The sequence below is a fragment of the Podarcis erhardii genome, assembly GCF_964252035.2.
Source record: "Podarcis erhardii genome assembly, chromosome: 1".
Classification (NCBI taxonomy): domain Eukaryota; kingdom Metazoa; phylum Chordata; class Lepidosauria; order Squamata; family Lacertidae; genus Podarcis; species Podarcis erhardii.
This window is the reverse complement of record NC_138497.1, coordinates 105,242,682-105,484,859: the sequence shown is the minus strand read 5'-3', so window position 1 is coordinate 105,484,859 and position 242,178 is coordinate 105,242,682. Positions and strand designations below refer to the sequence as shown.

Genomic DNA, 242,178 nt, shown 5'->3' with positions numbered 1-242,178 from the left:
GTGTGTACAGGGCTGGTTCTTCATTGAAATGAGTGGGGACACCCATACATGTAGAAGCTCTATAGATGAATCACTCTGTGAATGACCGAAAATCATAGCATCCACACAGAAGGTTGGCCAAAGACATTTTGCTGAGGCAAAGAACAAGATGGTTCCTCCCAGCTGACTGGGCACTGGCAACGTGACAGTATCCTCTACTGCTAGTTTAGGGGGTGCATGACTGGTAATTTGGCACACATAATTCTGATCCCCAGCAGAAGGGAATGGCCAGGGAGCTGAGGAAGAATATTCAAGGGCACCTCCATCCCACAGTATCCGATGCCTGATGCAGCTGCCTCACTCTGCCTAACAATAGCATGTGCTCTACAACTTTGGATATTTATAATAGGGCAATGGAAATGTTTATTTTTCTCCAAATCTTTTAACAGTGTTAAAGTAACCATTGGAATGCGGCAGTGTAGAATACATTAAAAACCAAAATTTTAGGTCTTTTCCAGACAATTCTAAAAGGGGGGCGGTATTCTGAGTGTAATACTTGTGGTTCTTCTAATCTCAGCTCCATACAAGGAAAGCTGCTGAGGGGTAGCTGTTTACCTCCCTTTTAAAGAGAGAGGTGCGCTGCAGTGCTAGAGACAGGAAGCACACAAACTTGAAAAGAAAAGAGGGGCGCTAAAGGTACAAGAAGTAGTGAGAATTTGCTGTAGGATAGGGTGGCTAACCATAGCCCTCCATAATGTTGAACTACAACTTGGCCACTGACCATGGCCATTGACCATGCTGGCTGGGGCTGATGGGATTTGCGTTGCAATTAAGCAACATCTGGAGTGGCCCTGGTTAGTCACCACTGATGTAGTGGAAATGATACAAAATACCTATATCAAGAGGCTCTAGGGAAGAATCAGGTGGTTTCTATGTCTGTGCAAAGTTGAGTTTCTAGGACTAAACTGAAATAATTTCCAAAGCTTCCTACTCACTAGGGATAGTTCTTCAGGAGTAACTAAATAAAATGTACATGCCTGATTCCTAGACTGAAATGTGAATAGTGTGTGTGTTACTAAATTATATATATAGAATTTATAAAATCAGTCTCAAGGAGCCATATGATTATTGGAACTACTAGCTACCATGACAGAGTTCACTGTTGAACACTGTTGGACACAGATAAGGCACGTACTGTATAAGAAACGTTAGTTCTGAAAGGAATCACCTAGACTTAGAATGTACCGTGAATTTTTCTAGCTTAGTCCTGGAAGCTTGAAGTTGAACCTCCCTTGGTTTTTAATTCATTGCTCTTCCTTGCGGGAAGCTTTGTGCAAACATGCTTTTTAAAGGGCACTTAGGCTGCAGTCCTGAACACACTAGGACAAAAGCCCGACCTAACACAGTGGGACTTACTTCTGAGTATACATGTTGTTTTGACTGAGCTGTTAAAGAGGAAGCTCAGGGCCTCCAGAAAAGAGAGTAACCTAGAAAGATGGAGAAGTTGTTATTTATCACTACTCCTATTAAAGGCTCTGTTCAGTTTGTGCCACTGAAACTTGTTCTATACCGCACTTGGTATTGTAATTGATGGGCTAGCTGGGGGAAGAATCTTGTTTTCGCCTGCAACAAAACACTGTGCTTTGAGTGCAGGGGAAATGAGATATGCCAACAGCTGAAGTGGTTTTGTTAAGAAAAAATATCAGGATACCCTGAAGGAAATGAGTAGCTGTGCAGTTGCTGCACAAAAGAGTATTGTCTGGAAATGCCCTTTGGAAAAATATGTGTTTATTGATAGTGTGATTATTTCTAACTGGCTGGAGGGAAACATGGATTTTTATGGGTCTGGACTGTAGGCAAACTTGAAAGTTTTCCTCATCAAAATGACCTTTTTCAGCAGTCTTGCTATAAACCTAGGAATTGTGCCTATACTTTTCACTATAAAATTATATAACTGGTGATTTCAATACTTCAGATATTTTGCTGCCTTGTGTCAAATGAACACTTGTTTTCATTTTCTGCTTTATTTGCTTTTTAAAATGGCACTTTTCTTGCTGTCAGACCTATGTCTTACAATGGCATGCATGCCTTTTACCCAGTATAAGTAAATTAACTTTGTTATAAAGATTTATCATTTTTCATTCTGGGATTTTAAAAACAGGACTCCTTGCGTTAGTACTTTCACTGTTCTCAAACCTAGAAAAACAACACTTAAAAATGGCCACATACCAAAATGCTGAGATGTGCATGATAATTTTCTCTGTGCATATGTATCCTTCACTCATCCCTTTATAGCAATTTAAACCTGAAACCCTCCAATTAATCACAGTTTCCCATTTCATCTAAACTGAAGAAGCTGTGGTTACCAGGTTATGAACAAGCCAGGATCTTAAGACACTTCCAAACCCTGTGTTTCCTCGTTTGTTCCAAACCTCCTAACCAGGTTTTCCTGGGTCAGACAAAACAGGAAACTGTGATTAGTTGGACACATCCATGTCTAATTGCTGCAAAGGACAGAGAAAAGGGCAAGAGCCTTGTACATCTCTCAGCTCTAATAACCTGAATCACGCTAATTTATTGTCATTCTGTTACCTTCTGGTCACAATTATCCTGCTGATCAGAACCGTAAAACTGTCCAACTTCTAAATTTCAACTATGCTCATCAGCTTTTAAACCACTGAAAGAATCTCAAGGCAGAGTAAAATATTAGTGGAATTATATTAGTACCAACTTGGATAGAAACTAGTGCATGGTTGCATTGTGTAATATTTGTACATTTTAAGTATGGAGGACAAATTGAAAGCGTCATTTTCTTCTACAGTTCCTCTTGGCTCTGATCTTTCCCCTTCAGTGCTGTGCCAAAAAGCACACAAATTCTCCAATTACCACTCCATTGTGTTCCTTCGCACTTGCATGGGGCATATCCAGCCACATAACAAATACTATAAACTGTGCTTTCCATGTTATAAAAACCTGCACTTCACCAAGCAACATGGAAACATTTCCCACAAATTGTTTCTGTTTCTCACAAGTGAAAGCAACAACCTGATATACTTGAGGGAGAAAGTCTATGTGGATTATGTATTACAACCAGAGATTAATTATATTTTTAGAAATATTCAAATAAACCTAACCTGTAATTGCAACTCAAAGATTTACAAGTTATGTTTTTAGAAGGAAAACAGAGTAGGATCACTCTTTAGAAGATGGCATTCCTACTTTTTAACGTCAAAATTAACTGTTGAAAACTTAAGTCTTAGTTTTCCCCTTCTATTTTCTTTACAAGAGTCACTGTTAAAATAGGTTTCAAAAGCAATTTGCCCCAAAATGTTTAGCTTGCAGTCTGCTTGGGGCAAATTGACTAAAATGCTTCTGTTATTTATCCCCCTTGAGTAACTCTTGGTGTGAGGGTCTGAAAACCAAGTTCATCCAATATTCATAATATGAATGATTTTAAAGTATAACATACAGCCCAAAGTAGAGTTGCTGAGGAAGATTCTTCTAAGGCTGCAAGTGGAGTTAATACTTCACTATTTGGAAAGAGGCAGATAATAGATGTCTGAATAGCTAAAACAAGGAACAGGGCAAGAGAACATAAGGTGAGGGACATATTTGTAGTCTTTGATCAACTCAGCCTTAGCCCTCAGTGCTATGGAGTAAATCCAGAGAGTCCCCTCCATGAATGGAAGGGATTCCATTCATGGAAGGCACCCAGATCCATCAGAAGCTCCCTGCCTGGAGGAAGGAGTGGAGAAGGCAAATTTGCCAATTGCCCCTTTCGCTTGTAGCCCACCATGCGTCTTCTCATTCTGTTCTGGAGAGTCCTCTGCCCTTCCAGAATGGACTTTGAAGGAGCACGAAAGGAGGAAACTGCAGAAACTGCTTCCCTGCAAGGGGAATTACGCTGAGTGCAGCCCTGTGCAATTAACCCAAAGTTAAGTCCAAGGGCATTAAGAACGTAAGAATTTCCTTGCTGAGTGCGTCGAGTCCTGTGTTTGGTTTCCTACAATGTTTAGTTGTTCATGCAAGCCAGATAGGACATGAAGGTGATGGGCTTCCCTACAACATGTGATTTTCAGAGGTACACTGCCTCTGAACATGAATCTTCCATTTTGCTACCCTGGCTGGTAGCCATTCATAGACTTCTCTATGAAGCTGTTCCCTCTTTTTTTGAAATTCATCCCAGAGGCAGCCACCCCCAAATCCTTTGGTAGTGATTTCTGCTCTAGTTATGTATTGTAAACAGGACACACCAAGCAAGTGTGGATATCATTGCCGTTTCATTGAGTTCGGCCTGAGTGACTGCTTCAGTACTGGGCACCGCACTGGCAGCATGATCTGCCACATTTTATGCTATAGCCCAATGGAGCATTTTACAGTACTTTTTATGTCTTGGTTACATGTACTGCATATTCATCTGCATGAAAGAGAAGGCATTAGGAAAAAACATTTCTTAAAAGTTTTACAAGTTCCTTTTATGTCCTCATTAAAGTATTAATTGCCATGAATGCACTGAAATATGTAGATCTAGACTAGAATGCTCTTTATTCTCTAGTAACATTATTGACCAGACCATTTAACTGCTTGAAGATATTTGCATTTTATGGTGGATCGCTGCAATGGCACTCAAATGTATTTTCCCTAGTAAATGAGATTATGCTTTTAGCATTTCAGAAAGAAAATAAATTAGTTTTAAAGCCTTTGGGAACTTCCCCCCTCTCCCTAAGTCTTCTTTGACAATCTAGTAAAAAGTAAAGATCCACACAGTGGAAAGGATCCTAAACCTTCATTATCTTCTCAGGCTGCAAAATTACTTTTGTCTACTAGTCCATTTGATAGAGAGTCTTTTTTGTTATGCTGTCTAGTAAAAATGCTATCTGAATGGTGCCAACTTCCTTAAGTTTTACTTGCTGGTGCCTGCAACTGGCTCACACTCAGATAATGCCTACACAAGAAATAACTATGGTGGATTTTATCAGTGGTTTTCTTAATTCGTACTCATAGCAAAGAGAAGCACCAAAAAGGAACAGTTTACGTTGGGCTTCACCTAGTTTATTACGAGTGCAGATCCCACATTTCCCACCTGGCCAAGAAATGCAAGATCTGAGAATGCGTTCTTTGGGCAAGCAGAGGTGGGAAGGCTGGCCAGAGGTATAGCACAGAGGTGCCCATCCCTTGTAATGGCCCTAAGTGTTGCCTCCAAATGTTCAGAGGGAACAGCACTGTTACGTTCTGAGGTGGTGATCTCTCCACATGCGAACACTGCTCCCATAGTGGACTGAATTGAGCCCATATTGTGTCACAGTAGCACATTTTCAGTTTGGGTGAATGCCTTTTTAAAAATGGTGTTTCTTTAAATGCACTGTTTAAAAGAAAAAAGAAAAACACTGGTTATTACCTACATGAACATTAAAAGCCTACGTTATCTCCTCCTCCGCCCTGCATTGGTTTTCTGTAAAAAATTAATGGAGACCCAAGTAAATAAGGCTATGGCTACAATTCTGTGCACATTTGACTTTGGGCGTAAGCTGCACTGAATTGTATGAATTACGCCCATAGGAATATGCAAAGGATTGAGGTGCATGAATAATTTCCTGCTTTTAATATAAGACCTTATTACGATCCTGTTACGCTGCTTCTTATACCAATCGGTCTATATACAGGTATTTCAGAGTGTTTTAAGAATTGTTTCCATTTTAAAGCATTTGAGGGTTGGCTTTGTTTTTCTGGGGGTGGGACTGTCTTGATATGATGGCCTTAGCATACATCTGCATACAGATTTTAAAAGCAGACAAATGCATTGGTTGCACTCTTGATGCTGGCAGGGCATTTGTGCCAATTGGGGTGCTGCACCAACAATTGAATCGAGTATATCAAAGTTAGCTTGTTACATGGGTTGTTTCCCTCTGCCTTGATTGCTTTGCCAAACTGTATTTTAAAGATCTGATTGTTGGGTTCTTTTGCAACTTGTGTAGTTAAAACAGTTTTCTCATGGCGTGTACATTCGAAAATGGATAATGTTTTGTAGCCATACAGTTTATTAAAGTCAACCCTGCAGCAAAAACCTCATAAGAATAACTGGATCTCAGTAAAGCTCCACTTTGAGTTTAAAGTGTATCTGCTTTAAAATCCAAAATAAAATACGACACTTGGGTCTAAAAAAAATGTCCAGGTCAGGGAGTTTCACTTTGAATTGCTTCATCTTGCACTCAGTTCACTCACTTTAAGTTCCCTAGCAAGAATATTGTCTCTTGCTATTTCTGCTACCTACCTCTTGACTGCTTCTCACCCTTAATTTCTGATTTAAAGGAGCTACATTTACACTAACGAAACTCCTTCAAATCAGAGCTTTTTGTGCAAATACAAACATGAAGTGTATTGAATCAGGGCATTTTCCAATAAACCATTATAAGAATTCACAGAGTTACTTTTGCTGCATATCATCTTGCCCTTATTTTCCCGCCCCTCCCTGTTTTTAAAATACCATTTAGAACTGGCCATGGGATGTTCCCTCTGTCTGTGTGCCCTTACTTGGAAAAGAAGGGCTATTGCAATGGATCCTCCCCCCCCCAAAAAAAATGAGTAAGAAGAAAGCGTTTACAGCAGTACTGTACTATATTAAGTAAATTTTGTGTGCTGCTGCCATCCAGTTAAACAAATGTTTGTAATCATTACAATATTTTTAGCCATCAACATTAGTATAAATCTCCACCATCAAGCTAATAAAACCAGCATAATTTTGTGAATGACTATGAAACAATAGTTTTGAAGAAGAAGAGAAGCATCCTTCTTATTCGAGATCAGGGCTGGGGAATCTGTGGCTCTTGAGATGATGTTCAACTACAACTCCCATAATCCCTGGCCTATGCTGACTGACCAGTGAGAGTTGGAGGGCCACAGGTTCCCCCAGCATTGCTTTTGATGGTGTCTCTTGTGAAATATGCCTGCAGTATGTTAGAAAAGGTATTCCATTCCTGTGTGAGAGTGAAGGGGCAATGTCTCTTCCATCTGCCATGTTTATAACTCCTTTTTTAAGTGTTGCCCTTTTAAAATTGGGTGTTGGAGGTCCCTTTTTATTCTGTTAAAAAGCAGTTCAATTTATTTAACTAAACAATTAAAGGTTGCAGCCCTAGTTTTGACAGGTCTCTCATGAGCCAAGAGCTTTTCTCTCCATGGGGTTTGAGATATGTAATTTAAATAAATCTGTACAGTGCTCTTCAGCTATGGTCCCTGGGCAGTTTACACCAAAATAAAAATGCATACTGAAAGAAAAAAAAATCCAAACGTACAATAAATGCCACAGCTAAAAAGAGCTCAATTTAAAAATGTAAAAGCTGGGACAATTATTATATTTTTGTTGTTGTTGTTTAGTCGTTTAGTCATGTCCGACTCTTCGTGACCCCATGGACCAGAACACGCCAGGCACTCCTGTCTTCCACTGCCTCCCGCAGTTTAGTCAAACACATGCTGGTAGCTTCGAGAACACCGTCTAACCATCTCGTCCTCTGTCGTCCCCTTCTCCTTGTGCCCTCCATCTTTCCCAGCATCAGGGCAGGGTCTTTTCCAGGGAGTCTTCTCTTCTCATGAGGTGGCCAAAGTATTGGAGTCTCAGCTTCACGATCTGTCCTTCCAGTGAGCACTCAGGGCTGATTTCCTTCAGAATGGATAGGTTTGTTCTTCTTTCAGTCCATGGGACTCTCAAGAGTCTCCTCCAGCACCATAATTCAAAAGCATCAATTCTTCGGCGATCAGCCTTCTTTATGGTCCAGCTCTCACTTCCATACATCACTACTGCCTTGTGCCTAATAAGGGTAAGTGTGTTGGTGACAGCGGAACCACCCTGGGGAGGAAATTTCACTAACAAAAGTTACCAAGATTTTCCTCTGGCCACTGCACCTTACCTCAGATAGCTTGTCTCTCATTAGAAAAGGGAAATCGAGAGCTATTGTTTCTGGGTGGGAGACTCTTCAAAGAGTATATTTGCTCAGACAGGCCGATCAGGGAGCAGGCGTTCTTTCAGTACCTTGTCCCAAGCCATGTATGGGCTTTATGGCTAAGCACCAGCACTTTGAATTGTGCCTGACAACGGTTGCCAGTTAAGGACTTTAATGACTGCTGAAATACTGTTCCAGCCACCAGTCCTAGTCAATAGCCTAGTAGTTGTATTTTGAACAATACAGATTGTTTGTCATATAATGGTAGTTACGCAGATCCACAACTGCACTTCAAATTCAGTTTGAGGACAGATAAGCTACTTTAAACAGAATACTTTTTCTGCACAGAAAGTACCTTCCATATAGGAAATGAATATGAAAGCTGTGAGTCTCTCTGCCACAATCCTGCTGCTTCATCTTACATTATTTAATGCCAGAGTACAGTACTTGAAACCAGGGATTTTCTGCTGTTGAGTACATGATTTCTATCTCTAGAGCTGCCAACAGGAGTCTTCTGCTTTGTTTTAGAATCCTTGTAATCTCATTGAATTAGGATTAAGATGTGTAGTTCCAAAGCTTGTTTAAATCTAAGTACTCTTTCTTTAAAAGTTTGTTTTTGATTGGGGTATTCAAGGCCCGTAAGTTTCCATTGTTTTGTTGTGCTATAGTTTTGCAGTGGTTTCTATTTGGACTCCATGATGCTCACGATTCTTTAGAAGTCCAAAATTAATAAAACATAAGGCAAAGCCCTTTTTCTTAAATTATATCCATAATATATTTCATACATTGGCCACTGAATTGAAAGTTGGAAACTTATTTGAAAAGGAAATGATGTAATTCATGCAGATTTGTATTTAATTTAATTTGCATGATTGCTTGGTTAAAAGGATTGCTACTACAGTTGATTCCACCTCCTCCCCCATGATTCATCATTACCTTAATTTTTTATTTAAAAAAACCAATAGACATACAATCATCAAAACACTTATTCTATGATCCACTCCAGATTTTAGTGGCTAGATGGATTACAACAATATTAGCCTAGCCAGTATCAAATTTGGCAAAAGCAACACTGTTCCCTTTTGTTACCACAAAGAAGGCCCACATTTTAAGATCGACAAGTTAAACAAACTAACTGACTTGGTATTATGTATTCTTTCAGATCCAAAACATACAATGTCGAAAAAGAGTAGAAAATACCTAAATGAATGGATTTGGACAAAGGGCTCTAGACTCAAACTAGGATGAAATTTATTTAGTTATAAATAATGAAGACGCTATTTTTTTCCTGAAATTTGTGGAATATTTTTTCAGATAACTAGCATAGAAAAACTTCCTCTTTACATCAATTCCTTTGATCCAAAGGAAGCATTTTCAAGGTGACAGGGGGAAAACAATTTTTAACATACTTTATAATTCTTTTTTAGTAGCTATTGTATTTTAAACTGTAGTGGAAAAGAAGAAAGCTACTGTGGAAAACATTTGCATCTCATTAGTATTACTGAATAGATTTGCCTTTTTGAGCACAAGAATCACTAGAATTTCCAATCAATGGCCTGCGCATTGCAATTTTGGGGATTGGATTCTCCAGCTTCTATCCCCTACTAAAGTCTCACTGCTGAAAATGGCTCCTCTAAATGTTTTAGTTCTATGACTAAACATTATGCCCAGTGCTAAGTAATCTCAGGATCTATCCCCAGAGATCTCGCAAGTATTAATCATATGTCTTATTAACTTTTTTTTTAATGGCTCTATTATTTATTGTACTTATTTCGTATTAGCAGTAGAAAAATCAAACGAAGTCTCAAGACACTATATTGTACATTATAAAATTACAGAAAAATATATTTTGCCAAAAATATGAAGGAGCTAGAAAAAAGCACATTTGAAATAGCACAAATTTACATTTACATTTACATTGCTGGATCTGCCATTGAAGGGGTTTGGGTGTGTTTTGGGAGGGGGAGGGAGTTGGGTAAATCATTGGTTCCAGATTAAGAAATTGATCTGCATTTTCCAGCACTTCGATTTACTGCATTAGACTTCTTCACCAGTTCATTTCAGAGCCAAGCAATTTCCTTATTTGCCACGAAAGTGTATCCAATAAACTCAGTGTGAATTAGCTTTTCAAAATCAACAGGCCTGGGGTTTTCTGAAATATATCATTCTCCGACCTTACTTCTTTCCCCCATGTTCTAGAATTTCAATTTATAAGTGAGCTCCAATTTTGTGTTCACTTGAATTTCACGCTTTTTCTTTTGCAAAGAAAGACTGAAAAATATATCCCATAATACATCTATATCCCCAGGCCCGGCCTATTGAGTAAAATATCCCATTGAAATATCACACAACTTGTAATAACAGTTTTGCCTTTGAAATGTAACAATTGCTTAAAGACTCAAACTTGCACAAACAAACTCCCAAGTATAAACCATCTAAGGATTGAACTCATTATGCTCCTTTTGGGAGTCCATAATGAGTTGGGAGTGGAAGGTAGTCTGTAACTGCCTCCGCAAGGAATGTATCATCTAAAGTTAAATTTGTATGACCTCTGAAATTGTGCCTGAGCTCCTTCTCGTGTACACAAAGAATCCGGAAAGGGAATTTGTTGTTGCATAATAGTGTGATGTGAATAATCTAGTATCTCAGCCTGAGACCTTGAGGAAAGTACACTAATCTGTACAAAATATCTCAGCGCTGACCCAAACTTGTTTTCCATTGAGTTCTCTGGACATTATGGCTATCCCACATGTGGGAGACATTTTGGGTGCATTGTGGATATTGAAATTAAATGCCTTTGCAAAACCAAAATAACAGACATTTTCTATTTTGTTGTTTTCCTTTTTGCAGATTTGCCCCTTCTTCTTTTTACTCTATAGATACCGTATGTGTAGCATTCTACAGGCATGCTGGGTAAAATATACTATGCAAATGTGTACAGTGTCGCATGTTTTGCTATCTCTCTGCTTTTAGTGGCTTTCAAGGAAAACAAAAGTGTTGTTATTTTTGTGAGCCCAAAACATCTAACAGAAGAAAATGCAGACTGCATGCTTACAGTACCCTGATTTCTATGGATTTGTTTTATGGAATTTAGATGTATTAAACTGCATTAACAACATTTTTTTCTACAATAAATCAAACAAAAACGTCTAGACTCTATGCCTACATGTCTTATCTCTGAGTGGTTAGACCTAACAAGCAGAAAACATTTTTAAAAGGTGGAGCTTGAGCATTTCCTTTATCATCATACATAATTACACGCTGCTCTAAAGCTGGGAACCTTTTCTTAAGTCGCGGGTTGCACTCCCTTGCAGACAACCTTACACATTGCAGAGGCAAAATGGGTGGAACAATGTATGTGACCCTGACCTTTGTACAGTAGGCTATATTCCAGGCATGCAAAAGCTACTGATCTACACATACCACCATCCTCTATGCAGGCAAACAAGAACCACAATCACAGTTCAAAGTCGTATGTCAAGCAGGTAAAAGTGGTCAAGGAGGGTTGTGGAAAGGAATTTGTTTATGTAAAATAGAAAATGCAAAAATAAAATTTATTTCAGAAAAGGAGGGTTCTGATCTGGGGGAGCACTGTGCATTGTGCTTCAGAGTCCAGCTTGACTGACTTCACAGAGTGAGCATACCAGTGCTACATCTTTCAAAACACCCTTTTAGTGCCATGCTGAATTCCATCCCACTATTCTCCAGCAATTTAATGAGAAAACAAATGGTATTCAAAATAGTATTCAAATGAGAGATGTCAGATAACTTATCTTGGGTGTGTTACAGGTCTTTGTTGCACTTACATTACTTTCGAAGAGGCCAGTGCGTGGTGTGTGTTTTTAGAAAGTACCTGTTTTTTTGACAAGTGAGTACCAGGTGATCCTCATCTAAGTTGTGTGCATTCCAAAGCCACAGAAAAATCTGTGGACCAAGATTAAGGGGATATTAAACAGCATCTTGACAGGAGTGCCTTCCCTTCACTACTTCCATCCTAAACTGAAATCTTGCTTCAATTCAAACCCATCCCCTCTCATTACTCTCAATGCTGGATAGCTGCTCTGCCCAAGCAGGTAGGGTGAACAGTCTGCATGGATTCTTGCAGTTTCTGCCTACTGTCCTAGAGACTGCCTGGAAGCTGCACCATTGTCCACCCGTTGCTTGCATAGTTCCAGCTCAAGGTCCTGGGAGAAAAGAGCATGAGCACTTTGCAGACAGTGGTTCTGTAGCCACTACAGCGGTACATTGGTTGTCGAACTTTATCCGTTCCGGGGGTGCGTTCAATTCCCGGAACTGTTCGAAAATCAAGGCGCGACTTCCGATTGGCTGCAGGAGCCTCCTGCACTCAATCAGAAGCCGCAGAAGCCACGTCAGTAGTTCAGCTTCCAAAAAACGTTTGCAAATTGGAACACTTCCAAGTTTGTGGCGTTCGGGAGCCGATTTGTTTGGGAGCCAAGCCGTTCGACAACCAAGGTACCACTGTATTGGATTTTGAGCACCAGCATGTCTGACTCCCCTTCTAACTCCAGGTTTGTGACCTTCCTGAAAATTCTCCTCCACTGTTTATGAAACTTAAGATTCTAATCCTATTGAGGCTAAAGTAAGTCCCATTAAATGCAGTGGGACTTATGCCTAAGTACATTTGTATAGGACTGCAGCCCAGGTGACAGCATAGTTGGGCTCTCTGTCAATTATACAGATCATTGGTCTATAGTGATATGATGCTTAGATCACTGTGGAGTGCTCTACATAGGGCTGCCTTTGAAGGGTACTTTAACTGGTCCAGAATACTGAAGCCAGGCTAATGGGGGCTGCATATAAGATGCACATGACTCTTTACTTGAAACGACTGTGCTGGCTTCTATTTTGTTGCCAGGCCAAATTCAATGTTTGAGCTTTAAAGTCCTTTAGGAAACTGCCTGCTTACTGTCTCCTGTGTGCCCCACTTCCCCCCAAATATGCTTAGCTGGGACAAGAGCCCTGGAACTGCTTTTCATCCTCCCCTTCATTATGTCTATTTCTTTTACATTGCAAAAATTGAAATGCAGTTTCTGTTTCTTTAGATTGTAAGCCTAAAGGCAGGGGCTGTCTTATCACTGTCACTTGTAAATTGCTCTGGGAGCCTATTTTTGGTTGAAGAGTGGGATAAAAATGCAATAAAAAAATTTCTAATGGCCTTCCGTAGGATGGTCACAACCTTCCTTTTTTTAGGAACACTTTTGATCCCTAAGTGGTTGCTTCCTTTTTGACATGATTCTAATTGCTACCATTAAATTGTTCTTGATAGCTGTTTGTACTTCTCTCTCTCTCTCTCTGCTGTTTTGGCTTTTATGGCTGTTTTAGTGTATTTTTGTAATGGAAAATTGTTTTGAATTGTGGGTAAGCTATGTGAAATTATTTAACTTCTTAAAATATGGTGCTCTGCTGTTGAGCTCCAGAACTGTGATGTGATACATCACATTTAAGCTGGAAGAATAACGGATTACAGTTACAGTAAAAGACTTACTACCCGTGAGATGTGTTAGAATACAGGTTAACTGTAAATATTAACATTAATTTTAAGATTATCCTAGTGCTTTTGTACTCATGGGCCATGATGCAGGAAAGCAGGAGCACATTCATTTATTTTATCAAGCAAGTATATAGACTAAGATATGTACATTTTGACTTGTATGCTACTGAAAAAAAGAAAGAAAACGGAACAGTCAGCGAAGAAACATGGAATATATCTCCGGAGGCTATGTATGCCTGGTGGTACCAGTGTGGTGTAGTGCTGGAAGAGGACTTGGAAGACCAGGGTTCAAATCCCCACTCAGTCACAAAGCTCACTGGGTGCGACCTCGCCCTGGGTCCCTGTCTCTCAGTCTCAGTCTTGCTGTGAGGATAAAATTGGAAAAAAGGGAGAAGCATGAATGTCATCTTGAGCTCTCTGGAAGAAAGGCGAGATATAAATGTAATAAATAAATATGAAAGGTGCTAACCCAGCTATTGTGGACATTGCAGAGAAACAACAATTGTAGGTAGCTGTGTTGATCCATTAGAGAGGAAAAACCACCAAAAAGCCACACACAGTATGGTCTGTAGCATTGTTACGACCGACTTTTGTCAGTAAGCTTTCAAGTAGCCAGAACTGTTCAACAGACTGCATGTTAATACAAAACGGGTGGGGAAAAGGCTGGAGGTTTTTGTTTGCTTATTATTTATTTATTACATGTTCCCTCCTCCCAGAGGAACCCAGAGCAGACAGTAGCAAAGTAGTAAAACAAACAATTTAAACAAAAACGCATTTAAAACCTTTTATCACAATTAAGTGCATTCCACACATTGGGTGCTACATGTATCTTGATGTTAGAGCCATGGCTGTTGGTACAGTATTACTTATTATTAATCTATGGAATTTATTTATTGTCCTATTAAATTTACATGCCGCCCTTCACCCGATGATCACAAAGTGGCTTACAGTATACAAAACTAAAAAACCACTTAATAAAAAACGAAACAACTAAAAATCAAAATTAAAAAACCCACACAAAGTCACCCACCCCCTGGATGAGCAGCCGTCTTGAAAAGTAGCAAAACCTGATGCTACCGGCTTGATTCTCTGAGAAACTTTCATTGATTCCGACTCCCACCATTTCAGATTAGATTTTGTTAAGTGGTGCGGACATGACCAAAGGTAAAACGACGACGCATAAGAAATATAAACCACAAAGCATCACAGCCGGGAAGGACAAAAGGCCCAAAGGAGCAGAACAACAGAATAGCAGAGATTCCATTTACAAATATGCAAAAATAATTCTCTACCCGCGAGAGCCACCGTTGTTGAGAATAGAGGCTCTATGCAGTGTCTTAAGCGAGCCAGGCATGTGCCTATCTATGCAGGGACACTGGAGACACATGCTGCGCCTCCATATTCCAAGAAACCCCAAACTCCTTCGAGCTCTGCCGATTCTTTTAGCCCACGAGGTGCCTTTATAAGGAGGGCAATTTGCCAAACCCTAAAGTAACGGAAGAAAAAGATCCCGAAACACCATACAATTCCTATTATTTATTTATTCGAGCCATTTTGACTGAAGTTTCGAAACATTAAAGGAGCCGAAGAGCCAGCGAGCCACCCCTCCCTTCCAGAGGACGAAAAGAAGGCCACACGTTAGTGCCCACGCCCGCCATCTCCCCAACTGCCTCCGAGCCAAAGAGCAGCAACGCAGCCCAGCGCCGCGCACGAGTGGAACCCCTTCTCAGCCAATCACAAAGCGGGGGCGGAGCGGAGCAGGCAGGCTTTGAACTCCCACCGTTCGACGAAGCCCTTGGAGGGTGACGAGCGTTCCCCGCCCACTTGGGTCGACCCCGCCCTCACTCTGCAAACCCCGCTCGCTCTATGCTACGCCCCGCCCCCTGGCGCCGTCGCATCATCTTGCCTGCTCGGCTGGAAAAGCGGCGCTTTGCGGTAGGGGCGGGAGCGCGCACGCACGGACGCTGGCTGACGGACGGGAGCGCTCTCTCAGTTTCCCTCGGACGGTGTCCGGCGGTGCCCAAACACCATCCGTTCCCTTCAGAGCGGCGAGGCCTACGGAAAAAAAAAAGCGAAGCTCGAGAAGGAGGGGCGGAGAGGAGAGAAGTAGTTGCGGCGAGGCCGGCGGCAATGTCCGCGAGGAGCGGCGAGGGGCGCGCGGCGGCGGCGTTGCTGCGGGCGACCGGCTCCGAGGCGCGGGGCCTGCACCGCCACCGCCGCCACTACTACTACTACCGCCACCTTCCTGCTGCCGCTCCGCTCCTCCTCACTCCCCGCAGCTGGGCTGTGGCCAGGGACTGAGCGCGGGGGGAGGCCGAGGCCGGGCGGGGAACAAGAAGTGAGCCGGTGCGGAGCTGCCCCGGGGGCGGCCGAAGCTCCTGCCGCCTGAGCATGGGAATCCTCTTCGCTCGGATATGGAGGCTGTTCAACCACCAAGGTGAGGGAGAAAGGCAGGCTCGGGCTCCGGCTTCTCCCGAGTCCGTGCGGAGCTGCTGCTTCTGCTGCTGCTCGTCGCGTAGCCGAGGGAGGCCGACGGCGGCGCCGCTTCTGCCTTCCTGGTGGCGCCCGAGGTCAAGAGAGCGAGGAGTTGGGGGGGGCAAAGGGGGAGCCCCGAAGGCACCTGAGGCAGCAGCTTTGGAGGCGCCCCTCCCCCCCCCGCAGGGCTGAGCATCTGTTATGGTCACCTTTCCCTTAGGTGGGATCAAAGTGCGGGCAGAACTCACCCAGCAGCTGAATACAATCGTTCCCTGGGGGGGGGGGGACTGGCAAGGCGAAAAAAGGCTTCTGCTTTCTTTCTCCTGGTTCAGGTTGTGAAAAGGAAAGCGGGTGGGGGGAGGAAGCGCGCAGAACTATTTTCCTGTGTGAATGGGAGCCGCTCTCGCTTGTGTGAATGTAGGGGAAAGGGCAGTGCTGGGTCTCGCCTCAAAGGGCAGCTGTGGAAGAGGGGGAAAAGATACTGAGAATGCAAGTGAAGTGTTTTGAACAGTGCTGTAAAAAAGACTAGAATTAGCCGTTGAGTGGCGATGGGTTTAGAGAAATGCAGCAAGGGGAGCGCGTCTGACTAGTATGTGCGGTGAAAGGAAGGTGGGAAGAACGACTTAGCAGCATGTGTTGTAGGAGGGTAATGATTGCTTTTTAAACAGCTGGTGGCATTGACCCTAATGGTGGGAAATTGGGGAGATTAGATTGGGCTTCTAGTGAGAAGCTGGCTTACAGCTGATTGTGTTCTTGTGGTGCCTTTGATTGGGGGAGAATTAAGTATTGCTCAGAACTGAGAAGTCTGCAGTTAATTTTCTGTTATTGATTGTGCAGTGTTGTACCACCTTATATCTTTCAATGCTTGCCAAATGCATAACTCTTTTGAGAACCTCGTTATTGGGTTGTTGTTTTTATTTTTCATTATGTATTTTGTGATTTTATATTTTGATTTTATAATAATAATTATGTATTATTCATACCCTGCCCATCTGGCTGAGTTTTCCCAGCCACTCTTGTGAATTGCCCTGAGACCTCTGGGTATAGGGCGGTATATAAATACAATAAACAATCATAATAATGATAAATACTTGATGAGCTTGTGGAGATTCTCTGGCTGGAAGGAGAGCCTGCAGGGCAAGAGAGGTCCCAAGAAGTAATACTTTCCAGTGGCAAGAGTGATGGAAGGTAGGCTGCATGCACACTGTATATTTAACACACATTTCAACACAAAAAATCCTGGGCACTGTAGTTTACCTTTCACACAGCTACAGTTCCTAGCACCTTCAACAAGTTACAGTTCTCAGAAATCTTTGAGAAAAATGTTCTTTAAATATATGATGTGGATTCAGCTTTAGGCTTATGTTTTCATCCTTTGTGTTCGGAGAAAGGGGCATGTCACACTGTCTCTTTATAGGCTTTGAGCTCTGCTTTCTGAGCAGGTGCCACCTGAAACCATCTTTGAGAGCTGAAGAGTTGGTTGTCTTGTTTCCCCTTCATCAATAATGGAAAATCTGTAAGGGAACTGAGATGATAATAGGCTGTGTGGAGGAGTTAGGCAGCTAAGAGTTCCATTTTACCTGCATACCAGTGCAAAGACAGCACCACATCTTAGACCAAAGCTATAAGCCATACAATGTAAGGGTTTTGTTTAAGCTGTTGTGACTTAGACACTTATGGAGTAATTCCCTGTCAGTAGGTATACCTGAGCTGCAAGGACTATATATGTGTACAGTGACAACAAACCTATTTTAAAATACTAATTAACTATGTCTCTTACCACTGGACAAGGTTATACTTGTTGGTAAGCTCTTCACCTGTCATTGAAATCAATGCACAGTAGAGGAAAGACACACACTGTTTAACCTCTGCTAGAAACTGAGATATGAAAGCTAGGAGATAAATGGCACCTTAAACCTAGGTTATGGGTGCAACAATGGAATGTCTAGGCATGCTTTTTAAATAACAATAATACAAAGCTGAAAATGAATGAACTGCAGCTAAAATCTTGTGTTCATTTTTCACATGGTCTAGTCCTCATTTGCAAAAAAACCCAAAGCCATGCTTCCCCAGCCCGCCCCCCTAATATTCTTAAAAAGGTCTCTTCTTCAGTCATTAGAGAGTGACTGGAAGTAGGGAGGCAGGAAATGGTCCTCCTTTCCTTCCACTGTGCAGTTTTAATCTGAAATCTTAGGCGCAGTACTGTGCCCAGAGCTCAGATACTGCTTGCACTAATGAAATTTCCTGTTGCAAAATGCGCCCAGAGCAATAGGATTTTTGAACACTGTGTTGAACACATTACTATAATCCAACCTGGACATAGGATTCTTTATTAATCATTCAGCTCTGTAAATTTTCTTGCTAAGTCTGAAACAAGTTCAGACTATATATATTTTCAAACATAGGAAGGAAAGTTAGAATTTGCAGATAAAGAGCTGAATGATTAATAAAGACTCCTGTGTCGCTACATGAGCCATTACTTCCTTGCCTTGGGAGAAAGCTAGTCATTTGAGACAAGTGTAGCTACCGTTTCTTGTGGTTATTAGCACATTTCCTGTAGGTCATACAGTAACTAGTATGATTGCTTTTGAGTGTAACAAAATAGCTAGCTGGTGTGTACTAATTGAACTATAGTTATTGTTCTGTTTACAAAATGCAATAGTAAATAGACAGAATTCAACTATGAACTCGGTAAATTAGTGTTAAGATACAGTATAAGTAATTTTCCATTCAACTTTGTTTGTAGGGCTTTGCATTTTAAAGTTTCTTTTCCCAAATTGAGAAGATTAAAGGTGCACGTGAGTTTAGATGTAAAGTATGCAATGCTTTGACAGTGTGAACATGAAGCATGAGTGCCCCTAAAACTTAAGCATAGTATGCCAACCAGGCCAATGTAACCTTAAGTATCAAAGATATGGTAAAAATATTGTCAATATACCTGGGGTTTTTCCAGGCTTGCTTGCACTTCTCTATTGATGCATGAATGGACATTCTTGCAAAACCTTTGCCCCACTGACCTTATCAGTTCACTATCTTTGTGTGCTGGGGAGATGGAGGTTTCTTGATTGAATCTACCCTGGAATCTGCTGGTGAAGGTCGGGAAATAACATTTAATAATAATGGAGGGGTGGGGAGTGGACAGGGTCCCTTTCTGCAGCAGAATGCAAACAACGATTTGATGTTTTCAGGTATTTCCATAGTTCTTACAAGTACTGTTAGTGAAACTTCAAGGAGCTGTTCCCAACCCCCACCCAATGCTGTATCTTCATATACACAAGATTGGTGATTTCTGGTGTGTGGAAATCAATTTCTATGCATGATGATTGTTCCTTGCTGCACTGGAGTTATTGTATATAAAATGGAGCACTCAGTGAAACAACTTTCTATGTTATGTAGCTCTGTCTAGTCTTAACTGATCTGTCAGAAAGCAGAAGAACTTACTGTGGCCTGATTGGAAAACTCCAAAATTGCTTACTTTACAAAAAGCTGATGTAATTTCAGTGTTGCTTCAAATACAAGGGCCTCTGGCTGTTTTCAAAGAGCTTTTAAAATTAACTGGGGACTAGGGCTTACCATCAAAGACTTTTATTTATACTTTCATTTAAATAGTTCTTCAGTTAAATTTGAATATATTTGCACATTATCAAATCCCCAATAAAGATAGTTTTTTGAGGACACCGTTACCACTGCTTGAAAGGAAGGAATATTGAATCTGTTCTCTCTCCCTCCCAATATAGTAATTTTTTGACTTTCAAATCGTGAACTCTTCCATGGCAGGGAACGTTCTCTAAAAGACAGAATGCCTGCTACTGATTTCCCCCCACAGCTTGTAGGGGTGTGTGTGTGTGTTCTCTCAATTCATGTGGCATGAAGCTGAAATACCACAGGCTTGGTCTCATTATGCCCAGCCTTTTCCTTCCCTCTCTGCGCTTTAGACTTCTGCGCAGGGTAGGTGACGGAAGGGGCGGGCTTCCCTCCTGGCCGGCTTGGCCTGGAGCGGTGCTGAGGCTCCCACCATCATCCTCTGGTCTTTTCACCTCTTCTTCACTGGAGATGGGGCTTTCCTCATCACCAGAAGAGGAACTGCTTCGCAAGATTTTCAGAGGCTCCCTGTAACACAACTGCCCCTCTGTTTCCCGCCCCTGTTCCGATGGCAGTTCCCTGACAGTTTCCATCATCCCTGACCACTGGTCCTGCTAGCTAGGGATCATGGGAGTTGTAAGCCAAAGAGGAAGCCTGCCCTAAAACATCTTTTCAGATGCCCAAGTATTTTGTGGTAGATACACGAGCCTCCTTGGCAGATGTTAATGTGGAAAGGGCTTTCTGAAGGTAAAAACCGAGAAAAGTAATATCTCAAAAACCAAGACAGCTATACAAAGTAAGCAAACATTCCTTTAGGCTTAGCCCAATCCATAATTAAATCAGTTGCGGAAAATTTTAATCTAATTATTTCGTTGATTTAGCTACTGATTAAATCATGCAACCTTACTAGAAACCTTAGATTGCCAAAAGAAATAAATAACTCACTCTAGTTGCTAATCAATTAGTGTAGGCACTTAAGACCCCCCCCCTTCTTTGTCATGCTGCAGATCTTTTGTTCCAAGTGCTTCTTCATCATTCATCCTGCCAGCAATACAATATAATTCTCAAACTTCAGTATAGATACTAATGTTTTGGTGGGATTCAGGAGAGTTGCCTATGATTTTTTTTAACAATATTGTGCTGTTGTGCAGTAGAGTTTAATATTCCCTGTTGCTAGAAACATTCTGCAAAACCCCACACTATTGATTTAAAAATACTTAACTTGCCCTTCTATAACATTTTCTCCCATTTCCCCAACTTACCTTAAGTGCATCAGTGTGGTTTATGTTATGTTGAAGTAAAAACTGGCTTGGTTTGCATGTATTTAAGCCACTATCCCATAAAATTTCCACCAATTTCCACTAAAGCCCTCATGTCCTATCTGGTGGCTTGCCTCTGCTGCATGTTAAAGAAAAATGCTTGGCATTACCCTTTTGAAAAGCAGGAAGAAGAAACTTTGAGCTGCCCAGAGTGGCTGGGGAAACTCAGCCAGATGGGCGGGGTATAAATAATAAATTATTATTATTATTTGAAAACCTACCTGGTGCAGAACAAGTCCTTTAGCAAGTATGGGAAGCATATTGTTTGTTTTTGTATGATAAATAAAGTAGTTATTCTGAAAAGGAAGTTGGCACACAATGATTATTTATTTACTGAAGCCCTGCCTTTCCAGCTTTAAGATCTACAAGGTGCCTGAACAACAAAATAATTACAAACATTGTGGTGGTATACATAGAGATATGTGGCATGAAGCTTCCTGTAACTTGTATAGGTTGTTGAATACTGCATGAGAGACCAGGGGTGCCAACTCGAATAAAATATTGCGGGGGCCCAGGTAAGCCCCGCCCTGCATAATCAATCATATGACGCAGTGCATACACACCATTTGAATGGGAATGCAAGTCAACTTTGTGGGTGCCCAGTTCCCTCAAATATTTTATTGTGGGGGCTGAAGCCCCTACAGCCCTTAGGAGATGGCTCCTATGTGAGAGACTTAATATAGTATGAAAGACTGGTACCAGTATACAGTAAGGCCCTGCTTGGGAGGGAGAAGGGGAGGAAGTAGCCATGTTATTGCTTGTATGGCACTGTATTACCAGGTAGAGGTGAGTGAGTGAGTGAGTGAGTGAGTGAGTGAGTGAGCTGGTTGTATATTTACATTTAATGTTGCCAGGGTGTTTTTTTTAATGCCAGATGTATGCTTAATGACAAATGGTTGGTTGGGGATTAGCTGTGTTACGGTTATGGTTGGTAAGAATGGTTGAGAGTATGTGAGAGAGTGCTCAGGGAGATGTTACTGTGGGAGATGTTGGGGGGACTAACTCACTTACCTTGTTTAGCTGCTAATGATGCTTTAATATTCGTATTGCATTTTTGTATTGGTATTTGTCCTTGTGTTTTTAATGTTTAAGATAATGGACCAGAGTCAGCTAACAGGTCCCACTAGTGGAAGCCTGCACAAAGATTTCTGCTAGAGCAGAAGGGCTTAATCCTATCTCCTCCTCCTACACTCATCCCAATTGGTTCTGGACAGGTGGGAGAACCCCCAGAACTCGGGGGTGGGGAGAGAAGTGGGGAAATCACTCCACCACACAAGCGGAAATGCTTGCACAAATGGGAGAGATCTCCTAAGCGCTATGTTGAATTCCTTCCAATATTTTGCTTTCTTGTCTGCATGCTGCCTTTAAATGAAGGTGGTTTTTTAGTTTCATTCACAATGTTTTATTTTGATCTTTTATAATGTTATACTTAATGTTTAAAGATATACTGTAAATAACTTGGATTTCCTTTGGAAATGTGATGCAATATAGAAATTATCTAAATAAATAACTAGCTCCTCATTTGCTCTCTTTTTTCCCTCCCTCCAGAGCACAAAGTGATCATTGTTGGCCTTGATAATGCAGGAAAAACAACCATTCTTTATCAGTTGTAAGTACGAAGTTATATGAACAGGTGACTAAAACTGCTTTTCCAGATCAGGATGCTGAACTAGACAAACTTTGCTTGTTACCTGCCAGTAGTTGGCTAGATTCCACAGGACTCGCAATCCAAACGCAATGCACTCTCAGGAAATTGTTAGACATTGTAACAAATTGTAAGAAATCAGTTATTTCCATTGATTCCTGTGGGGGGATTTCTAATGCCTTCCTGATCCCAAATGACAAAAAACCTGAGAAAACCCTCTGAAACTACACCTTTTAAACTTGAATACCACATATGTAATATTGAGGTAGGGGGAATACTTGAGGTTACCATTATAATCATTCAGAGCCAGATTTCGTGATTTGGAGAATGCTGTGTGGTACAGCTCTCACTGGCCCATATCACTTCAGCTTGTAGGTGTGGCATTGCATACCTGAATGCTCCTATATTTAGAAGAGAATTGCATGCCCTGCATCAAAGACATGTCAAGAAGGCAATGGTAGAATATCTCCAACACATTTTCTGAGAGAAAAGCTATGCAATTAGGCAGTTTTGGTTCTGGCACTGGTTAAAGGAATAGGGAATCGAAAGAAAATCTTGTTAGAAAGACAGTGCATATTTTAAATGATGTAAATCTTTCCTTCTGCCTACCCATTAATCTCAGTTTGGACTTAGGCATGAAACAGGTCTAGGCAACAGTCAGGTTTTGTTTTTTTTAAACGGGGGTATCGGCTATTGCTGCTTTGTGCCAGAGCCCTAGCTGTACACTGATAACCTTCAGCACCTAGCAAGACTAATTCAGCCTGCAACCTCCATCTTGTAACTGAGTCTAAATGCAGCTTCCATGCCACAGCATCCAGCCTACTTCTTGTACTTCTGTACATCCTCTCCCACTTGGCCCATAACCTGTTTTTGTTCTAATATCTCACACCATGAAGTATTTTAGGGAACTTGAAAGCTTGCTAATTATTTTGTGAAATTTAGTAGATTCCAATATAAATATTGACAAACTATGGATTTTGGAGTTCTAAATTGTATGGTATTTCATGCTACCTTGAATGTCTCCAAAAAGCAGCTATACTGAGGTTCTGGAGATATGCCAACCTCTTAAATTAAGTTCCTGAATCAAGTGAAAACTCATAAATTAGCTAAGTGTCTTATTGAAATTAAATTCCTAAAAGGTTTTCTCCTAAAAGTAATAACAGTTTTGTTTGGAATTGTGAACAACATTGTCTTCTGCCAAGTTAAGTGTGATAGCCATATTTTTTTCTTCTGACCTTGTAACGTGGTAACTGTTTACTGATACACTGAGTCTGTAGTTTACACAGTCCAAATATGCTTAATGCAAATATGATCCACATTTTCTTGAAGCTGCACCCACATGAGTGGGTTTGACATGTGACTCAGTGCACCCTGGACATAGCTGCAACATACCAGTGTTATGTTTGCAGTTTACACTGGCAGTTTGATAAAAATGCTGCTTGGGGGTATTGTGTTGTCTGTACCTAGGATATGCTATGTCAAGTTTTGATCTCAAAGCAACTACAAGCATAACTGCAGCTGAATGCAGCTCAGACTGCAGAACAGAAAGAAATCTAGACCAAGGAGACCAAGACAGAACATACATCATTCTTACATTTTCTTTTCCTTCCTTTGCAGTTCTATGAATGAAGTAGTGCATACCTCCCCAACCATTGGAAGCAATGTAGAGGAGATTGTTGTTAATAATACACGTTTTCTTATGTGGGATATTGGAGGCCAAGAATCACTTCGATCTTCATGGAACACATACTATACAAACACTGAAGTAAGAATTTGTATAATATAATGCAGCTGGGGATAATTTCATGCAGACCTTTAAAGCAGAATTCAGCCAAAATTAATTCTTTGTCTTCTTGAGTTCAATGAGGAGAGTAAAGGGTTTGCATTGGCAGTATCATGCCCTTAGTTATTAAGGGATCATATATATATATATATATATATATATTGTGGAGGCTATAGAGATTATTCAGACCAAAAAGAGAAAGCATTGACTATTTTGCAGTAATATTAATAGCTTTAACTATGCATAATGAGGACTGTGCATAATGAGGATACCTCAACAATTTTTATAACAAAGCTTTTCGGGAGTGGGGGTGACCTTAATCTTTCTGTACTTTGGGGTGGGCTTGGGATGTATGTGAAGAGTCTTTATTTAGTAGTTTGCAGTTACTGATTTTAATGTTACATTTGTTTGAATTATATTACATCAATTTTTTTTATATGCCGTGAGTCGTTTTGAGACATTTTTGTGAAATGACTACTAAATTAAATAACGATAACTTCTTTTTCTTTTAGTTTGTGATAGTTGTTGTGGATAGCACAGATAGAGAGAGAATTTCTGTAACTAAAGAAGAACTCTATAAAATGTTAGCACACGAGGTGAGTATGTGCTGGGAATTTTTTATCTAGCTTAAAAAAATGCTGCAATAAGTCCCTGTCTTAATGCTAAAGTTCTGTTTCTAACTTCCATTTAGGTAATTATTTCAAGATGGTTCATTTTCTTATAGCTCAGGAGCTATTAGATTTGATACAAATCTCTGGGGCTGTCACCTCTTCTTCAGACATTTAAGAGGCCCCCAAAAGATTTTCACATGTGACTATTTATAGTCGCCATACTGCCTTTTGTGTGAAACTGACATCATTGTTAAAAGTCCTGTGTAGTTTGAGAACAGCTGCTATTGGCCTCAAAACCCTTTCTAAAATAAAAGAAAAACCTTAGTAGTTGTCAAGTAGTCAGAATGGCACCACTATAACCTGCCTTCATTCTCTCTTTACATACTGAAAGGCTATGTTTCCAGCACACTTTTAAATTTATTTAGATCTTTTACATTTGAGAATTGGAGTAGGGAACCTCAGGCCTGGGGGCTGAATGTAGCCCTCTATCATCAGAAATAGGTCTATGGGATGTTAGTTGCATTGACATGAATGATAAAACAAGTGGCACAGTATATTACTATAAAACCTTTATTTAGGTTTTCCTCACTCCAGCTTTTTACTCCATTCTGTGTTGGAAGGGAGAAATGTTTTGTGACTTTTAACACTAAAAAAGAGGGATCAATGAACACGGTGATTAAAAAAAAATCCACTTGAACTTAATTTCTGTGTATTTACTAAAAATAAAATAGGTTCATAGGACTGAGAAAACAAACTTTCAGAGAGCTATGGGGAAATCAGTACACTGGTACCTCTGTATAAGTCAACCCCGTCCAGCGTCCATTTTGGCGGACATCTGCAGCAAACCCAGAAGTACCAGAACGGGTTACTTCCAGGTTTGCCGCAGAGCGATGCTTTGTCAAGCGTCCTTTTCATCGAGCGTTCGGAGCTCTGGAATGGATCCCGGACTCAAAACAAGGTACCACTCTACACCGGTTTTTGCTTATTCTAGCAGCTTCCTCATTGTTTCTCTTTCAAACCTTCGAAACCTGGTACCTGTGATGGCAATGATAGGCCAGCTTCCTAATCATGCCCCAGCATTTAAAGCTATAGCGCTTGCAATCAAGAACTCTTGGTTGCTGCCATGTTTCTTCACATCTAGCACCTCCTGGGAACATAGGCAGGGAGTGGAGAAACATAGTGGCAGTCAGATCTCTTGCTCTGTGGACCTTGGTTTTAGTTTTTAATGTACTGGAGGTGAACAGAAAGCCTGTCACAGCTGGTGTCATCAAAATGTGGGATTTGGGGTGGTGTGGTGGTGGTAAATAAGCCAGTGTTCTGGTAAGTATGCCCTGAAACTATACAGACGAGTTTGGGATCTACCCTACCCCAGCCAAATACTGCACTGCAGTTTCAGGGAACCTCAAAGCTTTCCCCAAAACAGTGAACCTAGTTCCTTCTAGGCACAATGGAAGCTTATTCTTTTCTAAGATAGAGTTATCAGTTCCCCCTTTCTTAGAATTGCTGGAAGGTCACCTTTATTTGGGTTGGCCTCTACACCATTAGGTTGCATGGGACCACCGTAGTGTGGCTTTACATTTTAAAAAAGCAGGTGTTATTTATCATGCTGGCTTATCATGTTGAATAATGGGGAAACAAACTGGAGACATTTTCTTTTTTTTCCTCTCTAGGACTTGAAAAAAGCAGGTTTGCTCATCTTTGCTAACAAACAGGATGTTAAAGACTGCATGACAGTAGCTGAAATTTCTCAGTTTCTGAAGCTAACCTCAGTTAAAGATCACCAGTGGCACATCCAGGCATGCTGTGCTCTTACTGGCGAAGGGTAAGAAGTCTTTGGTTCATCGATACTTTTCTGAACAGATCTGGTACATGCAACTAATCAAGGGCAATACTTAGTAAACCAGTTAGGTAAATTTATTCCCACTGTCTCCATATGATAACATTTCACCAGTTAATACTTTCCTTTTACAGAACTAAAAAGTAAGGAATCTACCCAAATATATTTTATTCATATATTATTATCATATATCATATATTCACCTTTCCATGGTTTTTCTATTTGTATAGGTAGGAAGTAAAGTCTTGAAGAATTCGTCCTTAAAGCATAATGAACTGTTGAGGGGAGAGGTAAATGATGGGAAATATGAAGCAAAGGGGAGTTAGCCTTTATGGCTCCCTTGTTTTTAGCAGTTGTGTAGATGGAAGAATTCTGGGCTCACCAAAATTCTATCTTTTATGTAACTATTAAGGATACAATGGAAAACAGGTAAATGATAGCTTTTGGTGGAATATAAAAATAAGGTTTTGTAATTCGTTAAAAGCACAGAAATGGCACATACAATAGTTGGAAAACAGGTGTTTCAGTTAGATGAAGTATCTCTTCTTTACACTTGTGTGTACCAATGGATAAACAAATGGAACTGGCATCAATTAACAACACTCCATATATTTTAATTGTAGTAATAATTTAGCCTTCCAAAGGATAATGCAAAAGTTTCTAGCCCTTGAAGCATTTCACTAGCCCAACTGTCCACAAACCCATGTACAGGCAGCAACCATTTTGTGTATGTCCAAATTATGCATGGCGGTCTTTTGGACCCAGAAGAGAACAGAATGGGGGCAGAGCAGGGCAAAATGGTCACCACCTATATTGATAATCCTTTTATGTCCATGGACAAAATTTTAAAAACAGTTCGTTTTTTAAAAAAGTCTTCGCCAGTTACTAGTTGATAAATCACTGCAACAATCTTTCATGGTACAACAAGCTTATTGTTATTCCCATGTTGCAGTTAATATTTTGGTGCTGGCTGACAGTGGCTTTTGAAGCTACCTATTAAGGTGATATATGAATGGCCAGAGGTTGAAGTTTCTCATACATAGATTATGTATGTATATATAAACAAGGAAGTAACCACTTTTTTCTGAATTTAAATGTTTCATTTGCAGATTGTGCCAAGGACTGGAATGGATGATGTCAAGACTTAAGATCAGATGATTTTTATTTTGCACAGACATTGTACCAAAAAAAGTGCTGGACGTTTGGTCATCTTGACAGCTGTGAATTAATGGCTTATGTGTATTTATAAAATCAAAACTTCATTTGCTACTTTATTTGCTACTTAACACACTAAAGCCACCTCCGACGGAAAGAAAATATTTTGAAGTTCAAACTTGGCTTTCCAGATGCTTCCTCTGGGTGGAATTCAAATACTACAGCCGACCTTAACTTTAAAGTGAAATCACTTGAAACTGTTTAATAAATAATGTGTGGATTGAGAAAGAAAATGAGGAATTTTAACTTTTACATTTTATTATTCCAGTCTAATTCATCCAGTTGAAAATGTTGACTTTATTATTCCAGCAAATCAGAAAAGAAAATCAGTGGCACAGGTATTGACTTCCAGTATTGAAACTTACTCGGCTGTGTTTCAGAAAGTGCAATTTTCCCCCCTGTATGTTTACTGTACACTTTGTATACTTATACCTCATGTTAAGGTTGATCAAAATCGGTACAGAAACAGCAAATAGCACTGACTCTTGTCAGCATTCTTGATGCTGAGATCACAACAGTATGTGGATGTCAGGCTTTTTAGTCCAGTTGGACTCCATAAGAGCAGGCTGTTTCGAATTGAAAGTACTCTAATCTGTTTTTTAATTGGACTGTGAAAAATAGTACTAAAAGGGTTACTGCTGACACATCATTTGTATTTTGTCATATTCTGTATGCTATTCTCACACCACTGGGGATGGTAAAATTCTTTAAGATTGTTTTATACACATTTTGCACCTAAAAGTAACCATAAAAAGAAACATGACGTGGTCTATTATTGATAAGGTTTTATATGGATTAATATTGGCATCTAGCTGTACTAAACAATAAAATAAAATTGAAAAAGGTTGAGGGAAGTTTAAAAGTTGACATTTTTATGAAGTTGGCTGAGAAAATAGCTTGGAATATGCAGTATAGTTTAAAAACATACTTATGCCTATGGTTTTTTTATTGGGCCACCCCCATTTGAAGCACCTCTCAGGTGAAGTATATTTGTTATAACTGATAGTGGGACACTGAGTTTGATCCAGACTGAGTTGCATTTAAGTCTCATTGATTTCAGTGGGAGCAAAGTCATGACTATAAATTGTTTTGTTAACTAAATCTGGGCCAAGTCAATTATTACTTTATAGGAGGCAGAGGTTAAAATCCAGATAGCTATGTTGGTAGCAAACCGCTATCCTGTATAGCAAACTGCTTTTGAAATTCTCTAGGAATATCTGAAGTATTTTGCTATATTGATTGGAGTGGGATGGCCCTTAAAGAAACAGAAGTCTAAGTGCAGTGCATTCTACTTATGAAGCACTTCTCTGGGTTGCGGAAAGAATCCTGTAATCCATACGAACTACAATTGACAGCATTACCTGACTCTGTTGCAAAACTCCCAGGGTATTGAGCAATGTGAATAAATTGTTATTTTCCTTCTTAATCCATGTTCAGTCAACACTGTAAAGGTTGATGGTGGTGGGGACAGTGATTTGAAGAGGTGCCATATAATGTAGAAAAAAAATACTGCTTCTGTTTAAAAAGATGGTAATTCTTCTGAAAGATTTGAAGTATGATTTCAGTGTTCTGAACACTGTGCCTATTCTTTTTATCAGGCTTTTGTTTTATTTAGAAGCAAATATATAGCTAGCACCTGATAAACTGGAAAACCTTTTTCTTCCTTTTTTTAAAAATACCGTTAAGTACAATTTGCTCCTAAATGACAAAATTGGGTCAAATTTTCTCGAAATTACTACTCTTAGCTCTTGGAATCTGATGGATGAATAAACTAGGTTTGTATGCTGTGGGTTGGCTGGTTTCTACTATATCCCCAAATACAATTTAATTTTACAATTAAATTCTTACAAAACACACACACGCAGTATCAGTGCCATTAAGCGGGTGGTGCATCAGTGTTTTACAAGAGGAGCAATTGCATTCTATTGTTGTTGTTTAGTCGTGTCCGACTCTTTGTTACCCCATGGACCAGAGCACGCAAAAAGTTACTCAGTTGAATTAAGGACCATGTGATAGCCCAGTGGAATCTTTTACTTTTCTTTGAACATTTTTAACCCTGCCCCCAATGCCCTGTCACATGTCAAAAGCAGTTAACAATGAGATGAAAGACGCAGCTGCTTGAAGGAAGAAAGTCTGAAGCCCCTTGGGACTAGTTGCATGGTTCTCAGAATCCTAGCCAATACATTTTATTTTATCTGCAAATGCATGATTGGAACATATTTAAAATTCTTTGTTTTAGCAAAACTGTCCTTTGCAAGACTTAACTAAAATGCATTAACATTGGGAATATATCCATGTTACCAAATTAAATTTACATATTAAGTACCCCATACTTCTATGATCACAATATCTGTATGAGAGTAATGTGTTTCCTGAACAATATAAGCTTTCCCTCCTGTTAATATAGCTTCTGTCGTGTGTGGTTTTTTTAAGTTTGAGAATTGATTCCTTTACTAGCAGAGCAAACACATTAAATGAAAAGGAAGGTTGCAGGGCAATATAAACTTTTAAGAAAGTCTTAGTGTGTACCAAAGTCTCCAGGGAAGCAAAACACTTAGAAACACATTGGCAGTGCCTATCTTAGATTGGTTGGCTGACCCTCAGCGTTAACAACGTACAGGAAAAGCTTTTCGCACAACTTGTAAGTATTTCATGGATTGGCATTAGCAGCAGTGGGTAGATAGATACCTTGCCTCCTGCCACTCAGACACCCTGGGAGGGCTTAGGAAAGAGCTTAACATAGAGCCCTCACTTAGTCACTCTTATTTTGGGATAAGGGTATGAAGTTACCCATCAATTCTTTGTGGTTATATGTGAAGCAGAAGCCCATTTTCATGTTTGTGTATATTTTTGTCCAAAATAAGCTTTGTAGAGGAAAACAACAACAACACCTATGTATGTGCATGAATTTAAAACTGAAATTACTGCTATTGCTCGGGAACTTAGCTGGAGAGCTCTGGATGGCATTCTGTCTTTATAAGTCAAGTTACCCATAACACTAACACCAATGGATTAAGGGCTGCTTAGCACACACGTTTTCTACTAGTGTGCAAGAAAAAGTGTACACCATTTTGTGAGTATGTCTGTGATTGCCAAGATCAAGTGTAAAAATTATATGGTCCTACCTGCTGTTCTATTTTGCAGAGTGAAAAGATAGCATGCTCTGTGATTTTTTTGCAGAGCATGTGATTGAGGTGGACCATAGGTATTTCCTTAATGGACAGCTTGAGTACTCTTTGTCTGATGCTACCTTGGAATGTACCCAGGTTTATGTCAACCAGTAGAGTCATAGGGGCATACAACTGGATTGAAGAATATATCCAAGGTAAGCGGAAAAAGCAGTTTCTAGATTTTGGCTGGTGGTAGAACTGGTTTTTGGCATTTAGTTTAATACTTTTTTCTTTTTTTTACTAGCCCTGCCAGCATGCTTTCTTCTGTGCCTATGTATTGCCTACTCAGTGTGTACATTTGTAAATAAACAGATTATTATAAAGGCATTGTAAGACTGCTGCTCTCTTATCCTGTAAAACTAGTCAGCACAATTTGTGACTCTAATCAAATGTAGTCTACCAGTCCATATTGTGACCTTCAGGGGACTCAAGCATTTGTTTGTTTTTCTTGCTACCCACAGGTGGCGACTACAAAAAAATTGTCAAGCACTCAAGGGGCAGTAATATGTGGCTTGTTTTAGTAAGTCATGTTAGTTTCCTTAGGTGAAGGAAATATGAAGCAATATACATAAGAATATGTAGACAAAATGTTAGATGTTTTGGGGGTGTAACACCTCCTTTCTGACTGTGGTTCAATCTATTTTTAGATGATGAATCTTGAAATTACTAAATGCTGCTTCAAAGGTAGTTTGCAATGCTTGTAATAGGGAGGAAAAGATTTTGTGCCCTAACATAGTTCAACAAATGGATTTTCACCTGTCTTGAAATAGGTGATTTTAAAAACAATAGCATTGTTAAGCTGCATTAATCAGATGGACTGAATTTTGAGAGTGCAAAAACAGCTCAGTGGTAAAGCAAATACCGGTACTTTGCAAGTATAAGGTTTTATATTTCTTCCATATCATCTCAATCTTAATTGGTAGGACTAGACAAGACCTCTGAAGTCCAGTTCAGGATGGGCCAGCATTTGCCTGCATGGATGAGTTAAATTATCTGAATCTGAGTTTCCTGTTTATTTCCTATTTTGTTTACTCTGCTTAGTTGAAAGTTGAAAGAATATAATCCTGGCAAGCAATGACTAAACTGTTTCCTTTCTTAAAAGTATCTTACCATTGGTCTGTGCAGCATTCTTTCATAGGAGGTGTTGATTAGATTTGCATCTGCTGATCTTTACACAAAGTATTAGGAGCTCAAGATGCATATTTGAGATAAGACTGGTACCAGGGTCAAGAAAAGTTCATAATGTTTAGCTTTTCATGTTAAGGTTTACTCATGCTATGGCCTACAGTAATAAACCACAGAAAAAGTTCTGATTGACACACACCTATTCATGTGTATGTTGTCCATTTTCAGAACCCACATGTTCTCAGCACTTCTGCCCTCTAATTGGCTTATTCTCATTATCTCTTGAACCTCTTGTTTGTCCATATTGAATCAATATCCTTGTTCACCAAAACCACTCTGAACTGGCTTCATGCCCTGAATATAACGCTGTCTACAAAGTATAACAAGACTTGTGTTTCATTGACAGTTTTATTAAACTGATCTTTCCAAAGAAAAAGTCTCTGTCAATTCTCAGTTTTTATACTACCCAAAGCTGGTGAAGAGCTTGAAGGAGAAACAAAAAGTTGATGTCTAAAATGATAGTGGCCTCAATTTAGCCTGTTTCCAAGCTATCAGTTTTAGCTCATTTGGGAGAAATTGGTTCACATTGTGGGGCAGCACCTTCTTGCCAGCTCTACTAAGTCACTGGACTCTTCTGGCAATTAGAATGAAACTCCCTAGTAAATGTGGGATGAGCTCACGAGATAAAACGAATCTGCTGTGTAATGGGGACTGTAGCAGCTGCCTTGTTGTTGTTGACGCTGCTAAACAATTTTGAGTATTGGAAACCTTTTGTGACAACTACAGCAGCTGTTTCGGCTCGCACGGTGAGTGACACTTTTGCTATAAATAAGAATCATTTGATTGTATAATAGGCAGAGCAAGAGGAAAAGCGGCGCTAAAGTCACATTTTATTGGGTATATTGTTTCACAATCTTCAGATTATTCAAAGATTACTCAAAACAAGCAAAATATTGTTGCATCCTGGGAAAACTTAATCTGTGGGCAGATATGGCTCCGGGCCTTTATGCACAAGAGACAGCTTTACAAATTGGTCAAATTGGTTGCTGCTTCTTTAACCTCTGGGGACATGTAATATTGCTTGCTCATTGGTAAATGTGGAGTCAATGCTTCATGTAGAAAATTAAATGAACCTCATTTTAGCTGTTGTGTGATATTTTCTCCCAGAGATAACTCAATTTAGCTAATGCATAAAAGTTATAGAGAGTTGCAGAGCCCCTCAGATTGGCAGACAATAGTTGGGAGTGGATGAAAACAGCCTTAGTTCTGAGGTTTCTGTGGTGGTCTCAAGTACAACATTGGTACTGTTGCTTTTTGAATGCTTCCTTCCAGTATTAGGGAAAAAGCTATGGAAAGCTTAATGAGGCTGCATTATAACTGCTATTACATATTCTTCTATAAAATTATGAGATCCTCCACCAAAAAGAGGCTCAAGGCATATGACTGCAAGCAAGAAAGGGGCTCACCCTGCTTGAAGCCTGCTAAGTTGGATTGTTTCTTCCCATATAATGAATTCAATTGCTGTACAGTCTCCTTTGTTCAGTCCTGGTGCTTGACTTAAGAAGAAATTATTAGAAAGAGATGGACACGCAAAATATTTTCAGATGTGCACACCATGCACTGCAAGAGAAGGAAAGCATGCCCATACAGCCCTCAAGGAATTACCAAAAATGAAACAGAAAAACGATCCTGCCCAAAAAAAAGGATTGCTAAAGCAATGGAGTGGTATGAAAAAGAAATAGATTTGCTGGTCGCTTGCCACTTTAAAGAAGACTTAATTGGAGACTACGTATTTCCAATGAATCAAGGGAAGATACTAATAAGATCACAAAGTGCAGTAAGGTAAAGTGTTGCTTGCCGCTCAATGCATCACACTATCCATTGGGGACCTGTGACACTTTTGCAACTGCACAGTGCGTAGCAATCGCACAAACAACGAATATGCAGTCACAGCTGCAGTTAAGGCACATGGCTGTCTCAAGGGGGGACCCCTCCAGACTGGCAGTCCAGGGTCTAATATTACCCGGCTGTGCCACGGTGTATAAGAACTACACTTGGGAAATGAGTTTGTTTTTAGCAGAAGAGGTGATAAACTCCCTCATTCTTTTGCAATACTAGAACTTGGAGTTATGCAGAGAAGTTGACTTGTTTTTGTTAACTCATGAATTTCCTTTACAATAATAAATAAAACAGTGCAGGATTAAACCCTGTGGAGGTCCCCAGGCAGTCAGAATCTCTCCCCCTCCCCAATTATCTCAAAGCTTCTACTCAGCTTGATTGTAATTTTCTTTCAAGATCATTATTATTTTGATCTGTTGTTGTGGGGCCCACAGGCCAGTGTCTACTCTGCCTATTTGGTAATTCGGCTCTGTAAATAAAATTGACTTAAGAATGGTACACAAAATTATGATTCATCTCTTGGATCATGTATTGCAAATCCTTGGGTAGTAAAATGCCATGGCCTGGCTCTCTTCTCTACCCACCCCAGCTCCTGGACTTCCAAAGTGGGCAAATTTTTTGTCATGTCTCATTTTGGTTGATTGCAAATTACCACTAATTACAATTATAATTGTAATATCCTGGGAACAAAACTGTAAGAACCGAATAGTTAGCTAGGCAAAATAAGTTCTTTAAAAAACTAGCGTAACACAACAGAACAACTTAATATCTAAATATTATATATTTGTCCAGGTCTCCTTATTCTCTGTGTGCACAGCGTAGTTGTTTTTCAGTATAGCCCCCTTACACACATTTTTTTTTCTGTAAGCCAAAATGCTGCATAATCCATATGTCTCACATTTTCCTTAGGCAACTGAATTAAGTGAGGCATAATATGAGCATCAGCTGAAGCTCTGGTCTCTATGGGCTATATTCTATAACCCTTGCTCAGCCATAATTCCTGTTCCTCATCTAATATTGATGCACCCAGGAGCAAACAGCTGAATAAGGCTGTGTGGTTTATTGCCAAGGAAGCCAACAGGGTAACATGATGGATCAAAGTTTTACTCTGATCCACTCTATTGTAAATATTGTGCTTGCTTTGTACCTTTTCAGCCTGCAAAATGAAGGTGCGACTTTTATTGTTGCAGTGCTGTTTGCCAGCAATGTTTCTTGGAGTGTCTTGGCTGTAAATGCTGCTGGCAGATGAGGAGGGGGGTTTCCTTCTAAGTGGAAATAGTTGGGGGAGCAGGCATACCTTTTCATTTCCACTCGCCTTGGTGCCAGTCGAAAGTTTGTTGTCCTTCAGCAACTCCCTTGATGCCCCTTCCAGATGACTCTGGAAATTTTAACAACCCTTGCGTGATATCAAGCCCACGTCATGACTGCTTTTGATCTCCCTTTTCTCAGTCAGAAATGCCTCCCAGTTGTCATACTCAGAAAACATGATACTGTTATGGTGTAGCATTTTAAGCTTTGGTGGCAGGCCTGTAGGCATCCTGCTTTGCTTAATGTGCACCAGGGAATAGTTTTCATTCATTTTCTTTGCAATTATTGCACGGGTAATGGGGTAGACCACTGATCACTGCCTAGCCTTTAAAAAAAATATGAATTGACATGACCAGGTGTAGAATTTCCCTGGTCTTTGGAAAAGACAGTATCAGCACTATGCTGGCAAATAAGCCAGCCTTGTGTCAGGCTGTCTGCCATCTTATGCATAGCAGTGCTAGAATTCATGCTTGCTTAGTGCTGTGGAATGCAGAAAGTGACCCCCGTGAACACATAGCAGGCACTTGCATTTAATTAAAAAGCAAGCTTACTTTGAAACCCATGAATTACCTTGGGAGAACTGTGGTGAGCCTTTTTGATCACTTTTTGAAGCGCTCAGCATTCTGACGTGCTTAGCAATTTATCGATGCATTTAACATTGCTGAATATCCAGAGAGCTGATATTTGGGGGAGAACAAAATGATGTTATGCAGGCATAAATTTTCTATTTTGTTTCCTTGGCAGGATGGCTGTACCATGCTAACGAATGGTTCATTCACTTATTTTTACAATTGAAATCTTGTTGCATTGTAGTGAATTTGGAAGTTATAAAGTAAAAAATCATGTAAGGAATTCCTGTTTCAGGGGCAGTCAGACATGTTTGTTGTTGATATATGGATAAATGACCCCAATCCAATTCTTGTCATAAGCAGCAATAAAATGCTAGTTTCACCCACTTCATGCAGTGCTGATTAGCATTGCAATATCTGCACCAGCTTCTGTGCGTTTTTCTTGTTGGTAGATGACTGTATCCCGAAAATATTATTATTTGTTAGGTCAAATGCAACAGTAGCTTATCTTTAACATTACAATCCTATGTGTCTTCTCATAAATAAATCCCAGAAGAGAGTATAGAATTTTAGCTTAAGTGAGACACTACAAAGTGAACTGCGAAGATTCAGGCAGATTTCTTCTGGTTAACTTTGTTGTTGTTGTTGCAATGTTTCAGTTGATCCTAATCCAGGTGTTAGATTATTGTTGCTTTAGAATTCCCACCTACCTTTCTCCATGGATCAACCACCTGAATCCTGCCCCGCCCCCATTTGTTAGGCCAAAGATTTCTTACCTTCGGCTGTCTTTGGCTCAGCAGCAAGCTTCAGAATCCAGTTGGCCTCAGCCCAGTTTTCAAGCCACCAAGCTGCTCACTTTGGCTGCTTACATTTAACTTGAGAGCCAAACATTTCTGCCAGAAACCAAATGAGCCTTCAAGATTTACCGACAAAATCAGCAAGCGGACAATGAGTGTGATTTGCTTTCTGTTGGAGTCAGTGGTAAAACTTCAGTGTTGTTTAATGAAGCTTGAGTATACTCAACCCTGTAGAAAACACAAGAAAACCTTGTTCTGAGCACAGGCTGAGCACAAGGCTTAAGAAATGTAGTGCTGTGCTGAAACCCATCTTCCAGTTTCTCAAAGGTGTTCTTCCTGCATGAAAGAGGCTAATTGCAGGACACTTTCAGTGTGTGCATAGGGATGGGTTTTTTTTCTTTATTTAGCTCATGTTTAATAGCAAGCGTATCTAATTGACACTTCCCTAAGCAGTATGTGAACTTAAAATGCAGCTATCCTTCAAATTTTGCACTTCTTTGAATTTTCCCATGCATTTTTCCATTCTGGAATTGTGTAAAGATGTGCGTAAAAATGCACATCTTTGGGAAGAGGTAGAAAAAAAATGCATTGTCCTGGGAAAAACTGCTTTAAGATTTGTGTATAATTGGAGTAATGCAACTTAAAATGCAGGTGAACTTTTGTTAGGACTGAGGTTTTTTTTTTAAAATGCTAACTAAATGTGGAAATGTAGCAAGTTGAACTTGGAAAAATGAGAAACAGAAATTCACAGGTTTGGCTGTCTCTAGTGAGCTTTAACTGAGGTGTGGGAAACAGTAGAAGATGGCTACCAAGCACCTGATATCAGTGCATTTGCTAATTTTTGATTTTTAATTTTTACATTAAGTGCTTCCCCTTGCCTTAGAAAATCAAAATCAAAATCCCACACTTATTTCTTTAAGAAGATTTAAAATAATACAGCTGGAAAAGTTAACTGTGAAGAGAAGTACATGAACTTGAGCTACTAGTAGTTTGCAATGTATTTTGCTGGAAACGGAAAAGAAATCTTCACTGTTCTGATTACGAGCCTAAATTTATTTGAGTAGAATTAAGCCACTATCAAGTCCTGCTTCAATATTGGGGGAGCAGCTGAAACTTGATAGTGATGGAAGCAAATGGGTAATTACTTTGTAAAGCTTTGATTTTTGTTGTTTGACAACATCAGCTATGCAAGCATACTTGAAAATATTAAAAACTGATATTTAAGTGAATATTGGAATAGGCATAGGCGCTGCTGGTCTCCTGTACAGAAGGCAATGCTAACAGTTCCATTATTCTTGGAAATAATATTCCACAACCAGGCTGGAGGCTCTTTCCCCTATTGCTTCCCATCAAACCTGTTGGTAGAGGCACCTAGAGAATAGCCTCTCTACAGATGATTATTCATTATTATTCAGAGTTCATTATGAAATCAATGTGTTTTCCATTTACAGATTCCAGTCCTCATTTCCCCTCAATCTTGAAAAGTTATTGCCTTGTCTCTGCAACTGCAGTATTCCTTACCTAGGAAAATAGTTTTCTACCAGACAGCAGCCTACAATTAAAGATTTACTTCTAGTCACACAGACTTTCCACGCTTTAAACTGTTTCTGTATGCCTGATAGGTTAAAGAGAGAGAGAGAGAAAAGTTTGCCAAACATCCTAATCAAATACTATGAGCATATGCAGTTTTGCATTTTAAGCTCACAGAAATCATAGTATTATCAGCTGGCAACTAAGTCAAATGGGCGGGTACTACTACTACTAATTATTACAATAATAATTACTATTACTACTTCAGCAATAAAATGAAGCTTGTTTTGCTGCCCCAATGTTAAAGAACACTTAACTTAGGAATAAGCCATGGGGGGAAACCTGCAGGATCTTGCTTCTGAAAGGATCTTCAGCCTTCACTTCTGAATCTATTTTTCAAGAAGTTCCATAGTCTCTTCCTTGTGAAGATTTGATGAAAAATGTACTGGAGATATTTTGACACAATTGCTGATATAAGGACTGGGTGAAAAATAAGTCTGCACCAAACTGGTAAGCAATTAGTACTTGTTGTTTTTGATATTATTTAAATATATCTGTGTTTTATTAAAGTTATTGATTAATCAAACTACTTTAGACAAAGCATTTGTGCTTAGCTTTTTGGGGGCGTTTTGCATTAAAGAGGGGTTCATAAGTTTCAGGTTTGGGTGCATCATTTGGTCATGTCGCCTCAAATAGATATCATGAAGCTGAAAATGCTTCAGAAAAGAGAAATCAGACTTAGAGGAGGGTTGGGATCTATTTCCTGAGAGGATAGACTGAAGGAGGGTGGTGGAACCTGTGTCCCTGCAGAGCCGTATCCACTGAAGCCAGTTGTCGGGGATGATGGGAGTTGTATTACAGCAGAATCTGAAGCGACCCCCATCCCTAGACGAAAGCATTTGGGGATTTTGATTTTAGAAAAAAAAGATGACTAAGGGAGACTTTATAAAATTATGTATGATTATAAGAAAAATTATGCAAGATGATGAGAAAATCTATGGTGTACAATCAATTGATTGCCAGGAAAGACATAGGAAAATATTTCACATAACATATAATTTAGAGAATTTACTGCTACAAGACACAATATATGGTGGTGGCCACAAGCCTAGATGAGGGGTTAGGTGGATACAGTAGGTTCCAATACAATCGGTTCCACAACAAAATGTTGTGTGATGTGCTCCAACCAGCAAGCAAGTCATGCCCTTTCCCAGAACATTCCATTCCTTTTCCTCAGCCCCCTTCCCACTTTTCCTTCCAGCAGACATTCAGTATCATATCACCACTGAACATGCTCAGTCCTCATGGATTCCCCCCCCTCCCCCAAGTTTTTTGTTCCAAAAACCTTGGGACTCCATCAAGCCTGCTGAAAACATCCCTTCTGTGGATGAATGCCCCCCAAGTAGGGTTCCTCTTCCCTGTCCAATGCAAACGTAAGTGGGGATACTTGAAGAGTGAAGCTGCTATGTTGAATCTGGGACTAGATGATCTGATTGATTCTTTCCACATCTGACAATTGAAGGATTGTAGCTCAGTGTTCGAGCATCTGCTTTGTGTACAGTCTGTTCCAGGTTCAGTCTTTGCCATCTCCAGACAGGATTAGGAATGCCCTCGGACTGAAATCTCGGAGAGCCAGAGTGAACATCACTGAAGTATATGGACCCAAGAATCTGATGCAGTACAAGGCAGCTTCCTAGGTTCCTATAATTTTTGTTGTTTGACTGGATGCATGTATTCATCCACATACATGACCTTAATGCTTGGGCCTGATCCTAAACTGATCCTATAAATACATCCTGTTGGTGGGGAGAAGCGAGAAATCATACAAACGGGAGCTTTAAGACATTGGATACTACTGACTGGGAGACTGTGATACACATGTTTTGAAGGTCATGGTGGAGGAGAGGAGCACCCACCCACTCACATTAAGACCTGTATTATTTGGAGTACAGGTCAACAGGAGAAGGACTGAATGCAGTTGAACAAATCTCACCTTGCTGATGGGTTTCCTGGTGGATCTGGGGAGAAAACTTTGGAACAAAACTTAGAGTAATTGAGAATGCTTCTATCCCATGTCTTAAATTTGGAAACTGAATTCATCCCTCAAAAGACTTTTATGAGGTCACCATGTGCACATGCTTATTGACATCTTAAGCTATGGGTGGCTCGTTCTGCATCTGTCTTGAAGCATCTTAAAGTCCTGTGGTGTCACTCAAGTGTGTGTCTCACCCTGCTAATCAGGAAGCTTCTAGGATGTAAATAAAGCTTTAACATTGTGGTTGAGTGAGAGAGGATACTAGTAGTTAGGCATTATAAGTCGGTCATTTGATTTTGAATACGTCATGCATATGAGTATAATCATCCCTGATTGGTTGTATTCCTTATGCTCAGCAAAAAGAAGAAGCACCGAAATATCCTTTGCTGATGGACGGGGTGAAGCAAACAGACAATGGCTTCCTTCAAAGTCAACTTTGGAATTCATGGCTCATACAATATTTCAACTCGGAGCTTACTGGTGTCTGCTTTACTTTTCCAGCTCTCAGGATAAATGATACCAGACCTGTCCATAATACAAACTCCAGGAGTGAGTTTGAGGTACAACCCCATTGGTGCAACAAAAAGGAAAATGGCCTAACACATGAGCAGGCCATGGGTTGCAACCTCTGAGTATCTTGTCCCTTCTCATGATGAAACTACCCTAGATCCATACTATGAAACCACCTCTTTATAGAGGCTCCTCCCCTTTTCAATGTGCCCAAATCCCTATCTGCTCCCAAGTGGCAGTTGGAAGAGCAAGTTGTGTTTATATTGGAACAAATGCAAGATGGGAATGGTCTACAGTAGATATGGGGAACCTATGGTCCTCCAAATGTTGTTGGACTCTACTCCTATTAGCCCCAGCCAGCATGGCCAATGGTCAGGGATGGTGGAAGTTGGAGTGGTCCAACAACATGTAGAGGATCACAGGTTATCCATCCCTGACATTGAGGATTGCTGTGAATAGGTTGAAAAGCCTGACCAATCAGATGTGCTATCAACATACGTTGACACTGAGTATAGAAATAAATTATTGCTGAATTACATTACAAAGTCAGATTAGCTGACAGGGAGCTAGAAGACAAATGAGCCGTGGCTTCTCCATTTCTACACGTGCTTGGAAAACTGCATCTGGCTATAGCAATCATTCTGCTCCCCTCCGTGTTTCAATTGAATCCAGAATACAGCCCAGTTTGAATTAGCGCTGTGCTAAAACCAGCTCCCTGATTTCTCAAAGTTTTCAACCTCTGTGAATAAGGCTTCTGGTTGTTGTTTGAGAATTTCTTCATATTCTCAGTGGGCTTGGGTAGTGAATGTATTTTTCTTTCCATTAAACATGTCTGCCATCTCCGTGATCTGAACTCCCTACCTCCACATTGCAGGAGATATTTCATGACACCATCCCCAAGCTTTGATGGAAGTATGTGAAGCCAGGGTGATTGGCCATTCAGTGCAGTCACTGGTTTTGTTTTTCTAAGTGAAGCCTTTTCTTTTACCTTAAACTTTCCACACTGATTTTTTTTATATAAAAAAACAATACTACTGATTTTCAACATTACAATGACATGAATGTACATTTATATGTTCAAAACCAAACTGACCAAGCAATAAAATATTGAAACAACGACAATGGTTCTGCTGCAGTTATTTCACACCAATGTTGGGGAGGGTCGGGAGAGGGTAGTTGAAGGAAGAGGCATTTAGGTGTATTGATTGGCTTACCTATATCATTCTCCCACACTGCATGAAATGATGTATAGAGCCGAGTCCCTTTTCTGTGGACAGTCTGGCAAAGGCACTCATTCTTGAAAAGCATCAGAGGCCTGAGCTCACCCAGTTGTCTGAGATTTGGGGCACAATTGACAGTTAGATGTCATGAGGTTTTTGGAGAATGGAGGCATCTGGGAAGACTGCAGAAGGAAGGAAATTCAAAAGTATCCTTGGCCACCAAGAAAAACCCTGCACCCCAACTGCAAGAATGTCACCGAACGTTTCTCTCCTGCTTCATAATAAAACGTTTCTTACAAAGTAATGGAGAGTGGCTGAAAAATTGCAGAAGTAATTTTCAGCACAGCACTCATTTGAATGGCTGAATAGGCCATGGTGACTGGTGTCCATTGGGCAGAAAGCAACAGTAGGTGGGTCAGATCCAATGAGAGGCTGAGAACTAGTTCTAAGCTTTGTCTCCATCCTACTCTGTGCTGAGTCGCAAAAGGGCAATGCTGAGACTAAGGATGGAGAAAGCAGCAAGAAGGTGGGCAAGTGGGGACTGACTGAGGATAGACTGAGGTTGACAAGGCACCAAGCACCCCACTCCTCATGGACTAATCCTAGGACTCCTCCCTGCCTTTGGCTGAATGCCACCACAAACCATGCAGAGCAGGGAAGTCACAGCGTTCTCTAGGTGGGCATTGCTCCCCGCCTGCAATATCGCCCCCAATTTTTTTGTACATATCTTGTTGCAGCAATATTACATATTTTGCCAGCATTCATAATTTGGCTGAGTTGATGCTCTTGTAATGTTTTGGTTAGAAATCAGACTAATGGCAAGTATGTGCTGCTTTCCTTTGTGGCGCTGCTGAACAGGTGGCCGTCCAAAGGGTCACTTTGTATATTTAGTATCTGAAACTTGATCGAGACCGAATCTGATTGGCTGCCCCAAGAACATCATAATTTAGGAGCTGATGCATCAGATGAATGCTGCTTTTGCCCAGCGTTTCTCAGGAGGGAGGACAGTTGGAGAGGCTTTGCTGCTAAGGAAATTTATTTAAATATTGCTGGTAAGTTCATTTTTAAAATGTTGTTTCGTTTTCTATAGAATTTATCTTGGCCAACTAGCCAGTTTGTCTCTTCAAAGACGTTGTGGCCTGTTGGGACTTCCATCAGAATAAGAGCTAATAAACATTTATTTTTTTGAGCATCTGTTTATTTTCTGTGAGGCAAGTCAGGAAGGGATTGTATTGGATAAGGTTTTACTGAGGAGAGATGAGGTCCTGGCTGTATAATCGGGGGATGGTAAAATATAGGGACTTGTTAGATTAATGTTCTCCTATTTAAGTAGCTCTTGTGTTTTATTTCCTCAGAATTTTGGCGAGTTTTGTTGGTGAGGCACCACTTTTAAATCTTATTTTATTCTACCTTTACTGAAAAAAATTGGCACTAGGAAGGGACAGTGTCTAAAGAGCCTATATTTAACCCACAGTACTGGATTGCCACTTGCCTCAGAAGGAATTGCTGTTTAGCTAGCTAAACAAAACCAGCCAATCGCTCTGAGGTATTAACTTACATGGCAAATATATTTGAACTAGGAAGCAGCTGTTGCAAACCTTCATGTCCTTGCCCGCATTAGAAAATGGGGCTGCAAACCCAGGGCACTGCAGGGCCTGCTGAATTCACAGTTCTAATGAATTCATTCATTCATTTTATATTTCCCAGGTTTGAGAGGAAAAATACATAAAGAAAAGAGGCACAGAAGCAAACAATCCTTAAAGGCCAATGGTGGGAAGACAGAAGTTAACTTCATTAACTTAAGGTCATTTGAAATACATTGCTGAATTTGCACGTGTGCTGAAATTAGACTATTGTTAAAACAGCCTTGCAAGTAAGACCAAAAAAGTTATTTGTTCATAAAAACAAGTGGCTGCCATTTATATTGATGTAAATGATGGTGGGACATTGATGGTCTGAAAGAAGGAAGCAGGCTGGGAAGAAAGAACTAACTATTCTTGTTTAGATAAGCCGCCTTGGCTGGTCACCTGCAGGCGACTTATATTCGCCCTTGGTGACTAGGCAGGAGGATTTTTCTAAGCTTGTGTAACATTACTGGATAGGAGAATTCTCCACTCTTAAGGCCTATATCTCAAATCTTTAGCAAGCATATTTGACTTCAGTAGTAGTAGTAGTAGTAATAATAATAATAATAATATCATTATTTATATCCTGCCCATCTGGTAACATCATGTTCTGTGACACTTATTTTCTGGTTGCTGGAGAGAAAGTTCAAAGCGTTATGGCTGTAATCCCATGGATCAGAACTGCATGTGATATTTCCACCCAGAAAAGATTAATGTGGATTAACCACTGCTGGTGTTTTGTCTTGTGCTGGTAGCCGCTGCCAGCAGAGAGGTGCCAATTGTTTCTCTCCTCCTATAAGCTCTTGCACAAGGTAACAGATGCATGCCTGGGAATTGCTACGGGTGTGACTGAAAGTTTCCCACTAGTTCTTCAAAATAGAATCACATTTATTATATGGGGTGCTCTGTTTGGCCAGAAACTTACTTCATAACAGCATCTGACTTATTTTGCATGTCACAAATGTCCTAGTCACAGAAGAAAATAGACACAGTTTTGAATTCACTTAGTTAGCTCCACATACTTGCTTACTGGCATTCTAATAGATTAGAACTAAGTACTAGGAGAATCCTCCAGTTTGGACACCAGAAAAGCCAGTGTGATTTAGCAGTTAGAGTGTTGGACCTAGTACCTCTTGGCCATGAAACTCATTGGGTGACCTTGGGCCTAACTAACTAGAACAGTGAAATTCTGTTGCTGACTTATATAGCAGCCCTTTTGAGTGAAGAGGGCAGTGGCATCAAATCTGCAAGTCCCATCCCGGTGTCTTCACACTCACAGGAGACTTTTGAAAATTGAGGGAGAAGATCTGAAGTAAGCTTTTAGTTATATTCAACTGAATTCAGTTAAAAGCTTTGATGAGATTGGGAATCCTGCATTATCAGGGTTCCTTACTGGTTCCTTACTGGTTTCTAAGTGCATTCAGCTCTATGTGCTTAGAACTCCTCTTTGAATCTTTCTGTCCAGTGTTGGGGTGCAGCACACAGGATGTTTGGGGCGCATGTCCCCTACATACCCCTTCTCCATCCCATGTTGCTTGTACTCTTGAATAGGCCAAAAAGTGAAAGATAACTTTCATAATTCAACTTAGTAGCATCAGAAATATGCAAGGCTGATGTGTGGAAAGAGGACAGAGTTTCAACAATTAAAAATTGGTTGCCTAGAGCTGGGGTGGGCAGACTTCAGGCATATGAGGTCCACTGTGTGTTGGGTTTTTTTTTTTTACTAGAACCCAAGATCTACCAACCATATGCAAAAAATATAGGGTGGGATTAAACTAATGAGTTGTGTCAGTGGAAATGTTGTGCAAGGACTTCTGCTTCCACAGTGTGGCTTCCTTCCCCTGAACCCCTAAAATTGGGAGAACCCTTGGAACAGTGTGTAGGGGGTGGGGAGAGAGGGGGGTTGTTCTGTCTGGCAAGCCAAAATGCTTGCCTTGATGGAACAATTGCCTTAGCACGGTGTTGAATTCCTCCCATGTTGTTCAAATGAAAGAACAGAGCGTACATTCTAAGCCTAGGAATTTGCTTTCAGTACCAAAACCAAACTGCTCACAGTCCATTTGCACAAAAGTCACCTCCTGATGAGCTTTCTTCATTTCAGGCACCTCATTTAGCGGGGGGGGGGGGGGGACGGACTAACTTTGTTATTGCTGTTGTTGAACCATTGTGTATCAAAAACCATTGCCAATCTACTACAAATCACCCAGAGATCTACCTGATATGCTTTCTGCCCAGTGCTGGTATAGACTATGGGATATAGCTGTAATTGAGAAAATTATATAGACGGAAGAACTAAGGCAATCCAGTGTCTAATTTTAAAAACAATTATGTTTTTATATAGTTTTGGAAAGACAGTTGGTAATTGTATGGTTTGGAAACTAAGTAGAAAGATGCTTTGCAATGCTTTGCAATATTGGGTTGCAGTCAACCAAGTTCTGCTCAAAGGAGACCCACTGAAATTAATGGAACCTAAATTGATCACGCCCATTCATTTTAATGGGTCCGCCATGAGTAGAACTAACATGGGACCTAACTAGTAACTTTTTTTTTTGCAATGATACCATATTTTCTTCTTCCTTTCTCTCTCTCTCATAAGATACTGTATATTTATATTAGTATGATATTTTAACAGCATAACAAAATCCACGCATATCCTAGTTTTGGGTGGTATCTAACTAACAAGTCTCATCAGGCAAGGATTTACACTTGTGCAATGGAGCTTTCCCCTCTCCTCATCTTGTGTGTGCCCTGTAAATCTGTTCTGGGGGGTTGGGGGAAACCCCTCAAAGAGATTTAGAGGGTGTGCAAGAGGAGAAGAGGGGGACAGGGGTAAATCCTTGCGCTGATGGGTACATTATTTGGATGCCTCTCTTTGATTGCTAATGCTCTGTGGCATTGAGTTCATGGCGCTGATGTTCATTTTTCCACCTCTCTTGTGGCCAGCGAGTAGGGGGAAAAATACTCTGCAAAGATGGAAGAAGAAGAATATGAGGAGGTTGTGGAGGTAAGACCCCAAACATTTTGACTTCCTGAATTCTTTTGTCTCGAGAAATGTGGGTTAAGTTATTGCGTAGAGGAAATAGCAACAACTAATAGCAAGTCAAGAACCGGAGATTACTGCTTCTAAAATGTGACTGTCTCCAGATTCAGTATTCTGACTGGCCATTTTTAGAAGTATATATGTATATGGCTGACCTCTTGCAGCTGTGAAGAAAATGCAGCATGAGAAGAAAATGATGGCAATGATGCCCATCTTGGTTTCCTCACCAACCCTTAGCCTTCAATCTGAGTTAAATATTTGGAAAAGTTCTATGTAGTTGATCATGGAATTCCCATTATTTAATGATCTTATTATTGAACAGAATGGACATTAAGGTCAGTGATCTAGTTTGGCCATGGCTATTTGTTCATAGGCAGCAGGATTGTGGCTGCCTATCAAGGGCTTCCTGGATCTTTATGTAGCTTTTTAAAATCAAGTCCCAGCCATGAGTTGCAAACAACACCCATATGCAAACTCCTTGTAATCACTGGGTTTTCTCAATGGGTGTGTTTGAGAAAGGAAACATGGTTCAGAGGTAGAGCATGTGCTTTGCATGTGCAAGGTTCAAGGCCTCTCCAGGTAATAATCCTATCTTAAACCCTAGAGAAACCACGGCTAGCTAGCGTAGACAATAAATGAGCTTGATGGGCCAATGGGCCAAGACAGCTTCCTATGTGGTTTTGACTCAATGTCATCTAATACATATGAGCCATGACCACTACCCACACCGTGCCAACAATTGGCGGTTGAAGCTCACTGTACACATTGACTGTGAGTTTGGATATGTTGTATAAAGGTTTTATAGGGTTGTGTCCAACTATGTTATATTCAAAGTAGACCCGTCAAAATCAATGGGCATGACTAACTCAAGTTTATTTCAATGTGTCTACTCTGCATATGACTTAGATACAAGCCAGTCAATTTTGCTGTAATAGTATTATCTATTGTATGTTATCGATGACAAGTGCCACAATCAAGGGTATCTTTGACCATAATATTTTCCTTTGTTGCAGTGGCAAAAGCTGTTGTATTTTTTCACATATTCATACCTTCCATGTCATAATATCTGGTATTCCTGTCTGTTCTCTCATCACTGTGTGTTTCTCATTAGACTAATAATTGTTCTCTATTTCACAGTGTCATTTTTAATTGACTTTGAATTGTGCCTATGTGGGCTTGTTTCTCCAGATGTCTGTCTCTCTTTCCCCCCCATCTTTCTTGAGATATTCATAGCTGGACTAAAACATTATAAATAAAATGGCAACAATTGCATCTGGTATTAGTTTAGAGCTGCATAGCCCTTTCCAGAAACATTAAAAATAGCTCTGGTCTTCATCATTGCTTGCCAGTTATACATTACTCTCATGTTTTAACTCTGGGCGAAACAGATTCATGTTCAGAAACAAATTTAACATATTGCTGAGCAATGAAGCATTTGGTCTCCAGGAGCCAAAATCCAAGGGCATGTCATGGATGATTCTTTGCATGAACATTTTGTTTGGGACAATCTGGCTCTACTGGTTTATGCAGAACCTGTAGGTCAGACATAGGAAACCTTTCTTCTTAGTAAAGGGCCTATGCTACCAATCTGAAGCCGGCCAGTAGACCACAGGGAAAAATGTATGGTTGTGCTCCTATGATGGCACACATATAGTTTCTCACAAGCTCTCTGACAACTACATGCACATCTGCTTATGAATCCCCATGCCTATGCATATATTCTCATTTATAAATAGAATTAGTACAGCATTCCTACAGGCACATGCATACACAGTGAAGCTCTCTCCCCTCTCTCCATCTACATTCTCTCTTACTGCCAAGTACCATTGGCAGGCTGTGAAGAAAAAGCCAGGGGGAGAATTCACTCTGTCTGTTCTTGTAACCCACCCAGGCACACGGTGGCATTTGCAGCTTGGGAAACAAGCACATTTTTCTTCTGGAACAAAGTTATTTGCAAAAGCATTCATCAGCTGCTGGTGTTGGCAATGGTGGACTCTTCCTTTAGGTGGCCAGTTTCTTCAGACTTCGCCTTGGGCTAATGTGGTCCATGGAAATGTGAAGGGTCATAATTGGACAACGAGTCTGAGATTCTCCATCCCTGCTCTATATTCTATGGGGGGGGGGCTTTTAAGATCAGTTTTTTTAAGACTTTCCATATCAAAGAAGAATAAAAAACAATAAAAACTCACAGCATATAAACCTAGACATTTGGTTGCAGCAAGCATACAATCCAAATGAGTCAACAATAGAAAATCACTCATAAATTGACAATCCATAAGACACAAATAATGAATAATGAATGTTCAGTTTGATGTAATGCGATTTATAATACTGAGAGCAAGTATAGCCCAGTAGAGAGGCATCTGGACTTAGCTACAAGTCTAATAATCTATTTATATCTATATCAATTTAAATGCGGGTGACCATGTCATACTGTGGATGAAAGATACAAAAATAGATCATAGTGGCTCTTGCATCATCTATAGTATATCATCAGCTATGCCTCAGTTTCACCAGAATATACCATACATGAAATGATACAAATAGCTTTAAAGAGGTGTGGTAATTCTCGATGAACACTCTTGTGATATTGAGTGTAGTTTGAAACTGAGATGCACTGAGATGTTGATTAATGCAAGCCCTATCACTCAAATGTCTGAGATGATGCTGGTTGCCACTATCAGTGATAGGTTTTATCTTGATAATGTTGTGGATCAGCTTTGGGAAATAATTTTGAAGGATCTTTTAAGAGTTAGAGCAGGCCCATCAGTAATATGTATACAAATTGGATTTTATACACCAAGACAGAAGTTATAAATCAGCAACGCTTGCGACAGTAAAACAAATTCAGTCCTAGGGTTGCTGACAAAAACATGTTCCAGTTAAGCATTTTTGGCTCTTTCGGATCTTTGTTCAGTTTTGGACATACTTGACTGACTGCATTTGTGAGAGTCCACACTCCAAACTACTCTGATTCTATGTTGGTACTATGGAATGCAAATGAAAATGCAGACTAGAGAGCTATTCACATGAATAGGAGTTTGGACCTGCATAATCTGCACTGGGTAAACTTTGAGTAGTTGTTGGCTAATTGATTCCTCTCACAGTTTTAGGGTAGCTCTTTAGCATGAAGAATGACATACTGATAGTACTAAAGGAATTTGGGCATGTTACTATCAGGATCATTTCCATGGGGATTGCCTAGAAGTTGTGATTAGATTTGGTTAAGTTAACAAGATTCTGGAGGCCATGGTTTCTATTTTATTAAGTCTATGCAGTAAGGATATAATGACCGCTCCCCACTTAAAACGGGGGGCGCCTTTTGCGTGGACGCGTGCAGCCCTGGATCTGGAGTGGCCCCATCAGCATAGGCTTTGCCTTCCCTCAGGTGGGATACCTGGAGTGAGTTGTCCAATCCCACCTGGGGGAAGGGTTGCCAGGGAAACCAGGCCAAGTAAGGGGAGGGATTACCTGCCCACACAATATCTTTGCGGTCTCGGGTGGCGGTATCAGGCCTTGGGCGGAATCCTTTAGTCCATCTTCCTCTTTGCGGCGGCGATACCAGGATTCCCCGTTAAAGGGGTTTTTGAAGGGAGGCTTTGGCCGTACGCCGAAAGGTCGTCATTGCTCTCCCCTGCGGCGGCGTAACGGGGGCGGCTATCTCTGCTTGAACATATGTTCTCCAGAGCCGGCCCATCCCCCCCCCACACTGGATAACCCTGATGCTCCCTAGGTCCCCGGCTGGGGACTAGGGAGGGAGAACGCCCAATGCCTGAGCCAAGGTCTACCCACATTTGAAATTTAATAAAGTTGTGGCCAATTTAATCCCATAGCACGTTGTCTAGAGTCGTTATTCCACATGACGGGGGGGACCACTCGGGATCTGGGGACTCCGCCTGTCCACGCAATGCTTAAATTTTACATGGTGGGGCCTGATTCTTTCTTCACTGTATGGATAATAGAATAGTCCAGATACATGATTAATCTTAGGGGAGATCAACCATACACCCTTTTCCTCATGAAGTCAAGATGTTGATTTGGGCCTTTCAAAGGTTATTGCAGTTTCCAGATTTAAAACCTTCGCCAGCAATCGGTTTTGCCAGAGGGTCATTTTAAGGAAAAGGTGGAAGTGGAGTAGGCAAGCCCCAATACCAGTCCAAACTCATCCTTTTTATTTCTGGGCTGGCAAATAGATGTTGAGGCTGAACCTTTGCAGATACTGGATTTGTTCCATATGAAATATGAGTCCCTGATCCCTATGGGAACTCAGTTCAGGCCTGACATAGCCAGCTGCAATATTGGATACTTCATGGAGTATTAATGAGATTAGTTCACGGCAGACGTAGAAGAAATGAATCAAAGGTACGAATGTACCTTTAGGCTCATTGATCATTGATCCTGACTGTTTGCAGGGAGATTAGATGACACCAGCTATTTACTGAACATTCATTCTGATTTGTTTGTGGTTAGGTTGACCCACATTGCATCAAACTAGGGTTATCTCACACTATCCAGTGCACTTTCCTGTCACTTTCTTTATTACAAAAAAAGACCAATTGGGGCGAAGGGATTGAGTTTGTGGTTCAAGAGCTCTAAACCAACTTTAATTGTGCAACCTGCTGGTATGTTTTTCTGACTATTTCCAAGAGCTGACATTTGAATCTTTCTGTGAAATACGTCTTCCTCCCCATTAAAAAAACTAGTACCCCATGGGAAATGGGGCTTCAGCTGAGTGTATGTGTATAGGAAACTCTGCAAGTGTAGCTAGAGGTATACAGTCTTGGGTCCTTAGATGGGGCTCTGTACAGTGTCCAAAACCTAAGCTGCTGGGAGACAAGGTATTTCACACTTGCTACAGCCTTTTGCATATTTGTTGAGGGTGATCTGACCTTGAAAACCTACTTATGCTCATGAATTGCTCTTTGCCGCAGTGAAACGAATGTTTGTAAACCTTCACCTGTTCCTTTGCTGGTGGGAATCTTCAAGAATTTTCCAGCAGAACATTACCTCTACTACCAAAACATTTCTTCAGCCCTAATTTTTATTCTTTGAGTCAAAGGAAAAGATGTGTCTCTTTATGAATGATATTGTGAAAAATAACAAGGTCTCTCCTTTGTTTATAGTACTACATTGAAGAGGAGGTCATTGAGGGTGAACCGGGAGAGGTAAAAGCCTCTGCTTTATGCGCAAACCCCTTGTTTCGTTATTTTTAATGCTTTTTCAGGGTTTTATGTGTTCCCACATAATAATCCACTAGGATGTGAAATTCATCCAGTACCCCGTAGAACTGTGTGACCAATGAAATAATCAAGAAATATGGCTTGATTATTAACGCAGAATATTAACACAATATTCAAAGAAGTACTTTTCTCCCCTGATGCTGTGTGGATGGCATTAATTTGCAAAGGGCTCTAATGGCATTGTATTCTTTTGCTCCTGTAGTTGTTATTATGCTCAGTGCTTTGTACGCTATTAGATTAGGTTTTTCTTGCTTCCCTTTGGGTGGATGCAGATTCAGAGTACAATCTGCATCCCAGAAAAATCATTAACTAATATTTAATGGGCTTTAGTGGTTATGACTATACCTCGCACGTTGATATCATGATAGCAGTGCTTCAGTTTACAGAGAACAGTGAACAGTACTCCTTAAGAACCACGAAATGAAAAATGTCATTTAAAAGAGGAATGGAATAGATTCAAAATAAGAGATGTACCAAAGTCTTCTTCCTGCCTACTTTTATACCTGTACACATCAGTCCTGTATCCATTCATTTTGTGGTGTCACCCATTTTCATCATGCACGCCCCAATCTTGCGTTCCTATCTTTTGTTTCTTGTTTATGTGATGGCGCATCTTCATGAAATTACTGCAGAATTTATATAAAAAAATATGATTTAATTGATTCTCCAAATGTTTCTGTTTTAAATCTTTACAAGATGAAATATTTCTTCAGGCTTTCAGTAACATGTGGAGAGGGTGGTAGAGTTCTGCAAGTTAAACAGAATCTATAAAATAAGAACAACACAAAATAAGCTAATATGCATGGAAATTTCTCCACTTACAGAAAGCTCTGTAGCTTATACAGGCTAGTTGAATCTGCCTGAGATGTTATCCTAAAGCAGACATGTTTTTATAATCCACTGCTAGCTGCACCGAGGTTATTTTTGTTTCCTATGATGGGTTGTCACTTTTAGAAAAAATAAAGTACTTTATAAAAAGTTTAACAATAGATACTTAAAATAATTTCTGAAATTTATTTTATTGCTGTTTTTATATAGAATCTAACCATGTTTAAAACATGAGTATCAGTGTAAGCAACAACAACAAAAAGCTAATATGTTGTGTACTATATATATCTATCACTTTCAGGTAAATTATATATATGCTGCTTCAGTTTTATGAAGTAAAGTTAGCCTTATATATATATATATTTTAAATGACCTCGTATACATCTTGCAGAGACACTGATGATTCTTGTTTAGCAATTCTCTGATCATGTATTCTGGTGTAATCTCACTCATTTTAATCTTACTAAAGGTTCTTCCAAAGTATAACAGTTTTAAGAGTGTTTCTGCCCTCTGAGGCTACCCCTTCACTGATCCACATTCAAAATTCCTCTTGACGTCAGTGGGAGTTCTCTGTGTGCAATGGTGGTGCGAAAAACTCTTGTGAAATCCAACCCCGGCGGTGAATAACCAGAAACCTTTATTTAGAAAACAGTCAACCTTTTGAACAGCCAACCTGTTTCTCATGGAAACAGCTTGGGTGATGTGTGTCATGTTAATATAATAAGCACATTAAGGCATTCCTCAAATGGAAGGGGGACTTATATTGGGGGGGGGGGCGCAATGTAATAATAATAATAATAATAATAATAATAATAATAATAATAATAATAATTTCACTATTTATACCCAGCCCATCTGGCTGCAGTGTCATACCTCATTGTCCTGCACTGCAGCATTGCTAACTCATGGCTGATGCTTCCCATCAGTCCTATCTGACACATTCACACACAGAATGTGAACCAAAATATTTGTGAATACCCTGAAAATTCTAGCAGTGATCTCTGCAGTCATGGTGATAGATTCTGCAGCTTCTGAGTGAATTGACCCTACAAAAGCTATTGTAAATACACTGTCTGGATAGGGTGGCCACTTATAAATCTCCTTACAAAAGAACAAATACACCACCATAAAAGAGGGCAAAAGGGCACCTATTTGCATAACATTTGCATATGCTAATTTATATGTGTAAATTTGATGCAAATTCAAAAAATAATTACTGCAATTTAAATAGAAAAGAATAACATCTCACCACTGTGGGGAAGATTGTGACCAAGTGACCTGTGCAGATACTAACTCAGGCTTCCTCAAACTCTTCCCTCCAGATGTTTTGAGACTACAGTTCCCATCATGCCTGACCACTGGTCCTGCTAGCTAGGGATCATGGGAGTTGTAGGCCAAAAACATATGGTGGGCCAAGTTTGAGGAAGCCTATGCTAACTGGTGATGGTCTTTTTAATGCTCCCCCTCTACACAGGTCTTTCTTTAAACCACAGATGGAATGGACAGAAATGTCCTCTGTCAAGCCTTCAAACAAAGGACTGCCCTCTGTAGGGCACATGGACGCACTACCCCAAATATATGGTCGCCACAGATTCCTCCCCTCCAAACTCCCCCCCCCCACTCCCCAATTAGTACAATTGCATGTTTAGATTTTTACTCCATGCTGCATATGGAGAGGAAAGCTAGGGCTGGGAGCTGTCCATTGAAAATGGAAACCTGGATCTACGGCAGTCCACATCGGTAACGTTGATTTTTTGCCAATTTTGTAGCAATTTTTATTTTTATTTTATCTTGCAAAAAAAAAAAAAAAAGCGCTGAATAGTTTTGTGTCCGCATTTTCACTTTTTGAAATATGGCAACCCTAGGAAAGCTGTTTACAAGACTTATCCCAAATGTGTTAACTCAGTAAGTCCTTTCAACCACCACACAGGTACATTAGGTTATTTTATATTTTGTGAGGAAATGGTGCAAACAACAGTGAGTACAATACATTGTTGGGGTGAGGCTTAATACTTTAATTTTGCAGTATGCATGAAAACTGTTAGAGACTCTTTATGAACAGGCCCATGTGTATCTGGCTTGCGCTGATCTTGAAATGCAGAGACCTGATTCACATATCACATTAAGCCATGGTTAAAATAATGTTTTAGCCTTATTTTAACCATAGTTAAAATATGAAACCATGGGTGCTTCGCTCCCCTCCCGCTCCTGCAGCACTACTGGGAAGCGAGTCACGATGGGGCTTGTTGTGTAGTCCAAACCTGCACTTGTGGTTTCTTTCCCCCCAGACAAATCACTAGGGGTAAACCAAACACCAGACCATGGTTTGTTCCCTAGCAGCATGACGGAAGTAGAAGTAAAGGCAGAGTGCAACCAGGAGCGGAGGAAGGGGGTGGTGGGGTGGGCCTCCCCAGGTGTGATCATTGGGGGGGGGTGACATTCGGCGCTCCGTCTGCCCATGACTCCCAAGCCTACTACGAGCCGACAGGGGAAGGGCGGAGCTGCGCCGACTTGCCAGTGGCCTTCTCCCCCCTTCCCCCTTCATTCTGATAGCTCAGGGGAGGCTTGGGAGTCACAGGTGGGTGGCATGCCATTGCCCCCCGCTCCCAGGCTATTTCCGGGGGGGAGCCTCCCCCAAGCTGTCAAAAGGAAGAGGGAACGGAGGAAGGCTGCTGACAAAGTGGCGCAGCTCCCTCCTTCCCGCCCAGGAAGCAGCCCGCCATGCACCGTTCGCTCCACCCCCCGGGTGTCTTGCCCCCTGGGATGCTCCCTGCGGGTGGCACCTCCCTGAGACACTCACCCCGCCCCCATGGACGCTTGCCCCGCCTCTGTGGCCCCACCCCCAGGTGCACAGCATGTGTGCCACTCCGGGGGCCGGAGCAGCTAGCTCCACCTCTGAGTGCAACACCTTTAATTTCAGCAGCATGCGCCAGCACACTGCTTGTTTACATTAAACCATGGTTTGTTCTAACTATAATTTAATGTGACATGAGGACCAGGCCACTGTATATTATAGAAACTTTTAAAAAAAAATGAAGAGGAGATAAAAGTTTGGTTGGTTGCAAGTTGCTTTGAGTTGCCCTGGGCAGGAAAAAGCGACTAACAAATTTAATATTAAACCATAAAGTGATGATAGTAATAAAAGGTTCTGCAGCTATTCCAAGGTGCTAATTGAAACCCATAATACTTCCCCCACATTCCTAGATAATTACGGAGATCACGGAGACAACATACACCACTGGATCTGGTCCTCACACGGTAACCACTACAAAGCATACTACTGAAACCATGGACACTGCTCACAAGGCCTCTCCTCCTGTCAGAAAAAAGGTTGTACGGAAAAAAGTGGACACGTCAAAGTTTATGACACCTTACCTGGATCACAGTTCGAAAATGCAAAAGCTCTTCAGTAACGTAAGTCAAAAGTTGTTTCTAACATCTCCCGTTTGAAGCAATTGAGTCCCAAGTTTGGCTAAGTCCAAACTTTCAGAGGTTTTATATTTGCGTTGTACATGGTTGGTTTTTTAAAAAAATATCTCAGTTGTTTTCAATTTAGAAATCTTTGCTTGTTTTTTTTTTAATGAATATTATAGCTAACAACATTATAAATGACGCTCACCTGTTCTTTTCAGTGTAGTAAATATTGGTAACCATGATTTATCCGCTCTAAGAGTGTGGAAGGAGGGAGGCGGTCTGGCCTCCCCTCCACAGAGCTAATTTCAAAATAATATTGGCATCCGCACAGCATTTCCATCCCTGCCATAAAGCCTAAAATTTGATGAACAAAATTAATTTCTGCCCCCCAGAGCACTACATAGGTTGCCTCTTCCTGCTGTAAACTATCTTTCACACTAGGCGTGTATTTCTCTCCTTAGGGGTACATAGAATGTCTCTATAAATACCACTTAAAATCTTCAGATGAAAGTACTTCCACATCACAGTTTCCAGGGGATTCACAATAAGAGCTTGATAGCATGTTGACTCTGTCCTCATTTTGCTCTGTTTTCCCTTCCAGAACAAGTACAAAGAGAAGTTTGAGAAGGAGAGAGGGAAGCCATATGCAATCACAAGTGACACCCCTGAACTTCGAAGAATCAAGAAAGCCCAGGACCAGCTCAGTGAGGTAAGCGCCAGGGCTGTCAGAGCATTTAAGCAGTGAGCTGTGCCTCTCTGAAGCTATTTTAATTCTAGCGAGGAAGGCAGGAGCCACACGGATAAACTTACAGTAAACCAATCTGGAACCTTAGAAGAAATGTTGCTAAGATTCTTGGCATAGCAAAATGCAGACTCGGCATCAAGCTAGAAATTCTATGATTCAGATTAAACGCCTAGATACCTGTGAGTCAAGGAGGGAGGAATAATAGCTTTTTTGACCAGCGACACCCACAGACCTACCTACCCACCTACAAACATACACATGTTCTTATTCAATAAAGGAAATGTGGGCATTGAGGCACTGAGGCATTGTGGTCCAAGATTGGCAAACGCAGGTTGGGTGCTGATGTGCACTCAGATTACTCACCTGCATTGAGATGCACATTTATACCTGGGCATCTCTGATGAAGCCTCCACTTTCACTTAATGGTATAGTTGGAAGTCGATATTTCCAGCTGCTTAAAATGTCCACGCTCGTAAAACATGGTGATGCATGTATCTGTTTTTTTGTTTTTGTTTCATTGAGTTATATTGCAAATACATACAGATCAAAACTTTTAAATGTGAAAAGAAGAAAAATAATTTTAAAAGGTTACAAAGAAAAAAAAGAAAAGGAAAAGAAAGAAGAAAAGCAGAAATTTAAATAAATTACATAAACTAATACAATTAAATCTTAATGCAGATAAGAAAAAATCATAGATGGAACAGCGTTAATTCATTCATTATTAAACTAAGACTTTGCAAACCAAATACATACACTTTAAACTGTTACCTCTTATATATCGTCTGTTTTCCTAAGAAGCTAACACTTCTTAGGTATTTCATTTTTCATATTCTTTTGTTCTTTGGACTTCCGTCAGTCTCACAACACTTTAATTCCTAATTAAAACCAACTTAATTTCAGTACATCCCTCATCTTGGTATCAGGGAGCTTTTTACCTTTGCAGTGTTATTCTAGACACATGTATCTGTTGTATATGCTGTTAATTATGGGTTCCCTATTCTGTATATGTGGTTTCTGTAGGTTAAATATCGCATGGCTGGTGAAGCGGCAAAGACTAACTGTCACGTGGATGGACAAGCAAGAGACATAGAACACGCCAAGAAGGTCTCCCAGCAAGTTAGCAAGGTAAGTCCGAAAAACAGGGAGGGGGCAGATATGGTGAATCTCTCTGGGGAGTAAATTCCACATTTGTGAAGCTACCACTGAATTTATTCTTCTTCTTTAGGGGATATTTGGCTGTAAATGTCCAGAGCATAGGCTTTAGGTGAACAAACAGAGGTGCTTCCCTTAACCTTGCTGGTTTGTCTCTCTAGGTGTTATACAAACAGAACTGGGAAGAGAATAAGGAAAAGTACCTGCTCCCCCCTGATGCTCCCGAGTTTGTGCAGGCTGTAAAAGCTTCCGAAATGTACAGCAAGGTAGGCCAGGCCTGGAAAGGCCCTGAATTATTTCCCCATTCATTTGGTGCCTCCTTCATTCAGCTTATGTTTCCCAAATGGAACGTGTTGTTATTGCTTCCCTTTCTCTAAGAAACGATACACTGAAGACTGGGAAGCGGACAAAGCATTATTCTACCCTTATGACGACAGCCCCGAACTAAGGAGAGTAGCACAGGCGCAAAAGTCCCTCAGTGATGTAAGTACCGAGATCCTGCTAGTGCATTGTGGACCTGTGTTGTTGGATAAGGAAGTCCGTGTTTAACACGCTTCAGGCGGCAAACACTTGATAGGATCATTAAGATATTTTAGTCAGCATGAGGGTGTGGGTGGGTATTTTCTTCCTAAGCTGAAATGTAAGGATAACAACTTGTCCTTCAAGCAGCATGCAGCTGCAATCCTAAGCACATTTGCTCCCTGACATTACTGAGACTTACTTCAGAGTAAACCTGCTTAGGATTGCCAAACACTATAGAGCAGTGGTGCTAATTTGATTGCCTTTATTTTACTAGTGAGTGCAAGCTAGCTCCTCTGTGAATAGCCGTGTTAAGAGAAAGCAAGAGTGAATGTCTTCCTTGTTGAAACAAGCAGGTCTTGTCTGTCCCTGTTATTTCAGATTGTCTACAAAAAGGGGCACGATGAACGCAAAGCTAAATACACTTCTCTGCCAGACCCACCTGATGTGGAGCTTGCTAGGAAAGTGACCCGACAGCTCAGTGATGTGAGTATACTGTAGTGTTAATTCTAGGGCATGGAAAATACCAAGTGCTGTAAAAGGCAAAGCTATGCTTACCACGTGGCCTTCTGCAGTCATTCTGGCCCCATCTCGATTTCCTGTTGAATCTTACCTCTCCCTCTCTTCCACCCTCTTTTTCCGTCAGTGGAGACTGCTATTGTACTCAGGTCCTACTTGCCAGCTTCCCATGGACTGTCTATACACCATATATTTAAAGTACATGACTATCACCAAAGAATCTTGGGAACTGCAGTTTACCCCACAAAGAGGTACAATTCCCAGCACCCCAAACAAAAAACAGTTCCCGGGATGCTTTGAAGGAAGTAATGGTGTGTACCCAGCCTTGATTCACTACTACGAGAACTTGATCTGATCTAGCAGGCTTTTTCTCATTTATATTAAGCATTAAAAAAATAACTACCCATCTGATTCATGTTTGATAGTACCACTGGTCCTGCTAGCTAGGGCTGATGGGAATTGTAGTCCAAAAACAGACCCAGGTTTGGGAAACCCTGGTCGAATCCCATTTTGAATCTTTCTAAGTTGGTGGCCATCTGGTGCAAGAGAATTCCATAGTTTAACTATACATTGTGTGAATAAGCGTTTCCTCTTGAATATTTTACCATTAAACTTCATTATAAGAACCTTGCTGGATCAGACCAAAGACAAATTAGGCAATCTATTGTGTGAGGTAATTCAGTTAGGAAACCTCTGCTGAAGAGACCTAAAATGCTAAAAAAATAAAAATAAATGTGCCTCTCCATTCCATTTCCATACAAAATAATGCTTCACAGACTTGGGAAATGTGACGGCAAACAGAATGCCCATATCTGATTTTATGCGTTGAATTAATTGCACAACTGATGAATTCCACAACCATGAAGCATGACTAATAAAGTTGATATTTAGGTATAATTAATCTAGTACCACGATGGAAAGAAGAGGGATGAAATTAATGTGGTCGTGTAATTTGTTGTAAATAGCCAGTAAATGAAACTCAACCAAAGCAGATTGTGATAACAAAAATAATGTCTGACCCCCTCATTTATGTTAGTCATGAATTGTTGCATTTTTCATTGTTCTCTTCCTTTAATGGAATGTCTTTTAATATATCTCACTACTGGTCTCTTTAATTTTCCCCAAACTTACCTTTTAGGGATAGGATAGGCAACCAAAGGAACGGAGCACAGACCAGAAGTCTAGGGCAGGAAGATTAATGAGAGTAGTTTGGAAACCAAGGCTTTTTGGTGGTGGGAGAATAAAAGATAATTGAGTTAGTGGGAAAGTGCTGTATTTCAATGGTAGAACATCTTCCTTGCCTGCTGAGTTCAATCTCCAGCATCTCCAGGTATGACTGGGATCCCTGCCTGAAAACCTGGAAAACCACTGTCAGCCAGTGTAGACAAAACTGAGCTAGATAGACGAGTGGTCTGACTCCATATAAGCCAGTTTCCTATGTTCCTATGAGATCCTGGGGTTTTTGGTGACCCCCTTTTCTTCCTGTCTGTCAGCACCACCACTTATACAATTAATGAGAAACTTTCATACGTCTATGTAGCCTTTTGTTCCATAAGGGGTACATTTTATATTTATTGTGATTCGTTATCTTAGGGCCAGTAACAGGTGTATAGATTCTACATTAATATGAAGATTTGATTGAATTCTATACAAATTCTGGTTGCTACTGTACCATACATGAAATGCAGCCAGAATTTTAATTGCAAAAGGTTGGAAAGGAGAAGCTCTCCCATCCAAATTAGACTGGCAAAACAAACTGAGGGAATATGCAAAACTAGCCAGATTATCAGCAAGGTTCCCAGATGTTACCGATGAAAAATTCAATAGGGAGTGGGATGTATACAGAGTTTATTTAAAAGGACATTGCAAAAATATAAATCTGTTGGCAGATCTGGATTGACTTTCTGCATGTAATAGGGGAATCTTATAAAATTAATGTAATTGAAACAACCTAGAGGAGACAAAATTTAGCATGCAGATAAAGAATATAATTTGGGAGCCACAATGGGGGGACCGGAGATCTTGTTGAATCCAACTACAAATTGTTACATGCAACAAGCACCAACTATGGAATGAATGTTTATTTTTGTTTTCCCTTTCTGTTGATTACTTATCTTACACAGTTTTTTAAACCAATGAAGGAGAGAAAGAGAGAGAGAGAGAGTTCTGTACAAATTCAAGTTGCAGTCCCCTCACCTCCCAGTAATGCTCAGGAGTAAAAAGGAAAATGGGAAACATTTAAGGGGATGTTGAAAAGTATAGCAGTTTCATAGCAGCTGTGAAGAAACAAACATATTATAGGAGTTGATGTGATTCCTTTACTTTAGTTGGCTGTGCACAGTTCAATATTTGTTTTTGTTTTCTACAGCGCAACTATCATGAAGACTATGACAAGAAGATCAGGGGCAAATGGAGCCAAACTCCATGCTATGATGTTGCAGTTGCCAGAATGAATGCTGATAACTTGAGCCCGGTAAAGAAAGTGTATTGCAATTCAGCAAATGAGTACGGATTTTGTGCTTTGATCATTGTGTTTCCGCGCTGCTTTCTAGATTCTCATTTCCTTTCCCAGTTAAATTCCAACTTAGACCTGTATTTTACTGAACTGAGTATAACTGTATTTTCTGCTCCCTACAGAGAAAATACCAAGAAGACTGGGAGAATCAGAAAGACCAAATCTACTTTATGCAGACAGAAACACCAGAGTATGCAGTTAATAAGAAAGCTGGAATTGCTGCCAGTAAGGTATGCTTAATATTCTCAGTACTTATTTAGATTGTGCCCTCTCTGAAATACTTTAGCAATTTCCCAATCCATATTTGAATAGGCATCCACTGTTATTCCCGTTTCGCAAGTGAAATGAATATTGCATCCATTTTCAACATGTTCAAGGCCTTTTGCTGCCTTAGGTGGAATGAGGAGTATTCTTGATTGGCTCTCTGTTTGCATGCATAAAGGTCAGCTTCCGTGGTCTCCCCTTGTATTGTGCTGCCCCAGATAGCTGCTTAATCTGCCTCTGTGGTCAAAGTCACCTTGCTGCTGGGCTCCACAACATTGAGTAGTTGGCAATTCTCTTGGCTCTTAGTATTACTGAAGACACTGGGCACTGACAATACATTTTTTTTGCCCGTTGTTATCTTTCTCAGATTCTATAGCATAACTTCAGCACAATGGATAATACAGCCTGAAAAGAGTTTTTTGTTTAAACACACACAGAGAGCATCACTTGCAGGTATAACACATTTTACTTGCATCACATGAGATGAGCACAAACAGCTGCTTGAATCACAGAAGAAATGCCAACTGTTGGCTGTAAATGGCACTAAATTTCTTAAGAGTCTTAGTTTTGCACTTTTCCCTCGCTGAAGAAGCTAAGTAAATTACTCAAACATATTTTATAAAAAGAAGTGAAAGATAAGCAACACTATAAATAGTGCCAACCAGGCTCAAAGTACACAAGTTTGGAAAAGTGAGTGTTTTTCTTCTTAATTTTGCTAGATAAAATACAAAGAAGATTACGAAAAATCCAAGGCTTCTACAGATTATAATGTGCTTCCAGCTACAGAGAACCCACTGCTTAAACATCTGAAAGCTGCTGGAAATCTTGTGAATGATGTAAGTGTGGTTCATTTCTCCAGGGATAATTTTGGCCAAGACCAATCAATAGTTTGTTGTAGCCATTCATTATTCAGAATTAGGACTCTTTTTATGGATTTGCTTTGCAAGCCTATGAATTTACTTTGCAAGTTAGCTAGATCAACTGACTAACAACCTTTTATTGATTAAAAATGTGCCTCTGATTAAAAACTTATCAAAATCGTTAGCCACAATAGCTGAATGGGCCCTTCAGATTCAGATACTTTGGAATGCTAGTAGTTAGAGGACAAGGAGTAGAGAGAGGTCCGTTGCCTTCATGGACAGATAGGAACAGAGGTGAAAGCTGTTCCCTAGTTCTGCTGGATCTCTCAGCAGCCTTTGATACCATCAACCATGACATCCTTCTGAACAGTTTAGAGGAGCTGGAAGCTGGGGGCACTATTACACAGTGGTTCCGCTCCTTCCTCCTTGGCCGTGTTCAGAAAGTGGCGGTGGGGGGGTGAGTGTTCAGACCCCTGGCCTCTCACTTGTGGGGTGCCTCAGGGCTCCGTCCTCACCCCCATCCTTTTTAACATCTACATGAAGTTGCTGGGAGAGATCATCAGGGGGGTTAGGCTAGGTGTCCACCACCTAGTATGCAAATGATACCCAGCTCTACCTCTCCTTCAAATCTGAACCAATGAGGGCAGTGAAGGTCCTGTGTGAGTGTCTGGAGGCATTTGGCGGATGGATGGCGGCTAACAGATTGAGGCTGAATCCTGACAAGACAGAAGTATTGTTCTTGAGGGGCAGGGCAGGTGTAGAGGACTCCCTGGTCCTGAACGGGGTAACCGTGCCCCAAAAAGACCAGATGCGCACGCTGGTTCTTATTTTGGACTCTCAGCTGTCCATGGAGGCCATCTGGCTTGCAGGCTGAGATCCTACCTGCCCTCATACTGTCTCACCAGAGTGGTGCGTGCCCTGGTTATCTCCCGCTTGGACTACTGCAATGCATGGGGCTACATGGGGCTACCTTTGAAGGTGACTCGGAAACTACAACTAATCCAGAAAGCTAGACTGTTGACTGGGAGTGGCCGCCAAGACCATATACACCGAGTATGTTTCCAAGCACAATTCAAAGTGCTGGTGCTGACATTTAAAGCCCTAAGCGGCTTCAGCCCAGTATACCTGGAGCATCTCTGCCCCCATCGTTCAGCCCAAACACTGAGGTCCAACTCCAACAGCCTTCTGGTGGTTCCCTCACTGCAAGAAGGCAAGTAACAGGGAACCAGGCAGAAGGCCTTCTCAGTAATGGAGACCTTCCTGTGGAACACCCTCCCATCAGATGTCAAGGAAATAAACTACTTGACTTTTAGAAGACATCTGAAGGCAGCCCTATTTAGGGAAGTTTTTAATGTCTGACGTTTTATTGTATTTTTAATATTTTGCTGGAAGCCACCCAAATGGGTAGGGTATACTACTACTACTACTACTACCACCAATAATAATTAAATAAAACAAATAAATAAATTATAGGGCATCTCTGCTAACCACTGTTGCAAACAGGGTTCTTTGGTCTGATCCAGCAAGGCTCTGCCTAAATTCTTACCATCCTGGGTCAGAAAAAAATGTGCATTTGAATCCAAATATCCCTTCTCAGCAAATTTAAGGCAGCCCAAGCTTGCTAAATTAATGGCACCATGATGAGTAGGGGGAATCATGCTATTTGATGGGGGTCTTTTACAATATGGCTTTTCCTTCCACCTGGCAGAGGTTATATAAGGAAGCATATGAAAAAGCGAAAGGAAGCAGCATTAATTACTGTGACACTCCCAAATATCAGATTGACAACGTTCTGAAAAACTTCAGCGATGTAAGTATGGCAGCAATTAAATAGTGGTCCCAATGAGATTTTCATAAACTGGTAAGTTTGTTGTAACTTTCGGCACTTCTCTACCAGGTTAAATATAAAGAGGGATATCAGCAGAATATCTTGGGCCGCTACATAGGCACCTTTGAGGACCCATATCAAACACACTGCATGAAAGTTGCAGCCATGAAGAGCGATGTAAGTATGGATTCAATTTCCTTATGCTGTCTTCCCCTGTTCAGATGAAGTTTCTGGTGGTTATTGATCCCTTGTGACCTTTCCTAGAAAAACTACAAAGCTGACTATGAAGAGGACAAGGGAAAGGGCTACTTCCCTCAGACCATAACTCAAGAATATGAAGCCATGAAGAAGTTAGACCAGTGCAAAGATGTGAGTATTTGCTTCCTATGGGATCTCACCTTTGTCCTATCTTATCTTATGCTACGTGATCAGGAATTTCAAGGACTTCATGGAAGGAGCTGAAGTGTTTTCTTTTAAAATTTCTTACAGATTTTCCGGAAGCATGAAACATTTCAAATGTGTAAATCACAATTTAAAACACAGATGGATTAACAAATACACATCTATGTTAACATATATACACAAGCCAAAGATCAGGCTTAGGCTAAGTACTAATTAATTGCATCAATCATTGACTTTAATAATTCACAGAACTGAAGATAAGTGCTCTTCCCTTTTTTGAAATATTCATCCTGCTAATAAAAGGTCTGTTTTGAGTCAGGTGCAAATTATACATTACTCATGAAGGCATGTAATGGAGCTGTAATATTTCTCTTTGACTGAAAAGCAGTCATAGAAGGCAGGTTATTATTGGGGGGGGGGGGGGAGAGAGAGAGAATATGAGGAAGAAAATGATTTTGAGCTGGAAAATGTCCAACGGAGAAAAGCTTCAGCTACTACTCTGCTGAGAATTTCAGCCTCTTGGGGCTTTACTTCATTAAAATAAAAATGGTGTGGCTTTCTGCAGTCATTTGCATGTGAATTGTAGCTAACCCTCAGGTCTCCTAATTTTGAAAGGTGACATCTTCATATGCTTTTTACAGGTTTCTTGTGACATCTACTGGCCAGAATATGCTTAGCTTTCTCACACATCTCAAGTAAAACTATGTACACTAACCTTGCGTACTCTCTTTAGCCACAGCAGGGCAAATAATGGTCTATGCCTCTGATTTATATATACAGCCAGCCCAGCTATATGTATGTATGGTGCTTGGCAAGTATATATGGTTTTGTGCCAGGGTTGCACCATCATCTGTGATTCTGTTGTCTGTGAAATCCCATAAGATGATGTTGAACAGTAAATATACTAAAATCTGTTTCATATTTCATGAGCTGGACATCTGAAGCCCATTGGAACTTTATAACTTTTGTAGTCTTGAGTTCTTTCAGATCTGCAAAAGACAGTCTTGCAATCTTGGTTGGCCAGTAGTATTTTTGATGAATAAATGAATACTGCTGTATCTGAATTGAATTAGAAGTCTATTTATTTATTTACATTTTTTTTTATTTCATAAAATTTATGTACTGCTTGATTTGTAAAAGCAACAACAACCTCAAAGCGATTTACTGGTGTATAATTCTGTTATTACTGGTACCTGCTGGAAATTAAATGTCTTTGTCTTTTTCCTCCCTCTAGCATACCTACAAAAAGCATCCTGATAAGCTCAAATTTACACAAGTGACAGATTCTCCTGTTCAGACACAAGCGCAGATCAATTCCAAGCAGCTGAGTGATGTAAGTTACCTGGCAACTCCAACAAACTCCAACTCAAGCAACAAACTCTTAGGTTTCACTAGACCGTGTCTGGCAAACAAGCTTCCGGTGGTGATGTTGTAGCTTCACCTCGCGACAACACTGGAAGTGACCCAGAACAAACAGATCAACAATTCAGAAATGGGCATAATACTTGTTCTGTAAGATGACTCGATAGATTTATGCAGAAGCAGGAATACACACTGGCCTACTCTGTTAACAGAGATGTGCGGATTCCAGATTCCTTGAAAGGTTTATGCCCTTGACCTGAGTCCTTGTCCCTTAACTTGTGTGCATGATAGAAATGGTTGAACAATTGTCACACAAATGGTGTGTATTAGAGAGGGTAAATATTCTTACCTCTTACTCAGTTTCATTGTGCTAGCATTTCAGCTGAAGCCTTCAGTGTCATTATTTGTTCATCTGCATTTCAGCTGATCTACAAAGCCAAACATGAGAGTGAGAAATTCAAATGTTCCATCCCTCCAGATGCCCCCTTGTTCCTCCAGTCCAGAGTCAATGCATATAACATCAGTGATGTAAGTACATTAGAACATGACATGTTCTTTCTAGGACTGAGCTTTGTTATTCAATGCTGGTGATTTGTGAGCCCTGGGGATAGTAGACTTTTATGTTCATTAGTTGCTTATGAATGTTATCAGCTGCTTTTGTAGGGGAAGGCTTGTATAATGAAGCAATCAACTCTCTAGCGATTTTAATTTTAAAAAATGTCTCATACAATTAGAGCGTTATATACCTTCTGCAATATTTTCTGCTTCTTGTTTGGCAATCACTCTTAGCTGGGTAAGATTGCCTTCCATGAATGTGATCTTTACAGTGTGTCCATAAGTGGCTGTGGAGGCCAATTCTGGATCGTCACATCCTTCCACAGTGGGGACATAGGTTTCCGGGTGGGAGTTGATCATGGTGAGGATTTGCCAAGCGTGCCTTCCTCTTAGCACGTTTCTCCCTTTTGTCCTGAGTTCGTGCTTCTTCAAAGTCCATGATGCAGGCCAACAATTCCCAGTTGTTGGTATTTATACTACATTATTTTATTTTATTTTACTCTGTGAGCCGCCCTGAGATCTTATGTTGAAGGCCTGTATATAAATATAATTAATAATAATAACAATGACAAGAACACCATAATAAATGGATCAATTTTTGCATTAAATCATCCTAATATTATGCCCCACCTTCCTCATGTTATTTGTTTCTTCTGCTTCTGTATCAGACTTGCTATAAGTACGACTGGGAGACATCAAAAGATAAGAAATTTGAGATCAAGTTTGATGCCATTCCGATTCTAGCCGCCAAAGCCAATCGAAAAATTGCCAGCGATGTAAGTGTTGCAGAGAAATGCAGTTTTCAGGCTGATTTGGATCAGCTTGCAGTGCAGAATGTTGAAGACCATCAATGTTTTATCCCCATGTAGGTGGAATATAAGAAAGCTTATGAACAGAGCAGAGGGAAGATGGTTGGAGCTCTGAGCATCGAGGATGATCCTAAAATGCTACATTCTCAAAAAGTAGCCAAACTGCAAAGCGATGTAAGTACCCATTCCGTACACACTACACCGGTTAGCACCAATAGGAGGATACCTGCAGGGTACCATATTCTTCATCCATTTATTTAAGTACTTCTGACTCCCTGCAATAAAACTATTCTGAAATATTTGCAAAAATCATAATGTGTAAATCACGTCCAATACTGATGTAAATGTTATTATTATTAATAATAATAGTAACAATAATAATGCTGCTGCTGTATATTAGAAGAGTCCTACAGGTCTTTCAAAAGCTGTTTCTGTCAAGCATTGATAAACTGCCACCAGTTCTGTAGTCAAAATTATGAATAAGCAAGTATAGAACATTCCATCTAGTGGGACGCCCCCAGGCCACCCCCTTTGCCAGTCCTGTTCTGCATGCTTCTTCATTGCTTTTGCCTAGCTGCTATGTGCCTGTGAATTGTGATAATGATCTGGATGGATAATGGAAAGGTAAGCGTGTTCATGTGCCCAGGGGGTGAAGAATGGATGTTTATAGAAACCACCTCTGACTTTCACATGGCTGGAATGTAGCTTCCTGTATTAAGTTAAGAAGGTCTGCCCAGGATTCAAATAGCCAAGCACATGTGCCCAAGCATGCTGCCCTCATGGGCTCCCCCATTTTCCCTTTTCTAGACTAGATCCTAGTCATGCTGCAACCCAGGCTACCTCAGCTCTTCAAATGCCAACAGTGTCCTTCAGCTCTCTATATTGGACAAACAGGCCAAACCTTACGCCAAAGAATAAACGGACATAAATCAGACATCAGGAATCACAAGACAGAGAAACCAGTAGGAGAACACTTCAATCTCCCAGGACATTCTATACAAGATCTCAAAGTAGCTGTTCTATTACAAAGGAATTTCAGAAATAGACTGGAAAGAGAAGCTGCTGAATTGCAGCTTATTACCAAACTTAAAATCATGGAGAGACCTGGTCTGAACAAAGACATTGGATTCTTATCTCATTATACATGACAAAGCCATTTTTCACCTTTTCACCCCTGCTTTTTCCTGAAAGACCTATTGCAGTCGTTAAGAGTCGTCAACAGGCTCATCACAGCTATCTGCCAATCACCCATTCCCACCACCCTTCTGAGTAATCCCCCCCCACACACCTTCTCACTATATAGAAGGGTCTGGTGACTTCTGTTTCAGTGTATCTGAAGAAGTGTGCATGCACACGAAAGCTCATACCTAGAACTAACTTAGTTGGTCTTTAAGGTGCTACTGGAAGGAATTTTTTTATTTTGTTTCAGCTCTTGGAGTGACTTTTTGTGGTTTTTGAGGAGCAGAAGGGTGGAGCCCTGAAAAGCCTTGCTAGTATATGTGCAGAAGCTCCGTATATAGCCAAAAGGGCCACCCCATAGCTATCTGGATCCTCTCAACTGCATCCTAGGACCAAATAGATAGTGCACCGCCTGTTACACTGTTGTTAAATATACAGTCGTACCTTGGTTCTCAAACGGTATCCGTTCTGGAAGTCTGTTCGACTTCCGAAAATGTTCGAAAACCAAGGCATGGCTTCCGATTGGCTGCAGGAACTTCCTGCACTCAACTGGAAGCTGTGTTGGACGTACGGTTCCAAAGAACGTTCACAAACCAGAGCACTCACTTCGGGAGCCAAAACGTTCGAGTTGCAAGGTGTTGCAGAACCAAGGTACGACTGTATATAAAGGGAGAGTATGCCAAGGTAGCTCTAGAAGCATGTTTATTTTTATGCATTTATTTTTTTATTTAACAAAATTGATGCACCACTTTGTTGTTAAACAACAACAATACCCTCAAAGCAGTTTACAACTATAAAATAAAACGTTAAAAAAATGGTTAATTAAAGACGTTAAGGTCTGGTTTTAACATTTTTGAAAAGGTGATTAAAATCAACAGTGGCTAAAGAAAAAAGATTAAAACGTGCCAACATGTCTATCTGTCTGGATGGACTGGCCAAAACAAAAAAAGTTTTTGACAGGCACCGAAAAGAGTACAGCGAATGTGTCTGCCTGATGTCATTGGCAGGGGGTTCCAAAGTGTAGCTTGCTGCCACACTAAAACACAGATTTCTTACACCCTCTTTTCTGCACCCCTTTGCTCTCTTTTCACAATGCTCTTCATTCAGGTTCAGTTGATGTGTAAAAAAACCAAAAACAAACTGTAATGGCCTGCACAGTCAAATTTTATTGCTACATGATGACTTTTATATTTCACTCCCGTCAGAGACTATATAAGGAAGCATATGAAAAAGCTAAAGGAACAAGTATCAACTACTGCGATACCCCGAAGTATCAACTTGACAATGTGCTGAAAGGCTTCAGCGATGTAAGTGTGGTTGCAATTGCTCTTAGGTTTATGGCCTAAAGAAGACTTTGCTAGACCCCATTATGCCTATTGTAACAATTATGCCTATTTTAACAAGTGGCACTTCTCCTCTAGGTTAAATATAAAGAGGGATATCAGCAGAATATCTTGGGTCACTACATCGGCACCTTTGAGGACCCATATCAAGCACACTGCATGAAAGTTGCAGCCATGAAGAGCGATGTAAGTATGGATTCCACTTCCTTAACCTGTTCAGATAGAGTTCATGGTGGTTATTGACCCCTTGTGGCTTTTCCTAGAAAAACTACAAAGCCGACTATGAAGAGGACAAGGGAAAGGGCTACTTCCCTCAGACCATAACTCAAGAATATGAAGCCATGAAGAAGTTAGACCAGTGCAAAGACGTAAGTCGTGGATTCTGCAAGATCTTACTTATATCCTGAGTGACTTCACATTATACAGTCATTATACAGTTCCACGAAATTAATGGGAGGAGCAAGAAAAGAACTACGTACTAGAATTCTATTTACTTGAAGTTTTGAGGGTGGGAGCTCATATGGACACGCACACACACAACGGGGGCACATTTGACCCCAACTCCACACTCTCTAACATGCAGTCCCACACCAGACAAGGAAATCTGGCTCTCCACCCACCAAGCAGCATTCGTGGCCTGCAGAGAAGTACCTGCCATTGCTGGCTTAAGTGAGAGATGAGGAGTCAATGAGTAAAAAGAGAGACAAAAATTAGCAGGTGTATATACGCCAGTGTTGGTACTGACTTGACAAATTGCGCACCTCAGCTTTCTGCTAATTAATAAAAATGAACCAACAATAAAAACTTTTCAGTCCCCTCTCCTGACATATGCATTTTATCAGCTATTATGTCAGTGTTTGCTTTCAATTTGTTCTCACAAATTAGAGACATGATGCTTTTCTTTTAATGAAAAGCAACCTTCTAGGAGGCTGGACCTTTGAGGTAGAAGTAGCGTGAGTAGAGAATATTTTTTGGGGGTAAATAGGCCTGCCATAATCTGCTTCTCCCCCCCCCCCCCCGCTCATCTGTTCAGAACTGTAGCTTCCTGGGGCTGCTTTTCATGAAAATAAAACTGCTGGGTCCTCTTTCACTTCTATATGGGTCAAGTATCATTTCCCCTTTTACAGGTTTCTTGTGACATCTTGTGGCCAAAATGTGCTTTGCCGCATGCATGCTTTCCCAAGGAAAACCATACATACCAATGCTATTCACCCTTTATAGCCATAGCTGTGCAAGTGATAACATCCATCACTGTCTGTGTACTGTGGCAGAGTTAGATTACGCTTGTGATTCCCAGGTAAAATCTACCCGAATATTTCACACTTCCCTGGCTGGAGGACATACGACAGCTCTTGGATGCTTAATATTTTTGACAGTCAGAGAACTTTAAGATTTGTGAATGTCAATGTTGCCTCTTGTGTTGCCCCCAGTTATACTTTTGCTGAATGAATGAATGAATGAATGGAGGTGTGATATCTGAATTGGTTTATAAAACTCTATTTATGATGTTACTGATATAGCACCATAATGCCAATGCCTACTGGAAATCAACTGCCATTTTGTTTTATTTTTGCTTTCGTGTCTTCCTAGTATGCCTACAAAAAACATCCCGATAAGCTCAAATTTACACAAGTGCCAGATTCACTCGTGATGGTACAAGCACAGATTAATTCCAAGCAGCTGAGTGATGTAAGTTACCTGACAACTCAAAACAAAACTCCTGCCTTGTTTTATGTTTCAAGGGGCCTAGCTTCATCTTGTGACAACACTGACTCAGAATATTATTTGTTCATCCTACATTTCAGCTGAACTACAAAGCCAAACATGAGAGTGAGAAATTCAAATGTTCCATCCCTCCGGACGCCCCCTTGTTCCTCCAGTCCAGAGTCAATGCATATAACATCAGTGATGTGAGTATGAGCCTTCACTTGTTAAATAGGTGGGTGCAGCCACTTAATGGAGTCAAAAGGATTAATTCAGATCTTCTGGTAGACCTGATAGGATAGTACTAAAATGGCCAAAAAGCAGGGGAGAGCACTTTCCTTGGGGTTTTTTTAAGTTCAGGCCTGCAGGTTTGATGAGAAGAGTGCTTACAATGCCATCATTAAGTAAAGAGTTGCCTCAAAGCCAAATTTTGGCTCATCTTTTGTAAATAAAGCAACGTTTTGGAAGTCGAACGGACCTCTGGAACTGATTCTGTTCGACTTCCGAGGTACAACTGTATATATTCTCTACAATCAATGGATAGATTTAATGTCATTATAGTCCTGATATTATGTCACACCTTCTTCATGCTATTTGTTTATTCTTCTGTGTCAGACTTGCTATAAGTATGACTGGGACACATCGAAAGATAAGAAATTTGAGATCAAGTTTGATGCCATTCCTATTCTTGCTGCCAAAGCCAATCGAAAAATTGCAAGTGATGTAAGTGTTGCATAAAATGAAGATTTTTTTTTTTAATAAAATAAAACTTATTTGTATTTCTATGCAGTGGCTACAGAATGTAGAAAACCATTAATGTCTTGTCCCCATGTAGGTGGAATATAAGAAAGCTTATGAACAGAGCAGAGGGAAGATGGTTGGAGCTCTGAGCATCGAGGATGATCCTAAAATGCTACATTCTCAGAAAGTGGCCAAACAGCAGAGCGATGTAAGTACCCGTTCTGTACACATTGTAGTTAGCACTGGTAAGATGCCAGCCGTGTGCCAAATTATTTGGAAACGTCAGATTATTTAGAGACTTTTAGCTCCTTCCATTCCAGAAAACAAGAAGCAAGGGAAAATGGCAAAAAATAATAATTCTAACTATGTGTAAAAATAATAACCTGTGATTTATATCCAATACTGACTTAGTCTTGTTAATGAGTGCCAGGAAAGCACAATTCTGAAAGATATTCGGGTTCAACCTTTAAGTGAAATTAACATGAAAATGTTTCCCTTCATGATGAGCCATTGATACCACAAAATTCCTTTCAACAGAAGGCTATGGACTTAGTTGAGAAAAGGAGTCTTTTTGAATACACCCTTTTTGAATACAGTGGGATTCACTTTCACCTAAACATGCTTAGGATTGTGCTGGGCAATTATGACTTAATCCAAAAAGGGCCTAGAGATATTAAGCGGAGATGAGAACGTTAGTACCTATTTGATGGCTATTCAGATCATCCATCTTAATGCTTAAGGCAAGACGTTAACCAGTGAAAACAGAATACTGTGTTGTCAGCTCTGCTTCTGAACTTTTGTAACAACTATGTGTGACACGTAGTGAAAACTACCATACTGTAAGAGACTGATGGGTAATCCAGTGTAGAATGCCTATTGTTCTGGTTTGTTGCTTTATAGAGGTTAAAGTTCTGCTAATACTGGTCCTATTAGCTAATAATAATATGATCTGGATAGATCCTATTGATGTAAATGTTTAGTGTATTTTTACTGTATTGCAGCAACCCAATCTTGATATACCGTAATTAAGGCATGTCTCACCATAGCCATGCAAGCAGCCTGCATTTTACAAAGTATTAGGGGATTTTGGGGTTGTTTGGGGAATTCTAACTCTTAAAGGTACATGTTAATTCTTTTATAGCGTGAATACAGGAAAGGTTACGAAGAGTCAAAGACCAAGTACACAGCGCCGTTGGACATGATCCCAGTAGTACAAGCAAAGAAAGCACAGGCAATTATCAGCAACACAGACTACAAGCGCCTCATCCATAATTACTGCTATCCCCCCGACAGTATTCCTGTGGAACTTGCCAAGAAAGCCAATGCTATACAGAGTGAGGTAAGTAGTTATGCTTGTCTAGCATTGCTCAGCTAAGGAGGGTTTCATACAAACTCAAAGAGATGCGATGTTTTCCCTAGGCTTTTCCTGAACTCAACAACAGCAAGCCACAGAAACCATGCTAGGGCTGGGATAAAGTGGAAACATCAGTTGTTAACGCAGCCTATGTACTTCCCATATTTAACTACCTTAAAAATCTAATTCTAAGACGTTCACCACGATGCCAAGAATGAAAAGAATCTTGCAGCTTAACAGACCCAAAGGTTGAATGAAGAATAATCAGTAGGGAATAGCAGATGGCTCCTTACCTTTTTGATTGACTTTCTGAGAAAGGTTGAGTAGAATAAGAGACGTTTAGGGGGAAAGCCTCTGTGGATTTGAAAAGCAAACATTTTCTTATGCTTAGAAGTATAGCTTTTTCTGCGGTTTACCTGCAAAGCAAAGGAATATGTGGGTTCACTTTCATGTCATTCCTGTGCTTCATTGTCCGTTGATTGCAGTGATCCGGGAGTTGAAGCATCAGCTCCTGAGAACATTTACATTACAGTCATGCTGGCTGGGGATGATGGGAATTGGAGTCCCCCCAAAATATAGAGGGTTCCCGGCTGGTGATGTACATTATTAAATTCTACACACTGGATTTGTAGAGGGTTTTCTTTGTGTAAATTGAGTTAATTGCATTTTGTCGTTTTTTTATGGTCTTTCCCAGAATGAATACAGAGCTGACTACAACAGTGATATGAAAGGCTGTGGCTGGATACCACTTGGGTCCCTAGATGCTGAAAAAGCCAAGAGAGCTTCCGATATTATCAGTGAGGTACGTAGACCCTAAGTAGAATCAACCTTATTGACCCTGATCTAGGCCAGCTTAGAGACTGTGCTGCATGGAGACAGGCTTCCTAACACATGTCCCTATCTGACCAAGGAATCACATGTACAAACTGATGCTGTGTACTCTGTTCCCTAGCCTTATCGAAAAACGGGCTGCACATGTGTAACCTGTTTCGAAAGCTAGTTTGGAAGGGCAGGCTAGATTTGTTCCCTTTTGGAACACAAGAAGATGCCCTTTGCCTAATCATACCACTGACTGATCTAGCCAAGGTTTTCCAGGGATTGAGTCAGGGACCATTTGTATGCAAAGCACAATCTCTATTACTGTGCTATGATCCTTCCTACTACAGTCGTACCTTGGATCCCGAACGCCATGGAACTCGGACGTTTTGGCTCCTGAACTCCGCAAACCCAGAGTTAATGTTCTGGTTTGTGAACGTTCTTTTGGAACCTGAACATCTGACGGGGCTTCCTACTGGCTGCAGGAGCTTCCTGCAGCCAATCAGAAGCCGCGATTTGGTTTTCAAATGTTTTGGAAGTTGAACGGACTTCCGGAACGAATTTTGTTCGACTTCCAAGGTACGACTGTCCTTTGTTTCTGAGCAAAACAGCAGATCAGGGGTTCTACGTTTTTAAAGAACTTTGTCTGTGTTGTTTCAGTGGATGCACTCATTCTGATGACACACTGGCAACTAAAGTAGATAAAGTACATGCAAGTTAATACAAGCCATTAGCAATGTGGCCCACACCCCGTTTTAGACCACTGGTGTTGGATACAGATTAAGGCCACAATCCTAATCCTATTTACCTTGGAGTAAATCCCATGGAATTGACTAAGACTTACTTCTGAGTAGGCATGATTAGGACTGCCCTGCTAGTTGAACTTAGTTTCAACTGAAATCAATGAAACAGTTGATTCAAGACTTGAGTCTAATTGATTTAACTGGGAACTAAGTTCACCTAACTTAGTCTGGCTCCAACCCATACTGTACTTACATACAGAGGTCAAAATGACACAGAAGAGTTTTGTTCTGTCCTGAAGCCATTTTATATATTTAAGAAATTTGGTTTAGCTACATTGTGGGTTTAAAATGCACAATCAAGAATGTAATAACTCAATATCAGTATGTAGGTTTCAGAGTAAATATGGGTAAATCCACTGGCATTTGCCAGCCTGAGTATTTTGGAATGGAAACTGAATGTACACAATATATTGGTCAAAGATATGTCCATTGCAAAGACTAGATCCCGTTAAGAGGACTTTCTTGTATGTTGTTATGGAGATACTGATTTTGCTGCTTTATCATATAATTAAGTGCTTGTTTTTGAAAAAAAAAATGCCAGGAAAGCTTTTCTTGTGAGCAAATTCAGACCTGGATTATTTTTAAATATTTCTGAGTCAGGGCATCCTTATTATTGAAAGGCATCCTTTCAATAATACAAAAAAATGAAAGAAATGGAATAGCAAAATATAATTTCCTGTGAAGGAATTGTAGTTTTATTTTCTTTAATCTTTTGAACAGAGAAAATATCGTCAGCATCCAGACACTATTAAGTTTACACAAATTGAAGATGACCCTGTTGTAGTACAGGCTAAAATCAACCAAGCTCAAAGGAGTGATGTAAGTATTGGCACATGTTGTCTGCTTTTGTGTTGGCTAACTTTATTCTGGAGTCATCATGGGATCAATTAACCCAATAAATCATTATTTTAGGGTTGTTTTTTTAAAGTTATATACTACTGTTCATACATCTTTCCATAATAGTTAGCTGATTCAAAAATAATAATAATTAGATGGTTTTTATTGTATGATTTCATGTATAACTATTGTGAACTTCTCTGATATTTTCTATGAATAGTAGTATATCCTTTGTGAATTCCCACAAATCCCTTCCACCAATGGATGGACATCATTGGATGCCACCCCTTAGTTGTGATTCAATTATAAAGTTCACTTTCTAAGCATAAAACTGTACAATAAAACATAGTGAACTTTAAAGTATTCTACACTATGAATATCTTGAATATAATATACCTTGATTTATGTTCTAGGTAATTTATAAAGCCAAAAATGAAGATGTAATTCATAAATATCACCTTCCGGCAGATGCTCCCCAGTTTCTCCAGGCAAGGGTTAATTCCTACAATCTCAGCGACGTAAGTTTCCTCTCAATACATTGTTACGCAACACACACAAGTCTTAAATTTTAAAGCATAGGTGAATAGCAACCAACTGTAGTTTCAGTGAAACATTCTGTTCTCCTCCAGAACTGCTACAAACTGGGGCTGGAAGATCTGAAATCGAAGGGATATGACCTAAGAATTGATGCTATTCCCATTAGAGCTGCCAAGGCTGCTAGACACGCGGCCAGTGATGTAAGTATTCTCTTTTCAAAGAAGCATTGAGTATGAGGAGGAAACATCACCATCATCACCATCATCACCATCATCATCTAATTAATAATGGTAGTGGTATGATGATTTTATAGCAATCCTTGGTTCAATTACTGGATTCAAGAGCAGGGATGGGTGGCTTGAGGGCCTCAGCCTCTTTCTCTCTGTGTAGGGTGGGCAAAAAGGAAGGGTGTGTTGCATGGAAAACAGCAGTGGAAAAGCTGAAATGTATGGAACAACAGAAGGAGGCTGTTGTGAGGGAGGAGCCCTTTGCAGTTGAACAGATCAAAGCAACCTTTCCCTCTCTCAGCATCCCACTGGGAAGGGAAGATGAGGCAGAGAGGAAGGGGTTAAAAGGAACAGACTCCAAGGAAGAAGAGAAAGGGCTGGGGCAGAAAAGGGTCTGTTGGGCTGTTCACCAGGAAAACGACCTCACTTTTGATATTATTTTTTGCGTGTGTCCTGACAGTACCAGTACAAAAAGGACTATGAACTTGGCAAGGGTAAACTGGTTGGCTTCCAGAGTCTCCAAGACGACCCCAAGCTGGTCCATTATGTGAACGTTGCCAAGATGCAGTCGGACCGGGAGTACAAGAAAGCTTACGAAGAGAGCAAAACCAAATACAACACTCCGCTGGATATGGTCAATGTTGTCGCTGCCAAGAAAGCCCAGGACATTGCTAGCAACACAAATTACAAACACTTGGTGCACCATTACACATTGTTGCCTGATGATATGACCGTGGAACGGTCCAAAAACATGATGCAGATTCAGAGTGATGTAAGTGTGTCCCAAGAGGTTTTGTTTTGTTTTGTTACCTGTTCATGTGATTGACTGTTTTCTTTTCATTCTTTTCCCCACCCAGAATCTTTACAAGGCAGACTTTAACAGCTGGATGAAAGGTATTGGGTGGATCCCAATTGGTTCAATGGATGTAGAGAAAGTTAGAAAAGCGGGAGATGCTTTGAATGAGAAGAAGTACCGCCAGCACCCAGACACGCTCAAGTTCACCAGCATAGTAGACTCGCCTGTCATGGTCCAGGCTAAGCAGAACGCACTGCAGCTCAGTGACGTGAGTAGCCCTAAGGGAAAGATGCCAGAACAAAGCAATTAACAATATCTAGGAAGAAATGGAACATACAAACACATTGTGGAGAAATAATCCGCATTTGTTTGGGAGATACCTGATCCATCTTTTTTGTTTTGGAGATATATATTCACATAAAACCCTAAGCTGAAAAGACTCTAATGAAGGAGCTGCCCCGCCCTCAGATGTATGACAGAAGGCAGCAAAGGCAAGAGCTTTGTCAGTTGTTGCACTGCAGCTAAGGCGCTTTCTACCCTTAGCTCAGGGGTGGGAAAACCCAGGCCTGGGGACTATTCTGTCTGGCCCCCAGGACTCTTCTCAAATCACACCCATTACCTAGGCCACATCCCCTCACTGGCCCTGCTTAATGCCCTGACTGGAATGTGCCATTGAACTGTGGTGATGTATCTTGTTTGCCTGGATTCAGAGCTGGGGATGTAGAAACAACTGGTTTCTGTTTGCCTGGGATGTAGCCTACTGTTTACAAAAGTAAGAGTCACTCCCAGTGCTCCGCCCACTCTTGCCTCTGGCCCCGCCCACTCCTGGCATGTATCTCCTGCCCCTGGTAGGTTTCCCATGAAGGGCAGTGCCGGATTTACGTATAAGCTAAACAAGCTATAACTTAGGGCCCCACTCTCTTGCCCCCCCCAAAAAAAAAAATTAAAGGAAAAAACCCCCTGGATGTACATTTCCAAAATATAAGATAAAAAACAAATAAAATAAAACCTACATACCTATTAGGTCCATAAATTGGCATATAGCATATAGCATATATTCAACACAAAAACCAGCAATAATTTGTTGTTGACAAAGGACAGCTGGAGCATATAAAGGGCAGCTGGACATATAAAGGGCCCCATTACCTTCAGTATATTAGGGCCTCATCAAACCTAAATCCGGCCCTGCTGAAGGGCGTCTTGTTGCATGAGCAGAAGTCCATTCTGCAGGCAGAAAGACACTTTTAGTTTCCAGCCACTATTAAGGACAAAATTTACTGCCTGTTTATTTGGAAGCTGAGTCCTATGCTTTTTCAATGCAGCCCACAGTGTGTGTGGGCTTGCAGCCGAGGACATTTAGCCAGCTCATTGTATTCTATGGGACATTTTCCTTGAGAACAGAAGAGTTTATCATTATCCTGTTCTTTTTGTTTGCAGAGACTATACAAAAGTTCCGGAGAAGAAATGAAGCACAAATACCATTTGCCTTCAGATGCCCCTCAGTTCATCCAGGCTAAATACAACGCAGCCAACATCAGTGATGTAAGTCACTTTTTTTTTTTTTAAAGAGGTGTCTTTCATTCATGCTTTTGGTAAACAAATGCAGATTTAGATGTTCAAAAATTCATTCTGATATAATAGAAACCATGCGGCTATCATAATGTGGAGATAACATTTTGATTAAAGCTACTTCTAGCTGCATGATGTAATAAGGGAAGGGGCTCAGACAGCGAATGTCATGTCAGCATGGGATATGCACCCATCACGATGAACGACTACAGTTTACATTCGGTGGGATTGAACTAGCTGCCTCTGGCAGGTTTCCTGATAGGCTTTTGGGTTCCTGCTGTTTGACTTCTCAGGGTTCTGGAGTGCATGGAAGTCCTTGTGTACCTATGGACATCTTTCACATGTTCAGTTGAATGTTTAGATGTTACTGGGAGGAGACATGGCCAATGGGTTGTTTTAGCAGTGTTGAGGATAGGGCCAGAATGTACAGCCCCTCTCACCACTGCTGTCCACTGGTTTTAATGTAACATTCTCTAGTCATTCTTCATAGTTGAGATTCCTTGCTTTCTGTGATGATGGATTCTGAGTTATTGATCAATAGTTGCTTGAACTACTTGCTAAATATGTGAATATCATTCCCCCCCCTCCTAGAGCTATTATAAACATGGCTATCATGAACTGATAGCCAAAGGACACAACGTCTTGGGTGATTCTATTCCAATTACTCTGGCCAAGGCTTCAAGAAACATTGCTAGTGATGTAAGTACCCACATCTGCTCAGTCTTGTCTCACCTAGGGGATAGTTCTCTTATTACTTGTATAAAAATGGATGCTTTGAGTCTGGATATCCACACACAACTCTGTTTCTCTCTCTCTCTCTCCTGCTGGGACTCTAGTACAAATATAAAGAAGCCTATGAAAAAGCAAGAGGAAAACATGTTGGTTTCAGAAGCCTGCAAGATGACCCTAAGCTTGTCCATTCTATGCACGTGGCAAAGATGCAGTCTGAACGGGAGTATAAGAAAGACTATGAGAAGAGCAAGACTTGCTATCACACACCTGTGGAGATGGTCAGCATCCAAGCTGCCAAGCAGGCTCAGGATGTAGCCTCTAATACTCACTACAAACACCTGCTCCATCGTTATACCTACCTGCCAGATGCCATGAATGTTGAACTGACAAGGAACATGATGCAAATTCAGAGTGATGTAAGTATTACTTTTTTTAAAAATATATATGTCACATTTCGTTGCAGTATTTCGACATCTTGGCTGAATGATGTGATGGAGGGATTAAAGGGTTGGTTGCAGGTGTGAAGGGTTTGCTGGTGAGCCTATTGGTTTGAGTGGCAGTAAGCATTGGGTAAGCCTTATTCTTGGATGGAGGACAAAGGGCAGGCAAAGGGCAGTCGTTCTCAACCTGTGGGTCCCCAGTTGTTGTTGGACTACAACTTCCATCATCCCTGAGCTCTGACCTTGCTAGCTAGGGGTGATGGGAGTTGTAGTTCAACAACATCTGGGGACCCACAGGTTGAGAAAGGCTGCGTTAAAGGGTTCCGTGAGGAGCTGCTTCTGTCCGGACACCCAGGCAGGGGCTTGGGCAGGCACAGGCAAACTCGGGCTTCCAGATGTTTTGGGACTACAACTCCCATCATCCCTAGCTAACAGGACCAGTGGTCAGGGATGATGGGAATTGTAGTCTCAAAACATCTGGAGGGCCGAGTTTGCCTATGCCTGGGCTAGGGCCATAGCACTCCTCAAACAGGGACCCCTGTAGGTCATAGGGCCCCCCAAGGTTGGGTTGACCCTAGAATACACCCCCAGCAAATGGGCTGCAGTAAAATGGTATACCCAATGCCTAAGCCAAAACCTCCACATCTGTAATCAATACAGTTGTGGCCTATTTGACCAGTTCTTACCTTATACTTGTCCTGTCTAGTTATTTTACTATATCGGGGTGCGGGGGTCATGGGGCCTTGGCATGCAAGCACATGGACAAATAGAATGCAGAATTAGCTAATTAAAGCAAGGACTTCAAGTTGATTGGGTGGCAAGGGGGTGGGGAGACTAAATTTCCAGGAGACATTTCCCCCACTTTAGAACAAATAAAAGAATGTTTTTTGATTAGTGAATGGATAGAATTTGGGTGGGAGAGGTATTTTCAAATAAAATTTTTAGAGAAATGGCATTGAAATTTTGCATCATATATAACAAGTAGCCTACATAGATGACACTTCGGGAGTGGCATATATGTAGTTGGTCTGTATATCAAACATTTTATTTGTCCTGGTGGATACAGATGTATCCAGTCAGGTGCAATGTATTTATTCTAGAAAGAAATGAGACTGCTGTGTATTTCTTGTTCTTTTACAATGTTATCCCCTCAATGTCTGTCTTTTGAATTGCTCCTTGTTTTTACCCTTAGAACCTTTACAAGCAAGACTATAACAGCTGGTTCAAAGGAATTGGGTGGAGTCCTCTAGGTTCTCTGGAGGTAGAAAAAGTTAGAAAGGCTGGAGATGCATTAAATGAAAGGAAGTACCGTCAGCCCCCAGACAAACTCAAGTTCACAAGCTTAATGGATGCAATGCCGATGGTTTTGGCGCAACACAACACCAAACAGCGAAGTGATGTAAGTTCGTGCCACTGCAATATTTTAAGTCCCCATTGCCGCTATCAACGAATACAGTGGTACCTTGGTTCTCAAACACCTTGGTTCTCAAACGCCTTGGTTCTCAAAATCCGAAAACCTGGAAGTAAGTGTTCTGGTTTTCGAACGTCTTTTGGATGCTAAACGTCTGATGCGGTTGTCGGCTATTGTTTCCAGGGCACCTGCACCGATCAGAACCTGCACCTTGGTTTGCAAATGTTTCGGAAGTCAAACGGACTTCTGGAACGGATTAAGTTTGGTGCTTTTGTTTTTGCTATTTATTTTGCGTTTTTGTTTTTGAGGCTTTTTCGGTTAATTTGTTTTTGTGACTGTGTGGAACCCAGTTCAGCTACTGATTGATTGACTGATTGTGTGGCTACGGAAATGGATAAAAGCCCCCCATCCAAACAATGAATATCATCAGTGCAGGGGGAGGAATTAAATTTTCAGTTTTATCATCTACAATACTGTCTTATTTATTTTATCGTACAGTACATTGATTATTGCTTTCATTTTATACATCAATGGTCTCGTTAGTAAAATTCATGTTAAATTGCTGTTTTAGGGGTTGCTTTGAAAAGTCTGGAATGGATTAATTCATTTTGCATTACTTTCTATGGGAAAGCATGCCTTGGTTTTGGAACGCTTTGGTTTTGGAACTGATTTCTGGAATGGATTAAGTTTGAGAACCAAGGTACCAATGTAGTGTTGCCGAGATAGAAAGCGTTCACAGTAAATGTTCACTGTGGTTGCAAGTCAGTGCCTTAACTTCAAGACATTCCTGCCAAGGTTATCTTGTATTGCCCATTTGGCTAACCACAGCCTGCAGAGCCTTGGGCAGGGTTCTCTCTCACAAATTGCTGCGGAAGTGTGGATAACTGGATAAGAAGCTGAGAGAACTGAAACTGACAGGTCCATTCACCCCAAATCTACAATGAGGTACCGTGTGCCAAGCCAATGAAATGATGCATGTGCTGTTTTCCTTTTAGATAACGTACAAGTTGGAGGGTGAGAAAGTTAAGCACAACTACCACTTGGATCCATATGTTCCTGAGTTTATTCAAGCAAAAGTCAATGCCTACAATATAAGCGATGTGAGTATTTGATAAGCAGAAATCAAACTGATCTTTCAGAAAGTGAATTATGTGTCTTAGTTTTATTAGCCTTACACATTTCTCCCTCCCCCTCCCTTTCTCTCTATGTATGTTAGTTGAACACTTGTGTCTTGGTAGCAGTAATAGTTGGGGATTCTGTTTTGGAGTGAAGCTGCCGACCCTTTTTTATTATATTTTAAAAAATGATATCATTGTGTTTGCTGTATACACATATCTTGTGGATCATCCTTAATAATGTCAGAAACCCACATGGATGTTTTTGCTCAGTATACTAGAATAATATTGCCCTTTGACTGTGCTGCTGTGATTCTTCTTACTATGAATATTCATTCTTCTTTTTAAGCATTCTTACAAAGCGGACTATAAGAAGTTAATTGCCAAAGGGTATGATCTGAAGCCGGATGCCATTCCTATTATTGCTGCAAAAGCTTCACGAAACATTGCCAGTGACGTAAGTTGCATCTAGATAAAAATTCAGAACTGCCTTGAGCATCTAAAGCTGCTTTTGACTGAGTCAGATTATTTGCCTGCCTAGCGAACGACTCCCTTTAGGATCCAATGCAAGGTATTCCCCACCTCTCTAGCCCTGCCACCTGAGATGTGTCAAAGATTTAACCTGGGGTCTTATGCATGCAATGCAGTTGAACCACCTCAAAACTATGCCTTTGAACATTTAATGAAGTTAATTTGATATTATTTGTTCAGCAGAATCAATTTTTTCATTGTTTACCCTGTTATTCTCAGGAATGCATCTACATCAGTAGGGGGAATTACTAATCAATTCATTATTCGTTTGAGAAATTTCGAGCAGGAAGAGACAAGCTCCTTTTGGGGGTGGGGTGGGACAAGGAAGACCAGGGCAACCATCCAGGTTCTGCTTATATTTTTTTTCTTGGACATTGGCCATCTATGGTGACTAATTGTGATGATTCCTCAGAAAACACTGGGCCTTTTTCTGGGAAATCTGGGAGATTGGACAGCATTTCTCTTTCAAAATAAAAGCACTAGGACTATAGTTATCTGCCACCTCCAATACCTCCAGAGAGAAAGAGGGTAGGAGGCTCGGAGGGAAGGGAAGGGAAAGCAGGACATGAGGGGACCAAGAAAGTGGAAAATATAGTGTTCTGGACTTAGGTCAAAATAATTAAATATTCACAAATTTAAAATTACTTTTAAAATGTTGGAAAAGGGTGTGATAGCCAGAAAGTAAGGGTGGAGACAACAATAGAATACCAAATATCTACTGTTGTTCTACTGGTTTTTCCCCCCAGTGTGCAGAATGAATGTTTGCCTGTTTAATTTTTGTTCCTTTGACTTGATTTTCCCCTAGTACAAGTACAAGGAATCATATGAGAAAGATAAAGGAAAGCAAGTTGGCTTCCGCAGCCTGCAAGACGATCCTAAATTGGTCCATTATATGAATGTGGCCAAACTTCAATCGGAACGTGAATATAAGAAGGACTACGAAAGCAGCAAGACCAAGTATAACTTGCCCATGGACATGTTCAGTGTGATAGCTGCTAAAAAGGCCCAGGAAGTGATCACCGACACAAACTATAGAACGTCTCTGCATAATTATACCCTTTTGCCCGATAACATCAGTGTGGAACGGTCAAGAAATATGATGCAGATTCAGAGTGATGTATGTATTTTGAAGATGTAGTTGTTGGTTGTTCTTGATATCTTAATTAATTTATATACCACTTCATTGCCAAGATGGGTTTCTAAGTGGTTTACAAGTATAAACACCAATTATACCAATTAAAATATAGACATTCATAATTAAAATATACAGTAAAAACATAAGCCATAAAAGATTCCCATTAAATCATTAACATATGAGCCACCATAATTGAAATATGTAATAAAGCAATCCCACGGTGATAACAAGGTTGTGGATGTTGTTAGCAGCTTGGGAAGTCTCAAGGTAGGATGCTCTGCTAGGCTTTTGTCCTGTTGCATCTGTTCTGAGTTTTTTTCCGGGTTCAGATAAGGCTGATTAACCTAACCTTGGGATCAGGTATCCTTTCCTTTCATCACACTTTTAGAAATAATATTTCCCACACAAGCCAAAATTAACCTGTTGGAATTAATGGACTTCAATAAAAGATGGAGCAGGAGAGATGGGCTCACATCCCATTCCTTTGAGGTGGATGGAGGGAGTGGTGCATGAGCAGCAGTGGGTGTGGATCCAAGGACCAAAACGGAAAGGCCAAAGTCAAAAGTGGGTGGAGGAAACCCAGTCTTTTCTCTCTCCCCTCCCTTCTGTCACACACAGACCCTTATTCAGACACAGCTATCCAGACACAAACCTCACTCAAACACATCTTATCCGCACACACATGACCAAATGGGCCAACCTGAGTAAAATATGGGAGGGGGGGCTCAGGTAAGCCCCACCCCACATGATTGATCACAATGCACACCATTTGAATAGCAATGCCCATCAACTTTGGGGAGGGCAGGCCCCCTCGGTCCCTAGCAGCTTGCTCCTATGGACACAACCATCTTCCAATCCGGTTTAAGCCCACAATCATTGCTTTGGGGTATTGTGAAGGTTGAAACAGATCTTTTCCACATCAAATTATTCTCCATTTTTTCCCTTCCTTTAAAGAATCTTTACAAAGCAGATTTCAATAGCTGGCTGAGAGGAGTAGGCTGGGTGCCGATCCAGTCTCTGGAAGTGGAGAAGGCAAAGAAGGCCTCCGAAATCATTAGCGAAAAGAAATACCGTCAGCACCCAGACAAGCTGAAATACACTATTGACATGACTGCTATGGAGCAAGTGCTGGCGAAACAAAATGCTGTTACGATGAACAAGGTAAAGGAAAGAAAAACCTCAGAGGGATATGGCTCATTTTTTAAATATAAACTTTATGTCTCAATAGTTTAGAGTCAAAGTAACAGGTGTGATTTCTCAGTGTTGTTCACCAATGGATACTAGCACTTACTAGAAGTAATACTAACCCTGAGTCATTTGTGTAGAAGTGATTGATTTTGGTGTACCTGATGAAGTTGCTGGACAGTAGATTGACCCAAAGAAAATACTACTAACTTCGCACAATGCATATTCAAAAAATAATTAAATGCAATTACATTAAAATGTATTGATTTATTATATACAATTGAAGTATAATAGAATATGGTTAAAGTAAAATAAATATGTACTCTGGCAGCCAGTTGCCTGATGGTTTCACAATACAGTGGTACCTTGGTTTAAGAACAGCTTAGTTTATGAACAACTTGGATTAAGAACACTGCAAACCCGGAAGTAGATGTTTTGGTTTGTGAACTTTGCCTTGGAAGCAGAACATGTTCCGCTTCCTGTTGAGTGTATTCCATTTGTAAATTGAGTCCCCTGCTTCTATGGGAAAGCACACCTTGGTTTAAGAATGCTTTGGTTTAAGAATGGACTTCCGGAACGAATTAAGTTCGTAAACCAAGATACCGCAGTAGTGAAATCTGCCACATGGACAAAAAAGAATCATTGCAGACCAGTGTCTTCATGGATGTGGACAGCAGGGATTAGAAGTGTATGAGGCTTCATTCCTACATTCAGTTGCCTAGGAATAAGTTCCACTGAACTCAGTAGGTCTCATTTTTTAGTAGACCTGCCTGCGATTGTTCTGAGAGATTCACACCAAACCCCCTTCTCACTTGTCTTGTGCCATGGTGCGTAAACACAGAGTAAAATCAGACAATTATGCTTGCCTTTGTGAAGGTTTAGGAGCACAAGAAAACTGCATTGTTAAAAACTTAAGTGGAGTACATTATTGAGTTTTGTAAGAAAATTTAATCTAATGTGGTAAACCCAAAGATCGGGTTTTGATTTGCAGAGTCATCCCTGCAAGGTGGTGATTCCCTCTGATCTGTAACTTCTTCTGGAGGCTAGGATCTCTATTTATTTCAGAGGGGCTTGTGTAAAAAATTCAGTGTGCATTAATGGCCGAGCATGTGTAAGCCAAATCAACCAATAATTTGCAACCTGCAAAAGTAAAAACAGAAAGCGACATCTTCAAGTCTACTCTTTTTTTATGAACTGCAGAGACTGTACAATGAAAAATGGAACAAAGAGAAGGCAGAAATTCACGTGATGCCCGACACACCAGAGATAATCTTGTCCAAGTTCAACCAAGTCACCATGAGCGATGTAAGATTTCAAATGACAAAGAGTATTCTACCTCCCATTCTGTATACCTAATATATGAGAAGTGTGTTTTGTTTTTAATTTACAACCTCCCCTTTACCAATCTTCCCTTCTTCCTTTTTTTGAAAAGAAACTATACAGGGCTGGCTGGGAAGAAGACAAAAAGAAAGGCTATGATTTGAGGCCAGATGCTATCTCAATAAAAGCAGCCAAAGCTTCAAGGGATATTGCAAGTGATGTAAGTTTCATTTTTCCGTTGCGTTCATGAGAAAAGACTGATTTATCCCGAGACTTACCATTCTCAATTAGCCCTTCCTCCCATGTTAGGATACCTTATGTTCTCTGAGTCCACCTGGGCAAATCTGAGAAATGGTTCTTATTATACTATTGCTTTCATAAGCTTTGTTTGGAGCCCATGGCTTTTGAAAATCACCTACTCAAAGACGATCCTGCAAGAATATGTTTCTTTGTGCCCATTGCACTTACCTCTAGCACAGATGTACATCAATGAAGAAAAGATAGAGATAATTTACTAGGGATTAATGATGGCCCCTACTCTAGAGCAATCCCTACCCTAAATTATGGCCACAATTGTGCATGCAAAATAAGGTTTACTGATTTTAAAGAGCTTAAGGGTACTTTATTAGATTGTGGCTGAAGTATATACAAGTCCTTTGGGTTGATAGTTTCACTTATTATTAAATGGGCAAGGGGATAAATAAAAGTTTTTGAATTTAGCACTTTGGGAGGAATTCAATGTTGTGCTAACGTAATGTGCTATCAGGGCAATTTTGCCAGAGAGAATGACTCTCCTGCATGCTGTTCTGGGGGTTCTTTCAGAACGCATTTCAGAGCTTGCTGGGGGAAGGAAAGCCCTGTTGCACAAGCAGAAGGTATTTGCACAGTGCTTCCACTAAAAAGATCTATTCCACTGTTTGCTGTTTGGGGATCCTTATGCATAATAATGGTTCCCAAGCCTTTTTATTTTGAAAATTTTATAGTAGTTGTTGTTTTTTATATATATAAAAAAGCAACTCATAAACTTATTTGAAATGTAAAATGGTTGTTTTGCCATGTTCAGTAAGGTGGTAGTCTTAACTGAGTTTCTCTCTCCCCCTGCCCCTCACCCCACCTTTCTGCTTACAGTACAAATACAAACTAGCCTTTGAGCAAGCCAAAGGGAAACACATTGGATTCCGTAGTCTGGAAGACGATCCTAAACTGGTGCACTTCATGCAAGTTGCTAAGATGCAGTCGGAGCGTGAATACAAGAAGGACTATGAGAAGTCAAAGACCCGGTTCCACACCCCAGTTGACATGTTCAGTGTGGTGGCAGCCAAGAAAGCACAGGAAGTGGCAACGGATACAAACTACAGGAATATTATCCACACGTATAATGTTTTGCCTGATTCTATGAACCTGGAACTGGCCAAAAACATGATGCAGATTCAGAGTAATGTAAGTAAAAGACTTTGAAAAACCACTGAATTATAGATTCAGACTATTTAACCCTCCAAATCCATATGCCCAAGCTTTCCTGACTCCCCCTCCCCTTACAAATGCAAACAAGCCCCACTGCAGCCAATTGCAACCAACCACACCCTGCCCCCAATACCTCTCACTACCAAGGAAATGTAATAAACGAACAGAAAGAGAACCTACCCAGTTGACTCTGACACAAAACCCAACACGTACACTGTACAAACGAATATAAGCCTCACTACTCCCCCCTCCTCTCCCACCCTTCTTCCCCAACCTTATACTATACTCAGCACTAATGTCTCACAACAAATGTACCTGATTTGTCAGAAAGACTGTACAACCTGAGGAAAGAGACTTTTGTAAACCATATATGCAAATGTTTGCAAAATGTTTGTGTTTCAATAAATGTGCATGGTCTTAGACTGAAGAAGACTGTGTAAAGAATTTTGTGGTGATAATTTTAAAAGCAACAATACAGCACAATATTAGTATGCATTTTTAAGTTTTGAAATGCTTACAAAGAAGCAGGCTAAATATGAAGTTGCTATCCTGAAAAGGTAGAGCTTAACTGATTAGTACAAAAAAACCACGGCACAATGCATTGGATTTCTTTTCTGCTGTGCAAGTGCGTGCAATTTTTGCAAGTAAACACGGCTGCATTAAAAATAAACTGGCAGTTTATCTAACATTTCTCACCTGTTTAATTTCATTTTGTCTCCAGAACCAGTACAAAGCGGACTACGATGAATTCATGAAGGGGGTTGGGTGGGTTCCATTGGGATCTTTAGAAGCCGAGAAGAACAAGAAAGCCATGGAGATCGTCAGTGAGAAGAAATACAGGCAGCATCCAGACAAACTCAAGTATTCTATCAAGATGGATTCTATGCCCATGGTCCTGGCTACACAAAACGCAAAGACCATGGACGGGGTAAGCAAATAAGCCTAGCATAGGAAAGCTGCTGCTGAGCAGAAACTTCTCCTGCGATTTCACAAACAAATTAATCCCACCAACTAATCTGTGACTTGTTGACTTAATTGAGAACTGGAAACACACAGAAGTTAAAATTCATAAATGCATGATGATAGGGCAGTTGTGCAGGAGGCAAGCTTTCCTACTTTACTGATTTTATACTATTGTATAAATTATGGAGTCATATTTATAGCCCCCCCCCCGAGATTTCATTATTAATTTTATAATATTTCCTGCTCAACAAGTTGTTACTAATAATGGCATTGCTTTGATATCTGGTCAGTAAGACTTACTGGTGTAGTCAGGGTTGAATTGGTTTGTGTTCTTCTACCACCTCTCCTTTCTTTGATTTCTGTGTCATTTTCTCACATGCTAAAATTGCTCTGTGTGTGTGGCAGTTTAGGGTGCCTGTTTCTCTCCTCATGATAAGATGAATTTATCTATTACTCTAAGGTAAATATGTCATTAGGTCATGTGAGAGCACACCCATGCGTAAATTTCACACGTCTCTTTTCAAAGGAGGTTTGCCAACATTATGAGGCAAAACATTTGCAAAAGAGTCTCTACTGGTTGGTCTTCTTGTTCCAAGGCATTACAGAAAAGTAGCAATAGTTAACTAATTATTTGGATTCCCTGGGTAATATTTTCCCATGGAATTGTGTGTTTTATTCCAGATCAACAAACAGGTTGCCATCTTAGCACATGGTTACTGTTTGCTTTGTGATTCCACAAGAAACAAAATGAACCCTGATTTATGCTGGCTTGTGCTGAATCAGAACTGTCAGAATCTAAAGTTTTAGGCAGGACGTGGAACACTAGGCTTAACCAGCCTGAAAACTGTCCTGTGCATTTGTTAATATAAAGTAAGCCTGCATTTTTTAAATTAAGAATTGGTTAGCTAATAGATTTTTAAAACTTGTAATCGAAAAAGGTGTCTCCAGTTATTCAGATAGCAGGGTTGTTTATATATATATACGGTATATATAGGATCCTAACCAAGGGTGATATTTTGCTAACTCAAGTGAAATCAACGGATTTAAGTAACTTAAATCCACTGATTTAATGGGCCTGCTCTGAGTATGATTAATATTGGATATCCCTTTGTTAGTTGCACAAGGCCCATTAATCTTAGACATTCGAGTAGCAGCTTTTTCAAATATGTAGCAAAGCAAAAGGGTCTAATGCATCTCCTCTTAGAGGAAAATAAACAATTGTAAGTGATTTTTAGAGATGGTGATATAAGTTTTGCGTTGCCTTTTCAGCACCTTTACAAAAAGGACTGGGAAGCAGACAAGATCAAGATTAACATCACTCCAGATATCCCTGAGCTTGTTTTGGCAAAAGTCAATGCATTCAACATCAGCAATGTAAGTATGAGGGCTAGGTAGATAGTTGGGGTTGTATTCGGCTTTCATGTAGTGCTAAAGATAAAGAACTGCTAATGAGCTAGCATAAAGAGCTATTACCTACGGGGTATAGTCCTGCATTATGATTCCCCATTGACACAATTTATTAGAGTATTTATAGTCCACCTTTAATTTCATTTTTCCAAACAACTTTTTTTAAAAAAGTAAATGAAAGCCCGAAAAAAGTCAAGAAAGCTTTACCCAGCAGTTGGAAGGAATGTTCTCTCCATACAAAAGCATTCACTACAAAGCCTTTATTCTTTTGTTTCTTTGAATACACAGAAAATGTACAGACTTTCCATGGAAGAAGATAAGAAGAAGGGATATGATCTGAGGGCTGATGCAATCCCCATTAAAGCTGCTAAGGCTTCCCGAGACATTGCCAGTGATGTAAGTTTTTAAGGCCAAAATATTTTAAATTACTCTAAAAGCTGAAGTTCATACGTTGCATCAGATCCAAAGGTTTTGTGAGCAGAAAAAGTGTTCCCACTGCCCCAATGGGTCTGGAGTCCTGCTTTTCCTATGCCACTGAAAATCTGCTCTAGAAGGTTGGGGTCCTCTCCAGAACGACAGGGGAGGTGGTGCTGGGGAATACAGGGTGGGAAGCTGATACAAAGACAGCCTTATCTGGGACAAAATGGAGCGACACCTTTGGATCTGACCCACTGTCATATTTTATTAGTTTTTATGTTCAACCTCATGTACACTTTTCATTTAATTTATCACAGGTGAAGAAATGTTGCATTTCTAACCTACCTGAGATTAAATTTTACTTCCTTGCTTATGTTCTGTTTGTCTTCTTCTGTGCAGTACAAATACAAACTGGGATATGAAATGGATAAGGGCAAACTTGTTGGCTTCCGCAGCCTCCAAGATGACCCAAAGCTTGTTCATTACATGCAAGTAGCTAAGATGCAGTCAGATCGCGAGTACAAGAAAGCCTACGAAACCAGCAAGACCAAGTACAGCACCCCAGCTGATACTTTCAGCGTCATGGCTGCCAAGGAAGCTCAAGCAAATATCACCAACACCAACTACAAAAGGCTCATCCACAAATACATCCTCCTGCCAGATGCCATTAATGTAGAACTGGCAAGAAACATGAACCGGATTCAAAGCAATGTAAGACCTTGCATTCTCTTTTCACTACTAGTCAGTGGCTATATTTCTCGTGTGTTTGCAGATGCTTTATGTTGCTGCAACTATAGCTGCTCAACTTTGGCTGTGTGTTATTCTCTTCCACCTGCAGCATGAATACAAACAAGATTACAACGAATGGTACAAAGGACTTGGTTGGAGTCCTGCTGGGTCACTGGATATTGAAAAGAGTAAGAAAGCCACTGAAATTGCAAGTGATTCGAAGTACCGCCAGCATCCAAGCCTTTTCCCATTTAAGAAGCTGATGGACTCAATGGACATGGAACTTGCGAAACACAATGCTGGTGTTATGAATAAGGTGACTGTCGTTAGCCAGTGTAAAAAGAATCTGCTTTGTTTGGACCAATTGGGTACATTTGGAATTTTGAGAGGGTGCTATGAGTGCCAGTCACAAAATGGCTGCTATAGGGACATGGCATAACAAAATGTCTGCCCTGGTGTTTTGCATAATACAAAATGGCCACTGCTGAGTGTATGGCATAAAACAAAATGGCTTCTGTGTGGTGTGATATCATACCAAATGGCTGCGATATCTAAAAGTGTAAAAAAAAAGATAAACAACTTTAAAATTAATATGGCAACATTACTGCACGTATAAATGCAAATTGCATTGATTTATCTTGTTTTATTTTTCCTAATAGCATTCATATATAGATGCGTGGGAGAAGGATAAGACGAAGATTCACGTGATGCCAGACACACCCGACATTATGCAAGCCAAAGCAAACAAGTACAATTACAGCCAGGTATAGAAATATGTAACAATGTGTTGTGTTGGTTAATATACTATTCATATGCACATTCTCTGGCTCAGATATATTTTGTAGGAATGCCTTTGTTTTCTTTAGTTGCTGGAAGGTCATTTCCAATTGTATTTGACATTCACCTGATGTGAAATCTGAAGCAAGTGCTTCGTGTCAGAACAAACAAGAGGAGTTTTGGGGCAGGACTAGATTTGTGATCACACTAGTGAAATTTCCCAGGGCTTTCTGCACGTCTCTGTATTGTCATCACATTTTATCTAAAGCAGCATTTTAAGGAAATTTCAGAACCTTCCCGCCACCTTTTGAATGAACAACAGGGAAAGCCAAGAGTTTGGAAAACACTAACAGAATTTCTCAGGGGTCTCTGAACATATCTAGATCGTCACCAGATTTCACCTCAAATGAAATCTGAAGCAAATTTTAGGATTTCTCCTTGGGCAATACTAGAATGAGTTGAAACAGGTGGTGAGATGCCCTTTTTAAAAAAATGCCTCATCTTGTGAAAAGCACCTCCTGTTTCAGCAATAGCCTTTTGAAAAAGAAAAAGCCAGGGCTGCAAAAATTAGGGCAGCAAGGTTTACCCATTTTTGGCATTGTGACATCTCCCTAGCTTCATGATCTGTGCTTGGCAGGATCATATAGCCAGCAAGACTCCTTTTTGCGGTGTTGAGGGATTGGGGGGTGGGATGCCCAAGCACCTGCCAGCTGAGGCAATAAAGATTGGGAGTGAGCCACTGTAAAAAAGGCTTAGAAGCATCTTTTGAAGAATATTTCAAGGGGCTCAGTCATTCACCTTTTTTCCCCCCAACAAAAAATGTTCGCTCATGAAATTTAACTCCGCCCTAGCTATAACAGCGCAGGAGTTTTGAGGGAAGCTAAGAGCTATTTGGTGTTCTTTGTGCAATTTCTTAACTGTTCTACACTCAAATATTCCAAAAATATATTCTGATATATAACTCCAGTGGAAGAAATGCCTGTTATGTACTGAGCTTTTTTTTTTTGCTCTTCTTGCTTTCCATATTAGAAACTGTACAAACTTGGATGGGAAGAATTGTTGAAGAAAGGTTATGACCTCACCGCTGAAGCAATCTCAGTGAAATCTGCAAAAGCATCAAGGGACATTGCTAGTGATGTAAGTAGTATTGTAGTACACCTTTGATGCATTCAGTCACGTTCTCTAGGACTCAGTCATGTAAATGGTTTTCAGGGCCAGAGCTTGTTGCATTCCATCGAACTTCACCCTCGCCTCACTATTCCAGGTACCCTGCCAACTAAGTGCATGCAGAGTAATTTCTCCCTCACCTTTGAGGTGCCGTTGTGTGTATACCAGCACAGACCAGCCAAAGCACCTATGGTTCCCTTGTAGAATAATAGATGTCCTACTGTATGATTTTTTTCAATGTCCCCTATGAAGAAAAAGTCTTATCATTGCATCTCATGTAGTTATCAAGCAATTTTGAATTGAGGCAGGCTATTGGTGGTGGAATCTAGTTTTCACTGTTAATGTAAAAATCTGAGGGCTCCCTTGGACAAAAACAAAGACACCAACCAGGATTACTTGGAGCAAAACAGCAGCCTGTAGGCTTGGCCTTTATTGATCTGTTGCAACAGGGTGCTTCCCTCACTTGCAGGAGAGAGAAAGGACCCAGAAAAATGGTGTGCAAGGCCTTATAAAGACTTTTGAAATTGCCACCCTGTAGATCAAGACCACCCCCAGAAACATCATACATACATCACAGAAGGGGTGTAACCTAAGATCACCCCTCAGATACATCACACCTTCATCACAGAAAGCAGGGGTTGAGGGAGGAGTTGTGGTGGTAACCTGAGTGTCCTGTCACTTGGCTGGTTCCCCCTTTCCCCCTCCCCATGAGTACTTTCCAGGTGACAGAGGGAAGTTTGCAGTTTCCTGCCCCCAGAGGGAAGAGCTGATTATTGTCCTTTGTTCCAGTCCGTGCTGAATCCACTCCCATATGCAAGTTCTTTGTGATCTTGATGGTCTTCTGTCTAGGACCATCAGGGTTGGCATAGCAACTGGGCAGGGCTCCTTTGTATGTGCTGGTATGCTCATGGGATTATGGCTGCCTTGTATCAAACCTTCCCCATTTTGTAGTCCTTCCTTCATGGAGTAAAATAAAAGTGGAAGAGTGCAAATCTGATGTATGGTTGATTTTCTATGAATTTATAGAGAAAGCGTAGCGTATGTAGTGTGTGAGTGTGAGTGTGAGTGTGTGTGAAGTTTGTACAAACTGAATGACTGGGGGGGGGGGGTTCCTGCGACATCACCAAAACATGCCAGGCTGGGAATGTAGTGCTGCCACTGTGCTGATTTTTTTTTGCCTGTTTCTAGAGCAGCATCATGGCATGTCTACTTACAAGTAGGACCCACTGAGTTCAAGGGGGGCTTGCTCCCAAGTGAATGAGCAACCCGCTTTGCTTGTGAATCAGCAGCAACCACGAAAGGCCACATTTGCAAACAGTTCTGACATGGCGCCTCCATTGGGATAGATCTGCTAACGATTCTGGATTTTGTCGTTCTTGTCTTTGCAACAAACTTTGTTTGTGATTTCAGTACAAGTACAAAGAAGGTTACCGCAAGCAACAGGGGCATCACATTGGAGCACGCAGCATACAGGACGACCCCAAACTTGTGCATTCTATGAATGTAGCCAAGATACAGAGTGAGAGGGAATACAAGAAAGACTTTGAGAAATGGAAGACCAAGTATATCAGCCCTGTGGATATGCTGGAGGTCTTGCACGCTAAGAATTGTCAGAAACTGGTCAGCGATATCGATTACCGTCATTTTCTGCATCAATGGACATGTCTCCCGGACCAAAATGATGTCATCCATGCTAAGAAAGTATATGAATTACAAAGCGATGTAAGTCGTATTTATAAACCATATCTTGCTATGGGGGATCAGAAATGATATTTGTTTGTGAAGGCAGATTTCAAGTCTCCTTCAGTCTCTTACCTACCCTAATGCTGGTAGGTCCCTGCTTACATCCTTCATTCTCACTGACTTCTTATTGCTCTTGTTCATCCTTGTTTTTGCTATTTCTGGAGTGTGTTCCCAATCTTTTCTGATACCCAGTATGTTTAATCTCTTAATTCGTTTTTGTCAAACTTCTTTTCTGAGATTTAAGGTGCTTTAAAAACAATGTTTCCCTTGTCTCCTCTCCTGCGCTAGTCTTCTCACTATGTATATTTTTGGCCAAACATACTGGTACTTGGTCTTCAAACTTTGCAAACCTTTGTATGCTTTATTTAAATAACAATCAAGCCAAATGATAGACATACCTAAGGCAAGGACCCATAATCAACATATGACGGAGGAATAGGAATAGGACCAAAAGTTAAAATCCTCTTCAGTGGTATTTGCAATACCAAATGGATCTCATATATGTTTTCTTCCTTCCTAGAATGCATACAAAACAGATCTTGAGTGGCTGAAAGGCATTGGATGGAACTCATACGGATCTCTAGAAGCGGAAAAGAACAAGAAGGCTTCTGAGATTCTGAGTGAAAAGAAATATCGCCAGCCTCCAGACACCGTTAAATTCACAAGTATCCCTGATTCAATGGAGGTGGTTTTGGCAAAGGAAAATGCCAAGCATAGGAGCGATGTAAGTGTTCTCAGCACAAGTGTGTGCTGCTCTCGAGGAGCAGGTGTCAGCAGTGGGAATAATGGCTGTGAATGGTGGTTGGGAGGAGTGAGTGAGTGAGTCATGCCCTATAGCATAGTTAACTGCTTTGCAGCACATCCAATGCATGTTTACTCAGACGTAAGTCCCCACTGTATTTAACAGGGCTCTCTAGGGAGCATGTTCAGGACCGCAGCCTTAATTAGTTCAAGAGTACCTTCCTTTTTTGCTTGGAGTTTGCTTCAGGTGAACATGCATAGGATTCTGTAGCAATTTTGATAAGTGCATTTTTATTTTTGTTTTCAGTTTGATGAATTTGGCATAAAAAGGGAAGTTTCTGGGCCTAGGGATTTATTTAGGAAAATGATGTCCCCGCCCCGTAAGCCTGTAATCCTGTGAAGGAGGATATAATTACATGGGTTTAAGTACTGAGCAACCCTCCTCCCTGACTCACCCCACAACAAGGCATTTTACAGTCTCTGGCACCAGTAGGGGTGCCAATTTGGATAAAATATTGTCGGGGGGGGGAGGTAAGCCCCACCCCTGATAATCACATGACACAGTGCGCACACACAATTTGAATGACAATGTCCATCATCTTTGGGGGCCCTAACCCCCTCAAATATTTTATTGGGGGGATGGACGAAGGGACCTCAGCCCTAGGAGTTAGCTCCTATGTGTACCAGGTATTCAGCAATGTCTCAAGGTGCATGGGAGCACAAGACCTTGCGCTGCACCTGCTAGCACAGCACAGTCTCTTTCACAAAGTTTTGCACAACGTGCCATGGAACGCTGAGCACAATTCAAAGTGTTGGTGCTGGCCTTTAAAGCCCTAAACGGCCTTGGTCCAGTATACCTGAAGGAGCGTCTCCACCCCTATTGTTCAAACCCGGACACTGAGATCCAGCGCCGAGGGCCTTCTGGCGGTCCCCTCGCTGCGAGAAGCCAGGTTACAGGGAACCAGGCAGAGGGCCTTCTTGGTAGTGGTGCCCGCCCTGTGGAACACCCTCCCATCAGATGTCAAAGAGAAAAATAACTACCAAACTTTTAGAAGACATCTTAAGGCAGCCCTGTTTAGGGAAGCTTTTAATGTTTAATAGGTTACAGTGGTGCCTCGCAAGACGAAATTAATCCGTTCCGCGATTCTCTTCGTCTAGCAGTTTTTTCATCTTGCGAAGCAAGCCCATTGACAGCTTAGCGGATTAGCGCTATTAGCGGTCTACCGGCTTTTAGCGATCAGCTGAGAAGCGGCTTATCAGCGGAACAGCTGACAAGCGGCTTAGCGCTTAGGGAAAGGGCGGAAAAAAGCGGGGAGGGGAAACGCGGGAACTCGCAAGATTTTTTCGTCTTGCGAAGCAACCCCATAGAGAAATTCGTTTAGCGAAGCGCCTCCAAAACGGAAAACCCTTTCGTCTAGCGGGTTTTCCGTCTTGTGAGGCGTTCGTCTTGCGGGGCACCACTGTATTGTATTTTAGTGTTTTGTTGGAAGCCGCCCAGAGTGGCTGGGGGGACCCAGCCAGATGGGTGGGGTATAAATAAATTATTATTATTATTATTATTATTATTATTATTATTATTATTATTATACATGGGCAATGGCCTGCCCAACATTTCACATTGGCTTGATGTACTTTTGTACTGTGCTGAAGTTGATATTTATTCTTACTGGCATATTATTATTATTATTATTATTATTCACTCTCTTTCCATTCTTTCTAGAAACTTTACAGAGAAGCATGGGATAAGGACAAGACTCATATCCACATTATGCCTGACACTCCCGAAATTATCCTGTCCAGAGCCAACTTAATTAACACGAGCGATGTAAGTTTGATGCTGGATAGCACAAGAGGGTGTTTGAGTGGTCTGTTTTCTTGCTGGGCTTCCACAGCGATTAACTTTCTGATGGTTCTCTCATTAGAAACTCTACAAGTTAGGATTTGAAGAATTGATAAGGAAAGGCTATGACCTTCCACTCGATGCCATACCAATCAAGGCTGCGAAAGCATCTCGAGATATTGCCAGTGAAGTAAGTATTTCATTCTGCTGGTTAACAGCAAAATGGCAATGCTGCTTATTTAATCTTTGATTCGGCACATTGTTAACGTGAACTTTCTAAGGGATGTGTTTGCATATGTATATACATTTAGTTACACATAAGTGCACACACTGATTTTCTTGTATTTTTTTTTTATATATTTATCAACTAAAACTTAAGGGGGAAAATAGTTTCGAAGTTTCCCAAAAATAATTGTAGTGCTTCGTATAATCGTTATAATAGCTGAAATGAATGAATTGTGATTTGAAAAGTGTCAGATTTTGAACACATATAAAATGAATGTAAATCAAAGCCTGGCTTCAGCTTCTCTTTTATTTCTCTTTTGTAAATTGTAATGCTATCTTGAATCAACGTTCAGAGATATAGATATATATGATACGTTCCCTTTATGAATAAAAAATATGTCCTGTTAGGGAGCAATTCAAAGCTCCCTCTGGCTCTGAGGCAGTCTGAAGGAGAAACAGGAAGAGGCAGAAGTGCTGCTGTGCTGGCAGAGAGAGAGGTCTATTGGTAGAAGGAACTCCATGTTAAATTATTTGTATTAATGGTTTAATAAATACTTTGCTTATGGGTGGGGTAATCTTATATACCTGGGAGGAGATCTGCCACACCCATAGCCCTATTGGCTCAGTGGGATGGGTTGGCAACTTTTTCATCCTTTTGTTTGTTTGTTACCTTCCCACCCCCAGTTGCAGATAATGGAAAGCTATTAATTTTAACAGCTCCAGGGCTGGTGTAGCTAAGAGGCCCTTTTGTGTGTGCATCAGGATAACAATGACAGCTTAGGTTCATGCACATCCAAGCCTGTCCCCGACACACCCCTGGAATAGCTCACTTTGGGTCCTGCAGATGTACCCAGGACCTTCTGAGATCCTGGGTACATCTTGCCATTTTGGTTTAGACAGGCAAACCTTAACACAGAAGGATGGTTAAATTTTGCTTAATGTTTTACAATGCTACAATCACACAATATTGCTTTGATTCCATAAACTCTTAAATGACTGTTGGTCATGCCCAACCATTTGAGCTGAAACGCCTGATTATATAAGTTAGGATGTCCTGAGAAATCAAGTTTTGGAGGGATGATTGTTTGATAAGACCTTTATAAATAGACGAGCACCTCTTAATGTAATTAGAATGAGAAGTTAGTGAAAATAATTTTCTCTTTCCCACAGTACAAGTACAAAGATGGATATCGCAAGCAGCTTGGCCACCATGTTGGAGCACGCAGCATACAGGATGACCCAAAACTTGTGCATTCTATGAATGTAGCCAAGATGCAGAGCGAAAGAGAGTATAAGAAAGACTTTGAAAAATCGAAGACCAGGTATACCAGCCCTGTGGATATGCTTGGAGTCTTACTGGCAAAGAATTGCCAGAAGCTGGTCAGCGATGTCGATTACCGTCATTATCTGCACCAATGGACATGCCTGCCAGATCAGAATGATGTTGTGCATGCCAGGAAAACATATGAACTTCAGAGCGATGTAAGTATCTTACTTTTTCTTAAAAGCTTTTAAGCATGAGACTATCCCAGGGTTAGTGGATTTTATTCACAATTCCTCATGGGGGAAAAGCCTGTCTCTAAACAGCAGATAATGATAATTGTGCCTGGATCTTAGAACAAAAAGGTGAGACCGGAGTGATGGGTCAAATGAGGGAACATATTATTCATAAGTCAGAAGAGTGGGAAGCTAACTTCAACCTTGAGGGACCTGCCTGTTCCAAGGGGTATGCCAAGTCATAGCCCAAAGCCTAGGTCCCACCTAATGGTGAGCAAGAAAGTGGTCCTAACTCATCCCCTTCAGGATTGGTAGTAGATGGTTCTATTGGGCTGCCCTGCTCATCAACCTAATGGCTGCATTCTATTTAGATAGCATGCATACTATATATTAAAAGAGTAAAAAAAAAGTTGAAAAAGTTTGTTTCTTTTGTTTAATCTGTGCTGACACAAGTTGACAGTGTAAGAACAGTCTCTTTAGTTGATGTGGATTATAATTTGTGAAGGAAAAATCCTCAATTGTAATGGAAGGTTTTCATGGAACTATTGTCCTCCCTGCTTGTTTCTTTTCAAACAGAATATGTATAAAGCAGATCTTGAATGGCTAAAGGGCATTGGCTGGACTCCAAGTGGTTCCTTGGAAGCTGAGAAGAATAAGAGAGCCTCTCAGATCTTGAGTGACTACATCTACAGACAGCATCCTGACAAATTCAAATTCACAAGTCCCATTGATTCTATGCCTATGGCTTTGGCAAAGCATAATTCTGAAGTTATGGACCATGTGAGTTTCATTCATGCCCCTTCCTTAAAACTCATATGAGCAAATATATAAAGAAATGTGCCTGGTTTAGCAATGCTGTGACTGGGAATATGCAGGCTCTGACCACTTAGAGAATTTGCCTTGTGATTTTATCATTATAACTATCTCTATGATTGTTATCTGGCCCTAATTAACTAATTAAGAGTTTCATTTTTGTGCTAAGGAGGCACATTCCATTCATTCTTATTTTCATACCCGGTAGCAACCATTTTGTAGCAAAGTATTGGTTTTCATACATGTTGGATTAAGGCCATTTCCAGAAAGTAGTTATGGGGAGGGCATTGTTTGACAACATGAGTGTTCCCCCCCATATGTTATTTAATATCTATCTGAAATCTTCAGACCTGTCACCAGGAGATTTGAAGTGAAATACCACTAATATGTGGAATGTACCCATCAATCTCTTTCTGTTTCATCCAAAGCACGAGAGGAGATTGACTGGTGCTTGGAGATGGTGGAAGACCTGACCACAATACTCCATGCTCTGGTAACTTCCAGTCTGGATTATTGTGACGTGCTCTATGTGGGCATGAGGACAAATTGGAAACTTCAACTGTTTTATCTGTTTTATGACTATGATGTTATGTTGAAGGACTTCTGATAAATGTTGGAAGCAAACAAATTGCCATTCTTGGTTGCTGCTGCCTTCATCAAATAATTTATTTACTGGTTGTTGTTTTCAGCGCAAGTATATAGATGCATGGAACAAGGATAAAACCACCATTCATATCATGCCAGATACTCCTGAAATTATACTGTCGCAGCAGAACAAGATCAACTATAGTGATGTAAGTAAAAAAAAAATTAAAAATTTAGTAGAGAACCAATTTAGAAGAAATACAAGTGCCCTGTTTTTAAACACACAATCAATCTTTGCCATTCTTTTTTAAGAAATTATACAAACTTTCATTGGAAGAGGCCAGGAGAAAGGGTTATGATCTTCGTGTAGATGCAATTCCAATCAAGGCCGCTAAAGCTTCAAGAGATATCGCAAGCGAGGTAAGTAGTTTTGTTCATGAGTTGTCAGATGCTGTTATGTAATAGGCATTGCATTTTCCCAAACCACTTCCCTTAATAGTAAATAGTCCCAAATAGGCTAAATAGTACCCCTGTGTTATCGATATTGTCAGTTATCATAAACAGGAATAATCATTGAATACATTAAGTTTTTGCAAGTGCCTGCCTGCAGATGCTGATGGCAGAATCCAAAATGTCCCTCAGTCCTTCCAATAAAATAGTTTCACTAAGTTCCCAGTATGTGGCACCCACATGTGGTAAGCTAGCGGGTATATGAAACTTTACCTGTCTTCCAACCCAGATATACCAGGAAGCCTACACCTAGGTTTGGTTCATGCTCACATATTTTTTTAATGTTGTTTTTCTTTAAAGCTGTCCCTTTCTGAAAAAATAAAAAACACAGAATAACAGGTCCGTTTTTTAATAGATTCGTGAATCATATTCTGTATAAGTACAGAAACTGAGAAATTGCCTGGCAACAAGCAGTCTTCTGGGTAGATGATTTATAGTATGCACATATATTTCTTTCCCCTCCAGTACAAATACAAAGAAGGCTACCGCAAGCAAGTTGGCCACCACATTGGAGCACGCAGTGTGCAAGACGACCCAAAACTTGTGCATTCTATTAATGTAGCCAAAATGCAGAGTGAGAGGGAGTATAAGAAAGACTTTGAGAAATGGAAGACCAAATATACCACCCCTGTGGATATGCTGGAGGTCTTGCATGCTAAGAATTGCCAGAAACTGGTCAGTGATGTCGATTACCGTCATTATTTGCACCAGTGGACGTGCCTGCCAGATCAGAATGATGTTGTGCATGCCAGGAAAACATACGAACTTCAGAGCGATGTGAGTATCTTTATAAGAAAAAGCGTTTTAAACATTAGATTATCCCAGGGCAAGCGGATTTGAACCACCATTTTCTGTGTGAAGAAAGCCTTTCTCTAAACAGCAGACAATTATAATTGCGACGGAATCTTGAAACAAAGATTGATTACTTCTCCAGAGGTCCAGAACACCTTTCTGTGGGATGTACATTTGGCTTTCTGCTGAGGTTTGCTCCACAAAGGGGGAGCCACTACCAAGGAAGCCCTGAGACCAGGCATCACCAACAGTTTAGCACCCACCGAAGGCAGCACCAGCAGGGAATCCCCTGCCAGTTATAGGACCCGAGATTGTTGAAATCAGGGAAGCGCTCCTTTAGGTACTTGGGTCTCAAGCCATTTGGGCTTTGTATGTTAGTACAAACACCTTGAATTGGGCCCAGCAGCTCACTGGCAGCCAGTGAAGTGTCTTCAGGATTGATGGCAGATGGTTCGATTGGGCTGCCCCACTCATCAGCCTAATAGCTGCATTCTGTTTAGATAGCATGCGTACTAGATATTAAAAGAGTAAAAAAAATTGAAACGTTATTGCTTGCTTAATCTGTGCTGACACAAATTGACGGTGTAACAATAGTCTCTTTAGTTGATGTGGATTATAATTTGTGAAGGCAAAAGTCCTCAACTGTAATGGAAGGTTTTCATGGAACTATTGTCCTCCCTGCTTGTTTCTTTTCAAACAGAATATGTATAAAGCAGATCTTGAATGGCTAAAGGGCATTGGCTGGACTCCAAGTGGTTCCTTGGAAGCTGAGAAGAATAAGAGAGCCTCTCAGATCTTGAGTGACTACATCTACAGACAGCATCCTGACAAATTCAAATTCACAAGTCCCATTGATTCTATGCCTATGGCTTTGGCAAAGCATAATTCTGAAGTTATGGACCATGTGAGTTTCATTCATACCCCTTCCTTAAAACTCATATGAGCAAATATATAAAGAAATCTGGCTGGTTTAGCAATGCTGTGACTGGGAATATGCAGGCTCTGATCACTTTGAGAATTTGCCTAGTGATTTTATCATTATAACTATTTATCTCTCTGATTGTTATCTGACCCTAATTAACTAATTAAGAGTTTCATTTTTGTGCTAAGAAGGCACATTCCATTCATTCTTATTTTCATACTCTTTCAGCAACCATTTTCATACTGGTTGAATCAGAGCCATTTCCAGAAAGTGGATATGATGGGCTTTGTTTAGTACCATGAGCATTTCCCCCGTCTTGTTAATTAATATATATATGCAAACAGTTGGGACCCCTCTGAACAGGAGATTTGGAGTGAAATACCAATAATATGTGGAGGGCACCAAGCTATTGCTCTCTGTTCCATCTGAAGCACGAGAGGAAACTGAAGTGCTAGCCTGGTGCTTGGAGGTGGTAATGGACTAGATCAGGCATAGACAAACTCGGCCCTCCAGATGTTTTGAGACTACAGTTCCCATCATCCCTGACCACTGGTCTTGCTAGCTAGGGATGATGGGAGTTGTTGTCCCAAAACATCTGGAGGGCTGAGTTTGCCTATGACTGGACTAGATGCTGGTCAATAAATTGAAGTGGAACCAGGAAAAGATGAGGGTGTTATGTATCCAAAGTTCCTCTGGGAGGAGCAGGTGCAAGCATTGTGATGTTCTGGACCTATCTCTGTCAGTGGAGGCCCAAGTAGCCTCAGTGCCTAGGAGTTCATTTACATCTACAGCTGGTATGCCAACTACGGCCCAACTACAAAGAAGACTTGGCCACAGTACTCCATGCTCTGGTAACTTCCAGATTGGATTACGGCAATTTTCTCTATGTGGGGCTGCCCTTGGAGGCAATTTGGAACCTTCAACAGTTTTATCAGTTTTATGATTGTAAAGGGCTTCTAAGAGATTTTAGAAACAAACAAATGAATGAATGAATGAATTACCATTTTTGGCAGCTGCTACCTTTATCAAATAATTTATTTACTCTCTTTTTTTACTATTTTTTACTATTTTTTCAGCGCAAGTATATTGATGCATGGAACAAGGATAAAACTACCATTCACATTATGCCAGATACTCCTGAAATTATATTGTCACAGCAGAACAAGATCAACTATAGTGATGTAAGTAATGTCTTCAAAATCGTTGGTAGAAAACCAATTTAGAATAATAACAAGTGCTCTATTTTTAAACATTAAACCAATCTTTGCCATTCTTTTAGAAATTATACAAACTTTCATTGGAAGAGGCCAGGAGAAAGGGTTATGATCTTCGTGCAGATGCAATTCCAATCAAGGCTGCTAAAGCTTCAAGAGACATTGCAAGCGAAGTGAGTAGTTCTGTTCATAAGTTGTCAGATGCTGTCATGTAATAGGAATTGCATCTTCCTAACCCACTTCCCCTATTACTTTTTTTAAAAAATATCATTTTTCTATGGCTCAGTTACTGAATAGGTGGATTTTTGTTTTCTGGTTTGAATTGTTGAAAAGGCTGTGATATGTGAATCCCTCATTTATCACAGCTGATACAGCTACTCTTGTGATGCTTTGGATAGATTTAGATGGACTAAATAGCTTCCCCCATTTTATTGATATAGTCAATCATCATTAATAGGAATATTCGTTGAATATGTTAGGTTTTCACAAGTGCCCAAACTGGTGATGGTGGAATCCAAAGCATGCCTGAATCCGTAAAATAAAATAGTTACACTTTATTCCTAGTATGTGGCAGTATGTTGACAGCTAAAAGGTAAAGGTAAAGGACCCTTGACAGTTAAGTCCAGTCGCGAATGACTCTGGGGTCGTGGCACTCATCTCACTTTACTGGCCGAGGGAGCCGGTGTTTGTCCGCATACAGTTTGTCCGGGTCATGTGGCCAGTATGACTACGCCGCTTCTGGTGAAGAGCAGCACACGGAAACACCGTTTACCTTCCTGCCAGAGCGGTACCTATTTATCTACCTTCCAATTGGCAAGCCCTAGGCTAAGTGGTTTAGACCACAGTGCCAGGAATTGCATGGAACTTTGGCATGGAACCCAGGCTTGTCATTCAAGCTTACACTTAGATTTGGCTAATGCTCGCATTTGTTTTGTTTTTCCCCCCTGTTGTTTTTCTTTAAACCTGCCCCTTCTGAAAACAACACAAAACAGAATGACTGGTCCATTTTTAAAAGATTCATGAATAATATTAAAAATACCTTCCTAAAGGAAACAAATCTTTAAAGATTATTATAGAACCTGTATGAGGAAATAGAAAAATGAAGTGGCAAAAAGATAAGGAAGAAAGATGCTATCTAGATGGGGAAAATACTGTCACAGTCCTCTCAGAATGTGGGATTTTCCAGTGCAGCTATCTGATGAATAATCTTATGGGTAGACAATTTACACATGTATATCTATTTCAGTACAAATACAAAGAAGGCTATCGCAAACAACTTGGGCACCACATTGGAGCACGCAGTGTGCAAGATGACCCGAAACTTGTGCATTCTATGAATGTAGCCAAAATGCAGAGTGAGAGGGAGTATAAGAAGGACTTTGAGAAATGGAAGACTAAGTATATTAGCCCTGTGGACATGTTGGAAGTGTTGCACGCCAAGAATTGCCAGAAGTTGGTCAGTGATATTGATTACCGTCATTATCTGCACCAGTGGACCTGCCTTCCAGATCAGAATGACGTCATCCAAGCTAGAAAGGCCTATGATCTCCAGAGTGATGTGAGTACCATTTATGTTTGGGCACAGCTAAACGTAATATAAGGTATAAAATAAAGTGGGGGGGGGTGTCAAATGGTGGGATACAAGGGTGAGTGGAACTGAATCCTTCCCCTCCCCCAGCCTGCTCCATCAATCTTGGCTCTTTTCTCCTAACCCACCTCTAATTCCAGACAACTTTCAAGTGTTGCAGTTGCACAATGTGAAGTAACAAAAAGCAAACATGGTGGCAGTAGTCACTAGTATGGAGGACTGACACCATGGGTAGGCAAACTAAGGCCTGGGGGCCGGATCCGGCCTGCGGACGGTCTAGGAATCAGCGTGTTTTTACATAAGTAGAATGTGTGCTTTTATTTAAAATGCATCTCTGGGTTGTTTGTGGGACATAGGAATTCGTTCATATTTTCCCCAAAAAATATAGTCTGGCCCTCCACAAGGTCTGAGGGACAGTGGACTGGCCCCCTGATGAAAAGGTTTGCTGACCCCTGACTGACACCTTCCTATTGGCAGCCCCCCTGTGAGGGGAAGTTAAAAATACCCCTCCCAGGGCTGCAGCAGAGTATCAGCAGGAAGCAGACTGTCAGATATGTAGCACTCCGAATTTCTTTTATTATTTACAGCGAATTAAAACAACAAAGCATAGCTAGTGTGAGCTGAGTGCCTCACACACATCTCTCTTTTGCGAGAGCAGAGAGAGAGAACAAACAGCGGAAGTTACAGATGCTCACTTCTGTTCTCATGCATAACAGTACACAACAGTACAGGAATGTCAACATGGATATCATGTTACATCAGCGATGTGAGACTGAAATCCCAACATCCTCCCCATGCCCATAGCAGCCATGTTATCCTGATACTTGTGGCACTTTTATCCTCATTATGGTGTGTGTGTGTGTGTGTGTGTGTGTGTGTACACATTTTTTCTCTCTCTTTCTGGCATCCTAATCAGACGGCACCCCCTCCCCCAAGCAAGAGTCCGCTATAGCTTTTGGTTTTATTAATGATTCTTTGAATTTCTTATTCACAGAATGCCTACAAAGCAGACCTTGAGTGGATGAAAGGCATTGGCTGGGTCCCTATTGGTTCACTGGATGTGGAAAAAGCCAAGAAGGCTGGAGAGATCCTAAGTGAAAAGCAGTATCGTCAGCCACCAGACAAATTCAAATTCACCAGTGTGACAGATTCTCTTGAAATGGAGTTGGCCAAGCATAATGCAGAAACAATGAACAAGGTGAATCTGAGCCGGGCAGTTGAGAAACTAGTATTGTGGTACAAATGTTGTAGCGTCTTATTAGAGGGCACTAATGATCCAACATTTTTCCATTTTCACTTATTTCCGTTGGGGAGCTTTTTGTATATTGTTTAACTTTTGCTATTTAACTTAAGGGGATTTAAAAGTACCTAGCTTTGGTTAGAGTTTACATTACATATTTGCAATATGACATACAGTTAACATTTCTTTTAAAGCTGTATTGTCATATAGGTAGGTAGTCAACAAGTAACATGGTTGTGACCCCTGTACATTTCTCTGAAAGCGAAACATTTCACTTCATGTATCTTAGACATTTTCGTCAGCTATTTTATTGCAAAGTTCATGAACTGGAAGAACCTTGCGCCTTTTGCATCAGGTAGACTTAAATATGAACAAATAATACATTTATTCTCATATGGAACCGGTGAGGTAGATTTAAACTGAGAGAGCATTAGTGGTCCAAGATCACCTTGTCAGCTGCATGGCTGACTGAAGATTTGAACTCTACCCAGTCTTAGTCCAATACTCTACCTACAGCACCACAGTTCGAGGTAGTGGAGTTCTGCCTCTGCAGGCTATTTTAATGCAATTTTCATAGGAGGCCCTCACTTAAAAAAAAAAAAGCCCTAAGATTACTGAACCATTGTCCTTATAACCACTGTCTCTTGTGCTTATGATCTTCCACAGCGTTTGTATACGGAAGCTTGGGATAAAGACAAGGTTACGATCCACGTGATGCCTGATACACCTGAAATCATGCTATCAAAATTCAACAAGCTAAACTATAGTCAGGTGAGTGCCACTTGGGTAAACAAAGGAGTTCCTCCATACCAAGGGAGACTGCAAATATTTCAGCCATCGTCCGTGGTTCTTGCAAGGGATGTGAGCCCCATAGTCACCAGATGGCTTGGATTTGTTGAGGCTCAGTAGGCTAGAGTTGCCCTGGAGTTTTTTGTTTAAGTGCAGCACAGTCAAGTTGTTCCACCTCTGTCAGTTATGTAAAATTATGTGTGTGGACATGAAGGACGCAGGCATGGATAACAATGAAGTAAACATGTTCTTCTTCCTTACAGAAATTATACAGACTTGCTATGGAGGAGGCAAAGAAGGATGGCTATGACTTACGTTTGGATGCTATCCCAATTCAAGCTGCCAAGGCTTCCAGAAATATTGCCAGTGATGTGTGTACCCAATATGTTCTATGTATAGCTTTTTTTTTTTTAAAAAAAGTGGAAAGCATTTCTACAGTATGTGTGACTGTGGTGGATGTTTTAGGCAGTATTAGAGAGAAGCTACATTTCCTTCCATGATTTTGGTTTCATTTGTTAAGGGACTAATTTATTCTGTGAATTATGGGGATAAAAGAACAGGGTTCACCACAGTGTGGTGAAATGGACTTAGCCAGATGGATTTCCTTGTTTGTTTGCTTTGTTTACTATGTTTCTTTAAAACTTACTGGAAAAGAAAGGAAAAATATTTGAAGGCAGCTGCAAAATAGATTTGAAAAAAAAGAAAAAAAGAGAGATGAAATCCAGGGAAAAAATATATTGGGATTAATTTAGAGCTGAGATTCAAAGAACTGTGAACAAGCTCTGCACATAGCAAAGTACTTTTGAAACTAGAAAGATGGCCGGAGGTGCTTAAGCATTACCCAAGACATTGGAACTACCTTAAGAGCTTTTTCAGTGTGGCGTAGTGGTTAAGAGCGGTAGTCTTGTAATCTGGGGAACCAGGTTCGCGTCTCCGCTCCTCCACATGCAGCTGCTGGGTGACCTTGGGCCAGTCACATGTCTTTGAAGTCTCTCAGCCCCACTCACCTCACAGAGTGTCTGTTGTGGGGGAGGAAGGGAAAGGAGAATGTTAGCCGCTTTGAGACTCCTTAAAGGGAGTGAAAGGCGGGATATCAAATCCAAACTCTTCTTCTTCATTCCTATCCATGAATAATAAAGGATTGAAGAAGAAGAAAAGTTTACCTTGCCAAAGGAACAAAATCTTTAAAGATTATTAGAAAATATGTATGATGAAATAGGAAGATGAAGGGACAAGCATAGGAACAAAAGATGCTATCTAGATGAGAAAAATATTGTCACAATCCTCTCAGAATGTGGGATTTTCCAATGCAGCTATCTGATGAATATTCTTATGGGTAGACGGCTTACACATGTATATCTATTTCAGTACAAATACAAAGAAGGCTATCGCAAGCAGCTTGGCCACCATATTGGAGCACGCAGTGTGCAAGATGACCCGAAACTTGTGCATTCTATGAATGTAGCCAAAATGCAGAGTGAGAGGGAGTATAAGAAGGACTTTGAGAAATGGAAGACTAAATATATTAGCCCTGTGGACATGTTGGAAGTGTTGCACGCCAAGAATTGCCAGAAGTTGGTCAGTGATATTGATTACCGTCATTATCTGCACCAGTGGACCTGCCTTCCAGATCAGAATGACGTCATCCAAGCTAGAAAAGCCTATGATCTCCAGAGTGATGTGAGTAAGCTATGCAGAATAAACACAGCCAGTGAATTTGTGTCTTTCCCCAAATATATGCTTTTTTATGTAGACAGTTCAAATATATCTGGAAATCAATGTGTTATAAGTGGAGATGAATGGATTCCATCCATTCCTCTCTGTTATTGTTCACTATTCCTTGGGTTGCCTTCTGTTTGAACCCTGGAACGAATGCCGGGTTTTGTATTGTCAGGAAAGGCTTTTGTTCATAATTTTAAAAGTAAACCTAAAACAAAAACCAGCAAACCACCCCAATGACACATAAAACAAAAGGTATGTTTTTAATTGGGGATATTATTTTTTTAAGTTAAAACAACACTTCCAGTTTTTAGAAACATATACAATATTTATATCATTTTTTTAAAAATGCAGTAGCAAAATTGTGTAATTCTGAAAAAATAAGCTAGTTTTTTTAATGAACAATTTCAAGATAATTCTTTTTAAGATACCTTGCAAACATTTTGGAAATATATCACCAGATACCTTTAGTTGAGTTACGATAACGTGAAACACCAAAATCCAAGCTGAAATTCAGTATAGGCATATTCCATTAGGAAATTCAGTATAGCCAGATTCCAAGGCCAAGCAATGAACAAGGGAGTGTGAATCAGACTTCATAGGATCATCAAGTTTGGACTAAATGAATATATAGCTGCAAAAGCAGGAGTTATAGTGGTTGTAACTGTGACGTATTGGTCCTTCAGTATACACATATTTAATGTTTCATTTCTATGTTTATAACCCAGACACTGGCGGAGAAAGAGGTGCGGGGGGGGCACACCACCCCTGGCAGTGCGATCCCAGCGGGGTGCCATTGTGGCTACCCCCTGCCTGTGCTGGGTGCCACGCCCCTACAGGTGGCATGCCACGCCCCCAGGATGCACGCCCCGCCCCCAGGACACACACCATGCCCCTACAGGTGGCACACCACGTCCCCGGGACGTGTGTCAGCCCTGCCCCCTCCTGCTCTCTGCCCCCCGCTGCTGGAGCATGAAGCTCCGCCACTAAACCCAGAAATGTTCCCCTCAATAGTAGTTGTTATGTGTGAAGTTGATAGTTTCTCTGAATGCAAGGATAATCTGTGTTCATATTCCAGGTGCTTTACAAATCAGATATGGAATGGCTGAAAGGTGTTGGTTGGATTCCTTCTGGCTCTTTGGAAGTTGAGAAAGTAAAGAGAGCTGGAGAAATCCTAAGTGACAGGAAGTACCGACAGCCACCTGATAAGTTCAAGTTTACCAGCGTCACAGATTCTTTGGAGATGGAGTTGGCAAAACATAACGCCGAGACGATGAACAAGGTGAGTCTTGTGATTAGGCATTTCTAGCACTTCTCTGTGTGTGTTCTCTAATGCCAATACAGTGGTACCTCGGGTTAAGTACTTAATTCGTTCCGGAGGTCTGTTCTAAACCTGAAACTGTTCTTAACCTGAAGCACCACTTTAGCTAATGGGGCCTCCTGCTGCCGCCGCACCACTGGAGCCCGATTTCAGTTCAGATAGGAGTAAGTGTGGCAACAAAATATTTAATATAATGAAATATGATTTAACAAAATTATTTTAGTTAGAAAATCCTGGTATTATTTGGTAAATTTATATTGTTGGGCATGCTACAATACATTTTTTGTTTATGGATATAGTAGCAATAGCATCAGTTCCTAAGGGTGCATGTTATTTGATGCTTTTCAAAATACAAAATGCTAACTATTTCTTCTGCTCTCCCACAGAGATTATACACTGAAGCCTGGAATGTTGATAAAACAAACATTCATGTCATGCCAGATACCCCAGAGATTATGCTGGCAAAGGCAAACTCAGCCAACATTAGCCATGTAAGAGCATTTTTTTAAAGATGGGTTTTAAAAATGCATCTGTTTTCTTAAATAATTGGGCATTCTGTACACCGTATATGCACAAATTCTATGTGAGTGAGTTTTCATTCATGGTTGTTGTTTTTATGACTCCTTCTGTAGAGACTTTATATCGAGGGATGGGAAGAGGCGAAGCAGAAAGGATATGACTTGAGAGCTGATGCAATTCCAATCAGATCTGCAAAGGCATCAAGGGACATAGCTAGTGATGTAAGTGGATGTGTTGATTACACACTTCTGCAGAGAAATGCAAGTAACAACCCTGTGGTTTTCAAAATGACTATTATAGAAATAATTAATTCAAAGAAAAGGTGTTTGGTCTTCTAGGGTGGCGATGCAGGTCCTTTCGACTGACCCTATATTGATATCTTCAACATTTGTAATATTCCCCAGCTTGATGCCCTACAAACGTTTTGGATTGCCACTCTTCTTAGTCTCAGCATGCATGCCCAATGCTTTTAATTAATAAATAATAATAGTAATAATAGCTCTAAAAAGTGTTTCTTTTCTCTTTTGCAGTTTAAATACAAAGAAGCATATGAGAAGCAGAGAGGGCACTATATCGGGTTCCGAAACCTTCAAGATGATCCCAAGATGGTGTTGGCTATGCATGTAGCTAAAATGCAGAGCGATCGGGAGTACAAGAAAGTATTTAATCAACTGAAGACGAAGATCCATAGTCCAGTTGACATGCTATCAGTCCTGTTGGCTAAGAATTGTCAGAAGCTTGTTAGTGACATTGATTACCGCCACTACCTGCATGAATGGACCTGCCTGCCTGACCAGAATGACGTCATTCAGGCTAAGAAAGTGTATGACATACAGAGTGATGTACGTAAAAGCAAACATAAAGCACCTGGGTACATGGAGGTGGGATCACAGCTCAGTGGCAAAACACCTACTTTGCAAGCAGAAGGTCTCTCAGTTTCAGTCTATGGCATATTGAGTTGAAAAGAGTTAGAACATCAGTAGCAAGTTTAAAAGGTCAGGTATCTCTCTCGTTGCCTGAGACCCTAGCTTCTGATCAGAGTAGGCAGGTCTAGGCCAAATGGACCAATAGTCTGAGCTGATATAAAGACAGCTTCCTTTGTTTCCATAAATTTCTGAATGGGATTAAATATGTTTAGACTATTCATAAAGAAATAAAAGTCTGATGCGTTTCAGTCCAGAAGCTCCAGCTGAGCTCTCTTATGCAAAACTGTGCAGGGCTGCAAAGAAACACTCTACTTGGTTAAGCAGGCTGTAAAAAGTGAGCATCAATAAAGATAAAATTCCAATGTCCCTGGGCTGGATTGAGACACATCATAAAAGCATTTCAGGAAAACACGTTGTAAACCTCATAATGAGAAATCACGTTGCAGAAAGGCCAAACTCTACAGCGCCATCTGGAGTCACGATGTTATAATGCATTTAAAACACTTTTAAAAAACCCAACACAACTAAAACTAATGTAAACTAATATATGGTAAGTAAAAGTGCCTAAACTTATTTGTGCTGGTGCTGCTACAAATAATTTGGATTAGCAGTCCTAAATACAATAATTAGGGAACAAGCCACACTTTGCTCAGTAGGGACTTTTATGTAACCATGCTAAGGACTGCAGTGTAAGACTTATTGGGCCTGGTACCAGGGTTGTGTTTAGAGCAAGTGTAGTATTCACCTTAGTTTTACTCAAAGTAGACCCACTGAAATTAATAACCATGGTTAAGTCCATTAATTTCACCCCTAGTCTTCAAGATTTAGCATGGGATGGATCAAACATATGATAGTACGAATTGGCAGACCTTAAATTGGAGGAAACATTTTCAACCATATTGTTAATAGCCCAATTGTTTCCTTTGCAGAATGTCTACAAGCAAGACCTAGAATGGCTACGTGGTATTGGTTGGATTCCAGAAGGTTCTTTGGAAGTCTTAAAAGTGAAGAAGGCCCAGGAGATCCTGAATGACAGACTGTACCGTCAACGACCAGACTCTGTGAAATTCACCGCTATTGTTGATTCTCCAGAAATTGTCTTGGCAAAGGCCAATGCTCTGCTTCAGAGCAATGTAAGAAACTTTGCATTTGCCTTTTGGTCCTCGGGTATCTGCTGTTTGGATGTGAGGAGAATGTACTTCTAGATGCTTACTCCAGCATGCTGGAATCAAGTGAGATATATGAAAATAATAAGCACAAAACCCATGCAGCTTTGATTTTCAACAGTCACTTGAGGCTGCCTATGCTCTCATTTAAGAGCACATTTAGACCCCTCTGAAGTCAAAGAAGACTTTCCATTGGGGCAATTGGGGTGCAGAGATTTCAGTTTGTTTCATGATCTGTACACTTTGCTAGATAGCCTATAAACTGAGTTACTGCTTGAAAACCATCCCATTCTGCCTGCTATCATAGTAAACACCTTTATTTATTCAAATAAATGCAATGCAAAGGTATAGGTTGTATCCAGTAGCAGCTTTCCAGTAGTGAAAGGTAATACCATTCGTATAAGGTGATACCACCTCATTTTGCCATACTCCCTTACCTATCGAATCCTTCCATGCCAGAAGGTCCCCCCAAGCCTTAGGAGCAGTGGGTAGGTGGGCATATATGAAAATTGTGTGCCCCATCTTTATCAAACTAAAGTACCTCCTTACAACTGCAAAGATACTATTGGATGCAACCCTGCATTTGGAACATATTTCTGTATCTTTCTCTGATTGTTGAGGAACATAGATGCAGAGGCAGGTCTCGCAAAAGATTGCTTCTGTGATTAGAAATGCCAAACATTGCAATTTTTCTAACAGTGGAGTAGCCGCTGTTCTTTAATAAATCCCCAATTAAAAAGCCTTATGTGATGCTGCACACACGATTAGGCCGCTTACACAAGTAGCTTGTATGGAGGGTTTTGTATGTATAATCTCAATATGTACTTTGTATATTATAACAGAAAGAAGTACTGTATTTTTTCCCTCATTAGGCATTATATCGTGAACTCTGGGATAAAGAAAAGACACAGTTTACTCTTCCAGCTGATACTCCTGAGATGGTTCTGTCCAAAATGAATGCTCTGAACGTCAGCAAAGTAAGAATTAAATGTGAATACATCTGTAAAGCAATTCTGACCTTTAAATAAGGGGTTTGGGTGACAATTGCCTATCAATTAAAATTGTTTTATGATTGGAATTGAGAATACTAAAGGATGAAATGCCCATTCAGTTCTCTATGTAGTAACCAATTCTGATTAGCTATGAGTAATGCCCTTTCACTGAATTCATGATTCCCTAGACTTGAGCAAACAAATGGAAGGTGGGAAGCAGGAACGTCTTTAATGTGAAAAATATGATATTGTTGATAGCTTATATCAAGCTAGGGGGTTTTCTGGAGCAGATTGGGTGGGGCAAAGTAGAGGAAGTTTTGTCACATCTACTGGAATGATGTTTGATCTTTCCCATAATACTGAATATTAGAAAAAACATTGCAGTGTTTCTTAGTGTGAAGTTAGATAGCAGTAACTAAGAGGGTTTAATTTTATATTTTATTTCATCCCTTCGTTCCTCAGTTTTAACTCATTTACTTTTAGGCTCAGTATAAAAACATACATTTTTCAGCATTTATTTGAGTAAGATACATTATATGTTAGGGACACAGGTGGCGCTGTGGTCTAAACCACAGAGCCTAGGACTTGCCGATCAGAAGGTTTGTGGTTCAAATCCCCGTGACAGGGTGAGCTCCCGTTGCTTGGTCCCTGCTCCTGGCAACCTAGCAGTTTGAAAGCACGTCAAAGTGCAAGTAGATAAATAGGTACCGCTCTGGTGGGAAGGTAAACGGCGTTTCCGTTCGCTGCTCTGGTTTGCCAGAAGCGGCTTAGTCATGCTGGTCACATGACCCGGAAGCTGTACGCCGGCTCCCTCAGCCAATAGAGCGAGATGAGCGCCGCAATCCCAGAGTCGGCCATGACTGGACCTAATGGTCAGGGGTCCCTTTACCTTTACTACATTATAAGTTTGAATACATGTACCGGTATACACCATAGCAATAAAATTCTATTGTGGGAGCTTGACATGGAAGAAAAGGCAACATGGTAATATTTAATGCGTCCCGTGCCATGGAATGACCTTCCCCTAGAGATACAATGGGCATCTACAGTGATGATGTTCCTCTGGTTGGTTTAAACACACATACTCACAAAGGCCTTCCTAATCAATGATGTTTTAGTGCTGGCTCTGTTGTGGCATTTGTACTTGGAACATGTTATTGCTTTACTGCGATGATTTTATTCGGCACACTGACTTACTATTTTATAATGAGGCCAATTAATGTTTTCATAAATTATTAAGTCAATACATTTTTTTTTGTTTTTTTTCCATATTGATTGATCAAATGTACCATTACTTGCACTTAGAATTGCAACCTGAAGATCTTAAACACATGAGTTAATATTCAGGACCCTTACTAAAAAAATTGAAATACACTGACATGAATGCTGCATTATTCATTTCCTTCACAGAAACATTATGAAGCAGGGTGGGAAGAAGCCAAGAAAAAAGGTTATGACTTAAGAGTGGATGCCATTGCAATTCAGCATGCCAAGGCTTCGAGAAACATTGCCAGTGAGGTACTGTCAACTGTTGTATATTATTTCTGTAATGTTATTTCCTACAAGGCTAAACAGGTGGCTAATATTTTGGTAAATATTAGGAAACTGATTTTAGATTAGCATTTTCAGTTTTTAGCCTGTTGGCACAGATACACCCTGAAATTTGCTTACATTGGTTCTCAAGCTGTAGAGATCTTTTCTTCCAGCATTGGCTATTGCCAGTTAAGCCAAGATGAGCTATTTTTCACAATCTTAGTTTAACTGGTCCCAAAATGGCAGGCATATTTTCAAGCAGACATATTAAATCTGATTTTACAGCCATTTATAGTAAATTATTACATTTCCACATTGGCTTGTATTTTTTAAAAAAGGCTTTCATGAAAATTCATCATCTTAGCGAGAAATTCTCCTAATATAATTTTTGTGTGCAATTTTGCTTAATTTTTGCGAAACCATTTTCCCTAATGAAATTTTGTATGATTTTCACTAATGCATGTTTTCATATTCATACTTTACACAAGAGTATCCATTTCTGCATGCACTACTTGGCCACAGATGTGCATTACAAAATTTGCAGAATGTGAATTTCAAAGCATAGTTGTGCTTCTTTTGGTTCTCATTTCAAAAAGTGTGAACTATGGAAGTGTGACTTTAACTGCAAACTGGACTGCATTTCCTTCTCATCCCTAATAGCAAGTCCAGGTAAATATTTTATAATATAAAGACAGAATTAGGGAGCCGTACTATGCTTTATCTACCCCCTGAATATTCCATAGTCGAATCCCTTGAAAATTGAAATACCAAGAACTTCTACTAACATTTCTCCTTGGAATTGGTCAGATTACTTAAGCTTCCAATTCTCTTTCTTGCTCAGTACAAGTACAAAGAAGCTCATGAGAAACAGAAAGGCCACTACATTGGATGCCCTTCAGTGAAGGAGGACCCTAAACTTTCATTTGCTGCCAAAGTATTGAAGATGCAGAATGACCGGTTGTATAAGCAAGCTTACAACAAATCCAAAGCCAATATTACTATACCGGTGGACATGCTGTCTGTCCAAGCAGCCAAGCTATGCCAGTCTTTAGTAAGTGAGGTGGACTATCGGCAACATCTGCACCAGTGGTCATGTCTGCCCGACCAGAATGATGTGATCCAGGCAAGGAAGGCCTACGAACTACAGAGCGATGTAAGTATATCTGTCCTCTGCAAAGCCAAACAAACAGCACAACACTGCTGGGACAGAAGGCAAAAGAGACATCATGGTAGATAGTGGTGGAAGATTTCCTTTTCTTAATTTTTACTTTGTTTCGCTGATAACATCTGTAGTTGCTTTATTAATGAAAACTGGCCTTGTCACATTTTCACGTAATTTAATCTTCACTTGATTTCATCATGAGTACCTTGGAAGAATTGAAATGTTGTTAGTTCAGAATGTCCAACACATCATACAGACAAGAATGACATGATAGACTTGGCATATCTAAAAATAGCTAATGAATCCATAACCAATTAGAGGGCTGTCATATGCATGGATTTGATTATCTTTCTGCCCACTCTATCTAGCCCAATCTACACAAGTCTGGAACTCTCCAGATGTTTTGGTCCACAACTCCCCAGTCAGCATAGTGCTGATCAAAGCTATAAATGCTGGTGTGAAATATAACTGGAGGTCAAAGAAACATTTTGGTCTAGTCCAGAGAGATAGTACTGCTTAGATCCTGATGAAGTAATTGAGACAAGTTTGTCCTGACTTTCTGAAGTTCCATTCATTCTGTTTGCTACATGAAGTATTTCTTTTGAATTGAACTGAAATATCTTGCCCTTCCTTTCTGACATTTTCTCTCACAGGCTGTGTATAAATCAGATCTGGAGTGGCTCCGGGGGATTGGATGGATCCCCAATGAATCTCCAGAAGTGAAGAAGGTGAAATATGCGCAGGAAATTCTGAGTGACAACGTTTATCGCACTCCTCGGGATCGTTTGAAATTTACCCACATCGTTGACACTCCTGAAGTTGTGCTTGCCAAAACCAACGCTGAGCAACTGAGTCTTGTATGTAACACCTTTCAGCAACATGACATTATTTTAATTATTCAGCGGAAAGGAATTAACAGATAATTCTGTATTTTTGTAGGCTAAATACAGAGAAGCGTGGGATAAAGATAAAACTACGATCCATGTGATGCCAGACACACCAGAAATCATGCTGTCCAGGGCTAATGCTATCAATGTGAGCAATGTAAGTAAATCGCTACCATTCTTCTTACGATGCAACTCTACAACCTACTTCAGTTACTCAGATGAAGGGGGCTTTGGATGTTATAAGTTTGATGAAGCAAGCACCCATGTAAATTCTAGGTGGGGTATTGCACCTGCATTTATTTAGCTAGTTACAGGTAGGTAGCTGTGTTGGTCTGCCATAGTCGAAACAAGATTAAAAAATTCCTTCCAGTAGCACCTTAGAGACCAACTAAGTTTGTCATTGGTATGAGCTTTCGTGTGCATGCACACTCCGTATCTGAGGAAGTGTGCATGCACAAAAAATCTCATACCAATGACAAACTTAGTTGGTCTCTAAGGTGCTACTGGAAGGAATTTATTTAGCTGTTTGTATGCAAACTGGCAATCTATTGTGTTTGCGGAGATTCCACAAAACAGATGTGTTAGCACTTGTTATCCACAGTTACTTACATGCACTTTAAATACTTTTCCTTACATAGTTTTATATAGAGATAACCTGTAATGTTTAAGGCATCTCTTACCTGCAAAAAACAGGAGTGATTAGAAAAAAGTAAAAGCTGATGGACAGTGAGCTTTCATAAATATGTAAGTGCTGAAAGGGGATGACAATATAATGTTGTTGGTTTTTTGTTGTAGAAACTTTATAGGGAATCATGGGATGACATGAAGAAAAATATTGACCTGAGAGCTGATGCAGTCCCAATCAAAACAGCCAGAGCCTCAAGAGAAATTGCCAGTGATGTAAGTATGCAAATAGAATTTGATAGTGTTTGGTAATCCATTGTATCTAGACTTTTGCATCTAATGGAATTAAAATGCAGGAAACAGAAAATATATTAAAGTTCTCAGTTCAAGGCAAGATATAAAGACATTATGGGCCAGCTTTCACTAACCTAGTGCCCTCCAGATGTTTTGAACTAAAATATCCATCAGCTTCATCCAGCATGACTGATGGACATTGTTGTCCAAAACATGTGAAGGGTGCCATCTTGGCGAAGGCTGCTGTTTGCTTTAAATATGCTCCAAGTAAAATGTCCAGTATCCTGATGAAGGTTTCTGAAGTAGAATATTAATCTCTTAGCACCAAAGCTTTCATCTTGTTGGTCAAAAAAAGTCAGATGAAGGATGTGTAAAATTCAAAGATCTATGCATGTGCTGAATATTTACATTACCAATTAAATGGCACCCAAATGAGAAGTGCCAGAAGTGAGTTGCAGCTGAAAAAAAGCTCCGAGTCTGAGATAGCTATGGTGAAGATTCTAATTGTATACGTAATTTTTCAAATCCCATTAGTACAAATACAAGGAAGGGTACCGTAAGCAACTTGGACACCATGTGGGATGCCGAGACATTAACGATGATCCCAAGATGGTATTGGCTATGCACGTAGCTAAAATGCAGAGTGACCGTGAGTACAAGAAAGTATATAATCAATTGAAGACGAAGATCCACAGCCCTGTTGACATGCTGTCCGTCTTGCTGGCTAAGAACTGTCAGAAGCTTGTTAGTGACATTGATTACCGCCACTACTTGCATGAATGGACCTGCCTGCCAGACCAGAATGATGTCATCCAAGCCAGGAAAGCGTATGAATTACAGAGCGATGTGAGTGATTTTGTTATTGTTGCAATATCTCTTTTATGATGGCTTCTTGTCTATCACTCTCTTTCCTCTGTCATGACATTTGGTGGAATATTACTGTTGGCTCTACAATGATATTTTGTCTCCACAATTCTTATATATCTTTTCATTAAAAAGTAATAAACGTTTTACTTCTGTGAACACGTGACACATATTAAGAGCCATAGTACATGTGAATTTTTTAACATATAAATTTGGTATTGTTTGGACAATCATCATACTTCTTTAAGAAAGTACACAAGGGGACATTGAGAACTCAGTTCAACATATGTATCCATGCATACAAAGCTAATTGACTCTACCATGAACTGAAGAAGTAAGGCACCAAAACCTGAATTTGTGGCACCTGCATAGAACTAAATGCTTCTAGAGGTGTCCATTTCAATTGGTCTTTTACTTTCTATTCCAGAGAATTTTAGGTGTGAAAAGAATTCATTTAAGCTGCATTAAGCAGCCCATGCCCTGAGTTGGAGTTATTTACTAGAATCTGTATTACTCATGGCCAGTACTGTTGTTCTGCCATATGCAGCTTGAAAAGGGATAAAAAGAGGGCTGTTTATTAATACCCACATTAGTGGTATGTACTTCTTGTGATTGACCAGCCATGGAAGTTCTGTATTATGATGGGTAGAGCCGGAGAGGCAGCAACAGCCTTCTTAATAAATTGGAGGAAACATTTTCAGCCATATTGTTAATAATTGTTTCCTTTGCAGAACGCCTACAAACAAGACCTAGAATGGTTGCGTGGTATTGGCTGGATGCCAGAGGGCTCTGTGGAAGTGCTCAAAGTGAAGCACGCCCAAGATATCCTGAATGACAGATTGTATAAGCAACGTCCAGATGCACTGAAATTTACAAGTATTGCTGACCCACCACCCATTGTCCTGGCTAAGATCAATGCCCAACAAGTCAGTGAGGTAAGCTTGGGGATTACCCAGTTACTGTATTTGTTATGATGACAAATTGGTATTGGGAACGGGTGAATTAAAGTTGCATACCTTTGAAAAATAAGAGGTTTTTGTAATGCAATGCAATCATTTATACCTTCACTTCCTTCTTAGAATCTGTATCGTGAAGCCTGGGATAAAGAGAAGACTCAGTTCCATCTTCCTTCAGACACCCCTGGGATGCTGCAGTCCAAGATTAATGCTCTGAATATCAGCAATGTAAGAGAATTAACTAACTATATACCCATGAGTGGAATGTGTGTAGTGATGCATCTGTACCTGTTCAACTGTGTCAAATGCAACTTCCCACCATTAACTGTTCTTAAAAACAAGAAGGCATTTGGGTCTTACTTGTGAGTTTTTATTCAGACGTAATAAAGAGAATTAACTGAACTTCATGGACAGAAGATATTAAAAAGAGACTGACTTGTTCCAAATCCCAACGTTGTCAGAGTGTTTCATTGTTACACGCTTTGATGATTTTGTGATTTGGATAATGTCAGTCTTTCTTTAATATCTTCTGCCTGTCAAGCTCTATTATTACTAAATTGTACTTCCCCACAATCATTCTGTTTCTTATCTAGGCCCCAAATAAATTGTCAGCGTCAGTTATATAAGACGTATGCATACATGCAAACAAATATATTTGTATAAGCTATATTTATGCAGTGTTTGTATGTGTCATATTACACAGCATTCACATTTTTACTCTTTTGGCTGCAGTCCTATGCATTCCATATTTACTTCGGAGTAAGGTCCATTGAGCACAGTTGGATTTACTTCTAAGTAAACCTGCATTGGATCGCAGTGTTGATTGAGGAATGTCTATAGTGGTTTTCATCATGTATTTTATGATTACATTGAAAACTGTGCATTTTATTCTGATTGCAGAAACATTACACTGGAGCCTGGGACGAGGCCAAAGCAAAAGGATACGACATAAGAGGTGATGCTATTTCAGTCAAGCATGCCAAAGCCTCCAGAGAAATTGCCAGTGAGGTACAATCTCTTTTATTTGACATTTACTTCTCAAATGGCTATATCTTTTCATATGATGAGTGTACATGTCAAAGTATATGAACAATTTGATAATTCAGTCTCAAAACCGTATTTATCCACCCATATACAAGATCCTCTACTGCATGTCTATGACATCATTCTTTCCATTCTTTTACAATTTATGAAAGTGTCTTCTTTCAAACATTCATAAAGTTTAATATAGTCCATTATTTTAAATGCCAAAGAGCTAACTGTGATAAATTTGGAGATATTTGGCACTGTAAAGACTTTGCAATAATTAAATCTGTTGCTTCTTGTTGTTAAAAACACCCAAGTGTTCCCCCCTCCCCTTTCTTTACAATCAGTTTAAAGTTTTCTCTTAAGTTGTGGAATGTCAGAGACCTCCGTGTATAAGGTTGTATATAAATTAATTAATTAAATAATAATAATAAAATAATCTTGCATAGTTTCCAAATCAAGTTTAGCACCCTGAGCACACCATCCTATGCATTTTTACTCAGATAGGTAAATTCCACCATGCCCAACTGGGCTTTGTTCCAAGTAAAAATGCATATGATTGCCATTTCTGAACTATTTATTTGGATAGCCAAATTTCATCAGTAGCATTTCACTATTAAACAAAGTGGTCTGCGCCTTTCAAAAGACATTGTGACTTTGTATAATTTGCAACCACATATATATCCGGTTATTTGAAAAAAATACATCTTTTTACTTAGGCTCAGGATGTATACAATTAGGGGTGGCCAAAAATGTCAGTTCTCCACATTTCCACATTGACTTGTTTTGGGGTTTTTTTTTAGTTCTAATAAAAATTCATTAGCATTTTTGTGTGAATTTTTCCTAATACATATACACTTCTGTATACAGTATTCATAAAGTGTGAATTATGGAAGTGTGACTTTAAATGTAAAATGAACCACATTTCTCTCTCATCCCTAATAACAAATCCAGGTAAATATTTCATAAAGACAGAATAAGGGAGCCGTACTATGTTTTATTTACCCTCTCATTATTCCATAGCTAAATCCCTTAAAAACTGAAGCCTCAAGAACTTCTAACTTTTCTCCTGGAAATTGATCAAATAACTGTGACTTCCAATTCTCTTTCTTGCTCAGTACAAGTACAAAGAAGCTCATGAGAAACAGAAAGGCCACTACATTGGATGCCCTTCAGTGAAGGAGGACCCTAAACTTTCATTTGCTGCCAAAGTATTGAAGATGCAGAATGACCGGTTGTATAAGCAAGCTTACAACAAATCCAAAGCCAATATTACTATACCGGTGGACATGCTGTCTGTCCAAGCAGCCAAGCTATGCCAGTCTTTAGTAAGTGAGGTGGACTATCGTCAACATCTGCACCAGTGGTCTTGTCTGCCTGACCAGAATGATGTGATCCAGGCAAGGAAGGCCTACGAACTACAGAGCGATGTAAGTATATCTGTCCTTTGCAAAGTGATGTAAGTATATCTGTCTTTTGCAAACACACATTACTGCTGGGACAGAAAGCAAAAGAGACATTATGATAGATAGTTGTGGAAGATTTCATTTTCTTAATTTTTATTTTGTTGTGTTAATGAAAACTTGTCTTGTCACATTTTCACGTAATTTAATCTTCACTCGAATTCATCATGAGTACCTTGGGAGGAAGAACTGAAATGTTGTTAATTCAGAATATCCAACACAGACAAGAGTGATGTGATAGACTTGGCATATCTAAAAATAGCTAATGAATCCATAACCGATTGGAGGGCTGTCATATGTATGGATTTGATTATCTTTCTGCCCACTCTATCTAGCCCAATCTACACAAGTCTGGAACTCTCCAGATGTTTTGGTCCACAACTCCCCAGCCAGCATAGTGCTGATCAAAGCTATAAATGCTGGTGTGAAAAACAAGTGGAGGTCAAAGAAACATTTTGGCCTAATCCAGAGAGATAGTACTGCTTAGATCCTGATGATGTAATTGAGACAACTTTATCCTAACTTTCTGAAGTTCCATTCATTCTACAGTATTTACCACATGAAGTATTTCTTTTGAATTGAACTGAAATATCTTGCTCTCCCTCTCTGAAATTTTCTCTCATAGGCTGTGTATAAATCAGATCTGGAATGGCTCCGGGGGGTTGGATGGATCCCGCATGAGTCTCCAATAGTGAAGAGGGTGAAATTTGCCCAGGAAATTCTGAGTGACAACGTTTATCGCACTCCTCGGGATCGTTTGAAATTTACCAACATCGTTGACACTCCTGAAGTTGTCCTTGCCAAAACTAACGCTGAGCAACTGAGTCTTGTATGTAACTCCTTTGAGTAATGTGACATTATTTTAAGTATGCTGCAAACCTCCCTATCAGTTTGTAACATGAAGCATCTATTTGTATTAATAGAAAAGTTATTCATGTTCCTAAAGTTAAAGGGAAATTATGTAGGAATGTGAGCACTGGTGCAGAAGGAATTACGAGATAATTTTGATGTTTTTTTTTTCAGGCAAAATACAGAGAAGCTTGGGATAAAGATAAAGTTATGATCCATGTGATGCCAGACACACCAGAAATCGTGCTGTCCAGGGCTAATGCTATCAATGTGAGCCATGTAAGTAAATTGCTACCATTCTTCTTATGTTACAACTCTACAACCTTCTTCAGTTACTCAGATGAGGTGGGCTTTGGATGTTACAAGTTCATTATGCAGCAAGCACCCATGTAAATTTTATGTGGGTTATTGCACCTGCATAGGTGCAAACTAGCAATCTATTGTGCTTGTGGAGATGCCACAAAACAGATGTTAGCACTTGTTATCCACAGTTACTTACATGCAGTTTAAATACTTTTCCTTACATAGTTTTATATGGAGATAATCTGTAACTCTTACCTGCAAAAACAGGAGTGATTAGGAAAAAGTAAAAGCCGATTGACAGTGAGCTTTCATATACTGTATTTTTCACCCTATAGGATGCACTTTTTCCCCTCCAAAAATGAAGGGGAAATGTGTGTGCGTCCTATGGGGCGAATGCAGGCTTTTGCTGAAGCCTGGAGAGTGAGAGGGGTCGGTGCGCACCGACCCCTATCGCTCTCCAGGCTTCAGGAGAGCCCCACCGCCAGCCCCACAAACTCGGGGGACAGCGGGAGGCGCAGCGCGCCTTTCCCGCTGTCCCCCGACTTGGTTAGAAGGCTGGCGGAGGGGGGAGAAGCCTGCTCCTCCCCGTCACCAGCCCCGCAAACTCGCCCCCCCCCCAAATCTAGGTGCATCCTATGGGCCAGTGCGTCCTATAGGGTGAAAAATATGGTATATGTCAGTGCTGCAAGAGGATAATGACAATATAATGTTTTTGGTTTTTTATTGTAGAAACTTTATAGGGAATCTTGGGATGACATGAAGAAATATATTGACCTGAGAGCAGATGCAGTCCCAATCAAAACAGCCAAAGCCTCAAGAGAAATTGCCAGTGATGTAAGTATGCAAATAGAATTTTGATAGTGTTTGGTAATCCATTGTCTCTGGACTTTTGTATCTAATGGAATTAAAATGCAGGAAACAAAAAATATATTAAAGCTCTCAGTTCAAGGCAAGATATAAGGACATTATGGGCCAGCTTTCACTAACCTAGTGCCCTCCAGATGTTTTGAACTAAAACATCCATCAGCCTCATCCAACATGACTGATGGACGTTGTTGTCCAAAACATGTGAAGGGTGCCATCTTGGCGAAGGCTGTGCACGTGCTCCAAATAAATTGTCAACTATCCTGATGAAATATTATGCTCTGCCATTGGTCAAAAAAAAGGTCAGGTAAAGGATAGGTAACGCACAGAATTCAAAAATATGTGATTTGCTCAATAGATTGCAAGTAAATGTGAGCATGAATGCAGCCTTTGTTTAGCATCTTAGGAACAGAGTTAAATGGAAAACTCTTGCCAATCTTATCAATCTTTCTACAGTCTGAGATAACGTAGATGAAGATTCTAATTGTATACGTATTTTTTCAAATCCTATTAGTACAAATACAAAGAAGGCTACCGTAAGCAACTTGGACACCATGTGGGATGCCGAGACATTAACGATGATCCCAAGATGGTATTGGCTATGCATGTAGCTAAAATGCAAAGTGAGCGGGAGTACAAGAAAGTATATAATCAATTAAAGACGAAGATCCACAGCCCTGTTGACATGCTGTCCGTCTTGCTGGCCAAGAACTGTCAGAAGCTTGTTAGTGACATTGATTACCGCCGCTATCTGCATGAATGGACGTGTCTCCCTGACCAGAATGATGTCATCCAAGCCAGGAAAGCGTATGAATTACAGAGTGACGTGAGTGATTTGGTTCTTGTTGAAATTCCTCTTTCTTGATAGCTTCTTGTCTATCACTCTCTGTCTCTCATTTTCCTCTACAATGATAAGTGTTTGATATTTTGTCTCCACAATTATTACATTCCTTTTCATAAAAAATAATAAATATTTAGAATACTTGTGTGAACAGGTAAGATCCATACTATATGTGATTTTTTAAAATATAAATTCAGTATTGTTTGAACAATCACCAGACGTCTTTAAGAAAGCACACAGAAGGACATTGAGGCCTCACTTCTGCACATGCATCCATGCATACAAAGTTAATTGCTTTCCATTATGTATAGATTTGAGCTCTCATTCTTTTCATGATTGTATTACCTGATTTGAATATGTCGAGCAAACATAGGATATAGCACCATCTTGCCTTCTGCAGAAGGCAAGATGGTGGTAGACACAGCATAATCAAAGTGGGGAGTGTAATATTTATTCCTGGCATATTCTGTACCTGAATAGTTCCTCCTTTCAGTTTTCTATTATCCCATTCTTTTTGTAGGCTCTTGGAAAACAAGCCCTCTTTTCCCTTTTAGTTAAAAACAATCAAGTATGGTATGAAACACTCCATGCAGGGGAAAAGGTGTTGCAAATAACTGTTCTTATTTTCCCCTGACTCTGCAGGCTGTTTATAAATCTGACTTGGAATGGCTGCGTGGAATTGGCTGGATGCCAAATGACTCTGTCTCTGTCAATCACGTCAAACACGCTCAGGACATTTTAAGTGAGGTAATAACAACTAGTTAAAAATATCATTCGCAGAGATTTTCATAGAATCCTAGAGTTGGAATGGACTCAAGGGTCATCTACTCCAACCCCCTGCAATGCAGGAATCTCAGCTAGAGCTTCCATGACAGATGGCCATCCAACCTCTGCTTAAAAACTTCCAAGGAAGGAGAGTCCGCCACCTTCTTAAATTGGCCTTCTTTTGTTTGCATTTCATTTATGTTTATATTTTTTTATGTTCCCAAATGAAGTCCAAAGTGGCTAAAAGCAAAGCAGAAAGCAACGCAACTGGCACAAAATAGTAAAATGCATGTCAGTATAACAAAACATGGCATCTAGCAAAATAGAAAGCAAGTCAAAGCAAATTCATGTCAAAATATTGTCAAGTATACAAAAGACCTGTTATCTGCGCAATCTTATAAGTGTATATTCAGAAATAATTCCCACTGAGATCAATAAAACTTACTCTCAGGTAAATGTACATAGGATTGCAGACTAGATAATTTCTTCAATAAGGAGGCCCCACTTTCTGGCATTAGTGTCCCCATCTTGCGTCCCCATATTTGGGAAAGAATGATGCTTATTAAAACTAATCCTGCCAGTGACATTTCTTGTTTGTTACTATACCTTATCCTTCACATAGCTATTTCCTGAGGCAGGATTATCTTCCCCTCCCTCCCCACACAAAAACATCTTGGAGGTCCCGGGCCACAGAGAGGTTAGGCTGGCCTCAACCAGAGCCAGGGCTTTTTCAGCTGTGGCTCCGATCTGGTGGAACGCTCTGTCACAAGAGACTAGGGCCCTGCGGGACTTGACATCTTTCTGCAGGGCCTGCAAGACAGAGCTGTTCCACCAGGCCTTTGGCCAGGGCACAACCTAACCCCCTCCTTTGGCAATCCTCACAGAGCCCAATGGTTGCCATTAATCTGATTTGAACTGCTTTTACCATAGAATCATAGAGTTGGAAGAGACCACAAGGGCCATCGAGTCCAACCCCCTGCCAAGCAGGAAACACCATCAGAGCACTCCTGACATATGGTTGTCAAGCCTCTGCTTAAAGACCTCCAAAGAAGGAGACTCCACCACACTCCTTGGCAGCAAATTCCACTGTCGAACAGCTCTTACTGTCAGGAAGTTCTTCCTAATGTTTAGGTGGAATCTTTTTTCTTGTAGTTTGGAACCAACTGATTTTAGAATGTTGCGTCATTTTACTGTTGTTAGTCGCTCTGAGCCCAGCTTCGGCTGGGGAGGGCGGGATATAAATAAAATTTTGTTATTATTTATTATTATTTTATTACTGTGGTTCCAAAAGTAATTTTGTTTGGGGGGGGGAAACAGGAAGTCAAGTTTCCCCACTTATGTTTTGGCTCATTCACCCAGCACTTTGGGCTTGGATAGGCAATATCTAGCCTTGATATTAAGGTCTGGGTATTTTATACTTGGGGGACAAAACCTTTTTGGAAAGTTAGTGCCTCATTATCATATGAGAGATCCTAACTCAACAGTGGTGGTTCTGTTACTGAATGTGGTCTGGAGAGGACAGAAAGCAAGATAAACATTAAAAAGGAGACAGTCCCTGTCCTTGAATATTTTCCCCTCAACTCTCTCTCTTTTCACTTATTGCTGGTGCAATCAATTGTATGGCCTCATTGCTTTTCTTTTATTTCTGCGCAGAGACTGTATCGCACAAAAGTTGACAAACAACCGTTTACACCAGTGGCTGACAGGGTTGATTATATCACAGCCAAACAAGGCGGGGAAATACTAAGTGATGTAAGTATTACCTCTTATTTTGATTCAGTTCAGTGTACGCACATCAGACAGATTTTCTTCATCCACAAAAACTAAACCATGTATCTGTGGAAACTGGGGCCTTAAAAATTCACTGAGTTTTATTGTGTGAGTCTAGTTATACATATATAACTTGTAAATCTAAAAGACTTTTATTATGTATATTTTACTTTTTCAGATTAAGTACCACCAGGAATGGAATAACATCAAGACAAACTATACGCTGACAGACACGCCACAGTTAGATGCAGCTAAAGAAGCAGCCAGGATTCTTAATCATGTATGTACTTTCCTTGTTTTGTTTTGTTTTAATGGAATCAGTGACAGTCCTTATGTAACCCTTTAATTCTCTGTTTTACAGCATCTGTACAAGGAGAATTGGGAAAGAGAGAAAGCTACTGGTTATCTTTTGCCTCACGACAGTGTGCCTATCCGTCATGCCAAGCATTCAAGTGATGTCCAAAGCGAGGTAAACACTCTTTAGCTTTAAAATCACACAGATTTCCGTCGCTATCAAAGAGCCCATCCTTCATATCTTTTGTTTCAGTGGTTCATCTTCTTTTAAAGAAAACTCTTGCATGCTATTCCCAGAGATGGAAGACCACCAAGTAAACAAAGCAGATATGCTTTCATGAAATCATAAGGATAACCCAGAGAGTTAGGATTAGGAAAGATCCAGTGCAGATATTTAAAGAACCTGTGTTTTCCCATTTCAGCTGAAATACAAGGCAGACTATGTCCACCAAAGAGGTCACTACGTCGGTGTCAATAATATGAGAGAGGACCCGAAACTGGTGTGGTTTGAACATGCTGGCAAGATCCAGAACGACAGATTGTATAAACAGGCATATAACAAAACCAAGTCCAAAATTCATATACCTCCAGATATACTGTCTGTCATTGCAGCCAGAGACTGCCAGCATGTTGTCAGTGAAATTCCGTATCGCCATTACCTTCATGAATGGACTTGCCACCCTGATCAGAATGACTGCATCCAGGCAAAGAAAGCATATGACCTTCAAAGCGATGTAAGTGATTTTTGCAATCAGATCGCACCAGTTTAAGAGTTTGATATTGGTATACCCAAGAGCAATTGCCTGGGAAGGGAAATCAAGGCTCAGCTTGTCCTTTTGTCTGCATAGGTGTGAATAATATTCTTCAACTTTTTAAATATGTACAGAATATTTATAAATCTGATCTGGAATGGATCCGCGGCTGTGGCTGGATTCCCTTAGATTCAGTGGAGCATCGGAAAGTGAAGAACGCTCAGAACTTGATTGATAAGGTAAGATGCAATTTTCACACATTTGTGGCAGCATCCTATTCATTTCCTGTAACTGTTATTTATGATAATCAAATCATGTCTACCTACAGAGACTCTACACAAAAGAGGCTATTGATAATTTTGCCAATTTCACACCTGTGGAAGACCCTCCAGCTATTGTTCTGGCAAAGGCAAACGCAATTAATCAGAGTGATGTAAGTATCCTTTAAATCAGAATTTCTGAGTAAATACATACTTTCATATATTATAAAAGTGTCATGTCTCTTGATCACCACAGCTAGAACTAAGAAGGTATTGTGTAACTCAAATGTTCAGGAACATACGACAATATTTTAAAAACGACCACATGCCAAAGTAGTCCTGCGAAGGGAAATGACAGTATTTTTGTGTAAATAATTCTTTGTGGCATATCCCTTAAGATGGCGTATGGAAGAGTTGCCTCACAATTCATGAAGAATGAAATGTTTAAACAGAATATGTGTTGTATAATTTGTTTTAACGTGTGCTGTCTTGGGAGAAAGGTATTAGAATAAATAAATAGAATAATTCTGTCAAAATGATGGTATGACATTGAATTTGCTATATCATTCAGAAGTAATAACAAACATAGGTAAACAACGAGACACCTCAAAGGAGCTCAAAATGATCTTCATAACTTAGTGAATTTGAAGGATAAAAGAAAACACCCCAGCATGAAGCATTTAGTATGTTCACCTCATGCATCAAGAAGCTGATTAAGACATTCATCCCTTAAGAAGCACAGCATACTGAATATGTCATCCTGGTGTGTGTGTGGTAGCACGTGGAATGATGGGTTAACACTCTATTTAATTTTTCTCTCTAGCTGAAATACAAAGAAACCTTTAACCTTGAAAGAGGCCACTACATTGGTTCTGATGACACTCCAGCCCTGAGTCATTCTAGAGATATGGCTAAACTGTACAGTGATGTAAGTTTCTTGCTGTTCGTGTATCTAATAATGAAAACTCCATGTGTTACTACAGGGGTAGGGAACCTCAGGCCACGTGATCCCTTCCAGGCCTGTGATCCTTCTCCACCTTCTCCTTGATTGCTTCATTGTAACAATCCTCTTGCTTGTGCATGTGTAGAAAGTCCTGACTTCTGCACGACTGGAATGTAGCCTACTGTACAAAAGTTGGCTTAGTGTTTTCACAAAATTAGGAAGTGTTTGTTTTCGATGATAAAGTTTCAGGCTTCTGGGTGAATAGCACATTGAGGATATTGTATAAAAATAGGTGCTAACAGGTAGGGAACTTTAGGTCCCTAGCTTAGACAAGTCCCCATCTACTAGCTTCACCCATTGGGAAGGTGCCATATCTTAGTGGTACAGCACTAGGACATAGTGCAGAACATCTTTGGTTCTGCTCCAGGGAGCTCCAGGTATAGCTGGAAAGAACATCTCATTGAGACCCTTGAGGGCTGCTGCCATATATAGTTAGACATATAGTAGACATATAGTAGACAACCCTGTGAAGGTAATGAAATTTAATTCAAGGAAGTATTTATATAGTGTTGTGCTATGGAAAAATTGAAAGAGTCCTAGATTGTGCTGTAGAGAATGCATAGTGGTTTAGTTGATTTGCTTTTGCTCGCCAATGATTACATTTGTTGGAAAACATCCTGCTCATTTATATCCCATGTGCACCTTTTGCCGTCTAGAACCTGTACAAGGATTCATGGGAATCCACCAAGGCCATTGGGTACACTCTGCCTCCAGACTACATCCCTATTGTGGGTGCCAAACATGCTGATTACATTAACAGCGAGGTAAGTGTGACCCTTCTTTCCCTCGTTAACTACTTTGCCACTGTTTGCTTGTGGGGCTGCTATGTGTCTTATCTAACGTGTCCCATGTTTGCACTTCACAGCTCAAATATAAAGAAGGGTATGAGAAGCAGAAGGGCCATTATCTGGCTGGGACACAAATAAATGATTTCCCAAGTGTTGTCCATTCTCTTGCTTTCCAAAAAATAAGGAGTGCGGTAAGTAGTAGTAGTGTTGTTGTTGTTGTTGTTGTTGGGTGGGGCTCTTCCTTGAGTCTGAATAATGTGAAAAAACAAACATATATTTTCCATCTTAATCTCCTGATTTCTAGCTGGCCTACAGGAAGAATTATGAGGACACCAAGGCACACATTCATATCCCAAGTGACATGATAAACCACGTGTTGGCTAAGAAATGCCAGTACATCCTTAGTGACCTTGAATACCGAACTTACCTCCATCAGTGGAACTGTTCACCTGAGGAGCACGATGTTATTATGGCTAAAAGAGCCCAGGAAATTCTAAGCGACGTATGTATTTACCCGGTCAAATTGAGAACCATTTCATTTGCTATAGAGAAGCAGGAAAAGGTGGTGTTGTGAGTAGCTTGCTCTTTTGCTTTACAAATTGGGGTAGTGTGGTTCGTGAAGAAGAAGCATCCAACCCAAATCTTGCTGGACCCATAAAGTCATAGGAAGGCATTGGGCAAATCATTCCTCCTATCTCAGCCCAATGGACAATTTGATGAGGGATAGGTGACCATTATGGGCAAATACCGTCTCAGTGTACTGAACTGGCCCAGGATTTGCTGGATCCTGAGTTGCTCTCACATCAGGCATGTTCCAGGTCCATTTGCTATGACAGCCTGAAACTGGTACAGGAATGAGTCCGAATCTGCTTGCTCCACCTTCTGCCACCACCGTGAATGGCTTGGTTGCATCTGCAGTGGTTGCTCTGCAGCGGCAGGTTTGGACAGCAGCCTTAGATGATGTATGTAACATGCTTGAAGAACTCTATAGCTTTATAGAAATGCTAACTGTTATTCTAAGAGAATTCTCAAAGTAGGAATGGTAGAAGTCATCTGGAACCCATGCAGGCAACCCCAGAATACACGTAAATCTCTTAGATCACTTCCACTCCTCACTTTTCTGCAGTGGACCAAAACATTAGTATGACTGGAGATGTTTGAAACAATGTATAATGAGTTCATTGCATTCCCCCCCCCCACTACTGTCATGTGCAGGTTGTGTACAAGGATGACTTAACATGGCTGAAGGGAATTGGATGCTATGTGTGGGACACACCTCAAATCCTGCACGCTAAGAAGTCTTATGATCTTCAGAGTCAAGTAAGCAAATGGATCTCGCCTGGGGATGGTGGTGGTGGTGCTGGAACTGGGAACCATGTCTCTCTATAAGGTTTCCTTATTTGATCAGTTTGGGGTTTGCACCATTTCCCATTCATAGAGGTGCTAAAGAATATTGGGTAGCAGGATTAGGAAAGATGCCTGCCTCAGGCCTCAAAGAGCTCTTTTCAATCAGAGTCATAGACAGTACTTAACCAAATGATCCTGACTCAGTATAAGACAAATCCTTAGGATTGTTGGAATTTCCCACTTGTGGATAAATGCAGGCATAAATTCATTAAAATATGACAGCGGCCATCTTTCCTTCCAGAGAATAAAGCAAGCCACTGTACTTAAAACAGTCGTTAGCTTCCTTGAAAGTGCTAAGTGCACTAACTAACATTTTAAAAAAAACACATCTGATTAGTAGCACTATGCTATATTAAGGTGATTTATTCCCCATACCTGCCAAAGGGACTTCAAAGAAACCAAAGAAGGAATCCTATTGCTACACAGTGTGCTTAGAGTTGCTAAATAATCCAGTGTAGCTGTTCTCTGTCCTAATGCCTTCTTTTTGCCTTGGTTTCACAGTTGCTCTACACAAAAGCAGGAAAAGACAATTTACAGAACTACGGTGTGGTTATGGATACTCCAGTTTATGTAACTGCTATCGAGAGTGGTATCAATGCTAGCGACGTGAGTCATTCTCCTCCTTTCCTTTGCCCTGGTTCATTCTCTTCCCTTCCCTTGAATTGTAAAGGGAACTACAGTAATGGCTGAATCTGCCTTTGATTATAGGTGAAATACAAAGAACAATACCATAAAATGAAGGACCAATATACCACAGTTTTGGAAACAGTTGATCATGATAGGATTCAGAACCTCAAGCACCTTTTCAGTAGTGTGAGTGTTTAAACTTTATTTTCAGGGGCTAATGAGATGGGCTGATTTTGGGTGGTGGTTTATCTTGGAATTCTTTTAGTTATAAGTACCTGGGTATGCTAGCCAATATTTATTTCTTCCCTTCACATGGTGTCAGGGAGGCTTAACCCAAAGTACGGAGCAACAATGCAGAGTGCTGTACACAGATTAGAACTATTTCAAGTAAAATTCACAGTACACAGGTCTCTGATTAACAGCATATTGCGACTGCTGTCTGAGGACCCAGCAAAAGGGGAATGTTTTCACCGGACATTGGAACACAGCATGACTCGGGGCTAGCATACCTGGGTTTACATCCCTACAATCTGGTATGCCTCTTGAAATTGCCACCTGTGGCTAATCACAATACACTTAGGAGAAACTGAAGTTTTTCAGCCCTGCTCCAAAAATTATGGAATTTCCCCATCCTGAAGGATGACAGATCAAACCTGAGCTTGATGTTTAGTGTTGAAATTTCTTTCCTTTTGGGTTGCCTTTTCTAAGTTGGGGTGTGGAAGGCCATGATTTTTAGTATCCATTTTGTTTGTGTGGATTTAAGCAATTGTTTCCTTCCCTGACTATGTGAAAGAATGTGTAGCTCTAGGCCTTTCTGCTTTAAAAGGCAGAAAAGGTGTCTTAATATTTGGTTCTTACTCATGGTTCTTACTGCTTTGGGGCTTCATAGAAGATGACTCTTAAGGCAGCTCAAAATATTTGGGCTTGTCTACACCAGAGGTAAATATGGATTTGCACCTTCCTGTCCCTGTTAATAATAAGGGCATCTACATGACATCTTAAGCATCCCAACATTTCCCCAAATCTGCCTCCCTTTAAATGTGGGATTTTTAATCCTTGGATTTCAACGTTTCCCAGGAGCAGAAGGCCCCACATTTAAAGAAGAGGACAGGAGAACACTTTGATGGGGAGGACGTCCTGTAGACACACCTACATTAATGGGGAGACAGGCAGGTGCTCCAGTGTAGACAAGCCCTTAGTGTATAGTAGCATATATAGACCACAGTGCTTTGATTCTCGCCTCTACAGAACCTGTACAAGGACGCCTGGGATAAAGTGAAGGCCACTGGTTTCACATTGCCTCCCGATGCTGTGCCATTTGTCCGTGCCAAAGAACTGAAGCACAATGCCAGTATTGTAAGTGTACCCAAGCAACACATTCCTAAAGATGTCGTACGAATGATGTATCATTCTAAGTAACTTGGATTTCCATTTTCTTTTTCCACATAGGTAAAGTATCGAGAGGAGTATGATCGGTTTAAAGCGCTTTACACTCTACCCAGAGGGGTTCAGGATGATCCCAACACTGCCAGATGCCTAAGGGTTGGCAAGCTGAATATTGATGTAAGGTTTATTTCTGATATAACATCTAATAAGAAAAGTGCCGTCTTACACTTTTAAAATCAGATTATTTCCATTAATAGCTGGTTTTAGATACTGAAAGGTTATGTTATTTAGCACCCCTCACTTCCCCAAGAGATGGGAGTGCTACAGGATTTAGTGTTCATTGGAAGAGAGCACGCTGGAGAATTATTGTGCCCAGAGGAGAACTTATTGGAAGCAATAGACTGCCATAGTGGTCAGCACAACCACAAGTCATGCATCAGATTCACAAAGACAGCAACTGCTCAGATTTCTGTAGCCTCCTGCAGGCTTCTTGCTCAGGCGTAGTTCAGCAGAAGAACTTCCAACTCTCTGTCTCTCTTAACTGCTCAAACTGCAACACCATAGTTTTCTGCCCCTCTACTTGGTGATGGGTTGGGAAAAGTAATTTCAATTCATAAGCTGTACCCATTCAGGGAATGTCAGCTGATCATTGCAGGTATCAGATAATCAGCTTAACAAAGGGTGATTTACCCAGGAGCTATAACAATATGTTGATATAGGTCACCTTCATTCACACAAGTGCATGTAGATCACTAAGGGCCAAACTAAATGTACAGGTACACAGAGTTCCATAGTGTGACATCAATGCCAATTTTTCTTCCCAACTCCTGCCTTGCAGTCCATCCCAAGCTCTAAATCTGCTCCGGACATTCTCCCAACCCTCCAGAGCAGGTTTTGAAGGCACATGGAGAGCTGCAGGTGGGAGGAAAAATCTATTCTATTAGTGGTATCTGTTCTAAAAGAAGGCAGGTGCCATTGGATTTCATTATGGGTTGGTTTCCCCATTCTTATGGATGGAAAAGCCTGGGATTCTGAGCAGAAGAATAGCTGGAACCAAAAGGGTCAAGCAGGCACTCCACTCTGCTGTTTCCCCTCTTAGAGTTGTAGTTTCCTATGATGTCATGCTTGTGCCAGATTGTCACTCTTCGCATGGTTTAATATCTTATTTATATTTCCCCCCATTATTAGAAGCTTCCCATTATTATTATAAAAATAATACTGGAAGCTAATATTCTGGCCTACTCAGATATGACTTCATGAATTGTTTGTTAGTTGTTAGCTAACTGCTGGTATTGTATTTGTTTTTGACTGTTTTTAATATATAATTTTAAGTGGTTGTAACCTGCTGTGGGACCTTAGGATAAAGGGTGGGTAAGAAGAAATAATAATTGTAGTAGCAGTAGTAGTAGTAGTAATAATAATAATAATTCTATTTTACCCTAGCGCTTATATAGAGAAGGCTATGAAAAGAACAAGGCCAAAATCCATATTGCACCAGACATGGTGGACATAGTGTCAGCTAAGAGCACTCAGAAGAAAGTCAGTGAAATCGATTATCGCATCCGTCTCCATGAATGGGCCAACATCCCAGATCTTCATGCCAATGCTCTTGCTCGGAAAGTCAATGACCAGCTGAGTGATGTAAGTCTGCAAATGATACCAGGTCTGCCTTTGGAAAAACTATTATATTTGCACATGACAGGAAAAGGAGCATTAATGGTGTGACAAACTACATCTATAAGCTTACAGGCTGTGTTCATTGTCTGTCGACGGGCGTCAGCCCCCCCCCTTTGATTGCTGTTTGGTGGATGCAGGAGATGCTTGCCTTCAAAGGGACAATTAATTGGGCTTTTAATGAACAGAGAACCTTTCAGGGTTTCAATCTGGAAGTTTTTGCAGCAAACGTTTTCAGTTTTTCATGCGCCTGCTGTGTGCAGACAGACAGACATTTGGATCAAACTGACCGTAATACAAGTTGTATTACTAGGACTAAATAGGAACTGGCTGAAAAGCAGGAATCTGAGGAAACAACGGGTTGCTGAAGAAAGGAGTACTTAGAAAATCGAACAACATAATGGCAGCCAATGGAAACTAATGCTAACGCTCTAAGCTGGTTTCCATTATGTAGCAAAGTTTCAATCACGATTAAATTACTTAATTTGTGTATAATGAATGTTTGCTATGTTTTGCTATGAAATTCTCACTCTTCTCTATTTTTAATCCAATATCTTAGATTGTGTACAAAGATGACCTCAACTGGCTCAAAGGCATAGGTTGCTTTGTCTGGGACACCCCTGAAATTCTCCATGCCAAACATGCCTATGACCTTCGTAATGACGTGAGTACAACTGATGATAGCAAATTGCTTTGTTCTGAAGCTTCCTTCCTAGCTCTCCCTCAAGCTCCTCTTACAGCTCTTTCGGGGCATGGTTAGTAGGTTGAATTGAAAACTGACTGCTGTCTGCTTCATGTATTTTATATTGGACTGCACTTTTGTCAGTCAGCCTTGCACGCTTTTGCCACTCAGTAAAACATACATGATACAACAGTCTGCTATTTGTTTTTGTTTTTCATTTTTTTGCTGTGGTTTCCCTACTATAAAAGCAGAAGCACCGCTGCTTTAACAATAAACTTAATTATCTCCTCTGAATTCAGGTGAGTTAGGAATACACACATCTCCTTTCCCCTCTCTTCAACTTCCTTTGATATTTTTTAAAAAAATTGCTAATTAACTGAACGCAGGATACAATAGTCAGCTGATAATGTTTTGTGCCGCTGGGGAAGTGGTAATTCTGTATTGATTTGTTTTGGATGTTTGTATGTGGTGCCAATAAAAGCTTTGATGATGCTGGTAAGGCAAGACTGAAATAATGTGGCAGCCTTATTATTGTTGTTGTTGCTATGATGGCTTCTTCCTCTTCTTGGAGTTTTACTTCAGCTTCTTGGGAAGTTGGAGGAGAGGCTCTTATTTCATGGCAGCTGCCAGGTATATCTGGCATATTTGAGGAGTGGTTGGTTGGAGTGCCTTAAGAAAAGTTGCCGAATGGGTGGGACATTTGACAAAGTCAGTGGTGGGAATGAGAAAGGGAAGGTTCAGGTGCTTTCTCTCTCTTTCTCGTAGTTGAAATACAAGTCAAAGGCCAAGAAAATGGAGAGCAACTACACCGTGGTCACCGACACACCTCTCTATGTTCAGAATGTCCAGAGTGCCATGAATCTGAGTGAGGTAAGGATCTCCATTTCTGTTCACCGCAGCTTCATTGTAATATTTGTTCCTCCCCCCTCCCCCACATTTCAATTACGCTCTCATTAACAATAGTAGCAGTGCCTTAGTAATGCACATCAAACCAGCCAATTAGTTAGTGGGCTGTGTATCCCGTTCAGAGATTCAGTCAGCATTCATAGCCATCCCCCCCCTACTTTAATCCCCAGATCCAGTTTACAGTTGTACGCTGATTCCTATTTTACTTGTGGTTTTATTATTTAGTTATTTATTGCATTGGTGGCTCACCTTTTTCTCTGGGGAACTCAAAGTGGTGTACTTGGCTCTCACTTTTCCTCCTTTAATCCCCACAATACCCCTGTGGTTGGATGGTGCATTACCTCTACCCCAGCATTCAAGTTTTTAATGTATAATGTTTTATTATGGTCTTATATATGCTGGAAGCTGCCCAGAGTGGCTGGGGCAACCCAGTCAGATAGGCAGGGTACAAATTACTGTTACTGTTACTGTTACTACTGATACTTTGCTTTCTCCAGATGTATGCCCAGCTCATATTCAGCACATAAGCTTTTGCTGTATCACTCAGCATCAGTTTTACATTTTCTATATTCCTTAGGCCGTTTACCGCCATGACTATGTGCACAATGTCAAAGGGAAATACACTCCAACAGATAAGACGGTGGATTTGGAGCGGGCAACTCATGCTTACAGGATACAGAATGAAGTAAGTGCTGGAGCTGGAGCTACCCCCAGATTTTTCCTGCTTTGTGGGTGGGGTTCAAGTGCATACTCGAAAATTCAAGTTGAGCAATTATTGGTGTTCTTGTGCAACAAATCCATTAAAACAACAACAACCCTAGACTTTTTGTGGAAAGGAAAGCAACAGGAAGTATGGGATAGCCACCGCTTGACACAATATCATATAACCACCCCCAAGCAAATGAGAATGAATGCTCAATACCTAATTGAGTGGGAATGTATTCATAGTGTTGCACTTCATTGCAAAATCAGTATTTAAACATTGTCATGAATTTTCTTTTCTTTGGCAGGGTCTCTACCGAAAAGCTGGCTGGCATGCACTTCCCACTGGATACAAACTCCCACCAGATACCCCTGGTTTCAAGCATGCTAAACATGCCCAATACCTTGGCAGTTATGTGAGTGGTGGATTATTTTTTAACTCATACTACTGTTGCAAATAAATATAGTTGCATGAATATATAGATACGTGATCTGTTACAAAAACTGTGGTTGCAATATTATACTTATTGAAAACATGACCATATAAATCTTATATTATTTTATAGAAATGGGGAAATGCAACCAAACCATAGGATCTTGTGGGTGTTAATAAGGCAAGGAAAGGGAATGGGGAGGTATCGGGAAATGGGCAGGAGGGCTTAACTACAATCCTAGATACCTTAAAAGTTAGCATGGATGTAAGTCTATATTCATGTTCTGCTAAATGGTATGACTTCATTTTTAGGTTCTATTATAAATAGCTATTGTGTCTAAAATACATATCTTTCTGAATTTTTTTTGTATGATTTCAGCTGAAATACAAGGAAGTCTATGAACACATCAAGGATAAAGGTTACAATTTTGGACCCAAAGCTGTTCCATTTGTAAACATAAGGAAAGTCAACAAAATTCTCAATGAGGTAATGTGAATAGTATTTAAGTATTTATGGTACTTGATGATGCAAAAATAAATAAATAACATCACTGTTGGAATCTTATGCAACTCATCATAAAACCGTGGTATGATTTTTGTCAGACACTCAGGACCACATGTTCTGTAAAATGTCTTTATAAGCATGTAAGTTTTTTATAGTTAATGACTTAAATGTAAATATAGTTTGAAAGATGACTCTCCCCTTATTATAAATGTTTGTTATTGGGGTATGTAATGAAAGGGGCACACTTACACTGATCCCATGAGATCAAGTGTGAAGCACTCTTTGGTTCCTTCTTCATGGGCAATGCTGCTCCACCTTTCCTGATTCACTACCTGGGCCTGGGTGGAAAGAGATACAGACTTATGGTAGTTGTATTCTCCCTGCTGAGGTCAGTATATTTCCAGGCTCCTGCCTTGTTACAGGTGGTCAGTGTCCAATGTGCAATTCTAGTCACTCTCATTGAAATTTTAAAGCCTGGCCAAACTGGCCAAGCAATGTGAACAGAGAAGATCCCATAACCAGGCAAAAACTTAACCAATTTGCTCCAGAGTGCAAATTAAAGGAGTATACTTACTTGAATCAACAAAAGAAATAGAAAGTTGTTTTGCAAGAAAGAAAACGAATGTTCGCTATCGAAGGCAGACTTTGCAGCACAATCACATGCCTGCTCAGAAGTAAGTCCTACTGAGTTCAATGGGGCTTACTCCCAAGAAATTGCTGTTGCAGTTCAAACCTCTTTTGCACTGGGGGATTGGATTGGGCTGAGATATCCCTCTACTCAGCTCTGCCGGCCTCCATTCATGGAGTAATGCCAGCCTCACTCTGATGGTGCAGAGCAGCATGTTCTGCCAACTGGATGTGCGGGTGAGCAGAAGTACTGCCTGCAGGATTCCCAGCAGTGGTAGGCAGGCCATGGAATTCTAGATCAGGGTGTCTTTTGTTTTATTGGTTTCAGCACCATGTGCAAGAACTCCTTCTCTTTTGTTACAGAGGCTCTATAGGGAAGTATATCACAAAAACAAGGATAAGATTCATACCACGCCCGACACGCCTGAAATTCGCCAAGTGAAAACGAACCAGGAATCCATCAGTGATGTATGCCTCTCTTATACATTTAAAAATAAATAAATAGACAAATTCCAGTAATGTCTGATGTGATGGGGGAAAAAATCACCCTAATTCTCCACCCACCCCCTTTGTTTTTGTATCTCAGCTGATCTACAAGACTGACTTCTTTAAGATGCAGGGGCACATGATTTCCTTGCCATATACACCAGAGACAATACATAACCGTTACGTTGGAGAGATTACAAGCGATGTAAGCTTTTGGACTTAGTAGCGTTAGTGGCTCAATTCCTACTCTTACTTAGTTTCTTTCTCTCTCTTTCTCTCTCTCTCTCTCTCTCTCTCTCTCTCTCTGTGTGTGTGTGTGTGTGTCTCATGCACGCATTCTATATTCTTTTTCATCTTTCCTTTGCCATCTTTTAAAACTATTTAGTTATTGCATAATTATTCAAAACACTATGATTATAACACATAATATGATGGTATATTTATGTAATAGATATGGTATTACATCCTTATCATTGTTTGGCAGGTTAAATATAAAACTGATCTGCAGTGGCTGAGAGGCCTGGGCTGCTTCCTCTATGATACCCCTGATATGGTCCGTGCTCGACATTTGCGCAAGCTCTGGGTATGTTTCTTTTTCCATGACCATTTCTGTTGGACGACTCCTTGCTTTTTTTGCTGACAAATAATCAAGAGGTGAAACACTGCCATTTTCAAGTGTTGCTTTTTGTTGGTTTTTTTGTTTGATTGATTTGACATGATTTAAGTTATACCTTTTTATATTTAAAAGTGAGGTTCTTTCCCACTATAAACTGTGAACTGTACTATGCTGGACATGAGATCAGACTAGGCAATGCCATATCAAGGTTTATGTGTGGTCATTAGATATGCTGTGGACATTGTTCTTGGAAGTGAGGCCCTATGCTTGGTTAGATGTGTTGGGTCACTTTATCCCACAGCAGTCCTTTGTCATAATGTTCATTAGTAGCTAAAAGTGCCACCCCATCACTGACTCTGTTCACGCATCATGGTAAGACATAAACACTGTGCATGAGCAAAATCAGTCCCACTTTGCTGTGCTTTGCTCCACAATTCCTGGCTTCCTGTTACATCCAAACCAGGGTTTATGGTTTGTTTTGTTCCCAAGAAACCATGATCTCTAGCCAAGGCTTGTTCTTGGCTTACTGATTGTGCTTTATTGGAACAAAACAAAACAATGATCTCTGGAATTATGGTTTGTTATCTCCTAGCACAAGCCAGGAGGAATGAGCAAGAGCAAAGGCGGCTTGATTTGGGTTGTGCATAGTAAGCAGGCTTGCATGATGTCTGAACATGGACATTGTCCTTTGCAAGTAGCAAGTGTGTGCAATCAGTGAATCCAACACCTGCAAACTACATGTCACTTGCAAACTACATTCCTGTGTTGGTTTCTGCTGGTACAACTGGACTAACAGAACCAGTGTGTGTGCCAAATCATGAGCTACAGTTTCAAATGTGTGTGCTGATTAGTATCTCTTCCATAGCACACCTCCCCCACTTCCTCCCATTTACAGCTATAGAGAAGCAGATGTATCAGAGGCAGATTTAGGGGAGAGCTATCAGTATGGTTGCATGGGGTGCCACAGCTATTATGTAGAATGGAAGGTGAGAAGTAGGGGCATGTGGAATTTTGGCATCCCACTGAAATTTGAGGCCCCAAGGTTCGCTACTGGATGTATGGGTGCAGATTTTAAGATATTGTTGCTCTATGCTTAGTGACTTGGCTCTAATGTTTTCTACAGAAGCCACCCTAATGTGTTTGAATGGATGTTATGTTATGGCCCACTTACAAAGCAACTAAAGTGATGTTTTACATTGTACTGTTAACCTGTACATTCCAGAGATTCTTGTGGAGTTATATCAAGGGGCTGTGACTTCATTAATCTTCTTTGTTAGGATTCAAAGTTTTGTTGTTTGTCTGATGGAGACTGCATGTTCTTTTGACACAAGCACATTTCTTTTTCAGTCTAATTACGTCTACACTGAAGCTGCAAAGAAGTCACAAGATAAATATCGTGTGGTTCTGGACACTCCCGTGTACAGGACCGTTCAGGAGCTGAAGACCCATTTGAGTGATGTAAGATTGATGTTCTTTAACCTTTCTGCACTGAAACATTTTAAAGTGAATTTAAAGGGATGCTTGGGTCGTTTTAAGTGTGCTTCTGCGGCAGCTGCTCTAAAGTAGGCTTGCAGATGAAGAGAAGCACGATGGAAGTTCTTTGTTCTTTAGCAAGAGACCACGGTTAAGGTTCATGCTATGCAGAATATTTTGGCTGAGCTAGTTTTACAGCCAGCAGCAGCATATAGAATAAGAGGATTATGATTTGCAGTCGAACTGCAAAGTTGGAAGGAACCACAAGGACCATCTAGTCCACCTACAATGCGAGAATCTTTTGCTCAACATGGGGCTTGAACCCACAACCCTGAGAGTAAGAGTCTCATGCTTTACTGACTGAGCTGTGTGAGGTGGAGGGTGTGTGTATGGAGCTTCAGGCACCCACTAGCAGTGCTGCCACTTGCTGGGATGGGAATAGGGCAGTGAGAAGCAGCAGTGATGTCAAGGGAGGTCCAAGTACATAATGTAAAAACATAAGAAGAACCTGCTGGATCAGGCCAATGGCCCATCAAGTCCAGCATCCTGTTCTCACAGTGGCCAACTAGGTGCCTGTGGGGATCCCGCACAAGAACACCAAGCTATCAAAACAATATCTTGTATGCAGCGATTTGTAGACTTTTCAAATAGCTGTCATAAAGCACTTGTGGAGGGTCAAGTCTTCTAATCACATTGGGTGATATTCAACTCGGATTCACTCAGAGTTGAACCACAGAAAGTAATGGATGTGGCTATGTTAGATCCAGCAATTTCAATAATCTGCTTTCAGTAAAAATGACAATGGGGTGTGATAAGCTTATGCCAGTTCAGTTAGCAGTAAGGACGGAGTCTGTCAGTCAACCACATCAGACTTCCTTCTGCTCACTGTCAGCTTATTAACTCTCTTTGTTTTCTAATATACTTGTGCTGTAAAGGTTGGCTATGGAAGAGGAAAGTGCATTGTTGTTTCTCTTTCTAGCTTGTGTATAGAGCTGCAGGCAAGGAGCAAAAGACCAAGTACACATCTATCCTTGATACACCAGATTTCAACAGGGCCAAAAGAGGGCAAAAACTACAGAGTAAGGTAAGACCCATTACTGAACAGAAATGAAGCTGGATAGTACATGTGGAATTCTCATTCAATAATGCACAGCTCTTTCTAGATATTTTCTGGGGCAAAGCAATCTGCACTTGCTCATTCATTATACAAGCTGTCTTTGTGATAGCACCATATCCTTAACAAATGTTTCCACCCAAATTAGTAAATATTGATAGGTAATCAATATGTTCATAAACTTCCATTGCACTTAGGGGTGGATGGACGAATCTGTCAGCTTTGGTTTCTGTCTGTTTCTGATATTGCCAAGCTTAAGTCCAGTTTTCCATATTTCCACCTCAATTTGCCTTTGCATGAATATGTCAGTATCTTAGCGCACATTTCTCTTGACACATATGTTTTTGCAACGTTGAGCCTGGGTTTAAATAGCATGCGGAGCCAAACTATATCTTGGCTTACAGCAGCCACAGGAACAGAACAGGAGCGATGCAATTGCAATCTCCACTCTGGGAACCTGCATGCCTATGTGTGTTGAGCTTAGCCATGGTTTAGTTTAGTGCTGGGTGTGAACCGGCCCACTATTTGGTAGGAAAACTCCATTGCAAAATTCAGCGAAGTGCTGCTTTCAAAGGATAGCTGTCTTTGGCTTTGTGTACCGTTTGAGGAAGCGAGATTTAGTTAATTTCACTTAAAAATACTAACTGAACTGAATTTCTCCCCCAACACTAACTGTAATATTACTGAAACCTCGTCAAAACATAACTCTGGCACAGTTCTCCAATCTTCTTCTAATGTTGTCAAAGTCATCAGGCAGTGGTGCCAAACTCGGCCCGCCAGTTGTTTTGGGACTACAACTCCCATCATCCCTAACTAACAGGACCAGTGGTCAGGGATGATGGGAATTGTAGTCCCAAAACAACTGGAGGGCCATTTTGTAGTCCCAAAACAGCTGGAGGGCCGTTCTTCATTTCCAATAAGGAATGAAGAACTTGCCAGATCTTGTATTGTCTCCTACTGGACCTTACACCATGTGACTGCAGCACCAACTACCACTGTTGAATCTGTTCAGCGCATCAAAATGGATATATTCAGAGCTCTTCCTCCTCCCATCAATATGTGCTTTGAAACTGTGTGGATACAATTACAAATCATTTCCTGTCCTTTGTCATAGCCTAGATTGTTTCCTGTGCTTTGTAATTGTCCCCATTACCTAGTAGATTATTCAGGGTGTCTGCCACCTCCAGGAATGTTATTTGTCTTAATTGGGAAAGAGATAAAAATACTGTTATACGATGCAGCAAGGAGCGTAGGTGAAGAAGCATCAAGGGTGAAGGGCTGGGAAACCAACTTTTAAAATTTATGTTAAATTTGAATTAATTGGATGTTAAAATTTTGAAAATCAATAAAAATTATTGGGGGTGGGGATAAAGTTGAAGGGGCTGTGGCTCAGTGATAGAGCACATTCCTTGCGTGCAGAAGGTCTCGTCAGCATCGTTCATTAAATGATCTAAAGATAACAGGGCAATAAAGGATTTCTTCTTGAGACCTCAGAGAGGTGCTGCCAGTCAGAATGGATATACTGAATCAGGAAGAAAAGTACACTGATTCAGTTTGCAAAAAGCAGTGAGCGAAGGACTGAATCGCTTATATCCGAGGTCTCTTGTGTGTATGGAGCATAATTTGACAATTTATGGTTCTTCCCTTTCTCCAGTACTTGTACGTCGAACTTGCAACCAAGGAAAGACCCCATCACCATGCTGGGGATCAGACACCGGCCTTGAAACTTGCTAAGCATGTGAAGGACTTGGTCAGTGAGGTAGGACTGTGAGCACCTTTCCTTCTCTTCTTTTTATTACTATGGCAAACAGACTGCACACTTCAGCCCATTAAAGTCTAGACTAGACAATGAGTTTGGCAAACACATTCAATGCAGTCTATCAAAACTGTTTTACAGAATCTTTATTAAATATGCTATTCATACGTGTTAAGCCACAATCTAGCTTTGTTTTTATTCGTTTACTTTTTGCCTGTCTAGGTTTCGGTTTCTTCTATACTGTTCATTTCCGGGGGTGGCATTTAAGTGAGAGGTCATCTGGCATATGTAATTGGATTCAGCGGCGGAGCAAGCTGATTGGGCGCTTTGGGGCAGCGTGCGTGCCCTGCACCCAGGGGCGGGGCCAGCTGGGGCAGGATGCTCCGTGGGGCCTCTGAGGAGTCTGTTTGCCTCATCCCACTCAGCTGCCCTACAGCTGAGGGGGAGGCAACGGGCGGACCACTTGGGGCAGCGCAGAGCCACCACGTCACTCCCAGGAGAGACACATGGCTTGGGCGCACTGTAGGCCCTGCGGTGAGTGCTGCCCGGCATTTTGTCACCCCCCCCCGTGGTGACACTTGGGGTGGACTGTCCCCACAGCACCCCCCCTTCCTCTGCCCCTGATTGGATTACAGTTCCCATCATCCTTGACTGCTGGCCTTGCTGTCTGGGGCTGATGAGAGCTGTAGCCCCAAACAGCTGGATGGCACCTCATTGGAGAAGGCTGATTTAGGTAAGCATCACAGAGGAGGGAAGGGCACACATGGAAATGGCAGGGAAATTGTCTGCAGATTAGGGTGGTATGCTTTGCAATTTGCCAGTGAATATACCAGCCGCAGGCCTCTAGCTGACTTTATTGGAAGGAAAAACAAATCGTTGGCATCATGAATAAATTTACTTTAGTTAACTCATACATCAGAATGTCTTTTTAAGTGCCCAGTTGCATGCAGTTAATGCTGTATCGCACGAGCACCTTGGTGTACTTATTTTTTCTTCCATTCCCCCTGCTTAATTTAGAATAAATACAAATCCCAATATGAGAAGCTGAAGCACAAGTATGTAACTGTCGCTGACACACCAATCCTGATTAGAGCTAAGAAGGCCTACCTGAATGCCAGTGATGTAAGTATCCAATGAAAATGGGATGGTTTGGGGTTTTTTTGTGTGGCCTAGATATGAATGTAGAGTAATGTTCAGGCAAGGTCTGTGAACTGAACCTGAAACCAGTGAGAATTCTTCCAGATCATTTACTTATTTGGATTATACTCTAGCTCTGTATGGCTTATATACTCATGATGCATTTTTTTTTAATATGGAAAAGGGATCAGAAGAGTCAGGAGCCATTAGACAACTATTCATAGTTCTATAACAGTTGTGACGGAGTTCTTCCTGAGAAGCAGTGGCACAGAGGAGTGAGCCTACTGCACATAAGATCAAGTTTCTTTGGTCTGACATTCATATGGAGTCTATTTCTCATTGCCTGTAAAATCTTATATACTAGCATAAAACAAATAATACATAAAAAATCTATATAAATCTGTTTTGACACAAGATTGCTTGGGTAAAAATCAACATCATACTAATTTGTTCAGTCTCTTCTCTCCTCCTCCTGGGTGCTAGGCTGTGGGTTCTCTCGATGCTCCAAGGCAGATTTAGGAGAGGTGGGGGGCATGCAAGGGGAGGGGGAAAGCCCCATTGAACTGGTGGGAGTCCTTGCACTAGGTTAGTTGAATCTGGCTTCTTGGGTTTTATCCAGCTAAAACATACTCAGAGTAGACTCACTAAAACCAATGGACTTTAGTCATGTTTGCTGGTTTCAGTGGGTCTGCTCTGAGCATGTTTCAGCTGGATGCAACCCTTTCTGTCCACATGGATACTTTTGCGTATAATTGTGTTGGCAGCAGAGAAAGAATGAAGAAATTGGGGAGAGGGGGGAGATAGATAATATGGTTTCTTGATCTGGACTCTTGTCTTGAAATAGATGGGAGAATATGCAAAACTCTGGTTATAATAGAAAGTTAAATAAATGAAAGCTATACATAAATGGGGAGTAGGATTTACATTTACAAGGAGCACCATGGAGTAAGCTAGGATTGCTTGGCTGTTTATAATATGCATAAAGCGGACTTGATGGTCTGCTTTTTCTACCTGTCTATTACAACCTCTGAGGAAAATGTGAAAATAATGTTTGCTACATTTTAAAACTGATGCCTTCGTACTTTTTTGTTTTATTTTGTTTTTATCAGCTGCGCTACAAAGAAACATTTGAGAAAGCCAAGGGTAAATACCACACAGTGAAAGATGCCTTGGATATTGTGTATCACCGCAAGGTCACTGATGATATCAGCAAAGTATGTATATTGGATATATATACATAAGTATGTATATTGGATATATATATGCATATCCCTGAGTAATATGCTGGTTTTGATAACTGTAAAATACAATAGATGTACCTTATTTATATATACTATGGGGCACTGGTTATTCTCTCCCCCCACTACTTCAGACTCCTTTACCTCCCCCTTTCCTTTTTTTTTCTTTCTTCCAATTATAAATTTTTTATTAAATTTTTCCATAAAAACTCCAATCATACAAATTTCCACATCACATATTTTAACTTATTGGACCTCCCTCAACTTCTCTGACAATCATTCGTAATTCAATTTCTATCTTCACATTCCTTAAATTTTAGTATTGCCTTTAAATACAATATTTCTGTCCTCATTTACATTCTTGCAATATTCCTTATATTTTCACAAAGCTTCTTTAAAACACACTAGCGTTGTGTATTCCTCACATACAGTTTTCAAATATTCTGTAAATTTCCCCCAGTCCTTAAAAAACTTGTGGTCCCTTTGGAATCTAATTTTTCCTGTTAGTTTGTCCAGTTCTGCATAGTCTGTTAATTTTTTACCTCCCCCTTTCCTATATAATGTAAGCACCCCTGGTCATCCCTCTGGTGGATGTGATTCCTTTCAGAGAGAAAGCAGGGGTTATAGTCTACTTGACACCTGGTCCTCCTAACACAAAGCCTCAGCTAATTCTGGCCCACCCTGCCTCTTTTTATGTTTTATAGCATTTGTTTCCCCTATACTTTGTGCTCTGGCCCCATTCTCCACCTGAGCTTCTGTCATACTTCCACCTCTCCTGACTGTTTCCCCATGTGTTACATGGACCGGCCAGAAATTCCTACATGCGCTAAGCTCTGTTGTCTCTATAAAGTAGCGTAGCTGTGCCAGGACATTCTAAATCCACTTATTGGGAAGCAAGTTCCACTGAATGTTAGAAAGCAAGTCCCGTTGCCTCCTTGAAGCTCCTTCAGGAGAAGGGCAGGATAGAAGTTTAACAGATAAATAACACAATGGGAGTTGCTTCTCTGAGTACGCATGTATAGGATTGTACCATCACTGATGTCAACCCTGTAATATCGGGGGATTAGTGTGTTGCTTATTTTAAAAATTAAATGCTTTTTTTTTGTAGGTGAAATACAAAGAAAACTACATGAGTCAATTAGGAATCTGGAGATCTATCCCGGATCGACCAGACCATTTCCACCACCGTGCTGTCACCGATGCAGTCAGTGATGTGAGTGTGGATCAACTTCGACACTTGGGTATTGCATGTTGACAGCCTTCCAAAACAATAGGCTGCAATGTGTTACTTGAGGGGAGCAAAATGCATTGAAAAAATGATTAATAGTTTTCTGCCTTTTGGAGACAGGCTCTCCTGGATCGTTAAACTGAATTCTGAATTTAAACTTCACTTCTATGAAGAATATCTAAGCCACATAATGAGGAACTGCTAACAGCAATTCAGTTTTCCTTGTTTAACAGCTGATATGTTGAAAGGAGGATTGGGTGGCAATCTAAAGAGCCCCTTTGCTCAAACAGAAGGCATATTTCACTTGCAGAGAAGTTCTGTTGGCTCCCTTGTCCATATTCAGCCACTAACTCTTAGATGTAGCTTTTTCTTTTTCTATGGGAGGTGTGAGCAGCTGCTGCAGAAACAAGCAAGCATGCATGAAAGCCCCATGATCTTTCTTGGTTTTCTTTTATTGGGAGAGGGAGTCTTTATGTTGTTGTTACAGCTTTTAAAGGCCATTGCTCTGCAAAATGCAAATATTTAAAAACTGATGTAGCCCTACATTTATCTAGCTGAGAATACCCATTGATACCTATGGCCATAAGGGTTGAAACAGCAACAGTAAACACTGCCCATGTGTACTATCACACCTCCCCCAATTTAATTTGTAGGGAAGTTAATTCAGTCAAATCTATTGCTATTGACAGAAATGCCCACATTTGCAATCAGTTAGAAACAGCACATAGTTGTGATTTCATCTTGTTCCATCAGAACAGCGAAAAATCCCATTGAGCCTAATAGGACTATGTGGATTGGAGTTGTCATTTTGTCATCTCAACCCTTAAGCACATTTACCTTGGACTTTATTCTAGGGACAGCCATTGTTCTTACCTCCAAGTTTGTATACTTAGATCACTACGATCCCAAGTATCCACATGATCCCATGCCTGAGATTTTTCTACTGGCTTTGAGATATGAATAACATTTTTTTGTACTCTCCTGTAATTGTCTCATGTTGTGGCAAACCTTGCTCTTGTTTATTTTGCTTTTACAGTTTAAATATAAGGAAGATTTAACATGGCTCAGAGGCATTGGCTGTTATGCATGGGATACTCCTGATCTTCTTCTTGCAGAAAAGAATAAGACGCTGTACAGTCCGGTATGTGTGGTTCTATACTGCCTGGTAGCTTAAAGAGGGTGATTTCTCTCTGTCTATTCCCCAACTTGCTCTGCACACATACATTCGATTTTATATTTATTTGAGGTGAGGCACTGCATGCAGGCATGGATGCACGCAAATACAGACGAGAAGTTTGAGACCATGTTTCTTCTTCTTTCTTTGGCGATCACTTGTAGCCGAGTAAGATTGTCTTCCATAAACACGGTTTTAACAATGAGTCCGTAAGTGACTGTGGAGGCCAATTCTGGATCCACACGTCCTTCCACAGTGGGAACATTGGTTCCCGGGTGAGAGTTTATCACATTGTGGATTTGCCAAGTGTGCCTTCCTCTTAGCACATTTCTCCCTTGCGCCCTGAGTTCAAGTGTCTTCAAAGCCCACGACACCTTTGGTAAAGGCTGTTCTCCAACTGGAGCGCTCGCAGGCCAGTGTTTCCCAGTTGTCAGTGTTTATACTACATTTTTTTAAGATTTGCCTTGAGACAGTCTTTAAACCTCTTTTGTTGACCATGGTTATAAAGCAGTTCTTTGCTCAGAACAAACAAGATTTGTCATTGGTTTTAACTCTTGACAGCCAACCTGAGCATGCACAGCTTGACTGAACTGCCCAATAACTGCACAGGCGAAAGATCATTGGTATGATAACATATAAAGTGCCCAAGTATTTGGGAATATCTACTGAGGCTCCACTGAAACAAAGGGCAACAGTGCAAGATCACAAATTACCTTAAACAAAGTATATGCATAACAAGATATGATTGCTGGCACCTAGTTTTAAAAACAAAAAAGCACTGTGAAAAACCCACTGTGTCATCTATTTTTGGAGGTGCTATTTACACATCAGCGTATCTTTTTATAAATAAGGGATGCTGTCATTTCCCTGGTGCTTGAGTCTATCCTCTACTAAGTCTGAATGGTTCTCTGCTGCAATCCTATGTTCTCTTACCTAGGAGTGATCTCCACTGAATATTAGTTCTGAGCCAGTCTGCATAGGATTGTACTGTTTATGTAATTATCAACATAATGAGCTTTAGCAGGTTTTTGGAACACTATATCATATTCCAGTTTTGCAGTGCCATACAGACTGGCCCTGTCAGATAAACAGATGCAGTTACAGCAACAAATCAGTAAATATCACACTTACTGACATGATAATTACATGAAGTAATTGCAATGTTTCTTTCACACCTTTACACCTGATTGATTTTTTTTAATGTATGCTTTTTGTGTTTTTATCACACCCATATAGTGATTAGTTGGTTGTTGTTGTTGTTTTAGAAAAAAATGTCTTTTATGTCCCTCTAGTGTAAATACAAGGAGTCATTTGAGAAGATAAAGTCCAAGTTCAAGTATGTTGCTGACAGTCCAATTAATAGGCATTTTAAGTATGCTACTCAGCTGGTGAATGAGGTAAGTAGAACTACAGGCTTCTGCATTGCAATTCCATTTAAATTTGTTAGACAAAATAAGAAAGAGAATTTAGGACTGCAAATTCTATTAAATGGGATATATTTCTGATTAAAGCCTCTGGTTTCCATCACAGTGTTCCGTTATGCCAGAAGTGGTTTAGTCATGCTGGCCACATGACCCAGAAAGCTGTCTGTGGAAAAACGCTGGCTCTCTCAGCCTGAAAGTGAGATGAGCGACACAACCCCATAGTCACCTTTGACTGGACTTAACTGTCCAGGGGTCCTTTACCTAACCCTAACCTTTTACCTAGATTGTGGTCTTTACACATAGTACTCTTTCTTTCTTTCTTTCTTTCTTTCTTTCTTTCTTTCTTTCTTTCTTTCTTTCTTTCTTTCTTTTTGTTTTTTTTAAAATACAAATACAAGAACAAGAACCATTTAACACTTATCCAACAGTAAATCTAATGGTTTTTGTTCTATCCATTGACTTTAGACATAAAGAATGATAAATCGTAGCTAGGTCCCAATCTAGACTATATGCAGAAGTATAGTATAGCATGTGCATATATTTTATACTAAATTAATGCAAGTGATAAATGCATAGAGTTAGAACTATAACTATAACTAAATGGAGGATGGCAGTGCAGGATTTAAAGGGCTTTTAGCGTTGTACATTTAAGTCTGCAACCCTTTACGTGATTACTTAGGAGTAAGATCCACCAGCAAGTTTTACTTTTCAGTAATACTTGCACAGTATTGCTCTGTAAAAGCTATTATAGGTCTGTGTTTTCCATTGCCTATATCCGTTCTCCTTTTTATGGTGTTACTCTTTAAGTGGGTGGATTTGTTTAATGGGTTTTTGCATTGATCTCAATGTATCTTTGTGCCTCCACTTTTTTACTTTGCTACTGTTCGATGTGAACAGAAATTGTACAAATCTGATTATGAGAAGAAGAAGGATAAGTATTCCCTTGTGGTGGATGACCCTAGAACCTTGCTGGCCAAATTGGGAGGCGAACTAAGCAGTCAGGTACTGTGACAGAGCTGGCCAGAACATCCAGAATCTGGCTATTGTCACTCTTGGATGACCACTTCTTTACCTGCCTGAAATGCCTGCAGTCAAAGATGTCATAGGTTTTGCCTATGATATTGACAAAGGTTTCCCCTCTGTTTGTATCTGGAACTATCTATACTTTGCCACTCAAAACAGCACAACAGCTTTTTGAGTGAGCCTATCTGTACTTTGCCACCCAAAACAGCATAGCAGCTTTTTGAGTGAGCCTATTCATACTTTGTGATCTCATAAACTATGCACCAATGTACTGTCAAAATCACTCCACCAAATGTCAGTCAAGTTGCAAAGATAACCTAGAAATGAATGAACTCTGTGCCATTTAGCTCAAAGGCAAAAATGTGCTACAAGGAAAATGGCATGGAAACCAGATTATTGCATAATGATGGCACCGTAATACTCTCGTTTTTCCATTTTTAAAATTCAGTTCTGTGTCTGTTGATTCTGTTGCCCCTGGTGAATGCTGTGCATTGGTGCAGTTCTGAGAATACACAAATATCCCAAAAGCCTAAATCTCATTGTTCTGGGATCTAGAGCTTTTTTGTAGTTCTTTGTCTTCATAAGTCCTTTTTGTGCTTCATTGCTGTTTGCATGCACAGAAAAAATATAAGGCTAGTGCCAAGTTGTTCCTGCAACATGGATGTAATGAAATTCTGCGACCAGATATGCTGACAGCATTGTACAACACAATTCAGGAGAGCCAGGTAAGTGTGCATAGGATTGTTGGCTTCTTGTTACAAAATTGGACGTAAGTTACCATGTGGATCCATGAAAAGCTCCAATACCAGGTGCATTAGATAGCACTCAAACTCTAGAGGTTGGGATTCACAATCAAATTAAGATGCAAGTATTTGGACATAAAATGATAAAATTCTGTTGGGCAGGAGAACCCTCTTGATCTGCAGCCAGAGAACCCTCTTGATCTTCCAAGCAAAAGGAAAGATCAGGGTGCCAGGCTGTGTTCTTAAGCACATTTACTTAAAAGTAACTTGCATTGAAATCAATGAAATTTATTTGCATGGAGATATGGTTAGGTTTGGAGTGCCAGCCGCCTTCAAGCAAAATACACCGGATTAACTATAACACAGACTGGGTTCTCTGTATCCAACCTATACAAATGTCTTCTTACTTGTGGTACTGATCACCAAGCCCTGCTTAGAGCATTCTTGCCATTATTTCGTATGTGTTGCGATTCCTTGTCCATGCATTTCTTCCCCCTCTTTTACGCATGCTATGTGTTGTCTTGCATGCTCTGTATTTGCATGCAGTGAAAATGAAGCAACCTTTTAAAAAGCGTTTTTTTTTGCATCGTTTTTAGACAACTGCTAAGGCTTCCCAATTTTTCTATAAGCTAGACCAAGATTTCCAGCTGCACAGAATGTTCTGCAGAGAAACGCCCACTTCTCCATTCTCCCATGAATACATTTCATTGCATTACGTCATAAATTTTTAAGTCATCGGCATAATCACCAGTAACAGTTTTACATTGCAAAGCCTCCCCACCCCTATGCTACAATTTAAATGTCAATTGGGTGCATGGTTAACCAAAGCTATCTTACTGTTGTATGAGGAGACTAGCCAAAGCTATCTTACTGTTGTATGAAGAGACTAGTAAACTTTACCAGAGTCTCTACAGGGCTGCCATCCACAGTCATAAACTGGTAGAACCTCATTCATCTCAGTAGACTAGGGGTCAGCAACCTTTTTCAGCCATGGGCTGGTCCACCACCCCTCAGACCATGTGGGGGGCTGGAGTATACTTTGGAAAAAATAATGAACGAATTCCTATGCCCCACAAATAACGCAGAGATGCATTTGAAATAAAAGCACACATTCTACTCATGTAAAAACACCAGGCAGGCCCCACAAACAACCCAGAGATACGTTTTAAATAAAAGGACACATTCTACTCATGTAAAAACACGCTGACTCCTGGACCATCAACGGGCCGGATTTAGAAGGCTATTGGGCCGGATCTGGCCCCCGGGCCTTAGTTTGCCTACCCCTGCAGTAGACTTTGTGGGCGTGACTGAGGGGGGGGGACGCTTCTTAAACCTATTTTTTAAATGCTTACTCACCCACTCTTCTTATTCGGCTAAGTGGCTCCTTTGATTTCTTAGTGCGATTGTAGAGTTTGGGGTTTTATCCACTAGCGGCAAACCCTGCTAGTTTAGTTGCTTTATTGGTTGTGTTTGCTTCCGGCCCAGGGAAGGATGATGCAAAGGATTATCCCATTTTTATCCTCGCATCAAGTCCGTGGGATAAGTTAAAGATGATGACTTGCCAAAGGCCAACCCTGGAACCACATAGCTGAAGGGTGTTTAGATACAAGCTCCCATGTCCAAATCTAGTGCTCCAGCCACTGCCCCACACTTGACCTGTTTAGAAGTCAGCGTAACCAAAAGCAAGCTTAACTCCGGCATTTCCATCGTGTGGGCTTGGCTCCCCCCACGTACACAGTTTCGGTTGACTTCTATGACAGCTGCTGGAACAGGCAGGCTAAGGCTAGGACTCTTCTTAAAATGTGCATTTGTGGTGGGGTGTTGTTGTTGATTTGCTGTCATTCCCCACCATTCACTGCTGCTTTTTTAAAAAAAAAAATTCCACAGTACAAATACAAACAGCTGTATGAAAAGCAGAAGGACAAGTTTACATCGATTGTGGATACTCCGGAACACCTGAGGACAACGAAAGTCAACAAGCAAATCAGTGATGTAAGTGTGGAAATTGTCATGACCAATGGGGGGGGGGGGGAACAGTATGGTGTCTTTCTGGACTAATCTTTGTGTGACAACGATGGGGATAGCCAGGGTTTTTATTCTGACTGACAGGATGGGAGAGGAAGAGGACAATAAGAGAAACACAGCTTGCCAGTTTGGGGTCGGGGCGGGTGTTAGGAACTGCAAAGCTGAGGGAAACAGCAACAAGGACTGTCTGCCTAAAAATGCTCAGGCAAATGAGTGAGCTTGGGAACTTCAGCAACCACCAACTGCTTAGTGCAGTCTCCCCCAGCCTGGTGCCCTCCAGAAGCTGCTGGACTACAATTCCCATCATCTCTCACTATTGGCCATGCTGGCTGAGGTCAATGGGAGTTGCAGTCTGACAACATCTAGGATGCATTGTGTTATGGAAGATGGATGCATTGTGTGGCTGGGGGTAGATGGGATAGTTCCACACCCATCCAACTCTTCTTCCAAGTTGCACAGAGTGGCAAAATTGGCTTGGTCTAATTTATCCCAACAACCCTGTAAGGTAGGTTAGGCTGAGAAACAGTGACTAACCCAAAAATTGGTCAATTACCTATGGGGGCGGAAGGATGTGGGTGGCACTGTGGGTTAAACCACAGAGCCTAGGACTTGCCGATCAGAAGGTCGGCGGTTCGAATCCCCGCGATGGGGTGAGCTCCCGTTGCTCGGTCCCTGCTCCTGCCAACCTATCAGTTTGAAATCACGTCAAAGTACAAGTAGATAAATAGGTACCGCTCCAGTGGAAAGGTAAACGGCGTTTCCGTGTGCTGGTCTAGTTCGCCAGAAGCAGCTTAGTCATGCTGGCCACATGACCCAGAAGCTGTATGCTGGCTCCCTCGGCCAATAAAGCGAGATGAGTGCCGCAACCCCAGAGTCGGCCACGACTGGACCTAATGGTCAGGGGTCCCTTTACCTATGAAGGGATTGAGCCTGGTGTCTTCCTTATACTAGCCAGTATCCTCCTACACCACCCGACCCGTGTTTCCACCCACAATCTGCCCTGACCCTCTGCTTTCTCTCCATTGTAGATAGGAAGCCACTGACTGGGCACAAGTAGCACACCCACATGTGAGAGGTTACATACTTAGTGTAAGAAACAATGTACCATGCTTTCTCCATTGCTCTTCCTACTCTTCCAAGCATACGTTAGGAAAGTGGAAAGCTTACCAGGAGGATGCGCTCATGCAGACTTTTGAGTAAAAAGCAGGTCCAGATAAGATAAGTGGCAATGGTTGGAAGGGTTGCAGTCCAAGCCCAATAGCCATGATTATGACCCTAAACACTTAGCACATCATCCCTCTCTCTACCAGTTCCACCTGCCGAAGCAGAACATCCCAATGCTGCCTGTGTAGAGAGTGCTCAGATCGTGAAGGTGAAAACTGCCTAGCTGATTTCCTACTTTAGTGCAGCAATCAAGCATGCAGTTTTTCACCTGAGCAAGACTGTGTGTACCTGGGCAGCTTTTGGACATCCTGTCCCCATGTTTACAAGTAGGAGACAGCTCACTAGGAGATGGGGAGAAACTGTGTGCTTCCTCCTGCAAATGGATAGAAGAACGTAAGAAGAAGCCCGCTGGATCGGGTCAAAAGGCCCATCACAGTCCAGCATCCTGGCCAACCAGCTGTGAAATCCACAAGCAGGACCAGCTTGGAGGCTGGGACAGTGCGCTGGGTGGGTATGGTTCTGACTGGGGAGATATATCCTCCAATCCAGTCCTGTTCAGCACATCAGTGGAAAACCCATGGGAGTGAACGGGAAAGAGGATGGAGCAGGCCTTCTCCAGTTCCTTCAGATAGTCTACCGTAAACTACAACCATACATATTGTTGTATACATATTTGTTCACTTTGGGTATTTTTTTAAAAGAAATTAAAATGCTATTTCTAATGACTGCTTGTACTTAACTTGGCCCTTTCTTGCTGCCAGATCCTCTACAAACTGGAATATAACAAGGCCAAACCAAAGGGATATACCACAATCCATGATACTCCCATGTTACTCCACGTACGGAAGGTCAAGGACAGAATAAGTGATGTAAGTAAACATTATCATTTACCTCGCAGGATGCTGGAGCCAGTGGGATAGGACATGACTCAGCTCATTGGCTCCAGCATCCCTACTTGCAAATCTACACTTCAGGTGAGACCAATCGTTCTATATAAGCTGTGTCTAGCAAAGTTCCAAATTCATTTTTTGCTCATTAGTCTGTAAGATGATACATATTAGATTTTGTTTGCATCACTATAAAAGCTAAGCCTTAGACTATTTAAATATAATTCTTTATTTTCAAGGTAGCTCACATTTCATAGCAGTGTTATAAGTATGGTTATTTGCTGTAAGCCAGTACTTGTTGAAACAATAGATTCATGGTAGGAGAATGAATGAATGAATTTATTAATGAATTTTCTCATATTTACACATTATGTACCACTCAGATTGCTTACCTTTTTATGGGGATTAAGAGAAATGCCCATAGGCTTACGTATTATGGGTTGGTACTAGACTTTGTTTCCACCAGCAGGAGCAGGCTCTCACATTTGGCAGAAAATCGGAAGTGACATTTGCCAAATCCCTGTTTCTCTCCTGCAGCTCCCAACACAACCCTCATGCAATTCTGGTGGGCTGTGGGGAACCTTCTGGAACAGTGTGGGAGGTGGGCTGGGGGCTGCCAGTGGAGGAGGACCCTTAATGCAGCGAAGGTTGTTCTCTTAGGGCAAATGGGGTTCCACTGCTCAGATGTTTGCTAAATTCAGTGCCTCCTTGGACCTACCAGGGCAGATTAACACAATTTTCCCTGGGGTGATTTCTGTTTAGCCATGTAAAGAGATGTGCAACGTTAACCTTCTTGTTCTTTCGACAGCTGAAATACAAAGAAGTCTATCAACAGAATAAGTCTCACTGCAACGTTGTACCGGATTCCGTTCATATCAAAGCTGCCAAGCAGGCCTACAAAGTAAACAGCAATGTGAGTCCAGTGCTATTGTTGCCGGTGACTAAGCCTTACAAAGGAAACTGAGGGAGTAGGGCTCCTAGGTCCCACTCAGCTGAGGCCTCTTTCGGTGCCTAATTTCGCTTACGGAAACTCCTAGCCAGATCGGATGAGGCAGTGCATCTCATGCCAACTTTAGATATGTGTGGGATAGAGAAATGTCCACCCCCATCCCTTTGGGCAGAGTACAAATTGTAGGTGGTGCAAATCCCCAGGTTCCAACTTCCTGAAAGAGCCATATACGAACAAACCATCCTTTTTAACATGCTGTATTCCTGACAGCTAAAAAAATGTGGTCATTCCAAACATAAAACCCACTACCTGTTTAATCTTTTGTCTTTTTCCTTTTAAGGCTATGCCTTTTCCCATGCTTGTTCCACAGCAGCACAAGCAGAGCAAAAATTCTGTAGAAGAGCGAGAAAAAGGCAGATATGGATGGAAAAGTAGAAAGTGCAGACCTGTTCGTCTGCAGCCTTGTACAGTCCGCAAGCCATGGCAAACATGGCCCACTCATATTGGGGGGGGGGTTGTGCTCCCAGCCTACTGGTAAAAATAGGAGATTTATCAACTGCTCAACTTTGAATGGCCAACACAAATGGCTAAGGGAAACTGAAACTTTATGGGGAGTGTCAGAATTCCTAGACATAGAAGTTTGCATCTGCACCACCAAACATTTAGTTATGTATTTATTTTTGGGAATCAAAAATATCCTTTTCCCTCTTGTTTTATGTGACCCTTTTACAAGAATGGCTTGTGTCTACGTTTACATTGTTTATCTATTTCTCTTTGAACAGCTGGATTACAAGAAGAAATATGAAGCTGCCAAGGCTCACTGGCACTGGACTGTGGACAGACCGGACTTCATCCAAGCTGCCAAATCATCTTTGCAACAGAGTGATGTAAGGAAACTAAAACCACATGCACCCATTTTATTTCCTGACATAGCAAGGCATACCTCTGGTGCCACAGGCTGCACTTCTGACACTTTTTATTCTCCTGTTTCTTTGTAGTATGATTACAAATATGACCGAGAGTACTATAGAGGATGCAAGCTATCCGTAACAGATGACAAAAACACAGTGTTGGCTTTGCAGAATGCAATCTTGGCGAGTGATGTGAGTATTCTAAAATCCTTTTAATGGAAGCTTCCCCACCACCACCCCTTTTTAAGTCTTGGACACCCAGATCAGCATGTAAACCTTAGCAAATGATTGTACTTTTCTAAGTAGGTGTGGCAAACCAATCACATCGAGAAACATTTTCAGCATTGGATAACAAAAACACCTTTTAATGTCAGGTTCAGTTCTGGTAATAGTGGTAAGGAAAGAAATACCTACCATGATTCACAGGGGTCCTCGAATTTCCTGTAGCCTTTGTAACCAGCCCAAGTCACTGCCTTCTTACGAGTGCCTTTCTGGGCTCTGGATGTACTTCAAACATCTCCAGGGCCCAGCACAATTGCACTGTTAATGCCATCCAGCACCCCCACTCCAAACTGGTTGAAGGGCATAGAGTTGTCTCTGCCACACTGAACATCACCAGGTCTCAGTACAATGTCAGGAAATCCACCACTCTTCTCTCATAGAAGGGCAGAAATTTTCCCAGACTATGTTCGGACTTTAGAATAGAGTCCTCCAAAGCTCTCCAATAGTTAATGCAAAATTTGAGCTAGCTCTTGCCTTTCTGTAGTCCAGAGAAGGATGGAGACTCACACCAGAATAAAACACATGCTCATCAGTGGCGAGCCCATTTGTGTAGCCCTGTTTATTATACACTGCTTGAAACTAATACCTTTCCATTTCATTTCCCAGTTAAAATATAAAGAGAAGCATAACAAGGAAAGGGGAACTATCCACCCAGTTCCAGATACTCCTCAGATCCTTCTTGCAAAGACTGTTAGTGCTCTTGTGTCTGAGGTAATTTATTATTTATATTTGTATGTATATAATTCTCCAGTTTTCAGCATTTATTCCTTATTTAATACATATTACTTCAATAACTGTTGTTTCTCTTCATCACCAGAACAAATACAAAGAACATGTTAAGAAGCACCTGCCACATGGCTCCTTTACAAAATTGCCAGAAACACGAGACACTGTTCATGTCAAAAACGTAACCAAGAACGTCAGTGAGGTAAACTGCTTTTGCATTACTATAGTCACATCACTGGTTGAGTTGATGCTTGCATTTGTTTTGTTTATACTTGGTGATGGAAACTGTTGTTGCTCCATTATAAATTATACTTCATGCTAATTACGGCTTACTAAAAGGGTGCTGCTCCATGTTCACCAGGGCTGATGTTACTTACACCAGCCTGTTAGCTCACATAGTTAAATATCAGCATAAGTTTAATAACGTGGTTGAACAGAGTTTCTGAAATCGTGTGTAGATGGAAGCTTAGCGTGTTGAAAAAGAGAGAGAATGCCTTCAAATATATTTCTGCGGGCTGTCAAATCTGGAAATTGTTTCTTCTGATATGAGTTTGCATGATCCATGCCTGTTTGAATGAATTGTTGGTAAGGGACTTGATTATGAACATAGGTTTTGAAACGCTTTACAAATTAAAGAGAGAGTGTGGTAGAAATGAGTAGCAGTGGTAGCGGCTGAAGAACTATAACAGTGTGTGTGTGTGTGTGTGTGTGTGTGTATGCAGAATTGGGTTCATTGCAGTTAATTCTTTCTAGTCATTTTAAAATAACTGTAAATAAAATATGGATGCAGCAATTGAGACATAGGTTAAGTAATTGCTTGGTGCTTGCCTCCTATGATTTTGGGTACGTGTCCCATCTTTTATATTCTTCCAAAGGGTTCCCCAGCATTCAGGAGCATGGGGTTGGTGGAGGAAGGAGCAATCATTGAAGATCACCTTGATCTTTGTTTGACTGACGAAAATCTCTGCTGGATTAAATAGCCATAAATCATCAGGGGAACACCCATTCAATGCAATATCTGTTTGTTGACAGCTGTAAGCAAAGTGTTTTTGACTGATGGGCTTTCCACATAGGGACCAGTCCTTACAGTCAACTTTATTCTCGTTTATGTAGCTGCCCTTTGAATCTCTCCCTCTCTCTTTTTAATGTGGAGAGCTTCTGACCGTAGAGGAAAACTTGCAGCAGATCAGGAAACAAAGCTAGTTAACCTACAAGTACATGTGTGAACGCCCACACGAATGCGCACCTGTCTTCCTTAAGCGTAGAAGTCATCACCTATGTTTCTTATTATAAATGTCGGCAAAGTAAGCCTCAGGTGAAGAATGTGTGACACAACTCTTTTCTGTTCCGAAACAGACAAATTATAAAAAGAAATTCCACAAGGAGAAAGGCAAGTCAGACTATTCAATCATGCTGGAGCCTCCTGATGTGAAACACGCCATGGAAGTTGCAAAGAATCAGAGCACTGTAAGTTATTCCTCCAGTTACCTCATTTAAACCCTGGATGGGCAATCTAAGGAATAATCCTTTCGAAGCCGTGGGCTATAGGAGAAACACACGCTGACATGGGTGGCTGTAGCTTTTCCATGCAGACTTTGTTTCATTACAGTGAAACGTATGCAGTTTTTGCATGGGTGGTGGGCATCAACAATAGCTCTGGTGAAAACATTATCATCCAGAGGATCTTGTTCTTTCCTTAAAAAGAAAACACAACAGTAACTGCTTCTCTTTATCCTTGTGTTCACCTAGATCCAATACAAAAAGGATGCCAAATCCAAGCTCCATTACACTAGTGTGGCGGATCGCCCTGATATTAAGAAAGCCACCCAAGTCTCCCATTTAGTCAGTGATGTAAGTACTTTATCAGTGTAACTGTTCAGCAACTTGTGGCAATATGACAGCATGCATATAAATAGTTTCATTTCAGTATGTAGAAGCCAGAGGGGGGTTTTGTTTTTGTTTTTTTAACCCCTTGACATTTCATGTATTCGTCTTAGATTGAATATAAAGCCAAAGCTCGTGGAGAAGCTGGTATGGGAGTCAGCATGCTTGGACGTCCAGATATTGAACTTGCCAAGGAGGTGTCCAAACTTACAAGCCAGGTATGAACAGGTGGCTGCTTCAACTTATAACCATATGGCATACATTTTCTTTTGCAATCATTTTGATGTAATGTTGACTTTACAGATAAAGCAGCTTTAGAGATAATTTATTTGAGATCGGGGTGGTTAATATTTTCTGGCCATATCTTCCAGGGCTGTCTGTCAATCGTGGTTGTGGCCACCTCACCATCTCATATGCACATAAATATGCAGTACAAGCAAAGAGCCTACCCCCCCCCCTCCACTGTTCTGTACAGATCCAATGAGGGAGGAGATTATTTCCTTATCTCTGGTCACCCAATCATCAATCTGATATCTGGGGAGTGGGCAATTTGCATCCACATCCGGGTGCTGGGCTCTGGTGTATGTACTTCAATATCTCCTTGTTTTACTGCTGCCGCCAAAGCCTCTCACCCACCCCGTCCCGAAAGTTAGTGAAGTCAGTAGAGCTTGTGTCTCTTAATCTCAGGATTGTGGGTTCGAGCCCCACGCCGGGCAAAAAGATTCCTGCCTTGCAGGGGTTTGGGCTAGATGGCCCTTGTGGTCCCTTCCAACTCTACCATCCCTGATCAAGCTCTTGACCTAGGGGTTAGATTGTTCTGTAAGGTATTGACGGCCTTTGAAGTCTGCTGTGGTACGTGGATGCTATACTCTGTGTATTGTGTCCCTATGTAGGTGAGCTTCCTATTTAGCTCATTGAAGAAACAATAACTGAGCTGAAGGCACCCTTTACACACAGGGAGCTGCCTCACCCATTATACTGAGTGGGAGAGGAACTCCTTGTGTAATCAGAGTCTCTGTTCTCACAAAGTAGCACTGATCGAAGTAATCCAGATTCATGTTTCCATGGGCCTGGGCTTGTCTTTCTTTCTTTCTTTCTTTCTTTCTTTCTTTCTTTCTTTCTTTCTTTCTTTCTTTCCCTTTCTCTCTTTCTTTTGTTTATATTACTAAACTCTTACCTGGCATTTAAAATGATTTATTTCTGTTTTGAATACAATGGAAACCCCCCCCCGCAAAAACCCCCCACAAAACCCCCCAAGGGTTCATCTCATCCTTTACATCACCAGTATTGTCTGAGCCAGAGCAAAAGATGAGTGAACAAGCAGGTTGGTTGTGGTGAAGAGAGGTTCAGCGGGTGCCCTGCTGGAGTGCTGGTCCTTAGCAGATTCCTGACCATGCCAAACTTTGATGCTAATTGCCTTTCTTTAGCCATAATTACAATGATTTCAGTAGTTGACATTTCCTCCATATAAATCAGTTATGGGGAACCTGAGGAATACACTTCCCATCTTCCCTGACCATTGCCCATGCTGGCTGGGGGTGATAGGAACTGGAGTCCAACAACATATGGAAGGCACCGGGCTCCCATACCAATGACCTGAAACAATTTTTGTGTTAAAAAACATGCCGTAAATGTTTGGTCATTTGCTGTATACTGGGAGGCAAAATGTTTCTTTTTATTGTCTTCTCTCCAGTTATTCCCTTATCAATTTTCTTTGGCAGACATTTTAATGTTTGTGCTGTTATATATTTCTATAGTGAGGGTAGCAGCACTGGACTTTCCCCTCAGGGAAAGTACTTCAAACAACGTGTTAACTTTTTGCGTTTTGGTGCTAGCGTATGCCTCTTTCCTCTCTGACAAACACTGACCGACTTCACTTGGTGCGTTTCTGACCCATGCTGCTTCCCACGAGACTCCCTGCCCCCCACAAAGACAAGAATATCACCGGCTCTTCTACCTCACCTTCTTGCTTTGTCCATCTTGGAGGTTTGCCATTCTAATCTTGCTATCTTGCTACGCTTTGTAGGCAGAATACATCAAAGGACGCATGAGGGGCCATGGGGCTGCATCATACGACACGCCCATGATGAGACACGTTAAGAAAGCTAATGTCCTAAGTAGCCATGTAAGATGGATTTTAAGCGGCTCTCCTATGCTGCTACCAATTTCATGAGTCTCTTGCTAGATTCTATATTCTTGGCACAATCCTAAGTGTTCAAGGCACTGCTTCTATTTTTATTTTTATTTTTAAAAAAGAACATTAAAACCTTGTGGATTTGTGAGACCTCCCCTTTCTTCCTTATGCAAAGTTCTGCTTGGGAATTTGTTCTGAGAATGTCTTGGCTTCAAGAAAAAGCTTGAGTTGTCCAAAATACATGAAAGTGGGGAATTTAGTCAAACATTTACACTTCCCTCTATATGACATTGGTGGCAATTCCTGAAGCATTCACTAGTTTTCATGTCAGTGTGTTAAGAGCACAACCCACGCTCTGTATGTGTGTGTGTGTGTGTGTATATATATACATATATATATATGCTTTCGTAGATTTTCACGGGTACAGGAATGCAGGTTTTGGTGTCCTCGGGTGTCTTCCCGTGTAAAAGTTGGGGTGTCTAGGCGACGTTTCGACGAGGTCTCACTCGTCATCTTCTAAAAAGTTGAAATTTGTGAAAATGTTTGATATGGTGATATTTGTATAATGGAAAATTTAATAAAAATTATTATAAAAAAGAGATAATGAACAAAAAACAAGAGGCAGAGGGACTTGTTTCAATATTAAAACAAAAAGCAGCAACAAAACCATGAGACCTCGTCGAAACGTCGCCTAGACACCCCAACTTTTACACGGGAAGACACCCGAGGACACCAAAACCTGCATTCCTGTACCCGTGAAAATCTACGAAAGCAAATATCTTACCTCTACGGGGAGGAAACCTTCCTGAAGATGACGAGTGAGACCTCGTCGAAACGTCGCCTAGACACCCCAACTTTTACACGGGAAGACACCCGAGGACACCAAAACCTGCATATATATATATATATATATATATGGGGGAACTGTGGCAGCTATCTGCACTTGAATACAACTGTGCACTCTGCAGTGTGCTTTCTCCCCAGTTCATGTGCACAGTCAGTTGATGTAGAATGCTGCCCAGACTTCAGGAACCACTTTTGTTGCCCTGAATTAACTGAGAATATATCCTGGAACATTCCCAATCCTCTCCAGGATCGCAGAGGAGGAGCAGTAGCAGTGGACAAGCTGTTGTTCAGGGAAGCTAGTTCATCATTACTGATCTTCTCACTAAGAACCTAGAGTTTCTTGAAACAGAATAAACTTGTCCACACATTGCCCTGAGCACAGGTACACGCTCTTATAGCTCAACTGCTGCAGGTACACAAAATATGCTCTTGTGGAATGCTGCATGTAAAAAATTGTATGAGTGAACAGCTCAACTATTTCTGTACACAGTCCTCAAAGTCTACATTCATTGAATATAACAATGTGAACACCCCTATTAAAAGCCACCAATTTAGGGAAAAGGCTTCTGATCAATTACCTTCAAACAAATTCCTAAACTCTTGCAAATAGCTCCTTAACTACTGTTATTTGCGGACAGACATTTTTAGATTATTCTTCACTCGCTCTCAAATGGCTTAGAAAGTAAATGACATATTTGCCCCAATTTTCTACAGGTTATGGACAGAAATTTCATAAGGAATAAAGGGGGGTGCTTTATTTCCCATTTCTCTTTGTGATTGTTGCATGGGACAGCTGCATGTCAGAGAAACCGTCTTTCTCTACTTGTGAGAAACAGCAGGAATTTGCCATGAAAACTGTCAAAAACACCATCTACACAGTGTCTTATGTCATCTATGTTGTCACTGCTATTGATACTCTTGTATACCGTGTCTTATGGTTTTGTTGCTGCTTTTTGTTTTAATATTGAAACAAGTCCCTCTGCCTCTTGTTTTTTGTTCATTATCTCTTTTTTATAATAATTTTTATTAAATTTTCCATTATACAAATATCACCATATCAAACATTTTCACAAATTTCAACTTTTGGACTTCCGTCAGCTTCTCTGCCAATCATCCATAGTTTTTTGTTCATTATCTCATATCCATTAACAAATCTTGTTTAGCAAGTGCAGAATCCTGATGGAAATCGCAAGTATTAACAAGAGACTTGCATTTTGATCTAGTGGGTCCTCACGACAAATGTCAAAATGCGTTTGAAACCCACAGAGTATTCTAAGAAAGTAGCTTGTGCCCTGTGGAGCCACTATTCAGGCACAAAATGCACATCTGAATTGTGGTGGCCCATAATGGTCCCCACCTACCTGTAATACGTCATTTGTATTTGTGTGTGTCATTGTAGGAAGAGTCTTGTCCTTCTCAAGAGCGTCAGTGCCCAGAGTGTCCTGCATTTTTTAAAAAGTAAACATAAACAGTGTACTTGACTGTCACTTGAATATTGACCACTGGCATCTTTTGTCAACCCATGTCCAAAAGATGAGGCTATCCAGCATGAAGGATACAGGGTTGTTTGGATAAAAACATGCCAACATGTTTTAGACATCCAGAATTGTGGAATGGAATTGAAATCTGCACTGTGGCATCTTCCAGTTTCCTAACGTTAAACTTTTCTTCTTTTCAGCCCTGTGCATCGCTCCCTAGCATGATCTATTCCTTTCATCAGTTACGTCAATCAGCTCTTGCCAGGGGTGGGGTGAAGACTGGGTGCCATCCATGTAAAATTAAGCATATCAAACCATTGATTTCAACATGAGAGGGCTAAAATACATCATAAGCTCTCGTTGAAATCATTTGGAATCCAGGTGCTTAATTTTTGCTGGTTCATGCCAGAATTTGTATAACTGCTATTTTCTCTCTCTCTCTAGCAAATGACTAATATCTTACCTCTTCTTTTATGGAGCTTTTATGGAGCATTTGATAATGACACTTTTCAGTCTTAAGAACCTTGCTCTATGTACTTTGCACACTAACAGTGCAAAGTACTAGTAAGCAGTAATATCCCCTGGCAAGTTCTTCGACTGAATCTGATGGTGAATCTGTTTATTCCTCCATTAGAATGAAAGTAACCAAGCTGCAGGGACATGGGTGGCGCTGTGGGTAAAAGCCTCAGCGCCTAGGGCTTGCTGATCGAAAGGTCGGTGGTTCGAATCCCCGCGGCGGGGTGCGCTCCCGCTGCTCGGTCCCAGCGCCTGCCAACCTAGCAGTTCGAAAGCACCCCCGGGTGCAAGTAGATAAATAGGGACCGCTTACTGGCGGGAAGGTAAACGGCGTTTCCTTACTGGCTCGCCAGATGCAGCTTTGTCATGCTGGCCACGTGACCCGGAAGTGTCTCCAGACAGCGCTGGCCCCCGGCCTCTTGAGTGAGATGGGCGCACCAACCCCAGAGTCTGTCAAGACTGGCCCGAACGGGCAGGGGTACCTTTACCTTAACCAAGCTGCATTTGCTCACTTCAATTGTCAGGCAGAACTGGACTGTCCATCAGAGGGAATAGGAAAGTCATTGTAAATAAAAGTGCAGTATAGTATTCTTCTGAATTCTAGTACTGAGAGTGCATTAAAGTATTCTTCTGAATAGAGCATCTAGCAGGACCTTTATTCTCTATCATGAACATGTCTTTTTATTTAAAATCACAGTCTTTTTGCAATTTCTCTTAAAGCCAATAATTATAGTTATCAGATCAAATGCAACTGCCTCTTTGATTAGGCAGTGTACACTGGGCTCCAGTGTAGCAAATCTTGGTTGAATGCTGCTCAAAATCCCTTGGAGGGAAGGCAGGAAAGAAATATTTAGAAAGTCAGATGTTTCTATTGCCCTGTATCAGGAAACACCCATTTTAGGCCACAGAAAAATGCACAATGCAGTCATAATTTAGCTCTTGTGTCTCTTGATAGCCATGCTGCACACACACAACATTCAGATTCCGCCCCCCCCCTCCATGAATGAGTTATATATTTCAAATGTGGAGCTGAAACACAACTACTGAATGAAAGACGCAACATGAAATCTTGTAAATGCAGTGTGTGCCAACTTCATTGCTGCATCAGGTGAATTTTCCTGCCTTCGTTAATGGTATCTTCTTTTTCAAAGAGGTCTTATGGCTTGCATTGTTCGACCTGTCTGCTTGCAATCGGGATCAGTTTTGACAATCTGAATGTGGACTCTTTGTCCCTTGGCACCAGACAAGCTAAAAGTCGGGACCTTGTTTTAACACTTGTTCCTCTTGGAATTAGATCAAATACAAAGAGAAGTTTGACAAGGAGAAGGGCAATAAGCCGCAATATGACCTGAAGGAAGCCAAGATCTACAAGACCTTAAAAGATGCCCACCACATCGCTAGTGAGGTATGTGTGGGCCTTTAGTCCAGTAGTTACCAACCCTTTTCAGGCTCATGGGCCCATTTGGAAAAGCTTATGAGTATCACAACAAAATGGCAGCTGGGAGACCATGGCTAGTCACAAAATGGCTGCCTTGAGGGGTGTAGCTAGTCATAAAGGACAAGCAGCTTGTCCATGAAACCGAGTATGAGGCAGAACTGGGAGTTGAGCCCCTGAACATAATACTGGCCGAAGGGGAGGATATTATTATTATTATTATTATTATTATTATTATTATTATTAATTAAATTTCTATACCAACCTTCATCTGAGGATCACAGGGCAGTTTACAATATAAAAATACAAAAATACATGCTTTAGTATCAAACAACATCACACACACACACACACACACACACACACACACACACACGGTTTAAAAGGCCGCAGATTGTTTAATTAGCCAAAGGGCTAGGAGAAGAGGATTTTTTTTGCCTGGCACCTAAGGTTATGTAATGAAGGTGTCAAACGAGCACATTCCACAAGCAGGCACAACCACAGAAAATAGTGATGATGAGTTGTCATCTTCAACTATCTCCTAGCCTTCTTGAGCCATGTACCTGAATTTCCCTAAAGGAACATGTGCCTGGATTATTTAAGGAACATTTGCAGTAATTCTGATCTCATTAATCATCTCTTGCCCAGTGCCCTACCCCCGCAACATTTTGATGCAAAGTCTGACTGAGTCCTGTTCCTTTTTAATGCGTCCGATTGTTGTTTGCGTTTTCATTTATTGCGTTTCTTTGAACTTTCCCCATCAGATTAAATATAAGGCGGACCTGAAGAAACTTCACAAACCAGTGACAGACATGTCTGAATCCCTGTCGATGCATCACGTCTTGAACACCAGCCATCTCGCCAGTTCTGTAAGCCTCTTAGCTCATCTCAGACCATATTCACTTTAGCATTTCATCCATCTGCCTTTCTGAGATAATATCCGCTAACAATTTCTGTAACAGCTTTCCTCCTTGACTGTTCCTAGGAAATCACCTGGTAGTGATCTCTCTTCTTCCCTGCCTAATGAGTGTTCCTCATGCGGACTAATTAATACCCCTAGTTTCTCAAGCATTTTCTATTAGCTGTAGAACTGCTAATATTGTAAAACCTCTAACCACATGTAAATGGCTTTTTTTTTTTTGCCTTTTTAACTTTCCTTTTTGACTAACAGGAGTACCATTTTCCTCCTTTTGATTTCAATATTTTTTGTGCTTAATATTATTTCAACATTCTTCTTCTTTTAACTTTTTAAAACCTTTTCAAAATTAATTCTGCTTTTGCTAAACTTTTATCATCCTGCTGTTAGACCACAGAATGATGAATATGCTAAAAAGAGAAGAAGATGTGGCGTTGTCTTCCATTTTAATTGTATCACATATTCACTATATTTCTTTTGTTCTTCCTTCTTTCTTTTTTGGGGGTTTTCTTTTTATTTACTTACAATATCTTGTTCCTTCTTGCATAATATTGCAAGGGAAAAGTAGCTATCACAAGTGCTTCGGCATTAGTCTGAGATTTTTTTTCTTCCTCCCCCACCCCTTTATGTATTCCTTTTTCTTCTTCTTCTTTTCCTTTTTTAAAAAAATGCTTTGGGTTTCTTGTTTTTCTGTTGAAATGGTTGGATCGGCTGGAGCTAGAAAGCTGATCCGGTTAGGCCTTTTTGTTATTGAGGTGGTTTTTGACACCTTCCCCTTTAGTACCAGTACAAGAAGAAATATGAGAAGAGTAAAGGTCACTACCATGTGGTTCCAGATAACCTTGAACAGATCCATCTAAAGGAGGCCTCAGAACTTCAGAGCATAGTAAGTCATAGATAAGTGTTCCCTGCTTTTTATTTCTCGTTCACAACCCATTGCATTGCATTCTAGAATCTAGAAGGGTCAGTCTGCCAAGAAGGAGGAAATATACCACTTAATAAGAAAAAGAAAGTATTGCTGTAAAGTTATTTCAACATTAAACTCCTTTTGATCTTGGAGTACATTTACAATATAAATGAATAAGTTGCTTTTCCCAAGGAATTCCGGGAATAATAGTTTTATAAAGATGCTTAGAATCCTCCAATTAGAGCTCCTAGCTCAATTCACAGAATTTGCTGGAAAAAAGCCCTGGCACTTAAATGTAATTGAATGTCATTTTAAAGTCTGTTGTGGATATATAGTTTTGCACACTTCTTGCATGTGAGATATAGCTGTCTATATTCTGATAAATTGGTTACAAATGTGTTGTTTATTTGTTAATTCAAAATTTGCCAGGTCTTAAAATGTTTTGGGACCTGCCTGTTGTTAATGTTCCTCTCTAACTATCTGTGCTATTTTCCGACTGAACAAAAAAACTCTTGTACATTGGTTTTCAGACTGTTCTCCGAACCCTTATTCACAAATTGCCATAATTCCACATAGGCAATGCTGTGTGAACTAGCCATGCAAACCACGCAATTGTGGCTTCATATCTTTACAGCTGCAAAATGGGGCCCTGACATGTGAAGAAGTGGACAGCAACCATGTTGCCATCGGAGCATAGAAATTGGCCTTGACCCTTGACATCTGGTAGCAGCATTTCAGTGCTTCTCGGCCCTCCTCTGGGAGGTGCAGCAGACTGTGTTGGGGGCACCCAACAGGTCACTCACTGTGACATGCGGTTTTCATGACTGACATGATTGTTTCTTGAGCGCGGCTTGGGGAAGAGACACAATTCCCTTCCACATTCCAGGGCCATCCTGTACATTTCTATTCTATACCTAGCAATGCACTGGAGATAACATTTATCTCCCTCTTGGCAGGTGAAGTACAAGGAAAAATATGAAAAGGAAAGAGGGAAGCCCATGCTGGACTTTGAAACACCAACATACCTCACGGCTAAGGAGTCTCAGCACATGCAAAGCGAGGTAAGGTGCTTTGTGGCAGAATGCAGCCTGGTTTCATGTTGGAAAATGAAGGCCCGACAACATGGTATTGTATTATTTCCATTCAGGTTCAGGCAGTTAGTGGGGAAGATGCTTTCTGAAGGTATAACTAGAATTGAAATAATCATGCCTCTGTTCACCCTATAGCAGCCTTGTTCAACCTGGTGCCCTCCAGGGTTTTTTTTGGGGGGGGACATACAGCTTCCATCAGCCCCAGCCAGATGACTAAGGATCAGGGATGATGGAGGTTGTAGCCTGAGGGGCAACACAGGCTGCACTTTATTACAATCTGATTCACGGTTGCCAAATAAAAGAAGTTTAGGAGCAAGGCTACAGACTCTTAAGCTATTAATTTACTTTGTATTTGTGGAATTAAGGTGATAACAGAAGTGTTGGTTCATAAAAGGACTTGCAGTTTGTCAGTTTCCCCTGGGCTACCAGAAGATTAGACTGGCTGCTAAAAGTAGCAGTATATAATTTGTAATAAACAACTTTCGCTGACACTATTCAAGCCTTGTTTGCGTCCAGTTATAGTTTTTCCATTGACCTTCCTGAACTCAGTTTTGTCAGTGTTCTGTCCCAAGTGTGAAATTTATACAAGGTGAAATATACTTGTATAAGGTGTTCGGTCGATAACATTTGGGTGGTTCTGTCAATTGTTTCAGGGTGGGTTCCCCCCCAGTATTTCACCGCACAACCATCTCAAAGTCTGTTGACTAGATAAAGACTCTGTTGCACAGTTCGGTCCATAACCAACCATCTGTGCTTTAAGGTGTGCTTGCTTCTGGTCTCCAAAGCAGGAAGTAACACAGCACTGCAGAGACAAGCAGGAGTACAGACCTGATTCCCCGCAATAGCCAGGCCCAGGGGCTTGCCTGCTCCCTCCTCTACAGATCCTTGCTGTCTTTGCCATGTGCAGCCATTGACACCTTGCTGCAGGTGTTTGCCATACCTGATAAAGAACAATCCCCCATTATGCAAGTGCAAGGGGTCTGGATACAGGGAAGTTTGAGCCCTGGGTTTGAGCCCAGGAGGCCTCTCACATTTTTCTAAAGAAAAGGAAGATAAGCAGTCAGAGAAGGCAATTCTTTTACCCTTTCTCATTCCCTGGAGGCTTTGCCAAGCATCCTCTCATGTGTCTTTTGAAACACTTTTCAACTGCACTTTTTCAAAGCCGCCTCTGCCCATCATTTCCCAATACAGTGCCTGAACAGCGATTGAAAGGGTGCAAAGTCCACCTTGCTTCTTACAAGCCAGTGCTAAATCAGAGTTAACGTTTGCCTTAATATTTAATCCTTTTATATCAGCAAGATTAGTTGTGAAACTGTTGTGCTTCAGCACTGAAAATCCCTGCTTGTTTTAAGTGTTACAGCACCCCCTTCCCCTTGATATTAGCTTTTTGTTTAACCATACACTGATTTTATAGCCTGATCGAAGTGTCCACATTGTTCTGTCCAAGAGCGAAACTTATACAAGGCAAAAATACTGGTATAAGGTCCTTTGGGTGATTCTGTCAATTGTTTCAATATATTGCCATTCAAAATGCAATTAGACGTCCCCCCCCCCCCCCCGCCTGGGGTTTATGGGATGCCTACCCTTTTGGCTCTGGGATTTTCCCTTCCATAGACTGATCCTAACAATTAGTGAGCACTAAAGCATAGGAATGACACTATTGTGGGCTTTAAGGGCATCTTACCAACTGAGCACACTGGTGATCACTGGAAGGCTGGAGCCCTACCTTTTGTGAATCACATGTTCATCCAAAGCCTTGTTGCTGTCAGAGACACAAAGTGGGCGCTTGCAATGTATTTTTATTTTATCTGTTCCTTACATTTATACACCACCTTTTCGTCCAGGAGCTCAAGTTGGGGTACATGGTTCTGCCCTCTCCATTTTAGTCCCAGGGACTGTCCCAAGGCCACCCAGTGATTTGCATAGCTGAGTGGGGATTTGAATTTGTCTCCCAGGCCATCGTCCAACGCTCTAACCACTACACCACGCTGCTAAACCCCACCCAACACCGAATGGCCAACCAGCAAACTTGACACAACAAGGGCAAGACAGGACCCAAAACTAACAGTACATTACTTGAAAATATTCTTCCTGCACAGATCCAAAATAAATTCTGTTTTCCCCCCTTCTCTTCTTCTTCTTCTTCCTACTCCTGTTAGAAAGAATATAAAAGAGACTTTGAAGAGTCCATGAAAGGCAGGAACCTTACTGGCCTGGAGGTCACGCCATCTCTTTTGCATGTCAGATATGCCACCAAAATAGCAAGCGAGGTAGCAGCTCCTCTGTTGTCTTCTGCTGTGAACCACCCTACTAGTTTCATTAATTGTCCTTACCAAAGCAGTCTCTTCACTACTGTCTTTACTAGCCTTAAACATTTCTCTTAAGTGCATGGTTTAATCTATGTTTGTTGCTTGTTCTAGTCCATTGGTGTGTGTTTTTAAATCACTAATTGTTAATTGTATTAGCAGCATTAATGTTTTCCTGATGGTGGAACAGACATCATTGTTTCACTATATGTTGTGTTCTTTACTGAAGTTGTTGTGTCAAGCTGTGTGACTATCTAGAAGGTTGAACCTTGAACACCCTAACTAAGTGTTGCTTTAAGATAATCTGAAGGCTATTTACTAACTCTTTTTAGGGAAGGGGGTCTCCTTCTTCCTCCTCCCTCTTGAAGCTCTCTCTCTCTCTCTTTGGTTTCCTCAGTTTTCTTTTTCTCCCCACCCCCTCTAGAAAGAATACAGGAGAGATTTGGAAGAAGGTGTTAAAGGTAAAGGCCTAACCATTGTGGAAGAGACCCCAGACCTACTCAGAGCAAAGAATGCAACCTATATCTTGAATGAGGTGAGACACATAGCTAGGCTAACTTCCCTTGGGGGCCACTGCAGCATGGCCCCCTTCTTCTGCACTGGATTAATGTCAAAAGCCCCAGACATTGGGGAGAAATGCATGATGTGGCTCCACCCTATGACTCCCAGAAGAAGGACAACGTTGGCATGGTAATGAGCAGTGCTGCAGCATCCCTCCCAGGCTGTTTGGATAAGGTTAGAACTGGCCTTTCATAAGAAGAATTCCCGCAAAGCTATCTATAAAGAGAAATTATAGGCCTGGGCTCTAGCAATTTCTGAAGCATTGATTATATCTCGGAGTCAGATCCCATTTACCTTCCCAGGTCAATTTTTCTAATGGGTTTGTAGGTGCTAGAAAACATACAGCTAATTAAGCTTGTGTCCTGTGCAAGGCAATAGCTAGACCCTTGTGTGCTATTTGAGCTATGTTTCAGACGTTTTTAATCCTCTGAAATTGGCGTGTGTGAAAAGCTAATTAAGTTAAGCAAACTTCCTAAACTGTGTATTAGACACTTCTTAAATCTTAGGAGGGGACACGGGTGGCACTGTGGGTTAAACCACAGAGCCTAGGACTTGCTGATCAGAAGGTCAGCAGTTCGAATCTCCGCGACGAGGTGAGCTCCTGTTGCTCGGTCCCTGTTCCTGCCAACCTAGCAATTCAAAAGCACATCAAAGTGCAAGTAGATAAATAGGTACTGCTCCGGCGGGAAGGGAAGCACCGTTTCCGTGCGCTGCTCTGGTTCACCAGAAGCTGCTTAGTCATGCTGGCCACATGACCCGGAAGCTGTACGCCGGCTCCCTCGGCCAATAAAGCGAGATGAGCACCGCAACCCCGGAGTCAGTCATGACTGGACCTAATGGTCAGGGATCCCCTTTACCTTTTTAAATCTTAGGAAATCAACATGTGTTGATAGCTAATTGTTAGATAATTTCCTTTTGAGGTGTTAGCCAGGAGATGAGCCTTTTAGGTAACACAAATGATCAAATGACTTAGACTGTCTGTGAAGAGTGAATGCTTCTTCGACTGCATACGTTTCTCTCCTGTGGGGCACACTTTTTTTGCACGTTGTATGGGCAGCAGCTTGATTCACATCAAGATCACCCTTGGTGAATTGGGATAAGTGTCACTTTTGAAAAATCTGCCCCATTGTGATGGTCTCATCTCTATTAACCCTTTTCTTTAAAAAAACCACAACAGAAAGAATACAAGAAAGCTCTAGAGATGGAAATCAAAGGAAGAGGCTTGACAGGTCATACCACAGAAACACCAGACTATATGAGGGCAAAGAATGCTATGGACATCGCTAGCCAGGTCAGTGAGAACAGCCAGGCACTAATAACACTTGGGAAGGGAAGCTTCTCCATAGATTTCCTAAGGGGAAATCAGGAGGAAGCTGTGTTCATAAATGTACTCACTGTGGATATCTGCTTGTGACCTTTCCACCAACAGATCAAATATAAGCAGTCTGCAGAAATGGAAAAAGCCAACTATACCACGGTGGTTGACACACCAGACATCATCCATGCCCACCACGTGAAGAACTTTTCAAGTCAGGTAATGATCGTATTTGTTTTCAACTAGCTTTGCCAGATTTTTTTTTAAAAAAAGGAGGGTCTTGCTCCCTATTGATAGGAGCTTCTTTCATGTAGGAACCATTTCACACATATCTCAACTCCAGATAACCATAAACAAGTTTTTGTGCAAATTGCCTCTTGGACATTGAGCGTATATATTTCTTTTTGGTTGTTGTTTTTTACCACAACAATAAATCTTGTTCCTCTCTCTCTCCTTCCGCACCACCAACAGAAAAAATATAAGGAGGATGCAGAAAGAACTATGTCGTACTATGTGTCTGTTCTAGACACACCAGAAATGCAGAGAGTCCGGGAGAACCAAAAGAATTTCAGCATGGTAGGTATTAATGTATTGTAAACACAGTGAAAAGTGTGATTATTTAAAAATATGTGATGCTGTGAAGTCCTGTGCAGAATGTAGGCCAGAGGTGGGAAAACTCCAGACCACAGGCCAAGTTTGGCAGGGTGCAATTGGACTCCTGAGACCATTCCCCCCCCCCAAAAAAAACCCCCACACCCACCTGACAATCAGTTGATGGGCAGGGTTCAGTTCTGTGTTTGCAGCTCATGCCATGCCCCACAGCCAACACGGCAGGGTTTAACCCTTGCTCATCCATTGATAAGGGACGCAGGTGGCACTGTGGGTTAAACCACAGAGCCTAGGACTTGCCGATCAGAAGGTCGGCGGTTCGAATCCCCGCGACGGGGTGAGCTCCCGTTGCTCGGTCCCTGTTCCTGCCAACCTAGCAGTTGGCACGCCAAAAAGTGCAAGTAGATAAATAGGTACCGCTCCGGCGGGAAGGTAAACAGTGTTTCCGTGAGCTGCTCTAGTCCGCCAGAAGCGGCTTAGTCATGCTGGCCACATGACCCGGAAGCTGTACGCCGGCTCCCTCAGCCAGTAAAGTGAGATGACCGCCGCAACCCCATAGTCGGCCACGGCTGGACCTAATGGTCAGGGGTCCCTTTACCTTTACATCCATTGATAAATTGGGTTTTACACCTTGCTGAGACCCATGCAGATCATAGGATGAAAGATTCCGCTTTTCAGGACAAATATTCCGCCTCCTACATCCCTCACACACTCCTCAAGAGCTTTTGCATGGCTGGAACACATCCCAGAGCTGTAAGAATGCCTCTTGCTTGCCTGGGTCAAGATAAAAGTAATTGTGTAAGGTCTGAAGATGTAAAAGCGTGTGTACACACATTTACAGATAGATGGATAGAAATCTCCATGGTGACTGTGCAAGCAGAGATGAGATTGCTGTTTGGAAGCAATGGCACTAAAGCCAAACATGCTGTTTTCTTGCATTGCACTGTCCTGGCTTAACCAGCTCTCAGGATGCATGGGAAGGTTTTATTTCTCTTTTATTCTTCCTCGCTCAACATCAGAGGTGGTGTCAGGCAACGTGTCATTATGGATGGGGAGTCTGTGGCCCTGCAGATGTTTTTGGACTCTATCTCCCACCATCCTTGACCACTGGTCATGTTGGCTGGGGCTGATGGGACCTGGAGTCTAGCAACACCTGAAGGGCCGTGGGGTTTTGTATGAGCTTACCCATTTTGTATGTGCATGTTTGTGTGTGTGGCTTAGAGAGGCATGGTTTCAGTCAAAGTCTCCCCTTTCAAGAAGGGTGTAGTACACTGTGTGTCGCGACCATTTCAACACTGCCTTTGTCTCTGTGCATCATACCTTACAGTGCAAAACCGAAAATTGGGTGGCTGGGATGCAGGACAGGTGGAATACAAGGTTACAAAAATGCGGGTGAATGGTGAGGATACAGCATATGTGCAGATAGTAGTGCAGTTTACCTGAGGTCGCATGTGCTTGAAAACAGCACCAGCTGATGGAAACATGGATGGGTAAATGTGGGCCCCAATCGCAAAATCTTCTGTGCACCCAGAGTCCCTACCCTATGGTGCATGGTGTTCTCCATTCTCTGTAAATGCTGAGAGAATGCCTCATGATGATTGAAGATTCTGTCCTGTTATCTGATGGTTGAAGATTCTGTCCTATTTATAAGAAAGCTATATAGAATACCAAAGAAATAAAGGCGCAAGACTGAATTCTTTATTGCAAGGGCAATAAACAAAAAATATGTGTTCTCCTAACAGCTCAAGTACCAGCATGATCTACAGGACAGCAAAGGAAAAGTCACAGTTGTAAATGAAACACCAGAGATATTAAGAGTTAAAGAAAACCAGAAGAACTTCAGCACGGTAACCTTATTTTACACCACAAAGCGAATCCTTAATTTTGTTGTCCTACTTTTGCAGATCCTTCAGCATACAGGATATGCTTCTTGTTTACTATGCATATCCAGGCTTGTATGTCGGCGGTCAGGGCCTTGCAATTTTACACTAATTATGTGTAGCTTATTATATGTGCAGGTGTTGCTTTTCCTTTACACTCTCTCTCCTTCAACGGCTTCCATCATTGCAGTGGGTTGCGTACCCCACATCTGACAGTAGAAGTACAAAATATCTGCCCTTGTTTTGCAATGTGGCTATGAGTTTGTAGCTGTTTGTAGCTGTGTAGCTGTGTCGTCTTTTAGCAGCTAATTCATGTATGCCCTGCTTTGTTTAACCATGAAGATCTTCAAAGGATGCTAAATATTGTCATTATGTGATGTGTTTATTGGTCATGATTATTCCATGGATGTCTGATCAAAACAGTGGAAATCCATGTCTACGTTAAAATCAGTGCCATTCCCATTTTACTTAGACAATGTAACTGGCGTGCATGAACCAGGATAGTTGGAGCAGAAATTCCCTCCTCCACAAGTCCCCAAGATCCTGAAAACAGGGATGGATGAATCTGTCTAGTTTTGAGTTAACATTTTTCTTATCTTAAGTTCAGTTCAGTTTTTGCATTCGTTTGCTTTAAAAAATAAAAAAGAACACCCTCAAAAAACTCACCAGCATTTCAATGTGCTTTCTCCCATTGTATGCATTTTGCTGTGGAATTTTGCCTAATGTATACATTTTAGCAAATATCTGGTGCATTTAAAAATATTTTCACTCAATTGTGCGTTTTATGCATACTTTCCCCCAATATACACATTTTGCACACCCTTTTTTTTGTTGGAGAACTACATCACAAAATATGGAGATGTACACATTTTACTTAAGGATAATCTTGCTTGGAAGCAAAAGCTTCTGAAATCAATGGGAATGACTTTTGTGTGAGTGAATGCACTGGTGATCAAGGAACCAATTAGAGGTTTCTTAATATTCCACTGTTTTGTAGTCTTTCTGTAGCAAATGACAATGTTGTTGTTTTTTTATGCTCAATCTTGTTGTCTTGGTTAAGATTTTATATAAAGAAGATATTGGAACAGGAACAGCTATTGAAAAGACGCCCGAGATGCAGAGAATTAAACAAACCCAGGATGCAATAAGCACGGTACAAAACCCAGTGGATTGTTAACACTCTTACCTGTGCTGCTCCCAACTTATAAAACTTCATTTGCCTTACATAATCCTAACAGTAGTTCTGGAATAACTTGAAAAGTCAAGGCTTTTCATAATTAATCAAAACATAATTTGCTAACTAGCTCTTCCATTCTACTTTTACTTTCCTATGTAAAATAGTATCCACATTTCAAAAACTCTAACTATTAACATTTTCTAATGTTCAACTAATGTTTATCATTTCATAAAATACTGAAACTAAATTCACGTTTTGATCTTGTCCAAAATGTCGATGAGATATTCATGGTAGCAAATATAGTGACCACGTTTTAAAACTAACAATAATTTTAGAGAATTATTTATGATATTTTTTGTTTTCTCTCTCTACTTCAACTCCCCCCAACCCCCAGTACGTATGGTAGGATTGCCAAAATTATTTTTCATTTGACTGCATTCCGCACAATGTCTTACATTCCTTTTTTGACATTTCGTTAAAAAAAGAGGTAAAAAATGTTTTTATTGAATGTTGTACATGTATTGTCACCCATGCTGGATAGAACGGGAGGTGGATAGGAAGCACTGATATTACTCGTTTCAATTTTTTGAGGAAAATCTAGTTTATTCATTTTAGATTATCTGATAAACATTTGAATCCAGAACAGAATCCTCCTCCATTCATGACGAAATCCCACTGAAAAGCAATTGGACTTAAAAAGTAATATAGGTTGGTTTATGCCACTGGTTTCAATGGGACTTCACTGAATAAGGATGAGCTGTTTGGTTTTAATAGGTCTATAATGCATATTGGAGACTAACACACACACACACACACACACACACACACACACTGCACCCTAGCCCAGTGTCTCCTCTGAATAGGCAGAGGTTCCAGTTTGCAGAGGCTCATTCATCTGCTTCTGCGTTGGCCAGTGCCGTGTGTTTCAGTGCACATTACCTATTTCCTGTGCGAGGAAAAAACCCCATAGCATACAAAACCTATTGCCACAAGTCTAGGTTCCGGGATCTAGTGGGAAATGAATCCAAAGAACGTTACTAGAGTTGAAACAATTTAGGCACACTCTCCTAAGCTGGACTGAAAATTTGATTGATATCAACAGCCAGCACAATTGCAAGGGGGCCCAATATTGACAGTGGCCATGGGAAGGTCTCATAACAGCATCCCAATAACAGTGTCCCATTGGGATGCAGCTGAGGAGATGCATGACCACTCCAGGCTACTCTCTGAAGATTTGCCTGGCATTGTCAACACAAGGTAGTTGTAAAACAGGGCCAGGGGCTGAAAAGGAGAAGCTCTGTGATGGATGCCATGATCAAAAATCTATTTTTTTTTCTGGCCAGGTTGCATTTGAGCTGCAAAATAAAATAATCTCATACTTGTTTACTGATTATTAAAATAGCTTTTCAAGCAAGGAACCTGGTGGAAAGCTTTAATCCTCCTGTTTCTACTACATTGGCAAGATTGTTGAGTCAAGATGTCCATCCATGGCTCTTCCTCCGCTATCAAATTGGAGATTGGCTTTTATACATTGAATTTTAAATCTTTGCAAAAACTCGTTTTCCGCAGATGAGTCTGTTTCGACATGGGTGCATGCAATGCTTTCAGCTCCTACAATTGTGATTATATTTCTTTACTCTTGTTCTTTTTATGTGAAATGGATGTGTTTTCATGTACATAATGTAAGTCATTATTGTTTTGTCTTGTTTTCTGAACTGAATACCACTTTGTAGATTAAGTACAAGGATCAAATTGGAAAAGGAACTCCCATTTCTGATCTTCCCGAAGTAAAACGTGTCAAGGAGACACAGAAGCACATCAGCTCGGTAGTGGCTGGTATTTTCTATGCTGGGCAGTAACAGTGTGCTGTTCACCTTACTAAACAGACATCTATTGCCCCTGCTAACATGCTATCATCAACTTCATCCTTAGTATGGCATTCCTCTAGTATTACTCGGGCTTTAACATCCATTAGCTTTAAGATCTACTTTCTGTGCACATTGAGAGGAGAATATAGACCCATTTAATGCTGAGCAGACAGAAATGGACCAAGAGGATAAAATTGTAGTAGTAGTAGTAGTAATAGTAACTGACAAAATTATGATCCTGCTATACCCACCTACCTACTGGCTGGGGGAGTGCTCAGTGAACCTGGCTGTGGTGAAAGGCACTCTGTACATGTTCAGAGACACACTAGCCAGAAGCCAACACAAAGTGTACTTAAGACCATTGTTGTGAATGGGCTTAATTATGTGTCGGATAGGATATCTGCTGCTTGAAGTCTGAGCACCTGTTGCTCCTTGAGTCTGAAAAGCCAAACAATTTATTCTTGCTCACTTAAGTGGGCCTCTTGCTTTATTCAGATCTTAATGGGCCATCCTCTGAATGAGTAGGATTTCATTTATTAGAACATGGGAATTCTGTCTAGCATCATTTGGCCACTTAAGTGATGGGTATCTTGAGTGTTTCAGTAGGAGAAGATGTAGTGACATTTATCAAGGAGCTGTGGAACTGGTTCCAACTGGTTCTTTCTCCTCTCTTTCCCGCTCTGCCTTCCCTTTTACCCTGAGCTCTTCACCATACTAATTGTTTTCAAAATTCATTTCTGCATAATCAAGTTACAGGTAGGCAGTCTAGTTACCCTTTTCTAACTACAAATTTGCCTCTCTTGCTTTTGACATTTTGAACTGACTGAATGCCTTTTTGACTTAACCGTTTTGTTTTGTTTGGTTTTGTTTTTCCATCTGGGGAAGAGGGCACTTTTTAAAAGGAGTGAAATGCAGGAATTTTTTTATTTTTAAAAAAACCTGTCAAGGACTTCAGTTTTGTTCTTTCTCTCTCTGTCTATCTCTCTCTCTTTTTTAAAAAAATAAAACCAAAACAGGCCTTAAATCTCTCAGTCCTCAGATTTTGTTCTTAGATTTGGCCTCAAAGCAAAACTCTTGACAAGGGTAATGGTGCAAGAACAAAAACTGATTTCTCATTGGCTATTCAATACCAATATAACAAGTTTTATCAAGGAGGTTTCGAAATGCTTATGTCTCTCCAGCAGCAATAGCCCCAAACTTTTAAAAAGAACTACACCACAAAAAAAGAGATACCTGTAATTCCAGGAGTTTGGCACTTTTTCCCCAGAGGCATCTAGAAGTGGAAACATGTGAACAGGGATGGCATTTTGTGGGGACACCTGTAACCGGGCAATGTTATACTCCCAATGGGCAATGTCCAAATAATTATATGCAAAGTCAGTGTGTGAATTAACATTCTGCATTGCAGAAAGGTTTCCAGCTACCTTTTTCTTACCTTTGTGGCTGTTTGTATTCTGCAGGTTTTGTACAAGGAGAATACAGGGCAAGGAACCCCGATACCACTTACTCCAGAGATAGAGAGAGTCAAACGCAATCAAGAACACATTAGCTCGGTATTTCTCAATGAAATCAAACCTACCATAACTCATCTTTTTCATTAAAAATAATAATAACATTCTAACTATCATCTTCTACATGCCATTTTCATGACTCGTTCATTCTGATGTGCGTTAACATCAATTTACAGTTTTATGCACTTTTAAAAATGAAATAAATAAAACAATGACAGTAACACCTATGATCTTCAATAAGATTAAGCATGTGCTCCCTTTGCACACATTCACTTCTCTTAACATACTTCTTCTGACTTTGCTTTTCCATTCACATTTTAATGACTACTCTCCCCTTATTCTCATCTTTCCTTCTCAATACTAGACTAAGCATGGGATTTAAACATGCGCCGTTAACTACAAAGTACTAGCCAGTATTTTTGAGTGTCTTTTGTGGATACTTTATTGTGTCTCACAGGTGTCCTACAAAGAAAACTTAGGGGCAGGAACGGCAACTCCTGTTACCCCAGAAATGGAGAGAGTCAAGCGTAATCAGGAGAACGTTAGCTCGGTATATCACAAAATATCTATAGATAAATCCTTTTAACCATCGCCAAACTCTGATAAATATATTTTAATCCTTCCACAAGCTTTTGAATCCTTCTCATTTTAATAAAATCACTAAAATGTCAGTCTCTGAAGGAAAGAATTACAGCACTAACTGTGACATACGTCTGCAGTGGGTTTCTTTAGCTCTGTTTATTCTTTCTTACCCTATTCACTTCCCCCTCAAGTGGCAATATTGTTTGTTTTAAAACAAATGATATTCAGAGTGGATTCAATATATCCTTATAACAGGAAACATTTTCTAATAGCCTTTGGCATTTGTGTTGGTGCAGTGCAAACTTAGAATAAAACTGTAACCCCTCTCTTAAAAATAGAATAATAAAATGTTATTTATGCTATTGTAGTCTTTCAGAACAAAACGGGTAGTTTTAGGGTGTGAAAATAATGATGCAGCTGTCTAAACTCAATCACAAATTGTAATTTAATCCATGATAGGTGTTTTAAGTTAAAATATGCAGTATTTTTCTCTGTGTGCATTTTTTGTTTTTTTGTGATCTGTTTTTTAAACTTCATAAAGCAAACCAGAAAACTGGATTGCATTCTCTTTGCTGATGGTGTATCTTAAGATGTGCCCCTTAATTTTCATTTTTGTTTTTGACACTTCTTTGTCCCACAGGTGTTGTACAAAGAACATTTAGGGACTGGAACCCCAACACCTATTACTCCAGAGATGGAGAGAGTCAAACGCAATCAAGAAAACTTTAGCTTGGTATTTTTGTTACAAAAATGCCCTATAACATCATTCCCAAATAAGATTAACCTTTCATGTTTTGCACAATTAAACTTGATTTTAGTACCCTCTGACAATTTCCTCCCCTTTTTATAGCCTGAGTTTTTGTCATTCTAGGTGGAAAAATATTACTGCATTTGAATAAACTTGGTCACAGATTGCAACTTCCTGCATGATAGGAAGTCAAAATATATAGCATTTCTTTCTCTATGTGATTTTTATTTTTTTTATTTATTTTTTTCCTGGCCTGTGTTTTAAACACCATAAGGCCAAACAGAAAATTAGATTGTGCTATCTTTGCTGATGGTGTATCTTGAGATAATTTTTTTGTTTTTGACACTTCTTTGTCACACAGGTGTTGTACAAAGAGAATTTAGGGGCTGGAACTCCAACACCTATTACTCCAGAGATGGAAAGAATCAAACGCAATCAAGAAAACTTTAGCTCGGTATTTTTGTCGCTAAAATGAGCTTTAACTTCATCCCCAAATATAATTAACCATCTTGAACCTTAACCCCTCCATAACATAGCTATCTTGATATGATTTCAATGATAGTCTTTCTTTTTGAGTCCATGAATGGTGCTGAATTTGCTCCCAGCTCATACTGGCATTGTAAGCAAGAAAAGAAACCATATTGAACAAGGCCAATTTTTGCTCTATGCATTCCAACCAGATTTAAATAATATTGATCCTATCCCAATTCCACATTAATATTTTTTCATCCTGCAAGAAAATCTAATTAACAAAAATGTATTTTTTCACAACGTACACATTTCTAAACACATTCAGTCCCAAAATACATATTTTTAAAAATATGTTGAGAACCGTTTAGCAGAATTAGAAAAAGTGTGAAATATGAAAGATTTCTTAATCTGCATGTTAGTCTGGGAGGTGTGACTCATGTTATACTGTATCAGAATTCACCAATATCTAATTTTTCAAGCATCCCAAGGGCATAGGGATGGACCTCAGACATGGGTGCAATACACCTGCACCTTAACTTCCCAATAGGACCTGTCTGCCCAGTGCTAGAAGAATTGAGAACAGGAAAACCAACTCACCTCACCTCGGAAACAAGAGAGTTGCATGCATTAAAGAAAACTGCAGCTTGGTAGTTCAAATATGAAAGTTCCATTTCAACTCTTTAAAAATTAACTTCTTTGTTCCAGGTTTGTTCTATTGCGTGTTGAGTCCCACAACACCACCCTCCACCAAAAAATTCACACATGACACATCAATTTTTGTTTAAGGTTTTTGGCATAATTTTGGCCACAACTTTATTCAGAATACAAAAATGTGAGTGGTTGCTTAGGCATTGGTTATGACTATCTGTCCATGCCCAGGGACAGAGCTGACTTCCGGATTCCAGCGGAAGCCAGCGTGGGAAACAAGTATTGGGTGAGAAAATGAGGCCGGGCATCAGTCCATCACCTCTCACCCTCATGTTCCGGTGGGGCTTGCACGGCCCAAGTCCGATTCCAGGGACAAGGACGAAAAGAATGGCAAGCCCCTGGATTCCTTTAACGGAATTCCCTTTTTCGCACCACCATTGGAGGGGTAGGCACTTACCCCTCCAGCAACCAATTTTAACCAATGCCTAACCGCCAACCTTACAAGTTGTGACGATTTGCTACGCAGTAGGCCAAAACCAAATGGCACCAGCCAATCAGCCAAATGGCAAAATTCCTACCAGGCCCCCGCTCAAAGGCGAACGACCCCATGACAGGCATAGCAAGGTCAAGCGATCAAACCAACCCCCCCCCCTATTAAAGGGAGGGTGGGCGGGTGATCCGGTGCAAAAAGCCAAGAGAAAGAGCAACGTCGGGCCTCCTATATTTAAAGCCTCTGGCCCCTCCTCCCAACTAGCAACATCCAAACTCCCCAGTAACCAAATTAACCATTTAAGGTCCTTGGTTTGGCCAAATCCGCCCAGCAACGTCAGGGTGGATTGTATTCCCCAACCGCAACACATGCTCTCATTTAGGGAGAACCCGTTTTTCCATACATGCAATTGACTTCCAGAGGGAAAAAAATCCACTTATCATCTCCAGTGTGCCCTCCAGCCACTGTTTGGTCTTCAATTCCCATCATTCCTGACTCCAGGCTGTGCTGGCTAGGGCTAATGGGACTTGAACTTCAGTGTAGGGCACCATGTTAGCAACTGCTACTGATCGTCATTTTCCCACTGCCTTCTTTTTTGGCGCACTTTTAAAAAAAGGAATCAATAATTTTGGATATTATTAACTGCTCTTCTCACTGTCCCAACCCTATCTCTTTCTCTGTTTTCACCTTCTTGATTTTGATTTTTTTCTAAGTCACTGTTTGTTTCTGTGTGACATTGTAAAAAGTATATGGTCTTTCTCCAGCTGGGTTGAACAGGTAGTGCGACACATTTTCAGCCAAAAATGCACTAGAAAAATAATTGTTGCATTCCTTCTGGAATAAGGCAATGGAAGCATTTGCATCTTATGAAATAATATTTATACTCAAATATTCACCGTTGAATCAGTCTTCTAAGCTTGCTGTTACACTATATTTCTGCCTGGGAAATCCATACATTGTGATATCTTTCTCAGTAGTTTCTTTGCTTCTCCCCTGCCTTCCCTTGCATTATTTTGCCAAGGTGAAGAGAAACCTTATCCACAACCACCGGCTGATCTCACCAACATGGCTCGCTGTAAGAAATGGCCAGACACATCCTATTATGAATCCCTAGCCAGCCCCACTGTGATGTGGCACACATGATATAGAAAGTGGAGATCTGCAAGAAGTAACGTTACAAAACTCCCAGTGTAAATCAAAGATTTATGGTTATTCATCCTCAGCCCACCAAAACCCTCCGCCTTGGTATCCCAATGAGTTCCTTGGGTACAATCCACCAATTAAGCATTTCTAAGTCTCACCACCATCAATAGTAGCATTAAACACATTGAATCCCTCCTACTAAAATCAATGGGACTTAAAAGTACGTACATTTGGCTAGATTCATACACATTGGGAATTACATGAATGCACCCATGTTTGATACGTAACAGGACAGAGGGAAGCATGAAACCACAGGAAATATATTGTGGAAATTGGACATCACCTACAGGCTCATACCCAGGAGATCTAAGACCATATTCCCACCCCCCTTTTTTGCAGATCAAAATTAACTGTTGTTTTCCTTCCTTATTTTTCTTATTTCTGCATTCCCCTTTGTCATCATGCAGGTGCTATACAAAGAAAGCCTAGGGGCAGGAATCTCAACTCCTGTCACGCCAGAGATTGAAAGAGTCAAACACAACCAAGAAATCATTAGCTCGGTACTTCTGGGAAAACAGTTGTTTTTAATTCTGTTTTGTAATATGATTAACTCACCCCTGCTCTCCATCCCAGCTTCTTCCTGCAGATGGAGTTATATACCCCTATTGGGAAACCTCCTCGTCTTTTATTTTCCACTGCAGGAGAATGTCACATCCTGAGAATTTTTAACCCTTCTCTTCCTTTCAATGTCTTATACTCACATTCCTCCCAAAAGATAACAATCTGTTGTCTTTCCCACATCAGTTGCTTGGCATTTTATGGATATTATACATGGATGCAAAAAATGCCTATAATTCAAAAGCATGATCATGTATTAAGACAATACTTTGTCCTTGTTTTCCCCAGTCAAAAATAAGTGCTTATATTGTTTTTAAAATGTAACCCAAAACACCCTGCAGAATAAATCACGACCAAATCAGAACTCTACCCCTCATGCTTCAATAACAAAAACATGGCAATTCATTTATTGCTGGTTTACTTGGCTGCTCTTCTGTCTCACAGGTGTTGTACAAAGAAAACGTAGGGAAAGCAACTCCGACCCCTGTCACTCCTGAGATGGAGAGAGTCAAACGCAATCAAGAACACATTAGCTCGGTATTCAAAAGAAGACAAGCAAAATACCCCACAAAGACCTGGATTCTAAAAAATAACATCCAATGTGTTAATGATCTATGCTTTCTAACAACAACAACAAAAGTTCCTATTTACCTCTTAGCATAAGAATTCTCCCCTTCAAACTCCCTCTGTGACCCAAGTTTTAACTCACTACTACTAGGACTTACTCCTTTTTATTTTTCAGCAAACATAGGATTTCCGTCTTTATTTTCTACCTTTCCAACTTCCTCATCCTACTAGATTGTTTTCTTACATAGGTCCTCTCTTTCAGATGACACTAAAATCAATGGCTAGCTTTACTGGAAGCCGGTGTGACCCCAGTGTTAACATTGACAGACTATTAATCTTGATATGCCGTCACTGGCACCTTATAATTTCTGGATACTCTTTTGTATCCCGTAGGTTTTGTACAAAGAGGAACTGGGGAAAGGTACCCCGACGCCTGTCACTCCTGAGATGGAGAGAGTCAAGCGCAATCAACAACACATTAGCTCGGTATTCAAAAGAAGAAGAAAAAAGACCCAAATGGTTTACCATAACATTAGATGTGTTATAAAGATCCATGCTTCCTAATCAAATATAGCACCCAGTCTCACCTCTTGGCATAATCACCCTATCTTCTGAACTCTCTTTGCAACCTAAGCTTTAACACATAAGTACTAGGAGTTGGCTTAATTTCACGTTTGGTTTGTATTGATACCTTTCCAACTTTCTCATCCTACTAGATTCTTTCCCTTTATGGGTGTTGATTGATTGGTGTCTCTTCCAGGTGACACGGAAATCAACAGCCAGCCAGCTTTCCTGGAAAGCTGGCATGATCCAATTATTAACATTACAAGCCAATAATGTTTGTTTGCAATCTGCCATGATATGATTTCTGGATACTCTTTTGTATCCTGTAGGTTTTGTACAAAGAGGGATTGGGGAAAGGGACTCAGACACCTGTCACTCCTGAGATGGAAAGAGCCAAGCGCAATCAAGAGTACATTAGCTCGGTACATTTTAAAAACAAATATACATATTTTAAATAACATCCTAACAAGCTGTGGGAATTGTTTCCCCTCTAGTATCTAAAACTATACTTTCTTCCTTAAGTAAAATACTCCTATTTATTTAAACTACTTACATTTTACTCATAAAATACCATAAATCTGATATTTGGTATTTAATAATCTGACCATAGAGGTCTTTTTTATAACCTTGCAGTGGTGAACTATAGGACTCTATCCAGACACTGTTAGACCATATGATTTCTGGTCCACATAACAAATTTCTTGATAAACGAATTTGTAATAATGCGAAAAATAATACTACAATCGCTAAATTATTTTGATTGAACATCCCATATGCTTATGAACTGGTGGTTTCACAAGCTGTCATAGGAAATCACATGTAGGCAGGAACAGACAACAACATGATTGATGCTGTTACTTTCCAAATTGGTACATTGTTGATAATGGGATTTCAGAAAAGGGCCATTAAAACAGTTTCACCACCCTATCAATATAAATCTCCATAGAATTCAGCATTCAGAGGCCTCAGCATTCATGAGTTTTAGGACTCAAAAGTCAGGAACACCCTTCAGTAATGGAACAACCAACACCAGCATGAAAAACATGCTGCCCAAGTGGTCTTCCAACAGCACACTGAACAAAAAAAGCTTCATGTAGCTAATGAGAGACACAAGATACTTTGTAATTCGGTAGTTAAAACTAGGACAAGAAACTGGACCATGAGTTTATATGTGATGACTTCCCTGGGCACAGCTATTATACAAAGTGATGGATGTTGCCTACTGGATAGAATCCTGATCTCAAAATAATACATTCCTCTTTTAATTATTTTATCTGCTTAATTCATTGTTGTACATCCTTCTCCTTGGATTTTGCCTTTCACTTGTACCAGGACAGATCAGTTTCTATTATGTGACTTTCTACACTGCCGTCTTTATGGTTTTTTATTATAATTTTTAATTGTTTTTGCAAAATGCCTACTTTTGAAGTGCCACCCCGGTTATTATACTTTCCCTTCAAACAATAGTTTTATTCGCATTATATTTTTGTGATTTTTGGATACTTTTTACAATCTTTAGGTTTTGTATAAAGAAAACTTGGGGCAAGCAACCCCAGCACCTATCACTCCAGAGATGGAAAGAGTCAAACGCAATCAAGAAAACGTTAGCTTGGTATTGAATTTTTTAAAAATACTTTTTTTAAAAAAAGTAACATCATCAGATATAACCTCGTCCTGCATCTATTTTCTCTGAATCTTATCTATTTTCATATTCCTAAAGAAAACACTCCTTTTAATTTTTTAAAAATACTTTTTCTTTTTCCTTCCCCTCTTCTTGCTTTTTGCTTTATCCAATAACTTTTTAACCACTTTGTTTCTTGAATTCTTTACCCACCTATGCAGTGATGATGATTAAACAGTAACACAACTTAACACAATGGTTCATCAACAATAATCTAATTCTTTGATTTCTGGACACTTTCTTGTATGCTGTAGGTGTTGTACAAAGAAAGCATGGGAAAAGGAACCCCGACATCTATCACTCCAGAGATGGAGAGAGCTAAACGCAATCAAGAAAACATTAGCTCGGTATTTTTCAGGAGAAAAAACCCCTCAATGATCTAGAAAATATATAACTTCTTTTTAACACCTTAAAAAGTATAATACTTTCCCTACTCAATTTAAACACTTTACCCAACTATTAACTTTATTAATATTATAACTTTATTTTTACATTTAAAATACTAAAAAATGTCACCTAAAATATGTTTCTAATTGTTTCTTATTCCTCGTTATGTAGAATTTACATTGAAATATAGTTTAAGGATTTCTAAGCAACCACTGACCTCAAATAACAGTTGAATGATCTCTAAACATTTTGTAACATCATGTGTTTACTGATGTTTTTAACCAAATGAAATGGCGTTTGTTCTGTGTTTTTTAATCTTTCTTTAAAACAGCCGATAAGTCTACATAAATACAAAGGTCCAAGATGGTGTCCCTAGCTCAGGGGGAGGGGGCGTAGCAGATGCTGTGGTCCCAGGCCTAGAGAGCAGAAGCTTGATTAAATTGGCATGTGCTCAATATTTGCACATATATTCTGTGCACCAGCTCGTTTCAGAGATGTATTCAGCATACAAAGCCCAGAAGCAGGTACCAAATGAATTCAAAGGAAATGGGGAGCTCTGTTTGCATATTGCATACAAGTTTCCCCTTTTGTATTTAACTGATCTGAGAAGCCTACTTCAGTCTTAAATGTTGTCACAGCAAGATTTACAAAGAGAGAGCCAATTGTTGAGCCAGTTCAACAAGGACAGCATCAGCACCAACACAATTGGCATGACCAAGAGGTGGTCAAAATTATAGCTTGCTTTCTTGTCCTTGTTCTCATCCAAAAGTTTGCACTGAAGGCTGAAGGACCTTTATTACTGTGTCCATTAGTACTTAATTGATGGCAACACTTGCATGCTGGTTTTGGAGGATCTAGCGAAATAAATGGTTATAGAGAAAATCAGCATAGGGTGGCAGAATCTTACAGGGGTAGGTTTATTTGGAGGGGTACATTCTATTTAAGTTAATTGATGCTTAAGTTCTATGGGAAATAAACTGCTGGAGACGGCAGCACTAACCATTGCTTTTCTTCCATCTCCCAGGGTCCATTTAGGGCCGTTCAGTCCCTCTGGCCAACCATCTCCTGGTCACGAGCCTATATATGTAGGAGGGACAACTGGGAACAGATCTACACTTGTTTAAAATGTTAGAAATGTGTTATTAAAATGTGACACCAGAGGGTGCTACAAAGCAGTGAGCACCGGCAAAGGTGCTATAGAATGTTTTGTTTTATGTTTAGACGATCAGTCTAGATCCAGCCTGGGAAACAGCAGAGTTGATAGCATTTTAATCCATATGATCTATCAGGTTGTTTGTTTGGGGAATAGTTGGGGAGTTGCATTTTGAATAGAGAGAATGAATCTGTTTGGGAAGCCAGGAGGGCTCTGAAGAATGGACGAACTGACCACTATTTCTAACCAGATTATATATGTTTTTCTATATAAGCAACTGCTGAAAGGTAACTGCAAAAGGTAGGGTGCGTTGAAAGAATGGACTCTTGACATCACTACACACTCATTTGCTGGGAATTGCTTGGGGAGGCCACCTTCATATATTTCTGGTGAAATTTTGCTGTAATGTTCCAAGAGTCATTGTTGTCAATGCAACTTTTAGTTGGATTGCTGCCCTGCACTCCACACTGGGCTGTCCTTGGTTACTTTTTAACAACTTCTGCTGGTAATCAATGCAGTGGAAGGAGAGACGCTTGATGGGAGTAGGACACCTAGAACCCATTCTTGTGCTTTATGGTCCGTTGTGTCCCTTTGTTTCTTTCTAGACACAATTCAAAGTGCTGGGAACAGCCCGAGACCCCCCTTTTCTTATATTCCTTAATGAGAGTAGATTATCTGTGCTCTGAGTTGCCACAATAAGGGCAAGTAGAGGTGGTCTCTTGATGGCTGCCATGGGACTGTGGAAGTCTTAAGCCTGAGCATTTTCTAGAAGTGCTATAAAATAAGAATACCCTGGAATGAAGGTTTGCATCATTAAACTGGGGTTGCTTTTGAGTAACAGAGTATTGCTCACTTAGTTGACGTTTTATTTTAGGAAGAACTCTGAGTCAGTGGTAGGTTAAGAGTACATGCTTCAAATGCAGAAGGTCCCAGGTATAAGGGCCGGCATCCTTTGTTTAAAAGGATAGCAGGTGCTGTGAAAGACTTCCTTTGCTTGAGACCCTTGAGTTCCTGCAAGTCAGAGTAGGCAAGACAGACAAATAATGCGACCTGATTTAAGGCAGCTTTCTGTGTTCTGCTATTTTATTGCTATTCTTTTGAGTGTTATGTTTCGCCTACAGTTCTTGGGGTGGGTTTGGAAACGATGTAAATCAATAAGATAATGCTCTTACATTAGCCATAACCTTCCAAAGGCACACAATTTATAGTTAGTAAAAAAACCTCTGGCATAATCTTGTGATGAGCCCATCAATGGTGATCACATCATGTTTGCATCTACCTTCAGCACTTCTTCATTCATGCCTCATTTCTACATAAAACTTCTCTTAAAATCTGCTCTCTCACTGGCTGGGCCACGTTTATTCACATCTACTCATTTTGTTAGGTCCTCTACTCTGATAGTTTCCGGAAACAAGTACAAGGTAAAGCGGCCTTTGTCCTGGATACCCCTGAAATGAGACGTGTTCGGGAGACGCAGCGACACATTTCCACCGTAAGTATTTGCAGCCAAGAAACTGGCTGCACAAGTAAACCCAGCCATGGTGACTTATTTAGCAGTGCTCAGTATGCCTTAAGGTGAAACTGTTCCAGGCACAAATTTACCGTATTTTTCGCTCTATAACACGCACCTGACCATAACACGCACATCGTTTTTAGAGGAGGAAAACAAGGGAAAAAACATTCTGAATGAAACAGTGGATGTATCATTTTTGTGCTTCATGCTGTGGCCACAGACATGTGATCTGATGGTGAATTTGGGGTGACCCAATGCAAAAATCCTGAGAATCCCTGTGGATCCATGCTTTGTAACCACGTTTTTGCACCATTGCAGCCCCAGGCAACAGTGGGTGCGTGATTTTTTGGGGGGCAGGCTGTAGCCATGGACATGCTATGTGCTCTGATGGTGAATTTGGGCTGACCCAATGCAAAGATCCTGAGGATCCATGTGGATCCATGTTTTGTAACCACGTTTTTGCACCATTGCAGCCCCAGGCAACAGTGAGTGTGTGATTTTTGGGGGGCAGGCTGTAGCCATGGACATGCTATGTGATCTGATGGTGAATTTGGGCTGACCCAATGCAAATATCCTGAGGATCCATGTGGATCCATGCTTTTTAACCACGTTTTAAGTGGAGAGGGAAGGAAAAACACAGAACGGACAAGGAGCACGAGAGGGGTGTGCAGAGAAGCAGCTGGCTAAGAATGCAGGAGAGGGGTATAATGGGAGGGAGGAAAGGAAGGCAAAAGTTTTCCCTCACCTACCCACCCAAGCCAGCCAGCTCGCGCGCGCTCTCTCTCTCTCTCTCCCTCCTGCATGTTTTCAGCAGCACGGAGCATAGAGACGACACTCTGCTTTCCCCTCTGCTTGCCTGGAGGGGAGGGGCTTTCTCTGCTCTTTGTTCCGTTTGAGCAAACACAGCAAGGAAACAGAGGTGGGTGGGCAGTAAGACCCTGAGGCAGAATGCAGGTAAGCAGCCGCTTCCTCTTTTCAGGTTTACCTTCTAGGAGACACGCGATTTGATTTTTGCCTGATTTTTTTTTGCCTCCCCTTGCGCCATTTGGCTCCAGGGACCACACATTCGCTCAATAACACGCACAGACATTTCCCCTTCCTTTTTAGGAGAAAAAATCTGCGTGTTATAGAAGGAAAAATACGGTAGTTAAAAGGTAAATGCAGAGTGGGGCTGGGTGATATATTGTCCAAAAACTACTTTGAAGCCGTTATTATGATATCAGTTTCATAATTTTTGACCTGGCAATATATCGCAAATTATGCTGCACGCACACATGCTTTACAAAAATAAACGTGGGGGGAAATTTGAAGTCAACCAGTGCTTCTCTTGATTCCCGCAGCCTGTTAACTCTGCTGGCTCAGCTCTCCCTACCTCCTGCAGGGGACAGTGAATCACAAGAGTAGGCACCAGCAAAAATCCCAATGCGGGGAAAACCATGAATCCACCATCCTTATTTAAGACATCATGGTATCTGTGTATAGTGATGTTTAGCTGGTGACATAAGATGATGCTGAAAACCAAATATCGCCAAGCCCTAATGCAGAGATCAGGTTTGCTGTCACAGAAACTGCAAGAAATGGACATATCTGGTGAACACAGTGAAGTTTACTTGTACTTCTGAACTAGTTAAGGAATTTATATTTCTGCTTGCCTTCTACAATTAATGGCATGTCCATTCCAGCTACCCATGTCTTATCTTGAAAATTCCAGGTGAAATACCATGAAGACTTTGAAAAGAGCAAAGGCAGCTTCACACCTGTAGTTACTGACCCCATAACAGAACGTGTCAAGAAGAACATGCAGGATTTCAGTGATATTAACTATAGGGGCATTCAAAGACGAGTTGTGGAAATGGAGCGAAAACGGATAGATCAAGATCAAGAGATGAATACAGGTACTCTGATTTTATGCTTTGGTTTTTCCCCTCTGTAAGTGAACATAATGGTCACAGCTGATAATATATGTAGAAAATTATTTATAGTGATGTGATTTCACATCATAAACACGCACTCTTCTGCCTTGTTAAATTGATATTGAATACATCTGTCCGGAATCCTATGCTTGTAATTGTTCCCAGTTAACCAAATCTGCTTGGACAATTCACTTCTTCCTTACCTTACATATTTTTGAGGACAACACATACGAATTCATGAGAAAGTGCCTTATACTGAGGTGGTCCATTTGGCCCACTATCATCTACTCCACCCACTTCTCTGTAACATTTACGGCTGCATTGTATTTGCACTCCATGTGGTCACCTCCTGCTATCAGTGGTGCACCAGGCACACATCCTACCTACCAGATACTGGAGAATGTACATGCAAATGATACATTTGACAACTGCGCTAAGGGCTCTTCCCTAAGAGTGCAACTTTTTTTGTTGGTGGTGGGTCAACATTGTTAAAATGTAAAAGAAAAACATTCTTTCCCATTCATTAAACATTCTGGTCAAGTCACATTTCAGCAGTGAGTTGCAAAGCATTTCCTAAATTAGTTTTTTGCTGTGTGAATTCCATTTTAAGACCTGTTGGATTCTGCAAATGTGTTTTCTTATACCTATGAAGTCAGAGGCGAAGGATACAACTAAAATACCCCACCCACCTGTCTTCTGCAGATCTTCGTGTGTGGCGTACTAATCCTGGATCAGTCTTTGACTATGACCCAGCAGAAGACAACATTCAATCTAGAAGCTTACACTTGATTACTGGTACGTTTTGCATCCTGTAACATTATGCAAATGGCTGTGGATGGATACAAGCCTTTATCCTACAGTTTTAATGCTTTAAACACTCCACAATGTAACTTTCCATTTTGATTTTTAGTTAATTTTGCCTTTGACCAAGTACGCTCCTCCTCAAGACATCACTGTAAATTTCTTCATCTTTCTTGCCTAGTTCAAGCCCAGCGACGTAGCCGAGAGCAATCGCGCTCTGCCAGTGCACTGAGCCTCAGTGCTGGGGATGAAAAATCTGAGCATTCAGAGGCTGCCGATCAGCACATGTCCTATTACAGCAATGGAGGCTTCTTTACCACAACTACATCAGGTACAAGGGACTCAAGACTGCGCTCGTCTTGCAGGGATACCTTTTCAGGTTGTGTGTACTGCTATTTCAAGGCAGTGGGGGAGGGGGGCAAGGTTCAAAGCCTTGCCTTTTAATAATATTAACAATTAAATTGTAAAAACAAAAAAACATTAAGAGCATCGGTTTTGGTTACTTTCCGTATGTTTCATAAGGACCAAAGACAAAAAGGCTTTGCAGGAAACAATTCTGTCCCTCTTCCCCCAGTGACATAACAACAAATTTGAATATTTATTAAGTTGGGGCTTCTTGCAAATCATACAGGAGATCATACAGGAGCATGGTGTGAAGGTGGCCAGGTTGGGGAGACGGAATAAATGATGCAGTAATGTTTCGAAACTCAGGTGAATTTGGGTAGTGTGATTATAATGGACAGGCAGCACTAACAAATCAGAATTGCCAAAAATTGCAGTAGCTAGTTCAATGCAAGCTGCTATATGCTATTAGAGATAGCCAGGGAGACACTTTGTCCTAAAGAGCTTTATTTGTCTTTCAGATAATAGTTCTAAGTCCTTTTGGGCTATTTTTCTGGGCAGAAAATAGCAAGTGTTGGACAAGCCGGGGAGGGGGCGGGAGTTAGCACACTGGTAGAATACAGTTCTGTACACCAATATTCTTGTGTTTTTTTTAAAGTAGAAATATTTATCTAAAATGACACAGCCACATCATCTTTGCTGATTTACATCTGCTGTCACCATTCCCTCATAAAATGCAACCAAGCCCCATTTAAGTTTTATTAAAACACAGCAAAATTATTGAAGAGAATCAAAGCTTCCAGCTGGTTTCTCATTATTCAATTTTTTCATTTCCCTTTCTAGTGGACTACAAACACGCTAAAACTGTAGAGCTGCCACAACAACGGTCATCTTCTGTTGCTACCCAGCAGACAACAGTCTCTTCCATCCCCTCTCATCCATCTACTGCAGGGGTAAGGAAAATAAATTATCATATGGCAAGAGTAACAAGTACAAAGAAATAGATTTCTGAATTGTGTCCCTGTGTTGCATTGGGGAGAAAAACCTACATGTCTAAATTAATGATCAGCATTGTTATCTTGAATGTACATTTACTGATGGAAGAGAATAATAGTCTTATTTCTAAACACTCCTTTTCTTCCTCTAAAAGATTATTTAATATTTATATAATCCTTTATACCAACAAAGCTTAGCTCAAAGCAACTCACAATAATATTTTTTTTAATGACCAGCATTTCTACCACTATAATCATAAGAGTTCAGTAAATTATTGCAATTTAATGCAAACTGAAGGTATTTTAAATGGTTTAGCCCAACATACTGCATGTATGGTGGTAATCTAACAGCATTTATTCTTCTTTTAAAATGACCACCACAGAAGACGTATCGCGCCATGTATGACTATACTGCAGCAGATGCTGATGAAGTCTCCTTCAAAGATGGTGATGCAATCGTCAATGTCCAGGCTATTGATGAAGGCTGGATGTATGGGACTGTGCAAAGAACAGGCAAAACAGGCATGCTTCCAGCTAACTATGTAGAAGCTGTTTAAGCCAAAATGGAGGTGATATTCTATGAGACATTTTGACAAGGTAAATAAAAAGGCACCTCACAAAATGGCTGCCCGCTATAATCCTTAAACACTTTCTCAGGTGCCTTATTATTTTCCCGTTGATATATGATATATGCATTGCCTTTTACACAACAAACATTCTCTCATTCTAGTCATCACAGAACCAGTGGGAAATACCAACATGGCAGCCTCCATTCACTACCTTGATTAAATGGACTTGTGTATTCAAACATTATCTAAAAGAGAATTGTTTGGCTCTCAGTTCCACTGTATTGTCAACCTCTTTGTTTGGAATCAAGCTCATAGTCCAAACTAATCTTATTTTTTAATGAAACATCTAATCTGTGTTGGTTTTAATGCTTTTCTTATCACGAGATGTTGTGTTCTCCTGTGATATTATAAAAATAGCCAAATGTATTTATTTCTGTTTCAAGTAAGCAATTATGTAAAGCTAACATCTCAAACCAGCCAAACTATATGTAGGAAAGCCCCTCCTCTTGTCTGCTTACGGAACGCTGGTGCATGCCTTATTCATCTGAGTGTTCTTTGGTCCTGGTACTGTGATTCCCTCTTCAAGTGGTGACTAATAAATTTCACAGCTCTGCAAATTTAGTTATGTACTTAATTTATGCTGGGGGGGGGGGAGAGAAATAGAACACTGGATACTCAATTCCAAATGGATGTGTGCAGAGGAAATGCAGAACCATGGATAGGCACAAATGCTGCAAGCTCCTCCCAGTTCTTCCCTGTAGCCAACAGACTCTTGCTATTCATCTGATGTCACTGAGAGGAAAGGAACCTTAACTGATGTGTGCCTTGCAAATGTATCGCCCAGGACGATAGAGGACCAGAGTGCAATGGTGGTTTCACCCACAATATACCACTGGAGTTGATGCAACTCATTCCTTCCTCAGTGCAGCAGAGGGAGGAACAAGCTGCATTAGCCCCAGCCCTGAAACGCACCAGGGTCCCACCGAGGTGGTTTGGGGCCGATGCAGCTTGTTCCTCCCCCTGCTTTTCAGCACTGTGGTGTATCACCAGCCAAACATCACACTACAGTGATACATTGCAATGTTTAAAAGCTTATCACCTAGCGAAGGGGAAAATATTTACTCACACACACCCTCCTCGCAAGAGCCAGGAGAAGCCTGCTGTAGGATTCCCCCAAACACCTTAGGGCAAACACCTTAGGGCTAACATACCTTAGCACTGTCTCTCGCAACTGTGGTGATGAATGGTTTGACTAGCTCCTGCAGAAATACCTCCTTCTGGGATGAGACAAGTTACACTGCTGAAGAAGAGAATCTTTCACCTGAAGAAATCTGAGAAATGCAGCTGCAAGGTAAGAGTAGCCACCACAGAAGTGAAATGTGAAATGTGGCACATAGCACACTCTCAAACTGTGACTCCTTATTAAGCAGTTTCCCATCCCTTGGGAGTTCAACAAAGCCCCTACCAGCTCTACTAACATAGTACATAACCTGCCTCTTCTGCAATACATCCTCTCTTATCTTTATCTGCATCTATATAGATGGAATTCATTACATTAAAAACTCTAAGCTACTACAAAGTTTCCTTGATTTTGTATCTTAGCAGAAGGAATGTCTCTTTAATCATTAATATTTTTCTGAGTAAAACACTTAATAAATGGCTCAAATCAACTTACAGACACAAATTAAATACTAAAACCAATTAAACAATAAATACCTAAATAATACACACAAAAGAAATTGATTACTGCAACAAAGCATTTTCCCTTCAGACCTCTTTCATATGCAAATATACAATGAAACAAGACTCAATTGCCACCAGTTATCAGCTGAGAACTACTCAGATTGAAACCTGTTTGTATCTAATGTAGATTTGGGGGGGAAACAGGCTAATTCTGGTGTAGCTCACTGCCAGCATGACAGCGTGCTTAAATGCTAGTAGCAATACATACTAACCTCATAAATATCTGAAAGCTCAGCACTGAATTCAGTCATAATAAAGTATCTGTACATTGCCTTAAATCATATCATGATGTTGATCAATCCACACCCACATACCAAACTGTAAAGTTCTGGGTAGACATATAAGCATATATTTCAAAGAAAAATATTTAGAGTGCCCTCCTGCAACATGATGCCCTCCCGGAGTTTTAGGCCCAATTCCCATCAACCCCAGCCAGCATAACAGCATGAAGAGGCCAGACACTATGTAACCTGAAACTAGCCCAATGAAGGACAAGCACTAAAAGACACTAAATAATAGGACCATGAAAGACCTCAAGTGGGAGGAGGGTATCTCTCCAAGCTCTACTTAAATTCCCTTTTCAAAGCCCATTTCAACAGCTTTAGATGAAAAAGGAACTGCCAGATCCATTAAATCAAGACACAATTAAAACCAAGTTCTATTCAAAATACAATTCTAAATAAGAGTTCATTATTTTATTCATATATACATATATATTTATTTCCAAATAAGTGAAACAGATCCCATTGTTACTTCTCCAGAACTGCAAACTGTGTGCTTTATACAAACACAATTTTTCCCATCCAATGTTTTAACAAATCTCAGATCATAATTAATAATGTCTAGAATTGCTATTATCTACACATAATGTACAGTTATTTATGTCTAATTGACATGACTCTGAGAGTGGGACAAGTATAACTCTGATAAATATAAAAATTCTGTAGCACATGAGATTTGAGCTTGAAAATACTGCATCAGAATTTCATACCAATATACATTTTTCTCCTTTTTGCATAATAAGTGCATGCAAAAATAGAACTGTGAAATGGTAGAAAAATTGTTTGGAAATACTTTTTTTTTTTGAAGCACTAATTAAGTACAGTACATCTTAATATGAAGACAGACTATAGAGCCACTGTTTTCCAAAACACCAGTAGCAAAAAAGTTGGCATCACTTTTGGTAAATCACTCAGCATTTCAAGATTCATTCCGCATAGTGAACTTTGTTGTTGTTTTTAAATATAGGAATAAAATATAAATCTGCATTCAAAAATATAGTTAAAATACTCAGCAAGTTGACTTTTTAGTGGGAAACTGTGTGCAACAGCAATAAAAACACTTGAATAGTGAATGTACCAAACTTACTTATTAAGATATACAGACTGATGCCATACCTGCCTTGAGTGACGAAGATCTCTCTTATTCTTCTGGGATGTTTTTAAGTGAGTGTTCAGCTCAAATAAAAATAAAGGGATTTTAGAATCAAAAATGTCTCACTATGAAGTCTTCTCTTCTGAGAGATAAGTACAGATGATTAAACAGTGCTTTCCCGGGTTGGTGACTTCCAACGAGCCTGCAGGCTTTTCATAATACAGTTTGTCATGCTATGTAGTTTCTCTTGCATTTCAAAGAGTTCACTCACTGAATAGTTGAGAAGATTTTCAGAAGTAAACTGCGGAGCAAGTATATCAATCTGGGCAAAAAGGTCTGTAGTTGATTGCTCATCTGCAGTGGAGGAAACTGGCTCGCTCAAGTCTAGGAAGAAAGAAAGTTCACACATACAAAGATTTCCTATTTAGAATCAAACTAGAGCCCTACTCAAATTCAACGAGTCTACAATTCTTATTTGTGCAACTACATACCATACTAACTACAGCCCTAATGGGTAGGTAATGCTAGAATGGTGCATAACAGCCTTAATCATATAGGAGAAATTGCTTGCCCTTTTTGGACCAGCTGTGGAATGACAGCAATCACACTGCTACAGGTAATGTAGACAATGGATTTAACCTGGGAAGCAAACATACCCAGTCTGCATTCCAGTTCAGGCATCGAACCTGCACAATGGCAAGCAATATTTACCTGTTTCCATTTTATCTTCATTTGTGGAACAGGACTTCTCATCAATGCCATTCACTGGCTTTTCTACATCATCCAGGCCAGCATTTTCTTCAAATCCACGAGATCGTACCTGCACATTTGGGGGAGGGGGGGGAAGAGATTTTATTGCAATATATTTCAATTGGAAGCAAAATTGAATACAGATGAGAAATATAATTTATAGCTAATTAATAGCATTCCTTCTTCAACAGGAGGAGGGGGTGTCTGGTGGCCATGAGTACCAGGAAAGCTGCTGAAGTTCTGAATCAGTGTCTGGAACCAGTAATGGGTTGGATGGCTGCTAACTGTTAAAAAGAATTAATCCAGACAAAGAAGAAGTGTTTCTTGCTCAGGAGAGATAAGATACTCTGCATGAGTATTATTCTCTGGTCTTGCAATTCATAGGTGCTTGCGGATCCAGCATTGTGTTACGCAATGTTGTAAGTCAAGCAGAATGTATTGTGTGGAGCAAAGTATTTTAGAATACACTTTATCTCTTTCTTTGTATAATGCCATATCCCTCTTATATCTGCCTTCTTTGTTACCACCCATGTTGTCTTTAATTTCCCAGTTATGTATTTTGGAATGCTACTGCAGTTCATAGTTTGTTTTAGCTGCTCTTACTCACCCTGAGTATTGCAGATACAACATAAAGGTGGGATAGATTTTTTTGTACAAAAAATAAAAGCAGGACTACCTTGCAACTATAAGCTTACATTTTAAAAAACGTAGCTGTACATTTTTGGAGAGGAACCCCCAAATGACTAAACAAAAACCTACATTCATTGAGTTCCAGGACATTTGAAAGATTGAGGGCAGTTGAGTCCAGTTCAAGATTTTTAAATTAAGGAAGGGGAAGAAGTGGGACATTGGCTTAGTGAAGTGTGACAGCTTTAGCATGGAGAGGGAGGGGAAGCAGGTAAGGGAAATGTGTTCCACAAGGTGTTTTATTACCTCCCATCCCCATGCTATGTGGTTTTTTTTCATAAAGGTGAGGAAGCTGACACCTTGCTCCTTTTACACTCTCTATAATCTTTCCTCTTTCTGCTGCATAGCAGTAAAATCTTCAAGTACTAGAGCCTGGAAGTCAACAGAGCCTAAGTGCTCTATAATACAGTGATTTCAGGAGGATAGGAAACAAGAAAAGAATATATATCTTTGTAGATATTATTCTATTTCCCAACAAATGCAAAACAAGAAGAGCAGCCTTCCCTTTCACCTGCTAAACTCAAACAAGGCTCAAAGTTCCACACTGGTAAAGCCCTGGACAGAAGCACTCCTGTTATGAATAGTGGATACATGGCAACATCTTGTTGTGTGATCCGACTTGTTCTTACTTTTTATTTTAATTTCAAATAGTAGTGATGATGATGATGATTTAAATCTGTATACTGCCCTATACCCGTAGATCTCAGAGAAGTTCACAACATAAAACTGCAATATAAACAATACAAAATAATGCCTCTTGGACTAAGCGTTCCGCAAAAAAGATTTCTGATACATTTCAGATTTTACTTATTTTATTATAATGCAAAGAAACTAACCTGTTGGTCATGGTATCCTTTAAGAGCTCTTTTAACATTGGATACTTTGGGAGAACGAATGGGAAGAGTTTTGATCTCGGCTGATGTCAGAGAACTCAAGTCACCTACAGTCCTGATGTTCTTTGCTCGAATGAGTTGTCCTAATCCCCTTGCCCTTAGTCAAATCAAAGGGAGAAGTGTTAGTCCCCCCACCTCTTCTTACGCAACATTCTATGGACAAGGTAAGAAAGACAACCACATTAAAATGCTTATCTTTGAAAGACAAGAGGACTCTTTTCAAAAATCATTTTTCTACTTTAACACAGGATTTCTACAATTAAGTTACCCAATATCTAGTCTATGCATATGCAACTCTTCTACTTTCAAAGTGCGTGCATAAATCCTTTATTCAGGAGCTTGGGTGGTTGTGTGGGGAATTTGCTGGAAGAAAGGTGGGACAGGCACTTGAGCCCCACCCCCAATTTCTCAGGATGCAACAGCTCTACTTCTGAAATTTGTAGGTCAAGAAACACTGTGTGAAGGAAGACGTGTTCTGGTGAGAATAAGGAAGACATTTGGTTTGTCACTCCATCAACAGGAGACAGGGCCAGCTTGCAGCTTAACTTCTCTGCTAGGGAGGAGGTCTCAATCTCCCAGACCAAACTGGAGCTTCCTCCAGCTATACGCACCAAAGTTTAAAAAAACAACCCACCTATCACGCTTAGTGGGTGGTCAGATTAAAAAAAAAACCTCTTTAGCAAAGTGAGATCAAATAAAGCACTGGAACTTCCTAGGAAGCCTAGTTCCCTTCCTTGTATCATTCATAAGAATAAGGTCAACATCATGAGGTGCTGGAAGCATTCACTTCCAATCTTGAAGTGGATGGCTACTGCTTATCTTTACAGGCCCATTTCAGCTGCAGTGGTTGCTATGAGGAAGAGAAGGAAGTTTGCGCCCAGGACTGCCCTACCTCATCCACATGTCTTCCAAATTCCTAACCAGGATGAGTGTCTGGTAGGCCAGAGTGGGATGGGATCAAGGAAACAAGACATAACACAAAAAGGAGAAAACAGCATTGTGTTGGTAGCTCTAAGTGAGCAGTGCAGAGCCTTAAACAGCTCAGGAACACAATACCTTAAAGACTACTTCTCCTTGTATAAACCGACCCAGATCCTGCAATCATCATCTGAGGCCCTTCTTCATGTGCCCCCTCCATGAGAGGCCCGGAGGGTGACAACATGAGAATCGGCCTTTTTAGCAATGGCTCGTTTATCAAATGCTCTCTCCAGAGATGCTTGCTTGGCACATCCATTACATATCTTTAGGCACTGGAGAAAAATATTCCTCTTCTCCTAGGCCTTTGGGTTATACAATCTATGCCCCTTTAAACAGTGCACACAGTGGGAGGTGTTTTTATTGTTGTTACTATGTTATGTACCATATTTTTCCGTGTATAAGATGCCCCCATGTATAAGACGACCCCTACATTTTAAACCCAAAATTAAGAAATTAAGTTGTTTAGCTTTTATGGGGGGTAGGGGAGGTCACTTCCGCCAATCACTCACCCATCTGCCTGCCACTGCCGATCACACACCTTGCCACAGCCACCAATTGTCTGCCTGCTCACCGCCACTAACAGCCCACCTGCCCACTTGCCGCAGTCGCCAATCACCTGCCGAATTGCTGCAGCCACAGCCAATCGCCAGCAGGCCTTGCCGCAGCCACCAATCACCTGCCCAATTGCTGCTGCAAATCTCCAGCTTGCTGCTGCCATTAATCACACGTACCCCCTCTGCATTCACTATTCACACACTCAATTTTCCCCTAATTTTTTTTAAGCAAGAAGCATCTTCTTCTACATGGAAAAATACGGTATTTTTCTGCTTTTATATTGCAAATATCCTTGGATGAAAGGAGGTATAGAAATTAATTAATTAAAATAATTGCACCTTGAAGATACCCTTTCCTTCCCCTATACCCCCCAAGCAGTCTTCTTTGTCGATAATACTTCAACATTTGACACAGGAATCTTTCCCAGTGACTTCCTACTTACCAAATATTTGAAGTAATCTGAGGCAAAATTGTGTCGACGGGCGCTTTACAGCCCACTAACGCAGGATATATGCATTCTGTAGGACTTGGTAGCGGCTCCTTGACCATTTCTGTGATCTTAAATAATACAGAAAATTATTAATTTGGCTAAGTTTAAAAGCTGAATACAGGAGAAAATGGAGAAGATATACATAAAGCCGAAGCAAATCTTACTAAACACTTCTTTGAGCTCTTATATTTATGGCTACGAGATCCTGGGGACAGAGATCCTTTGGTTGGAGTAGTAATAAGCTGGATAGGAAAAGAGGAAAAAAGCTCTCTCAGGATCATAGGAATTACCTAACACCTTATGACTAGTCTTATTAAACTCATTTGCCTAAAATGGGACAAAAACTAGTTCAAAGGAATGGATCATACTACTTCGACAGCCAATACTTCTTCAGTAAACTAAATCAGTGAACCACATTTAAGAAAAAGGCATGTTACCCTGCCATTTTTACTTCCCTGAAAGTAGAGCCGAAAATAATCATATAATTCCACACAAGTGGGTAGTTCCCCACCACCAGCAGATGTCACATCACATACTGCTCTGGAAGGTCCACTGACCTACAGGAGTGGTTTCTGGTGGGGCGCAAACAGCTAAATTAGGACGGAGGGAGGAGCAGAAAAGGCTTTCTACTTGTGCACAGAGACCTCAAAATCCAAGCCTCAACTCTTTTGTACGATTATACAGTGGTGCCTCGCAAGACGAAATTAATCCGTTCCGTGAGGCTCTTCGTATAGCGGTTTTTTCGTCTTGCGAAGCAAGCCCATTGACAGCTTAGTGGATTAGCGCTATTAGCAGCTTTTAGCGGATCAGCTGAAAAGCGGCTTATCAGCGGATCAGCTGATAAGCGGCTTAGGGCTTAGGAAAAGGGGGAAAAAAGGAAAAAAACCCCACAGGAACTCGCAAGACATTTTCGTCTTGCGAAGCAAGCCCATAGGGAAATTCATTTTGCGAAGCGCCTCCAAAACGTCTAGCGGGTTTTCCGTCTTGCGAGGCGTTCGTCTTGCGGGGCGCCACTGTATGCAGCTTAGTTTATTGCAATGTTCTTCAATGTCGCAGAGATCATTCTCTCAGTAAAAATAAAATAAGAGAAATCCAGATATTACCTTGGCTTGGTGGTTAGGTGAAGATTTAATACTTCGGAAAGACTGAGAACCATTAGAAGAATGGGTTCTAACCACAGGACTTCGCCTGTCAATGTCATCTGCCAATTCTTCCTGGTAGATCGGATTGGCAAAGGAAACTCGTCGGCTCTGTTCATAGAAATTCAATGGATTTTTAAGAACAAGGTCTGATACAATAAAGATATACCAAAGCCACAAAGTGTTTACTGATTTTCAAGGGAAATTGTTTTTTTCCTGCAAAGTAGTTAGCATTCATATATTTTCAAAACAAGACTGACAAACATGATATAGAAAGAAGCATTAAGTCAGTACAGCTGATTTAGACCCATACAATATACCATAAGAGGTCCTCAAAGTGTGCCCAAGTGCACATCCTTAACAAAAGGGGGGAAATCCCTAAAGCAAAAATAAGTTCTACTAGTCGTGACTAGGAAAAGGGAGTGAGCCTGCAATGGCAAGTGACATAATTTTAACATAGTAGACTTGAGTTGCAATGCAATGCTTTCCATGAGTTTCCACTCTATAGCTCAGTAGACATATATAGGATATACTGTAAGAAACTTTGCACAACTGTCTGGGTAACACAGGAGACATGTGGCTCCCTAAAAAGAATAAATTATGCATTTCTCATGTTCAGATCTGGTTGTGAACTATATTGCACTTTTGAGACCTACTGATCTACATTAATCTCTGGTTTGAATGAGATAAACTGGCAGATTTCAGCAATATTTGAGATATTTCACATGGGTGAGTGCAGTGACTACTAATTAAAAAAACTATTATTTATTAATCACCTGCCACACATGTCTCAGGGCAATGTACAAAATACAATGAAAACACAACACACACAAAATCAGATAAATGCAATATAAAGTAGGCAGGTGCCTATGGATAGCCTGAAAGCAGAACCTGAACACAATTTTGTTCGTAGGAATGAAAAACTGTATGAATGAAACAATCCAGAAGCCTGACTGTGGAGCAAATGGTGATAAACATCAAAGGCTAGTAGATGGTTTTAAATGATACACGGAGTGAGGCATCAGTAGAAACAGTGTGCAACACTGATTAAGAATGGTCACAATTCAAGGCACAGTGTGGGGGAGCTGGGTATTTGGGAATACAGGATATTACGTATTCTAAGTTGCACCACTGAGTTTACAGGTGTTGCTATAACAGATGCCCAGGTTTCAAGGTAAGTTAGATACACTATGTTAAGATAAGCAGCTTAATCTCTTACAAGCAAAAAAGAAGCTTCTGAATTGACAAAAGACATTTCCTCCACAAAGATTTAAAAGGCTACTACTAAAATGAGGCTGCATTTTAAATTGTATTTTAAACCCGTATTTTAATTAACTGAGTTTTCTTTTTCTATTACATTTTATTGTAATTTTATTGGTGTTAGCCGCCCTGAGCCCAGTTCTGGCCGGGGAGGGCGGGGTATAAAAGGAAAAAAAAAATTTTAAGCCTTAAAAGGGAGGGAGATATGAAAAAATCATGGAGATTTTGTAGGTTTTAGCTCTTATTAAGGAAGAAATGGATACTGAACTGTATAAAGGATATAGATCCAATACGGAGATATTAACATATAAATTTAAAAAAGCCACTTCAAGTACCTTGTTTGCAGGTGATGGAGAATCTTCTTCTTTTTGTCTTTTTACACCTCTCTTTAAAATGCTGGTAGAGGGAGAAGCTGATGGAGACCAAATACAGCGTGCCTGCACTCCATTAGGGCTTTCACTAATCTTGGCTACAGAAAGAGCATAAATTTCCTGAAACTTTAGAGGGGAATCTGAGCTATTTTCCTTCTGTACCAAGGCTGAGATTTCATGTTCTACTGATCTGCTGGCTATATCGCTTTCTGCATCCTGTTCTTGAAGTTCTGGTACCTCTGTTACAGATACTGGTGTCTTGTCTACAACATTCTGAACGATGTCAGCTTTTGTTTCGCTGGCCTTTATTTCTTCAGGTTGGTTCACACTCATCTCTATGTCAGTCCTACCTTCTGGATCACCATTTTGATTACTATCTCCCGTTTTTACAGCACCTGGGTCCGTGTCTGCTTTTAAGGATGGACACTGAACAATGTGTTCTACTGAATCAGAGTCTACTGAACTTGGTTCTGAAGTTGCTTCAGCCAAGCCAACACAATCCAGATTTTCTGCAACGGATGTGTCACTCTCATCGTTGACACGGGATGATTTCTTGAGTTCCTCTTTTGGAGTGTCACCTCCTAGCAAATCCTCTTCAGACTGGATACCCTCGTGTGAATCTTTCAGGGCAGAGGAATTGCTAATGGAGGACAGTGGTGTGCTCGCTGCACAAGGTTCCATATTGAGCCTTTCAGCAAACTGAGAATCAGCAGCAGCAGGAATGCTTGGCAAAGCCATTGTTGATTTATTAGCCATCTTTTTAGACTCTTTTAACTTTAGTTCTGGGCTACCTTCTTTTTTTGGGCTACCTTCTTTTTTTGGGCTACCTTCTTTTTTTATTTCAGTGATAGACTTTGCCAACAGTGGAGATGGCTTCTCACCACAGCAGTTACAGCTCTTTGATTTCCTTGTCCGCTTGCTTCTTTTGTGCTGACATTCACTTGTCTCTGAAGACTTCTCAGGTGAAGAAGAGGCACTGATGGCAGCAGTATAAGCACCACTTTCCAAACCTTTGGCAGGGGAATCAGAACATTTATCCATAACTGTTGTTCTCTGCCTGCTTTCTAGAGCTGACTCTGAAGTGGAGCGTGTCAGCATTCTGGCAGAAGTTCTCTCTGTATCTGAAGAGTCTCTACAAAGGGAAGTGTCCGTATCTTGCTCAAGTCCTGAACATTCACTAAGTGGGAGGGTAGTTCTCTCTCTCTCTTGACCAGTAACACCAGACAGTAATGCTATTTCCATGTGTTCATCAGAATGCATTACATCTTTATTTTCTGGTGGCATGGTCTGGATTTCTGTTGCAGGTTTTGCATGAAACTCTTGGCTTTCTAGCACTTCCTTCACCTGGCTTTCAATTGAACTGCTTTCAAGTGAACTACTTTTATTTTTCGATCTTCCTAACCTTTTCCTCTTGGTTCCTTCTTCTCTTGTTTCAGAACTATCAGACTCAGAGTTTTCTATACTGGTAAGTAATCCCTGTGAGGTTCTTCTTGTCTGATACCGTGGAAACCCTTTAGGTTTCTCACCAGTTGTTTCTGGAACAGAATCTTGCAAGTCACTGATGTCAGATGATTGACTTCCTTCTGATTTTTCATTAGTTATGCTAGTTTCCTCTTGGATAGTTCTTGAAACATGGGAGTCCTTCAAGATCGTACCTTCTGCAGTCCTGCTCCCATGTACATTGATTTCTTTCTTTATACTTCCTTGTGCATCTATTGTTTTATCAGGAACAGATTTTTGTTTTTGTGCAGAAGCCTCTTTACTTTGTGAAATCTTCTTTGGCAGAACCTTTTCACCATCTTTACGCCCATCTTTTTTCTGTTGACTGTTCTCTTTGTCTGGACTACCTGAAGCTCCTTCTGCAGTTTCTGGTTTTCGTCTTAAAGAACGTCTTAATGCTTTTGGATGAGGTGAAACTTGTGGAATTTGGCCAACATTAGATATTGTAGCTGCTGCTAAAGTCAGCTCTGGAGGGGTATTCTCTTTAGAATCTAAGTTTGCTCCTGCTTTGGTCTCTGCAACATTGTCCAAAATTTGTTTATTTTCTATTGTACATCCTACTGCATTCAACTCAGAAACTTGAGAAGGGATGTCTAGCAAATATTCTGGTTCTTGTATTTCACCAGGCAATTCACACTTATCTTCTACAAGGTTGGCAGGAGACTCTTGCATATTTTTCTCCTGTTGCAACTGTGATATCTTTGATTTTTCTTCCTCTGAATTATCTGTTTTATTTTGCCTAAGGCTTGACTTTTTAATCCCAAGTGTACTTTCAGGTTGCAATTTTGAATTAGCCTTATTTTCATCTTTCAATCTTTTGACTTTGACATAAGTCTCCAGTGCACCTAAGATTTCTAGGTTTGACCTTTTAGGCCTGGGGGTGGCTTTTTCCACTTTGTGTTTGAAGGTGTTATTATTCTCCACATCTGGAATTCCTTTGAAAGAAGCATCTGAAGCAATCATGCATTCCTGTTTGGCTAATAAAGGAGTACTTGCAGATGTTCCAGACACAGTGAAAGTTGTAGGACTGAATGGTCTGTTTTCTGAACTATTAAATTTTTCCAGAGTTATGAAAGACTGTCTTCTGCTTACAGGCTGTGGGGTTCCTGAGATGACATCACTAGAAGCAGAGCTGCAGCTGCTGACATTAGAGGTACATTCATTTAGAGAACAATCCAATACTGAAGTCTCCCCTGGAACTGATTTAGGAGCACATGTTTCCAATTTCTCACAATTTGGATCTAAGCTCTGTTTGCCAAAAGTGGTAAGCTGTTCAGCACTGGTGGAATTATTGTCCTCTGGAAGTACATCTGCCTTCCCACTTTCAGTTACTTCATGGGCAATGCCAAGCAAGTCACTTGCTGCTTTTTCATCCTGCATTGAAAATAGCTTAGTGTCATTATACATTTTTTGACTATACTGCCTACTTCACATCCCACCTTTCCTCGAAACTAAAGGCATTATTATGTGCCAGTTCTAGGCATCCATACAGCCAGATCTATTTAACTACAGCAAATTACTACAGCATGCACCTTCGGGCCATATCCTTGTCCAACAGTTATCGTAAAGAAACAAAAGAAAGAAAGAAAAAGTCTTATCACTTAATCACTTTGGATACTTTTCCTGTTATTTTACCAAAATTGCAAGCATTACAATTTAATTGTGTTTTTTGCAATCCCAGAATTTGCTCCAGGTAGGAACATGCAGGAAAATCCAGCAAAACTTGTGCAGGGGGAGGGGTTAAGTTGACAGTTCCAATTATTCACTAAAACAGTTTGCTAGCTTCAAAAATCTAGTCATTTGTTCCAACTAGAAACTGGTGACAGTCCTTCAAGTATAGACTATGCACTTTCTATAACGGAAGGCCTGAAGCCATTAGCAGAAGCAACCCATACATCCCAAGGCACCATGGCAGGGTGCAGATAGGCTTATGCCTTCACTCAAAAAGGAAGTCAAAGCCATCCAATGTACTTCAATAATGTTTCAGGTGTCAATATAAACCTTTTTGTGGCTGTTACAGATAGGTAGCCGTGTTGGTCTGCCATGGTCAAAACAAAATAAAAAAATTCCTTCCAGTAGCACCTTAAAGACCAACTGAGTTAGTTCTAGGTATGAGCTTTCGTGTGCATGCACACTTCTTCAGATACACTGAAACAGAAGTCACCGGACCTTTCTATATAGTGAGAAGGTGGGGAGGGGTATTACTCAGAAGGGTGGTGGGAATGGGTGACTGGAAAGAGAAGCTGCTGAATTGCAACTTATCACCAAACTTAAAACTATGGAGAGACCTGGTTTGAATAAAGACATTGGATTCTTATCTCATTATACATGACAAAGCCATTTTTCACCTTCTCACCCCTTGCTTTTTCCTGTTAGACCTATTGCAGTCGTTAAGAGTCGTCAACAGGCTCATCGCAGCTATCTGCCAATCACCCATTCCCACCACCCTTCTGAGTAATACCCCTCCCCACCTTCTCACTATATAGAAAGGTCCGGTGACTTCTGTTTCAGTGTATCTGAAGAAGTGTGCATGCACACGAAAGCTCATACCTAGAACTAACTCAGTTGGTCTTTAAGGTGCTACTGGAAGGAATTTTTTTCTTTTTGTGGCTGTTACACTTGGTAAGGATATGTGTCAGCAGCTACATGTGCTTTACACCAGCTATACGCTACATCCCTTTCCCTATAAGTCCTTTATAACTTTTTTTAAAAAATGCCATTACTATCAATTCCCAGCAACTGTCAACATATGAAGATACCTGGGGCATTGTTTTGTTCTCTTCCTTCTCAGATTCTTCCTTCACATCCACAGAGGCTGGCTTATCCCTAAAATAAAGGCAACTTACTTAGATGCACGGAAAACTCAAACATTTTACATTTCAAAGCACTGTTGGTCCCTAATACTTACGGATAATCTTCCTGGCTCTGTGTATATTGGGAAAACAAGGTAGTATCTTGGGATGCATCAAGATTATTGTACATTGTAGGAATATCAATCCTGCAAAAAATAGAACTGGTCAACATTCCAATAAAATGAGTAGTCCTAATACATTTGATAAAGAATGGCATTTTAAGCTAGCAACTGTTCAAATTTGAAGGCTTGCTCTAGGGCCTGTGTAGGAACCATTCTACCCAGGGGTTGCACAGTGAACTCCCTTATTGGTTACTGAACCTAGCTGGACAGAGGAAGTGGGACCAACTTGGAAGCTCTTCTTCTGCCAGCTCTTGGCAATGAAGGAGATGAGCTACCTAGAAGGTTTCAGACCTGGTGGCACACAGAAAAATGTGCATTTCGTGACGCTTAAGTTACTAAGTTACAAACCTTTTAGTTCTTAGCACTTCTTTTTGGTGCTCTGTCAACACTCTCTCTTTTGTTTCTGGAGGAATAAACACAAAGTCAACAGTATTTTCCTCTTCCAGGAGCAAGTTTTTTCGATTTGTCTTTGTCAGCGAGTTTTCTAGTTTCATCTGATTCATGAGAAAAAGTAAAAATAAAGAGTGTAAATAATTTGCAGCTTATGAACACTAACAGTACATATCAGACAATGCTGTAAACCTTGAGCTGTGGCTGAGTGAAAATGGTTTCTGTTCACATCTGGGGATTCTGTCTATAATCAATTGCAAATTCCACCGCAATTTTCAAGTGAGCCCCATACTTACATGATTCAGCTCTCCTTATCAACAAGAAAAATAACTGATGCTTAGAATAGAAAAAAACTGGGTATTATTGCTGGAGATGTGCCAATAAGAAACCATTTCATTTAATGAACTGATGTCTTACCTTTGAAGGTGTTACGGGGGAATTAATACTTTTCTGCTTTAGTTCATTGGTCTGTGCCAGCAAGGAGTCTCTTTTCCCACTAAGATTTACTTCTATTCCACTTATCTTTGCATCCCACTGGGAATTCTCTGTTTGCTGTAACAAAATTAAAATTTAATAAGAGTATTATAATACCTTAATTGAGTTCTTACTGTAGTTCTTACTATTAAACTACACTTTAATAAGAGTAATGTACTATTACCACAGAATGGCTGGGCTCACCCAGTCAGATGGGTGGCATATAAATAAATTTATTATTATTATTTCTTCAGTTGCTTTTTAATGAAAAATAACTCAAAGTGACTTACAAAAATAGCACATATCTGAAGAACAACATGAAACTAAAACAAAGTGAAAGCTAAAAACACATTCATAGAAGGGCAGGACTAAGAAAGCCCATCACTGAATGATGGATAATTAAAGGCCAAAGGTTTGGTGGAAAAGAAATGTTATTGCTTGCCACGTTGAGAGCATTTCATAAATGGGGACCCACCACTGAGGGGGTCTGTTCTCATGCCGACACCTTCTGCATCTCTCTTGGAGGGACACACAGAGAAAAGTCTCAGATAAACGAAGTTCATGTGGGAAGAAGAGGTCCTAGTTTCACCAATTCAGATTGTCAGAAGTGCTGTCAACTAAGTTTCTCCTCAGATTTATCTGCAACTACCTTTAATAAACAAAAAAACCCCACCACACTCCTACTTTAGCAATTGTAAACTGAATGAAGGTGTGCATTTTGACCTATTTACTCAGAAAAATAAAAAAGTTTACTACAACCAATGCCAAACCCTAATACTTACAGAATCAGAGCATGTCCCATTACATTCTCCCACTATGTCCGTGTTTTCAAAGCCAGGCAACGAGAGTAAATTTTTTTGCTTGGCTTGGCACAAAACACATCTGCAGGGAAGCAATCATGAAAGTTGCATTTAAAATCTTTGAATCAGATATTCAGACTTCGAACAATTACGTTTTTGGCACCATGTTTATACTTGAAAACTTATAAGCACAGGAATGAAGCTTTGCGTTGCTAGCTACAATGCATTTTCAAGATGATGCAGCTTGGTATTCTATATCCAAACCCAAATATTATGCAAAACTTTCAGCTGTTTTGATTGTCTGTATATGAAGTCCATACTCGTTTATTGTGTGAAACGCCAAGCAAAATATGAAGTCCTGGAGGACAAACAATACTATTACTTTGCTTCCATTGTACAAGTTACTTTATTAATCCCAAATCGGAAGTAATTAGCAGTCAGTCAACATCAACCTTTCCCCAACCAAAAAGAACCACTAGAAGGTACCTGGTATTTATAAGCTTGACCAGAGGAGTGATAGAGAAAAGGAGAAAGCAGTTCTAGTCAAAAAGTTCCATTTGAAGTTGCTGTTGTCCTTACATGAAATTTTGTACAGGAAGGCCTACACAAGAGGCAGGGTTAAATCACACTTTCCTCTACCCATTCTTCTGCTCAGATTTGCAGCGTCTAAAGCAGGCTTCCTCAACCTTGCCCCCCCCCGATGTTTTTGGCCTACAACTCCCATGATTCCTAGGTAGCAGGACCAGTGGTCAGGGATGATGGGAATTGTAGTCTCAAAACATCTGAAGGGCCGAGGTTGAGGAAGCCTGGTCTAAAGAGTTCTTTTGATTTTTAATTAAAGGAACTGTCAAATTGACACAACTCCACGTCAGGACAGTTATGATATAGTTGCTTTCATATGCATCTACTGTTTTTCAAATTCCACCAACTAAATGCTTCCAACAGAAGTGCTTCATGTTTAGCAGACTGGAAAATGGATAAGAATGCTTTTAAGATTGGCCAGGAGCTGGGATGGGGGCTCTACACAAGTAAATGAGTTTGTCCACAAGTCTATAAGTATATCACAAGCTACAAAATTCTTACTTTAATTCTTCTGGGTACGTCAGGATTACAGCTTTACCAAATGTTGCATTCCAGAACTGAGCCGCTTGACTACGTAGCTGTTTATTCTTGTGCAAAAGCATTATGCACAGCAATGGAGAAAGCTCTTGCAGCAGCTCACTGTCAAAGGATCCAGCATAGGAAGACTGAAAACAACTAATACTTTCTGCCAATAACTTTTCAAACTGGAAAATAGAATAAAAAAAATGTATCAAAAAGGTTATAGCTGCAAAAGGTGTTAACAGCAGGTAATGGGCTAAGCACTGTCTACTTAGTTACAATGTAAAGCTTAAAGCAAGAAGGCCAATAATATAAGGAAGTTCTTGGAATGCTGTTTACAGCCCCGGAGCCCTATCCTCTAGGCTAGATTGCATAGGGGATCATGGCAAAATCCTACACTAGACCCAAATAATGCATAATAATAATAATAATAATGATAATAAATTTTATTTATATCCCGCCCTCCCCAGCCGAAGCCGGGCTCAGGGCAGCTAACAATAAAAAATAATAAAACATTCTAAAATCATTTCATTATAAAATTAATTCAAATCAAATTGATGGCAACCATTGGGCAAGAGTTCTGTGAAGATTGCCAAAGGAGGGAGTCAGGCCGTGCCCTGGCCAAAGGCCTGGTGGAACAGCTGTGTCTTGCAGGCCCTGCGGAAAGATGTCAAGTCCCGCAGGGCCCTAATCTCTTGTGACAGAGCGTTCCACCAGATCGGAGCCACAGCCAAAAAAGCCCTGGTTCTAGTTGAGGCCAGCCTAACCTCTCTGTGGCCTGGGACCTTCAAGATGTTTTTGTTTGAAGACCGTAAGTTCCTCTGTGGGACATACCAGGAGAGGCCGTCCCGTAGGTACGAGGGTCCTAGGCCGTATAGGGCTTTAAAGGTCAAAACCAGCACCTTAAACCTGATCCTGTACTCCACCGGATGCAATTATTTACTACAAGTTTTTTCCCCTCCCCAAACTCCATGCACTGATCAGGTAATTCCTTGCCTGGGTTTAATCATGCAACACCCACATAATTATGAGGAACTAGGGAAGTCTGTGTAACACAACAGAGATGCTGGTACAACACACACACATTCATTATACACGATGTGCAAGGGCAGATCCTTTTATGGAATTATGCTACTAGGCTGCATGGTATTAAAAAATGTATTCAAGAGACAGAAAAGCTTCCCACCACCCCCAGTCCAAATTACCTTGTTGTTGAGCCCATTGGTCACTTTAGACGCATTAGTGGACCTGATGGGGGAAAGGAGATAACTGATGAGTATTCATATAAGGAATAACCTCTGCTTCTTTATTTCTTTATTTACTGGTTACAGCATTCATACCCCTTTAGCCAAAAAAAGCTCTGGGAGTAGCTTACAAAAAAAACTTTTAAGACTATGCCTGCCTTCAGGCTTACAATTAATCTTAAAAATAGATTCTGTCAGATAAGGTAGAATATAGGACCTACCTTATTTTTATAGTTTAAAATTGTGGCAAAGTGTTTTCAGTAATGTTTTTAAAGCTGTGACCTCCCCTTTATGCTAAGATGAAGGGCAATCAATCAATCAATCAATCAATCGCAGGAGGACGCTCAATATAGCAAAAAACTCAAAAACTGGATAGTATTGTAATTTTATCATAGCCATAACATTTATACACATTTAAAGAAACACACCATTTTGGGACATATCAAATAGCCAACCAAATCAAGGCTGCCAAGAGTGAATTTTCAGTAAGCAGTTGATTCTAGCCTCCTGTAGCTTTTAGGGCTATCACCCAATTAAGCAACTCTCAGTTTGATCAATGATGAGCTTCGGCTGACTGACCAAACTTCTATATTGATAGAAAGGTAACTCTGAAGCAAGTGGTGTACTTTCTTATTTTTGGATGAAGCACACATCTCTTAAGGAGGCATCATTTTTTTAAAAGAAGCATTGCTCCCCCTTCTGTGTCATAGGAAATGACATCTCTTAAAACTGCGTGCTCTCTGCAGTTAATACTTGTGTTAAATATATTTTTTAAAACAGCTGTAAAAGTAAAATTTAAAATTAATAAATCTGATTACTGATTGCAAATGGAGCTTTTGCATCAAGGTGCTACGTAAGCTGCTATCCAATTCTCAATGTAGCATCAATAAAGTACTTCTGGAACATTATTGGACTAGTGGTATAGCCATGTAGGTTTCCTAAGCTATTTCAATCACATGTATGAAACAAGTTAGCCATAGTAACAAAAGTAGTATACAACTGCAAAGTCAGTACTGCATAGCTATATAGCAGAGCACTCACTTTATTTTTTCATAAAATGCTGATAACGGTTTCGCAATAGTTCTGAACAGAGGTCTGATGACTGAAGGTAGGGAGATGTGGCCAATGATATTTTGAAGAGCACCAATAACGGAAGTGCTGATAGAGGTCTTTCTTTCAGGGCTGGATTCCTTGGACACAATCATCTGAAGTGAGTTTACTAGTATCACCAAAAGTTTAATTAAGGACGACAGCTTGCCAAGGGGATCTTTTTTCTTTTTGGACCAATCTGCAGGCATCTGTGGGGCTAAGGATCAGTATGTTAAAGTTGACAACATTTATTTTAGCAAATAAGGTAGTTTATATTAAAGTTAAGGTTTAAATAGCAAGGACCACCACACCTGCATCTATTTATAAATACCATTCCTCCTTTCCCTTTCCCTTGGAACATGCCGAATATTGAGAGTGTTATTCAATACTACAGCTATATTCCTTGAACAGGGTTGAGTTCATATGGAGATCGTGTACTCCCTTCCCTTTTCTGTTCCCATATTTTAAATTCTAGAACATGAAGTAGCTGTAATTAACATCACAGCAGATGATTAAGGGCAATGGGATAGGATGAAGGAATCTTCACAGGAGGGAAAAGTACATGTGATCCTAATGGCCTGCTCACCTCTTAACCATGTGCAACAGCCCTTCCAAAAGAGGAGGGCAATACAGCAATAAAGCCTATTCTCCCATGTAAGGGAATGGTGCACACACATACACCCCAGGGACTCCTTGCAAGTTTCAAGACCCCCCCCCCCACTCCACATGTACCCTGCCTCCCATCATGACAAGCATTTTACTTAAAGTATTTAATAGCACAGCTGAAGAACTTAATCAAGACTAACTTTAAAAGTAGTTCACTGCACTGCTGACTTCTGTAGAGGCTTCAGAATTTATGTCAAACTACCAAACAACATGTGTCTATACAACTTTAAGAAGCTTGTTACTAGAAGTCTGAGCACAGCTCTTAATCAACACAACCAATTCAACTGTCAAAACAGTAAACTGACCAAACATGTACAGCAACTCAGCAGCTCCCTGTTTCATAATACAGGAAGCCTGGATACATTTGAAATCAGTATTATGAATGCCGATTCTTACATAGCCTAAGAAAACAACACTCAAGCACAAGAAGAAGGTAGCAGGAATAAGGAAACCCCAACGATGCAGAAGCACAAAAAAACCTTTAGAAAAAAAAACCACCGAGGGGGGGAAATCCTGAAACAGTCAAATGAGGACTGAGCAGGCTCACTGGGCAAGAAAAGCTGACTTGACCAGGTGTGGAGGTGAGGGAAGAGAGAGGAAGTATCAGAAAATCAGGAGAAGGAATAGAATGAACCACTCCCCAATGCAACATTTAGTTGCAGATTCCACTTATTATCCTTACATCTATTTGATGGTTGGTATTTAGTACCATAAGGTGCAAAATTGATGCAGTCAACCATAACTGACGTGATGTGAGCGAGGCCATCCAACATGGACTGATTCTGAAAGAAAATAAATATATTTACCACATCAGTATAGAATGAAAGACAAGGGATAGGATTTTACATAAACACCAACCACATTTTGTATTAAGAGCAGCCTATACAGTTATAACTCGGGTTACAGATGCTTTGGGTTGTGCACCGCGCCAAACCCGAAGTACCGGAACAGGTTACTTCTGGATTTTGGTGCTCGCGCATGTGCAGAACCGCTAAATCGCGCATGCGCAGAAGCGCAACCCACAGCGCCGCATCTGCACACGCACGAGTTGCAAACGTGTCTCCCGCACAGATCACTGTACTTACAATATCTGCTTCATCTTCTAATCCAGATATTATTTTAGCACAGAGTTCTTCACAGCATAGATTATCTTCTGCTGTTGCTACCAGCAAAGCACAACGGGCAAATGCTCTATAGAGCTCTGACCAGGAACGGAGCAATGTTTTCATTGTAGGCTGTAATGAAAGAAAAGAAGCAGAGATCACAGTACTTTCTGGTCTAAGATTACTGCTACACACACTTCTTTCTTTCCTTCTTTCTTTTTTTAAAAAATCCAATTAGTTTCTTACCTGTGGAAATTCAGAACATGGGAATATGGTATTCACAGGGAGCAACAATGCACTGTAAAGTGCATTGAAATTATGTTCCAAAGCATCACCTTGATTTACTTCATTTGTCTAAAGGGGGAAAAAAACAACAACTGAACTTTATACACTCAAAGAAACCTGGTATCCTTAGCTTTGTTTTTCTAAAATATTTTTCACTTTTAATCTAGACATACACCATCATTAAAACACATGGGAATTCTGGGTTTTTGTGCCTGACTGGATCCTAGATCATTTTACAGACACTATACTTTTAAAATGCAATTTCAGCAATGTACACTTTGGTATTTTCATGTATAGTCATTTAGGTAGAACCAACACACTGTACCTGGTTAATCCACTCAGTTAAGGGGTTAACTATAATACTCCACATTCTCCAGAGATGTTCCTTATTTTCCAGATACTTTGCGCTTTGGTTGACAATTGTGAATACAGACTCACTAAAAGTCAGAGGAGATGTAGGGCCAGACAAAACACATCCTACAAGTGATTCATAGTTCAAGAAAAACCTGATTTAAAAGAAAACAGAAGATTAATAAATATTATTTTAAAATTAATAAATATAATTTAAAAAAAAGAAAACAGAAGAAACACTCAGCAACTTCAAATTATTTAGCAACTACATCATTCAACAAAGTTGTAATAACTTTGACTTATAGACTGAGGAGGGAAAGAAAAATATTAGTTACATTTTAAAGCAGAAGATTATGGTAATCAGATCAGCCCAAATGAATTCAGATATTAGGATATATAAATACCAGGGTATAGAAAAGCTTTGCTCTTAGTACCTACCTTTCATCTTGAACATAGCATTTCAACAGATCTTCATGGAAAGAAAGCTGAATTAAAAACAATGCTGGAGTCCCCTGGCAAGGAAAAAAGCCATAGTACTTAGTCAACAAGTCTGCTATGTTTGGCAATATTTCACAAACATATGGCTCTATTCTGTCTTACGTATTCTATCCCGTATAAGCTTCAACAACACCTGTTCGCTGGATTAAGCTATAGGGGTCAACAATTATGTTTCAGTTTCAAGGAACAGATCATTGCTAAATGATTCAATCCCAAGATGTGATCTGTGTTCACTGTGCTTATATGCAATTACAAAGTGTGACTGGAAAGTTCGGTGAATGGTCACAGAAATCAGACAGCGAGAAAGATTTGAACATACAATCAGCATCGGAAACCCACAAAATGTTCACAATTGTGTATGGAGATGAAGCTGTAACTCGAAAGACAGTGTATGAGTAGTTTAAGCATTTCTGTGAAGGGCAGCAAACCATCGAAGATGACCCTGTCTGGCAGACCATCAACAAGCAGAACAGGAGCAAATGTCAAGAGAGTTTGTGAGTTATTGATGTGGAATCAATAACTGTCCATCTGAATGATGGCGGAAGAATTGCATATTCTGCGTGAAATCATTACTGGTGTTACTGAGTTGTCCCACCCTCCATATTCTCCAGATCTGGCCCCACCGGATTTCTTTTTCCAAAAGTGAAATCTGACTGAAAGAGCACAGATTTTCCAACATTTCACACATCCAAGCTGCTGTGACGAGGGAACTGAAAGCAGTACGAAAAGTGGACTACTCCAGAAGTTTCCAACAGTTCTACGAACGTTGTCAACGGTGCGTTGTATCAGAGGGGGCCTACTTTGAAGGCCTGCAAGGCATTTATGTTTGAATATTTCTCGCTGTCCAATTTCTGTGACCATTCACCAAACTTTCCAGTCACACCTTGTATAAGACTTTTGGAAAGAAATTTTTCAAAGAAAGAGAGCTAGTGGGAAAAACCTGAAGCCCTTAAATGGCTATTAATCAGCTATAACAATCTATTTATGATCTCTGATCTCAGAAATGCTACACTTGATGCTACAATCAGATACACATTCAAGCTTATGATTAAGAAACTGGTATATTCAAGGGACGCGGACACAGCGACTAGGCTTGCCAATCAGAAGGTCGGTGGTTCGAATCCCCACCACGGGGTGAGCTCCCGTTGCTCGGTCCCTGCCCACCTAACAGTTCAAAAGCACGTCAAAGTGCAAGTAGATAAATAGGTACCGCTCCGGCAGGAAAGTAAACGGCGTTTCTGTGCGCTGCTCTGGTCCGCCCAAAGCGGCTTAGTCATGCTGGCCACTTGAACCGGAAGCTGTACGCTGGCTCCCTCGGCCAATAAAGCAAGATGAGTGCGCAACCCCAGAGTCATCCGTGACTGGACCTAACGGTCAGGGGTAACTTTACCTTTTTTATATTCAAGGCATATTGTATTTTGTTGCACCTTAGAAATGTCAATATCTCTCTTTCCAGCTTTTCTTACTAATAGAACCTTGGCGATCTTAGGCTAAAATAGTTAATGTTTTAAACAGGGAGCCCTCCATCCGACTCCTGCCAATATTTTCTGGTATGGTCACTACTCAAAGAAAAGGAGTCAGGCTCCTTATATACTATGCTATAGTATACATAAATACTCAGAAACATTTCTAGCTAAAGCATACATGCATCTTACTAGTTCTTACTACAGAACAAAGGTCATCTGCCTATTATATATTGTACAAGTGACATGATGGGTAGGATAAGCTTTACACACACACACACACACACACACACACACACACACAGCCCACTTACATTCAGAAGATCCATGTCAGCAACCTGATAGGCTGGGGATCCTAGTACTTTTGGAGGCAGTTCTTTGATTGTGATTTCTATCAGGGACTAAAGGAGGAAACGAAACATAGTTATTCATTTAAAATAGTTACATAGCATGAATACTAAACCTTATCTGTAAACATGAGGAAAAAACCTTCATCTTGTTTCATGAGGTTATGGGGTACAAAGAGGAAATCAAGGATTAACAGAAGCAGTGATCTACAAGACTGGAAAGACCAATTCCAACAATACTTAGCTTGAAAATCCTGTGCCAACTAAGCAGTGAGTGCTGCATTGCACATTAGCTTAATGAGTATCAGCACTGGAAGCAAGCGCTACTCACCAGAGCAAATGCTGACCCAAACAATGTCCAATGGGACCAGTTCAGAGATCATAATCTGTAGATATGCCACCTCTTATCATAATTTAATAGCTATATAAACACTTATAGACTATAATAAACAACTTACCATTGACTTTAACACAGATAGTTCATTTGACACAACAATGTTTTTTAAGGCCTGAAGTAACATAGTGAGTACGTCTGAGCTTTGCCGTTCTCTCTTGCTCCCTAAAAACAAGCGACGCAAAATTAGGCCTTGAATACAATTTGGTCTTGCAAAACCTGCAGCATTGCCCACCTTAAAGGACAGAGCTGCATTAATGCTCTTGCTACAAGTTTTAAACTGAGTTCTGCTTTCAGGTAAATTATTGCTGTTTAGAAATAGTGGCCTGGAATTCACTTTGTTCATGTTAAATGTTCTACCAATTTGTTTAGACACAGCTGTAAGCAGAACTGAAAAACGTATTTGTTTTTCAACTCTATCATTTGTTACTCAGTTTAAGTTAGCACCAGTTCCTGGACACTGAGTGTTAGAGCCAGGTTCTTCATGCCTAGAATACTTTTACCTGGATGGTGCACTTACTTGTCCACACTCTTACTTTCCAATAATCCTCATAAGCTTTTATTATAGCCTACACCAGAACATTAATATATCCACTTACCTGATTCAATTGCCCCTTTCACAAAACGGATCATTGACTTCCATATAGCACTTAGACTAGTATCTGCAAGACAGAGAATGAATTAAGGGCAAATTAATAACCCAATGAAGAGCTAGATAAATCAAGTTTTGACTACTGTCCATTTAGAAGAATCCTTTCCATCAACTTGCATAGCACGAAGCAATATTCTTAGGGGTGGGGGATAATCTTACCAGAAGCATCTTTTCCAACTGCAATGAAGCCATCCTGAACTGCATTTATGAATGTGCTGGCATGCTTACAGAAGAACGAAGGACTGGTGATTACTGAGTGCTGAAGAGGTTCTAAGTGGGAAGAGAAAGCACAAGTTCTATCATTCTTATCAATTGCCACAGCAGCTAGCAGCATAGACTTGTGTTGTAGTATTATAAGCTGCTTGAACTTTCCAAAAAATGTATAACATTACCTAAACTAAGTGCAATGTTGTTTTCTTTGGAAAACGTCAAAACTTCTGGTCCCATGAAAAAGTGAAGTAGCATTTCGATTCCTAGAAGCTGAATTGATGGAATGGCTGTAACTCCTGTACTAGAACTCAGGCTCATCCTTTGATTTGCAGGGGTTCCATTGGGGAAAGCACCTAAATAAAACCAGTAGTACATTACTTGAACCACAGAAACTTTTATATACACGAAAAAACACAAAAATGATATATAAACAAATGGTTTTGGGGGGAGGGGAGATCAAAAGACTTAACCATGACTTCTATTTCAAAAACAGGCTCAGACTATGCTGCTAATCTCAAAGCTTTACATGTAGTCTGAACATTTGTTTTAGAGAAGTAATTGCAAGAGCTCTTAAAGACTGTAGCCACAGAATCTTATAGTTTAATACACTGGAGATATGATTCAGATGCAACAAATGTGCAAAAAAGACAAATTCTTAAGTACACATACTGAAGAACCTTTCCATATGAGACTGTACAAACTGAAATATATCCATTACAACAGGGTAGGTGGTGCTAAGGATAACTCCATGCATATGTAACCCCATGATATAAAACACAGTATTTGAATTTTTAGATTTCAGATTTGTTGCATCTGAATCACAGTCAGAAAGAGATTTCCCTCCTACCTGATTTGTGTGCAGAACCCGTTGTTAGTAAACTCTGGTTAATAGCTAACCGTGATGAATTTCCTTGTAGAACGGAATCTAAGCTTAAAGTGCTCTGAATCAATGGCACACAAACCTAAAAGAAAAAAAAAAGCATGAGGCACAAACAGAAGCAACTTAACAGGTTGGGGCTAAACTGCCTGAACAAACAACAGACTTCCATGTAGGAATCTACTAAGTCTTTATCTAGCACTAGGATAATGTAGGTAAAATCCAGTATTGCCAGCCTCTGCACATGAATGAAAATAAGGTACAGACTTCAGCTGTACTTGTAGTTCCATGATCATAGTAAGTGTGCTTAAGGCTCCATAGTTTCGACAGTAAGAGGCAACAGTGATGCATTTGGGCACTAATATTAAATGCCACCCACAAACTAGTTCAGCCAGCTCAATTGAACTAAAATCAGCATAAATCCAAGTACTCTGGTTTAATGGTTTCTGCAAATAAGCTTTAATCACATATTTATTACATTTATATCCCACCTTTTCTCCAAGTAGTTCAAGATTTACATGGCTATACTTCTTTCTGTTTTAGCCTCACAACCACCCTGTGAGGAAGGTTAGGCTGAGACACAGTAACTGGCCCAAGATCATCCTGTGAACTTCATGACTGAATTGAGAGTTGAACTTTGGTCTCTTATGTCTTATCTGTTCCTAACAGCTACTCAACATATCATAACTATAAATTCTCCATTATGCAGGTACGGGTGGTATTCAATGCTAGTCCTAATCAGACTAGACCCAATGAAGTTAATGCACAAGTCAAGTAAGAGAAAACAAAGCTAAGAACATTTTGGGAAACCTGCTTTAACTAGTGTTAATATTAGCGTTAATATAAAAGATGAGATTACCTGTTCGAAGTGGGCTGGGAGATGAGGTCCCAACCTCATCAGTAAATACCACCAGACCTCTAGCTTTGTCAGTGCCAGAGCTTCTGTTCTCACGTGAATGGAACTCAGTGGTTGCATTAGCAATTTCAGCCTTTTTGCACTGCACAAGATTTCTTGGGGGAAGAAAATGAAAATTGGTTTTGTTACATGTGATTTAAAGTTAAAATCAGTTTTCAAACTCAAAAGAGGAATTGTGGCTTCAACTTCAGGTGAACTTTTTTTCCAAAACCACAACAACTTGATTATTACTTGTTTACTTATTTGTGAAATCAGGGATGCAATACAGAGGTTTGAACCTACTCACCTTTTCCAAAGTATCCAAAATCTTTGGAAGTATTTGATGGGTTTTTAAAAATTTTTTTTTTTTACTTATAGTCATTTTCTGGATCCCTTCATTAAAAATGCAGATGAGTAGATATTTGCCAGCACACTTTTAAACTATACAGTGGTACCTCCAGTTATGAACTTAATTTGTTCCAGAGGTCCGTTTGTAACCCAAAACCATTCTTAACATGAGGCGTGCTTTCGCTAATGGCACCTCACACTGCTGCCGCACCACCAGCGCTCAACTTCCACTTGCATCCCAGGACAACGTTCGCAACTAGGGGCATCTACTTCTGGGTCAGTGGAGCTCGTAACTCGAGGCACTCGTAAGGAAGACGGTACGTAACATGAGGTTCCACTGGATAATAATTCTATAACACAGAGCTCCAGCTCATGGGAAAGACAGCAGGAATCTCCCTTTCAGATCTTTCCCTAATATATGGATAGCATTTGTGTGGGTCTGGCACAAGGCTCAAATCATGCAGAGAGAAACACCTGTAAAAGGGCTGTGGCAGCTCTTGTACCTAAGGAAGTGGCTATGTGGCCACTTTTTCCATTCCAAACATTCCTAAGAATTTCACATGTATTTGTGTAGCAACTTAATTCAGCCGGGCTGGTACAGCATAAGACTCTTAATCTTGGGGTCGTAGGTTTGAGCCCCACCTTGGGTAAAAGATCCCTGCATTACAGGGAGTTCGAATAGCTGACACTCATGGTCCCTCCCAACTCTACAATTCCATGATTCTAACTCCTGCTTTTATTTATGCATGTGAAGGTAACCTTTGGTCCCTTTTCACACAAAAAAAGCAAAAGTCTACTTGTTGGTGGCACACTGCTGGCTGTGTTTGTTATTGATGCAGCAAGATATGTACAGCATATTCAAAAGGGCCAGACGTCACTCTCACATGTATAGAGACTAACTATTGACATGATGGGTGCCCCGAGTGCAGCATTTAACAACCCCCCCATTGTTTTCACTTGCACACACAAGTTGCTACTAAATTGAAACAGAGATCTCAAGCACCCCATTAGAATTAATTCAACTGCAATCAACAGAACTTGCTCCCAAACAGGAAGTAGATCACATGAGGGTGCACAATTATTTTCGTTTTTCTAATTCAGCATGCTAATGAAGTAAGTCAAAATTGTTTAGTATTTTAGTCTACCTGGATTTAGAGCAAAGTTATCAATCAGACTCTTCCATGCAATGAAAGCTATTTTCTTTACCACCGGTGACCCACTACGAAATCCTAGTTCTTCTAATTGCAGCAATGAATTGATAAAGCTTCCGCTACGATGAAGCGCCTGGAAGAGTAAAATATTGTTTTATGCAGTTAGTGTATCCATATCATCAGCACCTACAGTAGCTGAAACAAGAGAAATCAATGTCCAACTTACTTTGCCAAGCAGCTTAACAAACAGAGGCCAAAGTTTTAAAACATATGTTTCATTTTTTGATGCAAATAGTTTTTGGAGTTCTGGGATTATTTTCTGCAAGAGTACAAACAACAACATTTATAAAAATAACCCAACACTAAATTACTTTGTATGACTCCCCCCTCCATCTTCCCCCCCTCTCACCCACCCACCGACCCCACTTGATGTGGCAGTGACTAACTATGGAAGACATTTTGGGTTTGTGGTGGCTATAAAAATGTCAACTGTGTGTGCATCAGCGGTGAAAGAGCAAATTCTGTGCTAGGGATTAATAGAAAAGGGATTGAAAATAAAGTGGAAGGTAGGTCTACTGACAGCTATTAACCAAAACAGCCAATTTTCAGAGGTGCAATGACACTGAATACTTTCTGGAGGGCGTGGGAGTGATGAGGGAGAGGGCTATCACCTTCATGCCCTGAAGATAGTAGTATTTCATATGCAATTATGACACCATAAAATATAATTGCAAGTATATATGCAAAACTAGGAGTAGGGAGTCATATGAGTGGACAGGGCCCTTAAGCAAATATGTAGAATTCTAAAAAAACCAAAAACCCATCCTTTTAAAAATAACATTTTTGCCTTCCTTACCGTAGTCATAAGTTCTTCAGTGACTGCTGCCACCTCCTGCTGCTTCTGAAGTAAAAGTGGCACTCCCATCTCCAATGCTGTAGCACCTCTTAACTGTACTTTATGAGCAGAGTGGACAACCAAAGGGATAATCAGCTTTGCCCACTTTACAGCCTGTTCTTCCATGTGGGATGGAGCCTGTTCTATGAGCCTAAGTTCAGATATATTTGTCAGTATGACCAAGGTTTGTCAGAAACATTGTGTAGTTAACAATGACTGGTCTTCTTCACCAGTGTCTATCACACTGTGTTCTGAGTAACTGGAGAGTGTCTCAAAAGGCTTCTCAAGGAGAAGATCAGTAACAGTAAGAAAAGACAGTCTGGCCACCACTACAAATCTTCCCTGTAGTGCACTGTCATTGGTGCACTCTAAGGTGCACCCTCATTTCACATGCAGGAATATGCAGGTGGCCTGTATGGGGATTGAACCTGCAAACTTGGCATTAGCAGTGGTACGCTCTAACCAGCTGAGCTAATTCTAGGGTTTCCTAGAAAGTTGGGAAGCAGATGCAGCAGAGAGCAAACCATACAATAGAGAAATACCAACATTTACAATATTGCAACAACAGCAAATGGTATTCACCATCTACAACAATGACCTAATATAATAGCCCTCGTGACTTGAGAAATAACCACCAGAGTGCAAGCTGTTTTCTAAGCATGTACCCTGATTTTTTATCTGACCAAGATGTTACTGAAGAGCTTTTTCTTCCTCACTTCTAACACACTTGCTCAACAATTTAACACCTGATACATACCGTATAATAACATTTAATGCTTCATATTCAACCACCATGGAATGCAAGTCTCCTTTATTCAGCACTGTTTCTAACATACCAATAATACTGGGTACCTGAAACACAAATGAGATGTGGGTGACTGAACATGTTAGTTTAACAAAATGTTATTTGTAGGAGATGGGACAGAGAACACTCACCAGCTTTCCAACAGTATCAGAAGGAAAGGACTGCTTAGAGATCACCCAAAGTGCTCTAGTGCGAGTGTTTTTGTCCACAGCCTTTATAGCAACACTGTTCACTATTGACAGCAACTCCTGTATTTCTGATTCTGTAGAAAAAGGTAAATGGCATTTTTCAGTGTGGTAAAACATGGGGGAAGCTTGAAAATGATACAATGGTCATGAATCTGTTTATGCCTAGTATCACAAACTCAGTAGGGAAGGAACTAATGCAGTCCTCACTCATTCTAAGGCACTGCGGCTTTTGTGTTCTGAAATAGGACAGACACACATGACGATGATATAAAAGGGGTAACAGATTCTAATATTTGCAGACCCAGAACAAGGCACTGAAGAATGCTGAAACCAGAAACTGTGTCTTCTTGCCAGACTCAGGTCGCAAAAAACTGGGCCAGAGTTACAGTCATTGAAACTTGTAGCAATTCAGTCACATTGTAACACCAGGCCAGAGAGCTAAATAACATGATATGAATAGTATTACGTACAGTACAATACCACATATATTTTATTCTATTGATATTTATGATACTGCTGGCAGTCCATCTGTAAAAAGCAGATTTGGATTATTTATTAACTTTTGAAACAGAATAAAAAATTGTTTACCGCATAGCAAAGCAGCAGTCTTTGAGTTAAACACACAGAATCCTAAGGCTTGCAAGGCTGCACTGCTCAATTCTGAATTTTCAGTAGGAATATATGTCTACAAAAAGAAGGAATAAAGTTTTAACTCATGTTGACAACACTTATTGACAAATAATTGCAATGGTTCAGAATTTTTAAATTGTGTCAATAAAAAGCAAAGCAGCTACTATTTTTGGTTGCTTTAAAAAATATAGTATATGCTACACCCTCAGATACAAAAGCTAGTTTATTGGCTAACTGCTTCTCCATTCTGAGCTCCAGAGTCCAGCTACATTAGACTCCAACAGTTTCCCTTCTACCATGAAGGGCCCTATCTCTTGCGCCACCAACCTAACCTGATCCATGTGAACAGCAGCTTCCAAAGCTGATCTTAACATACAGGATCTCCAAATCTTAGCATTCCATAATGCCACGTAAAAAGCTGCTCCTTGCCTCTTTCCTTCTCTCTCATGGATATATAGTTTCAGAAGCCGTTTCTAACATGGCTGGTGAGCTGCTGAGGCAACTCCCACTAAACGATAGAGGTCTACTTCTGACAAGGGCCTATGAACAAAATCGCCAACAGTTTACCAGGATGGATCTCTTAGCTTTGCTTAAATAGAAGAAAAACAGGACCAGCTGAGTTCAACTTTGACATTTAGTTTCAGCCATGGACAAGGGTTGTGCACGCCTGTCAGCTGACAAACCTCACCACCACCACCTGCTGCTGCTCTGGAGGTTTTGCCAGGGCTGCCCACATGCTACTTCTGTCAACTGCTAGTTCTACCAAGTTTATTGCACATGAAGTGTAAAAAGAAATGTCTATGACAAACCTAGTATGGTAAGGAAAGTAATAGTCATTACCACTGGGGAGTAGCAACTACCAGGTTGGAGTGTGGGGGAGAATGTTAATAGCAGAAAGGGAAAGGCAAGGGCTCAGTATCCTTTATACATGGAATGGGATACTTATTAAAAAGAGGATCTACTAAAAACCATACAATTTTAAATACACACCTTAAATATCTTGTAGAGCTGAGGGAAGAGTTTCCCAACTTCAGATGCAAATTCTTTTCCCTCTTCACCAGTCAGGCGACTTAAATGTAGAAAAACACAACAGGTTTTCTGTTACACAGCCCAACATAGACAAAAAAGCACATTTTGGCAATTACCTAAATTAAAAAGCTAAAGGCACATCTTCTGTATATATCATTTTCAAAAGCAACAGGCTGTTGCACAGAGTAAACTATGCTTGGCAAGTAAAGATACTATTGAAAACAACACAATGTCAAGGGAGTTGGCTATTACTGTTAAATTTTGGCTCAGTAATACTGCAGCACCCTAACTGACAAAGCAATTTGTGCTTTTCCCTACCTCCCCGTATTAATAGCCACTGCAATGCATCCCTCCACACTCCAGCACCACCCAAAGAAACAGAACCCAGGGAAGGGGTATGCAGATAAATGATTGAAGGCTTCTTCAGTTCTTTAAAAAGCATTATAAAAGTAAGGAAATGAAAGTTACAGTGTAATACAACAAATTCTACTCATTTCACTATTGCATGTACATAATCAAATATTTAAAAACAAAAATAAAATGTTTAAAACACACAGTGTTTGAAGACTTGATTAACAAAAAACAGTAGGGATACAACTCGCATGGATTTTACTTATGCAATCACAGCTTTATGTGCTTGACCCCCCAAAATAAAAGGCATGTGAGCAACTGTTGGAAGGGGCCATCTGAGATCTTGTGGGAGCCTCCAAAGCAGAGCCCAGAAATCAAAGTGGAGAGCTTAAGAAGCTCTTTCCTCTTTCCTTCACTTTGCATACTGGGTTCTGGGAAGATCTTGCACAGGCTCTGGAGGGCTTTGAGAGCTCTTACACTCGATCAGAAAGGCAAGACATGGGGACAGTTCCAGGAGGTCATTATAACTATGAATTTTTGCTTTTATACACTACCCCCTGGAACAGTACCTTTGCACAATGCCATTACAGTATTGAGAAAAGCAAGTCTAACCACCAATTAATGTGGTGAATGTCATGTTCATTAACTCCATGATATGAAGCAAACTTGTGTGGGAGCAAGGAGAAGTTCATTCTGTCATTTGAAAACTACTAATCTTAATCTACAGATTTCTCAACTGTTTCAAAAAACAGAGAAATGTCTTGTCACCGGTGACACAGTCTGGCAGTAAGAGCATTCTCAGAAAAATGCCAATACAACCTTAGGAACACGAGAGGCAAATAAAGGCCGATCACAGCAGCAAATTGACTCACTTTACAAAAACTTGCATGGAGCCAATGCATAGATCTTAAACACAGTGAATGTCACTATGTTACTAAGTACAGCTCCTGCCAACCTAGCAGTTCGAAAGCATGCCAGTGCAAGTAGATAAATACCATATTTTTCGCTCTATAGGACGCATTTTTCCCCCTTCAAAAAGGAAGGGGAAATGTGTGTGCGTCCTATGGAGCGAAGACGCCATAGCCCCGCAACCCTCTCCCTGCTGGAGAGGTGACGCACGGCTATGGAAGGAGCTTCTATAGCCGCGCGTCACCTCTCCAGCCAGAAGAGTGTGGGGCAAAAGAAGCCCCCTGCGACCCTCTCCCGGCTGGAGAGGTGACGCACGGCTATGGCAGGAGCCTCTATAAAGGAGAGAGTGCGAGAGTGAGCGCGCGCGTGGGAGAGCGAGGGAAGGCGAAGAGGGCGGGAAGCACACTTTCCCCTCTGGAGGCAGGAGCCTCTATAGCCGTGCATCACCTCTCCAGCCAGGACACCGCGCACAGGGCTAAAGAAGCCATAGCCCCGCGACCCTCTCCCAGCTGGAGAGGTGACGTGCGACTATGGCAGCAGCTTCTCCGCTGCGCTTTTCCACTGCTCCCTGACCTGCTGTTTGGGGCTGGTGGTGGGCTTCCCCCCGCCAGCCCCAAAGAGCAGGTCGAAAGGAACCTGAAGCCTGGAGAGCGAGAGAGGTTGGTGCACACCGACCCCTCTTGCTCTCCAGGCTTCCAAGGTAGCCGCCTGAACGCACCTTAAATGGCACTTTGTTTTAGAGCGGGAAAACAAGAGGGGGAAAATTCTCCCCCTCTCTGTGCAGCGCCTCCTGCCGTTTCACTGAAGGGGCACTGGGCAGAGAGGGGGAGAATTTTTTTTCTTGTTCTCCCCCCTCTAAAACAAGGTGCGTCCTATGGTGCGGAAAATACGGTAGGTACTGCTGTGGCGAGAAGGTAAACGTCGTTTCCATGTACTCTGGCTTACGTCACGGTGTTCCATTGCACCAGAAGCGGTTTAGTCATGCTGGTCACATAACCTGGAAAGCTAGCTGTGGACAAACACCAGCTTCCTTGGCCTGAAAGCGAGATGAGCACCGCAACCCCATAGTCGCCTATGTGATGGAATTGGCTTCAAGTTGCAAGAAAGAAAATTTCAACACAACATCAGGAAGAACTTTCTGGTGATAAGAGCTGTTCGACAGTGGAACAGGCTCCCTCAGAAGGTGGTGGACTCTCCTTCATCATATGTTTAAAGCAGAGGGTGGATAGCCATCTGTCATAGATGCTATGGTTGAGATGGAGGCTAGACTAGATGACTCTCGGTGTCTCTTCCATCTCTACAATTCTATGAACTTCTCCCTCAAACAGCAACCTGCACACACACACATTCCCCACCCCCCAGGAATAGATTGTCAAGGGAGTGTAAGGGGAGTAATTCTGCAAACTGTCTTAGCAGGGAATCTATGATCCAAGCCATTGCATTTACAGCCACTGTGAAGATGCAGAGAACTGCAAATAATGCTGACTTGGTGGCTCAGAGGTTGAAAGTGGCACACAAGATATGCTAATCTTGACAAACTAATCAGAAAGCAAGCTTTGTAAATGAAAACAATATACCGTATTTTTTGCACCATAACACTCACTTTTTTCCTCCTAGAAAGTAAGGGGAAATGTCTGTGCGTGTTATGGAGGGAATGCCTACGGGTGGCATGCCTATGAATTTTCCTCCTCTAAAAACTATGTGCGTGTTATGGTCGGGTGCGTATTATAGAGCGAAAAATACGGTATTTAAATTCACTTCTATTGTGCATCTGTTCTTCATGCTCACCCTTTGGCACACAATAGCCAACCTCTTGCATAGGTAAGACTTTACTTCCTACTTATCTAAGACTTATAGAGCCAGTGTGGTGTAGTGGTTAAGAGAGGTAGACTCATAATCTAGGGAACCGGGTTCGCATCTCCGCTCCTCCACATGCAGCTGCTGGGTGACCTTGGGCTAGTCAAACTTCTCTGAAGTCTCTCAGCCCCACTCACCTCACAGAGTGTTTGTTGTGGGGGAGGAAGGGAAAGGAGAATGTTAGCTGCTCTGAGACTCCTTCCAGTAGTGATAAAGCGGGATATCAAATCCAAACTCCTCTTCTTCTCAGCTAAGATGGTAGGAGGATGTTTACATGCATAGACTGCATGACATACTAAATGAACTTTTAAAAAATTGTTGTGACTGAGCCAGGTGCCACCTCCCTACCCTATTCATCTATATTGGCTCTATTTCTTAATGTGAAGGAATTAAAAAGCATAATCAATGTTGAACTTACATTAAAACTGGCATATTTGGTTATATTTTGCTTGCCATTCTCATGCATCAGTTTCAAGGGGAGGGTGGTGGCTCAGTGATAGAGAGCACAGACTTTGCATGCAAAAGGGCCCCAGACAGACATGGCATATGGTGTACCATGTCGTAATTCATTTAACAGAAATAAAGCCAAGATGGAGAAATCATATGTGAAAAACTGAGTACACCCTTACTGATTCCATAGGAATTAAGACGCTAAGTAGCAGACAGGGGCTGCTAATCAAAATGCCCTTGCTTAATTGATCACCAGCAAGTGTGCCAACCTCTATACAGTGAGGGGGGAAAGTATTTGATCCCCTGCTAAATTTGCCTGTTTGCCCTCTGACAAAGAAATGTTGTCCATAATTTTAATGGTAGGTTTTAGCTGTGAGAGACAGAAAAACAGCAGAAAAAAACCCAGAATACAAAAGTCAGAGATTGATGTGCATTATAATGAGTAAGAGTTCGATTTTGGTCTCCTCTGACCACAACTCTTTCACCCAGTTCTCCTCTGGGTCATTCAGATGTGTATTGGCAAACTGCAGACGGGCCTGTACATGTGCTTTCTTGAGCAAGAGGACCTTGCGGGCTCTGCAAAATCTCAGTCCTTCATGGCGTAGTGTGTTACCAACTGTTTTCATGGTGACTATGGTTCCAGCTGCCCTGAGGTCATTGACAAGTTCACCCTGTGTACCTCTGGGCTGCTTCATCACCGTTGTCCTGATCATTGCAACTCCACGAGATGAGAACTTGCATGGAGCCCCAGACTGAGGGAGGTTGACAGTTATTTTGTGTTTCTTCTATTTGCGAATTACTGTATTGCACCAACTGTTCTCACCTTCAAACCAAGTTGCTTGGCAACAGTCTTGTAGCTCAGTCCAGCCTTGTGCAGGTCTACAATCTTGTCTCTGACATCCTTAGACAGCTCTTTGGTCTTGGTCATGGTGGCTACTTTGGAATCTGCTGAATTGATTGCTTCTGTCGACAGGTGTCTTTTGTACAGGTACTGTAACAAGCTGGGATTACAGGTAAAACCTCTTCCTTAAAGCAGGTACTTCTAATCTCAGCTCGTAACATACAGTGAAGATACCAGGTAGTCTGACATCTGGCTGGTTGATAGGGGGATCAAATACTTATTTTACTAATTGAATAAGATTTGAAAGAGGGTAAGGAATTGCTGAATTTGATTGTGTAAAGGGGAACACAGAAAAGGGAGATGTGAGGAAGTCAGGAAAGAGGGTTATAAAGATAATAAGCAAAAAACTAGATTTTCTTTATTTTCTGTTTTTTCTTATTCTCTTTTTCTTATGTTTTTTACTGTGCTTCTTAGTCTTGCTGGATTGTGTTGTTTTTTATTGTCTTTCTCTTTTGTTTTGCTTGATTGTGATATTTGTTTTATTATACAAAATCTTAATAAATATCTTATAAAAAAACACAAATACTTATTTTACTCATTATAATGCACATCAATCTCTGACTTTTGTCTTCTGGGTGTTTTCCTGTTGTTATTCTGTCTCTCACAGCTACAATAAACCTACCATTAAAATTATGGACTGAACATTTCTTCCTCATAGGGCAAACGGGCAAATTTAGCAGGGGATCAAATACTTTCCCCCCTCACTGTATGTAACTGTTTTAATTTTTTGTGTACTGTGTGGATAATAACAATTCTTATTATTTATACTCCGCCCATCTGGCTAGGTTTCCTCAACCACTCTGGGCGGCTCTCAACAGAATATTAAAAATGTGATAACACATCAAACATTTAAAACTTTCCTAAAGCTATGCATTGCAGAACATATGTATGTGTATTCTGTCCGATGTTCAAAACTGCCCTTTGGCCTTATATCAAAGGCCTACAAATAAAAACAAATAACAAAAAATGAATGAATGAATGTTTGAGTTATAAGTGGGTCTCAGGTCAGGAAAAGTTGAACACAGTCAAAGTAGACAACTCTGAGCTAGAGGAATTCATTGTAAGGCAGCTTCCTAGATACCTCAAGTAAACATGAGTAGAATCAAGACTGCACAAAGACTTGATCTATATTTTTTTAAAAGGAAAAACCACTCCCGCTACGTACAGAAGCACACAGATACAGTAATCTCATTTTTAGACAACTGACACACACCGGTGCCTATGCAAAGCTCTCACATACCCCTTCCAGAGAAAAAGGAAACGTACTCCCCCCCCTCCCCATAGCAACTCCAAACAGAGAGGTAGAAACCCACATCACACGCCCACTTCGGGAGGGGGCTCCTCTGCCTTATAACAGTGCAGCAGGCAAACTTCCAACATGGAAACCCTCTCTCCCTCAAATTTCCCCCTCCTCCCCGTCACCCAAGCTGATTGACGGCGCGCAATCGCCGGCGCGCCCTTTTCGAAACGCTTAGGGGCCTTCGAAAGTCGTTAAAAGCCCAACCGAAATGGTTCCAAAACACTTAAACGTTCACGGCCTCGCAGCCCCTGAGAAGTTTTGTCTGACGAAAAGGGAAGCAGACAGGCGGCAAATCCCCCCCCCCACCGCCCTCGAGAGATGCCCGCCTCCTGTGGGCCAGTGAGCGAAGAGGGTCGGAGCCCTACCTAATAAAATAACAAAAAACCCGCTCTTTACGCAATAAGCATCTCTCATCCCTCAGGTGTGTATGTGGTGGTAACAAGTACCGGGGCTAAAGCCTGACCGCGAGATAAGACTCGCCCCCCCCCCGGCTTTTCCCCTCTCAGAGACCCGCCTGCCCGCAAGGCCGCAGGAGGGACCCGCCGCCCTCGCCGGACACTCACTTGGTCAGGGTCAGCAGCGCGTCCGTGAGCGCCGCCGGCGCAGCTGCGGGGTCTTCCAGGGTCTCCAGCAGGGGACGGAGGCTCCCGCTCGGGCAAGGCCCCGTCGTGGAGTCAGCGCCGCTCATGGCGCCGCCGGCAGCCTCTTCCTCGCCAGCTCCTCCAGAGGGGAAAGTGCGCTTCCCGCGCTCTTCGCCTTCTCTCGCTCTCCCGCGCGCGCGCTCACTCTCGCGCTCGCTCGCTCGCTCGCTCTCCTTTTCTCGCGGGCTAAGATGGCGAAGCGCGGGACTTCTCTAGCCGCGTCACTGTGTTTGTGCGGAAGAAGCGGAAGCTGGCCGCCCAATCACCGGGCGAGGAAGAGGCTCGGAGGAAGCCAGAGCGCCGAGCTAGTCGAGCAGGGCGCCGCGAGATCGAACCGCCGAGTTCATCCATCGGCCAGCTTCCCTCGGAAATGCATATAAAGACTTTCTCCCCGATCCTTTCATACTCTGTGCTGGGATGTGTAAAAACGGACCGGGTGGTTTTGTTTGCAGGGCCACGCCAGTGCCTTCTCTCTCTCTCTCTCGGTCTGATTATATTCCAAAGGTTGGCAATGGTCCCCCCAGATAGTACTTCCTGCAATTTTTGAGCAGAAGGGAGGGGAGGTTCTACAGAAAGAACTTTTTTTTGGGGGGGGGTGCGAGGCTTAGGAGTTGCCCCTCTTGTTATTGCAAAAAAAAAAGGGGGGGGGGAGGGATTTACGATACCAGTAATGGTGGGATATTGGTATGGACAAATGTGCAGTATTGCCCCAGTGGAGAAATTAACAAAACAAATGAGATTACAGAAAACTCATTTTATATAAATCGGGTCTGCTCCATTATACCGGTCTCCCCCATCCACTTCTGTGAGTGGATGTCGTAGGTTAAAATCTCTTCCACACCCACAATATTATTTGGTACTATTTGTAATGAACATTTTAAAAGTATTGTCCATTAACAACAAGTATACAATACATTAATCTCTGGACCGGCCTCTGTTTTGTATCTCACCCTTCATGTTTTTGTGCTGCTGCTTCTGAATATTTTGGGTATCCAAATTGAAATAAAAAATTTTTTATTGAAGAATCACAAAGTTGGTTCTTCTGAGTTTAGGTGCCCTGTGGAGACCACAATGGTCTGACTCAGGCCGTATACATACTGTTGTTTACTTGCCATCCAATACACTTCCATCGCTGATTTGGCAAGAGTGTACACACAACAGTACCCACAATATGAATTTAGCCATAATGCATAATCTTGTATCCTGTGTTTATTGTGTGAAATACTATGTTTTGATGTGGTTTTTCCCCATACCAGCTCCACCAGTGTGGAGTAGTGTGGTGTAGTGGTTAAGAGCGGTAGTCTCGTAATCTGGGGAACCGGGTTCGCGTCTCGGCTCCTCCACATGCAGCTGCTGGGTGACCTTGGGCCAGTCACGCTTCTTTGAAGTCTCTCAGCCCCACCCACCTCACAGAGTGTTTGTTGTGGGGGAGGAAGGGAAAGGAGAATGTTAGCCGCTTTGAGACTCCTTAAAGGGAGTGAAAGGCAAGATATCAAATCCAAACTCCTCTTCTTCTATTAAGTTCAATGGGACATTCCCAGTTAAGCTTGTATAGGGTTTAAAGTTGGATTTAGAATTCAAGTGTAGATGTAATATGGATTTAGCTAAGATTAAAGTTCAGTTTAAAACTGAATTCTTGATTTATCCAAACTTAAAGTGGGTCAGACTTCTGCGCTCCCAAGGGTAACTCAAGTGACCTTTAATTATCTTTAGTACTGTACTCATAAAGGAGCCAAAGGATCTTTCACGCCCTCAAATCACCTCTAATTGTAGTCTTGGGCATTGTATAGCAGCAGAGTCATTTGGTTGAGCTGCATGATGTTTGTTAGGCTAAGCATGCACACTTTTTTTGAAGTAAAGAGAAACATGATAGTCTTTCTATCAACTAACCTGGATATTAATTTGAGGCAGTATTTTAGAGTATAGTGGTACCTCGGGTTACAGACGCTTCAGGTTACAGATGCTTCAGGTTACAGACTCTGCTGACCTAGAAATAGTACCTTGGTGCAGAGTTTGGAGAAAATGAAGGATAAGGTGCGAGACTGGTTACATTATGCTCAGATTAAAGAAGTTTTTAAAAATGACAAAAAGTTAGGGTTCCAGGTGGAGAAATCGAAGTTAGAAACAGAATTGTTAGAACCAAAGACTAAGGTACTATCCAGAATGTATAACTTGCTGTTAAAATGGAATACACAAGACGAAATGGTTAAATCGGCTATGATAAAATGGGCACAGGACATTGGGCATAACATTATGTTTGAGGACTGGGAAAGGTTGTGGACCACTGGGCTGAACTTCACCGCATGTAATGCTCTGAAGGAAAATGTAATGAAAATGATATATAGATGGTACATGACCCCAGTTAAACTTGCCAAAATATACCATTCGTCTGATAATAAATGTTGGAAATGTAAAGAAAATGAAGGAACATTCTTTCACCTCTGGTGGACATGCCCTAAGGTGAAGGTCTTCTGGGAAATGATATATAATGAGCTGAAAAAGGTATTTAAGTATACCTTCACTAAGAAACCAGAGGCCTTCCTTCTGGGTATTGTCGGCCAGAAGGTGCTAAAGAAGGACCGAACATTCTTTATGTATGCAACAACGGCAGCAAGGATACTCATCGCAAAAAACTGGAAAACTCAAGATCTACCCACACTGGAAGAGTGGCAGATGCAGCTGATGGACTATATGCAACTGGCCGAGATGACTGGCAGAATCCGTGAACTGGGAGAAGAGAAGATGGAGGAAGACTGGGAGAAATTCAAGATGTATCTACAAAAACATTGTAATTTGGTTGAATGTTAAGAAGGATGCTAGATTATAAAAAATTGGCCACCACTAAATTAGATTTAAATTTGATGATAAGTGAGACTAAAAGAAAATATAATTTTTTTTTTTTTTTTAGAAGAAGTGCTAGATTATATTTGAATGAGTGGACATGAGATTGTAAACAAGTTGATAATTTGTTTGGAAAAAACTTTTAACGATGTAAATGGGAGCGGGAGACGCGAGGGAGTCCAAAGAAGTGATGAAATTATGTTCGTGACAGAAGTAAGATTGTTTATTGTTTGTGCATTTATATTTAAAAACTTTAATAAATATTTATATATATAAAAAAATAGAAATAGTACCTTGGGTTAAGAACTTTGCTTCAGGATGAGAACAGAAATTGCACAGTGGCAGCATGGCAGCAGTGGGAAGCCCCATTAGCTAAAGTGGTGTCTAAGGTTAAGAACAGTTTCAGGTTAAGAATCAAGACAGAGGGGAGGAGCTAGTTGAATTAAGCACCAGCTGCAGAGGCCAGGCAAGCTTAAAAGCAAACTTTACCCCACAAGCCTTAATTAAGTACTTGCATCCACATTATCTTAAATA

The 242,178-nt window shown here is 40.7% G+C and overlaps 3 protein-coding genes across 51 annotated transcripts; 2 read left to right on the top strand and 1 right to left on the bottom strand.

The window, feature by feature from the left end:
- Positions 1 to 15,619: 15,619 nt before the first annotated feature.
- On the top strand, positions 15,620 to 31,389 carry ARL5A (ARF like GTPase 5A). Its single transcript, XM_081873863.1, has 6 exons — positions 15,620 to 15,862; positions 22,350 to 22,410; positions 24,064 to 24,211; positions 24,742 to 24,825; positions 26,511 to 26,662; positions 27,787 to 31,389. The coding sequence occupies exons 1-6, from the start codon at positions 15,817 to 15,819 to the stop codon at positions 27,833 to 27,835; spliced, it is 540 nt and encodes a 179-aa protein (XP_081729989.1). The 5' UTR covers positions 15,620 to 15,816; the 3' UTR covers positions 27,836 to 31,389.
- Positions 31,390 to 42,964: 11,575 nt separating this feature from the next.
- On the top strand, positions 42,965 to 200,412 carry NEB (nebulin). Of its 48 annotated transcripts, none has more exons than XM_081869583.1 (162): positions 42,965 to 43,107; positions 43,763 to 43,859; positions 46,624 to 46,684; positions 51,844 to 51,885; positions 55,993 to 56,202; positions 56,804 to 56,911; positions 57,968 to 58,072; positions 58,261 to 58,365; positions 58,478 to 58,582; positions 59,000 to 59,104; positions 61,506 to 61,610; positions 61,775 to 61,882; positions 62,636 to 62,752; positions 64,485 to 64,586; positions 64,674 to 64,781; positions 64,869 to 64,973; positions 66,241 to 66,339; positions 66,792 to 66,896; positions 67,592 to 67,699; positions 67,793 to 67,906; positions 70,117 to 70,218; positions 70,333 to 70,440; positions 70,518 to 70,622; positions 71,845 to 71,943; positions 72,060 to 72,164; positions 72,574 to 72,681; positions 72,794 to 72,907; positions 73,841 to 74,038; positions 74,748 to 74,855; positions 76,393 to 76,491; positions 76,923 to 77,027; positions 77,139 to 77,246; positions 77,734 to 78,045; positions 78,131 to 78,337; positions 79,507 to 79,611; positions 80,230 to 80,337; positions 80,475 to 80,786; positions 82,003 to 82,209; positions 83,217 to 83,321; positions 83,686 to 83,793; positions 84,673 to 84,984; positions 85,957 to 86,163; positions 87,388 to 87,492; positions 87,620 to 87,727; positions 88,636 to 88,947; positions 89,693 to 89,899; positions 91,204 to 91,308; positions 91,630 to 91,737; positions 92,158 to 92,469; positions 92,597 to 92,803; positions 93,147 to 93,251; positions 94,294 to 94,401; positions 95,842 to 96,153; positions 96,695 to 96,898; positions 98,636 to 98,740; positions 98,838 to 98,945; positions 100,151 to 100,462; positions 101,054 to 101,257; positions 101,980 to 102,084; positions 102,188 to 102,295; positions 102,851 to 103,162; positions 103,878 to 104,081; positions 105,176 to 105,280; positions 105,379 to 105,486; positions 106,560 to 106,871; positions 107,896 to 108,099; positions 108,808 to 108,912; positions 109,194 to 109,301; positions 110,299 to 110,610; positions 111,728 to 111,931; positions 112,357 to 112,461; positions 112,603 to 112,710; positions 113,020 to 113,331; positions 114,345 to 114,548; positions 115,454 to 115,558; positions 116,984 to 117,091; positions 117,948 to 118,259; positions 118,922 to 119,125; positions 119,208 to 119,312; positions 119,951 to 120,055; positions 120,608 to 120,919; positions 121,669 to 121,872; positions 122,017 to 122,121; positions 122,794 to 122,901; positions 124,038 to 124,349; positions 125,008 to 125,211; positions 125,406 to 125,510; positions 126,264 to 126,368; positions 126,913 to 127,224; positions 127,882 to 127,986; positions 129,658 to 129,756; positions 129,953 to 130,054; positions 130,136 to 130,243; positions 130,491 to 130,802; positions 130,955 to 131,059; positions 131,149 to 131,253; positions 131,904 to 132,008; positions 132,740 to 132,847; positions 132,949 to 133,062; positions 133,176 to 133,373; positions 134,087 to 134,191; positions 134,780 to 134,884; positions 134,987 to 135,091; positions 136,154 to 136,261; positions 136,355 to 136,468; positions 137,735 to 137,932; positions 138,525 to 138,629; positions 139,413 to 139,517; positions 140,131 to 140,238; positions 140,564 to 140,671; positions 141,068 to 141,175; positions 142,184 to 142,288; positions 142,407 to 142,511; positions 142,791 to 142,889; positions 144,270 to 144,380; positions 145,375 to 145,479; positions 147,164 to 147,268; positions 148,283 to 148,387; positions 149,512 to 149,616; positions 150,749 to 150,853; positions 151,905 to 152,009; positions 153,335 to 153,439; positions 155,110 to 155,214; positions 157,120 to 157,224; positions 159,183 to 159,290; positions 160,117 to 160,221; positions 161,040 to 161,144; positions 161,256 to 161,360; positions 162,057 to 162,161; positions 162,268 to 162,378; positions 163,533 to 163,643; positions 163,926 to 164,027; positions 164,174 to 164,278; positions 166,087 to 166,185; positions 170,329 to 170,439; positions 171,234 to 171,338; positions 172,167 to 172,271; positions 173,249 to 173,353; positions 175,543 to 175,653; positions 176,114 to 176,224; positions 177,428 to 177,541; positions 177,680 to 177,784; positions 178,037 to 178,141; positions 179,917 to 180,021; positions 181,115 to 181,207; positions 182,965 to 183,057; positions 184,560 to 184,652; positions 185,068 to 185,160; positions 185,833 to 185,925; positions 186,302 to 186,394; positions 189,160 to 189,252; positions 189,755 to 189,847; positions 190,271 to 190,363; positions 190,771 to 190,863; positions 191,961 to 192,053; positions 192,377 to 192,469; positions 195,047 to 195,154; positions 196,887 to 197,070; positions 197,791 to 197,883; positions 198,071 to 198,220; positions 199,075 to 199,184; positions 199,610 to 200,412. In XM_081869583.1, the coding sequence occupies exons 3-162, from the start codon at positions 46,652 to 46,654 to the stop codon at positions 199,781 to 199,783; spliced, it is 21,933 nt and encodes a 7,310-aa protein (XP_081725709.1). In that variant the 5' UTR covers positions 42,965 to 43,107; positions 43,763 to 43,859; positions 46,624 to 46,651; the 3' UTR covers positions 199,784 to 200,412. The 48 variants fall into 48 exon arrangements, with proteins under 48 accessions (XP_081725709.1, XP_081725687.1, XP_081725690.1 ...); XM_081869561.1 differs by lacking the exon at positions 155,110 to 155,214 and adding an exon at positions 154,364 to 154,468; XM_081869564.1 differs by lacking the exon at positions 166,087 to 166,185.
- Positions 200,413 to 202,206: 1,794 nt separating this feature from the next.
- On the bottom strand, positions 202,207 to 238,973 carry RIF1 (replication timing regulatory factor 1). 2 transcript variants are annotated; one of them, XM_081870085.1, is made up of 35 exons: positions 238,726 to 238,973; positions 232,356 to 232,434; positions 231,324 to 231,420; positions 230,679 to 230,809; positions 230,500 to 230,594; positions 229,704 to 229,893; positions 229,074 to 229,166; positions 228,842 to 228,980; positions 227,313 to 227,464; positions 226,424 to 226,538; positions 225,759 to 225,929; positions 225,526 to 225,636; positions 225,314 to 225,376; positions 224,779 to 224,879; positions 224,288 to 224,374; positions 222,451 to 222,524; positions 221,987 to 222,167; positions 221,623 to 221,730; positions 221,359 to 221,508; positions 220,956 to 221,055; positions 219,560 to 219,824; positions 218,480 to 218,522; positions 217,257 to 217,459; positions 216,156 to 216,255; positions 215,317 to 215,451; positions 214,858 to 215,003; positions 214,444 to 214,533; positions 214,295 to 214,361; positions 210,000 to 212,909; positions 208,369 to 208,515; positions 207,430 to 207,507; positions 207,218 to 207,333; positions 205,186 to 205,339; positions 203,624 to 203,732; positions 202,207 to 203,296 (listed from the first exon to the last, which is right to left on the bottom strand). In XM_081870085.1, exons 1-35 carry the CDS (start codon positions 238,848 to 238,850, stop codon positions 203,076 to 203,078), a joined length of 7,146 nt encoding a protein of 2,381 aa, XP_081726211.1. In that variant the 5' UTR covers positions 238,851 to 238,973; the 3' UTR covers positions 202,207 to 203,075. The 2 variants fall into 2 exon arrangements, with proteins under 2 accessions (XP_081726211.1, XP_081726212.1); XM_081870086.1 differs by lacking the exon at positions 207,430 to 207,507.
- Positions 238,974 to 242,178: the final 3,205 nt, after the last annotated feature.

Excerpts from the sequence above, each read along its gene's own strand:
- RIF1 (XM_081870085.1), bottom strand. The coding sequence starts at position 238,850 with ATGAGCGGCGCTGACTCCACGACGGGGCCTTGCCCGAGCGGGAGCCTC. Across the intron at positions 229,894-230,499 it reads GCATTAAATGTTATTATACG|GCTCATAGAACAGGCTCCAT; the intron begins GTATGTATCAGG and ends ATCTGAACTTAG. Across the intron at positions 215,004-215,316 it reads CCCCCGTAACACCTTCAAAG|ATGAAACTAGAAAACTCGCT; the intron begins GTAAGACATCAG and ends CTCATGAATCAG.
- NEB (XM_081869583.1), top strand. The coding sequence starts at position 46,652 with ATGGAAGAAGAAGAATATGAGGAGGTTGTGGAG. Across the intron at positions 117,092-117,947 it reads CGAGAAACATTGCCAGTGAG|TACAAGTACAAAGAAGCTCA; the intron begins GTACTGTCAACT and ends TTTCTTGCTCAG. Across the intron at positions 170,440-171,233 it reads CCCACCACATCGCTAGTGAG|ATTAAATATAAGGCGGACCT; the intron begins GTATGTGTGGGC and ends TTTCCCCATCAG.
- ARL5A (XM_081873863.1), top strand. The coding sequence starts at position 15,817 with ATGGGAATCCTCTTCGCTCGGATATGGAGGCTGTTCAACCACCAAG. Across the intron at positions 15,863-22,349 it reads GAGGCTGTTCAACCACCAAG|AGCACAAAGTGATCATTGTT; the intron begins GTGAGGGAGAAA and ends CCCTCCCTCCAG. Across the intron at positions 24,212-24,741 it reads CATACTATACAAACACTGAA|TTTGTGATAGTTGTTGTGGA; the intron begins GTAAGAATTTGT and ends TTTTTCTTTTAG.